This window comes from Bos indicus x Bos taurus, chromosome 2 (genome assembly GCF_003369695.1).
Source record: "Bos indicus x Bos taurus breed Angus x Brahman F1 hybrid chromosome 2, Bos_hybrid_MaternalHap_v2.0, whole genome shotgun sequence".
In the NCBI taxonomy this organism is placed as follows: Eukaryota; Metazoa; Chordata; class Mammalia; order Artiodactyla; family Bovidae; genus Bos; species Bos indicus x Bos taurus.
Genome location: NC_040077.1, coordinates 103,941,899 through 104,230,256, shown reverse-complemented (window position 1 = coordinate 104,230,256; position 288,358 = coordinate 103,941,899). Strand labels below are relative to the sequence as shown.

At 42.9% G+C, this 288,358-nt stretch overlaps 4 protein-coding genes, 2 long non-coding RNA genes and 1 other non-coding gene across 13 annotated transcripts in view; 2 read left to right on the top strand and 5 right to left on the bottom strand.

The window, feature by feature from the left end:
- MARCH4 (membrane associated ring-CH-type finger 4) overlaps positions 1-70,821 on the top strand; it is a 116,820-nt gene extending 45,999 nt beyond the window's left edge. The window contains exons 2-5 of one of the 2 annotated variants that reach the window (XM_027567016.1): positions 43,440-43,595; positions 49,217-49,409; positions 53,257-53,374; positions 68,993-69,106. In XM_027567016.1, coding sequence (XP_027422817.1) covers positions 43,440-43,595; positions 49,217-49,409; positions 53,257-53,374; positions 68,993-69,008 — 483 coding nt within the window. In that variant the 3' untranslated portion in view covers positions 69,009-69,106. Of the gene's footprint in view, positions 1-43,439; positions 43,596-49,216; positions 49,410-53,256; positions 53,375-68,992 lie in introns of both variants that reach the window. The other variant, XM_027567006.1, reaches the window with a different exon arrangement.
- On the bottom strand, positions 61,055-69,055 carry LOC113907618. Its single transcript, XR_003515247.1, has 2 exons — positions 68,967-69,055; positions 61,055-61,600 (listed from the first exon to the last, which is right to left on the bottom strand). It is a non-coding gene; the product is annotated as an uncharacterized LOC113907618 (long non-coding RNA).
- On the bottom strand, positions 70,761-73,291 carry LOC113907623. Its single transcript, XR_003515248.1, has 2 exons — positions 72,885-73,291; positions 70,761-72,093 (listed from the first exon to the last, which is right to left on the bottom strand). It is a non-coding gene; the product is annotated as an uncharacterized LOC113907623 (long non-coding RNA).
- Positions 73,292-107,565: 34,274 nt separating this feature from the next.
- XRCC5 (X-ray repair cross complementing 5) lies at positions 107,566-194,363 on the bottom strand. Of its 3 annotated transcripts, none has more exons than XM_027566975.1 (21): positions 194,190-194,352; positions 189,836-189,949; positions 186,835-187,018; positions 185,839-185,887; positions 185,191-185,313; positions 182,165-182,356; positions 178,969-179,083; positions 177,635-177,773; positions 174,418-174,530; positions 170,363-170,425; positions 165,070-165,207; positions 163,894-163,984; positions 159,451-159,584; positions 153,416-153,612; positions 146,340-146,433; positions 144,835-144,904; positions 123,612-123,721; positions 122,188-122,284; positions 120,269-120,336; positions 108,823-108,897; positions 107,566-107,812 (listed from the first exon to the last, which is right to left on the bottom strand). In XM_027566975.1, the coding sequence occupies exons 1-21, from the start codon at positions 194,208-194,210 to the stop codon at positions 107,798-107,800; spliced, it is 2,202 nt and encodes a 733-aa protein (XP_027422776.1). In that variant the 5' UTR covers positions 194,211-194,352; the 3' UTR covers positions 107,566-107,797. The 3 variants fall into 3 exon arrangements, with proteins under 3 accessions (XP_027422776.1, XP_027422786.1, XP_027422794.1); XM_027566985.1 differs by lacking the exon at positions 194,190-194,352 and adding an exon at positions 193,815-194,189 and having other exon boundaries at positions 107,581-107,812; XM_027566993.1 differs by lacking the exons at positions 146,340-146,433; positions 153,416-153,612 and having other exon boundaries at positions 107,581-107,812; positions 194,190-194,363.
- Positions 194,364-198,722: 4,359 nt separating this feature from the next.
- Positions 198,723-212,467, bottom strand: TMEM169 (transmembrane protein 169). 4 transcript variants are annotated; one of them, XM_027566932.1, is made up of 3 exons: positions 212,344-212,467; positions 203,178-203,575; positions 198,723-201,464 (listed from the first exon to the last, which is right to left on the bottom strand). In XM_027566932.1, the coding sequence occupies exons 2-3, from the start codon at positions 203,446-203,448 to the stop codon at positions 200,842-200,844; spliced, it is 894 nt and encodes a 297-aa protein (XP_027422733.1). In that variant the 5' UTR covers positions 203,449-203,575; positions 212,344-212,467; the 3' UTR covers positions 198,723-200,841. The 4 variants fall into 4 exon arrangements, with proteins under 4 accessions (XP_027422733.1, XP_027422743.1, XP_027422754.1 ...); XM_027566942.1 differs by having other exon boundaries at positions 212,348-212,467; XM_027566953.1 differs by lacking the exon at positions 212,344-212,467 and adding an exon at positions 207,562-208,325.
- A 57-nt stretch (positions 212,468-212,524) lies between these two features.
- Positions 212,525-260,066, top strand: PECR (peroxisomal trans-2-enoyl-CoA reductase). The gene is made up of 8 exons (XM_027566918.1): positions 212,525-212,704; positions 221,421-221,554; positions 222,978-223,143; positions 230,785-230,866; positions 237,280-237,376; positions 240,400-240,510; positions 256,071-256,182; positions 259,501-260,066. Exons 1-8 carry the CDS (start codon positions 212,575-212,577, stop codon positions 259,584-259,586), a joined length of 918 nt encoding a protein of 305 aa, XP_027422719.1. The 5' UTR covers positions 212,525-212,574; the 3' UTR covers positions 259,587-260,066.
- Positions 260,067-265,795: 5,729 nt separating this feature from the next.
- Positions 265,796-265,916, bottom strand: LOC113881758. The gene has a single exon (XR_003508147.1). It is a non-coding gene; the product is annotated as a small nucleolar RNA SNORA40 (small nucleolar RNA).
- Positions 265,917-288,358: the final 22,442 nt, after the last annotated feature.

Sequence of the window (288,358 nt, the reverse complement as noted above, 5' to 3'; positions counted from 1 at the left end):
CATAGGGGCTGCACCAGTTTACATTCCCACCAATAGTGCAAAAAGATTCCAATTTTTCCGTATCCTTAAAACTTATCTTTTGTCTTTTTTTAAATAATAGCCATCCTAATAGGTGTAAGGTGATATCATGGTTTTGATTTGTATTTTCCTGATATTGAGCACCTTTTTATATACCTGTCAGCCATTTGTATGTCCTCTTTGGAAAAAGATGTCTATCTAAATCCTTCACCCACTTTTAAAATCAAAAGTTTATTTATTTCTTTCTTTTTGCTGTTGAGTTGTAGGAGCTCCTTATGTATTTTGGATATTAACCTTTTCTTCAGGACTTCGGTTTTCAAATACTTTTTTCCCATTTTGTAGATTGTTTTTTACTCTATTGATTGTTTCCTTTGCTCTGCAGAAGCTTTTTAGTTTAATGTAATCCTATTTGCCTAATTTTGCTTTTGTTCATTGTACTTTTGGTTTCATATCCAAGAAATCATTGCCAAGCCCAATATCATGAAGTTTTTCCTATATGTTTTCTTCTAGAAATGTTATAGTTTCAGGCCTGATATTTAAATCTTTAAACCATTTTGGGTTGATATTTGTGTATAACATAAAATAAATGTTCAATTTCTTTCTTTCTTTCTTTTTTTTGCATGTGGGTATCCAGTTTTTGTGACAATGTTTGTTGTAGAGATTTCCCTTTCTCCATTGTGCATTCTTGGCACCCTTGCCAACAATCAGTTGGCCATACATGAGTTAATTTTGGGCTTTCCAATCTGTTCCATTGGCTTATATGTCTGTTTTTATGCTAGTACCATACTGTTTTACTTACTGTAGCTTTTCAATATACTTTGAAATCACAGTGTGATGCCTCTAGCTTTGTTCTTCTTTCTCAAGACTGCTTTAAATATTTAGGGTATCTTTTGTGGTTCCATATGAATTTTAAAATTGTGTCTCCTGTTTCTGTAAAAAATGCCATTGGGGTTTTGATAGAGATTGCATTGGCTCTCTAGATTTCTTTGGATAGAATGGACATTTTAACAATATTAAGCATTCCAATCTATGAACATAGAATGTCTTCCCATTTATTTGTGCTTTCTTTAATTTCTTTCATCAAAAATTTATAGTTTTTTTGGTAATTTTAATATGTGCTTTCTTTACCTACTCAGTGTAGACAGCTGGAGCAATGGTTGATATATTCCACTCGTTCTCCTCCAGCAGTACAAACTACTGTGGAATTTCAGTATTCTTTGGAGGGGCAGTATGTCCACTCTTCCATTCATCTCCTTCACACCATCCTCACACGACCTGGTCACATTCTGTATTTCCTTACCTGCCTGTGGAGAAGTGTAAAAAGGGTTTACTTTAAAACAAACAGGAAGGTGATGTACATCAGAGCCCCAGCAGTTCCTCATGGGAGGAGAAGGGGTTCAGTGACCACAGGAATTGGATTTGATGTTTTAGAGCTCAACCCCCCTGCTGCACTTCCTTGACAAGACCTGGTGAAAGCTAAATGCACACATAACAGTACCATTACCTTAGAAATATCCACAAAGATGAGGAAATAATGCTGTCAACCAATGGGACAAAAATAGAGATACTAAAACCCACAGATAATCCCTGAAACCTCATTTTGGCTGGTAGTGTCTCATTTTCCACTTGTCCAAAGCCCCATCTATTGCACAAAGCAATGTACAAAGAGCAGCGTGGTCCTCTCTGCCCTGCCCACACTTTGCAGGCAATGAAGGGAAAACACCCTCCATAAATCAAGGCATCATATTAACACGGATAATTTAAGCCCTGATCAAGCAGGGTTTCCGTGGAGGCTCAGTGGTAAAGAATCCACCTGCCAGTGCAGAAAATGCAGCAGACACAGGGTCAATCCCTGGGTTGGGAAGATCCTCTGGAGTAGGAAATGGCAACCCACTCCAGTATTTCTGCTTGGAAAGTTCCATGGACAGAGGAGCCTGGTGGACTACAGTCCATGGGGTCACAAAGAGTTGGACATGACTGAGCGACTGAGCATGCAGGCATGCAAGCAGGAATAAAAAGGCTGTCTACTTTCTAAAAGAACAATTTAATATTGATGTTACTTCTCTCCCACAGATGTAAGGTAGCAGTTTTCAGCTTACCATCCAGGGAACCAGCTGAAATGCAGATTCCTGATTCAGGAGGTCTGAAGTGTGGCCCAGGAATCTGCCTGTCTCACAAGCACTACAGGTGGCTTGAATGGAAGTGGTTTTCCACATCCATGTTTTGCCAAAGACTAAACTAAATGCTCTCAAACATATTTCCTAGTTCAGACCTCATTCCAAGACCAAGAATAATTAGATCATATTCACAAGAGCCAAGACTGCATTTTTAAATGACCCTCCAGTGACCTAAGAACCTCTGCTTTAACCTCCCAGGTCCCTGGGGATTGGGGGCAGGTGTTCAGTGTTCCTCAGAGGTTAATGTGCACATGAGTTGCCTGAAGACCCTGTTAAAATGCAATCTCTGACTCCACAGGTCTGAGTTGGAACCTGATATCTGACTTTCAGTATTAAGGCTAATCCTCAGTTTTCCCTTCTTTAAAATGTGTGTAATATCTGCCTCACCTCACAGAGATGTTTTGAAGATCAAGTACTATAATGTATGGGAAAGAATTTTGTCAACCTTAAAATGCTTTTTATAACAATTATTATAATAATTGTAATTATTATTCTCAAATGTAGAATATAATTGAAGCCATATTTGAGCCCAGGGGTCTGAGTCTGTATCCAAACTTTCCAGTGTCCATCCAGGATTTCCATATTCATCTGCCTAATTGGCACTTACTGGAGAAGAGAGAATACTACCCGGCTGCCCCCTGCAGATCCCTACCCAGCTCTGTGACCTTCCATGAGTGCCCTAAACAATGGATGTCAGACTTTATGGGGCTGACATGAATTGGTTGGTGGATGTTACCACAGGAAACAGGACAATCCCAGGATTGAACTGATGATCTGTGTGTTAGTTGCTCAGTCACGTCTGACATTTTGCAACCCCGTGGACTATAGCCCACCAGGGTTCTCCAGACAAGAATACTGGAGTGAGTAGCCATTCCCTTCTCCGGAGGAATCTTCCCAACCCAAGGATCAAATCTGGGTTTCCTGCATCGCAGGCAGATTCTTTACCGTCTGAGCCACATGGGAAGCCCTGAATTGGTGATGCCTCACATCAATTCCATGTTAATCTCTGGAAGTGCAGCTCAGATATATCTGTTTCCCAAACCTCATCAGGTGATTGCACTGGGCCACCTGGATTGAGAGCCACTGCCCTCTAGGGGTTTGCTACCCAGGGTGTTCCAGAAGTGACTTGGTAGCTTGCTAGAAATCAGAGTCTCAAGCCCCACCCCAGAACTACTGAATCAGAATCTGCTTTTAAACAGGATCCTTCATGTTGGAAGCTCTGCTACAGGGCAGTTGTCCAGCCAACGTTTCACTGGAGTGCAGGTCCTCTATAAAGATAGCAAGTAGAGATTTATAGCTTCAGGGAGCACTCACATCAAGTGGGGTCAGAAGCCATTTCTGGCTAAACTTGGGCTCTAGAAACTAGAGGCTTATATAACTACATCCCTTTCCTTTGTTGTGGACAATTCTTCCTCTCCCCACCTCATCACATCCTTCACTTTGTACCCCTTGGATTCCTCTGATGTATCCAATCCCTCAAACATGTTCACTCTGCGATGCAGGGGGCAGAGACAGCCTGCTCCGAGTCCCCTGGGTGCTTTTATAATACAGATTCCTGGGCAGCACCCCTGACTAGCAGAATCAACATTTCAGGATGTGGGGCCAGAAACACAGAGAACACGGGCTCAGAGTTTGTACTTTGTAGCTCTGTGCACTGCTTTCAGTGTTTTGCTCTACTGACATGGCTTTGGTGTGTTTCTTCTTTTCTTTTCTGTTCTCTGACCTGTCTCCTCCTTAACTTCTACACACACCCCAAGGCTACATATTTCTTTTCTCCAAAGGTGTAGTTTTTCCTTCTTCCACGATGCAATCCCCTTTCCTAGAAATTCACTTTTTTCTTTTGAATCAGAGAGCTGCTCTGTTTTTGCTAGGTTTTGCGATCCTTGGCTTTTTTTTTTTTTTTTTTTCGAGTTCCAGGAGGACTAGGAGAGGCTAGCTGCTGCTGCTAAGTCGCTTCAGTCGTGTCTGACTCTGTGCGACCCCATAGACGGCAGCCCACCAGGCTCTCCGGTCCCTGGGATTCTCCAGGCAAGAACACTGGAGTGGGTTGCCATTTCTTTCTCCAATGCATGAAAGTGAAAAGTGAAAGTGAAGTCGCCCAGTCGTGCCGACTCTTCACGACCCCATGGACTGCAGCCCACCAGGCTCCTCCGCCCATGGGATTTTCCAGGCAAGAGTACTGGAGTGGTGTGCCATTGCCTTCTCCGGAGAAGAGGCTAGGGCCTCGTTTATTGTAAGGGAGAGTGAGTGAGCAGGCAGGGATCCCCCTTCCCCCACAACAGGAAGCACAATTAAGAATGTTCCCAGCAGGAAGGCTGCTCTCTGGGAAGCACAGAGAGCTGTCAGGACAAGTGACCTTTCTAATCACGCCTGACATTTCACAGCCTGGAAGGCGGAAGGGCTGCCCTTATTCCGGAGGCATCGTGTCGCGCTGTGTCACCCCAGACACCTGCGTCTGAAGCTCCGGTGACTTGGCCTCCAACTGAGGGAGGGGTGGGGGGCGATGAGTCATAGCATGCACAGGGCTTTGTTTCCCAGGAAAAGAGAAAACATTGAGCAGGGGGCTTATGTGGACCGGGTGACTGTGTCTAAACCGAGGATAGAAAGGGATTGGAGGCGGAAATCGCCTCCCCGGGGATTAGCCCTGTTCCTGAGGGCTCAGGTGATGCTGATCAAATAGGCCTTCTTGAGGAAGAGAAACAGACAGGATCATTTTCCAGTCCCTTCTGGCCCAGGGGAACTGTAATGACTCACTTTTTACTCACCCCAATAAGAGAACAGCTTTATGTTTTCTTATTAGAAAAAGCAATCCAGGCTCATTCTAAAAAGGTCATGAAGAAGTGAAGTGGAAGTCTCTCAGTCCTGCTGGACCCCATGGACTACACAGTCCATGGAATTCTCCAGGCCAGAATACTGGATTGGGTTGCCTTTCCCTTCTCCAGGGGATCTTGCCAACCCAGGGATTGAACCCAGGTCTCCCGCATTGCGGGCAGATTCTTCTTTACCAGCTGAGCCACAATAAAACATATCGAAGTATTAAAGAAGAAAGTAAAACTTACCTGCAATCCCATCACTCAGAGATAACCACTATTAATGTTTTAAGGACACATATGCATAGATATGATATTTTAAAACAAAATACAATCCCATCAAAGTTATTGTTTTGCAATCTACGGTTTTTACTTAACATCTTGAACACATTTCCATGTCCAAATATATATTTAATAGACTCATTCTTAATGCCATCACTGTAGTCCATTACATGAATGACCCTACTGAGGTCACCTCTGATTTTAATCATGATGGAATAAATTATAATGAACAGTCTCATAGTCAAACCTTTCTGCAGAACTCAATGTTTCCTGATGATAAATTCCTAGAAGTGGAATTGCTGAGTTTAAGAGTAGGCAGACTTGCTCTCTGTTCCCTAAAAAAATTAAACTAGTGTACATTCCTACCAGCAGGAAATAGAGAACCTGCTTCCCTTTACCTTTCTCAGTTCTGGGGATTACAATCTTTGCCAATTTCATGAGTGAAAAATGCTCCCTTACAATCATTTTTATGTGCCTTTTTCTTTTTATAAGAGGAGTTTAACATTTCTTCCTATGTTAAGTGGCCACTTGTGTTTCTTGTTTTGTGAATTTACTTGAACTTCCCCCCTCATCTTTGAGGGGTGTTAACCTTTGTTATCAGAGAAGGCAATGGCACCCCACTCTGGTACTCTTGCCTGGAGAATCCCATGGATGGAGGAGCCTGGTAGGCTGCAGTCCATGGGGTTGCTAAGAGTCGGACACGACTGAGTGACTTCCCTTTCACTTTTCACTTTCATGCATTGGAGAAGGAAATGGCAACCCACTCCAGCGTTCTTGCCTGGAGAATCCCAGGGACGGGGGAGCCTGGTGGGCTGCCATCTATGGGGTCGCACACAGTCGGACACGACTGTAGTGACTTAGCAGCAGCAGCAGCAGCAACCTTTCTTATATTTACTTTCTGTACAGTAAAGAGGGCTTTCCAAGTGGCTCAGTGGTAAAGAATCCACCAGCCAATGCAGGAGACGTGGGTTCAATCTCTGAGTTGAGAAAATCCCCTGGAAGAAGAAATGGCAACTTGCTCCAGTACTCTTGCCTGGGAAATCCCATGGACAGAGGAACCTAGCAGGCTATAGTCCATAGTATTAGGTAGGTAGAATAGGAAAAAGGAGTCCAAAATGGCGGTGACTAAAAGACAAAGAAAGGAAAAAGCCTGTGAAAAGGGAACAAAAGAAAATCCGAGGACCGGAGTGAAAACCTCAGGTGAAACAGCCCTCCTGGCTAGCCCAATTTACATGGGGCAGGCTGGGGGCTGGAGAGGGTGTGGCAGAGGAAACAAATGTATAAAAGGAGGAAGGCAAGACAGATTGAGGGCTCTTCTTTTGGGTTGGCCCACCCTCACACCTTGAGGATATATTTTCCTTGGCTTGCCAAATAAAACTGAGCTGTAACTGAACTGTAACACTGGTCTGCTGTTTCAAATCTTTGCTGCAGGGAGACGAACCGAGGAAATTGCACACTCCCCTGACAATAGGGTCTCAAAGAGTTAAGACACGACTGAGCACTCATGCATATACTGTAAAGATAATAACTTATTGTCATACAAGTTATAACTATTTTGCCTTGCTTACCACTTATCTTTAAGTTTATGTGGTTTCTGCCATGAAGTAGTTAAAATTTTTGACTAACTTCTGTGGTCCCAGCTTTTTTGGAACTGCATTTAGAAAGGCCTTCTCTGTTCCATGGTTATAAAAATATGGATCTGTATTTTCTTCTTGCATGTTCTAGTGTAACCCAGCAGGATTCTAGGGGGCCTTCCCAGAACAGGCCCTTCCCCAATCTCTTCTGCTTTAGCTTCTCTCTGAAAGTACCCAGACAATGTATTTGATGCACTTTTCCTGAATTGTGTTGCAGATGTGAAAACCCCCTACCAAACAGAAGAGGTTAGCTACTTGATGACTCTGAGCACATAGCCTCAGGCCTCCTGGAGCTTGAGGACTAATAAAGTTCACCCCCATGACACCATCCTGTTCCCTCACCCCAGCCAAGTGACAATTGTGCATGATCCAATCTTGTACCCGGTGACCCTCCCCATCCCCCATCTGGTTTTTGAAAATGCTCTGCTGAAACCTTTGGGGAGCTTGGCCCATCTCCCTGGTGGTTCAGATGGTAAAGAATCCGCCTGCAATGCGGGAGACCTGGGTTCTATCCCTGGGTTGGGAAGATCCCCTGGAGAAGGGCATGGCAATCCACTCCAATATTCTCGCCTGGAGAATCCCATGGACTGTATAGTATATGAGCCACCTCATTTCCTCCCATGGCCCTGCAATAAACCTTTCTCTGCTCCAGCTTGTTTGGCCTCACTGTGTGTCAGGCACAGGAATTGTGTTTATACTAGATTCCATGGTCTTCTGCTGTTCTCTCAGCCTGGAGGGAATGATCTTCCACCCTGAAGCTGGGTGGTGTCTTCTCACTTCTCAAGTCTCAGATAAATACTACTTCAGGGAGCCTTTCCTGGTTACATAACTTCTCCCAATCCCCATTCATCTTTCTCTTAGAAAGCTGTGATTTTCCTTCATAAGTTTTATCAAGAATTACAGTTATGTATTTTGTCTATTTGTGTGTGCACTTGTGCCATGTCATTTCAGACAGCTTTGCAACAGTGTGGTGTATGCATGCTCAGTCATATCTGACTCTTTGCAACCCCATGGACTGTAGCCCGCCAAGCTCCTCTGTCCATAGGATTTCCCAGGCAAGAATACTGGAGTGTATTGCCATTCCCTCTTCCAGGGGATCATCCTGATCCCAGGATTGAACCCAAGTCTCCTGAAGCTCCTGCACTGCAGGTGGATTCTTTACTGCTGAGCCACCAGGGAAGCCCCTTATTTGTCTGCTTAGGCAATATTTGCAACTAGACTGTAAATTCTGTGAAGGGCAGAAATCATAGGTCTGTTTTGTATTCCCAGCACCTTGCTTAGGGTCTGGCACATAGTAGATGTACAAAAGATATTTGTGAAAACTTGTTAAATGTTAAATTCATCTAGAATTTATTTTGGTATAACGTGTGAACTAGAACTCTAATTTAAGTGTTTCCAAATAGTTATCTTGTGGTTACAACATACAACTATAATACAGACTAGTTCTCTCTCTCTTTTTTTTTATTTTGGCTGCACTGGGTCTTCATTTCCATTTGTGGGTGTCTCTAGTTTTAGCTCGAGGGCTTAGTTGCGGTATGTGGAATTTTGGTTCCCTGATCAGGGATCGAACCCCGGACCCTCTGCATTGGGAGCGCAGGCTTAACCACTGGACCACCAAGGAAGGCCCCAGTTCTCTCTTTTATAAATTTATTTGTTATTGAAGTAAAGTTGAATTACAGTGTTGTGTTCATTACTGCTGTAAAGCAGCGACTCTGTTATATACACTTTTTCATATTCTCTTCCATTGTGGTTTATCACAGGATATTGAGTATAGTTCCCCGTGTGGACTAGTTTTCTTATAGTCCCTGTTTCATTTGCCACTGGGAAACGAAGCCTGGGATGTGGGAGGGCTAGAGTCAATGGCTCTCCTAATTGCGATTTCCAGCCCCATTGTCTCCTCTCTCTGCAATGACTTCCCTTTTTCTGTTATTGCCTGAACCCTAAGTGCTTCCCATAATGCTTATTTCAAGGCTCAGCCTAGAGAGGATCCTTAATTAATGGTATTTACTGGCTGATTCAAATCATTTAAATGGCAGGGGAATCAGATATCTTTGATGTGTTTCATACAATATTCACATCAGCCTTCGGAAGTCCTGAAAAATCTATGCTCCCCCTACAACCCTGAGAAACCCTGGATGTCTCTACATCCTTTCCATATCCAGGGATCACGTATAACAGCAGTGAATGAAAACGAGAGGAATGGAGAGTTAGAGACAGTAGAAAGAGGAAGCTGGCAGCCCTCACTTAGGTTCCTTTTAAAATCTTCAAGGGCCACCTTCTGTCACCTGCCATTGCTCCTCCTAAGCCACCTGTGAAGTAGCTGCAGACATCGTACAGTCAGGCCTAGGGAGGCTGCAAGTTTTAAAGTTTTATATCAGTATTTTTTTTCCTATTTAAAAGTAACACACTAGGCATAAAATAATGAAAGAAGTTACAAAGGAACTGATGTTACTCCATTCAAAAACCATTTTAGTGAGCCTAAAAATGTCCAGCTTTACTAATCATCAAGGGACTGTGACTCTAAAAAGCAATTAGATACAATTTGCCTCTAAAAACAATGGGAAAGTCACAAAAGAGGAATCAGTTTTACTCCACTTAAAAATTTTCATTAAACCTTAAAAAGTCAACTTTACAGATAATCAAAGGATGTAACTTAAAACCACAATTAGATATTATTTATTCCTAATAAACTCATCACAATGTAAGAAATTATAAGTAACGCTGAGCAGAATGTGGTAAGACAAGTACTTTATACGGATAGAAAAATGAATGGAGAGGATGTTTCTGGAATGGAATTTGCCAGAAAGAAACAAGAATCTTACAAATGTCCATACCCTACTGTCCCTTAATCTTACTCTTAGAAAACTCTACTAAAAATGCTTTTCATGTGCTTGTTTATTAAAACGAAAATGAGAAAAATTGTTTGACAATAAAGACATGAAAAACACTGGAAGTTCAGCCACAGTATGGATTATTATGAAATCATTATCAATAATATTACTGTGGCTTAATTAATGACATAGGCTATATTCCTGAAACTAATAAGTATCCAGAGTTTGATTTCAAATTTTATTTTTAAATTAACTTTTTATAAGAAAAAGATTAGACTAGAGATGATAAAGTGTTAGCATTAGTTATCTCTAGGTGTTTGGGCTACAGGAAATATTTTCCTTCCTTCAGTTCAATTCAGTTGCTCAGTCGTCTCTGACTCTTTGTGACCCCATGCACACCAGGCCTCCCTGTCCATCACCAACTCCTGGAGCTTACCCAAACTCACACCCACTGAGTTGGTGATGACATCCAACCATCTCATCCTCTGTCGTCCCCTTCTCCTCCTGCCCTCAATCTTTCCCAGCATCAGGGTCTTTTCAAATGAGTCTAATCTTTTCATTAGGTGGCCAAAATATTGGAGTTTCAGCTTCAGCATCAGTCCTTCCAATGAACACCCAGGATTGATCTCCTTTAGGATGGACTGGTTGGATCTCCTTGCAGTCCAAGGGACTCTCAAGAGTCTTCTCTAATACCACAGTTCAAAAGCATCAATTCTTTGGTGCTCAGCTTTCTTCACAGTCCAACTCTCACATCCATACGTGACTACTGGAAAAACCATAGCCTTGACTAGACAGACCTTTGTTGACAAAGTAATGTCTCTGCTTTTTAATATGCTGTCTAGGTTGGTCATAACTTTCCTTCCAAGGAGTAAGTGTCTTTTAATCTCATGCCTGCAATCACCATCTGCAGTGATTTTGGAGCCCAGAAAAATAAAGTCTGACACTGTTTCCACTGTTTCCCCATCTATTTGCCATGAAGTGATGGGACCGGATGCCATGATCTTAGTTTTTTGAATGTTGAGTTTTAAGCCAACTTTTCACTCTCCTCTTTCACTTTCATCAGGAAGCTCTTTAGTTCTTCTTCACTTTCTGCCATAAGGGTGGTGTCATCTGCACATCTGAGGTTATTGATATTTCTCCCGGCAGTCTTGATTCCAGCTTATGTTTCTTCCAGCCCAGCATTTCTCATGATGTACTCTGCATATAAGTTAAATAAACAGGGTGACAATATACAGCCTTGACGTACTCCTTTTCCTATTTGGAACCAGTCTGTTGTTCCATGTCCAGTTCTAACTGTTGCTTCCTGACCTGCATACAGATTTCTCAAGAGGCAGGTCAGGTGATCTGGTATTCCCATCTCTTTCAGAATTTTCCACAGTCTGTTGTGATCCACACAGTCAAAAGCTTTGGCGTAGTCAATAAAGCATAAATAGATGTTTTTCTGGAACTCTCTTGCTTTTTCCATGATCCAGCGGATGTTGGCAATTTGATCTTTGGTTCCTCTGCCTTTTCTGAATCCAGCTTGAACATCTGGAAGTTCATGGTTCATGTATTGCTGAAGCCTGTCTTGGAGAATTTTGAGCATTGCTTTACTAGTGTGTGAGATGAGTGCAATTGTGCAGTAGTTTGAGAATTCTTTGGCATTGCCTTTCTTTGGGATTGGAATGAAAACTGACCTTTTCCAGTCCTGTGGCCACTGCTGAGTTTTCCAAATTTGCTGACATATTGAGTGCAGCACTTTCATAGCATCATCTTTCAGGATTTGAAATAGCTCAACTGGAATTCCATCACCTCCACTAGCTTTGTTCGTGGTGATGCTTCCTAAGGCCCACTTGACTTCACATTCCAGGATGTCTGGCTCTAGGTAAGTGGTCACACCATCGTGATTATCTTGGTCATGAAGATCTTTTTTTGTACAGTTCTTCTGTGTATTTTTGCCACCTCTTCTTAATATCTTCTGCTTCTGTTAGGTACATACCATTTCTGTCCTTTATTGAGCCCATCTTTGCATGAAATGTTCCCTTGGTATCTCTAATTTTCTTGAAGAGATCTCTAGTCTTTCCCATTCTGTTGTTTTCCTCTATTTCTTTGCATTGATTGCTGAGGAAGGCTTTCTTATCTCTCCTTGCTATTCTTTGGAACTCTGCAATCAAATGGGTGTATCTTTCTTTTCTCTTTTGCTTTTCGCTTCTCTTCTTTTCACAACTATTTGTAAGGCCTCCTCAGACAGCCTTTTTTTTTTTTTGCATTTCTTTTTCTTGGGGATGCTCTTGATCCCTGTCTCCTGTACAGTGTCATGAACCTCCATCCATAGTTCATCAGGCACTCTGTCTATCAGATCTAGGCCCTTAAATCTATTTCTCACTTCCACTGTATAATCATAAGGGATTTGATTTAGTTCATACCTGAATGGTCTAGTGGTTTTCCCCACTTCCTTCAATTTAAGTCTGAATTTGGCAATAAGGAGTTCACGATCTAAGCCACAGTCAGCTCCTGGTCTTGTTTTTGCTGAGTGTATAGAGCTTCTCCATCTTTGGCTGCAAAGAATATAATCAATCTGATTTCGGTGTTGGCCATCTGGTGATGTCCTTGTGTAGAGTCTTGTGTTTTGGAAGAAAGTGTTTGCCATGACCAGTGCATTCTCTTGGCAAAACTCTATTAGCATTTGCCCTGCTTCATTCTGTACTCTAAAGCCAAATTTGCCTGTTACTCCAGGTGTTTCTTGACTTCCTACTTTTACATTCCAGTCCCCTATAATGAAAAAGACATCCTTTTGGGGTGTTAGTTCTAAAAGGTCTTGTAGGTCTTCAGAGAACCATTCAACTTCAGCTTCTTCAGCATTACTGGTCGGGGCATAGACTTGGATTACTGTGATATTGAATGGTTTGCTTTGGAAACGAACAGAGATCATTCTGTCATTTTTGAGATTGCATCCAAGTACTGCATTTTGGACTCTTTTGTCGACTGTGATGGCTACTCCATTTCTTCTAAGGGATTCCTGCCCACAATAGTAGATATAATGGTTATCTGAGTTAAATTCACCCATTCCAGTCCATTTTAGTTTGCTGATTCCTAGAATGTCAACGTTCACTCTTGCCATCTCTTGTTTGACCACTTCCAATTTGCCTTGATTCATGGACCTGACATTCCAGGTTCCTATGCAATAGTGCTCTTTACAGCATTGGACCTTGCTTCTATCACCAGTCACATCCACAACTGGGTGTTGGTTTTGCTTTGGCTCCATCTCTTCATTCTTTCTCGAGTTATTTCTCCGCTGATCTCCAGTAGCATATTGGGCACCTACCAACTTGGAGAGTTCATCTTTCAGTGTCCTATCTTTTTGCCATTTCATACTGTTCATGGGGTTCTCAAGGCAAGAACACTGAAATGGTTTGCCATTCCATTCTCCAGTGAACCACATTCTGTCAGACCTCTCCACCATGACTTGTCCATCTTGGGTGGCCCTACAGGGCATGGCTTAGTTTCATTGAGTTAGACAAAGCTGTGGTCCATATGATCAGATTGGCTGGTTTTCTTTTTTTTTTTTTTTGAATTTTCCATCTGACTTTATTTTCAAATACACTTTCTTTAAAAAAAAAAAAAAAACCAATACACTTTGTGAAGATGACAAATACCAGTATTAGGAAATCCAATTATACAAAAAATACTACATCTAGTCTGGGGTAGATATATTTATTTTTGGTAACATACATTAAGCGGTGATTTCAGTGTGTCTGCCCTCTGATGCCCTCTCTCAGCACCTACCATCTTACTGGGGTTTCTCTTACCTTGGACATGGAGTATCTCTTCACAGCTGCTCCAGCAAAGTACAGCCACTGCTCCTTACCTTGGACATGCAGTATCTCTGCTCAGCTGCTCCTAATATATTCCAAATTCCTTATAATCTATTATGCATGCATGTTCAGGCATATCTGACTCTTTGCAACCCGTGGACTGCAGATCTCCAGGCTCCTCTCTCCATGGAATTTTCCAGGCAAGAATACTGGAGTGGGTTGCCATTTCCTACTCCAGGGGATCTTTCTGACTCAGGGATTGAACCTGTTACATTTTTATTTTTAAGAAGTCTTCCCCTCTCTTCTCCCTTCCTATCCCTTGGTGATGCTAACTTGGTCTTGGACTACATTCATTGAAGTGTGAAATCCAGAAAAGTGAAGTAAGAACTTCCTATAGACCTCTCTTGTCAGCTTAATACCTCTTAGGTACAAGATAAAGCTTTTAAAGCTTATACTTCCAGAAGGGAGTTAATAAAAGTGTGACGTGAGAAGGCACTTGAAATCACAGGACATGAAAAATGGCTAGGATACATAGGTAGGATTAGGAAGCTAGATGGGTTGCCCATAAGTACCAGAAGGTTATCATGATGCAAAGGGAAAAAATTATTCTGTCACCCCAGAAAGCAAGACCAGTGATTGGAAATAACTGACAAAGATATCTGAGTTCACCTTAAGAAAGAACTGTCTAATGATTGGAGCTGCCCCAAAAGTGAAAAGGACAGTCTCAGCAAGAAGGGATATTCATTACTGAGGTCATGGCTAAGTGCCCAGATGGTAGCAAAGTTAAGAGGGCTCTGGCATTCCTTGAGTGGTTATGCTGGTCAGGTGCCATCTATGGTCTCATCTAAGCAAATGATGCTATGCTTTGCCCATCATAAAATGCCAAGGAGAGTACTGGGAATCACTTGGTAGTTCTACCCTCTCCCTGCCAGTTCCTCAATTCCAAGCAGAAAGTCCCCAAAGCCATTTGAGACAAATGGTATGGGTCTGTGGATGCGATGGGATGGGGCTTGGAAATGAGAGAAATGGAGCTATAGCTCCATTTGCACTCTTGGTTGTAAGTGACAAAAAGCCAACTGAAATTGTATCAGGCAAAATAAAAAGTGTATTAGCCCCAAATCAGGCAAGCCAAAATGAATGGAACTGGGTGCAGCATGGCTAAAACCACAGCTACCCAACTAGCAATGTCAATTGCTCTTGAAAATTTAATACCAGTAAACATTTTCCAATTTCCATGGTATTCATAAGCTGATTGAAATCATTTAATGGCAGGTACAAAACTGGAAGAAGTGCTAACTCATCTTTCCAAATAATTCAGATTATGCAAAAACTGTCTTCAAGTTTCTTTAATGTCTCATATATATTAGAGACACAGGAAGCTCAGAAAAAAATGGCAGGTACAATCTGATTTCAAATTCCATCCTTGATCCATGTAGCTGAGTCTGGCTACATCATGACACAGGCCTCTTCATGTGGAAGCAAGATGGTGTTCAACAGCCTAGAGTTACACTTACAATTCATGAATTCAGACTAAGATGGTGCCTTCCTCCAAAACTTACATAAAATCCTTAAGAAGACCTCCTTAGATGATTTAGGTCATGTGACCTATTCCTAAACCAATCACTGTGCCCAAGGTAATCCACTAATTGATTAGGCTGGATTATATGTACACACCTGAAATTAGATGTGGTGGAGGGAATTCAGCCTTATATGGACTTCTGGGTTGAGCAGGATATGTAAAATGGCCTATGTCCAGTATAAGGAGTGCTCTCCTATTTTAAAAATATTTTGGAAAAAGATGTATCAGCTGCCATGGAAATCTATTTTATGTCCACACCATCTGGTAATTCTACCTCTCTTCCAGCTTGAATTCCTTCCGCTATAATTTCCATCCTTCTTGTTCTGTGCCATCTTCAGGGTAGATTTAGATCAAAACCTCTTCCTTCACAGACACGCTGTGAGGCTTAATTAGGTTTTCCAGAAACCATCTGTAAAGTGCCATGGGATCTTCAAAACCAGATGCTTTGTAAAGATATGCTGCCATTAGAATCAGCCCTTCATTTTTTATGCTTATGGGGATGGGAGGAGGATGGATCAAGAGACAGGAAATGGAAGTCTACAAATAGTCCTGAGACTTTACTTTGACCATGGTTACTATTCTCTTCCCTCTCCAAATACTTTGCCCCTGCCATGCACAAGGAGGAAACATTAAAAACAACCACGATAGGTTTGTGTGTCTGTACCCTTCTCCAAGAAAGAGGTAGGGGAAGTTGGGAATGGGAGACCGGGAGTGGCAAAGCAGGTTGTATAACCTGAACCAAATCAGTGTCCTGAGGATTAGCAGCTGACTATGCTGAGTCCTTTCTTTTTTTAGCTCAGGTTAATGAGCTATGAATGATATATAACTGTCTGGGCAGTATGCAAACGTCAGAGCTGGGCTCCTCTGTCAACCTGCAAGATCCTCTTCTGGGGGCTGTCAGGGACAAACTCTGGGAAGCATAGTGCTTAGTGGGAAGGTAGAATGAAGGTTTGGGAAGCAGAACGTAGGCCAGGTGTAGGCAGGACTGGGTACACTGGAGGGCTCTCCTGTCCCATCCTGGCTTATGCACGTCCATCACTGGCCTTCAGGAAACCAGTTTCTATGGCTGTTCTAGGGAGCAAGCCCTGGAATCCAGCAACAGGAGCTCCACAGGCCTTCTTTGTCTTTAAAAAAGTTTTCCTCAACTTTGAACTCCAATACTTTGGCCACCTCATGCGAAGAATTGACTCATTGGAGAAGACCCCGATGCTGGGAAAGATTGAAGGCAAGAGGAGAAGGGGACGACAGAGGATGAAATGGCTGGATGGCGTCACCGACTCAATGGACATGAGTTTGAGTAAGCTATGGGAGTTGGTGATGGACAGGGAGGCCGGGCGTGCTGCGATTCACTGGGTCGCAGAAGTCAGACACGACTGAGTGACTGAAGTGAACTGATAGATATGGCAGATAGGTAGACACACACACACACACACACACACACACACACACACACTATCTATCTAGATATATCTATCTCTACATCCAACTATCTCCAGCAAGCTGCTCCTGTTGTTCAGTCACTAAGCTGTGTCTGACTCTACATCCCCAAGGACTGCAGCACACCAGGCTTCCCTGTCCTTCACCATCTCCTGGACTTTGCTCAAACTCATGTCCACTGAATCACTGAGGCCATCTAACCATCTTATTTAGCAAGCTAGCTATCAAAAAACTTCTGTAAGCCATTTGAGAGTAAGTTGCAGACCCATAAATATTTCTTTATGAACTTCCTAAGTACAAGCATATTCCCCTATGTAAGTACAATATAGTTATCACACCAGAAATTAGAATTGATACAATGCTAAAAGCTAATAACCTCGATTGTCCCCTTAATTCTCTAAGCTGATTTTTTTTAATCCAGCTTCCCTAGCTTTGTCTATCATTCAGGATATTGACATTTTTGAAGAGTGAAGAGTCCAGGCCAGTTGTTTACTTGCAGACTATCCCTTAATTTGGATTTGTTTAATTACTTTCTCATGATCGGATTCAAGTTCAATGCATAAACTGTTAGCAATGTGACCCTTAGCAAGTTGCTTAATGATGCACAACCTCAATTTACTGATAATATTACATGCCTCCTAGGGTCATTGTGAGAACGAAGAGAGAGAATATCTGGAGTTCTTAGCCTAGGAACTGACAAAAGTAAGCACCAAAAAATTGCTGGCTCTGTGATTAGAATCACTGACATCACCAGCCTGGGTCTGATAGAGTCTGTTCCCAAACAGATTTTCATTTCCTTGGGAAATTTCCAGAGCCCTTAATCCCATTCTCCTCACCTGCAAATGAGAAATAAGTCTTGCTCTGAGTATCTTGCTGAGCTATTGTGAGAATCAGATAAGAAACATGATTAATGGCACTGCAAACTGGTACGTGATATGAAAATACAAGAAAGCATCATTACTGCTTTTTGTGTTTGCAAACTTTTAAATGACCCTCCCACAGAACAGGAAAATCCAAAGTGGGAAATAAAATAAATTAGCATCTAACAAAAACCTGATTTCTGTGTTTAACATTTTTATCAGCAGAACTTCATTTTCAAATGAAATTTGTGAAACCCCAATATATAAAGCAGACTAAAATAGAGCTGCTCTGAATGACGTTTGGGTAGAGATGGAGTACACAAGGGCTTTGGGTCACACTTCCAGAGACCTCAGGTTCTGAGGAGCCAGGCTGGAGCCGTGCAAATGGGCCCCAGATGCTGTGATGGTTACAGAGTTTTCAGGGTTTGCCTCAATTTCCCCAGTGGGATCTGCTCACAAAGCCATGCCATCGTTTATCTTCTCCTTCTTATTTCTGGTGCATTTCTGCTGAAGAGTTGTAATATCTATAGACCCCAATGATGGTTCACTCAGGTCAGTATTAGTGATTATTAATTCTTATAAACATCCTTCCCTGGAAAGACCACTAAGTGCCTTGCACTCAGAGACAGACAGATCACATAATGAGGCACCGGTGATGTCACCAAGAGAGCAGCTACTGTCAGGAGCCTCCCAGCCTAAGGGTCACCTACACCTGCATGTTTCACATCCTGAGCTGGAGGCTCAACATTCCTGTAGCCCCACCTTGTCTGCACACCGCCAAACCTCATGTGAAAAACTCTGATAATGGGCTCAGGCATTGCTTACACCAGAGCAGGGCCACGTGGTAGGACAGGAAACCGACACGAGCCTGGTCCCCACTTTGTGACAACCAGGTCACCTTTGTTGTTTTTGTTGTTCAGTCACTAAGTCGTGTTAAACTCTTTGCAACCCCATGTACTAGAGCATGCCAGGCTTCCCTGTCCTTCACTGTCTCCCAGAGTCTGCTCAAACTCATGTCCATTGAGTTGAAGATGCCATCCAACCATCTCGTCCTCTGTCGCTCCCTTCTCCTGCCCTCAATCTTCCCAGCATCAAGGTCTTTTCCAGTGAGTCGGCTCTTCGCATTAGGTGGCCAAAGTATTGGAGCTTCAGCTTCAGCATCAGTCCTGCCAATGTATATTCAGGACTGATTTCCTTTAGGATTGACCGGTTTGATCTCCTTGCTGTCCAAGGGACTCTCAAAAGTCTTCTCCAGCACCACCATTTGAAAGTGTAAATTCTCAGGTGCTCAACCTTCTTTGTGGTCCAGCTCTCACATCCATACATGACTCCTAGAAAAACCATAGCTTTGACTAGAAGACCTTTGTTGGCAAAATGATGTCTCTGCTTTTTAATATGCTGTTTAGGTTCGTCATAACTTTTCTTCTAATTTTGTGACTGCAGTCACTGTATGCAGTGATCTTGGAGCCCAAGAATAAAATCTGACACAGTTTCCACTTTTTTATCATCTATTTGCCATGAAGTGATGGCACTGGATGCCATGATCTTCACCATCAATGCTATTAGGCAGACAACGAAACCCCCACTAAGGTAACTTGCTTAAGGTCACCCAGCCTCGGAAGAGTGGGATTCAAATCAAGACTCTTTGGGCTTCAAAGACTATGTACTCTTATCCTAGGGGTTATAGACCAACCTATTTTCTTAGGACTTCTGGAAACACTGTGTAGCATCCATGGCTCACTGACACCATCAACTCCTTTCACCCTTCCATCATGTGTGAGACAAATTATTAATATTATCTAGTTCTTATTTGTGATCTGCTATGTGCCAAGTGCTTTTCCAAATGCTTTCTGTGTATAACTCATGTAATACTCACCATGACCCAATGAGTTAGGTACTATTCACTTTGCAGCTACAAACACTGAGGAACTGGGAGGTTCAGTTCCATGTACAGAAAAAAATACCATTACAGCTAGTGCTAGAAACTGAATGTTTGTTTCCCCAAAAAGTTCATGTTGAAATCCTAGCCCCACTGTGATGGTAATAGGAGGTGAGGCCTTTGGGAATTGAATTAGGGTGGAGCCTTCATGAATGAGATTAGCAACCCACTCCAGTACTCTTGCCTGGAAAATCCCATGAGCGGAGGAGCCTGGTAGGCTGCAGTCCATGGGGTCACGAAGAATCAGACACTTACTGAGCGACTTCACTTTCACTTTTCACTTTCATGCATTGGAGAAGAAAATGGCAACCTATTCCAGTGTCCTTGCCTGGAGAATCCCAGGGACGGAGGAGCCTGGTGGGTTGCCGTCTATGGGGTTGCACAGAGTTGGACACGACTGAAGTGACTTAGCAGCAGCAGCAGCAGCAGCAGCATTTGATTATTTTGCAAATATTTGTCTCCCCTCTAGACCATAAATAGCAACCAGGGTCTATTTTATTCGCTGCAGCGTTCCCTAGGATCTTGTGTGGCACTTGCATACATCAGTAAATATTTGAATGACTGGATGGATGAGTGAATCAGCAAATGAATACAGGGAAATGTGGTCTTCTTCCTACACCCTGCTCAACAAAGGGCTTCAACCTGTTTTCGGTAGAGCTATCTCAGGGGTCGCTGTGTACTGTGCGGATCTGGAAGTGTCCACTCTCCTGTCAATTCACACAGCTCCCCTTTTATTTGTTTCAAATATTGGCATACCTCCTAGGATACCTTAGAGGAAAATGTTCCGGCTACTTAAAGAATGTTTAAAAACCACTGTTTCAGACCTTACCCTTCCTGTCAGCTATCTGTTACTCTCTCCCATCTTCTCTTCCCTTCTTCCTTCCTCACAGAAACTTCCACAGAACTAATGCCTGGCAAAGCTTTAAAAATAGAAGCCCCTCTCGCTCCCCCTTTCCCTCCATTTCCTTTCCTTCCCATCCCCCCATAATTTGTTGTTTAAAAAAAAAAAAAGGAAACCGTCTGGATGTATTCCACTGAAAAGACACACTCTTCCTGACTAACTGAGACAGTTCGCTGATGGATCCGTCCAGCCTGACGGTCAAGCCCCCATGAGTCACTGTGAGCAGCAGCCAGCTCCTCTGCCCTGGGTGGACACACACACACGCACACACCCCAGAGCCACCTCATTCAGGTTTCCAGCTGGACCTCTCAGGCACATACTGAAGTGACACTTTGAGGATCTTCTAAGGCAGTGGTCCCCAGCCTTTCTGGCACCAGGGGCCAGTTTCATGGAAGACGATTTTTCCAGGGGCCAGGGTAGGGATGGTTTGGGGATGATTCAACTGCATTACCTTTACTGTGCACTTTATTTCTGTTGTTATTACGCCAGCTCCACCTCAGATCATCAGGTATAAGATCCTGGAGGCTGAGGAGCCCTGCAAGGTGCTGCCAATGGAAGGGTCCCTTGGGATGGCTGTGGGACCCATCTACTCAAGAGGAGAGCAAGAGAGTCACACTGCCTGGGGTGGGGTGAGGCCTGAAGTCAGATGGCAGTTTGGAGTGCTTTGTCAGCAGGGTGGGTATATGAGAGAGAGAAAACAAGAAATAAGCCAGAGCCTATAAGGTGTCATGGGGTATGCGTTCAGCCAGTGGACACTGCAATTATGAATGAAGAGAGAGACAGTGTGATACGGTAGGAAAAAAAAAAATAAAAGCTTTTGACATCCAAAAGTTGAGTGTTCAATTCCCAGGTGCATCACATAATCACTTCGTGACATTGGGTGCATGCCCTCATTACTCCTTGCCTCTGTTCACTCATCTATAAATGGGGATAATAATACTCACCTCTCAGCACTCTTGTAGGCTTAAAGGAAATCACATTTATTTGATGCCCACATGCACCAGGCAGTTATTAAAGTACTCTTGCTCTGATGTGGTAGGACATCTTCACCCTGATGGCATTTCGAAACAGTCATTGTAAGAAAAAGGAGAGTGGCTAAAAAAACTGCTTTCCATAAAATTTATAATTTATTAAAACCTGGCAGAACACTCACAGCTTGTTAACAAAATTCAGATCTGCAAACTTTGATCCAGAAAAAAATTAAATTTGGAAGGATTATAAAGGCCACAGAATAAAATTTTCAACAACAAAAGCTATAATTAGTGAATTTTAATATGGACCCAAACCAGATCCATTAATCAAATGGTTAACACATATTTTACTTATAAAAACATTAATCCCCATGAAAAGTCTCAATAACATTAAATGAGAAATAGAAAAAAGTGGAAATAGTTTAACTGTTCTATATTTAAAAAGATTAATCAAAAATTAAATGGACTTCTCTTTGGAAAACACATTTTCAAAGAGTTTATCGATGCATATACATCTCTCATTAAAACTGTGCATTTATTATCATATATTAATGCATATATATGGAATTTAGAAAGATGGTACTAATGAATCTATCTGCAGGGAAGCAATGGAGGCACAGACATAGAAAACAGGCTTGTGGACACAGTGGGGGAAGGAGAGGGCAGGATGAATTGAGAGAGTAGCTTGGAAACATGTACATTACCATATGGAAAACTACATAGCCAGTGGAAATTTGCTTTATGATACAGGGAGCTCATATGTGATGCTCTGTGACAACTGAGAGGGGTGGGATGGGGTAGGAGGTGGGAGGGACGTTAAAGAGGGAGGGGATGTGCATGTATCTATGGTTGATTCATATTCATATATGGCAGAAACCAGCACAATACTGTAAAGCAATTATCCTCCAATTAAAAATAAATAATTTTTGAAAACTGTGCATTCATAAATGCAGAAGCAAAATGTCCTTGGGGTGCCAATGGTAAAATCAAAACCATCTTTACAATGTCTATAACAATGATGACAATCATGAAAAGTATTTAAGTGAAAGAACAGTGGGATGTGGTTGAGCAGATGTGTTGGGATGAAAGGAGTATTTGGATACAGGGGGTGCCAGAATAAGATGGCATTGTCCCCCTGTCTCTTCATTCCCTAGGACTTATACTGTGCCATTCCTGGAGGGATTAAGGCAAAAGGAAAAGGGTTGGGAAAAGAGATGAGTATAGGGAGATGTTTGGCAGTGCCCAGCCCTTGATTCCTTCCACATGACTGCACCATGTAGGGCAACCCCCCAGCACAAGTTGCTCAGTTTTCATATGGGTCTATGATAATTCTGGGTTGAGAGGTGATAGGCCAAAGATTCATGGAATGAAGCTCTTTCTCAGAGAATTTGATTCTATATGTGGATATTTGCTGGCTTGGCTGGGGCCATAAACAGCCTATGCATCCATTCCTTTGTGAATCTTTTAGCAGCTCCTAATTTCCAGTGCTTTCCTGCTGGCTCAGCTTGCAATACAGGAGACACAGGAGATGTGGGTTCTGTCTCTGGGTTGGGAAGATCCCCTGGAGAAGGAAATGGCAACCACTCCAGTATTCATGCCTGAAGAATCCCCATGGACAGAGGAGCCTGGCAGCCTAGACAGAGGAGCCTCACAGGCTGGACAGAGGAACCTGGCAGGCTACAATCCATGGGTTCCCAAAGAGTCAGACACAACTGAGCGACTAAGCATGCAATCTCCCGGTCTGATTATTTCAGTCTACGTTCCCCTATTCTGCTCTGCTTCTCCTCCATTTTCCTTGCCTGTGGCATTTTTGCCTGAGGGAAAGAGTCAGGGCAAGAAAGGTGATGCTCATGGTGAATAAGGTTAGGGTTTTACTGCAGAAGAGGGAGGTGGGACAGGTAATGGGGAATTGTTGCAGAGGTGAAGGAAAAGGCACCATGACCACATGAAGATTGTTGCTGAATGGCAGAAACCAATGCAACATTGTAAAGCAATTATCCTCCAACTTAAAATTTAAAAATTAAAAAAGGTGATGGCTCATTCTGCCATCATATGATATCATAATCAAATGCAAAGTTGATTAAAAAATGCAATGGGCGGACACCATGGGTGAGATAGTAAGCTCCCAGTCATTGAGAGGCTGGTGCATGATTACAAGGGGCACATACAGCACTCTTGCTTGCTGAGTGGAATGGTTTCCATGGAGTCTACGAATGTTTTCCACACTGTCCTACTGTCTAAGACAGACTTGGCTGATGAGAATTTAAAAATCAAAGACATAAACAACAGAATAAAAACAAAAATAAACATTCACCTTGCACAATATACATTTCAGGAATAATTCATCTCTTTTGTCAGATGAAGGTTCAGAAAGAGGAGGGGAGGGGCTCTCCCAACTCCCCACTCCCCTACAAGACTGGGCTGAGGAAAGTCTAGTACCTTCATATAACAACCTTTCGCTCTGGGTGATTATGTTCTGAAAAGACATAATTTGGGCCAAGAAAACTTGTAAAAAACCAAGATAGAGATCAGAAAGCTGATTTATATTTACAGTGGAGGACACTCCTTTTCAATGCCTAGAGTGCTTATGTCCCCACATCAATGGGGCTTGTTCTAGGATCTTATGTAGCTGAGAAGCCAGACAAAAGAAAGACAAGAAGCTTGCTGAATGACATGGGCCATGAAGAATTGAATCAGATGCTCTTTAAAAACAATTTGGGTCAAAGCGATAGAAATCTATCCTTCTCCACTCTAGGGAGCAGATCAATGCAGTGCCCTGAGGATTTCCATGGCTACACGTCTCTCCCTCTGTTGCGTTACAGATGCACAACCATCAGTGGCTGTCTCTGGATTCTCTGCTTCAGGATTCTGAGATGGCCATGGAGCTTCCAGTGATCAGGGTTGCCACTCCCAGTATACCTCTCCATCTGCCCAGGGAGTGCACTCACTTCAGTTACAAAGGGCTCCTCATGTTGAGTTGTTTTGTATGTACAGAACCTTTATAGAATCTTAAAAAGTCAGACACTGTCAGTGACTGGTAGAGATTATTTAATCCAATGCCCCCCACCCCCATTTAAACAATGAGAAACAGACTTGCCCAGCAGCAAGAGGAGGGGCCAGGACCCAAAGCCAAGCTTTCATCCCAGAGCGTCTTATTCATCTCTTTCACCAATAGGGATGCACCCAATTTGGGCATTAGTACTCTCTGGGGCACTAGCTTGCCTGCTGTCTGTAACTGTACCCACAGATAAGTAGCCTAGCCATGCTTTTCAGTACCTTGGATACCAGAGAAAGAACATGCTCAGTATCCAGAGACCCTGCCAACATATGGCAGCTGTAAGAAAAGTGAGAAAAAGTGTCCCTGGAAGGGGTGAGCTGATTCGTGCAACCAGTCACTTCTTTAAGTGGCTGTCCTGCTGATCTCCCAAACCATCAGTGATCCAAGTTGGGAGAGATCAGGTACAGGAGTCCAGACACCCAGTTGTGATCTGGGGACCAGGTTTGCAGGTGGAAACGACTATTTCCAAGAGCCTGTTCTGCCTTCTCAAATCAATGCCATCTTCCTGCAGTTCTTTTCCCCAAAAGTCGAGGACTTTCATATGCTCTTTAAGGAGATGAAGTTCTCACTATTTCAGAGCGGATGCTGTTTGTTAGTCTTCTCTTTTATTCTATTTTCATTCTTATGAAAGTAAAATGAAGTTACTCAGTCGTGTCCGTCTGACTCTGTGTGACCCCATGGACTGTAGCCCACCAGTCTCCTACGTCCATGGGATTTTTCAGGCAAGAATACTGGAGTGGGTTGCCATTTCCTTCTCCAGAGGATCTTCCCAACCCAGGGATCAAACCCAAGTCTCCTGCACTGTAGGCAGACTCTTTACCATCTGAGCCACCAGGGAACCCTATGTTCCGAGCTTAAATCAGAAAAATGCCTTATTTCCCAATGAAGAGATAGGAGGCATGAATAGAGGGGAGGGGAGTGACAGTAGAAATTGAATTGTGTGTTTGTCAGTTGGAAACTGGAAGCCTGTCTTCATTTCCTAATAAATTATAGATTTCCATTTTCAACAGTTTCCTTCAATGCATCTCTCCTCCATAACTGAATCTGTGATAAACTTTCAATAAAAATTTGATAACAAAAATCAAAATACACAATAAAACTGTATAGCAGTTATAAGTGATGTTTATTCCTTTACATTTTAAAGTATTAATGCAGCATAGTTTCCCAAAAATTCTGCATTTCTATCAACTTCTTGTCTCACAAAATTGTTTTCTGAAAGCTCTGATTTTGCTTGTGTATTTTTTGCTTTTCTGCTTTGCTTTTCACCAACAAGTTTATTACACCACTAGGTTGACAGAGCGCAAGTGGGTCAATGACTAGCTCCACCTCCCTTTCACTAGAAATAATCAGGAAAACACTTTTATTGAATCTCTGAGCATTTAAATCTGATTATTCTTTCCAACAGGGAAAGTAGATAAGTACTACTATTGCCCTCATTTTAGTGATGAAGAAAGTAAGGTACAGGGAGGTTAAATAACTTACCCCAAAGTCCCCTAAACCATACCCTGCATCCGTGTGCATCTGTACTAATAAACTCACACTGTTCTGTTTTTCATAGTCACATCCACTGACCTCCACATGTCATCCCATAGGTGTGTTGTAGGAATTGCCATGAAAGAAAGAGCACACGCATCGCCACCAAAGCTGTCCTCCCCAACATTCTCATGATAATTTATTTAAGTGAAAAAATACTAACGTTACTCTGAAAAGGTGGTATAGGAATGCTGTGCCATTGCCGCAAACCACACGGATGACAAATGGACACACTCAGACTGGGGGTGGATAAACTTTTATTTGGGCTTCCTTAGTGGCTCAGATGGTAAAGAATCTGCCTGGAATGCAGGAGAACCAAATTCTATCCTTGGGTGGGGAAGAGCCCCTGGAGAAGGAAATGGCAACCCACTCCAGTATCTTGCCTGGAAAATTCCGTGGACAGAGGAGCCTGGTGGGTTACAGTCCATGGGGTCTCAAAGAGTCAGACAAAACTGAGAAACTAACACTTCCACTTCTAAGCTTATATTTGGAGTGCTCTCTGAGGTGGGCAGTACTGGTTTTCTTGGTGATACGCTAACAGTAAGTACGAAGTGCTTCTCTCATGAAAGTCAGAGGAAGTACAGAGATGAGGAGGTCTGTGGGCTTGGTGCTCCTGTGCTGACCACTCCAAGTACACTGTGTGAGAGTCCTTGATCTTGGCTGGAGTCCAGCCCTGGTGCTGGGACAGTGGTGTCACAGCCGGGGTGGCCTCTGAGGGTGAGGTCTTTGCTGCCAATGCACCTCCTCAGGGCCTTTCCCTTGAAGCCTCTCTCACCTGCTTTGGGGGAGAGGATCAACTCTTTCATGCACCTCCTGCCACGATGCTTTCACAGCCAATTAAAATTCTATTCCGTCCCCAGCAAGGGAGCTGGCAGCCTTGGGTCTCCCCAGCAGGATGGACTGGCTGCAATTAATGTCTCTTCTGGAGCCCGATTAGCTAAGGGGAGGCCAGGATACTTATCCTACCCCCAAGGCCACCTTTAAATTAGGAAATGGAGGTTTCCCGTCCCATTGCCTCTATTCAGTCATCAGTTAATACAAACATGTTAAGCCATTCTATTTCCCTCTTGGTAGTGGAGCTGGATCAGAGAGCCAGACATCATCTCTCAGCGGCACAGTCCCAGGAAGAAGAAGAAGGGGGAGACTCCTTGAGTCCCTTTGTATCCCAATTCCCAACCACTGGAATTAATTGAGAGCCTCCTCTCCTGGGCACAGGTTAGGAGTTAGCAAAATTCAACAAGAGCCACAGGTAGAATGTTTAGTGTCATCATGCTGAAGCTTTGAATGTGGAAGGTAATGCATATAAATAATATATTTAAGAAAAAAGAGAAAGTCCAAATGGTGGAAAGGAGAAGGAAATTAATACATAGTGGAAGTTAAGTATGTGCCAGACATTTTACATATAGCGTGGAATCCTTCAAAAACTCCATTTTTACAGGTGATGGTCCTTAGGGCTCAGAGAGGTTAAGAAAATTGTCCAAGGTCACAGAGCTAATGTGATAAATTGATTGTACTAATGGCCCTAGATCTTTATGCTTGCCTGTAGTCATTTTCTTTTGGTAGTGCCTGCTCACATTGACTCTGAAATAGGCACACGACTTGCTTTGACCAGTGGAACATTAGTAAATTTGATGTAAGCAGAGGTTTTAAAAGTGCTTGTGCATCAGGGCTTGCTTGTCCTCTCTTGTGGTGGGTACTATGCCCCCATCACGTGAGCAAGCCTGAGCAATCCTACTGAATGATAAGAAACATACAAGCAGAGGTGGACCATCCATCCTAGATCAGTCAGACTCCAGCCAACTCCAAGGTGCATGAGGGAGCCCAGCCAGGACCAGCCAAACCAAATCAGCAGAACGATTCAGCCAACTTATAGACTTGTGAAAAGTAATAAAAGGCTATATTTTAAGTCATTAATTTAATATATATGCAGGAGCATAGTTAGCAGCCTAATTAACTGATATAGTTAATAAATGGCACAGTCAGAAAGTTGTTTGATCTTAAAGCACGTGCAAGAAAAGATAGGAAAAGGCTGAAATTGTAGCAGGGAAAATGCAGGTTGGATTATGATACGTCTTTAGCGACAGAGTTGCCCAGTCACACAAGGGTGTTACTGGGACCAGTGCGGCATTCTTACATTTAGGAACCTCAAAGAGAAGTGGTGGGCAATGATCCAGGTGCAAAGTGTAAGTGTGGAGTCCTACAGCCCCGGGTACCTTAATCTTATAGTCTGCCATCTCAGAGACTGGGCTATGCTGAGACTCTTGACCAGAGGACTCTGAGTCATCCATATCATCCACCAGTTTGCTGGAGAAGGAACACCCCACAATGCCCAGGCTAAGATTCTGCAGTCTTCAGCTAGCTACATGCCCCTGGTTCTCTTTCACAGCTGAGGCACTCTCCTAAGACTGCCTTGGTGGTGGCAGTGCTGTAAATTCCTGACTCAGCCCCCATTCTGAAGCCACCTCCTGTGCTTTCCCTCCAGTAGAAAGAAAGGTGGAGAGGAACAGATCATCTGCATTTCTGAGCTTTCCTTCTCAGGGTCATAGTCATGGCACTACTGATAATCGTTCATGAGAATGTGGAGAAAGGACAAGACCTTAAACACGGGCCAATAGCAGCAGGTACTGATGGAAATGGGCACCGTTTTGCTGAAGGCCAGTTTGGCCTCCAGGATGTATTAACAGCCTTAATAATGTCCACACCCTTTGAATGAGTGGTTCCATTCCAGACCTGTCTTCTAAGGAAATAATTATGGATATGAGCCATGAAATCAAGGATCACTGTGAGGAAATTTTCATGACATGGTGTAAATGAGAAAATACAGGTTAAAAACTGGCTCTAAATTATGTTCCTGATTTGGGGGAAATTACGTGTGCAAGTGTAGGAGGGGTATAGTTATGAAGAAATGTTTGAGTTATTATAAATCTCTACATATTTTTAAGATAGAGTCTTTGCTCCCCCAGTCTCCGGACAGGTAGATCCTTGGCTGTCTTGGATGTAGCAAGGGAACGTAACTCAAAAATCTAACCGATGGTGAAGGTCTAGAAAAACAAAAGGCTGAAATGATGCATGATATGAGAATAGGAGTCAAGAATAGATTTTTAAAAATATGTATTTGTTTGTTCATTTATTTATTGGCTTTGAGGCATGTGGGATATTAGTTCCCTGCTGCTGCTGCTGCTTAAGTCACTTTAGTGGTGTCCGACTCTGTGCGACCCCATAGACGGCAGCCCACCAAACTCCACCGTTCCTGGGATTCTCCAGGCAAGAACACTGGAGTGGGTTGCCATTTCCTTCTCCAATGCATGAAAGTGAAAAGGGAAAGTGAAGCTGCTCAGTAGTGTCCGACCTGACCAGGGGTCAAACCCGTGCTCTCTACAATAGAAGCATGGAGTCTTAACCACTGGACAACGAGGGAAGTCCCAATGTGTGTGTGTGTGTGCCCAATTGTGTTTGACTCTTTGCAACTCTGTGAATTGTAGTCTGCCAAGCTCTTTTGTCCATGGGATTTCCTAGGCAAGAATATTGGAGTGGGTTGTCATTTCATATACCAGAGGGTCTTCCTAACCCAGGGATTGAACCCACATCTCCTACATTGGCAGAAATAGATCTTTTTTCAGTGTGCATGGACCACTGCTGGAGGGAAGATGAATAAAGCTTTAAACAATCACGAAGTCTAAAGGGAGTGAGAACAGGGACTGAGTTGCCAAATCCCAGAAAACAATTGTTTGGAAACGTCTTGATTTCTTGCTTAACCACCTTGTCACCTGAAAGAGGTTACAGGCAAACAAAAGGAAGTAGTATTTTACAAAATTAATAATTAATTAAGTGAAATACAGGCTTAAACACTAGAGCGAAGGCTGAGAATCTGGGTAGGGTTGAGGAAGCGAGTCCTAGTGTGGGTGTCCCTGGGGAGGTGTCAGAGAGCCAGGGCTTGACTGAGGCCACTGGATGGCCCCTAAAAGGGGACTGTGGGCTACAGTCACCATCTTCTGGAGGGAAGCACTGCTGGCCCATAAATATCCCCCAATCTTTAAGTGTAGAGGCTTAGGCTCTTCCGTGCATTGGTCTTCATTGTACACATCTGAAAGGGAAAACTGGAAACACAGGTAAGCCCGGGAGACTCTGGGGTCCCCCTTCCCAGCGTTGTCTCTAACAGGAGCACCCCATCTGTCAGCGACCCCTTGACAGACGTTCTGAGCAGAGGCTAGAGGATGAAGAGGTGGTCTTTGAAGACCAGTGCCTGCTTCCCAGCTCCAGAAGCAAAGAACACAGAATTCTTTCAAACAAAAAGTCAAATTGCCAAGATGACAGAAGCTACAACCACTTGGAGCCGCTTAGCAGAAGCTTGGAGTCAACAGACCGGCGTCTATTCGCACACCATAGTAATTCCAGCTCTCCTTAGCAGGCTTATTCCTGACGGGGATCTGCAGCCAACACTTCAGGAATAGCACGCTTCCTTGAGAGGTGTGAAAAGAACCGGGCTGAACTTTCAGCAGACTCTGGAGTGGGTATCACCCGGTGAGAGGCATCAATATCACAGAAATGTAGGGCAGACTCTTGGAAGCTCTGAACCCAGAGAGGAAGGGGCCCATCCTTTTATTTTCTTTCTCCTTTTGCAGTGTTGTCCCACCGCACCACCCTAGGAAAAGCCACTGCCCTCTCTGATGCTTCAGGTTTCTCAGTCTAAATGGAGTGGAATCTGAACATAGTTCATCATGAAGGAGAGATACAAGTCCTACACAGAGAAAGAATCGAACAGCGTGTCGATATTTACTGCAGCCTCTTTAAAAAGCAAGCAAAGGAAATCATAGGGCAAAAAATGTCCTTTCCCCCTTAAACTTCCCTTTCCCTGCTAAGCTCTCTATTACACATGGCCACTCTGCTCTCTTTTCTCTGCACTTTCAAGGGCATCGCAAAGCTCCCAGTTGGCTCCATGAACACAGAAATGCATGGCCTTACCTAAGACAGGAGTAGTAGCTGCAAACACTCATGGCTTAAGACCTTTTCTTGACCCCATATCAGGAGGTAGACACACGTGCGCATGAGGGAAGAAGACTCAGGGAGGGACAGAAACACTGAGACATGCGGGCGGATGGCGAGCTGGGACGTCTGTTCTGTCCTTCCCTCTCTGTAATAACAGGGCAGTGAGCAGCCCCGGGGACCCTGGCCTTCTTCACACTCTTATTACCTATACTCATTATCCAGGCTCCCAGGCAGTTTTAAGTGCTCACAGGCTTCAGACTGATGAGTTTCATTTACAAGGTGGTAAAGTGCAGCAAATACAGAGACCCCTCATCCACAGGGCAAGAGGGCAGAATTTTCTGCCTCACTCCTTTGGTTAGGGTGTGAAGAGACTTAGGAAGGATCGATGGGCACACGAGCGACAGCATAGAATGATCTATGAAGAGCTCTCGCTATGGGTCAGGCAGGGTTCCACGAACTCCTCACCGTGCACTATCTCATTTAATCCTCATGACACTCTGGGGAGCTGGAAGTATCTTTGGTCTCCCTTTACTTCTGAGCAGACTCGCCAGGGTCTCATGGATGATCAGTGGCAGACCAGTCAGCCTGGTCCACTGGCCCGAGCAGCCAGGCTCTACTACCTCATGCATGCCAAGTGCTTAGAACAGACCTGGCCCCTGGCGCATATTCGTGTTAGTAAGAGGGGCAGACACAGAAGCTGAAATAAAGCAGGACAATGTAGATGAAGGACTGTGGCTCAGAGCAGGTGGGTATCTTGCACAACGTCCATCACCTAGCAAGTGGCAGCGCCAGGATTTGAACCTAGCAGTCACAGCTTGCATACAGGGGTTGGCACATAGTAAGTGCTCAGTAAGTTTTAGCGATCGGTATTTATTTTCCTCCTTTATTTTCATCTAAAAGCCTCAGAGTGATGTAGGAGACAGAAGGTTTGCTAAAATCTAGTCCAGAGCTTCACAAATGAGTCTTAGCCAACCTTGCTTCAAGAGAGGGGGATGGGTCTGCATGAAATCAGAATCTCTGCAGTCAAAGCTTGGGAATCTGAACACATAAGTTTTCTAGGTGATTCTTCTGTGTATGAAATTTGGAGAACTACGGGATCAAGGCTTAGCTGAAACCCATGTCAGAGGGTGGCAGAGCTGGGAAGAGTGCCCAGAAAAGACCCTACATTTTTGCTTTGTTAGAGTCGGCCATACGCAAGATTCTAAGTGTCTGGGGCCATGATTCAGAGCATCTGTGAAGTACGACACATCATCACAGCTTGTTTACACTTGTAACCTCTGCTGTATCCCCTAAACACATCAAATCATGTATCAATTACTGCGGCTTCCCTGGTGGCTCAGACAATAAAGAATCTGCTTGCAATGCAGGAGATGAGGGTTCGAACCCTGGACTGGGAAGAGCCCCTGGAGAAGGAAATGGCAACTCACTCCATTACTCTTGCCTGGAGAATCCCATGGACAGAGGAGCCTGACGGGCTACAGTTCATGGGGTTGCAAAGAGTTGGACATGACTGAGCAACGAACACTTTTATTTTCATTCACTGTGACTGGAAAAGAATTTCTGTAGAATTTCACCACAACACCTTCAACTCCACGAGCATTTTGCACCACTGAGGCTGGGCATCCTTCTGCCTGTGCACAGGGACTGTGGAGGGCTGACCCCAGGAGGTCACTGAGTAATTGCCCTTCAACTTGCCATTGACTTGTGCCCTTGGCTTGGCCTGACTTGTGGGAAAGAAAGAGAACACGGTGACCTGGAATCTCTGAAATTTCAGCCTACTGGCCTGGAACCTTGGAAACGGGCCCAGCCCTCTGCTATATGCAAACAACCCAATTATGGCCAGTGAGGTTTATCAAAGTTATGCTTTTCTATTAAGTCAGGCAAAGGACTGAAGGCGAATCAACCTATAACTTTAGCTCCTTGTTAACAATAGTGATGGTAAGTGTACAGAAAGACACACAGACAGTATATGGCACGTGTAGGTTATTAGAAATACAGATACGATTAGAAATATCCACATAAAGTATGACCTTCTTTCTTTCTGCCAGCCCTTGTGGGGCTTGGTTTGTTTATTATGCAGATCATGTTTGACTTTATGGAATCAGATGTTATTTAAATTCAATTATTGTGAGGTTAAGTTCTTCTTTCTGGTATCAGTTGAGTAAATTCAAAGGCAGTTAGAGGGACTAGGTACATTTGTCTTATTCCAGTTAAATTATAGGGAGAAAAGCAGTGCAGGAATAAAAAAATTATCATGAATAGAAAAACATGGTTTGGGGGGTTTGGTTGGGGCTTGTGTGTTTGTTTCCTATATCTCTTTTTGTAACCCTTTTTTTGAACTGATGAGCAGGAAGGCTGAAAACTCTTCCATGAAGAGGAAAGCAGATTATATGTTTGTATGTGAGTGTGTGAGTATGTGTGTAGTATTGTATTTGTGAAAGTAAGTTGCTGGTACGAGGGAACTGGAAATATTTATGTGGTTAATTGAATTTAGTGTAGATAACTAGAGCTCATTAAGGTCTTAAGTCTTCTTTTTCTACTTAGTAATAGAGTTTTCTTTTTTAAATCAAATTATCTTACAATGATTCCCTGTTTACCAGTGTTCACACTCTGTTAGTCTCCTAAAGCAGTGGCCCCCAACCTTTTAGGCTCCAAGGACCAGTTTTGTGGGAGACAGTTTTTCCATGGACAGGGCAGGGGTAGGGTGCAGTGGCGGGTGGTGGTTTCGAGATGATTCAAGTGTATCACATTTATTGTGCACTTTATTTCTATTATTACATCAGTTCTGCCTCAGACCATCAGGCATTAGATAGAGGAGGTTGGAGGGCTTGGCTTTGGTGTCATTGAGGGAGGAAGTGAGAAGCTTGGGCCTGGTCTGGCTGGAAAGGGAGCAGGTAAAGTGCTACAGATGAAAAGTGCTATGGATGAATAGCCAGAAAGGGCTCCAGCCAGAAAACAAATTTCTGCCTGTATGCTGCCCAACACAACACACAGAAAATTCAGAATGGCTTGTCTATGTATAATCCTGGATTCCAGGGCCATGGGGATCTTTGAAGGTCATCTTGCCGATCAGCCTGCTTCCCAGAGATAAGCAGGGAGCTTGCTTTCTCATCCCTCTGGGTGGCAGGAGCCACCTCTACTCCGATTTATCCACCACAACCTTGGCTGGTGAGAAGGTCTCATGATAGCTCATCTTTCTTGATCCCAAGTCCAAGATACATTGACCTCTTGCAGTTCTGTGGAATCAAGAAATCACTGTCCAGTGTCCTGTATGGAGAAGATGCTGGAAACTTGTAGGTTTTCCTTCTATTCACTTTCCCCACTTGGGTTCCCCCTTTGTGTAGTTGGTTGATATTATGAACCAGTTTGGTTGTACCCATAAGTTGTGAGGATGTGTCCTTGATAAGCCTTCCTCTTAGCTTGCTGTTCAGTTGCTAAGTCGTGTCCAGCTCTTTGTGACTCCATGGAGTGCAGCACACCAGGTTTCACCGTCCTTCACTACGTCCTGGAGTTTGCTCAGATTCATGTCCACTGAGTCGGTAATCCTGTTAGCTTGTTCCCCCCAGATATGTGCAATCTAGTTAGTGACACAAAACAGTTCTGTGCTTCCCTGTCAATAATCCTTCATCACAGATGCCGTCTCGGATGGACATGGAGGAGTCTCCTTTCTTTGACATCCCTCCTAATTCTCCTCTACAGCCTCAGTGAACTTTTCCTATTCCTGTGCCCATTCCTCATCCCCTGCACCACACACACAGGTTTCACTCCACTCAGGAGGGGGAGTTCTGATTTTAAGGCTCTTGGTCCTCTGAGTCTTCACAGTGGAGCATCTACAAGGCAAGTGAATGTTTTCTTGTGAATACAGACTACATCTCAGAGAAACTTCTAACGCATTTCTATGCTTATAAAAAGTGCTGTCTCTTAATTTTGACTCAACAAATGTCTACTCCTTGCCAAGGGTGGGAGTGTGAGGAGGAAGTGGGGGGGTGAGTTAATTCCGTTATGTCCCCCACTCACCAATACCACCACCACCACATCAGTTAATACTCAGTGAACACTGCCTGGAATGGGGTTCAGAGGAGAGGGGCAAAGGGGAGAAGAGTTTTCACCTTTGCATTTATACATTAATAGGGATCCAGCAAGGCCATCTCTTTTGTCAGGGCTGGAAAGGTAAGGATATGATGAACAAGACTGCTGGGGTGGGAGGAGAGATGGGAGGCAGGTGACATGAGCTGGCAGAGAAGCGGTGGGTATGGGCAGCCTGATGGACAGAGCTTTACCCTGCCTTTCTCTTGAGCAAGTAACAACCTCTCTGAGTGGGTATCATCATATAGTAAAGCAGGAGAAGTGATATTAGCTTCATTAAGTTATTGAGGTAGTAGATGATATAATGTCTATCTTGTTAGAACTCTGAGATGTTTACAACACTAGAATTATTAATAAGAAGGGAATATTATTCAAAGAAGGAAGGAAGGCAGAGAGGGAGGAAATTGATCAGTGTTTGACATAGGTGTGAAGGTGGCCTTTGAGACAAGATCAGCCATAATACCTATTATAACCATTTCCATGTTAGTCTAGCATTTACTGAGACCTGCTTGTGTGCCAGGCAGGGTGATAAATATATATTCTTATAACCCTCTTCCCCCAATTTCATGGATGCTCAGTGCCGCCAGTAATTCTATTTTATTTTACTAGTCTAATTACTCCCAAGCTCTCCCAGGTGACTTTGTAAACCAATTCTCAGACCTCCATACCTTCTCCCCCACTTCCAGTCTCAGTCCATAGCTTTGCTTTATCTAGAAAAAGAAGAAACTGAGAGAAAACTTGCCCAATATTCTCATCCGACTGGATCCATCAGCAGCTTTTGCCAGGGCTCCCTCTTTCTTGAGAGACTTTGTCTTCTTCTTTGGCTTCTGGAACATCACATTCTCCTCTCGGCCCACTGACCTTCCCTCTCAGGCTTTTCTACTGTTCCTTTCCTATCTTCTAAGCTCCAACATCTTGACATCCTGTACAAAGCAGTTCTGGTAGCCCTCCCTCTTCCTACCTGCCCTCACTCCTGGGTTTGTGGCTTTAAAAACCATCTGTAGGCCAGTGACTCTCAAGTATATATACTGAGGCTAGAGCTTTTCCCTAAACTCTAGACTAATGTATATCACATTCCCACTTGGATATTTAACAGGCATCTCAAAATTGACACATTCCCAAATGAGCTCCCCATCTACCCTCCAAAACCTGCCCCTCCCTCAGTCTTTCCCATCTCAACTTGAACGCAATTCTCCAGCCCCTCACTGCTCAGATCTTCATCATCCTTGACTTCTCTCATCCATCACACCTAATCCATTAGCAAATCTTAACATCTGTATCTTCAAAAATATATCCAGAAGCCACTTCTTAGAACTTCCACTGCTACCCTACTGGTTCAAAGCACCATCATTGCTCACCTGGATTACTGCAATAGCCTCTTGGCTCCTTACTTGATCCTTACTTCCTTCCAATCTATTTTCAATACAGAAGGCAGAAGGAACCTGTTGAATACGGTCAGATCATGTCACTCTCTTCTGCTCAAAACATGCTTGTGATTTCCCATCCCATTCACAATAAATGACAAGTCCTTAAAACAGCCCACCAGCCTTGTCTGGCTTGTCCCCCATTCTTGATCCCCATTATACCTCTGACTTCATCCACTCTCAGTCTTTCTGTTCATTCTAGCCCAAACACACTGGCTCTTTGGTGTCCCTAGGACATGGCAAACAGGCTTCTGCCTCAGAGCCTTTGTACTCGATGTTCTCTGCCCAAATGCTCAGGTCTCATACACCTACATGGCTTGCTCCCTCATTATCCTCAGGTCTTCTGTCAAATGTCCCTGCTTGTAGAATTTCAACCTGTCCCCTCCCTGGTATCTCATTTTCCTTTCCCTTGCTTATTTTTCTCCATAATAGCTCATAACAGCATGCCATGTACTTATAGTTTACTTGTTTATCTTATTTATTTTTAAAAAGATGTTTTGATGTGGCACATTTTTAAAGTTTTTATTGAATTTGTTACAATACTGCTTCTGTTTTATGTTTCCGTTTTTTGGCTGTAAAACATGTAGGGTCTTCACTCCCCAACCAGGGATCGAACTCACACCCTCTATCTTGGAAGGCAAAGTCTTAACCACTGGACTGCCAGGGAAGTCCCTTGTTTATCTTTTTAAAATGTCTTTCTTTCTCGACCAGAGAACTTTGGTTAGTAACATTCACTGCTGTATCCTTGTCACCTCATATAGAACTTGGAACATACTACATGTATATTTGATGAAGGCCCAGAGAGGTTAAGCAACTTGCCCGGGGTCACACAGATCATAAAAGCCTGGGTATACTCAAGTCTGTCTGGGATTAGAGTCCAAGCTCTTAACCACCATGTTAGTGTCAATAAAGGGAAATGTCCCTGAACTGCACCCCAAGGCTGTTGAGTCTATTGCTTCCCTTGCTCTAGTCTCCCAGAACTGCAAACTATTGCACAGCACTGGGGCTGTTGTTTTTTTTTTTTTTTCCTTTCTTTCTTCTAAGTGGCAAGGATGCCTGGTGCCCATGTGGGTGGCAGGGGAAGTCTTTGGCTTACCTGCCAACTGCCATGGCAACCAGGTAACATAAGGACTCCAGAAGCAAGTCCTTTCAGATTGAGAGGGGAGAAAAACTGAAGCAAGGCAGAATAAACAGGAAGAAATCTGTGAATGGAGAAACGACTGAAGTCTTGTTCCTGCAGCTTGCTGTGTCATTTGGCAGCGAGGCGAATCCATCCTGTTTTCTTCCCCACCCGCCAGCTCAGCCACAGCCACAGCTATGGATCACCTTGTCCTGCCTCCAGCATAACCCCACTTAACCCATTCAAGAAGCCTTCCGTTCAGCCTTCCCAGGAAAGGAGGACTCCAAACACTCTCAGTGACCCCTGGTAACACAGAGGGCAGTCCTGGGCCAGAAGCTGGGAGACCTGTGTCCTAACCCCTAATCTACTTCACTGGGGTGGACTCTTAGGCATTTCTTTCATCAGAATCTCCCTCTAGGCTCGGCTGACCCTGTACTTAAGGCATGGTTTGCTTATTTGATTGTGGGAGCATAGAATAGAGTTGTAGTAGAAAACCTATGGAATTAAAGTCATTATGGAAAGGCAAGTTGAAATTGTAATATTTTCATAAGAGGACTTACTCGGGCCAGGCTCTGCGTCCAGCACCTGGCTTGCATGATCTCAGTCCATTCTTACAGCCAGGCTTTGAGGAGGTAAGAGTTGCCTGCAATGGAAAAATGAAGAAAGAGAACCTCAGAGAGGTTAAGAGACTTGGTCCAGTTTGCATAGCCAGTAAGTGTTGAAGAGGGTTGGGTTGGGGAGGTTGGGATTGGTGTATATATACTACTGTATATAAGATAGATGGCTGGTGAGACCCTACTATATAGCTCAGGGGCGCGGGGAAAAAGAAGGTACACTCTGCTTGTAGGACATATATGAAGTTAAAAATGCATTCTCACATACTTGGGTGCAGACAAATGCTGTTTGACAACTCCACTTACACAAGGCACTTGGGGCTTCCCAGGTGGCACTAGTGGTAAAGAACCTGCCTGCCAATGCAGGAGACGTAAGAGATGCAGTTTTGATCCTTGGGTCAGGAAGATCCCCTAGAGGAGGGCATGGCAACCCACTCCAGTATTCTTGCCTGGAGAATCCCATAGACTGAGGAGCCTGGCGGGCTACGGTCTGTAGGGTCCCAGAGTCAGACACGACCGAAGCGACTTAGCATGCACACGAATGAGGTATGTAGAGCAGTCAAATTCATGCAGTCAGAAAGTACTTTGGTAGATCCCAGGGGCTGGAGGCTGGGGGTATGAGGAGTTAGTGTTTAATGGGGACAGAGTTTCAGTTAGGAAGGTGATGATGTTGAGACTTGCATAGCAATGTGAACATGCTGAGTTCCACTGAACTGTACAGTCAAACATGGTGACAATGTATGTTTTACATTATGTGACTTTTACCACAATAAAAAGAATTTAAAAAGGAAAAACGGATGCATTTAAATCTAAGGGGTTGCTTTTCAAATACTGTGTTCTTCACCCCTCCCTTACACTGTGTCCCATGGGGGCCAGGGGATTAGAGAAGATCTGATTTTTCTTGACTTAGTCATTCCCAGGGTGGTCTCTGGGCCCCAAAGCTCTGAGGAGATCATCCAGGAAGTGTCTGGTGCCCTTTCCATTTAATGAGCCCCTTTGATCTGTGGAGTTTGCTGAACACTGCAGACAAGATGGTGATAATCCTCCAGCCCAAAGGCCGGAGGACCCTCAGGAGCTGGGCTGGAGGGGTTCATCCTCTGCCTTACCCTGGTGCCCATCCAGCCTATGAATGCACCTTTACTGTGTAACTCCGAGGTGCCTGGTCCTGTGGGGTATGCAGGATCACCCTGAAGCCTAGAGAAAACAACTGAAGAGTGATTAAGGGCTGAACTGTGGGTGATGATGCAGAGACAGAAAATCGGTCCAGAGCGGGCCCCTTCCAGACTTGGTGAAAGGGCCGGTGCTGGAGCAGGGAGGGACAGACAAGAAGAGACCCATGGGCACAGATGTGCAAGGGACAGCAGGAACCAGAGTACAGAGGGGGATGAGCAGAGTGTGGTAAGAAGCTGAGTCTGATGTCAGAAAGACCTGGCTTTACATTCTGGCCACGACACTGGCTGAGTGACCTTGGGTTGGTCATTTAACCTTTCTCTTTAATAGGAGTCACTGTTATATTGAGAGATGTTTATCACCTCCATTTCCATGTTCCACCATTTTAGCTTGTAATAAAGTTGACTTTAAAGAACATTCTCCTTCTGTCTAACCTGAATCCATCTGGCTTTGGCTCATTCACATCTTTCTTGTTCCAGGAGAAGCACAGGTTGACCAGCCAAAGATAGTCCAGGGTCCAGATTAAGGCCTCTTAGAAGCCCTAAACACAAAAAGATTATGGCCCTCCTCCCCAGTGTAAAAATATGCCAAATCATAAAGCAAAAAATTTATGTGAATGCCAAGGTTAAAATAGCTTTTTTGCAGATTTTTTTTTTTTTCCCTAAAATCCTGGATCACTTCCTTCATCAAAGTTAAACTTTTATAACAGCTTCGATATCCTTGCTTTCTAGTGTTTGTAGCACCCAAAGCAAGCCTCTATTCTACCTTTGGGTTGTCCAATCCAGGGAAAGTGTGGGGGACTGGGAGCTCCAGGGGAAATCGCACACCTTTGGCCTCATGGTCTGTGGCCAGGACTAGGACCAGGCCAGGTCATGCTCCTTCCTTCTCCAGATAACTAGGGGCCCCAGGGATGGTCCCCCATCCAGAGCCACGGTGGTGAGCCCAGGTCTTGTTAGTTATGCCTGGCCAGCGGCTCTCCCTCCCCTGTCTCACGGCTGCCGCGTTAGAAAGCAAAGAGAACAGCCTTCGCTGTTGCTTGGCACCGTTGCCGGGGACCGGAAGTACTGTCTCTTACCTGATTGGCAATCTGACATGGCTGCCTAACAACCCGATTAATCAAACCCAGCTCATCCTGTTAGAATTAATGAGCCTAGGAGATGCTGCCATGAATAATGAGGGCTTTTGCCCCTCCTTCACCACCTCTCCTCCCCCTCCCATTCCTATTTTTCTTCTCAGAGCCACACAGCAACTACTCATTATCGAGGACCTGGAGGCCTCCATGGGTGTGGTGAGCACCTGGCATTGTGGGCATCTCCTGCCTGTCCTACTGTACCTGGAGCCAGAGGCTGGCCATGTCCTAGAGGATCGAAACCTCTCATTTATCAAACAGCTCTGTGCACACTGCACTGTTAAAGCAGGATGGAGTATGGGACTTCCCCGGCAGTCCAGTGGTCAAGACTCCATGCTTCCACTGCAGGGGTCATGGGTTCCATCTGATCCCTGATCAGAGAACTAAGACCCCACACGCCAAGTGGTATGGCTACAAAAAAAAAGTTAGATGGAGTATCTGTTTCACGTACTGTACTAGGTGCTAAGGATGCAAAAATGGACATAAGATGCATATTGCTGCTGTGAGAGGTCATGGTATAGTGACCCAGAGACACATGGGGAAGTGCTTTCAAAGTGGGTATGGGAGGGTTCCTGGCCTGCAGCCACCGTGAGGGGCCTGTCAACACAAAAGGAGCGGAGTGGGGAATTAGAGAGGATTTTATGAGGTGGTGGCACCCTGAGTATTTCCGTCACCAGGTTCCTTCATCATACATACACATGTGGAGTGCTGGGCACTGAGTGAAGTGCTGCGGTCCCAAGGTCAACAAGATGGACATGGCTCCTGTTCTTATGGAATAGGCAGTCTCATCTTCATTCCTCTGGGCCAGGCAGGAAACCTGAGCAGACAATTGAATTATGTTTTCACTTGCTCAAACACAAAGGCTGTTGAAGGCTTGCTGGGTGTAGTCTAGGCACTGGGAGAATGAATGCAAAGATGAACAACCTCCCATCCCTGCCTCCTAGGGCTCCTCTGATGGGGCAGTGGATAGGCATATGCCAAGGGCCTCAGAAGGTTACACTGGTGCTCAGAGATCAAGGCATTGCACTCAATCTAGAGAAATCAGGGATGACTCCCTGTAGAAGGTGGCTTTGGAACCATCATGAAGACAGAAAAGCAATTGAACATGTACACCAGGTGCAGAAAGACACTCTAGATCTCATCCAGGCTGAGGGGTAGTCTTTGAGTGATAGGAGCTGAAGTAAAAGGGAAAGATGATTCCATGCATCTTGGGAGAAAAGGACTGTTTCTACAGTCTACAGAAAAGAGCATGATTAAATACACAAATAAAGATCTGTGTCTAATAGGTCAGGAGCTCCTGTGCCTGCTTATTTTAAGTTGGGAACAAGATGTGGTTTCTCGAATAGTGAAATCCCCAAATTCCCAGGTGGATCACTGGATAAAGAATCCGCCTGCAACACAAGACACGCAAATTCGATCCCTGGGTCGGGAAGATCCTCTGGAGAAGAAAATGGCAACCCACTCCAGTATTTTTGCCTGGGAAATCCCGTGGACAGAAGAGCCTGGCAGGCTACAGTCCATAGAATCACAAAAGAATTGGATACCACTTGGTGACTAAACCACCATCACCAAATTAAAAGGGACATGGCTTCAGTGGCCATATTGCAAACACACCAGCCTGGGGCTTAGGGAAAGGGGCTGTGCCTGGCAGCTTCTGGGTCCTTTGACAGGAGTGAGGCAGAAGGCATCTCTTCAAAATAGATGAGTTGGGGGAGGAAGGGTGTGGGAAGCAAGGAAGGGGGCCTTGGGACTGGTCAGAAGGGAGCAGAGGTTGGGGAGTTGGGTGGGACCCACTCCTAAAGTCCCTGAGAAGGTAAATGAAGGCGCTGGTGGACAGGAGTCAGGAGGTAGAAATGACAGGCTCTAAGCGAGGAAGGAAAGAGGGGAAAGTGAAGGGGAGGAGAGAAGGGAGTGAGGGAGGCCCTTGGGGGCCGGCAGCATCAGGACCAGCAGGGAGTGGGCACAAGCTTCAGTTGTGGTCATGTGGTGTGTGGTCATGTGACATGTGGTCACAGGAGGCTCCAGAGACTGAGTCCAGCCTTGCAGTCCACAAGGAGCTTCAACTCTGGCACTGTCTTTGCCTCCCTGCTTCTAGTGAAGCCTGCCCCAAACTGGGCTTCCCAACGACTCCCAGCCAGTCCCAAGGGACATGCCGAGAGGGCCCCAGGCCTTCAGAGGGGGCATCTGCTCAGCCTCCTAGGTCCCCAGGAGCCAAGCCTGCCACATTTTTGTCGCTCTGGGATCAGGGGCAAGAGGCTTCACAGAGGGGATCTGGGTCTCTATGGGCTGTGCTGTAGAAGAATGCAAAGGCTCAGGACCAGAACTCCAAAGCTAGGCCAAATGACCTTCATGACATGTATTCAAAGCTTGGGTTTGCTGTTGACATTTGACTACGGGGAAATTTTGCATAAACACTTGCCTCCTTGGAACACAGATTCCCACATCTGCAGCTGATGATGGCTGTCTCTTCAACCCGCCAATCCAATCCATTCCGCCAGCTGGCTTCAGTCACAGTGTGGCCTGTCTGCCCCTGAGAGCATTTGTGTTTGAGACCCCTGGCTGTACCTTTAAAGATAAGTCTACCTAGGCTGACACCCGTGTTAGATGGCAGAGAACTTCCATGGAGATCCTCTAACTCATTTTCATAGAAACCCTAGAACTTGGGCAGTACCGAGTAGGAGCCAGGAGCTCAGAACTGTTAGTTGAATTCACTAAGTTGGGAACCTGGAGCCCAGACCTCCTCCAAACCAAGTCTGTGGTCTGGCCTGGCCAGAGACATGGAGGGTGGGGGGCAAACCAACTCTGAAGGCAAACTCCCCACCCCTTACCCCATTGCTGAGGTCTGGCTTCCTGGTGGCTGAGACGGTAAAGCGTCTGCCTGTAATGCGGGAGACCTGGGTTCGATCCCTGCATTGGGAAGATCCTCTGGAGAAGGAAATGGCAACCCACTCTAGTACTCTTGCCTGGAAAATTCCATGGATGGAGGAGCCTGGTAGGCTACAGTCCATGGGGTCTCAAAGAGTAGGACACGACTGCGCAACCTCACTGGTTCACTGGCTCACCACCCTCCGCCTCTCTCCCTGCAGGGGGAGCTGCTGAGCCCGTGCCGCTGCGATGGCTCGGTCAAGTGCACTCACCAGCCTTGCCTCATCAAGTGGATCAGCGAGCGGGGCTGCTGGAGCTGTGAACTGTGCTACTACAAGTACCACGTAATCGCCATCAGCACAAAGAACCCTCTGCAGGTACGGCCGGGGGCTGCCAGTTCGGGCGCTACAGGGAGGGCCGGGCTTTCCCAAACTCCCTGATCTCCGGCGGGACGTGAAGTCACCTTAGAGCTCCGGGGCTTTGGAGGAAGGGAAAGATGGCCAGGTGGGCGAGACCGAGGATAGAGAGTGGGCAGGAGGGCAGGAAAGAATTTTTGTGTTTTCTCTTAAGCCTCAGCCAGAAGAGGAGAAAGGGGTGGGATCAAGAGACAGAAATAGATAGAGAAGGAAACATGGAGAATCAGATGGAAGAGAGAGAATAAGTGAGTTCATGGATAAATGAATGGATAAAAGAAATCAGAAATAAGAAAAAGGAACAAGAAGCAAAGAGGAGAGGGAGGGAGGAAACAATAAGAAAGAGAGAACAGAGAGTGCAAAAAAGGCAAAGAGGCAGGGTGGGACGGTGAGGAGAAAGACTGCGATGAGGTTAAGGGCAGAAAAGAAGAAATGAGAGCAGAGACTGGATGGTATGTCCCAAACTTGATGGTGCCTGGAATCCCAGCAAAACGCAGGGTGGGGCCTGATATTCTCCATTCCAACAAGCTACCCAGTGATGCAGCTGCTCCTGGTCCACAGACCACACTTCTTATGACAAGGGAAAAAACGGAGACGAGACAGGAGAGGGAATCAGAGGAAGAGAAAAGACGGGGCAGGAAGGAAAAGGGAGAGAATATAAAGAGTCCATGAAGGTCAAGGGCAGGAAGACCAGGGTTCAGGTGGGGTCTGTGGAACAGATTCACATGGGGTGGGGCTGTTAGGTCAGAGGCCCCCACGCCCCCCATGCCCCGCACGGTCCTCCCGACCCCTCCCACCCTGCCCTGAGACATCTGTCATCCCCAGAAGAGCTGACAGCCCCTGTACCACCTCATAAATCCTCCACATCACACAGCTTCCCCCCGTGAGGCACACACACACACAGAGGGCGCTTTGCTTCTGAAAATACCTTCACATAGACACGGTCAGCCAGTGAAGCTGCCACGTCATCAATTAGCCAGCATGCTGGCGAGGGTGCGGAAACTCCAGCAGCTTGGCACAGTTGTCTCTCTGCTGTCTGAGGGGGTGAGAGAGAGTCAGTGCTGCTGCCCCAGCAGAGCGAGTGGCTTGGGGATGATGGTGGGCTGGGATCTCTGCATGGAAGGGCAGCTGCAAACACCCGGAGCTGCAATGTCCTTGCAGTGGGGGCCAGCCCAGGGTAGGGGGCCATTATTGCTAGAAGGGAGCCTTAGAACCCCTAGGCACTTCAGTCATCCTGATGGTGCACCAAAGAGTCAGAACAAGAGGTGCCTCCCCATGCTCTGGTTCCATCCTCAGCTATTCATTTCAAAATCTTGAAGTGTCTTAAAATAGCAATGTCTGATTCCAGGCCCTGGGGTGCATTAACTCTTCTCTTCTTTCTCAGCCGATTCAAGCCTTGGAAAAGGGTCAGAATCCAAACCCACCAGGCGAGTGCCCCCTTGGCTTTGTCCTTGGCTCATAAACAGGCATTAGCCCTTGACACAAAAAGGGAAAAAACATTTAGGGATAACTTTTTCCTGGGGGTTGTTGTTGTTCAGTCTCTCAGTGTTGTCTGATTCTTTGAGACCCCCTGGAGTGCAGCACGCCAGGCTTCCCTGTCCTTCACTATCTCCTGAAGTTTGCTCAGACTCATGTCCATTGAATCGATGATGCCATCCAACCATCTCATCCTCTGTTACCCCCTTTTCCTCCTGCCCTCAATCTTTCCCAGGATCAGGGTCTTTTCCAATGAATCTTTTCCTGGGAGCAAAGAAAAGAAAAGATTATTCTAATCTCATAAGTGCCTTAAGCAAATGGCAATATTGACATTGCCTTTCTACTTTATTCTTTATTCTTAAGTTACTACTTAAGAATAACTTTGTCTTTTATTGTGCCCATCTTTGCATGAAATGTTCCCTTGATATCTCTGATTTTCTTGAAGAGATCTCTAGTCTTTCCCATTCTATTGTTTTCCTCTATTTCTTTGCATTGATCACTTAAGACGTCTTTCTTATTTCTCCTTGCTTTTCTTTGGAACTCTGGAATAACTTTATCAAGTTACTACTTAAGAATAATCCTTAAATTACTAATTAAGAATGAATTTATTCTTAAGCTACTACTGTGTCTTTAACTGTGAGTTTCTAGTCATTGGAGATTCTGATTCTGTTACTTCTGGATTGTGATTGGACCTCATTGCATTCAGTGGTATGTGCTCAGAAAATGCCATTTCACTCTTCCAGATAGTACCAGAAGAAGGAAGTAGTCTGGACTAGCAGCAGTAGTGTGTGGTTGTGGCCCAAATTGACCCAGTTGCATGTCTTGGGCTCCTCAGTCTCAGCCAAGTGTGAGACTGCCTGCTCAGCCATGGTTGGGCAACTTCTGATCCTCCTCATCTGTGGTAGAGGATGGAGCAGGCAGGCCCTACCAAGAGAAAGTAGAACAATGGATGGGGTGCCGGAGCTAACTTCTGTCAGAGTAGGGAGGTGTCTTCCAAGTCTCTGATGTCTCACCTCTTGGTTCATGACCCCATAAAACATTCTGAGAAACAGTGGGCATGACAGCATGTTATCTCGGTGACCCTCTGCAAGCTCTGTTTCTAGAAAGAGCTCCTGAGAAAGGTGGCATTTCAGTGTAGCCCTGTGGTCTCAAGGCTCTGTGGGTGCCTCTCATCCTCTTTGCTACATCTGAACTATAATTATATTCATGAACATTTAATTAGTGCTTACCGGGGGCCAGTTGTTGTTCTAAGTGTTCACATATATTGTTTAACACTAACAACAACCCAATGCAATGGGTACTATTATCATCCCCAACTTACAGATGAGACAATGGAGGCACAGAGGGGTCAACAGTTTGCCCGAGGTCACCCTGGTGGAGCAGGGTTATATCCAGGGGTCTGACTCCTGAGTCTGGCCCTTCACCTCTACCCTACATGCCCAGCATGGAGATTGCTAAGTATGGTTATGAATACTCCTACCTTGCCATGCATAACTGTATTTTTGCTAAAATATAAAGGGGAATAGAAATGATGGCGGCAGGTACCCTTCAAAGCACTGATTAATTTCACTTAATTCTCACAATACTCTAAGAAACAATTATCTCCACTTTTTGAAAGTCCTGATGATTTATTGACTTCTCCTAGGTCACACTCCATGAGTTGGAGCAGAGCTGAGCTAGGATTGGGTGACCAGGCCCTTGCTCACTGCCTCTTCTTGTTATAAGGAAAGAATCATCTGTCTTCATGCTCTTGCCCCTTGGTCTCTCCATTCGCTGCACAGAGGGGCATGGAGAAGTCTCTGGATGCTGTGATCAGGAGCTTGCTGGGGATGAAGAAGCTCCGGGGATCCAGTAGGGGCAGAGCCTGCTTCCTGGGGAGCCCTTCCCCATCTCCCTGGGAGACCAGAGAGCTCCCCTGCCCTCTCCTTTCTCCTTGTGGCTCTGCTCCCCATATGACTTGTGGAGCCTCCCATGGGGCAGACAGGAGGGCAGCCTTGGGCATAGCACCCCATCCTGCTCTTTCTTCTTCCTGCTTCAAATCGTAGTCGGGGTGCTGTATGGCTTCCACAAGTGGCTTGGGGCTGGTAGGAAGGACTTAGGGGTTAAGGGGCGCTTCCTCTGCCTCTCCACTTGGGGTTTCTTCTGCCTGGAGCAGAAGAAGGGGGGGGTGTTGATGTCATAGAGGTAGAAACAAAAAGCTCAATCAGGAGCCCTCTTCACAGACAGGGAGGCTGGCTCTGGAAAAAGCATTTGCCCTCTATTAGAGGAGTCTGTGGGATCAGGCCATCTTCTGGAAAATTCCTGTTATGTGTAACCCTAGGCGGGGTGGAAAGAGCAGTGGAAAATGTAAAGGCCCAATTACCTGTAACAGGATGCTATCTGTATAATTACATGTAAAGGCTGATGTCCCACATCTAAATGAGCGAGCAAATGCTTTCGAATAGTTACAGTTCCTTAGGGGCCACTGGTCAGTCCCGGCAGGAGGCAGAATCATCAGTGCTTCCATCTAGGCCGTATAATGTGCAGGGAGGGCTTGCTGTTGGCAGAAGGAAGGTTGTCCGCCTTTTCTGGGGAGTTCTGACGTGCCTTCTGCAATGCCTACTAGGCGCTCTCTGCAGGGCATTACACAAACTGCTACAATTAGGAGATAGCCCTTCCTTCCACTTTCCAAAGGGCTTCCCAGGTAGCACAGGGGTAAAGAATCTGCCTTCAAATGCAGGAGATGCGGGTTTGATCCCTGGGTTTGTAAAGATCCCCTAGAGAAGGAAATGGCAACCCACTCCAGTATGCTTGCCTGGGAAATCCCATGCACAGAGGAGCCTGGTGGGCTACAGTCCATAGGGTCACAAAGAGTCAGACACAACTGAGCATGTGCACATGCCACCTTCCCAAACCTGATCCTGTCATTTCCCTGCTGCAAACTGGTCAAGAGTATCACGTTTATTCCTACAAAAAAGTTTTTAAAAGTCTTTGCATATTCTTTAGGCTCCCGTGTGGTATTCCTTCTTCCTTTCCCAGTTGTCTTACCCCACTCCCTGCTCTCTGCTCCACCCTCTCTGGTCTTCTTCCAGGTTTTTGTACTTACCCTGCTTTCTTCTGTCACAGGGCCTTTGCACATGCTCTTCTCCCTGCTGGACATGTATGCCTCCTCTCTTTGTCTAGTAAACTCCCACTCAACTCAAAGTGAAATCCCCTGTCACAGGCTCTCACATGTCATGATGGATTGCCATTGTAAATAATCATATGTCTGTCTGTGTTCTCTAAATGTGAGGCCCCATGAAGGCAGAAGTCTGCATGCTTTTGCTTACTGCTTTATATTCAGCACCTAGCAGCATACACACACAGAACACCCGGTACATATTTGCTGAGCAAGGGCATGAATAAATCCCAAACTAAAATCCAACTCATGGCTCATCTAGGCCTGTGATACCTGGATCAGTCATAGACTCATAGAATTTCAGTGGAAACCCACCCACACTCTAGCCTTCAATCCATCCATCAACAAAGCTATTAGCATAGTGCTTTTCTGTTAAAAAAAAAACAAAACACTGAAATTTCAGCATTAGTATACAGTCAGTAAATTATACTGTTTTTCTTCTCTCTCCCTGACATCCTGTGGCCTCTCTTTGTTGAATTGGTAATCTCCAGCATGTATATTAAATGACATGCCAGGTGTTGTTGTAGAAAACAAGCAAAAAAAAAAAAAAAAAAGCCTGTGCCCTCTTAGCACCTATTAGTGAGAAAATAATGTGTTACTCAGAAAAGAATATTCTGGGGACCTGGAACACCACCTACACACTGCATTTCCACTTTCTCCTTCTCAGTTTTCTGTCTGCATCATAGTCAACCACAAGGACTTTCCTTCTCAGCCTCACCCACCCAGAAATGAATTCTGATCATTTGGTGTGATATGGGTTTCTTCCATATCAAAAACACAAAGTTAATACTCAGAAACTCTCAGAAAGAGCCGCTGTATCACACGTTGGTGAGCCCTGGTTTAAATCCAGAGGTGAGAGGCTGGGGCAGCAGCAGGAAGAGGGCGTGGGATGGGGTGGAAATGGGATGAGGGCCTGCAGGCCCCCACTGACCCGCCGTTCTCACCCCTGCAGTGGCAGGCCATCTCCCTGACAGTCATTGAGAAGGTTCAGATCGCAGCTGCCATCCTGGGTTCCCTCTTCCTCATCGCCAGCATCTCTTGGCTCATCTGGTCGACCTTCAGCCCCTCAGCAAAATGGCAGCGCCAAGACCTCCTCTTCCAGATCTGCTACGGGATGTATGGATTCATGGACGTGGTGTGCATAGGTGAGTCTCTGGGATGTGTGGATTCGTGGACATGGTGTGCCAAGGTGGGTCTCTGGGATGTGTGGATTCATGGACATGGTGTGCCTAGGTGGGTCTCTGGTATGTATGGATTCGTGGATGTGGTGTGCATCGGTGGGTCTCTGGGATGTGTGGATTCGTGGACATGGTATGCATAGGTGGGTCTGAAAGCTTGTCTCTACAGGAAGTGGGGAGCCATGTGCTGGTGAATTAGACACATCCCCCAGGGTCCCTCCCTCTTGAAGGTAGAAAAGGTCAAAGCAGAGATGGCACCAGGCTTGAGACTTGTGAGCTCAAAAGGGGCCATGGCTTAGATTTAAGGGGTGTGTAGGAAGTAGGAGGAGGCAGAACAAAGACAGGAGACCTCAATCTTTCCTGGAACTCTGTCCTACCCAGTTGAAGATGAAAATGAGGAGGTTAGCCTCTAAGAATATTTGAGAAAGGTCAGTTGGTCAGTCTACCTGCCGTAGGCAAGTTGTGGAAGGCCTCTTGTCCGTTGTGTACCACAGCTGCCAGGTCAGAACAGAGGAGGCCTAAATGCTTAACTCCATTCTCTTCACAGCAGAATGCCCAGAAACAGTCACGATGATACCTTGCTCCCCCTTTTTTCAGCTTTCTTTAAGCCTATTAATACCCAAGGTTTCTCTAATTTAGTGGTTTTCAAAGTGTTTGTAGTTCAGGGGTTCCATGCACAACTTCAAGAGCCACTTTAAGAGTGGGGAATGAGATGCTGTACAGACGGGCTCTGAATCTTCATCCCTGCTTCACCCCTAGCTTCTGTACTTTCATCAATTTACATATGTGTCTGTTCCCAGGTAAGGTTTTGCTTTTAAGCTTTCAGTGTTTTAGAAGGTTAGAATCCCACCACTGTAAGTTCCTGCTTGCTCCCTTGCACCATTCCCAAATGTGTGTTCCCTCCTCTTCCATTATATTAGGCTGGCTGGTGGAGGGTTTTTGTTTTTCCCAGCAGATAACTATGGCTGTCAACTCTGGAGTCTTCATCCAAATGACTGAGGAGGTGGGGAATGGCCCTGGTTTTCTCTGAGTGAAGGAAGCATGCTTAAGCCCTGGTCATACGTCCTATCCTGGACCTCTCAGGTTACCCCCTAGGCCATAGTGCCGACAGCACCAGAGCTCCACAGTGGTCCTCTCTGGGCATTAGTCTGTGTTTCTATCAGATAGGCTACACTGCTCTGTTTGGCAAGAAAACATCTATCAGCTAGAATTGGGCTAAGAGGGTGTTCATTTTCTTCAGGGTCCTTTAATATTAGGGATCACAGAGGCTTGGATACAGACTGCAGCAGCCAGAGGCTAGTGATGCTGGAACTTATAAACCTATCTAAGCGTCTTGCCGCCTCTCCATGCTGGCTAAACCAGTATGTCAACTCCCAAGTTCAAGAGCCTTTTAATTACAGCACCTAGGCAGTGAAAGAAACAGACTGCCCAGGCTTGGAGGCCTATAGAAGACAGAGGCCTGTGAATGGGGAGGAATTTGACATTGAGGCATTCTAACTTAGTTTCCTCTCCCACCAGACTCCCTTCCTACCCCTGCTGAGGCATGAGTTGCTGATGCCAAAAACCAGGTGTGTCTCCATATGGAGGTGTGTGGCTCTGGCAAGAAGGGGGAAGCAGTGGAAACCTTCCTGTAGGGCCCTTCCAGCTGCCCTTCATTCTCCTTCAGGCAGGCTTTTGATGGGTTCCTGGAGTGCATGTCTATGAAACACACTTTCCTGTCACGTGGTGTATTCGTCAGCTTCGGCTGCAGTAACAAACAGCTCCGAAACTGCACTGCCTCACAGCGAGCATTTATGTCCCATTCGTGGGTCCACGAGATGATTTGGTTCTGCCAGGCTTGGCTGGACATAGCTTCTGAGACTGTGTTGGGCTCAGACCTGAGTGTCTCCTTATGATGGGGCCCAGGCTAAAGGGGCAGGAACGACTGGGGTCTAGCACAGGAGGATGAGTGAAACTCACAGAGCTTCTCAGAGCTTCCGCTCAGTGCTGGCACCATGGCCCTTCTGCCCACAGGCTATGGGCCAGTGATGTCACCAATAAGCTCCTGCCCTGGAGGCCAGCATGAGTGAGAGAGAGGAGCATAAATACCATCTCCCAGTCAGGGCTCCAGAGATTTGAAAACTGGGAGGACTGGACATAGAAGACACTTGGTCATGGGACCAATCAAGACAACTCCCTTGTTTGGAAGCCGAGAGAACAGGGGGCCCACGGAAGGGGAGTGAGTGATCAGCTCATGATTGCTCAGCTGGGACTAGAAGCAAGGTCTCCCAACTGGCCATCTAGGGCTCTTTCTATTATCCTCTGGCCTCAGAGAGCAGGACTCTTGCAGCAGCACTGGGAAACCTACAGATGCCACCTGAGACTTCCAGGGCACATGGCCCATGTACAGGATGTGCTCTCATGGCAGGCTGCACCCCATGGGTCTGAGCCACCCAGCACCCCCACTCTGGCCCTCCTGGTGCTCTGGTCTCTCCTCATGGTGTCTTCTCTGAGTAGGGCTCCGGGACCATCTCCTTCTTTGTCTCTTCCTTGGCTCCTCTATCTGCCTGCCTGCTCCCCGCCCCTGGCCCACTTTTTCTCCCATCTTGTATACATATGACCCTCAGTCACTCCAATTATGGGAAAAGCAGAGTGAGCTAAATGCTGAGAGTTTTCACATTGTTTTCCTTCCTTCCAAGCCTTCAGGAAAACATCCTTCTCAGGGGCACAGCCCCACCATGAGCTATCCAATCATCTGGTGTGAGAGCCAGTGACTGCTTGGAAACCGTTATTAGATGGAAGGGGAAAGCATAGGGACCCTCATCTCTTTTAATGCCATCCAAAAGTGGTCACATATATTTATAGTTAGACTATCTCACCTGGAAAAATTTAAAAAGGGAGTAATATGTGCTCTGGGCTTCCCTGGTGGCTCAGTGGTAAAGAATCTGCCTGTAATGTAGGAGACCTGAGTTTGATCCCTGGGTCAGGAAGATCCCCTAGAGAAGGAAATGGCAACCCACTCCAGTATTCTTGCCTAGAGAATCCCACGGACAGAGGAGCCCTGAGGGCTATAGTCCATGGGGTCGCAAAGAGTCAGACAGAACTGAAGCAACTCAGCACACATGTGTGCAAAATGTGCTCTGGATAAAAAAGAGGGAGGTGACAGGCAGGAGCTGGAGTACATAGATTCTTGTGGTGGTTGCGATGATGATGCTTTTGATGATGGTGATGACCAATGTATGGATGTGAGAGTTGGACTGTGAAGAAAGCTGAGCGCGGAAGAATTGATGCTTTTGGACTGTGGTGTTGGAGAAGACTCTTGAGAGTCCCTTGGACTGCAAGGAGATCCAACCAGTCCATCCTAAAGGAGACCAGTCCTGGGTATTCATTGGAAGGACTGATGCTAAAGCTGAAACTCCAGTACTTTGGCCACCTCATGCAAAGAGCTGACTCATTGGAAAAGACCCTGATGGTGGGAGGGATTGGGGGCAGGAGAAGGGGACAGAAGATGAGATGGCTGGATGGCATCACCAACTCGATAGACATGAGTTTGGGTGAACTCCAGGAGTTGGTGATGGACAGGGAGGCCTGACGTGCTGCGATTCATGGGGTTGCAAAGAGTCGGACACGACTGAGTGACTGAACTGAACTGAACTGAACTGATGACCAATAGTAAGGATGATGGCTTTAAGGATGAAATATAAGTAACAGTCATTTTTCTGCTGTGTTCTGGCCAGTTGAGGAGAAACACACAGCACTGCACAAGTAGATGTAAAAATAGCTTTTTAAGAGCTCTCTGGAAGGGATAATTGGGTGGCATCTCTTTATTTTTAAGCTCAGCTAGACATTCAGACTCATGGAACTACCAGGGAGCGTGTTTGGCGCCAGAGTCACTTAGAGGACCATAGACAGGAAGCACAGGCTCCTCGGGCGGGTGCAGCTTGCTTCTGCAGGTGAGTCCTCATCTGTTGTAGTTCAGGACCAGTCTCTCAGCCCCCAGGTGATAGCTCAGAAACAAGGAGATGAGAACCACAACAGTGCGTCCCTCTTGGCCCAGTTTTCAGGGTCCCCACAAGAGTCAGACATATTCACAAAAGTCAACGGACTAAGAAAGCCCAACGCTACAGCCTCCCAGCAGTATTCATAGTAAAGCACTCACCAATCAGGGTCACTTCCAACTTAGGACATGTTACAAGTCAGCTGATACTGCACTTTCATCAGATTCCCAGGAGAGACAAACCAGAATGCCACCACAGTCTGTTCTTACAAAAGGAGTGTGCCATCACACTCCTCTTTATCCTTGGGGAAGGGAAAATGAGTGTAGCCCTGTATTAGCTTAACAGGTGGAGTAAGAAAGAAATTAGAATATGGTATTCCCTGGTAGCTCAGAGGGTAAAAAATATGCCTGTAGGGCAGTAAACGCGGGTTTGATTCCTGTGTTGGGAAGCTCCCCCTGGAGAAGGAAATGGCCACTCATTCCAGTATTCTTGTCTGGAAAATTCCATGGACAGAGGAGCCTGGCGGGCTACAGTCCATGGGATTGCAAGAGTCAGACACGACTTAGAGACTAAGCCTTAGCCTAAGAAAGAGACAAGACACTTGTTAAAATAATTCCTTAAATTTTCTCTACTTTCCAGACGCCTTGGTCTATTCCTTGAGACTGTTAAATGGCCTCAGATAGTAAAAATTTGAGTAAACATAATGCATAGGTTTAATTCATCCTTAAACATAACTTTTCTATCAGAGTGATGTGTAAGGAAAAGTTGATGAGAGTGGGAGGGACGCATGAGAAATTCACTGTGTCAACACGAGCTTAAGGGGTATTCTCTGCCATAAAGCTAAGAGGATGCAAAGTCTGAGATATCAGCTTGCTGCTCATGAAGCCGCATCAGCCCCATCCATGGCTGTGTCCACCTGGCTGACCTTCAGGTGAATCAGTGAAAGCAATGGCTCTCGGACAATGGTCTCTGGTTTTCCTCAAAGGATTTTGCCTGGAATGGTTGCCAGGAAGGTCTGGGTTCTCTATTTAATGCAGCATGGGTTCAAGGCTGTGGACAGTGACTCTGGACTTCGTCATGTCAGAAGGTTGTACATTCTGGAACACAGGCCACCTCTACAGATTAAGCATCTCCTGGCTTAGAGTCCTAAGTCCTGAGACCAATCTCTGCCACAGTAAAAGCCAGATGTAACTTGCTGTAGACAGAACAATCCACCAAACCCAGGGAACAGAGAGGAACTGAGAAAGGGGCCGACAACCCTAGAAGGTAATCAGGGGAAGAATTATCCATATTGAACAGGTGAGGATAGGCTTAAAGCAGTTGGGCTCCAGGTCACATAACTAAGCAAATGGTAGAGCTGGGGATTGGACCATGACCCTCTGGCTTCAATTACTGAGCGCTTTCTACTGCCTGTTTCATCTCTGATTGCTCTGTGAAATTGCAAATGCAGAGCTTGAATGGGGAGGCAGGTTGAGGGAAAATTGGTCTAGTAATATCTTGACTCATTGAGTTAACGGCTGGTGGCAATAAGAACTTCAGTGAGCCCCAGCTGCTCCTGTCCTGTATTCAGGGATTTGGAAATTAACCATTGTTGTACCTCCCTTTTGGTCAGTGCTATTCTGACATTAACTGAGACGGAGGCTTGAGAAGTCGAGATGAAATTTGGGTGGTTTGTTTTCCTGTGACACTCTCGTGAAATGTCCTTGGAATATGGGGAGCTAAATCCACTGGTTAACATTAAATTAGGGAATCCATTCCTTCATTCAGAAATATTTATTGGAGACTTCCCTGGTTGCCCAGTGGTTAAGACTCTGGGCTTCCTGGGCTTCCCTGGTGGCTCAGATGGTAAAGACTCTGAGCTTCCACTGAAGAGGGCGTGGGTTCGATCCCCGGTTGGGGAACTAAGATCCCACATGCTCCAGGGCTAAAAAAAAATTATTGAGAGAGCACTCCCGATGAGAGAATCATCCACTCTCAAGGACTGTACATTTCACTGGGAAGGCAGACAAGCTAATTACTGAGGCTAGGACACAGGGTGAGCACAGAAAATGACTGAGTCAGAGCAAGCTCTGAGCAGTCAGATCCATTAATTCAGTAGCATTTGTTAGCTGCCTAATTTCATTCATGAAACTAGGAAACTTTAACAAAGACGTGAATGAGTCCCAGTCCCTGCCCTTGAGGAGCTCACAGTCTACAAATAAATTACAACAGAACAGGAGCTTTTACAAGACACAGAGAAAGGTAGAACAGAGCAGAGAGCAGTTAACTCTTCTTTGGAGGTACTCAAGACTGCTGTATTTAAAATGGATAACCAACAAGGTGGAAAAGGAAATGGCAACCCACTCCAGTATTCTTGCCTGGGAAATCCCATGGACAGAAGAGCCAGGTAGGTGGGCTACAGTCCATGGGGTTGCAGAGTCAGACACAACTTAGCGAATGAGCCCATAACCAAGGACCTACCGTGTAGCATATGGAACTCTGCTCAAAGTTATGTGGTAGCCTGGATGGGAGGGGAGTCTGAGGGAGGATGGATACATGTATATATATATGGCTGAGTCCCTTTGCTGTCCACCTAAAACTATCATAGCATTGTTCATTGGCTATGCCCCAATACAAAATAAAAAGTGTAATTTAAAAAGAAGGGTTTCTAAAGGAAGGAATCCTATCCTTGAGCTAGTTTTGAAAGATATGTCAAAATTTGTCCAGAACAGTGGAGAAGAACTTTCCAAGCAGAGCGTGTTAGAGACAGAGATGAGAGAGAACAAGGTGTGCTTAGAAAGCATTGAGCAGCTTTGTATGGCTCAGTGCAAAGAGCCAGGATGGGGAGGTAGGTCATGGGGATGGGGAGGTTGGCAAGAAGCAAATCTCACAGCTGATGAATCATGCACGAAGCAGCTCAGACCTGCCTGTTGGTGAGGGGAGGCATTTTAAAGATTTTATACAGAGAAGTATGATCAGACGTGTGTTTTAAAGAGAGAGCTCTAGCAGCTGTCGGAGAGTGGATCACAGAGCTGGACAGACTAGATGTTGGGAGAAGCCAGCTGGAAAATGCTTATAATAGAGTGAGAAAGAAGTAAAGAGATGCAAAACAGCGATGGTGGCGAAGAAGTGTGTTGGGTGACCTTGAGAAGTACACAGGATGTGGACTTGATAGGGCGGTCTGAACTCCTTCAGACTGGTGGGAACCCCGGGACGCTCGCTTGAGTGGGGACCAGGCATCATTCTTTGAGCATGAGAATGGGATGGGCAGTGGGTAAAACAAAGAGGAACTAAAGGGTATGTCTTCAACAAAGGCAGCACAAAAAGAAAGGACCACCCTAAATCTAAAATCCAGGCAGAGAGGCAAGAGGCAGTTTCTAAGTCATGAGTTGGCAGTAGAAGAGATGCCAGACACACAGAAGACATTATGGGCTACAAAGAGGAGAATGAAGGGTCAGGAAGGTGTCTCTTTGCTGGGCTAGAAAGAGGGAAAAGCTTTTTTTTTTTTTAGTGCATAGGTGGTCCCCTCCTGTGATATAGAAGAAGATATTGAGGGCACTGAACCATTTCTGACAACTCCTGGTAACTGATGGGGAGATGAGATGGTAAGGAAAGCAGGCAGTTGAAGACAGATTTGGAAGGCAACAGTAAGAGGTGTTTGAAGCTGTGAATTTTGAATAGGTAACTTAGGAGGACTGTTCAGGGAGTAGGTGACTAAGAACAGAGACCTAGGGAACATTAAACACCTAAAGGGATGAAAGGAGACAGAAGATGAGAAGATAGCAGGAGGGACTGAGCCACAGACCTCAGACTCTGGGTCTCCGGAATGGTGGGGGTGGTGCTGCAAGATGGTCTGGGGCTGCATGGTGCCCACTTTCTTACTAAACGGGACCTTAAGTGATTTGTATAACCTCTCTGCTTTTGTTTTCTCCCTTGTGAGATGGGATAATACCGTCTTCAGAGAGTTGTTGAGAGGACTGAATAAGATGGCACATGTAAAGAGCAGGCATTATACACATGAGTGACCAGGTCAGGGTAGATTCCCCCTAGGCACTCGATAAAGATTTGCCAAAATGGTTAAAGGTTTGCCACAGCCTGGAGTCCTCCCATAATTGAGAATCTGCCGTTATTTGGAGCAGTGCCTCTCCTGGAAGGTTTTGGCTCCCTCACCCGCGTCTCCTGAATGAGAAGATCTGATTACATCGAACGTCCTCGTCCCACCTGCCCCCTCTTCCGTCATCTCTAATGACACTGTCTTCCCTGGCGTAGAAGCTGACAGAGCCTCCCAGGAAACAAATGGGACGTTCTCTGCTCCAGTGGGTCAAGTTATTAGGATTTAACAAGAGCAAATTAATTAAGGTCCCTGGCACCAAAAACATTTTTTTTCACTCCACAGACCCAAGAGATTGGCCACCAAGAAGTCAACTCTGCAAAAATGAGGCCCGCGTCCTCCTCATGTTTGTTTTTCTCTTGTGAGTGGAAGCGGGTCAGGGGAAGGAAAGCAAGAGAGATCCTGAAATTGCTCCAAATCTTTAAAACAGAGGGCTAGGGTAATGGATGGAATTATAGAAAATATTTCTCTTTTGTTGTTGCTGTTGAAACTTCTCTGTGTGCAGTCCAGTGAGTAATTTCACTCTGATTTAGAGGTACCTGGTTCTTGCCTTCTGAGATGAAGAAGTTCAAATCCCAGTTTACAGCAAGCATGCAGCGGGTGGGGACAGGAGGGCTGTGGGAACATTGTTTTTCAAACTTAGTTTTAATTCACATTATCATAAAAAGCACATATATGCCACAAAGATTCCTTCCTTTCCTCCTTCCTTCTGGGTAGGAATGACCCCACCTGTCCAACCTCTCGTGCTTAATCGCTCAGTCATCTCTGACTCTTTGCTTCCCCATGGACTGTAGCCCGCCGGGCTCCTCTGTCCATAGGGATTCTTCAGGCAAGAATACTGTGGGTAGTGTTCCCTTCTCCAAGGGATCTTCCCAACCCAGGGATCAAACCCAGGTCTCTAACATTGCAGGCAGCTTACCAGCTGAGCTACCAGAAAAGCCCAAGAATACTGGAGTGGGTAGCCTATCCCTTCTTCAGGGGATCTTCCCAATCCAGGAATTGAACTGGGGTCTCCTGCATTGCAGGCAGATTCTTTACCAGCTGAGCTACCAGGGAAGCCCCGTTCAACCTCTTAATTCCCTGAAAATATGGAAGGGGCAGGCTGGTGCAGCAGAAGAGACTAGAAGACCTAGATCTGATGACCAGATTAGCTACCAGCCACCTCTGTGACCCGGGACAAGTTACTTCCTCTCTCTACAACTCAGTTGACTCATCTATAAAATGAGAGGGTTGAACCTGATAACCTACAAGGTTCTTTTAGGTCTGGAAATCCAGGATTTTGGAAACACTTCCACTGTGAGAGGTCATGATGACTCTCAGAAATTGGAGTTGCGACCTTGGGAATTCCCATATTGTTGGGCCAAGCCAAACAACCAATAGAATCCACCACATACATGGGCCAGACAATGCACAGACCATGATCTGTTACCTCTATGTGGCTTATCCAGCTTCCTGGATTAACTTAAAAAAAAACAAAAACAACCTTGTTTTGGATTGGGGTATAAAGCATCACTATGAACAAAGCTAGTGGAATTCCAGTTGAGCTATTTAAATCCTGAGAGATGATGCTGTGAAAGTGCTGCACTCAATATGCCAGCAAATTTGGAAAACTCAGCAGTGGCCACAGGACTGGAAAAGGTCAGTTTTCATTCCAATCTCAAAGAAAGGCAATGCCAAAGAATGCTCAAACGACCACACAATTGCACTCATCTCACACGCTAGAAAAGTAATGCTCAAAATTCTCCAAGCCAGGCTTCAGCAGTATGTGAACCATGAACTTCCAGATGTTCAAGCTGGTTTTAGAAAATGCAGAGAAACCAGAGATCAAATTGCCAACATCCGTGAACTTCCAGATGTTTAAGCTGGTTTTAGAAAAGGCAGAGGAACCAGAGATCAAATTTCCAACATCCTCTGGATCATGGAAAAAGCAAGAGAGTTCCAGAAAAACATCTATTTCTGCTTTACTGACTATGCCAAAGCCTTTGACTGTGTGGGTCACAATAAACTATGGAAAATTCTTCAAGAGATGGGAATACCAGACCACCTGATCTGCCTCTTGAGAAACGTATATGCATGTCAGGAAGCAACAATTAGAACTGGACATGGAACAATAGACTCGTTCCAAATAGGAAAAGGAGTACATCAAGGCTGTATATTGTCACCCTGCTTATTTAACATATGCAGAGTACATCATGAGAAATTCTGGGCTGGAAGAAGCACAAACTGGAATCAAGATTACCGGGAGAAATATCAATAACCTCAGATATGCAGATGACACCACCCTTATGGCAGAAAGTGAAGAGGAACTAAAAAGCCTCTTGATGAAAGTGAAAGAGGAGAGTGAAAAAGTTGGCTTAAAGCTCAACATTCAGAAAACAAAGATCATGGCATCTGGTCCCATCACTTCATGGCAAATAGATGGGGAAACAGTGGAAACAGTGTCAGACTTTATTTTTGGGGTCTCCAAAATCACTGCAGATGGTGACTGCAGCCATGAAATTAAAAGACGCTTACTCCTTAGAAGGAAAGTTATGACCAACCTAGATAGCATATTCAAAAGCAGAGACATTACTTTGCCAACAAAAGTCCGTCTAGTCAAAGCTATGGTTTTTCCAGTGGTCATGTATGGATGTGAGAGTTGGACTGTGAAGAAGGCTGAGCGCCGAAGAATTGATGCTTTTGCACTGTGGTGTTGGAGAAGACTCTTGAGAGTCCCTTGGACTACAAGGAGATCCAACCAGTCCATTCTAAAGGAGATCAGTCCTGGGTGTTCATTGGAAGGACTGATGCTAAAGCTGAAACTCCAATATTTTGGCCATCTCATGCCAAGAGTTGACTCATTGGAAAAGACTCTGATGCTGGGAGGGTTGGGGGCAGGAGGAGAAGGGGACGACAGAGGATGAGATGGCTGGATGGCATCACTGATTTGATGGACATGAGTTTGGGTGAGCTCCAGGAGTTGGTGATGGACAGGGAGGCCTGGCGTGCTGCGATTCATGGGGTCACAGAGAGTCAGACACGACTGAGCGACTGAACTGAACTGAACTGAACTGAACTGAACTGCCAATTAACAAACAATGTTGTGATAGTTTCAAGTGAACAGCAAGGAGACTCAGCCATACATATACATATATCCATTCTCCATCAAGAGCTTCCCAGGTGGCTCAGCAGTAAAGAATCTGCCTGCCAATGCAGGAGACAACGCAGGAGACTCGGTTTCCATCCCTGGGTCGGGAAGACCCCCAGGAGGAGGGAATGGCTACCCACTCCAGTATTCTTTCTTGGAGAATTCCATGGACAGAGGGGCCTGATGGGCTACAGTACATGGAGTCACAAAGAGTCGGACACGAATGAGCAACTGAGTATTCTCCCCCAAACTGCCCTCCCATTCAGACTGCCACATGACACTGAGCAGAGTTCCATGCGCTATACCGGAGGTGCTTGTTGGCTTGGATTAACTCTTAACTTGTAATCTTCGCCTTTTTCCTTAAGCACCTCCCTTTCACCCCACCCCCACTTCCTGTGCCTGGCAACCTTTCTCCACACCTGAGCTGCTGGATGTGCAGAGGATGAAGACGATGATTTAGAAGCAGACACACCAAACGAGTACTGTCCCCCTCAAAGAAGACCCGTTGGGAGGCAATTCAGTTATTCCAGTTGTGCTGACAGGGCTAAAATATTTTAGGAACGCCTATTAGGAACTGCCTTCAGTGCCTGCTGCACAGTTTTTGAAACACATTCAGAAGTGGCAAGTCTGTTCATTGATGACGGGTTTTGACTAGAAATAGTTGCAATCTGGTAAATAGCGTGGATGCTCAGGCCAGCGCATATATTTTGGGAACCATATGAAGTGTGCCGTTGAGCCACAACTGCCTTTGTCTATGGCCCCTAACATGCCCCAAAGGTATTGTAACTCCAGCAAATAGAAAAGTAAGCTTCCAAATTCAGTGTTTCAACCCAATAGTAGTTCCTGTGAGTTGTGGGTGGCCGGCGGGCTGCGGGTTTCTCCTCCATACAGTGATTCAGAGACCCAAGAACCTTCCATCTTGTGGCTCCACAGTTCTCTAGGCTTTTGAATCTTCTATCTCTGGCTGATAGAAAATACAAGAGAGCATGGTAAGGCAAACACACGCGCACACACACACACTTTTCCCTTCTGTACCCATTTCTTAAATCTTGACTTGACTCATGCTCACATTCATTGCCAGGCACCTGGCTCCACCTGAGTGCAAAGGGCTCTCTGACCTCAGCTTCCTGTTTTGTAAAGTGGAGATAACATCACCTTCTTCACTGGGTTTGTGTGATAAGTTGACCCTATTTGCAAAGCCCTTTTAATGATAGGACCTAATAAGCATTCAATAAATATTGACTTTCATCACCATCACCATCATCACCTGACTTCCACCATCACCACCCAGAGTGGTGGAGATGTGTGGTCCTTTTAGTATTTGTTCAGAGAGAAGAGTGCTAAGCCTCCCAAAAACTCATGAAAGAAGTCTATAGTCTCTTAGGGCATAACTTCACGAACACTTCCAGAAATGGACCTCTCAGTCATACCAGTGCAAGGATTTTTGGGACACGTGAAGAATCAACTGGTTTACAGAGCTCCTTTCAGGTCTAGCGTGTTATTCATCTATAAACAATGACTCAGACCGAGGGTTGGGAAGGACAGTTAGGAGACAGAAGAACAGGTGCTTGTGGCAGGGAATGGGGTTGGCAATAAAGGAGTAGGAGGAAGAGGGAGGAGATAAGAGTGGACTTTTTCTGTTCTGCAATTTCCCCAAAACAATCAAAATCGTGTGGTATCGAGTGTAAATGTGTGCCTGGCACACTGCAGGCATCAGAGCAAAGGATTCATCACCTCATTCAGTATCATAACAACCCTATTAGGAAGGGGATAGCAGCCCCACTCCCTGATGGGAAAACTGGGGCTCAGAAAGAGGAATTAACTTAGATCAAGAGACAAGGCTAGGAAGTGGCAGGTACTCTTAATGTTCAATTCATGTTCATCCATGAGTTGACTCTAAATTGTGGGACCCAAACACCTTTGGGTCTTGGAGAGGAAGTATCCATTTCTTCAGTTGCCTTAGCTTCTGTGTCTGTCATATCTGGAAATTGAGTGTTTTTAAAATTACTTTTGGTTCTTTGTTTGATCATAATTCAAAGGCTTCCATGACGCAGTATGCCAGGATAAGGACCATGTTCTGGGCAGTGCTGCTCAAGGGTGGCCACATCTAAAACATCAGCTTTATCTGAGGGTAGTGCCCGGGAATCTGTCTTCATAAGCTCCCTGATTTGGGGGCTTCCCAGGAGGTGCAGTGGTAACAATCCACCTGCACATGTAGGAGATGCAGGTTCGATCCCTGGGTCAGGGAGATCCCCTGCAGAAGAAAATGGCAACCCACAACACCATTCTTGCCTGGGAAATCCCATGGATAGAGGAGCCTGGTGAGCTGCAGTTCATGGGGTTTCAAAGAGTCAGATACGACTGAGCACGCACGCACCACACCATTGTAAAGTTGTCTGCAACCTTTATGCCACTTAAACTAGGATACTAGCAAGAGAAGAGGCGAGGGTGGCAAGTGGGATCGGTGTCACTGAAGGGGCCAGAGCTCTTCTCTACGTACTTCTCAGCTGGCCTTAGCCTGTTAATTCTGTACATCATGGGAACCCAATTTCTTGGGTTGCTCACAGAAGTGAGCAGAAGTGCTTGCTCAGGGAAGTGCTCACAGAAGCACACAGTCGGTACTCAGGAAATAATACTAAGCAGAATTAAGCTGTATCTCACTGCTGTGGACACAGCGAGAACCAAGGGCCAAAATTCATCACTTGAAGACTGAGATTCTAGGTCAGGGAGAGCTTCCTGATAGCACTGTGAGTTAGGGCAAGGGAACCACACAGGCAGGACCACCTACTCACATGGCCACTTTCCATTCCATCCTCATGGGCTGAGCAAAGGCCCAATTTCACCTGGAGGCTGGGGGAGAGAGATGGCAACAAACAAAGGGTTCTGACATCCTACAGAGCCTACAAGAAGAGGATCCCTGAAAGACGGAGAGACGTTAGAAAGATGAAGGCAGGAATTCTTCTAGAGCTGTGTCTATGGAGAACCGCCCAGGGTCGGGCACCTTGTTAGGTGGTTACTAGACAAATAAAATGAAAAACCCCAGAAAGGGACTCAGTCAAAACACATTTGCAAGAGACATGAATGGACCTGTCATACAGAGTGAAGTAAGTCAGAAAGAGAAAAATATTGTGTGTTAACATATATATATGGAATCTAGAAAAATGTTATAGAGGATCTTCTTTGCAAAGCAGAAATAGACACACAGACATAGAGAACAAGCATATGGATATCAAAGAGGGAAGGAGGTGGGATGAATTGGGAGACTGACATATACACACTACTGATAATATGTATAAAACAGATAACTAATGAGGACCTCCTGTGTAGCCCAGGGAACTCCTCTCAGCGCTCTGTGGTGACCTAAATGGGAAGGAAATCTGAAAAAGACGAGACAGATGAAAACATACACCTGATTCACTTTGCTGTACTGCAGAAACTAACACAACACTATAGAGCGACTGTACTCCAACAGTGTAAGAAAAGAACAAATGTATTCACGCCCACAGATTCCAGAGGCCTGCTAAGCACCTTTACTTTGGACTTCAAGCCTTCAGAACTATGAGACAATAAATTTCTGTTTTGTTAAAGAAAGAAAAACCAAACGTATTGAGTTTCTGATATTGCCATTCATTAGAATTTTCCGTTTTGTTTTTCTACTACTTCTCTGCCTCTATTCCCCAATAGCCTTCTTCCCTCCTATTCTAATTTTAGTCTCTCTTTCCCTCCATCCATTTCCCCATTCATCTTCTTTCTCTCCCATATCTTCAGCTTTGCCCACTTCACCTGTCCCTCTCAGATGAGCCCCACCCACTTTCCCTCATTAAAAAGAAAGAAAACAAAAAACTCTGCTGCTCAGGGAATCAATAGGTAATTTGTAGAGCAGGAAGCAGAGAGAGAGAGAGTGCGCTAGGGAGTGGATGTGAATGAGGTAGTTTGTGCTTTTCCAACTATTGCCAAATAAGCATTATCTACAAAAACAGGTGCACCTTCCTTCCCTTCAGCCACCTATCCATTAAAATGGTTTAATTACTTCCTGAACACTAGACAGATAATTAGGAGGTAGCATTCAGACCCAAAATTTAAGCCACCCTCTTCAATCAGGGTAAAACTGCCTGATCAAGAACTAATTAAGAATCAAGGAGAGCGACTCTTGTTGGAAAGAGTGAGTTTGGGTCTTTAAAAAAAGATCCTGATTTCCCTTCCCAGAGGCCCCTATGTCCTCTGTCATCACCAAGGCTTCATGAGGCTCTCAATACCATATCCGCTGCCCAAGCCTCAACCATATCTGACCCCTGTCCTTGAGGGGCTTACAATCTAGGGGAAAGAGCACAGCAGTGTTCAAACAAGACTTGTGGAGTGAATGAACCCATGAACACTGCAGTGCCAAGGGTACACAAGCATGAATTCACAAGGTTGAAGGAAGTGATGAGAGTTAGCATGCTGGGAGAGGGTGGGAAGCTGGGCAGAGAGGAAGTCTACTTGTCTAGAACCAGGCAGGAGATCAAGGGATCCCCTGGTGGTCCAGAGGAAATTTATGAACCCCCTAAAATCATACAGACAGTTCCCTGTGTCTGATGTTTTTTCCCCCAGGAATTTGGTCCTAGCTTTCACCAGATCCTCAAAGGGGTCCGTGATCCAGAGGATTAGAAACAACTGAGCTACAGGGTAACTATCTCCTTTTATGAACCTTTGAAGACCTGTTGCACAAAGTACATTTTCAGGAGCTATTGGAGCCCTTCCTAGAGGAAAGAGTAGCAGTTGGGTGGCTGTCTTGTCTCCTAGAATCACAGCGTGTTAGAGGTTGAAGAGGCTTTGAGATGTTCCCATTCAGTCACTTTGCTTGACATGGAGTTGCTGGAGTGACTCACTGCTGTTTACGCCTATGAGTCAGCTCTTCCCTGCAGGGACCAGACCAGTTGCCTCTTGATTTGTCGTTGTTCAGTCACTCAGTTGTGTCCAACTCTTTGCAACCCCATGGATTAGAGCATGCCAGACTTCCCTGTCCTTCCCTATCTCCTGGAGTTTGCTCACACTCATGTCCATTGGGTCAGTGAAGCCATCCAACCATCTCATCCTCTACCACCTCCTTCTTCTCCTGCCGAAAATCTCCCCCAGCATCAGGGTCTTTTCCAATGAGTCAGCTCTTTGCATCAGGTGGCCAAAATATTGGCATCCCTCAGTATACAGCACTGCAACTGAATCCCGCTGTGCCTTCTTCCCATTCATCTCACTCAACGTGGGTCTGGCCTCCTTGACCACCTTCACCATATGCTCAACCATCCCTTTCCTGTTTTGCTCATCCCCATCTTCCCAGCTCTTCCACATGCCCTCTGGACCTCATGGTGCATGATTGGCAACCTCTCCTCCAAGTGTTCCCTTCCTTATCCTTTAATTTTGTAATATAGCTGTCTCCTGAGGACATTATTTCTTGTGTGGCTGTCTCAAGCAGTGGCTGCCGTGTCTCTCATACACCGTATCCTGGGGGCTCAGACGTGGGGCGGTATCCTCCTTGCTCCCCGTTACCACCTCCAGACTTCCTCTTCCTTCATCTTTCAGAAGCTCCAGCCCCTCTGAAGTGAATGTCACCAGATACCAGAGTCCTTTCCCCTTGATGCTGCTGGTGGCTGTGATTCATTCACTCCTCACGCCCCCTGCACCTGGCTCCCAAACTCCCTCCCACCTGTCCTGTCCTTGGCATCTCTGGAGATCAGTGGTTCTCAAAAGAGGTGTTAATCAATCCCTGGGAATATTTTGCAAATGTATGAGGTGTTTGGTTTGTTTTCTAAAGTGGTTGTGCCCCAGCATTTACATTGATACTTGTACTATCTTGTTATAAATGACTTGCCCTTTGTTTTTCTTCACATAGTCTGTTAGGGCATTATATTAATTTAAAAAGGGAACCATACTAGCTTAGCTATCTTATATAAGTTTCATGTCAGAACAGAAAAGGGGATATTAAAATATATTTTTATAAGGACTTCCTTGGTGGTCCAGTAGTTAAGAATTTGCCTTCTGGTGCGAGAGATGTGGGTTCGATCCTTGGCCAGGAAACAAAGATCCCACATGCTGAGGGGTAACTAAGCCCTCAAGCTACAGTTGCAGAAGTCTGTGCTCCACAACAGAAGACCCCGAGTGCCGCAACTAGAGAAAGCCTGCACACTGCAATGAAGAGCCCACATGCTGCAACACACTCAGCACCCCATATTTTGTATCTATAGAAACTATATAAACATATATATATATAAACATACATATATATATATATTTGTTATACAAAGAGGGCATTTGGTCTGAGAGCATTGAGGATGGCTGATGCAGTTAATCTACCCAACTCCTTGGCTTCCTCATTATTCCTTATCTTATTCCATAAGACCTTGTCCTCCAGGTTACCTCAGCCTTGCTTAAGTGGCCACTCCATAGAGCTTATCATTACCAAGAACCACCTCCCTTCAAAATCTGAACACCCCACTCTCTGATCATCACCCCCTATCCTTATAGTTCACCGACTCGCAATTCTCCAAATTCATAGAGACCTCGTGACATCGACCCTATCACTTTCTACTTTTCAATTTTCATGTTCCTTATCCCTTGCATGTTCTTACTTCCATCCTTCCTGGTCTAGGTTCCCTGGGCCAACCATTCCCTGTGGTAACCATTCCCTTTGCAGACTCCATAATTATGTCCCACTTTCTTTCCTGTCCTACTTGCTGGGAAAACAGGCTCTGCTGCCAAAGCCTGTGTGGTTTTTCTCCATATATGTCAGAGCCTGAAATAGTCTTGCTGGTTTGTTTTCATATCTACTGTGTCTCTATCTGCTAGAATGGCAGCTCTCTGAGGGCAGGACTCTACCTGCCCTGCTCACTGTTATCCTAGCGCTTAGTAGATAGAAGGCACACAATTTGTGTTTAGTTTCCTGGTTGCCCCGTGCAGCTCTTTTCTGACTCTACACTGTCCTTGGCCAGAGCTCTCTCAGCTATGTGTGTATTTCAGTTGTTTAGTCGCTAGGTCATGTTAAGACTCTTGCAACCCCATGGACTATAGCTCACGAGGCTCCTCTGTCTATGGAATTTTCCAGCCAAGAATACTGGAGTGGGTTGCCATTCCCTTCTCCAGGGGATCTTCCTGGCACAGGTATTGAAACTGGGTCTCCTGCATTGGCAGGTGGGTTCTTTACTGCTGAGCCACCAGGGAAGCCTGTGTATTTCAGTAGCACTGGGCTATTTGTTAAATAGCCAAAAGTGAGCCAGTGGAATTTTGGACATTCAGCAGGTATGGAATTACTACAGGGTTTCTTTCATGGTATCTTTGAAGGCACAGGATTCATTGAACATCTATCTGCTAAGTGCTGGGTGCCATGCACACATGATCGCAGGAGGGAAAGCTATTTGTATTAATACTATGCCTCAATGGACAATGAATTTGGACTTTTTCAGGCCAAGAAGTAGGAGGGGTGGGGCCAAGGACTATGTGTATGTGCCCAGCTGTGACATGCACTCGGTGTGGCCACCTACTGCTGCTGCTGCTGCTGCTAAGTCACTTCAGTCGTGTCCGACTCTGTGCGACCCCATAGACAGCAGCCCAACCAGGCTTCCCTGTCCCTGGGATTCTCAAAGCAAGAAGACTGGAGTGGGTTGCCATTTCCTTCTCCAATGCATGAAAGTGAAGAGTGAAAGTGAAGTCGCTCAGTCGTGTCCGGTTCTTAGCGACCCCATGGACTGTAGCCCACCAGGCTCCTCCATCCATGGGATTTTCCAGGCAAGAGTACTGGAGTGGGGTGCCATTGCCTTCTCCAGTGGCCACTTTCTACCTGCTTCCAAAGACTAGTGAGCCTAAAAATGCAGGGATGGTTACCATGCAGCCCACAGCTGAGAGGCAGGTTTGAAAAGAACAAGTCAAACCAATATAAAGTCATCTCACCCAACACCTCTGTGCTTAGCTGCTCAGTTGTGTCCAACTCTTTGTGACTTCATGGACTATAGCCTACCAGAGTCCTCTGTCCACGGGGATTCTCCAGGCAAGAATACTGAAGTGAGTTGCCATGCCCTCCTCCAGGGGATTTTCCCAAACCAGGGATCGAACATAGGTCTCCTGCATTGCAGGCAGATTCTTTATACCGTCTAAGCCACCAGGGAAGCCCAAGAATACTGGAGGGGGTAGCCTATCCCTTCTCCAGGGGAACTTCCCAACTCCGAAATCGAACCAGGGTCTCCTGCATTGCAGACGGATTCTTTACCAGCTGAGCTACCAGGGAAGCCCCTCAACACCTCTACCCACTTACAAACAGAGGGAGGCTGGTTCCTCCCGGCAGTGACTTGCTGTCTCTTACCCACCTCTGTTTCTTCTCCCTGCTGCCCAGGCCTCATCATCCATGAGGGACCCTCTGTGTACCGCATCTTCAAACGGTGGCAGGCTGTCAACCAGCAGTGGAAAGTGCTGAACTATGACAAGGCGAAAGACCTGGAGGAGCAAAAGACAGGAGGCAGGACCAACCCCCGGACCTCCTCGTCCACCCAGGCCAACGCCCCCACCTCAGAAGAGGAGGCTGCGGGCACCCCTGCCCCCGAGGAAGGCCCTGCCCGGGCGGCTGGCCACCCCTCGGGCCCCCTGTCCGATCACCACTGTGCTTACACCATCCTGCACATCTTGAGTCACTTGAGACCTCATGAACAGCGGACCCCGCAGGGCGGCAGCCGCGAGCTGGTCATGAGGGTCACAACGGTGTGAGCCGAGAGACCTGCGAGGGAGCTGTGACCATGCACGTGCAAGAGAGAGAGCAAGAAGAGGATGGGCCGGGAAGGGCTCGCCCCGACACGAGGCCACCGCCGTCTGGGGAGCAGGTGTGGAGAGGCACCCAGGGGCCAGAGGGCAGGCAGAGGGCGGTGCGCCTTGAGGGCGCTGGAGGGAGGCTGGTGCTGTGAGTGGGTGATTTTCAGCGAGTTGATTCCATTCTCCAACAAGAGGGAGGAAAACCAAGACAAACTCAACAACGAAGTGCAATACAGACAGTCTAACAAAACACAATGCACCCACATGTGCCCCACCCCCCGTGCCATGCGAAACACCCTGGCAAAGTGGCGGCTGGCGGGGGGTGCGGGGAGAGAAGCTTTGTGTCTGATGGTGGTGGGGCCCACGGGCACACATGTGGGAACAAAAGCACTTGTGGCCTGCTCCGTTTTACCCCTGAGCTTGCTTTGGTTTCCTCTTGGGCTGTGTTCCAGGGGCCGTTTAGGCGGGTGGGAGAGGGATGGGTGTGGGCTGGCAGGGAGGAGATACATGGTGTTTGTGAACCCCTGGGCTCCCCTGGGTGGGCAGGATTCCTGACTCGAGGGCCTGGGGGGGACAATGGTGCAAGAAGGGAGATGCTGGTCTGAATGGCCAGAGGGAGGGGGGTTTCTTGCTTCCTCCAAACCTTCCAAACTGGAACTCCCAATTCAGATGGGCTCAAAGAGGGCTTAGGTTTGGAGTTGGGTGTCTTTTTGTGCCCTTGTTACTTTATTTTATGGTGATTTGGCTCAAAGATGTTTACAGGAAATACGCACACACACACACACACACACACACACACAACTAAAGTACAGATTTCCCATGGGTAGCTCAAGCACAGTCCTACTGCTGTGGCTTCAGCCTTCAAGCTGTCAATCCAGGAGTGATTTTCCCAACCACGCAACCCCACCCATGGCTGGGACACGCTCTGTGTCACTGCCCCTCCTGGTTTGGCACATGCTGAGACCCCAGGGCCGCCCACGGCAGGGCACATCCTGCCCAGGGCCTCCCAGGAGAGCTGCTACAGAGAACGGAAGGAAGCTGGCCAGATGTGTCCCCAAGGAGTGGAGCGGAGACCCATCTTAGTAATCCTTGCTGTTGGGGCCCATCCCCAGGGGCAGTTGGGCTAGTCCTCTGTGCTACATGCTCCCTGGTCCTTCCCAGGCAACAAGGAGGGCCCAGGGACGCTCGCAGGGAGCACTGTCCCTTGAGCCCACCTGCTGGTCCTGGGGCCCTGCCAGGGAAGGCCACAGGGTGGTCACCTGCAGTTTCTCCTTGTCATTGCACAATGGCCGCGTCATCCGTGGGTATTAAAGGGACACTGTCAAGTACTTTTTTAAACTAGTTTTTAGGGTTTTTTAAAACTCTCTGTTGTTTGTATTATTCTCTTAAAGCTTGAAAATAAAATTTCTTTCCCTACCACGAGTGTCCTTCTCCATCTGTGAGTTTTCCTTTCTCTGTCCTGTCCCCCCTATGATGCTTTCCCTCTCCCTTGTGTCTGATCCACCCCTAGAATCTTCTCCCCCACAGTGAATTGTTCCTCCTTTATGGTACAGATGGCGTGGGGCAAGTGTGTGTGTGTGTGTGTGAACCTACGGGAAGCCCTGGGACTCCTGGCCTCTTCTTGGCTTCCTAGCAGGTAAGTTCCTTCAAGTCACAGAGGACCAACTCCCCAGCTTTCTGCCTATGACTCCCCGAAGCAGAGATAGGCAGTGCTGGGAGGAGATTTGGACTTTTCACTCCATCAGGTCATTTGAGAGAAGCTGAGAGAATCACAGGTGAGGGCCGTGTTAGGACCTCCTTCTCTTGACAGTTTTCCTTTTTATTTTTTTTAAAAAAAGCTTTTATTGTGGTAAAAGTCACATAATATAAAGCATACTGTTTTGACCATATTGAACTGTACTAAGTACTAAGCACTTAGTACTAAGTATGTAGTACTAGCAGTAAGTGCATTCACATTGTTGCGCAATTCTTACTGTCACCCATCTCCCGAATTTTCCACCTTCCTAAACTCAAACACCCCATTCTCCCTCCACACCCCTCCCCACCCCCAACCCCTGGGATCTACCAACGCATTTTCCGACTCTATGAATTTGACTCTTCTCGGTACCTTGTATAAGTGAAATCAGTTTTCTGACAGTTTTCCTTTGAACCATCAGAAAACGGCTCCCAGGGCAGGACCCCAAGAGAAGGCTCAGACATATCACTAGGGCTCAGACAAGACCTTCCTTCCCTCTACCTTGATCTGGTCCTCCTCCCTAGGGGGCTGGGGCAGTCAGTTAGGAAATGCCATCAGTGGGATGCACACAGATTTAGGAAGTTTCCTCTTCTGATGAAGTTCACAGTCCAGAGGGTTAGAAAAGACGTATGACTAATGAGACACCAAAGGACACATACAAAGAAGACATGCAGGTGAAAACCAACAAAGCCATACAAGTAATTTAGGTAAAGTGAAGGTGTCTGTTTTTTCATGTGCTCTAGGAATGGGACATCCAGTTTAATTAAATATTTGTGAAAAACTTAGATGTGTCCAGACATGCATGATCTAATTTCAAAAAGTACCAGAATACAGCAAAGTATGCACATCATCAAAACTATAGTGGCCGTTATGTTATCTTTCTTTGGAGATTCACTGATTTGTGGGGTGCTTCAGAATCTTGTGCTCATTCATGTAGGCTCATCATTCCAGATATGCTGTTTGAAAGAAGAGGTGTTTAATGAGAAGTTCTAATGGGATGCTGAGTTTGTTGGATCTTGGTGATATAAGCACCAGGAGATCAAAGACCACATCTGTCTTGTTTACCACTATATATCCAGGACCTACAGACTTACGGCAGTGCCTGGCATACAGTAGATGCTCAATAAATGCTTTTTAAAAAAGTTTTGTTTATTTGGCTGCACCAGGTCTTAGCTTCAGCACTCGGGATCTTCGATCTTTGTTACATGCAGATTCTTTAATTACGGCATGCAAACTCTTAGTACTGCATATGGGATTTAGTTCCCTGACATGGAATAGTACCCGAGCCCCCTGCATTGGGACCTCAGAGTCTTAGCCACTGGACCACCAAAGAAGTCCACCAATGAATGATTTTGAGTGAATAAGACTACTGGATGGGAGGACCTTCCAACACACAGGAGACATGCCTCCACTTCTTTCAATTTATGCTCTGGCGCTCAAGGTCAATTATAGAACAGACAGGGATAATGCCTGACCGCTCTACCCAAGGGGATGGTAAATTCCCTGTGCCTTGGGGAATGAAGCTTTTGGGAACAAAAATGCATGAACTGTCCTCCTGGCCCCTGATCACTGGTCATTCAGGTGAGTCTCTCATCTTGTAATGAGTGACCCATACCATGTGCCACACACCTCCCCATCACACTCAACTCTGATCCAAGGGCTTAGTAGATATTTAGGGAAAAGAAGCCGTGGTTGAGGAGGGTTTAGGAAGGGTTTAGGTTTAGGAAGAAAAGAGAAGCAGGCTTACCCTGTTTCCATGCCTTCTTAATTTTCGAGACAGAAAAGTTGTGAAAACAGCATCCTCAGTGCCCATGGTGCTGGTCAAAGTCTGGTGCCCTGCTGTCCACCTAAGGCCCTGCCAGCATGGAAAAGCACAGTATCTGGGCCAGTCAGCAGCATGGCACGGAGCATCTCCAGGGCATCCCCGATCCTGAGGGGCCCTCTCTGATGGAGAGGGGACAGTCTGCTTCTGCTTCTGTTAAATAAGAAAAGGGATATTCAAGTTATCTGCCTAGTATGGCTTTCCTTTCCCCTATCACTTTAGGGAAATAATAAAAATAGCCAAGCTTATGGTACTTTCCAGGCTCTCCTGGTGGCTCAGTGATAAAGAATCCACCTGCCAAGGAAGGAGATATGGGTTCAAACCCTGGGTTGGGAAGATCCCCTGGAGAAGAAAATGGCAACGCACTGTAGTTTCCTTGCCTGGGAAATACCATGGACAGAGGAGCCTGGCGGGCTATACAGTCCATGGGGTTGCAAAATAGTCTGACACAACTGAGCAACTCAACAACAACATAATACTTTCCATACGCCAAGGCGCATCTCAAACTTTTTATGTATGTTAACTCATTTAATGTCCCAGCACAACTCCACAAAGTTGGGGACTACTATTATTTTTGTTTCTCTGGTGAGGACACTGAGGCATGAAGAGGTTAAACCTGTCGCACATGGTCACATGGCTGTGCACGGCCACACTAGAATCTATATCTCTACAGTCTTTATATGTTGGGCTGTTAACCACTACATTATATGGCCTTTCAGAAAAGTGAAAATGCATTTAAAAGGTTTATCTTGATTCAAGAGGTGTTGGAGAAGAGTGAATGAGCCTTATACCAGCTGAACATGACCCAGGCACCATCTGTATCATCTGCCCTCAGAGTTGGCTGAGGTCTGCCAAGACCTCTGCATTCTTTAGGCTATGGGAAGGTCAATGCTCTCATCAGCATTTTAAATAATTCAGGCACTAACATGTTTTCTAGGTGCTTCCCACTCAAATGTTCAGAATCTCCTGAACTCAGGGTTTCTCTCCTCTACCTTATCGCCATCTCTTTGACTCTAGATTAAGCCCAAATGTTGGATGAGCTTCCTCCTCCTCAGTCTCCCTCTAACCTGCAGTTACACACAATTGTGCATAATATAATTTTATTATAAATTTTGAAGTAATTTGAAGATTCTTCACAGAAAAACTTGCAGTGAGAAACTGCTATGTGGAAGGTTCTTGCCAGGTGGGTGTCTCAAATATAAACTGGATATAATCACCTTCAGGGATCTCATGGTCTGGTTACTAGATTCTAGTGAGAAAAGGCTCAGCATTTCTGATCAAAAGCTGTTCTCATGAAAGAGCTTGATGAGATTCCTCTTACTAACTGTAAATAAGTTAACAACCTTCTCTCTCCTGTGGAATTAGCATTTTTAAGAGGAGATCATTCTTAAGCAAGAGGAGTCACTCTGTAAGGGGTGGAATTTCAATCATCATCGAGCAGGTGCTAGGCTGTCGAAGTACTTTTAGCTGAGAAGATCACAACTGTGGGTGTGCATTTGACCCACAAACACATAGAATGTAGTAGAGTGAATGATCAATGCATTTCCTCAAAAGTGACACCTCAAAAGGTCTCTCTACTGAGCAGCTCTCTGGATTCCCTTGGGAGGACCAAGACACCCAGGTAACAGGTGGCAAGAGGCAGGAAAAGAGTCATCTTTCTCAGGTCCTCTGGGCTCTGTTTTGTCACTTGGTTTGAGCAGCCTCTTTGTCTAGAGGTTGGATCTGGGATATCACCTTTTCTGCCCCAGCCAATCACCATTTCAACGGATGTCTTGTTGAGATGGAGACTCTCCACACCCTCCAACACAGGCCACTGAATCTCTTCAAAAAAGGGATGTAGAAACTCTGAGCGTGCTGAGTCCACTCCTACCTAGTAAATCGTGATGACATTATTATTATTTTTTTTAATATTTGTTTATTTGGCTACATTGAGTGTGAATTACAACACAAGGAAGCTTCATTGCATCATGAGGGATCTTTCATCATTGCAGCTGCAGGTGGGCTCAGTAGAGCATAGGCTCCCTAGCAGTGGTGTGAGGGCTTAGCTACCCCTCAACATGTGGGATCTTAGTTTCCCAACCAGGGATTGAACCCACGTACCCTGCATTGCAATGTGGATTCTTAACCACTGGACCACCAGGGAAGTCCCATGGTGACATTATGGTAAGCCCTAGTTCCTCCCTCAAAAGCCTCAAGGCTGAAGCATCATCTCAGGTCTTCTCAAGTCAGTTTGGTGCCTGCCTGTTGCTTTTATCCATCTAGCACACAGAAACACTCTTTCCCAAGGGGAACATACATCATGTGGTCTTAGTTGGGCTTAAGCCCTGAAACCACTTCACCCAGGTCTGGATGACCAAAGTATCTTATTCCTCTGTCCACAGGGACTGGTTCAGAAGTAGACATGTAACCAAAAGCAATCCAAGTCCCTCCTGGGATTTTTCTACCAGATCTAGTGGGAAATGGTTTCCTTCCACCATGGCTGCTAGCTGGGAGTCAGGGAAAATGAAAGACCCCACTTTCTGCCACACATTCATAGAGAGCACTTATCTATCAGAATAAGGTCAAGTGGAGACATACAAAGCAAAACAGCAGGAGAGAGACGATGCTGGTTCTCTCCCAGATCCATGATTGATCTAGTGTCTCTGCTAGATATCCCAGGACATTTGCCAGTAAATCCTATTTTTACTTGCATTAGTCTAAGCCGGATATATCTTTCTTGCAACTGAAAATATCCATCATGAATACAAAGATCTCCATACACTCCATGACAGAACTTTGAGTGAGATCCATGGTACATTGATTGGGGGCCAAAAGCACCGGGGTGGGTTGCCCCTCTTTCCTGTTGGTTTGGGGCCCAAGTCGGCACAGCAGAAGCATTTTCAACTATCATCATCCCCTAATTATTTTCATAAATCTGTTCAAGGTTGTCAATGATTAAATAGGAGGGAAATATGCATAGGCATTACATGAAAAGTGTTTTTTTAAGCAGTTCCTTTAAAATTTTTTTCTTAAGATTACTTTGGGGGAGACAGTGACAGGGCCTAAAATGACAAGTAGATAGACAGTAATCAGAACTCCAATTTAAAGGCATAGAAATGGGCAGGATCCAGTTATGAGGCCACAGGACAGAAGCCAGGACACTAAGACTCAGAGCAGAAGGCAAGAGGCCAAGCTGAGAGCAAGACCCTGACCACCAGCCATGACCAAAGTTTTCCCATTCTCCCTGGCATTGACCATGTAAATGGCATGGCCCCATACACAAGTGCCATCTTACTCCTACTGCTCTTGTTCCTACTGGGTTAAGTAAGCCACCCCGGGTTCCTGACTTTATGTCTGGGGCCTTGTGAAGCAGCCACAACTCCTCTGTGGGCTAGTCACTTGTTCTTTTGGTCTGTTTCCTTCCTCTTTAAAATAATCAATTTGCCTCTCAGGATCTTTGTAACATCATAAATAATGCATATAAAGTAGGCATCGAGGACTTCCCTGATGGTCCAGGGGCTAAGACTTTGAGCTCCCAATGCAGGGGGTCCAGGTTTGATCCCTGGTGAGTGAATAGATCCCACACGCCACAATTAAGACCTGGTGCAGCCAAATAAATAAGCACAACTCTCTAAAAAGTAGGCAGTGAATAAATTACTTCTATTATCATTTTATTGCTTGAAAGAGTAATAGGAAAGTTCTACCATTACCATAGCATATAAAAAACAAGGTTAGGTGAAAGCAAAAATGGGTACCTGGCACCAATGTTCTGTCTTGTGTGGTTTTCATTCAGCTGCAAGTAAAGATACCTGACTAGCAGGAGCTGAAACAACTGAGCTTTTATTTTTCATCTGCAATGAGACATCCAGAGTAAGTGGCTGCTGGCCATAATATAACTGACAATCCGGGCCCTTTCTGTCTTTCTGCTCAGGCACCTTTAGCCTGTCGACTTGTCACCCACGGCTATAACCTTAGAGTCTCAAGTAGACTATGATAGCTCAAAGTAGGAAAGGAACAAGGGATGACCCTGTCTCATCCTTTCTTTATATCAGAAAAAGCAAAATCTTTCCTAGAACCACATTTCTATTCCTAGAGGCTTCCACGTGTTTTTTTTTTTGTTTTGTTTTTTGTGTTTGTTTTTTTTTTTTTGGCCAGAAATGTATCACAGAGCCACCCTTAGCTGCAGGAGAGGCTTGGAAAGTGATTATTTATCTTCTCAACTCCTGCTGTGGAATGCACCAAGGGAAAAGGAGATGAGAAGGGATGCTGGTTAGACCAGCAAGGGGCACCTGCCCCACCCTGTGGGTAGGCTGATAAATCACTGTGCTCTTTCAGAGGGCCATTTGGTAATGTTCTATTAAGTGTAAAGTGCACATACCCATCAACCTAGGAGTTCTATTTCTTTGGAACTCTCCTAGAGAGACAGTGGCAGATGTTCCCTTCTCAAAGAGCTTGGGAAATGAGGATCAGAGTGGGAGCACCATAATAATGATGGAAATAAACCTCAATGTCTGTCAACATGGGAGTGAAGATGTGTGAGAAACTGAAACCACAGGGTATCACTCACAGCACACAGGATGTCATAGATCTGGGGGGACCGACCAGGACAGATCTCAAAGTCACGTTGTTAACTAAAAACTATCATCTGCAGGGTAGTATGCACAATGATCACATATGTGTCAAGCAGCCAAAGAGGAACCCCACCCAGATTTCAGTTTTAAAATACCGTACTCTGAAAGAATATGGATCAGTTCAGTTCAGTTCAGTCACTTAGTCATGAAAGAATATAGATGGATACCGCCAAACTGGTTAGAGCTTCCTGAGGGTCAAGTTGGGGAATGTGAAGAGGAACTTTCCCTCTGTTGCTTGCATTTTGATAAGAAGAATAAACTCATGTAATATTTTTGTAGTTTTAAAAAATTATGGTACATACATAGACCATTTATTAAGTGAGCATTGAAAACAACGATTAAAATCTTTTTGGAGAATAGGTACCCTGTAGTTGGAGGAAGCCCGAGCACATTTTTCCTGAGAACTTTGGAACTTTGCTTTGGAGAAGGGGCTGCCCTTCCAGGTAGAGTAGAGGAGTCCTTGGGCTTCCAAGTTCTGTGTTCCTATGGTTCTGTGATAAGGTAAGTTTGGGTACATGTGTGCTCAATTTTGTCCAACTCTTTGCCACCCAGAAAGGTTGTTGCTGAACCACAGAAGACGCCAGGATTCTTGGCCTCTGGAGGAGAAGAATTCAATCCAGGGCCAGAGACGAGGCTTGATTGCTCAGAGCTTTTGTGTAATAAAGTTTTATTAAAGCATAAAAGAGATAGAGAAAGCTTCTGACATAGGCATCAGAAGGGGGCAGAAAGAATATTCCCCTGCTAGTCTTTAGCTGGATGTTATATAGCTACTGCTGCTGCTGCTAAGTCACTTCAGTCGTGTCCGACTCTGTGCGACCCCATAGATGGCAGCCCACCAGGCTCCCCCGTCCCTAGGATTCTCCAGGCAAGAACACTGGAGTGGGTTGCCATTTCCTTCTCCAATGCATGAAAGTGAAAAGTGAAAGTGAAGTCACTAGTTGTATTGGACTCTTAGCGACCGCATGGACTGCAGCCTACCAGGCTCCTCCGTCCATAGGATTTTCCAGGCAAGAGTACTGGAGTGGGGTGCCATATAGCTACTAGCAGTCTGCTAATGAAAGAAAGGAAATGTCTCAAAACTCAGAGAATGGTACCAGGCCCCTCACCCACAAGATGCATTTTGAGATCATCTTGGCACCAGGTGAGGCATCCCGGGCCATAAAACAATTGACATGAATCTTGAAGAAAGGCAGATTCCCATACAAATATATAGTTTCATTAACATAGATTAAGAGAACAATGTATGTATGTATAACATACTGGTTTGTCAAGTCAGTGGAACTGACTTGAAGACAGAGTCTGGGGTAAATGCATAGTACATAAACAGAGCTTAAGAGACACATTTCCATAAGAAAAATGCATTGGTTAGCTCAAGGTTTGAGAAAAGTTAAGTTCAGGTGGAACCAGGTGTCATTATGGCAACACAGAGTTTTAAGAGAAACCTCTTTTTAAATTTGTATAGAGAGAGGGAAAAATATAACACTAGTTTGTTTCCTCCTGCCGTTTAAGAGAGATAAGAAACATGTCTGACACTTGCAGCCTATTTCTTCTGTTTGGAAACCCCTGCCTTTCCTGCCTGTTACACTCTCAACCCCTTGGACTGTAGCCTGCCAGGCTCTTCTGTCCATTCGATTCTCCAGGCAAGAATACTGGAATGGGTTGCCATTTCCTCCTCCAGGAGGTCTTCCGGACCCAGGGCTTGAACCCACATCTCCTGCATCTCTGCATTGGCAAGTGGATTCTTTACCATGGTGCTGTTAGGGGAAGCACACTGATTGAAACCGCCCACCCTGGCCAGGCACCATAGTAACCATTTGCATGAGTTGTTTTATGGCAGGAGATCCTGATAAGGAATAAGGAACTAATAAGCCACCACCAACCGGAAGAGTTCAGGAAAGGTCCAAAGGAGACACCGCGTGTCCGTCCACTTCCCAGAATCCCTCTTGTTAGCATCCATCTTGGCTGAGCGATGCGTACACCACCAGGAAAGACTCTGAATTAGAATGATCGGCCAAAGAGCACCCAGAAACTAATCCCATCACCATAAAACCCGAGACTGCGAGCGCCACGCAGCAGAGCAGTTCTCCTGGATTCCCTTACCCTACTGCTCTCCACCCTGGTGCCCTTTCCCAATAAAATCTCTTGCTTTGTCAGCACATGTGTCTTCTCGAACAATTCATTTCCGAGTGTTGGACGAGAGCCCAGTTTCGGGCCCTGGAAGGGTTCCCCCTTCCTGCAACAGTGTCATCAGGGAAGCCCAAGGAATGTTTGAGAGCCAGGAAATTTGCAACGGAGAATTGACTTGACGAGCTAAGGGAGATCAATGGCAGGGAGGAGGACCTCAGGTTGGATTCCGGGAGCGGCCTCCCCCAAGTGCATTTTGGCCCTGGGCCTCCAGATCAGAGTTTTTCCCAAGATCATGAGCTTTTGCTGCCAGCACACACTTGAGTGAAGCCCAGCTGGGAGGCGCCGAGCACATCTGCAGCGTGTCTTTGAGAGTGGCCTCCTGCTGGCCAAGCTCTGCGTGTGCCGGAAGAAGATGTAGGCAAAGCTGGCCAGCACAGAGCCAGCATTGTCCAGGCTGCAGGCACCAGGTTTTGCCCCCTTCTCTCTCCCACCCCTTTGTCTCCACCTTCCTAATCCTCCCGAGGTGAGTGTTTTCAAGCAGCAGCCAGATGGTGCCTTCTAACGGCAGGTGATGGTGGATGGGATGTTTGACACCACGCTCCCTCCCCATGCCCACTCTGGGCTCCAGCCCTTGGGACCCTCTGGGCCCTGATAATAGGAGACAGGCCGTTCTCTGCCTGGGGACGTGCCAGCCAGGATAGTCACTGCAGGCTCCTGCTTGTCCAGCCAAATGCCTGAAGCCTCCCAGGTGCCAGTCCTGGCCTCGGAACCTGCCAGATGTAACTGGGGAAAGTCAGTCAAGGAGATTGACAATGTGAAAAATCTGAAAACAAACAAGGTGAGGGGCTTTCTGGGCTCCGAGGCAGATGGTGACCCTGGGGAATCAGGCAGAGTAAACAAACAAACATCAAATAAACAAAACTTTCTTCAGCAGCAGCACCACCAACAAAACAGAGAGTAAAACAAGCAAGTTACATTCCTTTTTGTGCGTATTTGACTATTTTCACAATGTAAATGTGAATGTGTTAGTCACTCAGTCGTGTCTGACTCTTTGTGACCCCATGGGCTGTAGCCTGCCAGGCTCCTCTGTCCATGGGATTCTCCAGGCAAGAATACTGGAGTGGGTTGCCATTTCCTTCTCCAGGGGATCTTCCCAACCCAGGGATTGAACCCGGGTCTCCTGCATTGCAGGCAGATTGTTTATTGTCTGAGCCACACAAAATGGCTTGCATCACATCACCTGGTTTCTGCAATCTCTCTGGCCTGGAAGGTCCCTCCTGTCACTCTCCATGCATAAATCCTACAAATCCTACAGGACCCACTCCAAATGCCACCTTCTCTCAGAAGCCTTTCCTGATGGCTCCTCCTCCACCACCCAGTGGGAAGAACTCTTCTTCTGGGTTCTTATGTCCTTTCCTTGTACCATGTTGATAGCAGCTATTCCATTCACACTTTGAAGATAGTTATATATATGCATGCTGATTCCACCAAGTAGCCCAAGAGTGCCCCCTCACTTTTTGGCCATTCCATGCAGCATGTGGGAATCTTAGTTCCCATCCAAGGATGGAACCCATGCGCCCCTGCATTTGAAGCCCAGAGTCTTAACCACTGGACCACTGGGGAAGTCCCCTGGGATTTGGACTTGTGCCCCTTTCTATCCTCAGCACCTACGCATGGTCTCAGGCAATGGGAACTAAATAAATGGATAACTAGATCAATCATTGACTCATTTCATAAATACTATGGTGCATCCAAATATAACAGGCACTGTTCTAGGCAGTGATGTTAACAAGACAGGTCAGACTGTGGACCCATTGTCCTCACAGATTTTGCAGTCTGGCAGGTGAAGGCAGCCATATAGACAGATAATTACAGCGAAGAGTTACAGTGTCATCATTAACAGTACATCAAAGGTAGATGGGTGGGTTCAAGTCTACGTGAGAGAGATTAGGAAAGCCTTCAGGACAGAGGTGATGTTAACTTGATCCATTAGTTCTGGTTCATGCTTCCCAGGTGGGGCTAGTGGTAAAGAGCCTGCCTGCCAATGCAGGAGACATAAGAGATGCAGGCTTGATCCCTGAGTTGGGAAGATCCTCTGGAGGAGGACATGGCAACCCACTCCTGTATTCTTGCCTAGAGAATTCCCATGGACAGAGGAACCTGGCGGGCTACAGTCCATAGTGTCGCACAGAGTCGGACACGACTGAAATGACTTAGCACACATGCATGCAAAAAGAGGGTTAGACATGCAAGAGATACGTTGGTAGGGAGAGCAGAGGTGGTAAGAAGAGCCCTCAGACTATAGTCAGCCTGACAGCTGTGGGAAAGGAGGATAGAGTAGGGAGAGTCTCAGACAGCAGGGCAGTCCCAAGAAAGCTGTGGCCAGGACAATGGGGAGTCCTTGAGCCCAAGTTGCCATTGGAGGAATCTCAGATCTTGTTGGCTGGGGCTGCCTTAGTGACCTGCTGTGCCCAGTCAGTGGCTGGGAAGAGTCCACAAAAACCACGGCGTTGGCAAGAACATGGTGGCAGGACCAGCAGGACAGTAGGTGGGGGCATCATTAATGATGTTCCCTGCAACAGGAGATATGAGGGCACATTTTCATGGCTGCCACACTTAGTCTTTATGCTTAAACAAGTATCAGCAGCATATTGGTGAGGCGACGTGGGAGAAGACAAAAGGGAAGATGCTCCAGGACGAGGAGTGTGTATGAGCAAAGATACTAAAGCATGAAGCAATGGCACTCACTGGTGGCCTGTAATAGCTGGGCATGAATGGAGTGTGGACTGGGGTATGAGGAGGGATGATACAGCAAGAGATGAGGTGGGCTGGGGGGCAGTGGCCCCATCATGGGGGGGTATTACATGTGAGCTGTGGGGAGCTGTTGAAGACTGGGGGATATTAGAGCAGATCTGGGCTTGGAAGCTCTGCTGGCCACATAGAAGAGGGCTCAGAGGGAAACAGGCTATAGAGGAGGCCCAGCAAGGGCTGAAGAGCAACATACTGAGGATGGACTAAAGCAGTGGAGGTGGAAAAGGGAGGAAGGGAGGGATGAATGAATGGAAGGCTGGATGAACCTAGAAATGAATGAGTGAATGCAGGTGCTAAGTCACTTAAAAGTCGTGTCCGACTCTGTGCGACCCCATAGACCGCAGCCCACCAGGCTCCCCCGTCCCTGGGATTCTCCAAGCAAGAATACTGGAGTGGGTTGCCATTTCCTTCTCCAATGCATGAAAGTGAAAAGAGAAAGGGAAGTCGCTCAGTCATGCCCAACTCTTAGCGACCCCATGGATTGCAGCCTACCAGGCTCCTCCGTCCATGGGATTTTCCAGGCAAGAATACTGGAGTGGGATGCCATTGCCTTCTCCGGTGAATGCAGGTGGGCAGATGCAAACCAGCTGTGTTGTCTCAAGGACAGCTCACTGGATTCAAAGCCCTGAATTCTGCTCTTAAGTGCAAATGGAAATAAAGCAGCTCTACTATAACTCATCCTGCTGAAGAGTTTCCATTAGGTGGAAATATGCCCTGATACATTATCAAGGGACAAGTCTCTCTCCAAGGTCCTGCTCAGCAGAAACACACTGCCGCCTGTCCCCTCAGCCCAGGCTAGTCTTAGGCAGGCAGGCCTGGATGTGACTCTGAGCCCAGTTGGAGGCTGAATCCCCAGGAGGCCAGGCCATCCTTTTTCGCTCCATTCATTTTCAGGGCCAGATGGTGTTTGCCTCATTGACTTTCACTGCTGATGGCATCTTGTTTGCTGGTTTTTCACAGGTTGCTTTCTTTCATTTCAATTCATTCTCCTACTTGCCCCACTTTTGTGTCTGTGTCACGTTCATCATGCCGGCAAGGAGACACCTGGAGCTCTCAGCAGGTGGGTGTTTCCAGGGAGCCGGCCAAACCCAGTTCCTACAGCTCAGTACCCACCCCTACCTGACCCAGCTCCTTCACGTTGGGAGCCCTGAGAGCAGTAAACTCAGTTTTATTGAAAAACCCAGCTGATTAAGCAAGATGGCAAGGCCATCAATGACAGCCATGACCAAAAGGGTGATTTTTGGTCCAAACTACTTAATTCTGCCCAAGCTCCCTGTGACCACCTTGCATAAGGACTGTCTTAAAAGCAACTTCAAGGATGGTTCCCATTTAGTACTTTGTGTTGTTATTCATTTGTGTCCTATTCTTCATGACCCCATGAACTACAGCATGCCAAGCTTCCCTGTCCACCACTGAGTCGATGATGCCATCCAACCATCTCATCCTCTGTCGTCCCCTTCTCCTCCCGCTTTCAATCTTTCCCAGCATCCCAGCATCGCCCATGCAACTCAACTTTTCCAAAGAGTTGGCTCTTCACATCAGATGGCCAAAGTATTGGAACTTCAGCTTCAGCATCAGTCCTTCCAATGAATACTCAGGGTTGATTCCCTTTAGGATGGACTGGGTTGATCTCCTTGCTGTCCAAGGGACTCTCAAGAGTCTTCTCCAGCTCTATAATGTTACAAGCAAGGTCAATCAGTTTATCCGCCTGCTCATACCATGCCTCCAGGCCTCAGGGCCTACCTACAAATCAAAAGGCTCCATCCTTCCTTTCTAGTCAAAAAACAGCCTCTTTCACCTTTAAAATGCAGCTCTACTTTCTGCTCAAAGCAGTGTTTCCAGCAACCTCTGTTCCTTATGTTTGCAACCCTGTCCAATTGTGGCTAGTAGTTGACTTTCTTTGGTCTGAGTTCCCCTGAACATTAGGTGCTTCTGTTCTATTTTCTTCACCTTCTTAGATTCTCAAGAGTAAGAACGAAGCTGTGTTCCCCCTTTGGGGTCTCTGAGCATCTGGAGGATAGTCTAGCATCACCGTGCAGTTGAGCGATGTTGGTGTAGGTGGCTTGCGAGGCCTGCTCTGGCTGCATGGTGAGTCCTCGGGCCAGCACTTCCCATTCACTCAGTGTAAACACTAGCTTCTGCTCACCCACAAGCCTTATCAGGGCTTGGGAACGATGAGTGTAACCTGTAAATTGTTCTGAGGTCCTCAGAAGAAATAGGACAGAGAGACTTGCAGCCGTTATCAGAAAGTGATCAATACTGGAGAAAAAAATCACCCAGTTTTATGTTTGTCTTGTATTTTCATCACTCTCATATACCCTGGGCCTTCTTATCATTTGCTGCTTGCCTTTCTCAGCCTTCCTCCCTGCAAATATTTATAACATTATGTAACTGTCTCACATTTAGATTTAAGTGACTCCAAGTGTGTTGTCCACAGTCTTTACTGATGAACACATGATTCCCTGGGCCTGCACTTTGGTGGTGGTGTTGGTAGTAGGGGGTATGTGTGTGTGTGTAACTGAGAAACAACCTGGCAAGTGCCAACTGGCAGTGTCTCTAGATCAATAATGGTAATGATTTCAGAGACTTCCAAAGAGCTATTGCCAAATCCTTTGGCTTTTTTCAATACCATTATCACTATTACAAGGACACCCCAAGGCCCTTTTACTTAAAGATACAACAGAGTGCCCCAAATGAGAGGACTGTTGATTTCTGTCTTAAAGGGCTGCAACCTCAACGCTTCCTAGAGCGGTGGGTGGCTGGGCTAAGGTTGACCTTGGAATGGCATGGTCTCCAGAGAGCTCATTTTTTGCTAGTTATCCATGTGACCGTTTACTCTGCCTTACCCTAAGAATTTCCACCTGCCTTGAAGAAGACATGTTTATAAAAATCTAGAGCTTCCCTGGCAAAATAAGGTTGTGTTTAAGTGCCCACGCCTGGGCAGACATTCTGCTTCCACTCTTCGCTCTGCTGTTTCCTGGGTGTGTGTCCTTTTCAAGGCTCTCCTCTCCTGGAGCCCCCATCCCTAGGTATTATAGATGAGGTATAGGGGCTGGAGGGCTGTCCAGGGATGACTGACAGTTGGGAGTCTGTGGTGGGCATTCCGTGTAGGGGAGAGGGGATCCAGAAAAAGAGCATGTGGCTCAAACGAGAAGACAAAGCCCCGAGAAACCCATGGAAATCATTCATCCATCCATCGATCCATTCATTCACATGCACTCATTTAACATATATTTCTTGAGGGCCTACTTTGGGTCAGGCATTATTCCATGTTCCAGATCAATGCTGTCCAACAGAAATTTAACATAAGCCACACATGGGATTAAAAAATTTTTTTTTGCTGTGCTGGGTCTTCATTGCTGTGCACAGCCTTTCTCTGGCTGCAGTGCATGAGCTTCTCATTGTGGGGTTTTTCTTGTTGCTGAGCACAGGCTCAGCAGTTGTGGAACACGGGCTTAGTTGCCCTGCGGCGTGTGGGATCTTCCCGGACCAGGCATTGATCCCACATGCCCTGAACTGGCAGGCAGATTCTTTACCACTGGACCATGGAGAAGTTCATACACATGGGATTTTAAACTTTCTAACAGCTGCATCAAGAAGAGGAAATAGGTGAAATTAATTTTTATGATCTGTTTTAGTTAACCCAATATATCCAAGGTATTATCAGTGCCATTTCAACATGTAAGCAGTATAGGAAACACTAGTGAGATATTGTATGTTGTTGCTTTTATCCTGAGACTTTGACACCATGTGTTACTCACAGCACATCTCCAGCACTGGCTATGGAGACTGAGACGTCTGGAGACCTGGAGTTGGGGACAGGAGTGATAGCTGACGTGTACAGGCAGCTGACGTTTACAGGCTACTCATTAGGAGAGAGGCAGCGTGCTAAGCATTCCTGTGCATTAAATAAGTCCATTCTGCGGCCCAGCTGGTAGGTGTTGCTTCACACTTATTCCACAGTGATGAGGACATGGAGGCCCAGAAACTATAAGTTGCCCTAAACCATATGGCGGCTGAGTTGTGAGCCGAGGAGCACGGTCTGTCCAACTCCGCGTCTTTAGGCTTGTATTCACAATCCCATTACCTTGTCCCTTTGGGCCAGTCGGCCCGTATGAATCTGTTAACACTATGTGGTTGCTTTTTAGTTCTCAGGGCTGTGGTGAGAGAGGCAATGAAGCCATTGTGACCCACATGAACTGCTGGCTCTGCCTTACCCACGACACCAAGAAAGGTCACATCCCTTAGATTCCTCCAATTTAGATGAAAGCCACCCATAAGCTAATCAGTAGGGATTCCCTGTCACGCTTTTTGGGTCCTCCCTGTCCCTGGGACTTTAGAGTCCTATCAGGGACCTTGCCTGGCTCCGCCACCACCTGCCACAGTCCCGTGTGCCACGCAGGGCCATGCCCAGAGCTGGGCCTCTCCCGGCTGGAGTGGTTGGTTCACGACAAAGCTGACCAGAGGTGACACTGCAGGACGCCACCCTCCACTGTGTGTTCCTCAAGCCCCAGGGCCAGCAAGTGAACTTAAAATCTCAGACTTCTGAGCCTGCGTTAAAAATCAGGATATTTCACACACACACACACACACAAGCACAAATAGAGTTTCTCTCTTAAGAAAAAAAAAAAGCCCCAAGCATGATAACCCTCATTTTGTACACCCACGTGGCGACCTGTGGGCGGTGGCTGTCCCTTTAGAAGAGGCACTTGCAACTGTGGATCACAGCACTCACCACTCCCTACCATCCCAGGCATGAAAAATTAGAGTTTTCGTTTATCATCACACGTTGGCTATTGCTTTGAACTGTGGAGACAGTGATCTCTCTGGGCTCATGTCTCTATGAGACAGACGGCACACAAGCCCCGAGTGGCCTAAGGCTGGCAGTTCAACAGTTCCCTCACCTGGCACCATGCCACACCCGTCCAGCTCTCAGGGCCCCTCCCTCAACCGCCCACACAGCCATTCTCCTCTCTAGAAGCGCTACCCCCTCGCCGAGTCTGGCATCTGGCCCCGCAGATGCTGCAAGCTCTGAGCTTCTCTCCAGTTCTTCGGAGCCTCTGAAGCACCAAGCATCCCTTTCGTTTGCCAACAACATGGTTTTGAGTGTGTGAATGTGCTTGTGAGGAGGCTGACCTTAACACCCCAGCTGTCTATTTCTCTTTTGCTAGGAGTTGGGAAACACCCACCATGCCTCACCGGTTTATCTTTCTCAGGCGACCACGTGGTAAAGTGACTGAGAGCCCAGATCTGGGAGCCACACTGCCTAAACAAAGCCTGGCTTCAACGCTCACTACTCACTTGTACTTGAAAACGTTCCTTGGTCTCCCCGTGTCTCACCTTCCCTAAGGGGAATTTGTACTAAAGTGTGTAGGGTGCTTGTCTCAGTGCCTGGCACAGCTGGTGCCATGGAAGAGGTTGCTGTCATTCTCACAAAAGACAAACCCAGTTCTCAGCAGTTCACCCACTGTACCATTTGATCTGACCGGTGCAGAGTAGGCAGAGGAAAATGGTGACTGTTTTCGGTCTTAGTACCATGGCCACAGAGTACCAACTCTGCAGAGACTTCCTTCTTTCAGGGTTTCTGATTTCAGAGAAGGGCACTTCATCGTTTTTCCACACTAGGAGAGAATTGTGATGACATGCTCCAAGGAAACGGGCCCAATAGAACAGCCCCTGTTTACTCCGCCCACTGCTCAACAAACTGGGAGAGTGACCACAGAGCACAGTGGACACCTGAGCCTTTACACAGGCGGGGGGCCCTGGCCTGCTCCCCCGTGTGGAAGCACCGCCCACCCGTGTGGGCGGCCTGGATCCAGACCAACCACTTCCTCAGAGTTCAGCTACAGCAGGAGGTGGGGGTGCTGGTCAAGATGTTCCCCTCCATACAGACTACAGATGGAGAAAGGAAGGACTCTGTAGAAGAAAAGACAAATGCTAGCCCAAAGAGCAGGACAGGCACAGTAGGGGCTGGGGTCCTCTGGACCCAGGGCAGGCCACTGTGAGTGACCCGGGCAAGCAGGTCGTGGAAGGGTTTTGGTGGGGCGGGGGGGGGGGGAGGGGTGTGGAGGCATGGACAGAACAGGGTTAGGAGTCAGAAGACTTGGGTTCCAGGTCCAGCTGTGCCCCAACCACGTGCGTGACCTTAGGCAGGTCCCCTCTGCTGATCCGCAGTCTCCTCAGCCAAGGAGGAGGGAGACAGGATATTCTTACTGTCCCTTCTAGTTGTGACACTCTGTGACCATCTTCAGGCCACAGTTGTTATGTGTTCTGTCTGTCCCAGTCTTGCCAGTGGTATACTGTGACCCCCCCCCAAAGCAAGACCCATGTCTATGATAAGCTCCAGGCTCCTGTGTGAGGTATTGCTTAGAACCTCAGACCTCACTTGGGCACAATAAAACTTTTTTCTTTTTATAGTGGTAGCTTCCATGCTGGGCACCCCACATTTCACTTATCCATTTTCCCATTAATTCAACAGCATTGATTAAACACGCAGCATGCAGAACATGGTGTGGGCACTGGGGAGAATGAACGAGACAGCCCGGGGCATAAAATCCAGCACCTTGCCCAGAGGCCAGGAGCCTGGATCTCTGAGCACTTGTGCATTGAAGCATCCTAATGTGCCCCTGCCTAAGAGGGTGTCATGGCCTCACCCTCATCTCATGGGTCAGGTGCAGAGGGTACCAGAGGGCCAGGCCAGCCTCCTGCATCACTGGAAGGGCAGGCTTTCAAGTTCCCTTCTTACCCCATCCCTCTCTTCTTCAGGGCCAGTGGATGGTCTGAAATCAAAGCATTTCCAGAGACACTCCCCAGACCGAAGGGATCCTGGGCCCTGGTGTCAGGAGCCTCTCCTCTTTCCCCAGAAGCCTGGATGGCCTCCCACTGATGGAGCCTGATAATAAATGAGTTCATTACCCATGCTGCTGAGGCCCATGACAGCCCATCTGCTGGCATGATTAATTAAAACTTTGACTGGCAATGGAGGTGCCATCTCAGGGCCGGAAAGCAATTAATCGGAGCATCTTCCAGCCCATCATTTCTGATGGATTCTACAGAGACCGGCGCCAGAGACAGAGAGAGGGGTCTTCGTGGGCTGCTCCCCTTGCCTTCCTCTCCTGTGCTCCCCGCAGAGCCTCCTTCCCTGTGAAACCCACTCTAATTAAGTGGAGGCAGAATGGTGAGCCAGATCCTCAAATTCCATCACGTGCAGTTGTCCCCTGAGGAAGATTTCCTTCAGTTCAGTTAGGGAAGGGTTTTTCTACCCCTCCCAGGAGCAGGAAGTGTTGGGGTTTGAAAGAGGGTCTCCCCCTCTCTTTTCTTGAGCCCTGCGCTCAGACGCAGTGAATTCCTCCTGCTTGCCTCTCCATGAGGAGACCATGTCATCATTCTCTCTCTCTCTGTCCTCCCAGCTGTGTGTGGAGCAAGGCTGCTAGGAAAGGCCTCGGGCCCAAGCAGAGCGCTCCCTCCTCGGGACAGTGAAAGGTTGTTGCTGACCCACGACGTGGGTTTATTGATGTGTCTAGAACAGTGCCTGGCACACAGTAAGTACTCTGTAAAATGCTCATGCGAAACTGAGTGAAAAAAGACCAAGAAAAAAGCCTTCATGCAGTGTCTTTGAGGTTTTTAAGCTCATGGCACCCTCTGATGATACAGTATCTTACAGGGACTCCCAATGAGGAAAACAGAGTAGGTGCTGCTCTGGTTTAAGTGTGTATGAATAGGGGAAGGAAGCCCTCACCTGCCCCCACTCTGAATTTACAAAGAAAGAAAGCAGAGGAAAGAGACTAGAGACATGTGGAGCTAACCCCAGTCCAGGGCCCCTCCCAGCCCGTGGCTCTCCCCACTGCTCTGGGCCTACCCCTGAGGGACCCCGCCAGGCCACCACCCCAAGTCTTCTCAACCAGAATGGAGTTACCTTTGTCTGTCATGTATGTTAAGCTTCTGCAGAGGCTTTCATTTGAGGAAAGGGTTCACATGTTTAAAAAGCAAACAAACAAAATCCATTGTTAGGGGAATGGAAGGAGAAGGGAGTATGGATTGAGACAGAGGTTGGTTCTGGGGGAGATTCTGCTTCCTTTTATCACATGACCCTAAAGAAATCAGAAAATGGATGAGGCAGGGATGAGACCTGAACCTTCTTGCCTGTGCTTCTTTGGGGGATTTATTGTTTCATTCTGTCTAGCGAGAGGAAACTCTTGCTCACTGACTAGGATCTGACTTGGTAGGAGACAAGAGAAAGGGGAGCGATCAGAAGGGAAGAAGGAAAAGAATTCCCGCTTGGTTCCTGAAAGTCCTGAGATGCTCAGATACCAAGTGCCTCCAACTCACATGGGAAGGAGTGACTAGAGAGCCTTTCTGCTGGTGTCCCTGGCTCACGCTGAGAGCTAAAGAGGGGGAGAAAGACACCAGGAGATGGTGCTCAAACTTGGCCACACATGAAATCATCGAGGGATCTTTAATCACTAGTGATGCCTCGTGCCTGCGTTGATTCCATGGGCAGGGCCTGGGACCCAGGGTGGGCAGCAGGAGTTTTTAAAGCTCTTCAGGTTCCAGAAAAAGTCCTTCTAATCAAAGCTACAGTTTTTCCAGTAGTCATGTATGGATTGAGAGCTGGACCGTAAAGAAAGCTGAGCACCAAAGAGAACTGAGGCCTTTGACTTGTGGGGCTGGAGTAGACTCTTGAGAGTCCCTTGGGCATCAAGGAGATCAAGACAGTCAATCCTAGAGGAAATCAACCGTGAATATTCCTTGGAAGGACTGATGCTGAAGCTAAGTTTCAATACTTTGGCCACCTGATGCAAAGAGTTGACTCATTGGAAAAGAAGCTGATGCTGGGAAAGATTGAGGGCAGGAGGAGGAGGGGGCAACAGAGGATAAGATGGTTGGATGGCATCACCGACTCAATGGACATGAGTTTGGGCAAACTCAGGGAGATGGTGAAGGACAGGAAAGCTTGAAGTGCTGTAGTTCATGGGACTGTAAAGAGTCGGACACGACTGAGTGACTGAACAGCAACAACAGGTGATTCTAACGTAGAGCAAAGTTCAGGAAGCCCTGCATCAGGAGCCGGGGTAGGCAGTCCTTCCTGAAGCCTCCCAAGGAGCAGCACCTGTGATTCTTAACCCACTTCTTGAAAAGGGTGGGTTTCCACGGACAGGAGCCCCGAGCCGGACAGGACAGAGGTGCAGGGGCACCAAGAGCGGCCGGCACACCTGCAGCCTGAAGTTAATCTGCTCCCCAGGGCTTTCTGCTCCTTGGGGACACAGGCAAACCACACAGACAAGAGCTTTGCAGGAGGCTGCATAAACAGGAGGTGGCAGGTTGGAAGCACTGTCCTGCAAAGAAGGGAAGGTCAGAGAGGGATGTGGCTAAGGCCAGAGGGAGATGGACAGTTGTGTCTAGCTGTGTCAAGGTGGGAGAGTGAGCAGCCGGGTGGCATGCTCTGAAGAGGAGGAGAGGGGAGAACTGGGGACAAGCTAACTCAGCCTGACAAGTGGGGTGAAGAGGGCAGACAGACACATGATCTTGACAGCGGGCTCCTGTTTTCCAGGAATCTCAGGCTCCCGGGGGGCGGGGGTGGGGGGGTGGGGAGGGAGCTGGATTCCCGCTGCTGAATGGCTGTTGGCGGGGTCATGCTCTCGGCCATCCTCCTCTCCACTTCCCTGGGGGCTGCCCTGGTTTGGACTCTCATCCTCGCTCCAAGGCCACTCCAGCAGCCTGCAAACTGCTGATGCTGCATCTTCTCCACCCTCTCTGCCAGAATAACCTTGAAGGGCCCATCTGATTGCATTTTTCTTTTCAAAAACACAGTTCTTCTCACGACAGCTGCCTGACCTATCTTGGCAGTCTGACTGCTTGCCATTTTCTATCATGCACCTCACCCTCCAGCCAAACCAACCACTTACCCTTTCCTAGGTCTGGCCTGAACTTGGCTGTGTCCTGTTGAGTGGCCTGCCTTTCTCCCATTAGATTCTTGTTCCATTCATGGTCTGTCTTCAATGCCACCAACTCTAGAAAGTGCCCCCAGGTACCAAGCCTGAACTCCATTGCTCTTTCAGTGTCTGAAGCTCATTTTTGTCCCTTTTATAGCCTTTCTCACCCTGTGGGTTTGGGTATCTGTGGCCATCTGGAGGACCAGCAATGTGTTCTCCTATTCTAACCTTCTGGAGCGCCCAGCTTTGTTTTGGATACAGCAGATGCTCAATGTATGCTTATTAAACTGAATTTTGTAGACAAGGAACCCAGGACACAGGTCAGGGAATGGGTGGACAGCGGGACCTGCTTGTGGGATAGCTGGAATATCAAGAGAGGCACCCCCATAGAAACATATACACTACCATGTGTTAAATAGATAGCCAGTGGGAATTTGCTGTATGACTCACAGAGTTCAAATTGGTGTTCTGTGACAACCTAGAGGGGTGGAATGGGTTGGGAGTGGGGAAGAAGGTGCAAGAGGGAGGGGACATATATATATACCTATGGCTGATTCATGTTGATGTATGGCAGAAACCAACATAATACTGTAAAACAATTATCCTTCAATTAAAAAAAATTTTTTTAAAGAGAGAAATGCCTCTTCTTGCCAGCCTTGGAGTTGGGTAAGAGCTGTGTGTTCCACCTATGTCCATAAGGGCATGTGGTAGGGCCATATGCTTGGGCCAGGTGTGACAGTGACCACCTGGTCTCCATCCTTGGAACATATGAAATTTCATGAATAAAAGGATACAAAGACACATACTTATCAATAACAACAGCTAACACTCAGAGAACACTTTGTGGTCTGTTTCACATTCATATTCTCAATAAATACAGACATATAGACTTTCTTTACAGGTTGGCAATCTGATCTTTCCCACTCACACAAGGTGGACAAATGTTATCCTCATCGATTGGACACACCACACACACACTTCTTTATATTTATAGAAAGAAGGGGACTAAAATCATTGCCTCCCTTCTGTATTTCAGGCACAGTTCTAAGTAGCCAACAGATACAAAACACGCTCCCCCGAAGCCTGCTCACATGTCTGTGTGTGCATCCAACTCAATGCCCCTCCTCTGTGTACCACACTACTCTCTCTCTCCTAACTCCACACATTTATTCCCTGCAGATGCAGTCAACAGTCTCAGTGGCTATAACAGGCTGAACTGTGTCCCCACGGAAGCCGTGTTGAGTCCTCACCCCCGGAATGTGACCTCATTTGGAAACAGGATCACTGATGTGATTATTAAGATGAAGTCCTTTGGACTCTGTGGGAGAAGGTGAGGGTGGGATAATTTGAGAGAATAGCATTGAAACATGTATATTACCATATGTGAAATAGATCGCCAGTCCAGGTTCGATGCATGAGACAGCCTGCTCAGGGCAGGTGCACTCAGGGATGGAATGGGGAGGGAGGTGATAGGGATGGAGGACACATGTGCACCCATGGCTGATTCATGTCAATGTATGGCAAAAACCACTACAATATTGTAAAGTAATTAGCCTCCAATTAAAATAAATTAATTAATTAAAAAAAATGAGGTTCTATGGGGTGAAGTAGGCTCCTGGCCCATTATGACTTGTTCTTTAGGAAATGCTGCCCACGGAAATGAAGACAGTGACCCAGAAAGGAAAATGTGTGCGTCTCTGTGTGCATACTGGGCATAGGACTAGCCTTGAATGTGTAATGAGTGAGTGCCCATGTATGTATGTGCCAGAGGCTTTAAGTCTGTGTGCACCTGTATATTATGCATGTAAAGTCAACGGATGATCTTTGCCTCTCTTCTATCACACACACACACAGTAGCCTTTAGCCCTGAACCTTCCTAAGTCCTGTTGGTGGCTGTGCGCAGCCCTGTGTCCCTGTGCCGGTGGGTGTACTGCAATATATGAGTGGTGATTAAACCTCTATTAGGTTTCATCTCTACTGATCATCATAGCCCATAAAAGGCATATAGGCCTGATGGTACTGGAGGATCAAGGCCGAGAGGGTAACAGGCAGGAAGGCCAGGGGTCTCCAAACGGAGGAAATAGGCTGCAAGTGTCAGACATTTTTCTTATCTCTCTTAAGTGGCAGGAAGAAACAAACTGGTGTTACATTTTTTCCCCTTCTCTATACAAATTTTAAAAGAGGTTTCTCTGAAAACTCTGTGTTGCCATAATGACACATGGCTCAACCTGAACTTAACTTTTCTCAAACCTTGAGATAACCAATGCATTTTTCTTATGGAAATGTGTCTCTTAAGCTCTGTTAATGTACTATGCATTTACCCCAGACTCTGTCTTCAAGTCGGTTCCACCTAAAGGGTCAGAACAGACTTGACAAACCAGTATGTTATACTCAGACACTGTTCTCTTAATCTACGTTAATGAAACTATATATTTGTATGGGAATCTGCCTTTCTTCAAGATTCATGTCAATTGTTTTATGGCCCGGGATGCCTCACCTGGTGCCAAGATGATCTCAAAATGCATCTTGTGGGTGAGGGGCCTGGTGCCATTTGAGACATTTCCTTTCTTTCATTAGCAGACTGCTAGTAGCTATATAATATCCAGCTAAAGACTAACAGGGGGTACTCTTTCTGCCCCCTTCTGATGCCTATGTCAGAAGCTTTCTCTATCTCTTTTATACTTTAATAAAACTTTTACACAAAATCTCTGAGCGATCAAGCCTCATCTCTGGCCCCGGATTGAATTCTTCTCCTTCGGAGGCCAAGATTCCTGGTGTCTTTCGTGGTTCAGCAACAGCCTTTCAATGGGGGGGGGGGGGGGGGGGGGGCTTGTCCAGGATTCTTCAGGACAAGGTAAGGATGCTTGGAGCTCTAGTTCTTTGTTCTCCCAGCAAACACGCTTTCTGCTGTATTTTACTAACTCTGCAGCGTGCTCGTGTGAATGAATGACACATCCAGCACAAAACAAGTGAGGAGCCCTGCTCCGCGGTTTCATGGTGACCTCACACGGCTTATGGCAGAAACCCGTCAGGGGATTATACTGACCTGCCAGTGCCAAGAGGCACCCAATGTCTCCTTCAGGGACCAACCAGAAATGGGCAAAGCATGTGGACTGAACTCTCCTTTCTCGGTCAAACTTTCCGATCTCTTTGACCATTTCATAATTTCTTGGGAATTAGAACTACTAACCTATCTGTCGGATCATAGACTTTCAAGGGACTTGTAATCTATGCTGTTACTGTGTACTGTTACTTAGGTCCCAAACTTGGATTGGCAGTCAGGAAGAGCCTAGCCTCACTAGGAGTCAAAAGTTCGGAAGCTAGATCGAGCTATAGCTCCAAGAGCATCTCTGACGTTAAAGGTTACTTAGATTGGAAGTACAATGGGTTTCTTCTTTTGGTAACGCTAGCTCTTAGTGGACCAGAGGAGGCTTTCCAGTGGCTTTTGTCCCAACTCCTTAGATATTCTTTCTGTGGAATCTGTGGGAATGAACTGGAAGGAATGGCCCTAAAAACTCTAGGACAAAAATAACTTTTTCCTCATTGGCCAGCCCTTCACCATCTCTTCTGCTATTGCTTATACTGGTGTGGCAACGCATGGAAGGAACATCTCAGTTTTATGTTCATACGAGTCTTATTGTGGTCAGGAATATACTCAGGGTTATGCACAGGCACTCGGGTGATGAATGTTTCCCCCAGCGGTCTTAGCTTGGGAGGCATTCCGGAAGGTTACTCTGATTGCACCCTGGGTGGCATCAGAGGCAAGCAAGGTTTTAATGGTGAGGAACTGAACATCAGTCAGGGATGCCATCAGGTCTACCCCTGGTGCATCTCCACCCCACCTCAGTGGTAGAACCAGGAGGAATGAGTATGGCACCTGCGTCAGTAAGGGACAGACTAAGTCCGACCAGGAAAGGAAAGCTTTGGTGTAAAGTGTGTCTACACCCCCATCTAGAGCAGGGAGGGACACCTCCGGTTGAAAGATGGCGCTGGTCGCTTTCTCACTTACAGATGGGGGCTAACAATTCCAGCCTCACTCCTTTGAACTGTATTCTGAAAAACTGGGATAGATTTGATCCCCAGGGCTTAAAGAAGACACGCCTGATCTTCCTATGTGATACTGCATGGCCATGGTATCCACTGGAGGACGGTGAATGGTGGCCAGTTGGAGGGTCTCTTAATTATAATACTGTTTTACAATTATACTGGTTCTGTAGAAAACAAGGGAAATGGGTAGAAGTAGCATATGTGTTGCCCTTTTTCTCTCTGTAAGATATGCCAGACTTATGTCCTAAGGGTATAGATTTGGGTGTGAAACCTTCAGCTCCCTCCTGTACTCCTACTTTGCCCCTGTACCCGGGCTCCAAACTGAGCAAACTGAAAGTCAGAGATCCGCCCCCCCCCCCCCCCCCGACCCCAGGAAAGGTTGCCTTGGTCTCAGTAAAAACCCAAACTGAGATTCAAACTGCCCAAGTAGAGGTCCAAACAACCCCTGTCTTAGTATGACCTCAGACTACTCTGGTTTCAATAGAAACTCAGACAATCAAAGTAAGAGAAGCTCAGACAGCAAAAACTAAGGGTGAAATATAGGATGAGATGGAGGACAGGAGACAAAGAGATAAAGAAAAGCAGGTTTCTCCAGTCTATCCCTGGGATCATATGTGCAGAGCAGCCAGAGAGGCTGAGGAACAGCCACACTAGCTGTTGCCTCTTCATGAAGCACCCACTGGGAGAAATAATCAATCTATGAGAGTTAATAAGCCCTTTTCTTATCAAGAAATACAAAGAATCAAGGAGGATCTGGGAGACTATTTAGAGGACCCAGAAAAAAATATTAGAGCTTTTAAAGGTGTTACTCTGCTCTATGACCTACTTGGAAGGATGTGATGTATATCTTGGGACAAACGCTGACACCCGACTCAAAAACTCGAGTTTTAGGGAAAGCTGTTGCTTATGGAAATGAATGGCTTGGTAATGTATCAGTAGGAAAGAGGGAGGACGAGATAGCCGCCCTTCCCACTAGGAATCAGGCGGTCCCGACTGTAGAATCAGACTGGGACTATAACACAGCTAAAGGAAGATGGGATCAGAGTCATTTTGTCAGATGTATCCTTGAAGGACTCAGGCAAGCACATGCTAAGACTTTAAACTGTGCCAAATTGGCAAACATAGAACAGGCGGGGAAGGAAGCTCCTGGTAAATTCCTAGATAGACTGAGAGAAGCCCTTCGCAGATTCATTGAGATTGATCCTGAAAGCGAAGAGGGAAGAGTGATCTTAAAAGATAGATTTCTCACTCAATCGGCTCCAGGTATCTGCTGTAAGCTATTAAAACAGGCATAGGAACCAAATCAGTCTTTAGATAATCTGTTGCAACTGGCTCAAACAGTCTATTATGGTAGGGAATATGAGGGAAAAAAAGAAAGGTAGAAAAAGACAAAGGAACAGGCAGAAGCTCTTGTAATGGCTGTCAGAATCATTCTTAAATAGCCTGAGAACAATGTCCAGAGGGACCCAGGTGAAAAGGGATGGGCTTGCTATTACTGTGGAAAGGAGGGGCACCTCAAGTGGGATTGCCCTCACGCATCTAGGCCGCTCCAGGCTCCATGTCCAGTCTGCAAGGGAGCACACTGGAGGAGAGACTGCCTCCAGAGGCGTAGGTTTCAGGGGTCAGACTCTCAAGACAATCAGGACTGAAGGTGCCTGGGGGTCCCCACACAAGCTCCAGTCCTAAATACACCTGAGGTACCCAGGGTATTAATGATTGTGGGAGGCCAACCCATCGATTTCCTTTTAGACACTGGGACAAATTTCTCTGTGCTTACTGAAGCCCCTGGCCCACTTTCTTCCTGATTCGCTTCCGCAGTGGGACTGTTTGGACGAGCCAAAAGGTATTATTTCAGTTTTTCTTTAAGCTGTTAACTGGGACTCTGTGCTATTTTCACACAAGTTTCTGATCGTGCCAGAGTCTCCCTCACCCCTTTTGGGGTGGGATATACTGAGCAAGGTCTGTTTTCATGAATATGGAGCCCTCCCTTTCTCTCCCGTTAATTGAACAAAATGTAAATCCTAGAGTGTGGGCTGATGGAAAATCTGTGGATCAAGCACAAAATGCTATTTCTGTAGTTGTCAAGCTCAAAGACTCACCCTTATTTCCACATAAGCAGCAGTATCCACTGAAACCTGAGGTTAAGGAAGGGTTAAAACCCATCATTGAGAATTTAAAGGAGCAGGGGCTATTAATTCCCTGTAACAGTCCAGGCAACACTCCTATTTTGGGTATAAAGAAATCAAATGGTAAATGGAGACTAGTTCAAGATTTACAAGTAATAAATGAGGCTGTAGTTCCTTTACACCCCGTGGTGCTTAATCCTTATACTCTAGTGTCTGAAATTCTTGAGCGAGCCAAATATTTCTCAGTAATTGATCTAAAAGATGTTTTCTATTCAGTGCCTTTGGCAGAGGAAAGTCAATTTCTATTTGCCTTTGAAGACCCTACGCAGCCAGCTCCTCAGTTAACATGGACAGTTTTGCCTCAGGGATTTCATGACAGCCCTCACTTATTTGGACAAAGTTTGTCACGAGATCTACAAAACTTTAATAGCTCTGAAGCAGTGGTACTATGATATGTAGATGATATTCTGCTCTGTGCTGAGACACAGAAAGCTTTGTTCACAAGCCTCAGATTTCTTAAAACTTTCTGGCAGGCTGTGGTTACAAGGCATCAAGAGAAAAGGCTCAGCTTTGTCAATAATCTGTTAGATATCTGGGCCTAATCATATCAGAATGGACTAGGGCCATAGGCCCAGAGAGAATTAAACCTATACTAAATCATCCCCTACCTATGACTTTAAGATAATTGAAAGGATTTTGGGGAATCACAGGCTACTGTTGCATTTGGATTCTGGGTTATGGGGAACTTGCATGGCTTTTATATAAACTTATAACTTAGACTCAGCAGGCCCAAACTGACAAACTGATTTGGTCTCCAGATTCTCAAAAAGCTATTTCAGCTCTTAATGCTGAACAAGTACAAATTAGAAAGGTGGTTTTACAAAACAGATTGGCTTTAGATATTCTGACAGCTGCACAAGGAGAAACTTGTGCCATTATTCATACACAATGCTGTACATATATACCTGATATGAGCACTAATGTTACTACTCATTTTACTAAACACATGAACAAGATGATTGAGGCTATGGCTACTCCTGAAGCCCCAATTGCCTCACTTTGGGAGACGTTAACGAGTTCCCCATGGTAGAAAACTATTTTAATTACAATAATTCTGATTGTTCTGTTTCTGCTGTTTGCTCCCTGCATCTGTAACTGTGTAGCTGGATTTGTTTCTAGTCACATGAAGGCTTTTAAGTTACAAATGGTTGCTCAAACTCCTGCGACTGCCGCCAGTTTCTTCCATCTACTACTTGGGGTACCTGGATCAGAGACCCTCAATATGAGGGTTAGGAGAATATGCTGCCTCACCAATTAGGGACAACACCCCTTAACAGCTCAGAAGCAGTTATGGAACAAGAACGACATCCCCTTCCCCAGGCAACATAATTCTCCTAAAAGAAAAGGGGGGAACGAGAGGGTTACAGGCAGGAAGGCCAGGGGATTCCAAATGGAGGAAATAGGCTGCAAGTGTCAGACATTTTTTTTATCTCTTTTAAGCAGCAGGAAGAAATAACCTAGTGTTACATTTTTTCCCCCTCTCTATACATTTAAAAAGAGGTTTCTCTGAAAACTGTGTTGCCATAATGACACATGGCTCCACCTGAACTTTTCTCAAACCCTGAGCTAGCCAATGCATTTTTCTTATGGAAATGTGTCTCTTAAGCTCTGTTAATGTACTATACATTTACCCCAGACTGTCTTCAAGTCGGTTCCACCTAAAGGCTCAGAACTGACTTGACAAACCAGTATGTTATACTTAGACACTGTTCTCTTAATCTATGTTAATGAAACTATATATTTGTATGGGAATCTGCCTTTCTTCAAGATTCATGTCAATTGTTTTATGGCCCAGGCTGACTCACCTGGTGCCAAGATGATCTCAAAATGCATCTTGTGGGTGAGGGGCCTGGTGCCATTTGAGACATTTCCTTTCTTTCATTAGCAGACTGCTAGTAGCTATATAACATCCAGCTAAAGACTAACGGGGTACTCTTTCTGCCCCGTTCTGATGTCTATGTCAGAAGCTTTCTCTATCTCTTTTATACTTTAATAAAACTTTTACACAAAAGCTCTGAGTGATCAAGCCTTGTCTCTGGCCCCAGATTGAATTCTTCTCCTTTGGAGGCCAAGAATCCTGGCATCTTTTGTGGTTCAGCAACAACCTTTCAAGGCTCAGGGAGTTGGAAGAAGGGGAGGGAAGGCTTTAAATGAAGGAGTCTGGTGAAGTGATGCCTTGCAATGTGACCTACCTCCTGAGGTTCCATGACTCGGAACATATGCCCATGCGTGTGCACACACCTCTCTGCCCAGCCAGGACTCAAAATGCCTTCAAGTTGTTTTCTCTTAGAGAGCTTTTCCATTCATCTTGTGTTACCCTATCCCTTAGAAGCAGGTGTCCATTTTATAGGAGAAAACAGATGGCCTGTTGGGAGTGACACACTCTGAGTCCCAGAGCAAGTTAAGGGCAGAAGTGGAGTTGCCTATCAGCTAATCCATGGAGGCTACAGGGTCCATTTGCAGCCAGCAAAGGGGGTATTTTAAAGCCAGACAGATGCTGGTGTAGAGAAGGAAGAAATACGGAAGTGGAGGGGCCGATGGTAATGGGAAGTGTTACCATGCACTGATTATGTACCAAGCATATCATGTGGGTTGTCCTCATCTATCCTGACAACTCTGGAGGCGAGGCACAGTGAACATAACAGGCCCTGCCTGACATCTGCATCAACTGGCTGAGAATGGCTGAGCTTCTGGGCCCTGGTCATACAGCTAGGCAATGACTGGATTGGAAAGGGAAGCAGTGTGTTCCTAGGCTGGGCTCTTACTCATGATGCTTGGTGGAACTTACAAAGCAGGCTTCTGTGGAGAGAGGAGGAATGAAAAGAGAGCTATGGGATCACCAGTGGCACAGCCCTGGACTCCTGTCTGTACTCCTTCCTCCCCTGTCCCCCAGCTCCTATAGCCGCCAAGCTTGGGCCAGTGGTCCGGGTATGAGGAGAGCTGCACCTCTTCAGTGCATTCCTGAGCTCCGGGGCAGAGATAGCAGACAGGCCGAGGGAGGGACCCAGCACGCCCCAGACAGTGGGCCCTGAGCATTAGGGCAGACGGCAGAACGGTCCTGGCTCCATACATTCAGGGATTTCTGCAGAATCTCTGGCTACGACACAAGATGGAGGAGCGTGAGCAGGAGTCCTGGAGGACTGGCGTTTACCAACACTTACTGGCTCACTTTGTCGAAGTGTTATTTTAATTAACTGATTTTAAATCTCAGACAAGCCCACCAAGTACCATATGTGGAGTGAAATGGAAATTTCGAAAGGGGAGGCAACTTCTCTTGAGTTTACAGCTTGTACGTGAAGGAAGTGGGTGACAGACTGCCAGTTGGCTAGCCCAACATCCATTTTCTGCCTGCTTCTCCCTGGCCTGTCTCAAGTTGAAAAAGTGAAAAGTGTTAGTTGCTCAGTCGTGTCTGACTCTCTGCGACCCTATGGACTGTAGTCTACCAGGCCCCTCTGTCCATGGGGATTCTCCAGGCAAGGATACTGGACTGGGTTGCCATGCCCTTCTCCAGGGGATCTTCCTAACCCAGGGACTGAACCTGAGTCTTCTGCATTGCAGGGAGATTCCTTACCATCTGAGCCACCAGGGAAGCCCATGAAACAATACAGATCCTCTTACTTCCCTGAGTGCCCTTGAATTTTTGCCCAAAGAAGTCTGTGGCTTTAGGATCACCCCTGTCTTTCCTAATAAAGAGGCAGCCACAGCTGGTGCTGCCCTGTCCACCTTTCTTCCTGCCTTGAATGGTAACGAGATGAAGAAAAGGTCAAAAGAAGTGGCCTCCCCCACAACGTCGCTGAGCCACGGCATCAGTTGCCCGTGTCGCACTTCTTGCACGTGGAGAGAATAGAGCTTTGTTGCGTTTCGGCCAGCGTTAGCTGGTGTTCCCACTGTCCACAGCCTCAAGTTCTCCTGACTGTCCTCTGAGTGGGGAGCTCACATCCTTGCCACAACAGCAAGGGGAGCAGAAGACAGGCACTCTATTTCATCCCTCCATACTTTGTAGCATTTTAACATGATAAAGACTAGGATGCAAACTAAAATGGCCGCTCGCTTTTCTCCCAAAACTAAGATCATGGAATCTGGTCCCACCACTTCACAGCAAATAGATGGGGAAACAATGGAAACAGTGACAGACTTTATTTTCTAGGGCTCCAAAGCACTGCAGATGGTGACTGCAGCCACGAAATTAAGATGCTTGCTCCTTAGAAGAAAAGCTATGACTAACCTAGACAGCATATTAAAAAGCAGAGACATTGTTTTGCCAACAAAGGTCCATCTAGTCAAAGCTATGGTTTTTTTGGTAGTCATTTTGGATGTTAAGAGTTGGACCATAAAGGAAAGCACCAAAGAATTGATACTTTTGAACTGTGGCGTTGGAGAAGACTCTTGAGAGTCCTTTGGACAACAAGGAGATCAAACCAATCAATCCTAAAGGAAATCAGTCCTGAATATTCATTGGAAGGACTAATGCTGAAGCTGAAGCTCCAATACTCTGGCCACCTAATGAGAAAAACTGATTTTTCTAAAAAGACCCTGATGCTGGGAACGACTGAAGGCAGGAGAAGAAGGGAACAACAGAGAATGAGATGGTTGGATGGCATCACTGACTCAGTGGACATGAGTTTGAGCAAACTCTGGGAGTTGGTGATAGACAGGGAAGCCTGGTGTGTTGCAGCCCATGGGGTCGAAAAGAGTCAGACACAACTGAGCGACTGAACTAACATAATTAAGTAAGCCAGAAAGAAAGACACCAACACAGTATGCTGCTAAGTCATTTCAGTTGTGTCCGACTCTGTGCGACCCCATAGATGGCAGCCCACCAGGCTCCCCCGTCCCTGGGATTCTCCAGGCAAGAACACTGGAGTGGGTTGCCATTTCCTTCTCCAATGCAAGAAAGTGAAAAGTGAAAGTGAAGACGCTCAGTAGTATCCAACTGTTAGTGACCCCATGGACTGAAAGTGAAGTCGCTCAGTGGTGTCTGACTCTTAGTGACCCCATGGACTACAGCCAGAGATGACTGGACTCTCTGCAGGCAGCCTGTTTCACCCATGCCCTCCTTGAAGCAGGTCAGAGTTCACCACAGTTATATACATCCCCTAAAATAACCAACTTGAAACACATCAGTGGGAAGCAGAAATGTCACTGGACACTGAGTGGGGAGATGAAGACTCACTCACATCCCGCACAGGACAGGACTTCAAATGACATGCCCCCGAGACGCCTGTGCCCCTGCTCCCAAGGCTTCCCTCCCTGCCAGCTGCCCGACCACACTTCTTTCTCTTCACCCGCCTCCATCTCGAAAGCTCTTTTCCCACTGACAAAAGAACGCTCATCCAAAAGGAGGCTGGTAATCAGCCAGAACAATCCACGCCGCCACTGCCATTCTTCCAGCTTATCCACACGACACCGTCTTCCCTCTGCAGCCCCCTCCCCACCCTACTGTCACACTGTGTGCTCACTAACCCTAACAATTGCTCCATGACGGTTATCATAATTCCCAGCATGCTAAATGGGAAGAGGGGCTTACAGAAATTCAGAGACTCACCCAAGCTAAGGCACAATAGTTCAGGACCCCTCCTAGTTTTGTCAGACCCCCATCAGTGCCCCCTCCCCCCGCCCCACATGTGCCAGTGCAAAGGTAGTGGGCCTGGGGAAACACAAATGTGAGGCTGGGGATGGGGTGTGCCTGGGCTGCTTCCTTCATGCCCTGGGCAGCACTCGTTCCCTTATTCAAGCGGCTCCTACAAAGCTGGCTGTGAACCCTCTTTGAGAAGGTCCTGCCTTCTCCCAGGCCATCTTGCTGGCTGCAGGGACGAAGGTGACTCGACCTTATTTATTAGGGGTCACTAAAACCTGACAGGTTGTAAGTATGTTAAACTTGACATGCATTTCTCTCTCCTCTGGTGGCCAGATCTGGACACAGGAGGCAGACTACATACCTAAGCCATGAACTACAACCCAGCTGTTCCTGACTTTCATTTTGCTCCCTGTGTATTTAGCTCTGCTGCTGCTGCTGCTAAGTCGCTTCAGTCGTGTCCGACTCTGTGCGATCCCATAGACGGCAGCCCACCAGGCTCCCCCATCCCTGGGGTTCTCCAGGCAAGAACACTGGAGTGGGTTGCCATTTCCTTCTCCAATGCATGCAAGTGAAAAGTGAAAGTGAAGACGCTCAGTAGTATCCAACTCTTAGTGACCCCATGGACTGCAGCCTACCAGGCTCCTCCATCCATGGGATTTTCCAGGCAAGAGTACTGGAGTGGGGGTTGGCAAGGTAAGATATGTCAATTCCTTGGGCCCAGGTTTTGATACTAGTATGACCAAAACCCAGCAGAACCACATAATCTATAATCCGCATTAGGAGGGCACTTCTGAGAGTGAGAGGAGACACTGTTAATTGTGCCAGGAGGACAACTCCTAAGTAAACTGGAGTGTATGGTCACCTTAAAAACCTTCCCTGGGTCCTAACACCCTACCTCGATCACACAGAGACTAGAACGCTTAAGGGTCTGCAAGAAGATGGAAATAAAGACAGACCTATTAAAAAGTTCTGCCTATGCCTTCTACTTGGAGTTTTCATAATACCACAATGTTTTATTCATGTAAAGCATTTTATAGTTTACAAAGTACTTTCATGAGCATACTTCGCCTTAATAAGCCTGGGCGGCAGGTAATATGATCAGCATCTTGAGAAGGTCATAGAGCGAGGAGCAGAGAGAGAGCGCAGATCCAGGATCTGGGTGAGCCTGTTCTCACCCACCCTGTGTCCCTGATTGCCTCCACTCTCACTGAGCCACCAGCTTGTTCTCTGAGCCTAGACCGCCTGGGATAAAGATCCAAAGAAAGGTTTTGGGAGATGGTGGACCGCGTTATAGTGTTGTCTGAATCAAAGTGAACTGCAAAGCCAGGCGTTAGCACTGTGCACACTGGAAAGAGAAATACATGTGTGGTCACTTACTTTCAAAAACCAACCTGGACTAAATGAAACACTGCCCATTCCCAACATGGCTTTCTGAGGAATTTTCTAAGACCCTAAACTTTATACATAATATTCATTGGCAAAAGACCAACCCTCCAGCATTTGAGACAGTGGTTCTTGGTGGGGTGGGGTGGTACTATATAACCTCAAGGGGCCATGTGGGTTGTCATCAGGGCCGAGTGCCCTCCTTTCTCTCTGCCTCCCCTGTACGTCAGTGAATGCTAGGGCACAGAGGACCAAAGGTGCCAGGCCCGAGGGCGGCCCCCAGTCCCCACACGAGCCTACTATCCGTGGCTCTGGTGGTCTCCCGAGGACCAGCCTGCGGTCTCCTGGGGATGATGTCCTGCGAGCTGCTCTCCGGGGCCACGGCTGGCACAGCACCAAGGAGCTCCACGGCTCTGCACATCTCATTTCAGGGAAACATGGCCTGGTTGTGTTCATCTATAACAGGACGTCTCTAGTCAGAGCAGCATGTTCTGAGCAAGACCACACAGCACACACACGCCACCTACATGAGACTGAGACAGAACTTTCATGCTGATTGAGTCCTGTCTCTCCCTGGTCTGTTAAACTTGCTTCTTCTTTCAGGTATGCAGATAATTTAGGTCGAAGTGGAATTAGGGGAAGCACAGATAATTCCACTGTGTATAAAATAAATCAAAACATATCACGAAGGACTAACTCAATTCAAACTTCCTGGTTTGACAGAAGAACTGATGTTTCTGAGAAAGAACTCCCCAAACTGTCAAAGACGGGGTGCTTGTGAGGCCATACTCACTGAACTGATTCATTCTGCCAGGAGGATCTGATGAGAATAACATAGAACAAAGTTTTCCCTCCTGATTCTGTGACATGTCTCAGTTTTATCCAAGTCACAAACCTCCCCTGGGCCTCAACTATCTGACTGCACTGTAAGATATGACCTGCCTCACTGGGGTGGCTTTAAATGGGCACTTGTATGTCAAGTGTGTGTAGTGGAATAGGACGTCCTAGAGGCCCAGAGTAAAGTACACCCCTCTCTCCTCGTGGAGATGCATTTCAAAGCACAGAGCATCTTTAATTCTCAGCACAACACTGAAGAATTATTTTGCAATTAGTAATGAGCAGCAGTGCACAGGAGGAACGAATCACTGACACCTTTAATATTAATGTTCGCAGAGTGAAGTGCATCAGTGACCATGCATGGATGGGACTGCTGAGATGCGGGAGACAGGGCACCACTGTGTCTGTGACACCCAGAAAGGAGTCAGAGTTCAGGGAAGAAATGCAGATAGAAAAAAAAGACTTTGCTGTCTTCTTATTTTAGGAAAGGAAACATCATCCAGAAAGATAGGAAAAGGAGACTTGAATAGAGCTGGGGAAGACTGGGAAATTAAGGAAGAAATGTTTTAACAGAACCAAACCTTCTGGGAGACCTGTAGGTAGAGTGAAATGAAATGACAGAACCCTAACTACTGGCGGTGAATCTCTCAGTTATTGTGTTTTTGTTTCCTTTTGTTTTTAGGTTCACTGATATGTCAGAGGCTGGGCCAAAATAGCCTCTTTCCTTCATGAGAACATCACCATAACTCTGCTTAAAATGGGTATTCCCCTTCCTTCCCTGCTGCAGGCCAAAGTAATGTGATGACTCAAAGGCTTAAATAAAAAGAGGAATGGGCCGGCCCTTAGCCGTGACTGCCCAAGGACAGCTTTCTGTTGGTAAGAAACTAATGCCACCATTTGATCAGAGTAAGTTGTGATGCTGTTAGAGGATCAGACAATGGATGAGACTTCCTGGGGAAGACGGAGAAGCCCACCAGTGGCCATGCTATTGTTCTGGATGAGATAACTTCACGAGGGCCGCATCCTCACCACTGTACCAGATCAGGAAGGCACATGCGTAATACACATGCAAGACCAGTAAGACCAAAAAAGAAATAATACACCAATCAGAAAACGACTCTTTATAAACAAGTATGGGGTCTAAACTATCCCTTATAACTGTGTGCACTCATTCTGCAAGAAATCAGGTGATTCACTTCTGTGTAACTTGCAGGGACCACCGCCAGAACTTCCAGGTCTGCTTGAGCGACCTCCTCCAGGCTGCTGTGTTTAGAACTCTCGGCATCACAGTGATGGCAGCGCTCACAGTTCTCCACACATCCATGAGCTATATCAACTCCAGCTGTAAACAGGAACAACACATTTAGGAAGGGAGCAGACCAGCTTCAGAGCACTGCTTCTCTGGGGAGGGGACCATAAGCAACAATGGTTCTGCTCACTGGTGACAGCACGGACTTGCACACTTACTCACCACTAACTATTTTAGGGGGTTTCCCTGTTGGCTCAGTGGTAAAGAGCCTGCCTGCCAATGCAGGAGACATGTATTTGATCCCTGGGTTGGGAAGATCCCTTGGAGAAGGAAATGGCAATCCACTCCAGAATTCTTGCCTGAGAAATTCCATGGACAGAGGAGCCTGGAGGCCTATAGTTCATGAGATTGCAAACAGTCACACACGACTGAGTGACTAGACAGCAAACAAACAATAAACTATTTCAGGAGCTAAATTCGAAGCACCTCTTTTTATTTCAATACTAAGAACTTCTCCACAAAAAGCCTGAAAGTTTTTACTGGACTGCGGTCATGTGAGGCTTAAAGGCAGGAAGTCCCCACACATGAAAGATGGATATAAGAGCCAACACTCGACCCAGCCTTCCAGGCATCCAGACATGGTGTGATAAGGTCCAGAAATCCCCAAATGTCCATCAGTCTATTTTGTTTACATTAAGCCCATTGAGAACATTTAAGAATGAGGCTTTTTAAATGCTGTTTTTATTTGTCAAACCACACAGATTGCACACTGTATTGCTTATTTTGGTGGAGAGCAATTTCAGTAAATTATGACATTTTGCTGCTAAAGGAACAGCCTTCCCAGCTCTTTTTCAGTCCTTCAAGGAGAGGATTAAACTGAATGAACAATAAATTTAAAGAACCAAAGAGCACAGGACTGTCTATTATGAAATTACTTATCTGATTACATTTATAATGGCGATAAATAATAATAGTGTTGAGAGCTACTGGTGTGTCAGAAACTAAAACACAAATAAGTCCATGATAAGCAGGCTTGGTGGCTGTATTTACAGCTCAGTCAAGTTTAAGTAGGAGAACACCTGGTATACATTAAAAGTACTTACCAAGTCGTCCACGTCCCCACCCTCCTCAAAGGCGGCCGCTGAGTCTGCATTTGCATTTTCTTTGGGGGCCAGAAACTGTGAACAGAAAGTCAGGGATGATACCACAAGCACAGTTTTGCCTCCTTTGATGGAGGAACACATGCAAATGGCCCCAAAGAAGCACCATCTTGATGTACGCCCCTTCCTTTGGTTCTGGATGACAGGACCCCTGTGAGGTTGAACAGTCCACTAACTAGTCACGGAGAAAGTTCCTGGGAAGAGGGAGGAGACGATGTGGCTCTCCAAGGCAGCGAGCATGTGGAGGGGCCTGCATCAGGCCCCAAGGACACCAGGTATCCCCATTTCTGCTTCCACAGTGGGTATGTGGGCTCATTAGGGTCAAGAAAAGAACCAAACACCCCAAACTAGTATGACTCAGTCTCTCTCTCTTTTTTTTTAACAAAAGCAAACTTTACTGAGGTGTAATTGGCATACAATAAATCTCAGTCTCTTTTGAAGGGAGCATTAAGGGTCAAGTGTCTGGACTTAAAAGATTATAAGCATCTACTCAATTCCACTGAGGACAAAAGAGGTAAAAGGAAGGACTTCTTCTAGGAGATGTGAAACACAAAAATGGGTGGGTTTGTTCAATTCTTTTTCTGGCAATCTTTAAACGTGTGTTATAAATTGTTTGAAAACAGGAAGGTGGATGAGAACACTTCCAGTGTACGCTTCTGTTTAGCATCAGTATTCTAGACCTGGAACTTCTACAAGGCAGATATGCAGAAAATCAAAGGGCCCTGAACTGAAGTCTGCAAGGATCGAGGAATGCAACTCAGATTTTCAAAAGGGAGTGAGTGCCCATGAAGACTATCTGAACATTCTTGCCCTCCAAAGACAGCAGTGGCGACTCTTGTCCTTCAAGGCGTGTGATAACTGAATCGAAGACCTAGGTTTTATCAATTTCTTGTCCATCCTAACACCAGAGCTGATCTTCTTGTAGGATAAGTACTTAGCATGGTGGCAGAGACCAGTCTGTGGGAGGGAGGGTTTTTAAAAGGGGAGGTGGAAGTGTGGTAGGCCTCTCCCAGTTAGCATCCCTCAGGGTGGGTGTGCATGGAGCTGGTGGGCGGTAAACAAGCCTTCCAGCCCACTTCACTCCTGTGGTAGCTCCACCCAAGCGGGAAAGGTGTGTTCATGTATACACTTTCTCGACATGAAAGCAGAGCAAGAACTGCTTTCCCTGTATTTTCTGTAATTTTTATGGTGCCGTGGACACAATCAAGGCCTCTGAAACCTAAGAATTATACATAGATTAAAAGGTCAGGAAGCAACAGTTAGAACTGGACATGGAACAACAGACTGGTTCCAAATAGGAAAAGGAGTACGTCAAGGCTGTACATTGTCACCGTGCTTATTTAACTTATATGCAGAGTACATCATGAGAAACGCTGGGCTAGAAGAAGCACAAGCTGGAATCAAGACTGCCGGGAGAAATACCAATAACCTCAGATGTGTAGATAATACCACCCTTATGGCAGAAAGTGAAGAGGAACTAAAAAGCCTCTTGATGAAAGTGAAAGAGGACAGTGAAAAAGTTGGATTAAAGCTCAACATTCAGAAAACGAAGATCATGGCATCCAGTCCCATCACTTCGTGGGAAATAGATGGGGAAACAGTGGCTGACTTTATTTTTCTGGGCTCCAAAATCACTGCAGATGGTGATTGCAGCCATGAAATTAAAAGACGCTTACTCCTTGGAAGGAAAGTTATGACCAACCTAGACAGCATATTAAAAAGCAGAGACATTACTTTCCCAACAAAGGTCCATCTAGTCAAGGCTATGGTTTTTCCTGTGGTCATGTATGGATGTGAGAGTTGGACTGTGAAGAAGGCTGAGCGCTGAAGAATTGATGCTTTTGAACTGTGGTGTTAGAGAAGACTCTTGAGAATCCCTTGGACTGCAAGGAGATCCAACCAGTCCATTCTGAAGGAGATCAGTCCTGGGTGTTCATTGGAAGGACTGATGCTGAAGCTGAAACTCCAATACTTTGGTCACTTCATGCAAAGAGTTGACTCACTGGAAAAGACCCCACTGCTGGGCGTACACACTGAGGAAACCAGAATTGAAAGAGACACGTGTACCCCAATGTTCATCGCAGCACTGTTTATAATAGCCAGGACATGGAAGCAACCTAGATGTCTATCAGCAGATGAATGGATAAGAAAGCTATGGTACATATACACAATGGAGTATTACTCAGCCATTAAAAAGAATACATTTGAATCAGTTCTAATGAGGTGGATGAAACTGGAGCCTATTATACAGAGTGAAGTAAGCCAGAAAGAAAAACACCAATACAGTATACTAACGCATATGTATGGAATTTGGAAAGATGGTAACAATAACCCTTTATACGAGACAGCAAAAGAGACACTGATGTATAGAACAGTCTTTTGGACTCTGTGGGAGAGGGAGAGGGTGAGATGATTTGGGAGAATGGCATTGAAATACGTATAATATCATTTATGAAACGAGTCGCCAGTCCGGGTTCGATGCATGATACTGGATGCTTGGGGCTGGTGCACTGGGACGAGCCAGAGGGATGGTATGGGGAGGGAGGAGGGTTCAGGATGGGGAAGACGTGTATACCTGTGGCGGATTCATTTAGATATTTGGCAAAACCAATACAATATTGTAAAGTTTAAAAATAAAATTAAAAAAAAAAAAAAAAAAGACCCTGATGTTGGGAGGGATTGGGGGCAGGAGGGGAAGGGGACGACAGAGGATGAGATGGCTGGATGGCATCACTGACTCGATGGACATGAGTTTGGATAAACTCTGGGAGTTGGTGATGGACAGGGAGGCCTGGCGTGCTGCGATTCATGGGGTCGCAGAGAGTCGGACACAACTAAGCGTCTAAACTGAACTGAACTGATGTCTCCTTACACCACAGACCAAAGCCACAGTTAAAATACAAGGCTGTATACAACAAGTCTCAGGAAGCAAGCTCTGTGTGTCCTTTAATTCCTTGTGTACTGAAACTTACTCACGTGGGTGAGAAGGGCAAGAGGAAGGCAGCACGTGCAGAGTTGGGCGAGGCTGCGTTAGTGCCAGGATGTGGCTATGACAGTCTGTTTTTGACTCATCCTCCCTCCTGGACTTTTTCCCCCTCAGTCAAAACCACCTCATCAATCACTGACTTCAATTCTGATTGAGAGATTAAGGAGTTCACTTTTCTCTAAGGACATGTATATACCTTTCTATAGCCCTTTGCTGACTATGAACTGGACTGTGGTCAGTGCTGGAAATCAATCTGTGGTTTAGGAGACAGAAGATGCTAGCAGTGGAGGCACAGCCTGGAACAGAACAGAACTGATTCATATCATCAATTCTACTTATTTATTCGGGTTGATTATAAATAAAGATACCTGAGAGTCACATAGAGATAAATGAGTCAGCAATCCACATGTGCATCTGCAGCTGGTTTACATCTAAAGGTCAGACTCTGCTCCTGGATTCCCAAATTAATCTTTATTTATGATTCTAATTATCTTCAATATTAAAAACGTTATGGGGAGGGAGGAGGGAGGAGGGTTCAGGATGGGGAACACATGTATACCTGTGGTGGATTCATTTTGATATTTGGCAAAACTAATACAATTATGTAAAGTTTAAAAATAAAATAAAATTAAAAAAAAAAAAAAAAAAAACAAAGAGCGATTTTTATTTTGCTCCTCTCCTATTATCATTAACCCCCAGGTGATCTTCCCTACATCAAGAACATCAGCCTGAAAGATAAAGACGTATCCTTTAGGTGAGAAAAGAATAAAAAAGAAGAGCTGTGTCTTACCAGAAGCCTCTGGGGGCTACAAGTGACTGGTACCTTCAAACACAAACTCTGTGGTCTTAATCGTTTTGTAGTCTGCTATATCTCGTATTACCCCCTTAGAAACCTGACCCATAGTAGGTACGCATTGATGAATCTTGGAGAAGGAAATGGCAACCCACTCCAGTCTTCTTGCCTGGAGAATCCCATGGCAGAGGAGCCTGGCAGGCTACAGTTCATGGGAACACAAGAGTCGAACACGACTTAGTGACTAAACCATTGATGAATCTAGAAAATCCCTAATGCTTTTTGGCACACAGTCTCTAAAAGCTCCAATTCCTATTCCCATCCCACCTGCAAAGCCCCTTTCACACTGCAATTACAGGATAAATTCAGATAGGACTGTCTGCACAATATGACCATAGTATATACCATTAAACATAAATGACACGTCTCTGAGATGAGGCCAAATTCCAGGAAGAAAGGAACGGCGGCAAATAAACTCCTTTCCATCAAGTGCTAAACATCTGGAGCTGATTTCCTGACAGATCTACTTTACATTACTACTTAAGCAATTTACAGCTAAGAGCAGGCTGCCATCCATTATCCTTCCCACAGCCCCAGGCAAAGCTGATCTCTTCCACTTATCACTCCTCACCATCAGAGTTTTTAACTACAAGTAATTTCCAGGCTGTGCATGACAGGGAAGCTCGAGATACAGCAGAGAATTCAACGACTGGCCTGTTTTCTCAATAAAAGCAACAGATTCTCTGAATGCAGCCACAAGGGGCACGAGTCAACAGTTGACTTTTCTTATGTTCTTTCTCTCTGCAATATGCTGAAAAAAGAGGACAAATAGAAAAAAAAAACCACTTGTGTGACACAGTCCTCCATCCTCATCATGTATTTGCGGTTACCAAGAAAGAAACTTCTTACTTGGAGATCTTTATGAGATGGATAAACCACTACTTCTCAGGTACACTGAAATACCATCCACAAGCAGAGAAACTGCATCAATCACTTCTACCAGAAGCTTCCAGTCCTATTCCTCCGTAAGACTAAAAACTAAAAATCAGCTTGTCCTAAGGCCCCTGCTGCTGCTGCTGCTGCTAAGTCGCTTCAGTCGTGTCCGACTCTGTGCGACCACATAGAAGGCCTTTAGCAATCCCCAAATTGAAAACACATGGCTTCCATCGGGTTGATTCCAACACCAAGGTCTAGATATACAATAGCATCACGAAGAATGAAAATCTGTTTGCATGTATTTTGTTTAAAATGACACATACTTAGGTTTCATTAATGCTATTTTCATGCTTTATAGGGAATACAGTTCAGGAGAGAAATCTGCAAACCAGTGTGGGGGAAAAGAACCATATAATACAGGCACTGTCTGTTCCCAGTAACCCTGGGTAAGCCACTTGACCTTTCTATAACTGCTGCTGCTGCCGCCAAGTTGCTTCAGTCGTGTCCGACTCTGTGCGACCCCATAGACAGCAACCCACCAGGCTCCCCCGTCCCTGGACTCTCCAGGCAAGAACACTGGAGTGGGTTGCCATTTCCTTCTCCAATGCATGAAAGTGAAAAGTGAAAGTGAAGTCGCTCAGTGGTGTCCGACTCTTAGTGACCCCATGGACTGAGTACTGGAGTGGGTTGCCATTCCCTTCTCCGTCTATACTAGCTCTCCTCAAAAAAAAATAGGAATACTACTACTGACCTCATTTATCTCTTGGAGTTGCACTGCTTCTCAGATGAAATAAAAGATACAAAAAAAGGCCTTGTGGAATTGTAGATTTTATGTTCCAATTCCTAGGAATACACTCAATATATGTTTACCAAATGACATACACAACAATACCCGTAGCATTTTTATTCCCAGTTGCCAGTGTTTAGAAACAACCAATGTCCGTCATTAGGAGAATGGATGAAAAAATTGTGGTATAACCACAAAAGAGAATACTACATAGCTGTAATAATGAATGAACAACTTTAACATCATGGATGAGTCATAAAAGGCACGATTCCAATTATATGAAGGTTGAGCTAGGCAAACTACTCTCAAGTGACAGATGTCAGAATACTGGGCAGGGTATCAGGGATCCTTCTGAGGTTTTGGAAATGCTCTGTATTTTTATCTGGGCAGTGGGCACCCAGATATATGACTATGTAAGAATTTGCAGTGTTCATATTTGAGATTTGTGCTTTTACTGTATGTTCTAGCTCAATAAAAAATTTATTTTTTTTCAATAAAAAATTTAAAATCATATCTTAAAAATATCAAGCTCTAAACAAATATAAAGTAACAATGTGACCTTTTAACTACTGCTTTTCTTGTACTAACATATAGAACTTCACTAGGGATTTAAGGCAGACAAGGAAGACAAGAACAAAGGAAAATGTCATGGGGTCCAACAGCGGCCAGCAGTCAGAGACAACTGTTCTCAAGAAATGATCCTTAATTCTAATCTTATAATCTTTCACAATGCTTTGGGGATCTTTTTTGGAAGAGGCAGCATGAGAATCTTTTATGTACACGTGGCTGGTGGCATTCTATGGTGGAGGCATAAAAACGCATAGAGTCCAGAGTCTGGACTCTAACCAATTCTGCTGGCCATGAACTTGTGACACTGAGAAAGTCAACTTCACCTCTCTAGACTGCCTCTGGAAAATGACCAGATCACTAAGCTTTGAGCATCTATGAAGCTAAGATGGAAAAATCAATAAATGTCACAGCAATACAGAAGGCCAGATTAGGCAACTATAAGGAAAACAAGTGCTAACGTGATGCCTTTTCCCCCGTAAGAGTTTGTATCAAATGATTATTTAGACAAATCTCAACCTTGGAATCCTGTGAGAAACAATATTCCAAAGCCACAGGAATAAATTCTCTTTCCTCTCTGTGCTCTTAATATGGAGTAAAAAGAATGGAGGGCTGGGGCTCAGTCCTACCACTGGGTTCCTGGCCAGTGACACTGCGAGACTGTAAGCACATCGTTTTATGTCTCAGCCCTAAGTTTCTTCATGTGTATATAAAATAAGGAGTTTGGACCAGATCAGGATTTTTCAGGTTCTGTTCCCTGAGGGCTCTTCTAAGTTCTCAGAGCATGGGTAACCCCAAATTTCCACTCCCACTATCCATCAAGGGAGAAGTATCACCCTTCTGTGTTTTATGTATCAGGCTTCCTTTTAAGCTTTCAGTTTTAAAAATAAAAACTCAGCTAGATCATCATTAGGATTCCTTCCAGGTGAATAAAATTCTATACAACTTAAGCCAATATCCTCTGCCTTAGTTAAGAATCTGACTTGTTTAATCCTTTTAGCCCAGGGCTTCCCATCATTCTTTGTTGTCAGGGGCTCTACCTACTAGGAGTCAGTGGCATGCCCCCTGCTGTAACCACCTGGAATGTCTCTGGACAATGCTAATATCTCCTGGGGTATAAAATCACTCCTGGCTGAGAACCACTGTTTTAACCGTAACACAGGTTAGTAGGAAAAAATTTAAAAAAAATTTTTTTATAAAGATGACAAACTTTGAATGAAGAATCAGCCTTTCTTGACCTTTTACAAGTCCAGGTCTCTCATGGACCATGGATGGTTCCCTGGTCCTGGATTGTGATGCTCCTGGAATGTGGCAGGATAAACAGGCACAACTCCTACCCACCACAGAGCCAAGCCCTGTGAATGAGATGACAAAGCGTGCACAGGAGCTACAAAGTCCTCTCCATGTTGTCGCCAATGGCAAGACTTCATCTTTTTATGGCTGAGTAGTATTCCGTGGGGTATGTATACCACGTCTTCTTTACTCATTCATCATCAATGGACACTTAGGTGTTTGTTTTTTTTCCGATCTTTGTTATCATAAATAATGCTGTGGTGAACACCAAGGTGTATATATCTTTTTGAAATATGGTCCTTGAGAGGATTATGCTAAGTGAAATAAGTCAGATGAAGAAAGATAAACAATGTACGATTTCACCAAAACCAGAACAAATGAAGAAACCAAATGAAACAAAAATAAACCCATAGATACAGAGAACAGACTAGTAGTTACCAGAAGGGAAGGCATGACAGGAGGGTGAAATGGGTAAAGACGGTCAACTGTATGGGATGAATGGAAATCAAACTTTTGGTGGTGAGCGTGTAGTGTACACAGAAGTTGAACTATAATGCTGTACACAGAAATTTACTAATGGTATAAAGCAATGTGAACTCAATAAAAAGAAACAAAATAAAACTGGAGGAAAAATACATATACAAACATCAAACATTAATGGCATGTCTAACTGACTACCAGAAAACAGAAAAAGTGAAAGAATTCACGAGTGGGAAACAGGAGTTATATTTATACCTAGGCTTCAAAATCAAACAGAGGTATCAGTTAGCGAAAGGAAAAGTGACTGTCTAAGCTTATGTCAAGGCTATGGTTTTTCCTGTGGTCATGTATGGATGTGAGAGTTGGACTGTGAAGAAGGCTGAGCACCGAAGAATTGATGCTTTTGAACTGTGATGTTGGAGAAGACTCTTGAGAGTCCCTTGGACTGCAAGGAGATCCAACCAGTCCATTCTGAAGGAGCTCAGCCCTGGGATTTCTTCGGAAGGAAAAATGCTAAAGCTGAAACTCCAACCTCTGGCCACCTCATGTGAAGAGCTGACTCATTGGAAAAGACTCTGATGCTGGGAGGGATTGGGGGCAGGAGGAGAAGGGGACGACAGAGGATGAGATGGCTGGATGGCATCACTGACTCGATGGACATAGGTCTGGGTGAACTCCGGGAGTTGGTGATGGACAGGGAGGCCTGGCGTGCCGCGATTCATGGGGTCGCAAAGAGTCAGACACAACTGAGTGACTGAACTGAACTGAACTGAAGCTTATGTCATGAGAGAACTTTCTAATTCTACAGCAAGAATGACTTACCTATATTCTCAAAGAATCATAAAATCCACACATTTCTAGAATATATCAGAGGGAAACAGCTGTCCTTAAGATGGGCAAGTGTAAAGTCATGATTTAATTTTCATTTAAAATGGGCATCCCTGAATAATAATTCCTTTCAAATCATCATTTAACAGCAATAATGTGACAGTGTGCCAACTTTAAATAACATGGTCAATATCTTGAAATAATTTTAATGGACTATGAGGATTATTCTTCAATGTCTGAATACAGCCAAGTTTCTGTAATTGATTCTTTGGGAAGTGACCAAACATAACAGTTGCTTTGAAGAAAATGTAGATGAGTATCTTATTGTGTGGTCAAAACTGATTATACTTCCATAACTTGGCTAAGAGAAAAAGCTGAAGCATGTCTCTCCTATTAAAACCACAAGGAATCAACTTCCTTGAGCCAGAATTGTACTAATTCTCCCCATTATCATCGTATGTACCTTCTCCCTTCCACAATTCTCTCCAAAAATCAACAGGTGCCATTAAAAATTAAAAAAACTTTTTTTAACATAGAGGACTAAGTTTTTATTCTGGAAAAAAAAGGGGGGGCTCGTGTGATACCGAAGCAGACACAAAAGCATAATCTTACAGGTCAGACATGACAGAGTGTGTGCCGAGAGTCAGTCACAACAGCAAGCTTCACTCTGCTATGTTGACCAGGCTTTCTCTCTGTTCAAACACAGTGATGTTTTCGGACTTGTCTTAACCAACTGAAATCAGTTCTGTTGATATTAGAATCATGTAAGGACACCCACCCGTATCTAGTCTTCACTGAAATTCTTCTCTGCAGCTTCATTACCAGACATTAAAATTCCTGATGGTTATGCTCTGTGCTCTTTAATTCCAAAGGTGATATTACATTTGCAACAAAGACTAAGGCCCAGACACACTCGCAGGAAGCACATTATCCCTTCTTAGCTTTCTTCCTTTTCTCGTGTTCTGGCCTCACTTAACTCTGACACCTTCGGTTAAGAGGTACTGCTTAGGGGAAAAGACTGCCTTTTCAGGTCAGGGCTTTCCGCTTCCTCCCAAAACTGTAACGTACTCAGCTCTCAGCTGGATGACAGATTTTTTTGAATGCAATAATGATTAAAATGAAACTATCTGCCTTATTTTACCTGTTTACCAAAAGCTGATTGATAAGCCTTCACTCTACATGATTTTACGTGTCACCTTAACTCTTCTATGGTGCCCAGCTGTTATGGCAAACACTAAATGTTGCTGTTAAGGTACATTATGAATGTGACTAACATTTACAATCAGCTGACTAAGTAAAGAAGGTTACCCTCAATAATGTTGGTAAGCCTGATCCAATCAGTTGAAGGAATTATGCCCCTGGAATGTAATACAGAAATCCTGCCTTAATTTCCAGCTTGCTGGCCTGCTCTATAAATTCCACATTTGCCAGCCCCTACAACTGTGTGAGCCAGTTCCTTAAAATGAATCAATCCCCCCTCCACACCCTCCCCCCACACAGTACTGGTTCTCTCTGCAGAGCCCTGAATGACACACCCTAGTTCCAGGGGGAAGTATTATCACGCCATTGCATAAAATAACAAATCCAGTTAAAGGGCACTCTGAAGCCCACAGTACTCAGTCTTGACTGTGGCAGCAGTGGGTACAGACATCACAGAACTTTCTCTGAGACAACCGTCAGCATCTTGAAGAATGCTTTTTAAATTCTGAGATCTTACTTCCTGAGAGCAGGGGCCATATCTGTTCTTTAACAAAATGCTTTTGCCAGGCAGAGTGCTTAATAAAAAGTCTTGTATATTCTAATTTCTTTGCCAAACAATATCATGTTTTTTGCCAAATGTGTTTTCTGAACTGAAATTCAAGATTTTTAAACTTTGGCCTGCGTTTAGCCCATAGATGAACATCTCTGGCCTTGTTTCCGCTATTCCCTTAGATTCCTGTTCATGAGTCCCTGACCAAGCTCTCCCTTACCGGGCAGTTAATTTTTGAGTCTCCAATGCTTCCTTCTGCTACCCTGTAAGCAACTGAGTCTCTAGAGGGCGGGGGTGCTGTTTTATCGTTCAGTACAGTGCCCAGCAAACATACTGTAGCCCAGCAAACATAACTGACGGCTGCCATGTGTTGTACTAGCAAGGCTGGGTCAACCACCGACTGTAAATAACACTGGATGTTATGAACCATATACTTCTGAGCTACTCAATTTAATTTCATTGAAATTTCATCACAAATACGCAGTATAATGAAGAAGAACTGAGCTGAACAGCTGTATGTTTTTGACTCACAACTGAATCAGATGTAATGCTCATCCTCCACACAGGAAGACACCAAGTATGTTGACCATTTGCATCAATATGAAGTCTTTTTTTGTTGTTAAAAATAACTCCCTGGTGACTAATGTGTGGCCTGGGTGGGGATCACTGGGCTAGATGGATTTCCTAGCCTTAACCAGGGTCTACTATGGATCACAAACTCTAGAGGTACTGAAGTGCAACTGTAGGTGAGTTCTAGAAACATTATCGTAGTTTATGGCAAACTGAATGAGATTACAATTTCTCCTATGAGGATGCTGCAGCTGAAGCAATTTGCCTGTTGGTTGAGTAAAGAACAGTACAGTAATCTAGTTACCCCTAGAATTTTACTTCTTCAAGGAAGAATGAGCACCAAGAAAATAATCTCCACCACAATAATTCATCTAAAGGCAGGGAGTTAGCCCGCAATACCTTTTTGGCTTCCTCAGTGGTGACAGAGCTTCCAGGGGCTTCATCTTTGGTGATCAGAGTAACTCCATCTATAAAGTAATTCACAGAGGAAAATTCAAGTACAGAGACTTAAGCCCAATCCCACCTTCCTTTCCACCACACCTCCTCCCAGCTTTGCATGGGAGATTTTTGGAATTATTAATATAAAGGTGCTCTTCTCTATAGGAAATATAAAGCTTTATGAAAGATGCTGAACTCTCATCATTTTTTCCATCTTCCATCGCCCTTTCTCCTATGTTTGCTTATAGAAAATGAAAGCCACATCACAAATGTTACCTGTTGTGTGAAGTCTTTCTTGATTCAATCTCTCCCTTAGAACTCTTCAGATCACTTTGTTTATCCCTTTGAAATAGCTCTCACCATACTGTATCCTGTATGACTGTAAATATTTTATCCCTCCTAACAGATTATACTTTCTCTAGGGCAGGGATTACATTTTATTCATTCTTCTATTTCCCTCAGTGTATGTCATAGCAGGAGCTCAGTAAATAAATGCAAATTGAGTAACTATGCTTTGGTCCAAACCCATTAGGTACCAGATACGGGAATCTGTAGACTTTCTGACTTCTAGCAGTGTGACCAGCTATTGATGGAATGGCAGAAAGCTAAGGTCAGAAGGAAACACGCTCTTACAAAGATCTTGCCTATCATTTAGCCTAGAGTGTTGAGTTGAACTCAGTGAGAGCAAATTAAGGATGGAAAATCTACCCTTTAGTTTTCTCTTCTTAAGATTTTCTTCTGTCTCAAGTGGTTAATGCACAAAACGTTCTCAGAAAAGCACATGCATTTAACATCCATTTGTACCTAGAAATGGCACAAGGTCATGTGTATTCTCTCAACAGGATGGAGATATATATATATATATATATGTATATATATGTATCTATCTTGTGTATGTCCTTCAAATTTCTTTTCAGCAAGCAATATACCGGAGGCATTCAATAGCTAACAAAACCAAACTCTTTCATCTACTGGCTCGACAGCAGAGACACAAAAGTGATTTGAGTAAGCCCAATTCACCACCTATTCTAATTGCTTTTGCTCCCCAGTGTAGAAGTTAAAGGGCTGAAAAATTAACTGTCAGGGAAATGGTTGTCTGTGTGATGAAAAACTGCCTGTTAGAAGCTGGAGAGATGGGCATGTGACTCCTTTTTTTTACAGAGTTTGCAAAGAAGGACAGGTTGAAACTAATTTGGGGGCTCTACTTCAAGTACGAAGTTTTGTACTTTGCAACATCATTGTTTTCATAATATGTACTTTTAATAGGTAATATCTTGTGTTTCAGTTCTGAAAGAAAATCAAGCCAGGTTAAAGGAAATGGGCAAAGGGCATGATGGAAATCAAACAACAAGCCTAAAAGTGAAAGAATGTTTGTTGCCCTGTTTCTATGTTTAATTTGCATTAGTCACTGTGAATAAGTGAGTGGCTTTGGTGCATGAAGACACTGGTTGGCTAATATAAAATGCCCAAGAACATGGCAATGAAAGATGGAGGAAGCAAAATGTGGGGGAGATTAACGAAAGTGCTATGGATCCAGCAGGACTTACAGGTCTAAGAATCTGAGACAGGGATCAATGACTGCCTATACAGCTTCTTCGGTCATCAAACAGAAAGGCACAGTCATGAAAGGGCCACACTACACAAAGAGTTTAAGATGGGACTTATATGTTTACTTATTATTTATCACTTTGTAGTTCTGCTTATTAATCAAGATTTTCAGTTCACCAAATACTGAGCATTTCCCAAATCCACATGGAAAAATCCACATGGGACGTCATCAGGTCCTCACATAACACATCACACAATATAATTTATATTTAGAACTTATACTTGGAAAATATAGCATAACTATTTTAAGAAAAAGACAAAAGACACCTTACCATGGACGACAATTTCCCAGAAATGATTTAGTTGTTTAACTTCCACTTTGTCTCGAAGGGCTTTCAGGAAATTGTTAAAGCGCTGCTCTTCTGAAAACTGCAAGAGCGTGTCGGGGTAGGGAAGGTGGCAGGTCAGAGCTCATACAGAAACATAATTCACCCCAAAGCATTTTATACACACACACATACACACACACACACACACACATATACACACACACAAATCCACCATATTTAATTATTAAACACACATAAAATGTTCTTCTTTGGTAAATTTCAGCTTCGTTTGCTAGGAGTTGTAAATCTTTCCATCTGTTGAAGGCACAGAAATTTCCATAGCTACCCAGGTTTTTTTGTGGCCTGGTACTTTGTTCTTTTAGGTTTTAATATAGACAAATTCAAACAAAAACAGAGCAATTTAGTGGATGCTGTGCACCCATCACCTTTGTAACATCTATACCCTCACTTTCTCCCACGACTCTTGGGTTGTTTTTAAGCAAATTTCAACCATATTAGCTCATCTATAAATATGCAATATCTAAAATATAGACTTAAAAAATTCACAAAAAATTAATTATAAGAGTAATAACCAGTCAGTATTCACATATTCCCAACTTTCTTTTTATATTTTTAGTTTAAAAAAGGTCATTAAGATTGACTAATATGTCTCTAAGGCCTCTTTGGCTCCTCTCGCACCTTTCTCTCTTTCTTTTTTGGAGTCCAATGACCTGGTGGTTTAAAGGACACGCGGTGGCGACAGTGCACGGAAGTGTTCTCAGATGCTCTCTCCGGGCAGCGGGGGGTGTGCGCACTAAAAAACACTTCCACTACCTTTTCAGCTAAGCAAATCTTTCTCCACCTGACTGAGTCATCTTTAGTCTTATATTGACTCCATTTGGCCAAAAGTTGATATTTGATAAAATTGATATTGATCTGTAGGGCATTTGGTTTATCTACTTCTGAATCTTTCATCCCATTCTAATTTTAACAATATTTTTATTTTCTTATCACTCTTTGTAACTACCTAAACAATTCAAGAAGTAATTTGGTCATTCATCAATCCTCTCAATAATTATCTAACTGTATTTTCTCCATCCATTTCCTTAAAATAGTTAGCCAAACAGAATCCAATAGAAGAGAAATTTGGTTGGCTCACTAAGTAGAAATCATAAAGCCAGGGCTATAGTGTAACAAAAAGCTAACTTCGAGGGATACAACATCCCAGTCACCCACCCATCTTTATTCTTCCTCAGAAATGACAGCAATAGTAACATGAGCTAGTCATTTCTACTCCTCTTGGCATATGTTGCTCTTCACAGTAAGGATGATCATTTTCAAAGCCCAGGCTTATCTGTGGGGTGCTGTATGTCTCTCCCCTGTGATGGTGGCCAACTGTTTAGGAAGAGGACACAGGATAGAGTTACCTGAATGGCTTCTTCCCTGAAGGCTTTGATGCAGTCCATGCTTTTCATGAAATACAGTGTTTCGTTAGTATCCAAAAACTGCTCGATGTGATTTATTAGCTGGTGACTCGCTAGAACATAAGACAATACATTTATTTTCCTCAATCTGAGTGACGCTTGTTAGAGAGAATGGATGCTCCTGTGTGCCTGTAAGTAGTGTGTTTTTATGGATCAAGAGCCTCCCTTGTGGTCTGTTTGCACAAAAGCCATTCTTCTTTTAAGGGGGTGGATGGGAAGGAAAGATGAAATGCAGAATGCTGATTTCAAAAGTCCACATTTAAAAGGTTTGGGTAATACTGACATTTGTCAAGAAATAAAATTTCTTAAGTGCTTAGAATTATAGCTAAATATTTCTTTTGGAATTTCAAACATTAAGCTGTTATTGCTTTTTATTTACCCCCCAAAATTTAGGGACCATTTGGGTATCTCAAAAGCGCATTTCCTGATAACATCATAAAAAACATATCTTCTATTTCCTCCCCTAATTCCACTCAGGATAAATGTCAAATAGTGTCAGACAAAGAAAAATAATCAGCCAGGGACACTCCACCCTCTTCCAATCACAGATCACATTAGAAAAGACCAGCCCTCAACTTAATTTAGTAATATCCCTATAGAATGGAAAATCATTGCTACTTATCTTCTGCCCTCAGTTGAATCTCAAGAGTCTCTAAGGTACTCAGCACTCTACGAAGCCATGGATACTTAACAAATGATAATGGTCAGCAAGCAACGTCATAAGTGATACAGAAAGAGGAAATGCATTAATAACGTTACGGTTTCCAAGGTGGGCTGCAATTTGAGACTGCCTCATAAACAAAACATTCTTCATTTAAAAAAGCAGAGGAAATTAAAACATAAAGTCATCAGGGAACTTAAAGTGGTTAAGCAGGTCAAAACAGACTTATGATCTGTGCAGAAGAACAAACCAAGGAGACAGGCACAAGTCATGACCTAAAGGCTCATTCTTACTTGTTTCCTGAAACTGCTCGCTAGCCGGCTGTTCAGCAATTTGTGCTGAATGGTCAAGGTGTTCTAAGAGTGCACATGTGCCATTGTTATGGCCTCATCTGAGCTTTCCTATAGTCACGAATGTGTGCCTGCAGTACTAATGAAAACGACTTTCAAGGCTTCCCTGTAAAGGCTAAAGGCCGCCAGCTGAATCACAGTGACTGGAGCACTGCTCAATACCTTATGAAAGGCATGAAATGCAGAGCCATCAACTTATTTGCCAAGGATCCTATAGCATGTGGAAAGGATTCAAAAACTGGATGAAGTATTTCCTAATACAATAATTTTGCAGCAAGTGAAAACATCCTGGGAACCATTTCATCTTTTCTACCAAATAGGAGATTATGATCTCCATCACAACGAACTACTTAACCAACTTGAGGGATTAAAGAAAACACTTTTCTGAAATTTCAGAAATCTTTACCCATGTATCCTATAGCAGTGAATTAACATCCAACTATGATTCAAAGCAGAGAAGGAATGTTTGGATAGGACTTTTGAAACAAAGTTTTAAATAATACAACCCTGATCAGTAAGCAGAGCAGAAAACTATCAACAAGAAGCTGAGACCAACAGAAGCTATCTCCTTCTTTTAGCCTGGAAAGGGAAAGTAAGAGAAATGTTTGATATTTCCACTCAAGCAGCCTGCTTTCTCAGATAGTCTGACAGCAAGTTCACTCAGCGTTTCCTATCTGGGCACAAATGAGAATTTTTAAAGGCCAAGGGCAATAATCCCAGAGACATCACATTTCTCATTTCTTTTGAAAGGTGAATGAGGAAATCTCTGCAAGTTATAATGTAAAGCTGTAATATTTCTCTTTGCTTGATACAGTGATTATTTTAATTTAGCCTAATACATATTTACTGTGTAACTGCAACATATAAGATGCTATACTATGTTCTATAGGAAACACAATGAAGTTGAAGATAAGATCCTTGCCGGTGGGGAGTTTACATGCTAATAGAGAATATAACACATATACATAAAAATAGTAACAGAGGTCAACATGAAGAGCTGAGTGGTACAGAAATATATCAACTAATCTGAATTTTAAAAACTCTTTGGTGATTATAAGAAAGATTTGTGAATTAACTTGGCTTTTTTGCTGGGCAATGAAGGAAAAGTAGAATTTGGCTATCAGACAGCCAAAAAACAGAATGAGCAAAAGTATAAAGCAGAGAGGTGGGAAAGCACGGGGTGTATGTGGAGGAAAGGACACGGTCCAGCGCGTGGAGTCCATGGCCAGGAGTAGCGAAGAAAGAGGAGGAGAGGTGGAAGGGAAGGGCGTCCCAAGGAGAGTGAACAGTGTGCATGAGGAGCTGGGGCAGGACAGATAAAGTACAGGAAAAAAAGGGTTCAAGACCAAGCCTTTAAGGAACCTCAGGATTCAGAGGCTGTACAGAGGAAAGGCTGCTGATAAAGAAGGCCAAGAAGGGATGGTTAGGGAGGCAGGAGAGAGTCAGGAGGGTATGGCACCACAGATACTAAGAGAAGAAATTATCTGAAGATAAGAATTGTCTACTGTGTTATAAAGTGCTACATACATAATATTACACATTATTATTACATAAATTCTGCAAGGAAAAGAGTGTAATGAGCACAGAAGATAAAGGACTCTAAAACACAGCGTGTCCTTGGGCCTGGGAGCCCATGAAACAACTAGACAGTGCTGAATTGCTCTGCAAAACAGGCTCTGCACCCATCCTTATCTTGAATCTTGATGGCACACACACACACACACACACACACACACACATCTTATAGAAAAAAAATAGAAAAAAATACTCAAAAGAAACTAAAATAAAGCAAATGTGAAAGCCAATAACCCACTTGCAATAATGATATGGATAAGAAAGAATACAAAGAGAAGGAAGTAGCAGTCTCAATTCTCAGTTTCCATTTAAGAATGACATCCTTACGTATCTGTGGGCCCATGTGGATTTAGTTTTCTTATTTACATGTTGGACTGTTCTGTTCTTTCCCCCAGAAGGTTCAGGAATGCAGGTAGATAAACATACCCAAACTTCAGACAAACCCAATGAATACACAGAACCAGACTCTTATCCTTCTCGGAACAATCAGTTATGTGGCCTGTGCATCTGGCCCCCTACCTAGACTATTTTGTGGTTCACTGATTATAATGAACCTTTTAACACCAGTGAATAGATGTGATGGACGATGCTCTAATATACTGAATATCAGAAAGGGATGTGGATGAGGGACTTCTTCTCTAAACTTTGGTGGCATTTCCCTGCCATTTTTAATAAATGTAAAAATGCAGAAGTGGCTGACAAAAGTAATCTAACTCCGGCTGGATTATGCTTTTGATGCCCCCTTCTCTCCTCCTCCTCATACAGGAAATGCTGAGGACTGGGGTGCTTTCCTCTGCTTCCACATCAATCACGGTATTCACGCTCAGTAAATCACAGCTCCAACTATAGTTCACGAAAATGCTTTTTCAGAATTACTCAGAGGCTCAATAATACTCATTAGCAGCTAATATAAAAAATGGCCACTGGAAGGGCCATCCATCTTAGGATAGTAGTCAAGCAAAGGCTGTCATTTATCTCAAGAAGTCTTCAAAATCAAGATGTCTATTCTGGATTTCAAACCTGTCTGTTCTGGATTTTGAGGTTTTTAATAGAGGCATTAATATGTTAATCTAGAATCTGACATGAGTACAGATCGTTGATACGCAAAATGAGTTTTCATACTTATAATACTTTAGTGTTATATTAAAATCTTATCAAGATTCAAAAGTGTTATGTAAGAGGAGAACGGTGGTGTTTTTTTGTTTTAATCTGAAATGTATGCTTTTTTTCTCTCTCCAGAAAACCTTCAACACCTTCCAAAAGTGAAAGGGATAGTTGCTCAGTCCTGTCTGACTCTTTGCGACCCCATGGACTGTAGCCCACCAGGCTCCCCATCCTGGAACTTTCCACACAAAAATATTGGAATGGATTGTCATTCCCTTCTCCAAGGGATCTTCCCAACCCAGCGATCAAATCTCAGTCTCCTGCATTGCAGGCAGAATCTTTATCATTTGAGCCACCAGGGAAGCCCCCCAAAGTTCTACAAAATGAATCATCCCTCTTCCTGCTGCTCAGTCATGACCGTCTGGGGCCATGTGCTTGCTGGTCTCTGACTTGACATTTACTTACTCTTCTCTTCTCTGCAAAGATGTTTCCAACAAAGTAAAAGGAAGTCATTTACTGAGGGGTTTTTTTCCCTCTATCCTACAGAGCCAAAAGAGCAGTAGTTCACTCAACCGTCACGTGTTATGTATAAGGGACTGGAAAGCTATCGCAAATGATTTTGCTGAACCCAGGCATCATTCAGGATGTTTCTCAATTTAATTCTTCTCGTGATCTCAATGCCCTTATGTGAATTTTAATTATTGAAGAGGTGCACATTTTACAGATGTCAGCAGTCAAATCATTTAAAAATGTTCAACAGTTTACATAGTCAATAATAATGGCATCTTTATTAAAGAAAATAAAGTGACAATAAAAAATCTAGCATTTAAATAAAAAAAGTATATGATCAGGTCAGTCATTAAGAGAATTAAAAGGAGTAACATCTTTCAGTAACAAATAAAAATCTAAGTGAGTAGTCCAGTTTATAGCCAATGAAATCCACATGTAAATTACTATCACTGTTTTTAAAGCAAAAAGTTAACAAGAAACATTTGCCTGGTAAGAAAACAAGTCTGTTTTAATACAGGGAACAAAAATCAGTCACAAAGAGGCTTCCCTGTGTCTCAAATAGGGTATAAACTGGCCATCGTGGGTAGAGGCTTTGTGCATTATCAGGCAAGGTCCAAAGAGAAGAACAGAAATCACTGAATATTTAACCAAGGAAGTTTAATGCAGGCAACTGTTAACACAGGTGATAAAGAACTGTAAAGCCAACTGAGAATGGGTGCTGTAACCCAGAGATTAGAAATAGCAAGAAGCCTCTAGCACCCCCTGGCACCGCAGGGGAACAAGAACAGAGCAGAAAGGAGATAAGAGGAGGGGATAACTAAAGCCTGTCCTATAGGGGCAGAAACCATGGAGGACTTGGAGATGCTGCCCTACTCGGGGCTGGGGGTGGGTGAGGAGAAAGAGAAATACCCTGGCTTATCCCTCCCTCCTTACTTCTCACCAGGATCTGAACCCAGTAGGAAGCCTGTACCTGTGGGAGCCTGAAGATGCAACCTGCAGGGACAGGCTCTACCCCACTCCTCCCCGCAGACCCAAGGCACACAGGGAAAGGGTGAGCAGAGGATCTCGGGGCCACTGGCAGAGTGTGTTATCATGAACCCACAGGAGTTGAACGCCCCATTTACACATCAGATATTTGCAGGAGACAGAAATTAACAAAGCCGTCTTTAACTTAAATAATAAAGGAATATAAAGTGTATAGGACTTTTCTTCATTACTGAACCCTTCCCATGGTGTTCATGACCTTTAAGGAGTCAATTGCACTTCAGGGAATGTAAGAACAAAAAGAAGGTATCCTAAACATTTTCTCTCTAAATGACATAAGATGTGCCGATTTATTTCTTTAAATACCCTTTCGACTTCTACTTCCAAAAGAATTTGGATCTATGATCCCAGGAATTTGTCCTGAATGCTTGTGCTTCTTGGTCTGGTATTATTCCTGTTTTTAGTTTTGTAGTCTTTAATGAAATCTGCTTACTGGGGAAAAATAAATCACTGGCGGCAAGAAGAGAAACTAAGAACCAGGGGGAAAGGATAAGTGTTATGGATCTGAAAGGGACATTCAATTGCTGTCTCGTTTTTGAGCAGGTGGACTGTGGAGTGGACACAGCTCTGCCCTTTTACCTCTGCTCCACCCTTCCCCTTTTAGAAGCTGTTCTGCTAGACTCTCTGCCCCAAATTTCCTCATGTAGCAGACAGAAGAAGTTGCCTGCCTCCCTTGAAAGAACAGAAAAAGTCAGCGGATATGACAGAGAATACCACAGCTATAATATCATGCATGACCAGTGGCACAGGAAATTGAACTAAGGTGTGTAAAAGCGATGACCACTTCAACAGTACAGATACAGCCCTGGTAGTTGTTTTTTATTATTATTAATATTTTTCTTACCAATAACTAAAAAACTCAATTAAAACTTCACCATTTAAACTCTGTAAATTAAGTCACAGCCCGTTTTTTCATGCTTAACGATTTTCTCATTAAGTGCAGTAATTTCTTACAAATTGCACTAATAAAAGTAACTCTTGCTGGGTATTTTCCCCCTCTTTTTAAATGCTGCCTTTTCATTGATGTGTTAAATTAAAACCCCAGGCACAAAGAGCAGAGTAAATGCAAAGTCTTTTATTGTTCAGACTCCAATCCGGCAGACTATGAGATCTCTTTCATTTTATTTTTGTTTTTATTTGAGCTAATTGTGAGGCCTGCTTTGTAGCCACAGGAAGAAAGATTTTGAAGGTCTCTTGGTCTTAGCTCACTCTAGAAAACAAGTGATAGTGTAAGCTAATGAGAAACTAGAAAAATGGCATTTGGTTCAGCCCACTGCCTTCAAGATCAGTTTATGAAAGGGAACATGATGCCTAGACTTTTTCATTCTGGATGAATAATATTTCCCATCTTAAATAACTTGGGTGTAAGACTAAATCTGCCCCCAAGTCAGCTGGAAATTTTTAGGCTTGCTGGTCAGTGGGTGGGGGTTTTATGGAATTCTATGGCCTTTCAATTTTTATTAAAAATTCAATTTATTTAATTTAACTCTTAAAGACCCACCAAATACATCCCATGAAACCTGAAGATTATCAGTTCATATTTACAAGGCTTATGCTGCTGCTGCTAACTCACTTCAGTTGTGTCTGACTCTGTGCGACCCCATAGACAGCAGCCCATCAGGGTCCACCGTCCCTGGGATTCTCCAGGCAAGAACACTGGAGTGGGTTGCCATTTCCTTTTCCAATGCATGAAAGTGAAAAGTGAAAGTGAAGTCGCTTAGTCGCGTCCCACTCTTAGCGACCCCATGGACTGCAGCCTACCAGGCTCCTCCGTCCATGGGATTTTCCAGGCAAGAGTACTGGAGTGGGTGCCATTGCCTTCTCTGTACAAGGCTTATAGCAATTAACTAAAGACCAAAGAACATCCTCTCTTTAGTCTAATTCCTTCATTTCCAAAGAGGAGTGTACTTTAAGTAGCGCAAAACTGGGGCATGACACTAACATAAGGAAGAAACGAAAGGAAGTCCTTTTCATCAAGCGAGGAAGTGATATCTTCCTCTCACTAATGTAATGTACATGCTATATGCTTGGAAGTATGCACTGAAGATGGGAGTAGGGAGTATAGAGGGCAGAGAAAGAGCATCTTCATAATTTTCTAAGGTCCTATAACAAATTTTAAATTCTACAATGGCGAAACATACTAAAATAAGATATTTTACTAAACACTACAGTGATACAGACGAATTCAAAACTAAAGCATCTAGATTTCATTCTGGATGAGTAGCGGGAGAGAGGTAGAATGCAAGATGACAGTGTTTGGTACTGTATGAATTTTATAGTATCTGTCCAGCTTCATACCTGAGCGGACATCATCAAACTCATATAGGAAGTAGGCAGAAGGAACCAAGCAGACACAGAAACAGTGCAGCCAAGAGAAAATGCTGGAACAGGAGACCAATTTGGCAGTGGGATCCAGGTGGTAATCCAATGGAACTGAAATTCATGTATCAATTGAAGAGATACAGTGATGAGTGATGAGTCAGACTCCTCAGCAAGGAGAGAAGCAGATGGCTGCTAGCTGAATGTGCTTTTGGGGATGACAGAGGAGGGGGAGGCAGGACACAGAGCTTTACAATGCCTCAAGAATCTGACTAGTTCTTAAATGGAATATCAAGAACCAGAAATTTAAAAACTATACTCCATGTATCAATCTTCTTAAAAATTGGTAAATAATGATGTCCTGCGCTTATTTGGTATCTTTCCTTAAGGACCCTTCAGACCCCTCTTTTTTTTTTTCTTTTCATTTTTTTTCCCCTCTGTTTTTGATTTTTATGAAGAAAGTTGTATAATATTCTATAACTCAAAATACAGAGATGCTTCTTCTCTTATGAGGCTAAGATTTATAATTAAATCCAGAAAACCTGAGGGTTAATCTGGCTGTAATTCAAAAATTCAAATCATGATGATTCCCAAGCACTATTTTATTTAGGACAATGATGCAAACAAAAAAAATCACTACTAGCCGGCAGTACTCAGAGAGCATAAAAACAAATGGAGGTTATATTTGCGTAGACCAGCAGCAGCATCTTTGATAATGAATCATATTACAATAAAACTACTACCAGGCATTAATATCCCAGGATACACAGGCTCTTAAATCTCAAGAATCTCTCTGTGGGGTTGGGGCCGGGATCTGGTGGGGTAAGAAAAACAAGGGACATTCATACAGAAGGGCAGCAAAGTGAATGTCACAAGAGTATTAGCAGGCGTCCAGTGTGGTCTGAGCACAGGGTACACAGAGGGGACCTGTAGAATACTGGTTTAGAATGGCAGGATGCGACCAGGTTGTGTGAAGTCTTGACTGGAGGACTAATTTCAAAGACACACAGAGTGATTAAGAAGGGCTGACCCATAATCAAATCTGTGCTATAAGAAGCTAAATCTGTACCAACACATAGGATGAGATGAATTTTGAGGGTAATTAAGACAGGATGCTATAACTGTCCAACGGTGAAATGATGGAAGCCTAAATTGTAGTAGTGGTATTTAGGATGGAAAGGAAAAGACAGATATGAAACAACTGGATTAGAAAGTGATTGAAAATTACAAAAAACTTATAACTAGGTACAAAGTGGTTAGAAACACTCATCAGCAGTAAATTCAAGAGGCAAAATAACAGCAGTAACAAAAATCCCTTATTTCTGCAGAAAGTCCTATTAACGCTCACGGCACTAGGACGCCCCATCACTTTGGCTGCTGCCTCACTAGGGATGCTTTTCTCAGGGCCCTCTCCTATCCAGCCTCTTATTGCTCAGGTCTGCCAGCCTCTTCCATGAATTCCTCCTTACACCAGTCAACCCACCTGCACCTACACCCATACTCTGCATCCTTCCTAATGTTCTGGATAGACTATCTGTGTGTGCAACTATCTAAGTTACTCCTTCCACCTGTGCCCTAGAACTCACACCTCCCCCTACTCAAGAATCTCATTTTTCTCATGTCTTTACAGACCATTTCTACGGTGACTTCTCCCAGATTTATATTTACAACCCAGGCCTTTTTCCTAAAGTCAGGACCTGTATAACCAACTTAATATGTCTTTATGTTCTCAATAAATGTCAACACCTTCCAGCTGTTCAGGCCCAAATACTTAAGAGTCACCCTTGACTTGTGTCCTTCTCTCACATCCTATTTTCAGACTATCAGCAAAACCTGCCAAGAAAGAGTTTGACCTCTTTTCACTGCCTCTCACTTGGATCACTGCAGTGGCCTTCTAACTCATCCGCCTACTTCAACCTTGCCCAGTCTCAACAGGGCAGCCAGAGTGCCTTTTAAAACATAATCAATCAGCTCATCCTCTACTCAGAACTCTTCAGCAATTTCCCATTTCACTCAGAGTAAAAGCAAAAGGTTAGGAGGCCCTACATGACGAGTGCCCCAGATACCGCTCTGATCTCATCTCTGCTTCTTTCCTCCAGCCACACTGGCTTCCCCAATACTCCTGGGCAATGCTCCCTCTTGGCTGCAAAGTGTTTCCCAGAGATAGCTACCACACTCTACCTTCCACATTCCTCAATTCTCTGTTCAAATGACAACCAAGTAGCCAGCCTTCCTTGGTCCTCTACATAAAATCACTAGCCTGTAACAACCCCAGCATTCACTTTCCCCTCACTATCCTATTTTAATTTTTCTCTATAGTGATGGTGCTGTTATGAGTAGAACAGGGTTCCCTCCAAATTCACGTTCTTCCCAGAACTTCAGAATGTGACCTTATTTGGAAACAGGGTCCTTGCAGAGTAATCAAGTCCAGATGAGTTCAAAAGGGGGAGGGAGTGCTGAGCCAGTAAAATGGTGTTCATGTAAGAAGAGGGAAATCTGGATGCAGACACACAGAATTCCAGCTGACGATGAGGCAGACTGGAGGGATGCATCCACAAGCTAAGGAACACCAAGGATTGCCAGCTGTCACCAAAAGCTGGGAGACAGGCACGGAATGGATTCTCCCAAGCGTCCTTAGAGAGAACCAACTTTATTGACACCTTGATTTTGGACATCTAACTTCCAGAACTGAGAGAAAATAAACTTGTTATTCTAAGCCAGCCAGTTGGTGTACTTCATTACAGCAGCCCTAGGAAACGAATCCAAGTGCTTACCACCACTTGACATAGATTTTATTCATTTACTGTCTGTATCTTGCCAAAAAGACTAGCACATAATTGGCATTCAACAACCATTTGCTGAATGGATGAATAAATGATCGAGCCCTCCTGAGTTACTCCTCTAAAAGCTTCATGTCTAAAAGACACGAAGATGTCTTTTTGTGTTCCTTCAACTTAAATCCATACATTGCGTATTCAGTATTGGCTATCACTAGGGGGAATGGACAGCCTAGAATTCTTATCACCACTCTTTAATTTTTATAGAGAAAGAAATAATTAAAACAAAGATCCCTTAAAAGAGAAAACGCAGAGACAAAGAGTAACAGCCTACAAAAGATGTATACAGGAGTCAGATATATCATTTCCACATTACTATAACTATATATGCAGGCATCTTTGCTGCTGTCATTTACTAAGAATGAATTAGGCTCACCCCATCTTGCTGTAAGCTCTTTCTACCCTCTTAGGTCAAGATGCTTGACCCCACTGCCTATGGCTATAGTCTCAATTTACCGTACTCTAAAACAATTAATCATCTTGACTATAATATAGAACATTAACAGGGATTAACAGGGTTATTCCTATGAAGAGAGAGTGAAAAAGCAAGACAGAGAATGCTGGTTATAAGGAGGGTTTGGAAGAGAGGGGGACAATGAATGAAGAGATTTCTTCTTTTTATGTGCTACTTACTGTATTATTATTTGACTCTTTTCCAATCAGTATATACTTATTTTTTAATGAGAGGTCTAAGAAGCAATTAAATCATCTTGAAACTGTAAGAGACTATTAGATATGTAAACAATAAACAATTATTTCTATTTTTAGTGAGTTCTAAATGGAAATACATTTTTTATGGATTGGCATTTATGGGTGGCAGTTACTCTGGACACTTCTATTTCACTGATCCTTTAATTTCTTTTGTTTTCTTTCTCGACCACCTACTTCTTTCTGTTTATTACTCATTTACTTAAATGGCAGTATGAAAAAAGACCTTAGAAAATATTTAATTTCACCTACCGGCCTTCAGGTTAAGTCTACCAATTTGAATCAGATTTGTAGAAGGCAAATTTTATCTTTTGTTTATAGATTCAATCTCCTCTATAATTCCTCACATTTAAAATTCCAATTTGTAAGTGGCTTCATTGTAGTACATCTAAGAGTAATCAGAAATGGGACCATTGTGGGATAATCCAACCTTATGTGTGAGACAAATAATGAATCAAACAAAATACACCCATGCTTGAGAAAAATGGCACAAAGAAGAAACAAATGAAAGGCGGAAGCAATGAAATCTTTGATTTTCCGAATCTATAAACACTAAAGTGAGACTTGCTAACAAGTTCCTAAAACTGCCACGGTTTTCCCTGTACTGTATAAGCTTGTCATTTACTAATGTAAGGGACTTCCCTGGTGACTCAGGCAGTAAAGAATCTGCAATGCAAGAGACCCAGGTTCAATCCCTAGGTTGGGAAGATCCCCTGGAGAAGGGAATGGTTACCCACTCCAGTATTCTTGCCTGGTGAATTCCATGGACAGATGAGACTGGTGAACTATAGTTCATGGGGTCACAAAGAGTTGGACAGAACTAAGTGACCAATACTTTACTAATGTAAATGAATTCCTCCCACGAAGCAGAGAATTCAGAAATACAAACATAATCCTGTGATATATATACCTACGTTTATTTTTTTAAAACTCCAATACCTGAAGACCTTTATTTAAAATACACCCTATTATTTGAATTGACAATGTTTCTTTATTGGTACTCTATAGACATTCACTGGAGAAGGCAATGGCACCCCACTCCAGTACTCCTGCCTGGAGAATCCCATGGGCAGAGGAGCCTGGAAGGCTTCAGTCCATGGGGTCGCTAAGGGTCGGACACGACTGAGCGACTTCACTTTCACTTTTCACTTTCATGCTTTGGAGAAGGAAATGGCAACCCACTCCAGTGTTCTTGCCTGGAGAATCCCGGGGACGGGGGAGCCTGGTGGGCTGCCGTCTATGGGGTCATACAGAGTCGGACACTGACTTAGCAGCAGCAGCAGTAGACATTCACTTGGGTTTCTAGACAGTTGTTTAGCTAGATGAGGCAAAAATTATAAAGGTCTCACTAGCCCACAAGGTCTGGAGGTAAATAACCTTCTATACTCAAAACATCATGGAAAACAACTAGATAGAAAATCAACAAAGGTACAGGTTTGAACAAACTATCATCCAAAGTGATCAACTTGACATTTACAGAAGCCTCAACCTGTCAAGAACAGAATAGATACTCTTTTAAAGGACATATGAAACATTTGTCAAAAGAGTCTAAATGCTAAGCCATAAAATAAGTCTCAATAAATGTAAAAGAGTTGAAGCCACTTGAAATGTTCTCTGGTCACAACAGAATTAAATTAAAACTCAACAACAGAAATAAAATTGGGAGTTTCCTAGTATTTGGAAATTAAACAACACAGTTCTAAATAATCCAAAGATCAAAGTAATCACAAAAGGAATTAGATAGTATTTTAATTAAGTGAGAATAAAAACAATTTATGGTGCATAAAGAATTGGCTAGAGGGAAATGTACGGATTTAAATACCTATGTTAGGAAAAAAGTTTCACATCAATAATCTAAACTTCTACCACAACAAATTAAAAAAAGAGCAAATTAAATCCAAAGCAAGCAAAAGGAAGGGAAAAATCAAGATGAGAGCATAAATCAATGAAATTAAAAAAAACAATAATGAAGAAAATCAGTAAAACTAAAAGTTAGATCTTCTATAAAAGAGAAACTTTATTTAGACTAACCAAGAGAAGATACAAATTGGTAAAAATCAGGAATAAAAGCAGTCATATACCTAACAACCACAGAACTTAAAATTTATAAGGGAAAAATAATATGAACAATGCTATGCCAGCAATTAGACAACGCAGATGAAATGGACAAATTTGTATAAAGATACAATTACCACCAGTGATTCAAGAGGAAATAGGAAATCTGACTAAATTTATCATAAGTAAAATAACTGAATTAGTATTAAAAACTTTCCCACAAAGAAACCAGGCCCAGAAGGCTTCACTGGCAAATTTTATCATATATTTAATAAAGAAACCATACCAATTCTGAAAAGGAGGAAAGAATACTTCCCAACTCATTCTACGAGGCCTGCATTTCCCAGATACCAAAGCCAGACAAAGATACCACAAGAAAACTACAGGAAAGTATCACTTATGCATATACACAAAATAATTCTACCAAAATATGAGCAAAATGAATTCAGAAACATTCAAAAAGGATTATTTACCATGACTGACTGGAATTTATTCCTGTAGTGCAAGACTGGTTTAACAACTGAAAATCAATGAATACAGTACACCATATAAATAGACAAATAAACCCATGTAATCATCTCACAGATGTAGAACATGCACCCGATAAAACTCAGCACTCATTCACAGCAAAACTCTCTGTCCCCTAGGAATGGAAGAAAACTTTTTCAAGCTGATTAAGGGAATCTGAGAAAACTTCGAACTGACATTATACTAATGGTGAAGGACTAAAAAGCCAACATTGTACTGGATGTTCTAGCCAGTAAAATTTAAAAAAAAAAAGAAACTGAAAGCAATACAAGTCACAAAGGAAGAAGTAAAACTGCCTTTATTTGCACAGTATGATCCTGTTAGTAGAAAATCCTAAGGAATATATAAACATACAAATATCCATAGCAGCATTATTCTTAATAGCTAAAAACTGGAAACAATCTAAATATCCATCAATTGGTGAATGGATAAACAAAATGTGGCATATTCATTAAAATGGAATATTATTCAGCACAAAAAAGAATTATCGATACATTCTACAACACAGACAAACTTCAAAAACCTTATGCTAAATAAAAGAAGCCAGACACAAAAGCCTGCATACTGAGTGATTCCATTTACATGGAATCTCCAGAAAAGACAAATCTATAGAGACAGAAAGTGGTTGGCTGAGGTGGTGGTGAGAAAGAACTGACTATAAACTGTCAAGCGAAACTTTGAGGAGTTGAGGGAAAAGTTTCTCAACTGGGTTGCGGTGATGATTGCATAACCTTTTTTATTTATAAAGAATCACAAAATTATACTTAGAATGAGTACATTTTATAGCAGAAAATGCTACTTCAATAAACTGTTTAAAAACTGGCAATAAACAAGTGCAATTTAACTAAAGATTTGTGGAGATTTACCACAGATAGAAGGCGTCAGACACCAGGTGTTCTACTACAGAATACCCACTAAAAAGCTCAAACAATAAATCTTGTCCTTAATGTCCCAAGGGAACTCTCCTAGACTCCAAGGGCAAGAGGATTATAGTCTGATAGTTCCCGTATGAGGAACGGCTCCTGACTCCAATGGCCTACCAGGGAAACACTGTGCAGTGACCGTCCTGCGTGTTATGGCTGCGTCTCATTACTGCCAAAAGACAAAGAGATAAAATACAGGATTTCAGCAGCTTAATCTGACAAAGGAAAAGAAAACGAGCCTATATTAGCCAGCTCAGTCTGACATAACAAAATATCATGGACCAGCTGGCTTCAACAACAGAAATTTATTTCCTCACAGTTGGAAGCTGGTGTCAGGTTTGGGTGGGGGCCCTTTTTCTGGCTTGCAAACAGTCACCTTCACATCAGAGAGAAAAGAAAGAGAAGAGAGAAGAGAATGCAAACTAGTGTCTCTTTTTATAAAGGTTACTAATCTTATTATGAGGGCTCCAATATCATGACCTCATCTAAATCTAATGACCTCCCAAAGGCTCCATCTCCAAATACCATCACGTGAGGGGTCAGGGCTTTAACATACAAATTTGGGGAAGACACAATTCAGTCTACAGCAAGGCCTTTAATCATAACTCTTAACTAAAAGTTTTTTTTTTTCTCCAACTGTCCAGAAGGAATTGCAAAAAAAAGAAAAGTTGATTTTTTCCCTCTATATCCAAGGACATCTATGCTGGTAATATTCTCAAGCCCTGCTGGAACTGTGTTCTATACCTGAACCAAATTCCTTCCCTTTTCTGGCCCAAGAAATAAGTATGCCATTTTTTAAAGTTTTATGTAGACATGGAAACAGACAGGACTAACAGTATCAAATTATACTTAGCATTTCTTTCCTCGTCAGCATATTTTTTGCCCTGGGCTTGCAGTTTGAAGGTGGGGTGGGGTCGGGGGAACCAAAACACTTTTACTGCATTTAAGGTGTTTCTGAGTTCCTCTTAACACATTTCAACCTATTAGTGGCTATTTTAACAAAAGACTAACATCCTTTCCTAAACGTTTCAATTGGTTAAGAGCTTCTGATGTTTGCTACAGTCATTTTCAGTCATTGATTACAACAGTTTGCAGATCAGCAAGATCAGAAATCAGTTTCCTTTCTCAATCAGCTGGGCTTACATGAAAGATAGCTCAATTCAAGGACAACTAGGAGAACCAAGTACAATGCCCTGCATGACAGTGATCTATTGTGCACCGTGAATTACAGGCAATGAAGAAAAAGAACCAAACTGTCACAAGTGCTTCAACAGCTCTCTGCTTCACAAATCACTCTCATTAGCACTTCTTGCAAGGGTGAACACCAACAGCAAGCTGGATACCAGACCCTTTTTCCAGAGAACCCATGATTAATTCTGTGTTTCCAGCAGAGCCAACTGTGAGCACTGCCTGGTTGCACTGCTGGCACGGGTCAGCAATGCAAGCCAGTGGGTCACCACATTACATGCAGGCTTCAATGAACTCTGTGTTCCAGCTGTTCTGACACAGGGAAACCATTCACGTGAGTTCCACATTTTCAGCCAGAGAAAAAAACACCCTTTCTATTTTTAAAATAAAAAAGGAAAAAAAAAATACTCAGCAAGTTTAAGACAAGCAACTTTACCACCTGGCATGAGAAAACAAAACACTGGGAGACTGAAAATGCTGTGTATCACACATAGGTGCCCTTTAATGCTCTCAGGAAGAAATCTTGGTGCTTACTGAGAGAGCTTACCTATTAGCAAACAGGTTTTGATTTGCATGCTCTCATTTTTAACATACAGCTAGGCTACAATTTACAAGAGCCATACTCTGTAATTAGAGATACTCTGATCCACAGATTGACATGAATTTGAAAAGATGTTAGAAGCTGGGTAAGAATGGACAGGAGCCTTTTAGGGACAAATGTGAAAACTGAAAACACTTACTTATAAAGTGGTTGTGTGTATGTGCTAGTCTTTGATTTCTATGTCATGTCTTTTCTATTTTTTCTTTTTTGTCTTCAATGATTTCATTGGAATTATTTGGTTAATGAATTTTATTATATTAAAATGTAAACTTCAGAGCAGTTGTGTACCATCTAATGAAATGTAAGCAACCGATGGAGATGTTTAGGCCACAAAAGGCAACAACTAGCTCTTGAATCTGATTCACACGTTTGCAATAATCTGTGGAAAGTCATCTCAACCATTCTGGGCCTAAACCCATGGGCCACATGGAAGATGAACAAGACCCTAAGGGTCACTGATACACAATTATCACATCAAATAATAGCATATCCTTCTAGCAGGGGTCCTTTACAATTCCAAATGAGCTTTCATTTTAAAATTCACATTGATAAGTGAGGTATAAAATAAGCATGGATCATCAAGTTTTAGAGTGTAACAATTTAAAACTAGTCAAAAAGAAAGTCAATGAAGGACAAGGAAAATAGTTAATAAAAAATATAAAAGTATAGACTAAATCTCTGGAATCTGTAATCATGTATTTTCTCTCCAATGATCAGATGGATCACTGTTGTTTTGGGAAAAACTAATAAAGTATGTCAAATAGTTAAAAAAAACTTTTATAGGGCTAACAATACTAAAAATTTTAGTTCTGTTTGTATTTAGTATCCTTTTTTTCAAGATGTTTAAGGTATTTAACAGAAGCTATTTTTCTGTTATTTGCTCTGTGCAAAACAAATAAAGGCTATATTTTTTATTTTCTTATGTTTATCTAGAAAGGGGTATGATAGGTTATATGATTCATAGCTTAGATTAATAAACCATTAACAAAAGAAAATACATAAAACACACACATATGGGAATTTTTTCCCAGATCCCTTAAGAAACTTGGATTGAGAACCCAGAGGTTAGACTTGATTCATGGTAGAAAATCATATGGGTCAGTGCTCTACTCTCAGAATTGAAAGAAATTATTTGACTTTGCTGAATAATATAATTTCATTACTAGTTGCGTTAATAACATTCTGCCTAGTTTTGGGCAATCCTACAGAAGTAAATTTTAAGAAATGTCCTTTAAAATTGGAAGGATGTTGTTTGATATATGAGACTAAGAGGCTGGAGAATGAAGATGGCAGACTAGAGGATGAGACATCATCCAAACAAAGTGAGAGAAAAAGATGTGAGAATCATGAAACACCTCAGTGGCCACAGACTTGAGTGATCATCATCTATCAAATGGCTGTGCACGTTACACTCACTGCAAATAAATCTGATGTTAAATAGCAGACCCCAAACAGGAGTCCGTATCACTGCAACTTAGGACGTTTTAGATATCAGACCCCAAAGAGGAGTCCATACTATTCCTACTTAGGATGTCTTTTCTTGACAGGTTTGTTTTTTAACCAGTCACGCTCCTGTGAATTCACTTTGGTGGAACAGAGCTCCGCCACCTCGTCACGACTCAGGGGTCTCCGAGAACTGTGGATTCAGGTTCTCTCAATAACTCACAACTGCACATAACAGACACCACAGATGATGGAACTGACGGGCTTATGAATACTGTGTGAGGGAAACAGATCCACCTTCACAACTGAGAGATGATTATTTTATACAGAGCTGTGGTCAAGAATTTTCTATTGTAAAACTGTAGTAACAGAATGGCAGGTGGCTAGCAAGGAAGGAGGAAAGTTGGACCAGAAAGAGAAGGGCACATAAGAATTAAAGACCTCTTAGAGAAGCATCAGGGAGAAGGCAATGGCACCCCACTCCAGCACTCTTGCCTGGAAAATCCCATGGACGGAGAAGCCTGGTGGGCTGCAGTCCATGGGGTCGCTAAAAGTCAGACATGACTGAGCGACTTCACTTTCACTTTTCACTTTCATGCATTGGAGAAGGAAGTGGCAACCCACTCCAGTGTTCTTGCCTGGAGAGTCCCAGGAACGGGGGAGCCTGGTGGGCTGCTGTCTATGGGGTCGCACAGAGTCGGACACGACTGAAGTGACTTAGCAGCAGCAGCAGCAGCAGCAGTAGAGAAGCATCAACAGCCAGAATGAACACGTTCCTGGGGTTTGGTGTTACTTGCTCTATGCCAGTAAGCTTAGGACAAGGAACATCGCTTACACTAAAAACCAGAAAAGAAAGTGAGCTGCTGACTGCTCATGTCAAGGGGACAGGATCACAAAACTATTTGAGTTGAGAGTTTTGGATGACTCTGCCATTGGTTCGAGGGCAAAGGAATTACACCCATACTTTGGTTTATAACAGAAGTGAAAGGGCCAAGTTCTAACAAAGGGTAAAACTACCCATTATTAATCACATTTTTGGCCACTCCATTTAAAAAATAGATACACAGGAGAGGAGAGAAGGACTTCTGCCTCCCCTGCCCAAGGCAGAGATCTCTAGAAGATCAAAACCAGGGAGGTAGCTTTAAGTTTGGGAGAGCTCTTCAGGCTTACAAGGTGAGTCTTGGCTCACCAAGAGATGTTCAAATAGAAGAACACGGAAGGTAGAAAAGGAATGAAGACACAAAATTTCTGAAGCTTGAAGCAAGAAAGGGAAGTCAAATGAGGACCATGAGACAGAACTAACTGCTAACAAGTGGGCAGTCCCACTTTTTTGCAGCTCGGCAGAAAGTCTGCTTTTGTGAGGTCACTGGAGATCTCTGACTGACCAAGTTCCGGAATGAGGTCCAGAGGGACATCCACCATCACAATGCTGCAGTGTGCCAGGACTCAGTCACCTTCAACAGGGAAGAACAGTCTACTGACCAAAATCCTAGCTACGGGCACAGGTTTGAGATGCTTGACCTTATAACGTTTAAACAAATAAACAGCATAGGAAAGGACGGCATTAGGAATCAGGAGAAATAGTACTGCTAAGTAGAAAAATTCAGTATTTGAAGGAGACATGGATTTGAATCCCTGTGTGATTTTGGGGGGAAGTTCATTTCTTCCAGTTTTACAGATTTTCCTCCTGTAAAATGGGAATAATGATAATACCTATTGTGATCTATGGGCTTCCCAGGTGGCTCAGCGGTAAAGAATCTGCCTGCCAATGCAGGAGACACAGGTTCTGATCCCTGGATCAGGAAGATCCCCTAGAGAGGGACATGACAGCCCACTCTAGCAGTCTTGCCTGGGAAATCCCATGGAGAGAGGAGCCTGGCGGGCTACAGTCCATGGGGTCACAAAGAGTCAGACATGACTGAGCATGAACACATTGCGATCTACATGCCATTGAGGGGTCACTTGCCCCTGTATTTTCACAAGATTGCTTTGATCCCCAATTAGCTTAGGAAAAACAATGTCTTCCTAAGATATAAGCAAATTCTCAAGAATTTACTCTCTCAAGACCTCTTTCAGTTCAGTCACTCAGTCGTGTCCAACTCTTTGCGACCCCATGAATCGCAGCAAGACCTCTTTAGACTCTGGCATCTGGTGTTCTCAGGAGCTTTCTCTGCTCTGCCTGAACTTAACTCCAGACCCAAAACTCTGCCTCCTCACCAACTTCCCCAGGCAGAGCACTCAAGCCAAGCATCCCAGAGTTTTACCAACACTGAAGAATATCCTCAGTCATGAGTTGAGAATATACTGTAGAACACTGCACCCTTATGCAAATTTATTCACTTCCTCTCCTCTTACCTGTTTCTCCTCATTCCCTCCTCTCCTGAAACAGCTTCAATTTTTCCACTTCTATGGTGCCAGCAGCCTCCCTCTTCTCTGAACCCCATCACCGGCCCCTAACCTCACTTTTTGTCTCAATACCCTACAGAGCAATCCTGCAGTCACGTGAGCAAGTACAGAAAATATTAGAGCTTCAAAACTGGTACCAGAATTTTCTGAAAAAATGATTTTTATTGGGAAAATCCTTTGATAAGCACTTGTCCCCCAGGGGAACACAGATTCAGCCTCTACCTCAAGCCTCTATTTAGCTCACAGGCCCTGACCCTTGGTAGCAATAATGAATACAATACTGTTATATATATAAGGCTGTAGGATTACAATTGCCAGAGGCCACTTGTTAAAGGCAAAAAGAACAGGAACCGGAATGCAATCAAGTGAATGAAAGTCAGTCCGAGACCCTCTATCCATCCCTTCAAGTTGCTTTGGTATCAGCTCAAGACTAAATGGAATTCTAGGTTTCATCTGATAAGAAAAATATGAGGATGTAATCAATTTCAGAATGATCAAATCTAAGGGCAGGAGAAAGGTCTTTCTGAGATTACTGTCAAGGGGCTCAAACTCTTAGGAGCAAACAAGAATTATGTCTCAGAAAATGGGAGGATATGACACAAAAATGTTTTATTCCCAGAGAACTTCAGTGAAGTGGAACTAAAAGCTACAGGATTCCAGCCCACTGTTTTCTTAACAGGGAGACCTCTGAATTGGCTTTTCTCTGTTTAAAATACCAGTGCTAAATCTACCTTCCTGTGCTCATACTGTGGCCTTGGTGAGCTCACCAACAAGGGACGGTCACAAAGATCTACCAGGAAAGAAAATCGTTCTATAAAACAGTGTAACAAAAAGTGACAATTATTAGTCTAGACTTAAATCACACCTAACCGAACACCTTTCCTTAAGTGCAAAGCCCACGGCATATCTCTTACCTTCCTCAAAGGTGGCCTTCTTCTGCCTCACTAGAACACGGAAGTTCTCAGCAGGATTCACGCTTCCAACCTAGAAGACACCACAGACAGTAAACCTGCAGATCACGTCTCTTTTCGGAAGTACCCCAGGCAAGACAAACCAGCTTAATGTAGTGTGTTCTTATAAAATAGGCAAAGACAAAGAGAGGCCCTTCCTGTTCATTTTCATTTCCATGGTTTGTTAAAAACTAGCAGATTCCTGTGTTCAAAGGGCTGCCGTCTGTCTGTACTTCCACTCACCTCTCCTCATGCAAACTGACTTCATTCCAGAGGGGTCAGAAGTCTGACGCCCGAGGCACCAGGCAGCTTAGCTTACCAGGCAGACTACCTGTCCATCCTGATACCCAACCAATTAGGACGGGGAGGATGCTGCGGTGCAGGGTCAGTTCAGAGTATCTCTGTCCCACTAAGAGATACAGGAACTGATAGCCTGATGCCCTGATTCATTGAACTGTCCTTTCTGGAGACTGCTGCTGATCAAACCTGTGGCACTGAAACCTTGGTAGACTATTCAAACATGCCCAAATTAAACATGGCCCCAAAATAAAAACAAATCAGTGCTAGGTTGGAGAGTTCCAAAGACAAAAGTCTCTGCCACGCTATATGGCACTTTCTGATCATGACCGTGTCTCTCATCTTCTGATCGCAACCTTAATAGGGGCTAAGTTGAGTTCAAGGGGGAGAAGACAATGGGGTTCTATAAAGGCTGGTAAACGCTGGTACAAAAGTACTTGGATTTCCAGTCTGCTCTATATAGCATCAGAAGAGCTTCGAGAATAAAAAAGGTCATGATTTTTTTTTTCCCTTTACTATAAAGATATTGCACTAAAATCCAAATAATATTTTAGACATTCAATTTTTCTGGAGCATTGCTTTTTCAGGAGGGGAAAAGGCATGCCCTAATACTAGCTACCCTTTCTAGTCTATTTGGCTAGTAGTAAAGAACAATTTTTAAGATCCACTGATTCAAAACAATGTCACTTAAAATAAGGCAATAGGTTCAAGTTCCAAAAACCATTCCATTAAAGATCTCAAGTGTCAAAGGATACATGGTTTGGAGAAATCCTAAACTAGTGAGTTGTACATCAGAAAGGAAATGAGACTTATATTCTTAAAGCTAATATACTTGGAGATAAGACTCCTATCACTAAGCCCCCACTTATCCTACCATTGTGACTAAACAGAAAGCTGCAAAATGAAGTCACCAGAAAAACTTTACAAAGTGATGTTTCATGCTGTATATAGTGCTCTATGTATTGATACTACATATCATATAAATAATCCTACAGGTGATTCACGGACAATAATTAAAAGAAGAAAGGAAGAAGTGTGGGATGGACAAACATGGCTTACATACTGAAAGGACCAGAGAAAGTGCTACATCAAAGGACCAACAGAAACTGATGCCAACTCCCCAAGTCCCAACTTCCCCAAAAGAGGGAGCACAGCAGAGGAGCTCTGCTTACACAGGTGACACTGCCTTCGGCCAGACTGGAGACACTAAAGTGGGCTTCCTCTTCCTCAGTCTTCAGTTTTTTACAGGTGGGTCCCTCTTCATGACTAGAAAAGAAATAAATGGTTTTTTTCCTCCCCTTAAAATAGAACAAACAATACAAAACCCAGAACTGCTGATGTGAAAAGTATAAATTTATTTTTCAAGAATCAAAACCAAGTAGCCACACTTAGTCTTCCTTTACAAGCAGCTGCCTCCCCTTCCCAGGCTCCAAGCTCCTGACAGACCAAGCAACTGCAGCGGCCAGGGCTTAATCAGCAGTTGCACCACAAAGCCCTTTCGAAAGATGAAACTGCAAGCACAGGTCATGGACACTTCACATTTCAGCACGAAACCCATTTACCCTTCGGTTATTATTTGCTAGTTTCTACCTGAGAATTGATAGCTAGTAATATTAGCTTTCCAGACACATAGAAGACCTTTGTGTCTAATAACCTATCTTCTTCATCATGAATGTGAGAGTTTTATAAGCTCCTACTTACAGCTGTCAAAACTTACTAGACAATCCTTAATTAAATATGCAAGAGCGTGCTCTTAAAGAAGTCTTAAACTATAAAAAACCACTTTCAAAAGAAAACTTTTAATATGTTCCTTTATAAACCTAATTGTGTTTTGGGCAATATGCTAAGAGAGTGCAAAAGCATCTGTGTGATAAGGGAATGATGACTCCAAAGAAGTGTATCAAACATCTTGCCTCAAGTAACAGGCTGGCTTTAACAGTCTGCCTTAAAGTCGAGAGGAGGTCAGGTTAATTGCAAAGGACAAGAAAGATTCAAAGACTCTGACCATAATCTTACTTAAGCTACAGAAGAGACAGACATGAAGATTTTTCTCCCAAATAGTCAATCTGGGGGAAGAGAAGCTGCCAAGAAATGGTTGAATGAGAAGGGAAAATAGTAACTAAGAACTACGATTCTAAATGGGATGTTTTTATTCAAAAGCCCAACTTCCAGACAGTAAGGCTTGAAGAGGTTATCCTAAAAGTAAAGCAAAGAAAAATATGACAGAAGTTAGCTTATTCAATAATACTTCAATAATGAATCTCCTCTTCCAGCCTGATGAAAGAACTAAAGTCATCGTTACAGTCTTATAAACACGAATGAAAAGTTTTACTACTTGACATCTTTCCCATTTACCACTTGCCTTCTTCCCTTTGAGAAGTAAAGAAAAGATAAGGGGTGAGTCATTCAGAGCTCTTTCCTTCAAGCAGAATAAACAAACACACAAAACCTTGCTGACGAAAACAAGGGAAAATGCACAAACCTGAGGAAGGATGAAATTCTATCAGAATTTGAGTAGTTCTTAAAAAAAAAAAAAAAAAAGTCACAGCCACTTTAGTTAACCTTTGCCAGCTCTTCCCAAGAGAAAGATAAGAGGGTTCAGGGAAAATCTACAGATTAAAAACATCCAGACTCTAGTCTCAGTTTTTGCTACTGGGTAGCCCTGGAGTTTTATACCTTCTTGAAGGTACTGACTCTGTATTAATTTTTGTACGTTTAGAGTCTAGTAAGTGACTGTCCTCTCTGACCTTCAGTTTGTTCCTCAGGAAAACACTAAGATGAAAAACACCATGCATATATCGACTATTCACATTTTCTCTTCCAAAAGTACAAATTAACTTATACAGTAGTATTAAAAAGCATCAAACATACAAAGCTAAGTTCTGTGAGAACACAAGGTCAAATCACATGGAGGAACTGCTTCAACCCTCCCAAATAAGATTCTAGGGAAGGAAGAATTAGAAAACATACATACCAATTCTCCAGAACTGGGCAGATAAAGGCCAGTCCAGAAAAGAGCAGGAAGCAGTAAAAATACATTTAATAATCTCAAGATTGAAACACTTAACAGGATTAATGGGAAATTTATATATATTAAACTCGTAATGTCTATTTGAAGTGAGAAAGTGCAATGACTCTCATCCCCAAGTTATCTAAGAATGAGCTGAGCCCTGGAAAGTACACATCATCCAGGCGAGGTCACGGCAGACACAGAAGTGTTAACAGCTGCTGCGTCTGGATGCTGGGGCCCTAGACCGTTTGTTGCTGTCTCTCCTTTTCTCATTTTCTTTCATATATGAGTATATACCTTGTAACTCATTTACGGAGAAGGCAATGGCACCCCACTCCAGTACTTTTGCCTAGAAAATCCCATGGATGGAGGAGCCTGGTAGGCTGCAGCCCATGGGGTCGATAGAGTTGGACACGACTGAGCGACTTCACTTTCACTTTTATGCATTGGAGAAGGAAATGGCAACCCACTCCAGTGTTCTTGCCTGGAGAATCCCAGGGACGGGAAGCCTGGTGGGCTGCTGTCTATGGGGTCGCACAGAGTTGGACACGACTAAAGCGATGCAGCAGCAGCAGCTCATTTACAAGTACATATACCTTAGTTCATTTACTCTTAGGCTCTAGGTTCTAAAATTTGTAACCATTAGCAATTTTTATTATGCAGAAAACTAGGAAGTAGACAATTGCAAATTATCTGTCCTATCCTAGTATTCTGCAGCAGATTAGCAAATTTTATGAATATAGCCTCTTATAATCTGTAAGGTTGGAGAAGGAAATGGCAACCCACTCTAGTATTCTTGCCCGGAAAGTCTCATGGACAGAGGAGCCTGGTGGGCTACAGTCCTTGGCGTCATAGAGGGTCAGACACGGCTGAGTACCAGCACGAGAATACATAATCATCACCTTCAAGAAGTTCAGTCAAATAAGAAAGATAATATATAAACAGGCAATTAACAAAATATTGTGGTAAGCAGTGCATCCCTTTGAGAGAACAGCGAGAGGCTGTACCGGGCTGGGGCATGAGGCACAAGCTGGGAAGTAGTGAGAGATAAACATAGAAAATATCTAAACTGTAGGCATAAAAACTTCTGAGGACAGAAAGTGGTTCTCCAGTTAGCAAGATAGATACTTCTTTTCCTTCTGTGTATCTGGGTTTTCTCATTTGTGTAACAGAATTTGATCTGAAGCTGAAGGTAATGGAAAGCCATGAGAGCAAAGGTTTTTAACCAGGCATCCAAGAAGGATATCAAGGAATTTGTGACCACCCAAAATTATATGCAAAATTTATTATGTTGGGGCATTTTCCTGGGGAGATGGTTCATAGTTTTTATTAGAAGATAAAAGGGTCCATCACACACAAACACACTGATGAAGAATCACTGCATTAGAGAATTTTAAGCAAGGGAGTGATGTGATCAGATTTGTTTTCTAAAAAATCACTCAGATAGCAGATTGCAGAATGAACTGGAAGGGGAAGCCTGGAATGAGGGAAACTGGCCAAGGGGGTTGTATCAGTAAAGCAGGCTAAAGTGAAACCTACATAAAAGCAATGGCAGTGGGCAATGCCAGTAAGAACTAACCTTTTTTTTTTTTAAATAAATGCTTACCATTAATCATGATGCCAAGCATTTGAGTTAGCTATTATAAACTGTCCTTTTACAAATGAGCAAAATCAAGAGTCAAAAGGGCCTGACTTTGTCTTAAGCACACAGTGAGGGGTCCACAGCTAACCCTGTACTTTTAATGACTCTCCTAAAAGGCAGGTATTTGTTATCACAGCTTGGCACAGAGCAACTTGCCGATTTTGACCACTATTAAAAAGAAATGTTTGAGTTTTGATCCAATCTGCTGCTACTGCTACTGCTAAGTCGCTTCAGTCGTGTCCGACTCTATGCAACCCAACAGACGGCAGCCCACCAGGCTCCCCCGTCCCTGGGATTCTCCAGGCAAGAACACTGGAGTGGGTTGCCATTTCCTTTTCCAATGCATAAAAGTGAAAAGTGAAAGAAGTCGCTCAGTCGTGTCCGACTCTTAGCGACCCCATGGACTGTAGCCTACCAGGCTCCTCCACCCATGGGATTTTCCAGGCAAGAGTACTGGAGTGGGGTGCCATTGCCTTCTCCTGATCCAATCTATCTGACTCTAAAATCAATGCTATTAGCCACTATACTAACCTGAAGTGAAAGGAGTAAACTTGAGGTAAATCTAAATCAACCTGGTAAACCAATTGGATGTGGAAAGTGAAGAAAAGGGATGACTCCCTAGAAATTAGGTGTCATTCACTAAAAAATTGAAAATAATAACATGAAGAGAGGGCTGAAAGGAGTGTGGAAAGACAAAGAAGGTGATAAAGTAATTTCTGGACATATTGACCTTGAGTTATCTGTAGACAGTTAAGCTCTAGTAGATAAGATGGAAATATTTTAGGATAGACAGGTGTTCAGTTATTTTGAAGACCCATATGTGAAATAATTAAGGTCTTAGGATATGCAACACAGCATAATCCTTGAGAGTATAAGCTCTGGGGTCGAACTACCACGTTTAAATCCTCACTCTAACACTTAACCAGCTGTGATCCTGAGCAAGTTTCTTATCTTCTCTAAGCTTCAGGGTCCTCAGCTTTAAGATGGAGTAAATAAAAGAACCTACTTCATAGGGTGGCCAGGAGGATCCAAACAGATAATACTCGTAAAGCTCCCAGAACATACCTGTATCCAATAAATGTCAGCCCTTTCAGAGAAAGAGATCTACAAAATATCAATCTGCAAGACTCATGGGGAAAGAAAAGCCGCCCCAGAGGAATCTGAGAGGGAGCTGTCAGAGGTTTAGAAAGAAAAGTCTGGAGAAGCTGAAGTTAAGGAAGATATATGAATTTCAAGAGGGAAAGAATAACTGACAACGTCAAGTGTTACAAAGAGGTCAAGTAAGAAAAGGACTGCCAAGCTGAAGTAAACCTAGCAGCAAGTGTCTTTCAGGAGACCAGGTGCAGGGGTGTGGTGGAGGCATCAGCCTGGGCCAACAAGCGCTGGGAACAGCAGCAGTGTGGGCTAGTCTTCTAATAAGCCTGGCTGTGGAAGGAAAGATGATGATAACAGGTAGTAATTAGAGGGAGGAAACTGAGAGGATTATTTCATTTTCTTTTAGAGGAAAGAAATAAAATGTTAATGTGTGGAGGGAAGGGGGTTGGTACAGAGGGAGAAGCTGAAAATCACAGAAGGAAGGAAGGAAGCAATTATTAGTGGACTGAAAGGTACCAGACAGGATGGAAGGATGTCCAGGCATCCTAGGACACAGGTTAAAGGGTTAACTCGGGACAGGATGTGGTATTCTCCTCCACTGAGACAGGAAGAAAGGAAGTAAAGGCAGATAGATATGTTTTTCGGTAAGATGGGCTGGAGAACCGAGGTGTTCTGACCTATTATGGGCTTCTATTTTCTCTTTGAAATCACCATCATCATCATGGAAATATGTACCCTGGATACAGGGACGTTGAATATACACAAAATTATAGCTTTTTGTAAGCAATCTCTCTTTCCCTTAGGGAGACCACCTCTAAAGCTGACTGGGGTTTAATCATAAAAACTGAAAGTCTCTAGAACCTTGCAGAAGGGACTGAGTCATTCTTGAATATACGAGGTGCTCCATAAATACTTCTTAAATGTGTTGTTTCTGCAATTCTTAAAAACTAAGATTTCTGAGAAGGAAGACTAGAGCACTGGAGTGTGAGTAGGTGTGTATGAGCAAGATTATTCTCTGGTCCCAGGCAGCTCACTTGGCTGTGTGGCAAACTGAACCTTTATGGGAGCAAAGAACAAGCAGGGATCAAATCACAGAACAACAGTCTTCAGGGTCTGGGTCTCAGTAGTTTTTTTTTTTTTTTTTTAAACCAGCTAATTTACATTTTAATCAACAGGAGGAGGGGAAAATGGCCCATTTCTTTCCCACGACACAGGAAGGTAATCAAGATCGTGAAAGAGAGCTTTAAAACAGAGAGAATAGCCATATGACTGTTGGGAGACCTGTCGGGAAGAAATGGACTCAGAGTTTTATTGACTGCTTTGAGACATGAGGAATGCAGAGGTAGCTGAAGGTAGCAGAGGGAAAGAGGGTTTTTAGCGACAATCTTCTGATGTAGAAAAAGGCACAACAGACTAAAGAGAAACATAAAATTCTCTAGATGTGTTAGAAATGCACAAGATAGAATCTTTAAACCCTACGATTTCTTTTTTTCCCCAATTCTGACAAAGCTTGGGATAGTAGCCTTTAAAAGCCACAAAAAATGCAAAGATGTCTTTTTAACTTGGAAGATAATTCACTGAATTAACACTTTACAGAACCCTGTGAAGATTTCTGGAAGTTACTCAATACGGTTCCAATCAGGTACTGACAAATAAAAACTTTGTCAATAATGACACAGCTGTGGGAAGGAAATCAAAGAAAAAGGAAAAAAAAAAACTGTGATCTAAAATAGGATCTCAGCATACAACCTACAAAAATGAGTAGATCATTTTGATCTGGGGGGAAAAGTTACCAATAATCAGACCAAAACCTGGTGAAATCAATGTCATACACCCAAATAATTCTGGATAAGAACAGCCTAAGGTCTGTTTGTGTTCTGCTTTGAATGGAAACTTATATAATTCTAAACAGACTCTGATGTGCAGGGAAAAAACACTTAATAGCTACCTGCAAGCTTGATCTAAGGGCATGAAAACCATTTTACAATCTTAAACTGTAACTACCTCATTAATGGTATAACTAAACACGTCAACACAGTAAGAGCACAGCTGCAGACGGCCAGGTTTCTTATTCTCCCAATTTTCCTTCCAAAAATCTCACTGATATTCTCCTAAGAGCCTACCCCCAAAATGAAAAACTTGATGATTTTCACCCCTCTCCTCTCATCCCCAGTACCTTACTTTAAAAATGGTAAAATTTAGTTGCAGATATTCAAAGATCGGTTTATCTTCCTATATATATATATATAAAATTCACTAAGAATCTGACGTGGATCAAAAAGTCAACAGCCCTAAAGGTAGCTCTAATTTCTAGATGCACAAGCAGGATAAAACGTATCCACGCTGGATTTCCAATGCAAGGCTCAAACAGCAAGAGTTTTCTTTCTCCCACTTTTGTGATTCTACAAACCCAGGTTGCAATCCTTAATGACAGAGCCCCTCCAAGACCACCACCAGTCTTCTGTGCTCTAACCTCACACACAACTCCATTGAGTACTTACTTATCTTGGAAAATGTCCTGACCAGTCACTTGGTTCTTTTTCTTGATGACTTCCGTCAGAGGGAAGAGGGTCTTTATTTTGGAGAGAGGAACCTGACATTTAGCTGTCACCTCAGTGGGGGGATCCAGCATACTTAAAATGTGTTGTTGAATGGGGGGCAGAGGCTCCTGGGGATGGAGAGCTCTGTGCAGCAGACACTGTGAAAGAGGAGTAAGGACTGTGAAATGCAGACGTGGACACCACACACAGCTGACCAGTGATCCTCCATCTTTAGCTTGGGAGGGCTACAAGATTCCTACCACTAGTCAAAGACAGCAAAGCGGGCCGACCCAGAACCGCCCTGGTTAGCAGGACGGTGGTAATGTCTAAAAGCAACCATAAAACAGACCCCAGCCTAGAAGCACTGTCAGCTGAAGCCCTCCTGGAAAAGAGCCTCATCCCACAAAAAGAGTCCCCTGCTCTGGCTTCATGGAAGACATACGGGGTTTCCTCAGCCTCTGACAGTTTGGGAGTATAACCTTTCAGCTATAATCCTTTTATCTCCCTTCAGCATGCTGTGCTTTCTCCCTTGCACCATCTTAGAAAACAACACGAGCTGGATAAATCAGGTGCTAAAGGTAGGTGCTCACTGAGTCCCAGGAATACTGTGCAAGAGATGACACCAGAGGTCTCTCTCCAACCTCCCCAAGTCATCCACTCACTTCCATCCATCTCTACCACAGCACTCTTGTCCAGGCACCTTCACCTCTCACATGGGCTACCACAACCCCTTTCTAACTGGTCTTCCCATGTCCACTCTCATGGCTCTCCTGTCTGGAGTCAACCATAATAGAGCCGCTGACTGCCTCTCTCCTCCTTACTCACCACAACCCAACTAGTCTGGGCTCCTCCTTCTCCACTCAAAGACCAGCTCTCTGCAGATTTTAGGTCCCATGTGTAAGGCTTCCTTGGCCTCTTCTGCCTTCCCTTAGATCTCAATGGAGCTGGCCCTTTTAAAATCATTCTGTTCTTTGCTCACTTATCACCTCTCTGAGAGGCTTCCCCTGACACTATATGAAGGAGACCTTTATCTTCATTTTACCACCCAGTCATTCTCTATCGTGAACCTGATGTTGTATTTTGTGCAGTATTTATCATTATCTAAAATTACCTTATCAACCTTTTAGTTTACTTATTACCTCCACTTTCCCCCTGAAAGTAGAAACACTGCTGGTTTTATTTACTGCAGAATCCCAAGTGCTGAAAATGGCGCCTCAACATGATAAGCACCTAACAGATACTGGCTGAGTGAATACGGTGCTCTTCCTCAGAATTCCAGTTGCTGACAGAGGTTTCAGGAAGCTGCACCAGGAGTGGGGCCAAGGTCAAGGCTAGGACAGGTTCTCCACTGCTCACGCAAGTGGAAACCTGGACAGCAGGCCACTTCTATTCAATCACTGATAACTGTTCTCAGACTAGGAAGCCAGGCCTTGGCAAAGCACTGTTATCTGCCCAGAAAAGTAAATACTGTAAAAGGAATGCAGGAATGTCATCAAAGAATAAAGTAACCATTTAGGGAAAAAAAAGAGAAAAAGTGAAACTTATGAATATACTGATGTTTTATTCCCCTTGCTAGAGGATAATTACAAAATTAGGCTGGAGAACAAAACTCCTATTCCCACTTTTTAAAACAATTTATATGTTAGTAACTGTGAAGAAAAAACCCAGGGAACTGAATAGCTCCTACAACTTTAAAATTACTGTTTCATACCACAAGGTATATATGTATTGTTTTCTTACCCTGTCGAAAATGGAAGCTAGACTTCTTAGTTCTAAAAAAAAGATACTTGGGCTTAAGTAGTAAATATCATCAGAGTCAATGTTTTATAAATTAAGAAAACCCCGAGGTAGGAATTAAATACCAATCTCCTCTAGAAATTTCATGTACTGCTCCCTGATTTCAATAGACCAACACCAAGCCTTCCTTCTCTTGGTAAATTCATTGTTTCAGAGTCCTGATTTCCTTTTTCCTAATTACTTTCCCTGGCACATCAATGACATTGGGCCTGTTTAATACACAGCAAAAGGGGAAACCAAAAAAGATCTCAAACTCTGTGAATCTACCCTGACCTTCTCATAAATAAATTATAATTCACCACGCTCTCCCTTAGGTCAGTCATTAAAATACCTAAAACAATTTAGAAAGTCCTAAGAAGTAAGCAGAAATCTAAGTACCCAACACAGCATACTACCTCTCAAATACTCTAGGAGATTCTATCTATGATAGTCAAGTGACATTTTTGGGGAAAGAACTGTGAATTCTAGGCAATTCTTCAAATAGTATCATTATCCTTAAGTCAGTAATAAGGAACCCACAAGAGATATTCAAAACCATCAAACTCTCATGTTTTCTCAAAGGTCACATTTTAAATAAGGCTCAGTGGGGTAAAAATTCAATAAAAAAATTTCAATTTATTAAAAAAAAACAGGTTATGAGAAAATCATACTTTTCAGTAGCCAAGACGCTGAGATCTCAGTCCTCAGTCTACTTAATTTCTCCTTTAAGCAACTATTTTCCTTTATGTGACTTTTACAATTAGAAAAAGACTAGAGGAATAAAAAATAAAAACTTCAGGCCACATGGCTAGCTCGTAAGTTACTAATATGTTGATTTTAGCAACCAGGTATCAATTATTTAAAAGGCAGGAGTATGTACACTTGACCAAGGATATTTTTCAGCATTTCTTTCTAAAGTTAGAATTAAATTAACTCCTCCTGCCAACAAGTTGATTGTTAACCTCTCCTCCCTTTTGCCCTCTACTCCCAGCTCATTCACCCTTAGTTATAAGACATTTTAAAAGAAAAAAAAAGAAAAGTCTTCCTGGGTCCTACCTCCTCCTGTAGCTTCCCGGTTCCTCTCTCTCTCTTCCCCTTCATCAGTGCGGCTTTCTCCTCCAGGCTCTGTAACCTGGCTCCTGCCCCATCACTCCACTGTCGCCGGGTCCTTGAAGTCATCAGACATCACTACAAACCCCAGAGGCCCTTTGCCAGGCTCAGCTCTCTTCACCACTGCGCAATGTCTGACTCCAACACCCTTCTAGTTCTTTCTACCTCTCTGAGCTTGTGGGGGGCGGCAGGAGGCGGGGAAGTAGGAACACTGATTAGCAGCCTTTCTGTCTCTCCCTAATTGTCCAGTCACACCAGTGTTCAGGACTTCGTTCTCTGCCCTTGTCACTCAACACTCTCCCAGGTGACCTCATTCACTTCTGTTTCTATCTAAATGAGGAGGGCTCTCAAGTGTACAGACATTTAGTCCTGAAGGCCCTCCTGGGCTTCGAACCCCTACTTCCAACTTGCCCCTGAGTGTCTGTACTGGAATAGCTGACAGATAACTCAAACTGAACACCTGCAAGAATAGATGAACTACCTTTTCTATCTGTTCGCTCTATATTTCTTATCCTGATTCATGGTGACATCACTCCTCCAGTGGTCCAAGTTAGGATTCTGTTTTCTTCAATTTCTATTTCTCATCAGCCACCACCCAATCCCTTAAAGTCTATCCACTCTAGCTTCTAAATTTTCTCTTCTCTACTCTCTGTTACTGCTGTAACTCAAGTCTTCCTAGGGGCCACTGCAGGTTTCCTAACTGGTCTCTAGCCCATCTCCTGTGCCACCATCAGACCTATTTTCTAAAATTCACATCACCTGCCTACTGAAAACAGCCTTTACTGATTTCCCACTGCCTATGGGATAGAAACCCAAATTACTGGATCTTCATGACCTGCCTGCTACCTGCCACCTTTCCCATCGTTTTCCCATAGAGCCTATTTCCCAGCCAAAGGGAACTCTTTGTGGATCCCTAAATACATCACACTTCTTGTGTTCTCTGGTTTTCCCATGTGCTACTTCTTTTGCCTGGCATGCTCTCGTCACATCACCCATCAGCTTTACTCCTTCATGAAATCTTCCTAAGTCACTCACTTGCAAGAATCTCTCTTTCCTCTTATTCCCATAGCATTTTGTACCCCACCACTGTTGAGCCTATGAATTTACTACTCTACTCTCTATTCCTCTCTTCTCTCTATTCTCTTTCATTCCCCTGGAGGAGTCCTTTCAGGTAGTGAGCTTCCAGTATCTCCAGCACATCATACACTGCTGCTGCTGCTGCTAAGTTGCTTCAGTCGTGTCTGACTCTGTGCGACTCCATAGACGGAAGCCCGCCAGGCTCCCCCACCCCTGGGATTCTCCAGGCAAGAACACTGGAGTGGGTTGCCATTTCCTTCTCCAATGCATGAAAGTAAAAAGTGAAAGGGAAGTTGCTCAGTCGTGTCCGACTCTTAGCGACCCCATGGACTGCAGCCTACCAGGCTCCTCCATCCATGGGATTTTCCAGGCAAGAGTACTGGAGTGGGGTGCCATTGCCTTCATACACTAGGAGTACGCAATGTTTGTTGTAGAAAAAGTGAATTCAATTTATAAATACCCCAGTAATGATACTTCTTTATACAGATAAGCCATATTAAAAACTCACCCCCACAAAACAAAACAAAGTTAGCAGGTTGTAAAAATCAAAGTTGCCAGTTCTTAAAGCTTTAAAAGATAACAATGCCTGCATTTATGGCTTGCATCTGTTCAGTACCCACCCTTGATAAATTTACCAAGTATTAGAAGTTTCTATTTTTCACCACGGTGACCTGTTTTTGCAAGCTTTCCATACCAACTAATCTATTCCTCCCTTCTCTGTCAAGTGGCAATGGCCATTTGTCAAAAACAGCAGGTCTTGAAGTCCACTTGTCAAAGACAGCAAAGGAATTTATACAAGTAATTTATACTTGATTATACTTAGAATACAAAAATACTTACTGAGTCAGATCTTGACCTGTTAAGCTTCATAGTACTGATTTTAGAACAAAAGACTTTTTTAAAGTAAGTTTAAAGGAAACAGTGTAGTATCAAAAAACTAGGCAGCTTCTTTTGAGTAGAAGAGCCCATAAAATCATAACAGGCCCTAACATGGACTTGAGTTAGTTAAGGATGCTTTGAGAAATGAGTCAAAGGGGCAATCAGTGGACCCCCAATACGAAGCCTCCACTCCTACCTCCCTGCCTCTCCCCAGCCTGTTATAAGAGTAGGCCCTCCACTCCCCTTCGGGGAGAAGTCTGCCTAGAGAAGCTGCTGGTGACTTTTCACAGCTTTGTGGGGTTCAGAGATGCCTATGTCCTGCTGTCACCAGGTTATTCCAGGACTGGGACCAACCTTCATCAGTGGTCCATTCCTCCCCTTCCATCATATAAGACAGGTCCCTTAACAAGTTCCCAGTTTCCTTTAATCCAATCTCCATCTTCTAATTCCCTTGGACCAAGATTCAGAAATTTAAATTTTTCTTTAGTTACTGTTTAATAAGTTCATACTATAACCTCTCTATCTGACTTCTAACACTTCTTCTCCTCAGTCATGTTCGACTCTTTGCGACCCCATGGACTATAGCCTACCAGGTTCCTACATCCATGGGATTTTCCCGGCAAGAATACTGGAGCGGGTTGCCATTTCCTTCTCCAGGAGATCTTCCCGACCCAGGGATTGAACCTGGGTCTCCCACATTGTAGGCAGACGCTTTACCATCTGAGCTACCAGGGAAGTCATGGTTATATACTACACAGTCCCTAAAAAATCCCCTACTATTTGAATATTAAAAAACAATGAAAGTCTCATTCACATAAAACATAGGAGGAAACTCTATTAAAAAAAATATATATATATATATATATAACAGAAGAATCTGCTTTTTATTTTGCCCTCCTATTTAAGACACAAAACCAAAAATCTAGCCTCTCCCAGAAAAAAATATTTAAGAACATCTGAAATTACTTCTTTTTTTCTAAAAATTCAGAGTATTCTTTTAATCGCTTTTCAGTAGGAAGAGAAAGGTGTTAATCTTTCATTAAACAGAGCAACTGAGCTCTTAACTTGACTTGGACCAGCCACTTGCCCTAACTTTTCACTCTGCTTTCTTTCATCTAAAAAAGTCTATGATTGGTTCATCTTTCCTCTCTCACCTGAAACAGTCTCTGGAATTGAGGATTTGGGATTTTGCTGGTTGGAAATAAGTCTTCAATGGTGCCCTCCTCTTCATCTTTCTGCACCAAGCTCATGGAGTCAATCAAAGCATCAACAGCACTCAACTGTGCCTCTAAGACAAGGACAAACAAAACAGCAAAAAGAAACAAGGATTAGTTCCATTAGTCTCCCAAACAAAGGCCTTCCATTCATAGATGTTCACAGCAACATTGGCAGGACAGACAGTCCTGGCCCTGCCAAAAGCATTCTCCAGTTACGTAAGTCATTTAACCTAAGCCTCAGTTTTCTTATTGGCAAAGAGAGCTGTTTAGAATAGCTGGTCTCTTAGGTACTTCTGAGGTCTACCAATTGATGAACTTCTGACAACGGGATATCTTATCAAAAGTGCTCTAGAGGAATGCACCACAGTCAAACAAAACCCACCTTCCATATGGTAATTCAAAATACTGGGTATTTATGGAAAAAGTAAAGTGTCAGTCACTCAGTTGTGTCTGACTCTGAGATCCAGTGAACTGTAGCCCACCAGGCACCTCTGCCCATGGAATTATCTAGGCAAGAATACTACAGGGCCAGTTCCTTCTCTAGGGGATCGTCCCCACCCAGGGATCAAACCCAGGTCTCCTGCATTGCAGCAAGACTCTTTACTGTCTGAGCCACCAAGGAAGCCCTTGAGTTGACATTAAAAAAACTAGTAACTGGCAAAGGAGAAAAACATTAAAAGCATTCCTTTGGTAATGAAACATCAGCTTTATAAGGATTTAACATAACCTGTATTGGAGTATACCAACTTAACAGGAAGACGTCACTGGACCAGAGGGAGTAGATTCTTTTACAAGCTATGGCACCCCACTCCAGTATTCTTGCCTGGAAAGTCCCATGGACGGAGGAGCCTGGAAAGCTGCGGTCCATGGGGTTGCTGAGGGTCGGACACGACTGAGCGACTTCACTTTCACTTTTCACTTTTATGCATTGGAGAAGGAAATGGCAACCCACTCCAGCGTTCTTGCCTAGAGAATCCCAGGGGTGGGGGAGCCTGGCGGGCTGCTGTCTATGGGGTCGCACAGAGTCGGACACGACTGAAGCGACTTAGCTGCAGCAGCAAGGCAGATAGAGTTCTTTCCTCTCACAAATCTCATGGCATTAGTCATATAGACCTGCATGCATATCTTTTTTTAATTGAAGTAGAATTTATCTACAACATTTCATTAGTTCCAGGTGTATAATGTAGTGATTCAGTATTTCTAAACATTACAAAATCACCAACATAATAAATCTAGTTACCATCTGTCACCATGCAAAGTTATTACAATATGATTGACTATATTCTAGTAGTCATGTATGGATGTGAGGGTTGGACCAAAAAGAAAGCTGAGCACTGAAGAATTGATGGTTTTGAACTGTGGTGTTGGAGAAGACTCTTGAGAGTCCCTTGGACTGCAAGGAGATCCAACCGGTCAATCCTAAAGGAAATCAGTCCTGAATATTCATTGGAAGGACTGATGCTGAAGCTGAAGCTCCAATACTTTGGCCACCTGATGCGAAGAACTGACTCACTGGAAAAACCCTGATGCTGGGAAAGACTGAAGGCAGGAGAGGGGATGACAGAGGACGAGATGGTTGGATGGCAACACCAACCTGATGGACATGAGTTTGAACAAGCTCCAGGAGTTGGTGATGAACAGGGGAACCTGGCATGCTGCAGTCCATGGGGTTGCAAAGAGTCGGACACAACTGAGCAACTGAACTGACTGACTGACTATATTTGCAATGTAAAACGTGTTTTATCCCTGTGACTGATTTTATAACTAAAAGTTTTTACCTCTGATCACTCTTACCTATTACACTCATCCTCTTATTTTACTTCCCTCTAGCAACCCCCAGTTTGTTCTCTGTATCTATGAGTCTGTTTCTGTTTTGTTTGCTCATCTGTTTTGTTTTTTAGATTCCACATTTAAGTGAAATCATACCATATTTCTCTTTTTCTGTCTGACTTATTTTACCTGGAATAATACTGGGTTGGCCAGTAAGTTTGTTCAGGTTTTTCCATAAAATGTAACCAAAAAAGCCACCCAATACCTTCTAGGTTCATCCATGCTGCAAATGGCAAGATTTAATTCTTTTTTATAGATGAGTAATACTCCACTCTGTGTGTGTGTGTGTGTGTGTGTGTGTGTGTGTGTGTGTGTATCACATCTTCTTTGTTCATTCATTTACTGATGGACATTTAAGTTGCTCCCATATCTTGGCTGTAGTAAATAATGCAGCAATGAACATAGGCATACATATATCTTTTTGAGTTAGTGTTTATGTTTTCTGTGGGAAAATATTCAGAATCAGAAGTGCTGGATAGTATGGTAAAAATTTAATTTTTTGAGAAATTTCCGTACTGTTTTCCATAGAAGCTGCACCAATTTACATTCTAACAACAGTGCCCTGCATTTCCCTTTTCTCCACATCCTCACAAGCATGTTATTTGTTGTCATTTTGATGACAGCTATTCTGACAGATGTGGTTCTAACTTGCATTTCCCTGCTGATTAGTGATGTCAAGCATCTTTTCATGTGTCTGCAGGCCATTCATATATATGTCTTCTTTGGAAAAATGTCCTGCATACATGTCTTACCCCACTCCAGGCAAATTCTAAGGATCTTTGAGAACAGAAACTTGGTGGCCTCTTCTTTACGTCGGTCAGATACCAGATAGAAAGCAAGCTCTTCCCAGTAAAAATCTACAGTCAATAAAAATGGCACAGCCCAAAGCAATTCTCCCCAAAATGCTTCTACCTAAACTACCACAAGGAACTTTCATTCTGCTGATTCATATGGCAGTTCAGCTGTTAAAAAGCTGAAGTGCTATTTTGGGATCATTCACAGCCACTAGGCAAAAGGCGGAAAAGAGTAAGCAGCTCCTTAAAGTTTATTATACTTCTGTTCTTCACCTTTCAAACATCCCTTTCAGACAGCTACTACAAAAGGAATGAGCATACAGACATTTATCATGAGACATTTCTGTTCCATTTTTTCACTTTCTAACGGAGGCTTCAGGCACCATCTCACACTGACGACTGCAGGGTCCACCCGGCAGCAAGAAGGAGGTGGAAACTGTGTGGGTGAATATTCAGTGATTTCCATCTGCTACTCCAGGCTAGTATCAGGCCAGACCACGCTGGCATCACACACCCTTACATAAATGTTGACTTGGGAAATATGTCAAACAGCTTTAATGATCTATTTTTCCAATGGAGCAAATGCAAACAAAAGTGTCAACTCACAGGAAATAAATCAACAGATCGAAAAATAATGTTTTAGATCCTGAGTGATTTATATCTATTAGGTTCTCTCTCAACAAAGTTCTCTTTTTTAAATGTTCTTCTCATTTAAAATTTGGAATTATCAAGAGGAAAAGACTGAATATTATAATACACTGGCATCTTCTACACATTCAAGTCCATGCCTCACTCCACATGGAGGATTTGATTATTGGCTCTTCTCCCACACCCTGCTCCCAACATACAGAGAGCACCCAGTTCTGAACTCACCTCACAGCTCCCTCATCCTACACCAAGGCAGATTTAAAGTTGTCAACTAAAACATCTATTCATCATTCTGTGTTCTTTTTGGTATATTCTCTATTTCAGCCCACTATTATATCTATGATAATTGTCTTAAACTGTGAGATTTACGGAAGACAGGATCTATGTGTGTAAGATTCACTGTGTACAGCATCCTGACATCTGCAGCCAGATGCTTAATAAAGGCCTCTTCTCATTAAGCTCCCAGTAACTCCTGGCAATAAGGAGCAACAGGACTTGGACTGAAAATGTGAACTAGGAAGAAAGGGCAAAGAGAAAAGTATGGTTAAAGTTACATCATATTTCATGTAGGACACCAGTCACAAGTTTGATACTATGTGTCAATTCACTGCACTGAAGGACAAACCCTCTGCTCATAATTAGAGAATGTACATCCATTTCCATTAAACTGCTCCCTAGATACAACCTCTAAGTCAGAAGGGGGATGCTGGAGAATGTTTGGAGCAAACCTATCCCTACTACTGGGGAAAAAAATCACCTTTCATCATTACTGTATACCACTGTGATTGGAATCCAACTACAGTTGACTCTTGAACAACCTCAGTTTGAATTGCTCAGATCCACTTACATGTGGATTACAAATATGTACATTTCTATACAATCTGAGATTGGCTGAATCCACAGATACAGATCTGTGAATACTGAGGGCCCTGTAAAGTTATACATGGATATTCAACTGGGGGAGTAGTACCCCAAACCTCTTCAGTGTGCAAGGGTCAACTATAATCCCACCCTGTGAAATCCTAGCCCTCAAACACGACTAAAGACAGGTGGTTTCCCCCAGTCTGTGTTTAGAGCAAATCAGTGAGCAAAATGGAAATAAACTCACCTGTGGGAGTGCATTTCCTATTATTTTTCAAGGATGGAAACATGTACTGGCGCAAATCTTCCATGAAAGGCAGCTGTATGTACACTAAACACTAATGAGAGACAGCGGAGATAAAAACAGACAACTGAATTAATGGAAAAATTTAAAGCTGATCCCAAATGCTATGAAAATGGCTCAACAGAAGGATTTAAAAAATTAGAAGGCAAAAGTATAGGACATGGAGAGTGACATGCTCTGATCTCTGCTATGAGCCACTGCTGTTGTTCAGTTGCTCAGTTCAGTCGTGTTTGACTCCTTGCGACCCCATGGACTGTAGCCCGCTAGGCTCCTCTGTCCATGGGATTTCCCAGCAAGAATACTGGAGTGGGTAGGCACTTCCTTCTCCAGGGGACCTTCCTGACCCAGGGACTGAATTCATGGCTGCTGCTTGGCAGGTGGATTCTTTACCACTGAGTCACCTGGGAAGCCCTGTGATAAGTTGTACACAACTGCAAACAGTACAAAAATAGTAAATATAAAAGAAATGCTCAAAGAAAGACTATCAAATATCTATAAAACGCATGACTAACATAACAGATGAGAAGAGTCAAGGTGACTGGCAGGCTGACATGGAAGTCAGGATACCTGCCTTCTCTTCCATTTCTGCCACAGTGAGTTCGCTGAGACACAAGAAATGGCAAGGAATCTAGATCTGTATTTTCAACAGGACAGCCCTAAAAAACGTAAATTCAGCAGGATCACAAGAAAATCACACCCTCAGCCTTTATCCATAGTAAAGACTATTGTAAAAAGGGAAGTAATCTGTATTCCCTTGAGGTTCTGAGACGTCAGGAAGGATGAGAATGGAGAGGAAGTCACTGGACTGGGCAAACAGTAAGTCATAGTCAACTTTTACCAGTTGTTTTATTAGGAAGCTCCTTGTACACTCTTGTAATTTATGTTCTTTCACTGCAACTGAAAGTGATTCCCAGACCAGCAGTCTCAGCATTAGGTGGGAGTGGGTGAGAAATGCAGAATTTCAGGCAACCCCCGTCCCCAGAGCTACAGAATCAGAATGTGCATTTTAACCAGATCCCCTCAGTACCTCCCATGCACATGAACAGTTGAAAAACACTGTTTAGAACAAAGCAACTGAAGGGAAAAAATTAATATGAATAAACAACTTGCAGGTTCTACCTCATATGCGTCCTTGATCAAAGGAAAAGCCACGCCAACTTGAGGATTAGTTTTTTCGTTGTAAACATATCGAACCACGGCCACCATGTCTAATTCATCCAAAGCATGAATCAGGGAGGAGAGGGCAACTGCTGCCGCCTAGTAAGAGAGATGTTTGTGTTAGTATGTGTCCAACATGTGAGGATTTTCACAGCACAACTGAATACTTGTAAGATTGCTATCCACATTCTCCCTGTTTCGGATATTAAATACCCCTCTATCCACTTGAAGGCTACACTGTACACATTGCATTTGATCACATTTACTGTACCTCTTCGGGAACTTTGTTATATGCTCTTTTTCCTTCAACTTTCCTTCTCCTCTGAATTTATACCTAACTCTAAACAAAATTTTTCCTTGCCCTCTCTCCATAAATTACTATCTGTAACCTTCTTTTCCTTCATCTTAAATTTCATGAAATAATCTTGTTTCACCACTTAGAACACAATTATTCTTCAATCTAAACCAGCTACGTAGCCATTTCCTTCCTGAAACTACTCTGAAGTGCCCTGTGATCTCCAAGTTGCCAAACTCTTAGTCTCCATTCTATCTGTTTGACCTTTCAGTAGCATCTGACCACCCCTCTTTCTCTACACTTTCTCCTTCTTTGGCTTCAGAAGTAACACTCTCCTCTGGGTATTCTACCTTTGTGGACCACTATTCCCCCAGCTCTTCTTGTCTTCCAATCTTGAAATTCTGCTCTTGGCCTTTTTCTCCTCCTCTCACTCTAAAAGAACTCTACTTTGGTGACAATGTCTTTCATCCAGTCCCATGAGTTGATGAATCAAAAATCTGTATATTCAGCTTTAAAACTCCTAAGATCTAGACTTACACAGCCTACTAGTTGGTAGATAACTTGTACTGTTATACCTCAGGTATTTCAAACTGTCCATGACCAAAACTAACTTTAGTATCACTCCCCTCTTCTCCGCCTGTACTCCCTCCTTCTACAAACATCATTTCCAAATGAGAAGTCCGAAAGTTGTTGATAAGGCCTGCCTACTGTCCTTCAACTTCAAGTGTTCATCAAGCTCTACAAATTCGACTTTTATGCCATTTTTCACATTCTATCCGCCCTGTTCCATCATGGTGTCCCCTGTTCCGAGAGCTGACTATGTCACTCTCTTCCATAAAAACCTCCACAGGTACCTCTTTCTCAGCCTCGGTAGAGCAGATCGTTATTCACAGGCAAGTCTTGTGCTTTCCCGCCCCAGTAGCTTTTTCCATGTACAATTTCTCCTCACTGGAATGCTCTCCCCAAAACTCTCTCTCAAGCTTCTCAAGCTTGGGCTCTCAAGCTTTGAACCCATCCTCAAGAATCAGCAAACTGACAAGCAGTCCATTTCAGATCTGCTTTACTAAGCCCTCCCTCCTCTCACTAACCTCTCAAACACTTTGTATTTTTCTCAGGGGCCACAGCTAACTTCCATCAACGTTAGCTATGCATATTCCCATCTTCTCCACAAAAAAAACGATGATATCAATATCTTGCCATCAAAATCCTCTACAGATGTCATGATAGAGTGATTACCTTTTCAGTTCAAGGAGTATTAACTTAGTGCCTACTCTTGGCTAAGTAATGTCTTCAGTTCAGTCGCTCAGTCATGTCCGACTCTTTGCGACCCCATGGACTGCAGCATACCAGGCCTCCCTGTCCATAGCCAAGTGTACCAAGTACAGAATGTATATATTCTAACAAGTCCCATACAAGAGACCATATCAGCACAGTGGGAAACTAAAGAAGAGATTACTTCCAATGTATCTGCAAGTTTTTATGTGGATGTCTTTGACAGAACCAACTGAGGTATTTAAAGAAGGAAGGACGGGGTCCCCAGTGTCTGCTCTAACACAACACTACACTTGTGGGAAACTCAACTAAGGCTCCATTTCCTCTCCTTTCTCCTCTCCACTTCTCTTCCACACAGTGAAAACCAGGGCCTAAGTGTAGATTCTCAACTAAGGCTCCATTTCCTCTCCTTTCTCCTCCATTTCTCTTCCACACAGCGAAAACCAGGACCTAAGTGTAGATTCTCTGTAAAAAAAAATGCTAATAACCAAAGAAAATATTCTTAAAAAGGAATATATTCATAGATTCCTAGAATATTTGAGTTGAAAACAAAAGCATTCATCTAGTTTGGCAACCCACATGATGAAGGACTTGCCTTCCACATCTGACTGATGGAGACTCTGCTTAGAAACTTACAGGAATGGGGACTGGACCATCTCACAAGGAACCAATCCATATGGAGACAGTAATCCTTGTTGATAAAATAATTCTTCATTGTGAACAAAATGACCACTTGTTGGTTCCAATTTATCCTCTGGCAGGAAGCAGAGTCTAGCTCCTGCTTCATATGATAACCCGCTAAGTATCTGAAGAAGGCTATCACATCCCTCATCCCTCCTACTTTCCTGCTACCTACACAAGTATTCTCCATGTTATCTTTTACTGAAAATTTCCATGACAATTTCTTTCTTCCTCAGCTTATCTCATTAAGCTCCAATTAGTTAATATTATTCTTTGAGTAAGACATCAAGAACTGACACCACAGAATAGCCCTGACCCGTTAGTAGAAGAATTTTTTTTTCTTGAGTGTCACAAAGTGACCCTGTGATCTATAGGTTCCGTATAAGGCTGGATGTGAACTACACAAGCCACAAGGCTGCCCTGACCTGAGCTAGCAAGTCTAGACAATGACACGTGCTAACATGGCTTTGTGACGTGACTTTTCTTACTCATATCCAGCAATCACATGAAGTGATCAAAATTTTCTTTGGGTAAAAGGACATTAAGCTGGAGTTAAAACTTCGGCAGAAGTTAAAAATGCAGTTGTGTTGACAACATATATTGAACTGCATGATTCCCAAAAGGATGTGATTCAGGAGAAATCCATGAAGTAGGAGTTTCAAATTTGAGAAGTCACATACACCTACTGTGCATTAACAAATCCAACATTGAGTGGAAGCCAAGCATTTTCTTCTCTTAATTTTACTGCTCTAATGGATATTGGCATATCCATTCACTAAATCAGCAGCCAGCTACCTTTCAGAGGTGAGGGGAAAAGGAGGACTAGATCCCTAACACCACCACCCGAACAAGCCTTCTGCATCCAGTTTACCAGTTCCAAATATAAATAACTTCTGGAACTTGGAGACCTGTTTAAGTAGTCTGAAACAGACACAGGATGGTAAGCCTCCAGTTAACATCAAAATTTCCAAGGGAGTTCTGACTTGAAGACTGCACAGGAAATATCTGTAGAGAGGGCAGGTGTGCACATAGGATGTAACAGTCACGGGTTGTTAATCAGACAGAAACCAGCCTGAAAACACAACCTCCTGGGATGTAGAAAGAGAATGAAGAGAAAGGGGCAAAGAGAATAAGACAAACTTCTCAATGATGGAAGCTGTCCAGTGAGTAAGTGGATCTTCAGCATGCTTTGTTGCTGTTGTTCAGTCGCTCAGTTCTGTCCGACTCTTTGCAACCCCATAGACTGCAGCATGCCAGGCTTTCCTGTCCTTCTCCAACTCCTGGAGCTTGCTCAAACTCATGTCCATTAAGTCAGTGATGCCATCCAACCATATCATCCTCTGTCATCCCCTTCTCCTCCTGCCTTCAATCTTTCCCAGCATCAGGGTCTTTTCCCAATGAGTCCATTCTTCACATCAGGTGGCCAAAGTACTGGGGCTTCAGCTTCAGCATCAGTCCTTCCAATGAATATTCAGGATTGATTTCCTTTAGGATTGATCGGTTTGATCTCCTTGCAGTCCAAGGGACTCTCAAGAGTCTTCTCCAACACCACAGTTCAAAAGCATCAATTCTTCGGCGCTCAGCTTTCTTTATAGTCTAACTCTCACATCCATACATGACCACTGGAAAAACCATAGCCTTGACTAGACGGACCTTTGTTGGCAAAGTAAAGTCTCTGCTTTTTAATATGTTGTCTAGGTTGGTCATAGCTTTTCTTCTAAGGAGCAAGTGTCTTTTAATTTCATGACTGCAGTCACCATCTGCAGTGATTTTGGAGCCCAAGAAAAATAAAGTCTGTCATTGTTTCCATTGTTTCCCCATCTATTTGCCATGAAGTGATGGGACTGGGTGTCATGATTTAGCTTTTTGAATATTGAGTTTTAAGCTAGCTTTTTTACTCTTCTCTTTCACTTTCATCAAGAGGCCTTTCAGTTCCTTTTTTGCTTTCACCATAAGGGTGGTGTCATCTGCATATCTGATGTTATTATTGGTATTTCTCCCTGTAATCTTGATATCAGCTTGTGCTTCAGCCAGCCTGGCATTTCCATGATGTACTCTGCATATAAGTCAAATAAGCAGGGTGACAATATATAGCCTTGACATACTCCTTTCCCAATTTTGAACCAGTCCATTGTTCCATGTCCAGTTCTAACTGTTGCTTCTTGATTTGCATACAGGTTTCTCAGGAGGCAGGTAAGGTGGTGTGGTTTTCCCATGTCTTTAAGAATTTTCCAGTTTGTTTCCACACAATCAGAGGCTTTAGCATCGTCAGTACACCAGAAATAGATGCTTTTCTGGAATTCTGTTGCTGCTTCTATGATCCACCAGCTGTGGGCAATTTGATCTCTGCTTCCTCTGCCTTTTCTAAATCCAGCTTGAATATCTGGAAATTCTCGGTTCATGAACTGTTGAAGCCTAGCTTGAAAAATTTTGAACATTACTTTGCTAGCAAATGACATAAGTGTACTTTGGCAGTTTGAACATTCTTGGCATTGCCCTTCTTTGGGACTAGAATGAAAACTGACCTTTTCCAGTCCCGTGGCCACTGCTGAGTTTTCCAAATTTGCTGGCATACTGAGTGCAGCACTTTCACAGCATCATCTTTTAGGATTTGAAATAGCTCAGCTGGAATTTCATTACCTCCACTAGCTTTGTTCAGTTCAAGCCAGCACTAAATGTTCTGCTTATGAAAATGAAAATATTAACCTAATGCCACACTTCCTGAACCTGTGACCATGAGATCCCCAAATTAAATATATTTGCTCAAACATTTTTGTTTTTAATATTCACCTGATCTCCAATTGCAGGACTATGTTCTCAGGCCTTGTGCTCATGTTATGACAAACTCATTTATCACTTCTCCATTTTCAAAGCTAAAGGTCAGTGAATTTTCCCACTGCTGTTGCAAGAATTAATGTTATTTTAAACTATAAAAGCCCCAAACAACTCACTTAAAATGACAATTCAATTCTGTGGCCCTGCCTTAAAGACCTACTGTCAACTCACCTCATCATCTTTTGCTGCAAAGACCTTTAGAACTTGATTTCCCATAAAATATTTCATGTGGACCTACACGAGGAAGTGAGAAAAAGAACTGGTTTAGATCCAAAGTAAGGAACATATGAAACCATAATGCCACATGTTATTAAGAAATTCTATTCAAAATGCTCTTGCTGAAAAACATTCACAGGCACTAGAAACAACTTACTACTTGAGGTTCAAATAAATTAAACACAATAAATGTAAAGTCAGATGAGTAAGATTTAGCATAGATCAGATCATGAAGTCTCATAAGCAAAGTGGTTTGGACTTCATCCTAAGAGCAATGACAAAGCACTGATGAATTGCAAGAGACTAGAGTACCATTTGTCCTTTAAATTACTTAACTAGCAGAGCATCAGAGTCAAAGACAGACTAGAAAATGAATACTAAGAGTTCCTGATATTATAACCACCTGCATCTATCAACCAAGATCAACATCTCTTTGATCTATGTCATCTTGAGCCCAGAGTTTCTAAGAAGGTGCCATAAGAGAAGTAATGCTTCTCAAATATTTTTTCTGCACTCCCACCTCTAATGCTGAGAAATTGTGAGCACTTTCACAGTAACAGCAGTTCAAGAAAACTGAGTCTCAAAGGTGTGGGGGTGAGGCCCATGTAATCTAAATACCCTCCATCTTCACATCCATTCCCCATCTGAAAACCATTATTTGAAGAAATATGGGAATAATTTTATATTTTCAGTCTGCTACATTTGTATAGATTTATTTGCCCTTTTATTAGAATCTGTAATAGTTGACTGATTCAAGAACAGTTAATGATACCTTTTCCTAAGGCACCTAAATGACTTCTCAAAGGACAGTCAGACATTTGGGGAATTTCTGGCTAAATTCTTATCCATCCTATAATTAGATACCAAGAATACTGACAACTTGGAAGAAGAAAAAGTGAAAAGTCCCCTGAAAATTTAAAAGAGTAATTCACAATTCAAAAAAAAAAGAGTCCATTTTATATAATGAAAAGTTTCACACTAATTCAATCCAGAAATATTAGTGTCCCTCAGTTTAAGGGAATCTGGAAAACTATGTGATCTTATTTATTTAAAGCTAATTACTAGTCTGTTAGAAGGTACATACGTACACTTTACCTTAGTTGCTATGGAAAAACCTTCTTAAGATGCTGTGTATGCATTTGTTAACACAATACACGAAAGCATATATATAAAAGCTGCTGCTGCTGCTGCTGCTGCTAAGCTGCTTCAGTCGTGTCCGACTCTGTGCGACCCCACAGACAGCAGCCCACCAAGCTCCCCCGTCCCTGGGATTCTCCAGGCAAGAACACTGGAGTGGGTTGCCATTTCCTTCTCCAATGCATGAAAGTGAAAAGTGAAAGGGAAGTCGCTCAGTCGTGTCCGACTCTTAGTGACCCCATGGACTGCGGCCCACCAGGCTCCTCCGTCCATGGGATTTTCCAGGCAAGAGTGCTGGAGTGGGGTGCCATTGCCTTCTCTGATATAAAAGCTGCTGCCGCTGCTGCTAAGTCGCTTCAGTCATGTCCGACTCTGTGCGACCCCATAGATGGCAGCCCACCAGGCTCCCCCGTCCCTGGGATTCTCTAGGCAAGAACACTGGCGTGGGTTGCCATTGCCTTCTCCGATGCATGAAAGAGAAAAGTGAAAGGGAAGTCGCTCAGTCGTATCCGACTCTTGGTGACCCCGTGGACTGCAGCCTACCAGGCTCCTCTGCCCATGGGATTTTCCGGGCAAGAGTACTGGAGGGGGGTGCCATCGCCTTCTCCAAATATAAAAGCTAGACTATTCAAAAATGAGCCTGTCTACTGGTGCACAGATCACAGTTGATTAATGGCATAGCTTTAGAGTCAGAGAGACCTTGTTCAAAACCCATCTCTACCACCTTCGAACTGGGTCACCTTGGGCCTATTATCTAACAGCTCTGAACCTCAATTTCCTAATATATAAAGTATGTATCATGCACCTACCTAAGAGGGTTGTCCAACCAGTCCATCCTAAAGGAAATCAGCCCTGAATATTTATTGGAAGGACTGTTGTTGAAGCTGAAACTCCAATACTTTTGTCACCTGATGCGAAGAACTGACTCATTTGAAAAGACCCTGATGCTGGGAAAGATTGAAGGTGGGAGGAGAAGGGGACGACAGAGGATGAGATGGTTGGATGGCATCATCAACTCAATGGACATGAGTTTGAGCAAACGCTGGGAGTTGGTGATGGACAGGGAGGCCTGGTGTGCTGCAGTCCATGGGGTTACAAAGAGTTGGATACGACTGAGCGACTAAACTGAACTGAAGAGGGTTATAACAAGAATTAAATGGGAATTTACATAAAATGCTTAGTATACTGACTGTAATATTGTAATCAGTAAATGGTAGCTATTATGACTATTTCTTGGAGAAGGCAATGGCACCCCACTCCAGTACTCTTGCCTGGAAAATCCCATGGACGGAGGAGCCTGGTAGGCTTCAGTCCATGGGGTCGAGAAGAGTCAGACACGACTGAGCAACTTCCCTTTCACTTTTCACTTTCATGCATTGCAGAAGGAAATGGCAACCCACTCCAGTGTTCTTGCCTGGAGAATCCCAGGGATGGCAGAGCCTGGTGGGCTGCCGTCTATGGGGTTGCACAGAGTCGGACACGACTGAAATGACTTAGCAGTAGCAGTAGCATGACTATTTCTATTGTATCTGTCTGATAATGTACTTAAGATAAAAATAACTTAGAGCTTAACATCAAAAAAAGTTGATTTAGAAAATACTTCATGACTTAAAACTTCAGTTTAAGTGAATAAAACTCTCTTTAAATGGAATATGTATTTTTTCAGTTCACTCTTTCTTGCTTCATCATTTAACTAAATGGGCCCCCACACCCACTGTGGCACAGATGATTTAAGTTTTTTGAGTGCTGAATTACAGTTGTAGCGGTTTTAGATAGGCAATTCTTTTCTGCCTATCTGGAATTAGTTCCCAAGAGGCCAGTTTCTACAAGCAGGTCTGAATGGAGGCTCTGTTTCACTTGCCTCATAAGCACTGACTTTAATAAACATAAATTTTAAGTTTAATCACTCCTCCCAAAGTAAATAATTTTAAAGAAAAGTATGTTGATTGTAATTTGTTAGAGACTCTCAACTTCCAAAAAGTATTTAATCTCACCATTAAAACTGTATTGACTTTAAGTAAATATTCTCAATTTTTGGCTTATGAATCTTAAAAATGCACCTAACAGTTTGAGCATATCATGAAACACATTCTCCCCAACTTCACCGAATTATTCTAACACTGACTTACACAAGGACCACATGCTAGAGCAACATGAAGAAGTTCAAATCTGGTATACTGGAATATATTTATTTTAATTCTCACTTGAGTTCTTCTGGAGCCAACAAGAATCTCTTCATCTCTAAAACGCCTGAAAAGATGCACTTTCTACTTATTCAAGTACATTTCAAGAACATTTCACTTAAGACCTCTATGAATCTTTAATGACTCTTTCTAGGACCGTGTATTGTATCTCACAGCCTTCACTGAGTTACTTCATCTCCCAATGCGTCTATTTTGCATCTCTGTATTGCAGTCTAAAAACAGATGACTTATGAACAAGCTTCACATCTTAGATCTCTGTTGGGCACTGAGAAGGGTGACTGGCATAAATCAATGATATTCTAAGAGATCTATGGTCATTCAAAACCCAACTAGACTTTCATTCCTATAAAACATTCCAGTTTACAATTAGAGAAAGGAATACAACAGCAAAGAACTGGTTGCTGTTTCTTTAAGGCTACCATGAGCTACCACTGACACCAAAGCTAAGAAGTGACTTTTCATTGAGTTTGTTCTTCTGATTTATGCTGACTTCTCCACCTCTTGATTTTCAATCTTCAAAAATCAAAGATAGTAGCACCGCAAACTACATTTAGAAAAATTAAAAGTGAAATAAGTATACATAAAAGGTCCAATCAAAACCACACCATTTCAAATAATGAGAAAAAAGCTTGTCTGTTTTGTTTACAATTAGTAGAATATGTGCTTTACCTGAGAAGATCTACAAAATCCCAAGACAGAGAAGCACTTTCCCTCCGATTTATACTTCATTTGTTCCTCATCCACTTTAGAGAAAGGAATGATATCACTCCCATAGCGGAACCCTGGAGAACAAGAGAAGAGCATCTGTTAAGCATATGGGGCCTCATTTTCTACAAGCTGAAATTGGCCCCACATATACATTAACAATATATGCACACTCCGGATCAAGCCTCTATATACTGTTCCCTGGAATCAAATTTCTGTCCCTTGTGATCAATGAGGGAAAGGAAGCAGCAGATCCACAAACATATACAATATAGAGATAATTAAAATCTAATTATATTTTTTTAAGTAGCATATTCTGCCATCTAGTTACCTTGATGATTATCCAGCCTAGAAGAAAGAACAGCAGCAAATGCAATGTACTAGTTACCAACCAAATATAAACCATGAATGACTATAAAGTATAATCATGATTTGTACAAATAATAACAAGAACACATTTATTCAGAAACCTGGAAATCTACAGAGAAAAACTCCTATTGGAAAATTTCAGAACAAAATGTTCCCAAAAATGGATGCTGGAGATTTATAAATGCCTAACAGAAGATGCCAAAATTTTTCTATTCAGAAACATTCAATTGATATGCTGGATATTTTTCTGCATTTAAATTTATTTTATTTCTGGGGTAGGATTGTCTATATATATATTTTTAATTACTTAGGGTATTCATACACATATAGGCTCTTGGCTCCTTAAAAAAACTCCAACCCTGTTTCAGGGTCTTTGTTCTATGTACGGTTGAGCCCTTTCACTATATAGTATTGTATGTTTAATAGGGAGAAAGATCATCAAAATCCAAGGAGTCTGACCTTGGGCGGATAAAAAGGAAAAGCACATGCGTGCATCTTCACTCGAAGAAACAAAGAAACGTGTGTGTCTGTGGGCAGATTCTGTGATCCAATGTTTATTTATTAGCCCCTCTCACTCTGTTCATGCAAAGTATTTGATTAAAAAGAAACACATTTCTATATGTCTTAATAAAAGCTAATGATAAAAAAATGTCAACAAAAAATTAAGAGGGAAATACATGGCACATAAGAGTAGTACATGTTTTTTCAGACATCTTACTTGAATTGTTTAAGAGTAATTTGAAACTTCTCGTTAAAAGTGTCATGTTTTCTGGTTCATCTTTTAAAGGGCAAATCAAGTACTGCAACTTTTGTATATGGCCAAAAGTAGAGAACAGACTACAAATACGACAAGTCTTTGCTTGTATTAACTAATCCCTCTATCTAGAAGAGAGAACTCTACCTATTAGCGGGTAGAGAGTAGGGGACAGGCAAAGGAAGCATGTGGGTAATTGCAAAAAGCTAAGAGAGAAAAGCTACTCACCTATACTCTTTAAACTTAAACCATATTTAACTCTTTCCTCTCCATTGCTCTATCAATGAATTTGCTTTTTGCCTAAGATAAACCAGAGTTGCTTTCTTTGCTTGCAACCAAAAGAATTGGCACCCTCATGTCTAGTCCCTTCTCCTTCCAATCCATCCTATATCCATATGTCCTATTAATCGTCTTAAAACACAACTCTGAGATTCTGCTCCTCAAAATTATAAACAGCTTCATGCTGCTCTCAAAATTAAGCATCAACTCTTCAGTGTATCATTCAGAACCCTTCCTAACTCAGAATAGTATGGAGAAACACAGACTCTTGCAGCCCTGGGTTCAAATCTACTAGCTGTTAACTATGTGATACTGCACATGTTAATGAATGTCTTTCAGCCTCAGTTCTCTTATCTGTAAAATGGGGACAAGAGTGCCTACTTCACTGCTTGCTGTGAAGATTAAAAGAGAAAATGCAGGTTGTCTTTTATATACTGCTCTGACCACGAATCTGTATATGCCCAGTACATCTTACCCAACTACTCAGTATCACTGAGAAGGCCCTCTACTTTTCTGGTCTTATGCCCTTAATCATGTTAATCCTCCTACTATGAGACAGTCATTATACTAGGATTAAATGACTAGCAAGTAGTGGAGCCAAGATTCTAACCAGTCTGACTCCAAAATTTCTGTTCTTAACCACACTCTACCGATAAGCTGAATTAAAGAATTAGTAGAGATGATGGGATGGTAATTACATTCTAAATATAACTCATGAGAACAAAGAAAGGAGGCATAACCATTACCACTTTTAATCACTCTCCTACCCCCTGAAACCCTGCAAAACATATAAATATACACAAACACTGTGATACAATGCCACACAGATAAAAGGAATTTTTTCAAGGCTTGTAAATTAAAATTATACTGAGACTATTTAGCACATAGTAGTCTGGTGATAAATTTATTATATAAAGACTCTGGCTTCTATCTTAACCATCATTTGGTATCTTATCACTTTAGCTCTTGAACATTCAGCTGGCTTCTAAGCTCTCTGGATAGAGACATGATCTAAATACACTCTACAGAGCTAATGCATATAAATATACGAAGTACAACTCTAAAGATCCCAATGAATATAAAGCAACATGACAAATATAAATAATTTTTTTAACCCCTAAATTACCTTAAGGGAGCTAATCTGGCACATTATGAGACCTGAAATTGGCATTTAGAAAAATGATCACCATGGAAGTCAAAGATTCGCAAAAAAAGTTGCTTCACCCATGTTAATATAAGCATTTGCCTAGCTAGTAAGCTTCAGACTTCAAAACAAAGCCAAGTATTAAGTCCTGTCACTTGAGAAGAGGGAGAGAGTGAGATGAATGGAGAGAGTAGCATGGAAGCATATACACTAACACATGTAAACAGACAGCCAATGGGAATTTGCTATACAACTCAGGGAACTCAAACTGGGGCTCTGTAATAATCTAGAAGGGTGGGAATGGGTGGGAAGTGGGAGACAGATTCAAGAGGGAGGGGACATATGTACACCTATGGTTAATTCATGTTGATGTATGATAGAAATCAAACCAGTATTGTAAAGCAATCATCAACAATTAAAAATAAATAAAACCCAGAGAGACCGAATGCATGAGCATACTCCTGTTTCAGAACAGCCCTGCCCAAACCCCAGTAGATGAGTTACAGAACCCAGCATCCCATGATTCCCTCACACAGATGTGTCTCTAGACAAATAACAATACAAAACCTAGCCTGCCTCATATCATCTTGAAGAAAATCTTCCAGGAAACAGTGAAACTCTCACTGGCATAATACCTTGAATAGTATCCTCTTTTGAAACTTCAGTTTCATCATCATCATTCAAGCAATAAACTGTTTCTTTTTGTATAGCTTCTTTTTTCAGAGTTCTTGCATCCACAACTGTCCAACACTTTTTAACCTTCTCCTGTGTAATCTGATTTCCGAAAGAAAAATAAAGGGAAAACAAGGAAAGTCAGGATTCAGACTGAAGAAAGAGGAAAAACTAATACATTCTCTGCTTTACAGAAAAAAATCCAAAACAATCACTCCAGCTACACTGGTTTGTCGTCTCTGGCTTACTGTGGAAATTTTATTTTATAATCCTTTCTACATTTTATTTTCCCCAAGGGTAATCCATAGATAAATATTAATATTCATAGATACTCAAACACTTTCTATGCAAAACCCACAGACTGTTTAATAAAAGAAGACCCTACATTTTGTTACCATACTTTTTCAATAGAGAAGAAAGGGGAAAGCAGTCTATCAGTAGTCAGAAATCAATAAGAAAATACGAAAAAGAAGCTACCAAAAGGGAAAAAAAAGGCAAGAGACTTATTCTCATTCTCAGGGACACTATTCTAGGCCTTGAAGTACCTCCATGGTGCTCATGCATGTAGTATGCTTTGGAATTAAGTCCTTGAATATTAAAAGAAAAAAAAAACAGTTTATAAAAAAACATGCTTTTTACATTTTATATATTTAAGTGTGTTTATATATTTATTTTGTACATTTAAAGAAAAAAGGCAAGGAGGGTCATGTGGAGGCATGGATCAGAGGCTGACATTCAAACTGGTATGTCATCAAGTCATCACCAAAAACAACTCATTTTTGAAAGTGTGCTATTATGCACATATGCTACAAAGAGGCCATTTCACACTAATAGGTCAAAATGTACTCATATTTTTTAGATGCTATTACTACCAGATCATTTATAATTGAATTAGATGGGACTGAGCTTTAAAAACTCTGAGCTTAACTCTGGTTTGTATCTGTATTTCTGCTACAATACTACAATAATGCAACTTTTCTTTTTTTTAATGCATTTTCTTTCTTTTAAAAAAGAAAAGGAGAGGGAAAGACTTGAAACTTGTGATTAACAATCAATTGTCAATGGAGAGAAAGAGAAAGAGGAGGGAACCAACTTCTATTACAGACAATTCTTAAAAGTTCCTCTCCTAGTATGCTTTTTACATAAAAGCTAAATAGAGATGAAATAAACAGGGAGAGCAGTTAGAGAAGCAGTAATTATGGTTTTGAATAACCCACACATGAATTGCCAGTTTCTTATATAAGCACATTTGTCTGCCTGGTAACATTTCTTTAAAAAATGTGTACCTACCACTTACCGATTTATAAGCCACAATCTTTATAGACAAATTGGAGCCAATGGTCAGTTGACAGGACCAGGGCATGGAACGCCTCTCAGTTTTCTTAAAGACACACAGCTGTCTCAGAGCCTCACTTAACAAAGAAAAATGTATTATGAAAGCAGCAATTTTAAAATGTTAACCTTTGCTGGATGTTGCATTTAGTTTTCTAGACTGAGAAGTGAGATGCTGTTGATCATAAAGAGAGGAACAGCAGGTGATGACAAGCAAAAACTTGTGGCAACTCTCAGTTGGGAGAGAGCCAGAGTACAAATGAGTTGGCTGAGGAAGGAGCTGAATCCCAGCTGAATTTCACTAACAGGTGAAAAGGAACATCTCTATCTTCCCTCATTCAATCTTTTCTTTCAACTCAGCCAGTTGTTTGTAACATTTTTTTTTTTTTTCAGGATCAAGGACACTGTGAGGATATGATACAAGCACATTCATAAATGCATTTGCACAACTCCCTTAAAATCACAGACCTCAGGATAAAAAGCCCTACTCTAGGATATCAAAGGGTGGGCTCCATCCTATAATGTCACTGTTCAATGTCATTTAACTCCGCAATTCTTTAGTTCGTTTCCATTCTCTTAAATAAAAGACATGATGAGTATATGCACATTGTGGAGAGAGTTAGAAAATGATCTTTCAGGAGATAAAGGAACTGAGCAGTCCATACTGTCTTAAAATAAAGCAGATATAATAATCCTACGTTTCTCAGTCGGCAGGGAAGGGGAACTGGGAAGTAGCAAACACAATGTACAGAGCTAGTTCCTTTGAACATTAGTGAAGATCAACTCTACTTTCATCTGGTTCCTGATCAAATATAGCAAAGAAAAATACATGCGAGAGGTGGAACTTATGGAATTCACTAAGGATTATCTGGCATTATCCAGAGTTACGGACAAACAGGCCTCAAGAGACTCCGATTTTCAGGAACAATTTACAATGAATAGTAGATATTCTACCTGATACTCTGCTCCAAAGCTTATGGTACACCTTGGCTTTGTATTCGTTGAAGAAGGAGTGGGTCTGAAATCAGGTTTCACCTGCCTCACAGGACATTGCTAGTTGTACTATGAGTCATGTCTAAAATAATCAAGAGGTTTGGATTCTGTTCCAGGGGAAGTTCTGAAGATCAGCATTTTATAGGTAACATCTAAGAACAACTGGATAAATTCTGCAGTAGATATGAACCTCCCCAAATTAGAAGTCACGTTATCTCCCACTAACATCTTCTAGATAAGAATAAGCCTAGCACTGGGCTGTCCTGTAGCACTCTGTGCAATGAGGGAAGTGTTGTATTTCCAACTGTGCCTGTACAGTAGGCTACTGAGCACTTGAACTGTGGAGAGTATGACTGAGGGGCTAGAGTTTTAATTTTATGTAATTTTACTGAATTTAAATTTAAGTAGCCACCTATGGATAATGGCTACTATATCAGATGGCCAAGTTCTGATCCATACCTTCATGGGAGACCTGAAATCAACATAGCTTCAAAAATGGGAAGAGAGACTTGCCTGGTAGTCCAGTGGTTAAGACTGCACGCCCAAAGCAGAGGCCCTGGGTTCTAACCCTGGAAACTAGATCCCATGTGTCACAACTAAAGACCCTGCATGCAGCAATTAAGATCCAGTGCAGCCAAATAAAAAAACATTTAAAAAAAGGTGAGGACAACACATAGTAATTTCCCTCCTTGCTGTAAGAAACTCTTAACAATAATTTTATTGGCCGATAATTCTTTCAATATCATGGTGAACGTGTTCACTTCAGACATGTATTCCCACATTAAAGCAAGCCATGTTCAAATTTGAGAGAATAATTTAGAAAAACACATTCGAATGTATTACAATTAGAACATATACTAAGACAAAGAAACATCACTTTATAGGATTCCTCTTTGATTCTTTCACCAATCCCTTGGGAAATTACAGTTTAATTTCCAAAATCCCCATTTACCTGCAATTTTCCAAGAGTATCTATACTTAGAAAAGCAGGTTTATCACTTATCAACTATAGCTCATTAGAATTATGTAAAAATTGTGATTGAGAAGAAAAATTAGAGCAGATATACACTATCACTACTCAAAAAAATCTTAATTGTTGATCTACTTCAACAATTAAGAATTTTATTTAAAAGGCTCGTGCTTTGTGTATTTATTGATAAACTGAAATGAATTCTTTAACATTAGGTAGTATTCCTGAAAATCTGAAACTCTAAAAAAGGAATACTGTGCAGTAGAGTATGCCGCCACCACTTTTACCAAATCAAGCCCCTCAAATATACACCATTCTAGATGCCAGGGGCCCTTGTCATGTTCTTTGCTCAAACTAAGTGCATATCCAATTCCAACAGAGAATAACAGTCTCTTCCACCATCTCTGGATGGCTGAAAAAAGCAGCTTGCTTTATTGTTACATGGTACTTCCGGGATTTCACATTTCTTGCCTTTACAAAGCCCATATGGAATAAGTAGGTTATAAATTTGGGGGTTTTGTTTTGTGTTTGCCTGACCAAACTATTTTGTGACAAAAGCTTTAAAAAAAAAAAAAAAAAATCACTCTATTATATATAGGGACTTCTCTGGCAGTCTAGTGGTTAAGACACTGCACTTCCACGGCAGCGGGCATGGGTTTGAACCCTGGTCCGGATGCACACTGCACAGCACAGTCAAAAAGCTAAAAATAAATAAATAAATGGCAAAAAATTACTATATTATAGTATACTGCCTCCCAAACCTAAATCAGAGGACAAGAGGATACTGAGTATTATCTCAGATCTGATACCACTTTTATAATTAAGAATATTTTTTAGGTGTATGACAAGGAAGGGCCTGAGAAATGTATCCCAAGCTTGGCATAAAGAAGAAATCTACCACCTCATCTTTTATCATTTGACTTGTTAAATCTTTCATTATATCTATATATTTCCAACCTCTCCTGACAGTCCTGGAAATAAAGGAGCAACCTTGTGCCAACCATGCAAACTTCAAAGAAAAGGATTAGAGGCTGGTATACCATTTTTTTAATAAAAACCAGAGTATTTATTAAAGTGTTAGTATAACTGTTAATTCAAGAATGGCTCAGGAAAGGAAAAGCATTAGAGAGCTCTCTGATCAAAAGAGAAATGAATATGCTTACAACTGAAATTTGTAGACAATGTTTTCACTTCTTACCTAAAGGAATAAATTTCCTCCAGCCCATCTTCACCTTCTAAAGACATCATCACCTTTTTCACCATCTGAATACCTTCTTTTTGCTGCTCGGTGATTCCTTTTGGAGGAAAGGAAGGCCCATGGTGGTCTGAGAGCAAGCTGCCATCTCCTCTGTCCCCAGTTCCACCTTGCTTGCCAATCGGGAAAGGCAAACTACCAAGAAAAGATCAGCAGTAGTTAAGAACACAAGTTCTGAAGCCAAATGATAAACTGGGTTCCAATTCTGTAACTGTCACTCACTAGCTGTGAGAAAATGGGCATGTCAGTCAACTTCTCTGAGCTTTACGTTTCTCAGCTGTCAAATAGCACTCAGCTACCTTAGCCAGTACTCTTACCAGTTTCAAGTAACTGAAACCTCTTTGGTTTGGATTTTATGGGGGATATTTATTGGCTTACATAACAAAATAATTCAAAGAGTGAGGCTGCACATGGCCTTAGGATGACTAGATCCAAAGTCTCAAACACCACAGGGATTCTGTGAGCCTTTCACTCTATCTCCGTATTTCATCTTCATTTGCCTTTATGCTGGCCTGCTCTCTCCTCCACATAGCTTCTGAACACCCTCAAGTGCATAAAGCCCAATTCTACTACCAAAGAGGGACTGAGGGTTTAACCCTCTACTCTCCAATTCAAAAAGCACAACATCAAAAGCAGGAATCAATGGTAACCTGGGGGCCAGATCTGGAAGGTCAGCTTTCATTCAAGCCATAAGGTTAAAGAGTAGGAAGAAATGCTTCCTAGAAAAAAGCTGGGTGACATTCTAGGCAGACAAAAATAACAAACAAATGCCCATTAATGATTTCTCAAGGTTATTATAAAGATCAGTAAGATAAAGTGTTAAAATACTTACACCACAAACATTATCATCATTATTTTAGATATAAAATTCTTATACAGAAATCAGTTAATTGCTAGAAATAAGTAAAACCAGTTTTGTTCTTGCTTCACTCCAGTTGTTTGACTGAAATGAGACTAAAACTAGATTGGGATCAACAGTCATGGGAATAGTCAATAATCAATATACAAATTGAAAAGCAAACCAACGAAACACATTTTATGATAATAATCTATATGACACTTTATAAATGCTTTCATATAAACAATCTCATTTCATCTTTATATTATAGGTAGAGATTTCTATCTTCATCTTTTGAAAAGAAATGGAATATAGAGAGACAAAATAATTTAGCCAAAGCCGCATAGCTAAAGATGAGCAAAGACCTGGTCATCTGACTGAAAGAGCAAGGTTCTTTCCACTGTAGCATGTCACCCCACTGTGTCCCTGGAAACCCAAATGGCTTCTTCAGTTTACTCAACATTATCTGTTAGTGACCCCATGTGGATTTTAAGGTGATTCCTTTATCATTTTATTTGCCATTATTAAAACAGAGCTTCCCATTTACATTTTTTTCTACATATTGTTTGCATGACAGATGTATATGTCCTGCATTACATGAAAAAAGAGCTTCCAGGGAGCAGGATATGGCACATCATGTTTCATGAGACTATTGCTGCTTCCAGAGCATCAACCAGGAAGAAGGGATGATGAAAATCAAGGATCAGGAAGGTCTGGTCCAACTAGAAGAATCAATCATACATGGGAGACACCAAACAAGAAAACCCAAAACTCTACTTTGGATGCTACAGGTCTGCAGCAAAGGAAGAGAGAGTTAAACAATCCAATCAGCATTTTATAAACAACCAGTCAAATACCAAGCCAGTGGAAGAAAAGGCTCTGTTCTGTCTCAGCTTGATTACAGTATTGCTCACACAAAAGGAAAAGTAGCCCTTTCCAGTGAAACTGACAGAAGTACAGGACGTGTGAAGGATGTAAAGACATCTGAGATTATGAGCAGGGAACAGAAACCACGCTGGGCTTTTGAAGTGCCGAGAAAACCTCGACTCAGTAAGAAGAATCACTTAAAAAGCACTTAATTTCTCTGAAGTACCATCTTAACAAGTATCAGCTTGATGGCTTATTCTGAACTATTTTTCTACAGTTCTACAGAAAGGAGATGCCCCTCAGCAGTCTTAAGAAGTACATACATGCAAGAGAGGTTCTTAATTCCCCAGGGCAGACATTTTAAAGAAGCCGTGGGCTTACCACTCGGAGCTGGAGGCTTCCTGGTAGAGATTTCAGTCTGAAAAATGAGTGTCCTCAGAAAACTAATAATTCAACATTCTATACTATCACTCTGGTTTTACCAAAAAATAGGACAAGGAAAAACAGGTTTTAGATGGAGCAGGAAGGATTAATGTAGTGAAAAGAACTTTCTGTAAGGGATATAAAATAAAGTACCTGGAGGGGAAATTCAAGTTATTGAGAGAGGAGGGACTCTCTCCCTAGAAAACTATGAAATATATTTTCCCCCTAAGTTTGTTACCTCATCTGTAAAAACACACAGCAAATTACATTTTACAAATGTGTATGTATCCTTTAGATCTGAAAATGAGTTAAAAATAAGCATATGTGTTTAAAATGGTTCCCAAGTTGACATTCTTCTCTATCCTAAAAACATCTACTGTCTTTAAGACACAGTTCTCTAGGACATTTAAGAGAAGACACTACCAATCTGGTAACTGTTGAGTAAAGTCTTCTATGTAGACAGGGGATGAACTGAATGATCTTAATGCTGCTGCTGCTAAGTTGCTTCAGTCGTGTCCGACTCTGTGCGACCCCATAGATGGCAGCCCACCAGGCTTCCCCGTCCCTGAGATTCTCCAAGCTAATTCCTCAGTTCTTTGAGTCTGCTACAGAGCTAAATTCCCATGTTTCACTGTGACTTTCATCCCGTTATCATCAAAACTCAGAAGAGTTACCGGAACACAGAGAGTAATCAATGAGTGCTGGCTGAAGTTATTAATGTGGCAGATTCTGACTCAAGAGCAGAGAGGACTCCTGCAAACCAAACGCTCTATGAAGGGGTCCTATCACTGCATCATGAGAGCACAAGAGCTGTCCACAATTATTATTTGTATGGTCTTACAAGAACTGCAGGGAGATGCCAGATTTCTTCAGGTTATGAATTATAATATCCAGCTGATCTCTGCTGAATGGGCTGCTGAGGTCAGTGAACACTTCAATATGCCTCTTCTCAAACTTCTTTCCTCTAGAAGACAGAGTCAGCACATTAACAAATCATTCTTCTGAATCATTTCCTACAAATTCAAATGTACTTGGTCACTGAGCAGAAAAAGGGTAAGGAACCAATTAGCTCCAGTTAACAATGTGATTACACTCTAGAAGTCCACATGCTGTTGATGCTAAGTTCTTACTAAACACATAATCAACAAAGTTGTGACTCACACTTTAAACATCTTAGGCAAAATTTTTGAGCATTATGGAAATATTAAGTCTCTGATTTCCGAACTTTAACCACCTCAGTTAAAGGTGTGGTCACTATGATAAAAAGGATCCCCTTCCAGCCTTCAGAAGGTAGAATATAAACAAGGAACTCTCCCGGCCTCCCTGGTGGCTCAGACGGTAAAGAATCCACCTGCATTGCGGGAGACCTGGGTTCAATCCCTGGGTTTGCAGGGCACCACAACTACAACCGTACAAGGGTTCATTTTCCAAACAGTCTGATTCCACACTGAGAGGTTCATCTCCAACTCTCTTCAGCTGAGATACTTACAAAGTTTCTTCTTGAATCAAATCCATGCAGACGATGAGGGCATCCAGGACTCAGCTAGTTAAGGGCAGAAGATAACGTCAAACAGTCCCTTTATCCCCCCAAAATGCAACTTTTCCCCAGTGAGACCCAGTGCTGGAACCTGTGGACACTGGGCTGACTGTGTGATGATTTAAAAGTACTTGCCCAAGTGCCCTTCTTCCAAGTTTATTTCAGTAACATATATCCATATATATATTAAAAATCAAAGTAGACTTCCTAAAACATACAACCAGGAAAAATGAAGTAAGCCGAAAGGTAATCTCACATATTCCACTCATTTAATGAAAAATTATGATGCCATTTTACTGTATTGAGAACTTATCTTCTGTGATTACAGCCCATTCTTACACATGAAGTGAGCCATAATGTAGCATCTGTAAGTCACTCCCAGCACAGCAGCACCTCCCAGTGACCAGAGATGGCATCACTGTTTAAAAAAATAAGAGGAACAGGACACCTGTGGAAGAAATTGTTAAGTCTCACAGTTGGGGCATCAGTCTGATTTTTGGCATACAAATATCCTCTATGCAGGAAGGCTAGGAGAACGCTAAGGCTGTACTCTTTGTACAGCATTACGTCCAAACATATCTAACTACTGCCACCACCATGCCTTCTGCACACAGTCAACACACACACTTCTGATACTTCCCATCCTCTCAACGTCACGAGGGCAGACTGGAGGGCTTGGAGTCCAGGCACCCAACCCAACCTTTTAATGTGTAATTAAAAGTCCACTCACCCAACCAATTAATGGGCTTGGAGTCCACCCACCCAACCAGTTAATGTGTAACTATTTCACACTAAGTCCTAATGTGCTTCACATCCATGATGTCCTCAGCGCCAAAAATGTCCATATACTCAGAGCAAGGACTCTTAAAGAACCTCACTGAACTAGATGACAATTCCCTAGGTTAAAGGAAATTTCTTCAGAGTCGTCTCTGGCTGAAAAAAGGATACGGTCAGCTTGCTGAGAACCTGGCTGGATTTTGCTTTCAATGTCCTCCAGCAGGTCAAAATCCGGGCGCATCAGATGTCTGTGCACTGTGATGTTCTGATACTGATCCCCAGCAGCGAGGGCGTTCTTGGTGCCATCGGTACCAAAAAGGACCAACGCAACTTCATCTTTGTTCTCAGCAAACACCTACAGAAGTACGTGAGAGGGCTGCAAATCATACAATATCACCTGGAGGCCATTAGATAATTAACCTTCTGGGAGCAAGACAAGCATATTTCCCCTGGGGAGGCCCCTGGGGCCATTGGCAACAACAGGATACTGGGCTAACTGGCCCCTGGGATTGATGGGCAGTGACAGTTCCTAGGTTCTAAGTGGACTTCTTCATTGACTAAAGGTCCTGTCCTTTCAACACACTTTGTGGTGGAGGAATGGGTGGGCACTAACTGCTTTTGATGAGTTTCTTTGATGTGCTTCCACCCAAATCAGACTCTCATTCTCAGTGAAAACTAATTACAGATGATTTGAAAAGATTTTAGTCTGTCTTTCTGGAATGACTATCCCTGGTTGAAAATTTCCAGAGATTAAAAGAAAATTACTGGTTCATATTCTATATCCCAGCAATTTCCCCTGTAGGTATATATACTATAGAGAAGCCCTTACACATGTACACAAGACAACAAGGGACAAGAAAGTTCAAGTTCACTTCAGCACTGTTCATAACAGGGCAAAACTTTAAACAGTCAACTGAAGAATCCAAAAACACACTGCAAAATATTTAACAATGGAATATTATACCCTAGTTAAAAAAAAAAATGAATTTGTTCAGTGTTTACCAACATGGATAAATCTCAAAAACATAAGGTTGAGAAAAAGTAACTTGTGGAATTATATGTACTGCATAATACTATGACATATACTTTTGAGAGCTTCATACAATACTAAATATTATTTACAAATACACTTAAACCAAAGTATAAAATATGCACAGTAATAACTGAAAATTCTGAGGAAAGGAGGGGAGGAAGAGGAAAGAAAAGTGTTAGGAGGAGACACACAGGAGGCCTTAATTTAAGATTTTTTAAGAAAGAAAAGAAATCAAACAAATAGTGTAAAACTTTAGGGCGATATAGCTCTAGACAATGGGAAAACAGCTTTCCATTACATTGTTCTCTGTACTTGCTTCTTTTACAAAGCATTTCGTAATGAAATTTAAAAAACAAGACATAGTATGACACAAAACGCAGTCCTGTTCCCCCCTGCTCACTAACATAAGCCATTGGTAAGAAGAATGCTGCATTATGGGTTAAGGGTGGGATTCTGTGGTTCCTCATCTCTCTCTGCTCTGTTAGCAATTCCAGCTACAACCGCCAGTTGCACATGGAAGGAAGGTCCCAGTTGCTGGGGTTCAGATATCTCCAGCACACCGGTGGGGCGGGCCAGTGAGAGTTCTAGCTGTATCCCACACAAGTATTCATCTTGACGCAAGGTAGTCTTACTTGATGACAGAATCTCAGCCAGGAGAGGGGAGGGAAATTGCATGCAGCATGGAGTGGTACCAGGTTTTGTCTCCTGGCCTTCCAGATTCACTCTGACTCCCATGCAAGGGGCAGAGCCACAAATAATGACTGAAAGCACTGTTACTCTTTAAAACTACACACACAGTACACGGGGCCACAACCCCACTACTTAAGTGTCACGACACTAATTACTATAACCAAGAATGGGGTTAAGAGCATCCTTGTCTTCTTTAAGACATTAGATTAGGGCTTCAGGTTATCAGAATTTGTAAAAAAAAAAAAAAAAAAAAAAACTCTAGGATGACAGGTGGTAGGTACTAGTTCCAAGTGGAAAAGCTAACACCCAGAAGAAGCACAGAGGTGTCCGGCAGAGCAGTGGATGAAGCAGAGCTTCATGGACTTAGCAAAAGCAGCAGTCAAACCAGGTGGAAAGGGCAGAAATGAGTAACTGTAGTAATAATGATAATAAAAACATATACCGTGTTTACAATACGCCAAGTACTGTTCTAAACACTTTCTTCTTAGAGGTACTATTATTTTCCCCCTTTTGACACAAAGGACGCTGCGGCATCACGTCTTCAAAGTGGCCTCCATCCATTCCTCCTCCCTCTGAACCTAGAGGCTACTCTTGAAAACAGCACGGGAGTCCAGCTCCCACCCCCTTCTCCCCCACTGAACGTGAGCTACCTAAGTGACCTAACAGAAGGCAGTGGAAATGACTTTCTGGGTCTTATAGAGCTAGGTCATAAAAGTCACATAACCAGGTCTCTTAGAATATCCAGTCTTAGAAATTTAGAACCAACTGCTATACTGAGCATCCCAAGCTACACGGAGAGGCCACATGTAAGGGTTCTGGGGGACAGGCCCAACTGAGCACACAGCCACCAGAAGGCAACACTGTCAGCCACGGGACTGAGACATCTTGGATGCATAGGTAGGGCCTCACCGAACCTTGAGATGACTCAGCCCCAGCCACCACTGAGTGCACCCTCACGAGAGGCCTCAGAGAGAACTACCCGTCTCAGACACCCAGTTATCTCACAAAACCACAAGGGATGACTTTTTTTTAACTGTCATTTAAGACATTAAGTTTTGGGAGGGTAGTTTGTAACCAGTAAAAGGTAAATGGAATAGGCACAGGGTAGTTGAAAGACTTAATCAAGATAACAAGGTTAGTAAGTGACATGGCAGAGCAAGGATTCAAACCCAGGTCATCTAGCTATAGCAGTTACATATTTAAACATTACATTGCCTCTTGTTTCGGAAAAGCTGCCATATCCAGTGGAGGAGCCAAAATGAGACAAGAAAAAACATCAGGCTCTAATGGCAGCTGGACTTGCACGTGAGTGTGTATAAGAATAACTCCTCAGATTACCCCAAATACCAAGGGTGGACAACATAAAGAAGCGGGCATCTTGCACTACTAAGTTGAAGCCATAGACAGTTAAACCATGAGTTACAAGCTCAAGACCATTCTGAATCTTACCTGTCGCTGCACAAACATGGTCATCACCTTCTTTGCTAGTTCAAATGGGGATTCTTCACCAGGAAAGGAGTTACTCATGGCCAAGCCCACATCCATACACAGCACCACTGCTGCCTAGAAACGAAGTCCCAGAGAGTGTGTGAGAAAATATTAATGGTCATTAAAAAAATAAAACAAAGGACATGTCCTTTGCTTATTTCACTCATATATTCAGGGGATGCATGATAAAGGGAGGGGAGTTGTTCAATGTAGAGAATGGATGTAAGACATATGAATTTTTACTGTGGAGAAACTTTAAATAGTCCTGCTATTTCTGAAAGCTACAAAGTATTTCACCTGCCAGGACAGGAGCATGCTCCAAGCAGCTGCTGCTCCTTTGGCCTGAGCCTGAGCATAAACCCATGGGGAGCAGATCCGAAAACAACCTGCAGGCAAGAGCTAAGTCCAGCCCAGCTCAGCCCCGAATCCATCAAACCCAAAATTCAACTGATCTGCAGCCCTACGGCATGAGGACAGATGCCTTTGTTGCAAGCCACTGATTTGGAGTATAGTTTGTCATAAAGCATTTTTGTGGCAATAGGTGACTGTCACAATCTATATATGCTAAAATGATATACTCCGATAATTCGAATCAGTTTGTACACTGAGAATCTAAAATGAAGACTAAGACACCAAATCTATTCTTCTAGGGGACACAGACACCAATGACCCAATATTCCATGACCGAGGTATGCAGTGGGCACTGAGACAGCACATAGGAGGGGCATCTACCCAAGACTAGTGGAAGTGATAGAGGACAGGTAAGGAAGCGGAAAGACTTTCTAGACACGATCCTTGGGTGAACTAAAGGATGAGTAGGAGTAAGTCCTGTGAATGAGGGGAATCGCAGGGAGAGGAAACCAAATAAAGACTCTAGTCATTGGCTAGTAATCATGCACACTGGGGACTAAGGAAATAGGGCAAACATAAACTGAAAGTAAAACGGATACATGTAAAGCCCTACATTTGGCATCCAAAATTTAACTGAATTGGGTTGGAGGAGACCTAAACAAACAGCAGCTCACAATTTCAGGGTGGATTATAAAATGTCACCAGCATGGCATGGCCACAGTAGTAGATTCCCCATATTTACCCTATCCCACCCTCTAAAATATTTTTGGTCCTAAATGGTACGGTAAAAAATATTTTCAATGTTGTAGTAAATTCATGGAAGGAAAAGACAAGTTTAATGTTTTTTTTTTTTTTTAAAAAAGACTAGATTAGCAATCCGGAGACCTGGAATCAGTCCCATCTTTTTTACCAAATAGCTACATTCTCAGGCACATCACTTAACTTCACTGCTAATCTGTGGAGGCAGGAAGCAGTTGTTGGACTAAGTGGACTAAATGAGATCTAAAGTCTTTTCCAGAGTTAACATTATCTGACATTGACTGACAGTCTCACCTATGCTTTGTACTGACTGGACCACATTTGACAAACTGAGCAGTTCTGACCATCACATCTTATAAGACTAACTACAACCGAATATGAAATAAGCAGGTTAGAGAAGGATCTGGAGCATTTTTGATGAGAGGAACAGGTGGAAAAAAATGGCTATTTGAACCAGACAAGAAGATTTAGAGGAACCTGACTGTTATCCTCATATAGTTGACAGCTGTGTTACAAAAAAACAGCTCTGCAAGAGAGATAATAGGATTAACAGATGGAAGTTACATGGAAATTGATTTGAGTCCATTATGACCAACCTAGACAGCATATTAAAAAGTAGAGACATTACTTTGCCAACAAAGGTCTGTCTTGTCACAGTTATGGTTTTTCCAGGAGTCATGTATGGATGTGAGAGTTGGACTTAGAGAGTTGGATGTGAGAGTAAAGAAAACTGAGCGCTGAAGAATGATGCTTTTGAACTGTGGTGTTGGAGAAGACTCTTGAGAGTCCCTTAGACTGCAAGGAGATCCAACCAGTCCATTCTGAAGGAGATCAGTCCTGAATATTCATTGGAAGGACTGATGCTGAAGCTGAAACTCCAATACTTTGGCTACCTGATGCGAAGAACTGACTCACTGGAAAAGACCCTGATGCTGGGAAAGATTGAAGGCAGGAGGAGAAAGGGACGATAGAGGATGAGATGGTTGGATGGCATCACCGACTCAATGGACATGAGTTTGAGTAAGCTTTGGGAATTGGTGATGGACAGCAAGGCCTGGTGTGCTGCAGTCCATGGGGTCACAAAGAGTCGGATACGAATGAGCGACTGAACTAAACTGAAGGGAAGAAAAAATGATACCTAGAAGTAATCAGTGAAATTGTTTTCTGAAACAACTATCTCCTGACCCTAGAATTCTTTGAAAAACCTGGGTGAGCTCCTATCAGGGACATTACAGATGATATCTAATTTGGTTACATCTCAGGCAAGGCAAAACTATGGAAAGGAAAGACTATTTAAGTTTTCCCCTAATTTACAAAAAATTAAACATAATGTACTAATATTAAGAGAGCTCCAGGTTATAAATAGCATGTTTGGAGAAATTCCTTTGAGAGCAAAAAAACTTACATCCCATACTTTCAATGCTCTGAGCATAACAATCTTTAAAAAAGTTATAGAGTCCCCAAATATGCTGCTGTACTTACTTAATATATAAATAAGTTCATAAAGCTACTTTAAAAAAAGAAAACTCTAAAAAAAAGAGGACTAAAGGTCCTTTGCCAGGAATCAGCTATCCAAAAAATGTCAACAAAGGGTTTCACAGTATGGAACTTCTTATCTGAAAGCAGAGAATGATCTATGTAGTATCTCAAGTTCTTTTCTGACAGCAGGAAGAAAACCAGGAAAAAGAAACTGAGTGGCATAGTGACCAACCTCCCCCCTCCGCCCCGCCCCGCCCCGCCCGCCATTTAAACACTGAAGCCACGAGGGTATTAGAATTTTGCTATAAGTCCACCTGCTATAAACATCTGCTTTATTAGCTGAAAGTTTTCAGCAGCTGAAAGGAATAAAGGAGGTACGTGGCATATGTTTATAACCATTTTAATCAGTTATTTCCCTATGGGGAGGTGAGGGCACTAGGGATCACCTGCTCCAACTCCTATCTTAATCTGTATGCTGCCAAGTCACTTCAGTCGTGTCCGACTCTGTGACCCCATAGACCGCAGCCCACCAGGCTCCCCCGTCTCTGGGATTCTCCAGGCAAGAACACTGGAGTGGGCTGCCATTTCCTTCTCCAATCTTATCTGTATACCAGTTGCCTAATAAAGGGCCTAGTTCTTGAGATTACAGATGGATGGATGAATGAACAACTCCTCTGAACACACCTACCTCTATGATCCCTCAGAGACAAGTACCACTTTCTGCCTATATTGAAAACACTATTTAAAAAATTCATCACCATACGTTATTAACCTGGGTCACTGAGAATCATCGATTCCTAGCAAGAGAAACATTCTCGAGAGCTCTGAGAGCAGAAAGCTTGTGTTCAAATTCGGATTCTACTGCTTATGGACTGGGTGACCTTGGGGCTAATCACTTTCTTTAAGCTTTGCTTTTTTTTTTTTTTTTTTTAAGCTTTGCTTTCTCAACTGTAAAGGAGAAAAAATGTTTCAACTTCTGGGCTTGTTGTGAAGATTAAGTAAGACAGGAATAAAACCTTTAGACCAGTGCTTCATCAGAGTAAGCTTTCAATAAATGCAAAATATTTGATACTCGATTACTATAGAGGTAATAATAGAACGGGGCTTCCCAGGTGGCTCAGTGATCTCTGGGTTGGTTAGATCCTCTGGAGAAGCAAATGGCAACTGACTCCAGCATTCTTGCCTGGGAAATCCAGGGACAGAGGAACCTGGCAGGCAACAGTCCATGGGGTTGCAAGAGTCAGACGCGGCTTAGCGACTAAACAACAACAATAAGAATGTTTTACATTTCAAATTATTTCACTTGCAATCCCTCTCTGATGTTTTACGAGACTGTGGGATTGGTGCTTACCATAACTAACGTCCATCCTCACAGATTTTTACAAACCAGATTCAGAAGTAATGGAGGAGTTGGAGGCAGGCTGGAGATGGAGAGGTACCGAGGAGAGGTCGGAGTGGGATGGGGACAGAATGTGGACCGGTGGCGATAAAGTAAGCACGGAAGGACTGAGGAGGCGGCGGGGGTGGGGACTGGGCGAGGCTCCAATTCCCATTTTTCAGACTCCAAATGCCCAGTTTTTCTCACAGCGCATCGCTCGATCAGCCCACCACCGGGAACTCCCCTCCTCACTCCATGGCACCGCCGTGATCCCATGATTCCTGCTGCCGAACCACCTTTTCCGGACCCCAGGCATAGACGTAGGCCCACGCTTAATGGTCTTTCTACCTTATCCCAGGACCGCGCCATGCTGCTGCCCCACAAGCGCCTCGACCGCCTCTTCCGAGCGGGAACCTGCGGCGCCGAAACTCAGTTCCACAGGATTCGGAGCCGGAGTGCCTGGAGTGTTGCAGGAAAAGCGGCTTCCCGCGGAGCCTGAAAGGGGCGGGGAAATTGTGCGTCGAGACTCTGAGCATGCGCGGGTTCACTGCGTTTGTCCCCTGGTTAAGGAACAGTGGACGGAGGAGCGTCGTAGGCTATACAGTCCATGGGGTCGCAAAGAGTTGGACACGACTGAGCGACTTCACTTTCACTTTAAGGAACTTAAGGAAATCTGTCGTGAATATTCATTGGAAGGACTGATGTTGAAGCTGAAACTCCAATACTTTGGCCACCTGATGCGAAGAACTGACTCATTTGAAAAGACACTGATGCTGGGAAAGATTGAAGGCGGGAGGAAAAGGGGACGACAGAGGATGAGATGGTTGGATGGCATCACCGACTCAATGGACATGAGTTTGAGTAAGCTTCGGGAATTGGTGATGGACAGCAAGGCCTGGTGTGCTGCAGTCCATGGGATTGCAAAGAGTTGGACACGACTGAGCGACTGAACTGAACTGAAGGGACTTTGTGGTCTTCGAACTTCCCAAATTTCTAGAATTAGGTAAATAGGAATCTCTTCTCCGAAAGAGTCACTCTCCTTTTCTCACATTGAGAATAACACAGCGTTTTATGTCAGAGATCTGGAGTTAGATTTACTTGTATATGAGCATGAATAAATTATGTTTCTTCTTATAAGAAGGATAAGGAAAGACAGCAGGTGCGATGACCTTAGAACCAGTTCCTGAAGGAAAAGTAGTTTCCAGGCAATCAAAAGTGGAAACAGCATTCTTTCTTTAAGAGGAGGTGGGATGTATATAGGCCTGGAGGCATGAACAGCATCTGCTAAAGATCTGCCAATACTTCAGAGTATCCCTGAGCTTCACAGGTGGTGGTAGTGGTACAGAACCTGTCTGCCAGTGCAGGAGATATAAGACTGGCAGGTTCAATTCCGGAGTGGGGAAGATCTCCTGGAGGAGGGCACTGCAACCCACTTTAGTATTCTTGCTTGGAGAATCCCATGGACAGAGGAGCCTGATGGGCTTAGCCCATATAGTCGCAAAAACTAGATAGGACTGAAGTGACTTAGTACATACCTAGTTTGGAAAGGGGGAAGTGAGGTTTAATTCAAGAAGAAGAATCTAGGGATATGTGCTAGAAGTGGCAGCTGTCAATTACGGTGCCTGACAATCTCCCCACCCCCTTTCAAAGGAAACTGTCCAGCCTGCAGCCCCTTTGAGGGAGGCAGGCCCAAGTTGAACCTCGCACAGAAAACGCTATTTTCTGTACCAAATGGCCCACAAGCTGATGGCTGATTGGACAAAGGATCTAGCAACTTGCAAGTGTCTGCCAACCTAGAACATTAAGTCTAATCATCTTGAAAATCAGACTTAAGAAAAACAGATGTGAAGCTGGAAAGATGTGGGGAGGCCATGATGAGGGAGGGATCTTGAGGGAACCCAAATTACGAACAGACTGAAGCCAGGACAGTCAGATGCTTTTAGACTGTGCTTTTTAGAGTTCAGGAAGTTCACCTAGATGTTGATTCAAGGAATTCTTTTAAGGCTGAAATATTAAAGTATTTTTTGTATGACAGTTAAATAATTACTGGTGACACCATGGTGAAGGAGATCTCTATGCTTTATGTCCATGATTTTATCTTGTGTGTAGCCTCTCTTTCCTTCTCTCTTTTTTCTCATTAGTATTAGAGAGATATGGACCAGTCATATCCATCAGGCTCCACCCAAATTGCGAATTATGAGCAAATAAGTCAAATGATTGTTATTTTAATCCAGTTAGTTTTACCTGTTACACAACAAGAGATAACTGAAACAGCAGGGATATTTTAAACTCTAGCTGTAGTGTAGACTAAGCTTCCCTTTGGAGTAGTTAACAAAGGCAAGTAAAAAATTTTAACTTGAAATTACAATTTAAGTTGCTGAAATGTATTCGAGTTTGATATTGTTCTGATATTGCTCTGATGAACTACATAAGTGATGAATTTATGAACATTATACAAAATTAAAATGTGCAGGTTTTGTGTTCTGACAGAGGTGTAACGATGTTTATATGGGCAATTGGAAAAATTAGTTTAAAATCTTAACAAAGTACAGATATGAAATAAGTTTATATCCCAGAAAGATGTGAGCAGTGATGTTCCATGTTGATGTGATTTTTAAATGCCATTAAAAAGACATAAAATGCTTGTTAAAAATGATTAAAGAAAACAATGCCAGTGATACAGATTTTATTTAACACTTTTTGAAGCAGATTCAAAGAATCACAAAATAGGACAAAGGCAGGAAGCTTCTATAGGATAGATAATAACCAACAAGGAAGAGGAAAATAGAAAATATCTAATTAGCTGTGGGGCACATAGTAAGCCTTGTTTGGAATGAGAAGGAACAAGGAAATAAGTATAGAGCCCAGAGCTGGCTTGCTGTCTGGGAGCTGGCTGACTACACACACAGTTGGCCCGCCACATCCATGGGTTGGGCAACCACAGGTTCAACCAACTGTGGATCAAGTTCAACCCCTGGTTCGTTTAATTCGATGATGCAGAATCCAGACGTAAAGAACCAACTCTCCTATCATTTTATACGGGACTTGAGCATCCACGGAATTTGGTCTCCCCAGAGGTCCTAGATCCAATCCCCCACTGATGCTAGGGACAATTGTACTGTGTTTCTGGTCAAGCAGAGCATTTAAAGGGATAAAAAAGTGATCTAAAATTTTGGTTTGCTGGTGTGGGACCTAGGCAGGAGTGGCTCCATCTTGGGCCTAGGAAGTATTTCAACAAGCTTATGTTAGTAATTAAAGAGGAGGAAATTTCTGATTTTGGCCACTAATCTTTTACAACACTGTAAAACTTAAGCCCTGGATGGCCCTCAATGATGCAATGAATCAAGTCATCTAAAATTAATTCTTTTAAAGATTTAGAACCTTGTTTCATTGGAAACCACGGATAATCATAATCCAAGGAGATTTTGCTCCCCCTGGACTTGAACTGAAATGAAGGATGGCAACTTAATGTCAATGGACTAGATGGCTTGGGGGACTTCCTGGTGGTCCAGTGGTCCACTTCTACAACCTAAATGTCCATCGGCAGACGAATGGATAGGAAAGCTGTGGTACATATACACAATGGAATATTATTTAGCCATTAAAAAGAATGCATTTGAATCAGTTCTAATGAGGGGGATGAAACTGGAGCCTATTATACAGAGTGAAGTAAGTCAGAAAGAAAAACACCAATACAGTATATTAACGCATATATATGGAATTTAGAAAGATGGTAATGATGACCCTATATGCGAGACAGCAAAAGAGACACATGTAAAGAACAGACTTTTGAACTCTGTGGGAGAAGGCGAGGGTGGGATTATTTGAGAAAATAGCATTGAAACATGTATAATATCATATGTGAAATAGATCGCCAATCCAAGTTTGATGCATGAGACAGGGTGCTCAGGACTGGTGCACTGGGATGACCCTGAGGGATGGGATGGGGAGGGAGGTGGAAGGGGGTGTTCAGGATGGGGAACACATGTACACCCATGGCTGATTCATGTGAATGTATGGCAAAAACCACCACAATATTGTAAAGTAATTAGCCTCCAGTTAAAATAAATAAAAACAAAACAAACTCTGTGCTTCCAATGCAGGGGGCACAGTTTGATTCCTGGTCAGGGAACTAAAATCCTACATGCTGCGTGCCCCCCGCCCCGAAAAAAAAACACTTGGCAACATTGGTATTATACTGGATCAAATACAGTTTACTCAGCTCAGTATATTATGCCCACAAAGCAACTGGAAAGCATAATCCTCCTTCCTGATATTTACCAAAGAGATTATGTAACTATGAGCTAACAGAATGTTCAAATATGGCATTTAAATCTCTAATTTCTCCTCTAAAATTCTCTAGGCATTTGCTAACAGCTGAGATGAGATTGCTTTGGGTCTGTTTGGTGAGGTTTTCCTTCCTCTAGTTTAAGACTTTTCCATCTCTCTCTCAGAGCCCTTTTGACATGATTTTATGAACCTATGGGTTCCACTAGCTGGCGAGCTCAACTAGGGTGAGGGCTACATCTACTTCATCTAGGTATCCCTTGTTCCTTACCCTAACCCCACCCTCCTCCATCCCGCAGGGACATCTTACCTTTGTCCTAATCGTGACTGCTTTGGACCTTGCCCACTGGTTTCCTTAACCTCTGAAAAAAACGTGGCAAATAAAGCTGCAACTTCCTAATGTAGGCTCAGGTAAATCTGTGATCTGTGGGAAGAGTCCACCGAAACAGAAGCCTCACAAATTGGTGGTAGATGGGAAGAGTCAAGATGTTAAGGACCCATATTAAGACCATTACACACCTATAAAACAGTCACTACACTCACTCTTTTTCTGAAAACTGTAGTGTTCAATGTTGGAGAGACTCAGAGACAAAGTGAGCAAACGTTAATTAGATTTTATTGTTGTCTTCATTTCAATTGTTTGTATCTCTGCAAAACCACCAGACAGCACCAAAGTTATCTTCAATAATGTTGGACAGAGTTGGGTTTTTTCAAACTAATGATAGTTATTTTTAAAAGGATGGGTTTCCCTCTAAAGGGGGAATTCAGCACCATGCATTAGGCGAATGCCCCTGGCCTTCTGTGGCACAGTGTTACCTGACCCATTGGGTTTGATTCACAGCAGTTCTTTCAACAGCTTCTTCCTGAAACATGAACATGGACACCAGCTCTTCATGTAAGGACCCAAACTTTAAAAATCTGTGTGACCGCATACGATTTTTTTTTTTATTAGAAAGGGATCCCTCAGGAATTTTTTTAAGTTCAGAATGTATTAGTCTGGATTCATCTAGGGTTTATACCCTCAGTGGCCACAAAGATCCAAGCTTCTCAGCAAAGATTGTATTTGTTGATGAACTCCAGAAAATTCTGAGTGAGGTTTGGTCAAACCATCCCAAGCTGGGGCTTCCCAGGTGGTTCAGTGGTAAAGAATCCGCCTGCCAGTGCAGGAGACACAGAAGGCATAGGTTCAGTCCCTGGGTCAGTAAGATCCCCTGGAGGAAATGGCAACTTGCTCCAGTACTCTTGCCTGGAAAATCCCATGGACAGAGGAGCCTGGTGGGCTACGGTCCATAGGGTTGTGGAGTTGGACATGACTGAGCACACACACACACCCAAAGCTGACTCCATCTTCTTTTGCTTAGGGTTACTGACCCTGCTGGGGGTTGTGGAGCGGGGGCGGGGGCGGGGGAATGTCTGACAGATGCAATGCCTCTCTTCCCAGTCCTTCATCTGTACATTACATTAAATATCATCACCCAGTCCATCTTCACTACCTGGAAAAAAGCTATGCTACTGTAATTTGTACATGATACAATTGTACTCAGCTATCCACTCTTCCTTTTGAAAACACCTGAAACCATATGGCATTACAGATATTTAATTGCAACACACGAGTTGCTAATATCTGTGTGGTTTATGCATAGTATATGTAGCTAGTATCTATGTATAAGTTCTCTGTGTAAGATTTAGGCTTAAATAAATAAATAAATACATAAATAGAACTGTATTCACAGTTTGGGATCTGAATGTATTTAAATAATTACTGTAAGCCAGAGACTCTTACTTGCCTACCAAAATAGCCATTCTTTCCTTGTCTCTTAAATTAGCAGAATCCAAATATTTAGAATACAGCTGCCCAGTCAAAAGACTACATTTTCCAGCCTCTTTTGCTCATGAGGTCATGTGAGTAAGGCCTGGCCAATGAGATAGAAGAAGTGTTGAAAGGGACTCCTGGGAAACCTCCTTAGCTTAGGGAGAGTGTATGTGCTCTTCTCTGCCCTGTCCTCTGTTCTGTCTGAAACATGGATGGGACGACTGGAGATGTAGTCAGCGCTGGTTGCTGAGGATAAAGGCGATGAGGGTTGGGAAATAAAAAGAAAGCCTGGAACTCTGATGACTTTATCAGTTTCCCTGATGGTCTGCCTCCAGACTTCTTCTGTACAAGAAAGAAAAGACTTTTGTCTTGTTTAAACTACTGCTATTTGGACTTCGATTATATTTAAGATATAAATCAAAATCTAAGTGATACACACAAATTCTTACATTCTGCTACACTGTAGCAACCCTGCTTCTTATATGTTTCACTCCATCACTATCTATTATCTTATTAGTGGGTTTGGTCTTCCCTGAGCCTCCTTAGTCTCCCCGTCACATTTAGTCACATACTAACCTGGGTTCCAGGCACCAGGAATACCTTCAAGTTCCTGAACTGTTGCACACCTGAACTTCCTTGTCTCAGATAAAGGGTTATCTTAGGGTAAGGAACAAAGAAGAGTTTATCCATTAGATGGACTATTTGGGCACAAATTGCTTTTCCGTTTCCTGCCCTCCTGAAAACCAACAAGATGGTACGACAGATAAGTGTGGGCTAAAATTTTCCAGAAGAACAGTGTATAGTGGGGAGAGAAGGAATAATTTAAACAAGGAGTATTCTGAAACTGGAAGATGATAAACAGGCTACTAAGACCAGAGAATGAAGTAAGTCATTGGGAATTTAGACAGCGGATGTTTCTATCTCCTGGGTGGCATCCTTGTTGGACAGGTTGCCTGAGATGTTGTCTGATTCAAGCAACTCCACAATGCTATAGGGAGAACAGTCTTCCAGACCCAGCTTACTGCATAGCCAACCACAAAAGCCTTTCTCCATGTCCCGGGCAGCTTGCCACCAGGCTTCCCAGGACCATGAGAGCTGGACCACGGCCGCATAGAGGCCCAGGGAAGAGGCCATGGCCATGATGAGCACTGGATAGCAGAGGATGAGGCAGGGGCAACATGAGATCTTGTGCCAGAAGGTCCTCTCCTCGTTGTATACGAGAAAGATGTTGTACCAAGTGATGGTGCCATAGTAGAAAGAGACCACAAAGGAGAGGAGGAAAACCACAGGCAGGCAGACCAACGTCCAGAGGACCACGTGTGGCCCACGGTCTGCTCCCAGCTGGCAGGCCTTTCTGCCTCCAGGTGTTGTTTCCCTGGACGATGCCTTGGGCTTGGTGAGTTCCTGCAGTTCCTTCTCTGTCAACGTGACATGGATGTCTACCATCTGCCCCTTTTTCTTTCCTCGGGTGATGGTCCCAGTTAATGTGACATAGCGGCTGTCCACGGGCACGTTCCACACACCTGCAGGGCACAGAGAGGCAAAAGTCAAGATCAGAAGAACAGACATTTCATCAGGGTTGTCCCCTGAGACTGGAGCCGAGTACAAGAAGGTCCTTTATTCTGGCCCCTGACACCACATGAAGTCAGTGATTTCACAGCAGATTCAATGAGTCTCCCTCAAGGGAAGGTTTAGTATTCCCATGATCAACTCTCCTGCCAGGGCCCTGCTAAGACTGTGAAGCAGGTTAAGCTTGTTTTTTACTATCTCTACTTCTCTGGGCTTCTATCATGTCTGCAATATGGAAGGGAGTGAGAACTCTACCACAGATACTTCTTCAGCGTGATCGTATTTCTGGTCTGTAAGTGCTGTGAAAATACTGTTCCTGAGTATCGGTTACCGTGTGTGAAGGTGGCACCGTGTATGCGTGCTATACTGATGGGCAGCCCACTCCTCTTCTCTCCTTATTCCTACCTCCATGCCTCTCTGAGAGAGAAATCCGGTCGACGTCCCAGGCTTCATATCCAAGTTCTGTACACACACAGGTACCACACATACACACATGCACACCGCATACACATGCCCCAGCACAGATGCTCCACCAGTACCACCACCACTATCCCCACCACCAGCAGCATCACTCCCACCCCCACCAAACAGCCGCTCTTTGGCGGGCCTGGGAGTGAGGCTGCAGGTAGTGAGTGTAAAACATGCAGCAAAGTCCACGGTCCTTAGTATGTGAAGGCGTTTGGTTGGCAGCTCCCCGAGGCCCTGTGGACGTCCAGCCCCTGGCTGAATGAGGGACAGAATGGGGCTAACTCAAGAGCAAATGTCCCTTCCTCTGAGAGGCTGTGTGGTCTAGCCCTCCACCCCCTTCCCTCACTTGGTCACCTCCCTACTTCTCATGGAGGTTTACTGTCTTTGGAACCTGTACCACTATTATCTTTTGAAATCATCTTTTGTTTGCTGAGTTGTTTGCTATCTGTCTTCCCCTGACTGGAAGGTAAGTGGCATAAGAGCAGCGACTTGGCTCATCCCATTCACCATGGGCATATGTCTTAGGGATGACCCGTATACACAGACAGATCTACCATGTCCGTCTACTGCTGAATAGTGACATTTAATATAGACGTCCTGCAGTTTCCTTAGCAGCAACAAACATTTTTATAACTGCTTCCTTATGCACATGGGCATGTGGTAGATACTGAGAATTTCTACAACGTAAGCTATGCATATTTTGAATTTTGACATATTTCCCAAAAGCAGATACCTTTTCCACATGAGGTATATGAGAGTATATCCATTTACTCACATTGATGTTAATATCTTTTACCTAATTTTTTGCCATCCATATAGGAAGTGAATATTATATAGTGAAGGAATTTTATAACTCATATGTTATAATTCATGTTTTCCTGATTATTATGAACGTCAACTACATGTATTAAATAGTTAGCCTTGTTAGCTTATATTACTAATTTTTGTGTATAAATTGGTCTCTTCTATTATACCAGGAATTTCAAAAAAAAGTAGAGTTCTCCTCCATATTACTTAGAAGAGAACCACAATAAATGCTCAACAAATATTGTTGACTTGTTGGATGAAGACTGCAACATCGTGAGAAGAAATGTATCTGTAAGAAGCAGGTCAGTGACTGAATGCCTGCCTGGCTTCTACAGGATCCTCACTGGGCCTGCTCCCTGTGGCTTTAAGCAGGTGACCCCAGAGAGACTCACCATCATCCATAGGATAGTCTATGAAATCATCTCCCTCCTCCTCTTTAGGCTGATCTCCACCTTCCAATTCCCCAGGCTCCTCATCCAGTGTCTCACTCTCTGACCGGTAGATGATGATAGATTCTGGGCGGGACTCTTTCTTCTTCTTTTTCCTGCGCCCCATGGTGGATTCTCCATCGAGGACCAGAGCAGCTGCCATGGCTTTCCTCAGGGAGCTGTGGTGGGGGCTGGGGAGCTGATTCTGGCCTTCCACCAGTGCTGGCTCTTCCATCCTCGTCTTCAAATCTAGCTGTTCCTTGTCAAGAGTCCAATCTGCCAGAGCAAACTCATGACCCACAACATCACAGAGCTTCTTCCAGGATGCAGCTAATGCAAAGGTGTTCCAGTGACAAGTTGCACTTGAAAGACAGGGAAACAAAGTCATCAACAGGGAATGAATCAGGTGAGATGGAAAGGGGTTTAGGAAATGGTCCTCAACTTGGCAGACGCCTTCCCCTCCATTTATTTCTCACAAAACTTTATTTCGAGAGTAACGGATTTCTTTGGAAGGAACGATGCTAAAGCTGACACTCCAGTACTTTGGCCACCTCATGCGAAGAGTTAACTCACTGGAAAAGACTCTGATTCTGGGAGGGATTGGGGGCAGGAGGAGAAGGGGACGACAGAGGATAAGATGGCTGGATGGCATCACTGACTCAATGGACATGACTCTGGGTGAACTCCGGGAGTTGGTGATGGACAGGGAGGCCTGGCGGGCTGCAATTCATGGGGTTGCAAAGAGTCGGACATGACTGAGCGACTGAACTGAACTGAACTGAATATGGACTTACGTTTACAAGAATGAATCGTGAATAAAATTTTATTTGTGTTGCTATATTTTGAGTTGCATGTATTATGTAAAACCCATCAATCTAGCTGGGGGATGCCAAGTATAAAGAAGTTGGGTGAGGAAGCCTTACAGAGAGGTTAAGGACCATTCTTCCTTGCACCATAGATGGAGATTCCTATGGCTGGGACTAGCATTCTAGGCTTCTGGCTATTAAGTCAGACATTACAACTATACTCAAATGGTTGAATGCAACTTTGAGCAAGTGGTGCCACTCAACACTGGCACCACTTCACCAACCATGCCTTCCCTGGTATTCTATAAAGGACACTTGTCTCCTGGTTTCTTGTTAGCCCAAGATCCCAGAATTGTTGGGATCTGTTCTAACACATTTTGGGAGACCACTGGAAAGAATGCACACATTTAACTCTTAACACTTTCTCTCCTCTTCTATTCTTCAGGTAAAAAGTGGGAGAGAGGAGAGTCTATACAACATCTTTTAAAGAAAAAACAGATCGGCCTGTGTTCTTGGTACATGAGTCATAAAGGGGAAAGTAATGTTTTGAGTGCTATTGCTAGAGAGGTGCCAGTTAGCAAGTATCCAGCTAGTGGCACTTAAAAAATTCTTCTTAACAAAATTGTTATTACACGGGGTTGGTGCAGAAGTAATTGAGGTTCAAAAGTAATTGTGGTTGACTTATGCAGGAGGTGCAAGAGATGTGGGTTTGATCCCTGGGTCAGGAAGATCCCCTGGAGAAAGGAATGGCAACCCACTCCAGGATTCTTGCCTAGAGAATTCCACGGACAGAGGAGTCTGGCAAGCTATGGTCCATGGGATCGCAAAGAGTCGGACATGACTGAGCGACTATCACTTTCACTTTTTTTGCACCAACCACACTTACTTTTTAACCTCTATTACTTTTGCACCAACAATTACTATTGCACCAACCTCAATTAATTTTGCATCAACTGCAATTACTATTACTTTTCTACCAATCACAATTACTTTTGAACTGCACTTACTTTTGTACCAACCACAATTACTTTTGCATTTTCAATCACTTTGGCACCAACCGCAATTATTTTTGTAAACTAATATTATGGAAAGTTTCAAATATGTAAAAGGAGAAGATTTTTATTAGGGAAAGTGGCAAACCTTTACAGAAGCAAAGAGAATAATTTGAATGAACCCTCACTGTACCTCTCACCCAATTTCAACAATAAACAAAATACCAGTAGCCAATTTTGTTTCATTTCCTCCTATTATTTAAAAGCAAACATTAGACATCATTTCAGGAGTCACCGCAGACGGGGTTCAGTCCTTGGGTCAGAAAGATCCCCAGGAGTAGGAAATGGCAACTCACTCGATTATTTTTGCCCAGAAGATTCCATGGACGGAGGATCATGGTGGACTACAGTCCACAGGGCCACAGTCAGATAACAACTGAGTAACTGAACACACACACATGATATTGTGATTATCTTTTCTCAAAAAGAGAGTTCTTATACGTAAGAGATATATGCTGAAACAATTACATCTGTTGGATCATCGAAAAAGCAAGAGAGTTCCAGGAAAACATCTACGTCTGCTTTATTGACTATGCTAAAGCCTTTGACTGTGTGGATCACAATAAACTGTGGAAAATTCTTAAAGAGATGGGAATACCAGACTACCTGATCTGCCTCCTGAGAAACCTGTATGCAGGTCAAGAAGCAACAGTTAGAACTGGACATTGGACAACAGACTGGTTCCAAATCAAGAAAGGAGTACATCAAGGCTGTGTATTGTCACCCTGATTATTTAACTTACATGCAGAGCACATCATGTGAAATGCCGGGCTGGATGAAGCACAAGCTGGAATCAAGATTGCCGGGAGAAATCTCAATAACCTCAGATATGCAGATGACACCACCCTAATGGTTAAAACAAAGAAGAATTAAAGAGCCTCTTGATGAAAGTGAAAGAAGAGAGTGAAAAAGTTGGCTTAAAACTCAACATTCAGAAAACTAAGATCATGGCATCCAGTCCCATCACTTCATGGCAAACAGAAGGAGAGACAATGGAAAAAGTGAAAGACTTTATTTTTTTGGGCTCCAAAATCACTGCAGATAGTGACTGCAGCCATGAAATAAAAGATGCTTGCTCCTTGGAAGAAAAGCTATGACCAACGTAGACAGCATATTCAAAAGCAGAGACATTACTTTGCCAACAAAGGTCCATCTAGTCAAAGCTATGGTTTTTCCAGTAGTCACGTATGGATGTGAGAGTTGAGTTATAAAGAAAGCTGAGCACTGAAGAATTGATGCTTTTAAACTGTTGGAGAAGACTCTTGAGAATCCCTTGGATTGCAAGGAGATCCAACCAGTCAATCTTAAAGGAAATCAGTCCTGAATATTCATTGGAAGACTGATGCTGATGCTGAAACTCTAATACTTTGGTCACCTAATTCGAAGAACTGACTCATTTGAAAAGACCCTGATGCTGGGAAAGATTGAAGGTGGGAGGAGAAGGGGATGACAGAGGATGAGATGGTTGGATGGCATCACTGACTCGATAGCCATGAGTTTGAGTAAGCTCCAGGAGTTGGTGATGGACAGGGAGGCCTGGCGTGCTGCAGTCCATAGGGTCACAAAGAGTTGGACACAACTGAGCAACTGAACTGAACTGAAGATATATAGCAGGAAAAAAATTCTCTTTTTCCAAGGTTTCAAATAATAGAATTAAGAGAAGAGACAGGGCTCTGCTCTTTTTCCTGCATGGTAGGCTTCACCCATCCACCACCACCCCTAGTCCAAAGATTATGAATGAATGTGATACTGCAGACTGTTAACCTCAATCCACCATGAGCTCTGAATCCTCAGTCATTCTGAGGTAGATGGAATAGGTTTTAAAGTATATACTACTCAAACTCTGGAACTTAATGCATAAACTACTGATTTTAAGCCATATTTGAAAGAAATTCTCCAAGTAATTCTTAACTGCATCCACAACTTTGTCCCATCTTCATTGTTACCACTGTGGTCTATGAGGCCATCATCTCTTACTATGGTTCTAAAAATGTTCCTTATCTTCTGGCTTCTATTCTTGCTGTCTTGCAATCAATTCTCCACTTAGCAGTTAGAAAGGTCTGTTAAAAACATACATAAAAGCAGGCCATTTTCTGTTTAAAATCCCTCCAGTGACTTCCCATTGGTATAAAATGAAATTTAAACTTGTCCTGTGGCCTAAAGGATCTGGACAGGATCTGGCTCCTCCCTGTCCTGCCATCCTAGCCTACACCATCTCCTTCACATATTCCTCCAATGCTTCCATCACTCTAGCTGCCTATGTACTCCTCCAGAGGTTTATTATAAGAAAACCAATAGCTCTGAAGCAGTCAGGAAACAACCAAAGACTCACAAGACCACAAAATGAACTTCTTTACCCAGGCACAGTGCCTTTGTTGGGCTGGGGCATCAGCACACACCTGGTCATTACTCCCATCCAATCAGTCAGTCACTTGGTCACTAACCCCACCTCCACAGTGGTGGAACACTGGTGCTTCATGGACTTCTTACCATTGGGCATGATTTTCCTGGAGTCTGTTTATAATTCTTTGCTGCCAGGTAGTCACTGAAGCAGACCTGATCCAGTGCTTTCTCTAAATCCATCCAGATCCTCAGCAGAACTTCTGGACTTGGTGGGTGGGAGAGGCCACGAAGCTTTGAAGGCTCTGCTCTTAGATTAATTGCAGGGAAGCAAGTAACATACATGGATGAAATGTGGCTGGAAAAAAGCTAATAAGTGCCAATGATACCAAGACTTAGCATCTGGACACAAGGAGTGGTGGGGGCTATGGAAAATATAAGAGCTCAGGTCTCATCTGAAATAAGAAGTTACTGTTCTCTTTTTCCCACCAAGCCCAGTATTCAGCCAACTGCTTTCACAGACAAATTCAGGCCCATTTAGTAGGGGTTGTCTGAAACTGCATGTGGAAGTTCGTGATTTTAATTGTTGCAATTAGTCTAAATTTAAATAAATTACCATGGGGACAAACAACCAAAACAAATCATAAACAGGGTGCCATTCTGCCATCTCTGATTTATAAAGCTTTCAAATTAGGGTGCTCTGCTCCACTGGTTTAATTGAGTACAATCAGGAATTGAGTTTTTGTACCTTCACTGAAATTAACACATCTTCTTTCTCCAAGGAACCTGAACTGGGGCCAGGTGGGTAAAGGATCATCATTTTCAAGTTCATTTACGACTGTTCCTTATTGGAAAAGATCCTGATGCTGGGAAACATTGAAGGCAAAAGAAGAGGGTGGTAAAAGATGAGATGGTTGGATAGCATCACCAATTCAATGGACATGAACTTAGGCAAACTCTGGGACACAGTGAGGGACAGGGAGACCTGGCACGCTACAGTCCGTGGGATGGCAGAGTGAGACACGACTTAGCCACTGAACAACAAAAACAACAGTGAACTGTGCCTTGCTCCAGCCCTGCTGTTCTTCCAGTTTTCTTACCTGTGGCTCTGTCACTCGAAGAGATAAGAGTCCTCTGTCTGGGGTGACCAAACTCTCTGCTTAGCATCTTGGCTTAACACCATTAGATGTAGTAGGCCAACTAAGAGATGAAATGCTTGCCATTTCACCACTGAGAATGACTAGTAGACCCTCTCAGAGAGATACTCTCACAAATGTAAAAATGGAAGGAAATTTGGTTCAGATGAGTGTCGAGTGATTGCAAAATGATGGAGAAGCAACTTAGAACGCCTAGTCTCCCCCCGTTGCTGTGATTGGCTGTGAGCACAGTTAGGCTATAGCCTTTTCCTCTGTGGTCCTTAAGCAGCACTTCTCTTGTCTCCTGGTCCTGGAAGGCTTTCACACTGAGGCTAGTTCATCACCTGAGGAGCATCTGTCTATAGAGGAAATAGCTCCTGGTAATGAAGCTAGTTGGTTATAAGCAGCCTGAGCATCTTTTTACTGTAAGAGCTATAAGATAAGATCTTTACTGTCTGATCTTTCATTTGCTTATTGTTTTACTTCTTATGGCACACATGCCCCTTCCATCCTCAACTCCCAACTTATCCTAAAACATAAACTCTATCAGTTCAGCACACCTAACTGTCTTGTCCACTGTACTGTATCTTTCATATCTAGAATAGTATCTGGCACATGAAAGGTGTTCTATAAATATCAGATGAATATTGTGAACTGGCTTCCATAGTGGCTCAGATGTAAAGGATCTGCCTGCAATGCAGGACACTCAGGTTCAATCCTTGGGTTGGGAAGACCGCCTGGAGAAGGAAATGGATACCCACTCCAGTATTCTTGCCTGGAGAATTCCATAGACAGAGAAGCCTGGTGGCTACAGTCCATGGAGTCACAAAAAGTCGGACGTGACCTGAGCAACTAACACATTTTAAGAATCTTACTTATGTAAGTTGGCTCTGGATTGCTTTTACATCAAGGCAGGGCAGAGCTAGATATGCCCCACTGATATTCCTTCAGCACTGAGATTCTGTCTCCGTGTTGAGAATCCCACAGGCCCCTGTCAGTCTGAGCCAGCAGCTGCTTTGTGGAGGGGAGAAAATGAAGATACTAGGCAGATGGGGTCGGGGGGGAGTGGGAAGATGGGTGAGCAGCAAGAGAATCTCAGAAGATGAACCGAGGGAGTGCTAATGGGCTATGACAAAGCGGGAGGGTGGGAGGATCATGGCCACACTGATGCCTTTTCCCCCAGGACAAAGTGGGCAGCGTTGCAGAGCACCAGGCGGTCTTTGATTCAGCCAAAAGAGCAGTCATTGCAGCAGGGCGTGGATGCCCTGAAAAAAGAGGGCTCAATCTGGAAACAAAGAGCTTCCCAAAGGCAGAGCTGTTGCTGGGTCTCCAGGCCTGTTGGGGGTTTGCGGACATTCAGACACTGATTGAAGTCAGAGGCAGGGGCAGAGAGGACAGGTCTTTTTTAATTTAACTTCCCAAAGTGAAATCTATCTAGAAACACTTGATCATGGAACAAAGGAATTATTTTTATGGGTTTTATTTTAGTTTATTTATTTTTGCTACTTTCTTTTTTTAATTAAAGGATAATTGCTTTACAGAATTTTGTGGTTCTCTGTCAAACATCAATAAGAATCAGCCATAGGTACACACATATCTCTCTCTCCTGAACCTCACTCCTATCTCCATCCCCAACCCACCCCTCTAGTTTGTTACAGAGCCCCCAGTTTGAGTTCCCCATACAGCAAATTCCCATTGGCTATCTGTTTTACATATGGTAGTGTAAGTTTCCATGTTACAGGTCTTTTTAAAAAAAGACCTCTCAAAAAGATTTCACATCTCCCTAAATCATAGGCTGTCTTTGGACTGTGAAAAAGAGCTTTCTGTCTGCTCATAGTGCAACTTCCTTGAGCCTGCAAAATGGCTTCTGGTCATCCTCAGCAAGCAAAATTGGCTTGAAGCCTGTCCAGTCAGTCATCTTTTCACTGGAGGACCGCAGAATGCCTCTCTGAGGCCACTGAGCCACCACACACACAGTGGCTGCAGTACTGCCAGGTCCATGCGGAACCACCCTGGTGGAGCTCCGTGAATCCACAAGTCCAGGCCAGGTCACAAACCACATTTCATCAGATCTTCAATCAAAGTATCATTGAAAGAAATTTAAAGTGCTCCTTCCTCCGGAGAAAGAAGGCCTCAAATTTTCTGCAATAAGAAACCTCTCAGAACTGAGAGGTGACCAGTAGAAGTGATCCCTTCATAAACTAATCAGCAAATGAGAAGCGGAAGAGGTATCTTCCCTTCTTTAAGGCGCATACTTGGAATCTGTCAGCAACAAAGATAGGGAGTAAGTTCTTCTCAAAAGAGGTCAGAGGAGGGCAGGGGGATGGAGGAACAGGGAGGCAGCGATGTCTGATTCCACTCTCAACCAGATCCATTTCCAATTCACTCTGAATAATTCGGTGGTGGACCCAACAAAAGAATGATGGCATTTGTTTGCTTTTACATTACTTCAATACCTTGCAGGGAGAAATACAGTATTCTTGTTAGGGGAACCACTGACTGAAACTGCCCATCCTGGCCAGGCACAATAGTAACCACTTACATGAGTTACCTTACAACAGGAGGTCCTGGTAAGGAACATGGAACTAACAAGCTAATTTTGGGAAAGGTCAAAAGGAGAGAGGAGATGCCAGGCAACATGTCTTACCAACTTCCCAGATTCCTTCTTGCTGGAATCCATCTTGGCTGAGTGATGCGCAAGCCACCAGGAAGGACCCTGAACCAGAATGACTGGCCAAAGACAACCCAGAAACCAACCCTGTTACCATAAAACCCAAGACTGACAGCCACTTGGCAGAGTAGTTCTCCTGGGTTCCCTTACCCTGCAGCTACCCCCACCCCCAAGCCCGGATGTCCCCTACCAATAAAGTCTCTTGCTTTGTCAGCATGTGTGTCTCCTTGGACAATACTTTTGTGAGTGTTAGACAAGAGTCCACTCTCAAGCCCTGGAGGGTCCCCCTTCCTACAGACTTAGAAATAGCATCCTGCATGGACGATTAGGATCACAGCACCTGTCATAGTCCCTAGACCTGCCACTTTCTTAGGCAAAGTCTCCTGAGGCTAGTGTAATTGCACTCTGGTGGGCAGACAGCACAAAGCAAGATGGAGAATTTGAATAGCGAATTACTGTTAATGGGCACCAAAATGCGGGTGATAAATCTCCACCATCCTCAATAGGCGAGCTCGCCTGCATAAGAAATGAACTAGAGGGTAGGATCTCAAACACACACCTACAGACGCCTTCTTGCAGGAAGCATACATCTTTCAAAAAAAAAGATCTTTTGGACTCATCAATTTTATGCAGCCCAGCTGAAATGGATCAAACCTCAAATCAAACCTCAAAGAGTCCTTCTTCCCTTCATTCCTGGGTGAGGAGAGGTAGATAAGGTGGAGGTGGGATTGTGTCTTTTAAAAATCATTTATTATCTTGGTCTCTGGATAATTACAATTGTATTCCGCCCCCTCCACCTTTTGTTTCCATCCCTTCCAGAGGATGAAGCAAGATTTTCTCCCCCTCGGCTAAGGCTGCCCCTTTCCTTTCCAGCCAGCTGCACAAAGCAACTGGAGCCAGAGCATCGCTCTCGACACCACGCCCTCCGCGGGAGGGCGGAGCAAGGCTCCCGAGCTGCAGCCTCTTTTCCCAGACGCATTGGAGATTTAATTTTAATTAAAACCGTGAGAGGTATACCACTGAGCATTAAATTTTTCAAAATAGAGCACAGCGCCACTTTTTGTCTTCTTCCCTTCCCCAACAGCATCGAAATAAAACACACACACAAGGAACAAGGAGTCTCACCTACATGTGCTGCGGACCCGGGCAGGCGGAGAGCGCTGAGCGTCAGGATGCAGCCGCTGAGGAACGGTTCTGCACTGGAGAGACACAGAGCCGCTGCGGCGGGCGTGCCGGGTTGGTGATTGGGATGGGGCGGGATGACGGAGAGGGGCGGGGCGAAGGAGAGGGGGCGGGGCGACGCAGGCGTGACCTCGGTGGCTTAGCTTGCCCTGCCCTCCATTGCTCAAACGCGTTATGGCCGTGAATTCTTGGGTTAAGGGCAAAAGCTGCTTAGCAGCAGGCTTGCTGCAGCACCAGGTGGCCATCGTCACCGGTGGGGGCACGGGCATCGGGAAGGCCATCGTGAACGAGCTCCTGCATCTGGGTACGTGAACAGGTCCCTGGGCTAGGGTATCTTGAGGAAGGGGTCCTCAGAGGTTGGTTTAACCGGGAGCGGGGTGGGGGGGCGGGGAGCCAGCGGATGGTACCCGGGCTTAGGAGAGCGTTGCGTTGCAAAGGAAAGGAAGTGTAGCTGTGGGTGAAATTAACCGCGAGCGCGAGTGGGGAGAGGAGAGTTCTTTCTAAAAAGTTATGGACAAGCATTGGATGGACTATTTGTAAACTAAAGGGAAATTTTCGAGCCGAAGATACAGTGCCCGATGTGGGGATTAAGGAAACGTGTGGAAGCTTGCTATGGACTTAATTATGAAACCTTTATCATTATTAATATGTAATTATGGAATCGTTATGGTCAATTAATTATTCATATGGAATTGGTTATGTATTTTGAATTAATTCTAGGGAATTTCCTGGCGGTCCAGTGGTTAGGACTCAGCGCTTTCACTGCAGTGGGAACTAATATCCCACTCCCGCAAGCCATGCATCTGTGGCCAAAAAAACCCCCTGTTTTTTCATTCTGTTTATTGCCTGATGAATGATTACGAAATATGGAAAGACTACTGGAAAAGTTTTTATTTAACATGTGGAGAGGCTCCTATCATATAATCTTGAATCTCTTAATATTTACCTTGACTTCAGAGTTAAGTAGGTAGTAATGACCATGAAGTTTCACCAGGGTCAGATTACGAAATGCTAATCCTCCTTTTTTTTCTTATTAAGATGTATTTTTTCATTTTTTTTAAGCATACTTTTTTTTAAGTTCATATTATGTGCTGAGCTTAACTTGACTTGGGTGAAGGGAGGACTTTGTGAGTACAAAAAGAGGAAAGAAACCACAAAAGAGAAAATAAATAAATATGAAAATGTAAATCCTCATTGAATTAAAAAATATACATGAATAAAATTTGAAGGTACATGAAGAAAAACATTTGCAATATGCACAAATTTACTGTATAAAGAGATCTCATAAATAAGGGACACACTGGTAGAAAAATAGGCTTATGATAATGGGCCAAGCATTTTAAAGAAAGAACTAAAAAAAGGCAGTGAGTGCAAGAAGAAACAGTCAATTTTGGGGCAATGAAATGCAAAATATAGCAATAAAAAGGTTCATTGTTTTTCTAACAAAATTTTAAAACATTAGGGAAAATGAAAATGTTGATGACAGAGAGGACAGGCAAGAATGTAAAATATTGCAAGCTTTCTAGAGGTCAGCTTAGGGGAAAAAATCCAAACATGTTAACAGTGTTCGTGCTGTGTGACCTAGTAATTCCTCTATCAGGAATTCATTCTTTGGAAATAATCAGGGACAAGCACATATATGTGTAGAAGAGTGTAATGTTCAGTAGTGAGATGTGATAAGGGGAATGAATAAATCAGTAACACTGAAATATGCTGCTATTTAAATACCTTGCTACTGAAGAATGTATGTTGTCAAATGCATACCATATAATTTAAAAAGTAGGATTCTAAACAAAATATAGCATTCCAATTTAATTGTTAATGAAAGATGTATATGCAGGAAAGACTGGAAAGAAGTTTACAACATTGTTTATCAGCAACTGCCATTTCTGGAAATGATTTGAATGATGAGTGGTTAAATTGTATTCATTTTTCAGATCTTTTTAATGAACACGTAAATTATCTTTGCTTCCCATATGTTTCTAATGCTCGGCACATAGTATGAGCTTAAAAAAATGAAAAAATACATCTTAATAAGAAAAAAAAAGGGAAATTAGCATTTCTTAAAAGTCCATCTAGTCAGGGCTATGGTTTTTCCAGTAGTCATGTATGGATGTGAGAGTTGGACTATAAAGAAAGCTGAGTGCCGAAGAATTGATGCTTTTGAACTGTGGTGTTGGAGAAGACTCTTGAGAGTCCCTTTGTAGGAGGAAACAGACAGAACAGGCTCCATCTTGAAAGCAGGACTCTATCTTGGGCTGGACTGTGGACTTTGAGCTATATGCCCAGTACCTATAGAAACGACATACCAACTGGAAAACCAGGCCTCCTTGATGGAAGAACACCAGGGCTCATACCTAGACTCTTCATTGCCTAAAAGAATACCCTAATCATCTGTGTAACCAGATAGAATCATAAATTCTATTATGCTTATTGGGGTATGACCACAAGCCTATTGATAATTGTCCACTATTAACTACCTAGGCTTCAGGCATATGAATCACGGGTTAACTTTGATTATATCTTTTTCTTCCTTTGTTCAGACTAGTTTCAGGGAATTTGGGAGGTGGGTTTGGGCACATACACTTAGGGTATATCAGGTTTTCACAAAAACTGTTTGGGGTCCTTGGCTAAGAGAAGACTCTGTGTTGGGCCCTCTGGTGTAATAAACTACACTCCACTGCCTGCATCATCCTTCTAAGTGAGTTTGTTTCCCGGAACGTGTGGCTATAACACCTTGGATTGTAAGGAGATCCAACCAGTCAATCCTGAAGGAAATCAGTCCTGAATATTCATTGGAAGGACTGATGCTGAAGCTGAAACTCCAATACTTTGGCCACCTGATGTGAAGAGCTGACTCATTTGAAAAGACCCTGATGCTGGGAAGATTGAAGGCAGGAGGAGAAGGGGATGACAGAGGATGAGATGATTGGATGGCATCACCGACTCAATGGACATGAGTTTGAGTAAACTCCAGGATTTGGTGATGGACAGGGAGGCCTGGTATGCTGCCATCCATGGGGTTGCAAAGAGCTGGACATGACTGAGTGACTGAACTGAACTGAATCTGACCCTGGTGCAACTTCATGGCCATTACTCTCTACGTTACTCCCAACACCAAACTGTATCCCTGTTCAGGAAAATCCATAAGAAAAGTAGTCTTGGTTGTCATTTTCTGTGAAGGTCAGGTACTAGGCTTCACAGCAGATTCATCAGATCCTGGCTCAGCCTTCCAATGTACTTGTAAAAAACAGTAGTGTTGTATTGGAAATACATTTCCTTCAGTGTAAGAATATACAAATACTTTTTACTCTGACTTGCTCAGCTTAATTTTTTTCTACCAGAATTAATGGCTATTTCTGAAAATTGTTACAGAAACCCAAATCGGGCAAATTAAACAATAGCCAATTCTCTTTCCAGTGAGAAGGCTACTATTTTTTGGCGTGAAATACAAGTTGGATTTTGAGGCAAGTGGTGATTATTGTGTTGTCTTTCACATCCAAATGATTTTGACTATTCCTTTTCGGTGAGGATGGTGAAAGCCCTAGCTCACAAGAGTAAGATGTAGTGAACAGAATTGGAACTCTCTTTCATCTATTTCATCTATGTCTAACAGATGCTGTTGACAAAAGGAGCCCTGATTCCATCAAGGAATATTGAACCTAAGACCATTCACATTGAATTCAAGCCAAATCCTTGTCTCTGTCCTCAAGTTAGTCATTCCCTTTCTGTGACAGTGGCTCAGCTGGTAAAGAATCTGCCTGCAACCTGGGTTTGATCCCTGAGTTGGGAAGATCCCCCCTGGAGAAGTGAAAGACTACCCACTCCAGTATTCTGGCCTGGAGATCCATGGACTAAATAGTCCATGGGGTCGCAAGGAGTCAGACACGACTGAGCGACTTGCACTTTCACCTTCTGTGACAGTGGATAAAATGAAAGTAGGAATTCCAAGTGGAAATTGTGAGGCAAGACAGCACTTTTTGTTGCTCTGGTGACAGGGTTCTTACCAACACCTGGGACCTAGAAGGTGCTGAAATGGAGCACTCTGAGTTGAAGATTGAAAGAAATCAGTATCAACCCAGGCAAAAATCAATATATTTGGCTACAATTGCCTCATATGTGAAAATAACTCATTATTTGCTAGTTACTTCGGTACCTTGTTCTAAGGAAATTTATCAATCTGAGTTTGTCTTGCAACTCATATAAACAAAAATGTTCATCCAAATCGTTTAGCATAAGGGTGACGAGAAGGACAATAATAATTTTATAAAATAACATTGCAATAACCAGGCAGTATTGAAGTATATAAAAGAAAACTAAAATGAGCTTTCCCATTCTGCCCATCTCCTAAACCCCCTTCCTGGTGATTTTCTAAAAGTCACCCACATGCACAAATATACACATGTGTCTGTATTTTTTTATTTATAAAACCAAGACTGTAGTATTGTTGTTGTATGCATATGTAATAATTTATTTAACCATTCCTTTAATGGAATTGTAGATTTCTAGTTTTACCCATCATTGCAACATTCTGCCTTGTAATACATTTATACCCTGGTTCAAGTTTATATACCAGTTAAAATAAATACCTTTTAAAGTTGTGTCCCAAGATAGCTGTTCTAAGATTAGATAACTTCCCAGAGGTGTTCAGCATTCAGATAGTAATTAGTGATAATTTGGGAATCTTCTAATTAGATAATTCCTGTGACTAATCCTAGTTACAGTTCCCTATGTCTCATATTTTGAGACCTTGGTCAAAATAGGCATTAATCTCCTAGAATTCCTGAGGATTTTTTTTTTTTTTAATGTGGATTTAGGAAGAGTTATATATATATCCAATTTCCTTACCTTGTTCAGCCTGTGCTCTCCTCTGGGAACTAGAATAGATAATGCCTGTCTTGAAGGCAGAAAGATTGAAGAAAGAACAGCATACGGCAGAGGCCATGGCTGATCCAGGGGAACTTGTTTCTCCTTTCCATTTTACTAATCAGATTCCCATGTCCAAGGTAAGAGAAACCAAGGCAAACCATAAAATATCACAGTAATCCAAGTCTACGCCCCAACCAGTAATGCTGAAGAAGCTGAAGTTGAATGGTTCTTTGAAGACCTACAAGACCTTTTAGAACTAACACCCAAAAAAGATGTCCTTTTCATTATAGGGGACTGGAATGCAAAAGTAGGACGTCAAGAAACACCTGGAGTAACAGGTAAATTTGGCCTTGGAATACGGAATGAAGTAGGGCAAAGGCTAATAGAGTTTTGCCAAGAGAACACACTGGTCATAGCAAACACCCTCTTTCAACAACACAAGAGAAGACTCTACACATGGACATCACCAGATGGTCAACACCGAAATCAGATTGATTCTATTGTTTGCAGCCAAAGATGGAGAAGCTTTATATAGTCAGCAAAAACAAGACCAGGAGCTGACTGTGGCTCAGATCATGAACTCCTTATTGCCAAATTCAGACTTAAGTTGAAGACAGTGGGGAAAACCACTAGATCATTCAGGTAAGACCTAAATCAAATCCCTTATGATTATACAGTGGAAGTGAGAAATAGATTTAAGGGACTAGATCTGATAGATAGAGTGCCTGATGAACTGTGGATGCAGGTTCGTGACATTGTACAGAAGACAGGTATCAAGACCATCCCCATGAAAAAGAAATGCAAAAAAGCAAAATGGCTGTCTGGGGAGGCCTTACAAATAGCTGTGAATAGAAGAGAAGCAAAAAGCAAAGGAGAAAAGGAAAGATATAAGCATCTGAATGCCGAGTTCCAAAGAATAGCAAGGAGAGATAAGAAAGCCTTCCTCAGCGGTCAATGCAAAGAAATAGAGGAAAACAACAGAATGGGAAAGACTAGAGATCTCTTAAAGAAAATTAGAGATACCAAGAGAACATTTCATGCAAAGATGGGCTCGATAAAGGACAGAAATGGTATGGACCTAACAGAAACAGAAGATATTAAGAAGAGGTGGCAAGAATACACAGAAGAACTGTACAAAAAAGATCTTCACGACCCAGATAATCATGATGGTGTGATCACTCACCTAGAGCTAGATACCCTGGAATGTGAAGTCAAGTGGGCCTTAGAAAGCATCACTATGAACAAAGCTAGTGGATGTGATGGAATTCCAGTTGAGCTATTTCCTAACAATATAATATATGCTTTGTTGAAAATTACACATCAATTTTGATAAATTGAATTCTCTTTTAGTCTTGTCTTACAAGGAATTCATGGTGAAGTTAATACTTGCTTTGTAAAGCTCTCAGATTACCTATCAGAATTTCCAAAAATTGTCTGCATATGGAATTCACTAAATTATAACCTCAGCTTGAAAGATAGTTTTTTTTAAGTGACTTATTTTAATATACAGAAACTATCTCCTCGTATACAACTGCTGCTGCTGCTAAGTCGCTTCAGTCGTATCCAACTCTGTGCGACCCTATAGACGGCAGCCCACCAGGCTCTGCTTGTGCTTCTAGCGTTCTGCTGTCCCTGGGATTCTCCAGGCAAGAACACTGGAGTGGGTTGCCATTTCCTTCTCCAATACATGAAAGTGAAAAGTGAAAGTGAAGTCATTCAGTTGTGTCCGCCTCTTAGCGATCCCGCCTCTTATCCATCCCGTGGACTGCAGCCTACCAGGCTCCTCCATCCGTGGGATTTTCCAGGCAAGAGTACTGGAGTGGGGTGCCATTGCCTTCTCCGTGTATACAACTAGTTCTGGCCAAAATGCAGAGCCATTTTACTTTTTAACCTTTCCAAATGTCATCTGTTCCATATGTTAATATTGAATATGTGGCCTGTTTGTAGTATAACAGTTATAACAATGACAGGGTCCCAGTCCTCCAGGAGACGAAAGTGAGTGGGAGGAGACTGTTAATTATTATCCAGTACAGGCTTAAATGCTCTATTAGTGTAAGGGATACAGTGGGCTTCCCAGGTCGTGGTACAGGTGAAAACCCCGCCTCCCAGAAACCCCGCCTCCCAGTACAGGAGACATTCATGTAACAATTAAATGCTGTCCTCATACATTCTGCTTCTACATGTGTGATAACGCCTACAATACATTGATACCATTTTTACTTTCAACAATCACCAACTTTTGCAGGATTTCAATAGAAATAAGAAAAGTCTTCATATTTATTTACTCACATAGTGACCATTTCTGGTTCTCTCTTTTCTTTTCTGTAGATTTAGATTTTCATCTGGTATCATTGCCTTTCTGCTTAAAGAACTTCCTTTAATCTTTTTGTAGTGAAGTTCTGTTTTCAAGAATTCTTCTGGATACTATATGTGTGAATGAATCTTTATTTTGCCATTATTTTTTTAATATTTATATTAATTATTTAATAGATATATATAATTTTACAAAAGTGGGAACATTAATGTATTAATGGGAGGAGAAACACACAATGGCAAGCAGTACGTTTTTCAAACCCCAGCTGATAACATCAAACAATTCAGGCTTCATTTTAGTGGATAACAGCACCATTCATTCTTCCCTGAAACTGGAATTTAAATCTGTTTTCACGGGGTAAGAGTTCTAGGTTCCAAAACCCCCATGTCATCTCCCCACCCCTAGGACTTTCAAGTACTTGTCTTGGCTTGTGTTGTTTTTGAAAAGAAGTCTTCTGTCTTTGTGTGTTTTGTGTTCTTTTTCTCTGGCTGCTTTTAATATTTTCCACTGTATCTCTGGTTTGTTTAATTATGTTGTCAATGTTATTCCTGGGTCTCTTTTTATTAATTAACTTCTCTCCTCATTCTGGGTTGTATTTCGTTGCTTCTTTATGTACCTTGTGGATTTTCAGTGGATCTCAGACATTTGAATTTTACTTTGTTGGAGGCTGTTTTTTTTGTTTTTTGTTTTTTTTGATGTCTGCTCTTATTTATTTGTTACTCTTAGAACATCTTGTTACTCATGGAACATTTTATTTGTTACTTGTTAACAAATGTTACTAACATTTATTTGTTACTCATAGAACATTTTGACTGGACTGGAAAGTAGAAGCTCCCAGAGAGGACAGCCTGCCTCTCTTGGCAATCTGTTCCTGCTGTTTTTCTTTCGCTTCCTTTAATCTCTCGACCAAAAGTTTTGCATTCTGCAAAATTAAAAAATAAAAATTACTTATTTTTCTTAAGTATGCTGTTGCTTCAGAGCAATATGCCTGGGTTTGTGTGGTCCTAGGTAACTATGTTATTATCATTGTATGGATATTTTTGTATTGTTGCAAATATTGCTGAACTTTGTTCTGTGATGTAGTTAACTTGGTAGCAGTTTGATACTTTAAAGAGGCTTTCTTTCTGTTAAGTACTGTCCTAAACAGCCTTTAGTCTAGCGTTAATTTTGCTTCACTATTGAGGCCATACCCTCCGGGTACTTTGCCCAATACCTTGTCAGAGTGTTTTCCTGGTTGGAACACTAACTTTTGTCTAGTGCTGTACGAGTGTCAGGGTTTGTTCCTTCTGCTTGTTTTGGTTGGTTCTTTCCCCAGCCTCAGATAGTGTCTTTTCTCATATGTACCGATCAGTGCTCAGCTGAAGATCTGAGGGAACTCGAGAGATCTCTGGAGTTCTCTCCCTGTGTACCTCCTTTGTCTCTGTGTTGCTGTTTAATCTAGCTGTCTTAGCCTCCTCAGACTCCCAACTTCATCTCTTCTACCCAGGAGCCTGCTGGGCTCTGAATGGATTCTTCCTGCCTACGCTGCAGTTTGAAGACTCTCTCTAGGCAGCAGTCTGGAATAATAATAGGGCTCACATTTGTTTCCTGTGTTCACTGTCACTGTCCTGTGCCCCCTGATACCCAATGCCTGGAAATCCTTGTTGCATAATTTGTTCAGTGTTTTAGTTATTCTAGTTGTTCTGTTTGAATTAGGATCAGTTCAGTTCCTATTACCATAACAGACGTTCTCATTCATATTTCTGTTCATATTTTCTAAACATTTTTGCTTTTGGAATGTAGACAATTAATGAAAATATATCAATATTTACTTGTTCTTTGACTGTTGTCTCCTCAGGATGTAATGTGGTCATTGCGTCCCGTAAGTTTGATAGGTTAAAATCTGCTGCAGATGAACTGAATGCCAGTCTGTCTCCTACGGTCCAGGCTCAAGTTACTCCCATAAAATGTAACATCCGTAATGAAGAGGAGGTAAAGCTAATCTCTCTTTTTTTTTTTTAATTGAAATACAGTTGATTTACAATGTCATGTTTAATTTTTGCTGTATAGCAAAGTGACTCAGTTATATATATGTGTGTGTGTGTGTGTGTGTGTCCTTTTTCATATTCTTTTCCATTATGGTTCATCACAGGATATTGAATATAGTTTCGTACGCTATATAGTGGGACCTTGTTGTTTATCCATCCTTTATATAATGCCTTGTGTCTGCTAATCCCACACTCCCAATTCTTCCCTCCTCCTTGGCAACCACAAATGTGTTCTGTATATCTGTGAGTCTGTTTTTGTCTTGTAGACATGTTGACTTGTGTCATGTTTTAGATTCCACATATAAGTGAGGTCATATAGTATTTGTTTTTCTTATTTCACATAGTATGGTATTTTCAAGGTCCATCCATCTTGCTGAGTTCTGAGTTCACTCGCTCAGTCGTGTCCGACTCTTTGCGACCCCATGAACTGCAGCACACCAGGCCTCCCTGTCCATCACCAACTTCCGGAGTCCACCCAAACCCATGTCCATTGAGTCAGTGATGCCATCCAACCATCTCATCGTCTGTTGTCCCCTTCTCCTCCTGCCCTCAATCTTTCCCAGCATCAGGGTCTTTTCAAATGAGTCAGTTCTTCGCATCAGGTGGCCAAAGTATTGGAGTTTCAGCTTCAACATGAGTCCTTCCAATGAACACCCAGGATATTATATATATTTACAGTTTACAGATTATTGGATGAGTGATCCAAATCCTTGGATAAATCTTGTCATCAAAATTCTAAATTTAGCATTATGATCTATGGGTATTGAAGCATATTGATATGAAGCATATTGAAGCATATGGGTATTTAGCATATTGATCTGTGGGTGACACAGGGTTTTCAGGTTTATGTATTGTGACTACATCTTCATTTATTATGGTTCTCAGAGTTACTATTCACTGTGAGATATTGTAAGCTCTGCTACTCTCCTAAAGCACATGATAAAGTCCAAGTAGCAGGTTAGTTATTAACCAGTTCACTCTTAAAATTTTATTTGTTTGCTGGAGTATAATTGATGTACAATATTACATAGGTTGCAGGTGTATAATATAGTGATTCATAATTTTTAAAGGTGATACTCCATTTATAGTTACCATAAAATATTTGCTATATTCCCCATGTTGTATAATATATTCATTTAACTTATATTATACCTAACAGGCTGTAGCTCTTAATCTCCTACCCCTACATTGTTGGTCCCTGCTTCGCTCTTGACGCTGCTAACCACTGGTTTATGCTGTGTCTCTATGAATCTGCTTCTTTTTTTGTTGTTATATTCACTAGTTTGTTGTACTTTTTAGATTCTACATATAAATGCTGTCATACAGTATTTGTCTATAACTAGTTCACTTTTACTGTTTTTCTTTAGGTAAATAATTTGGTCAAATCCACCTTAGATATTTACGGTAAGATCAATTTCTTAGTAAACAACGGAGGAGGCCAGTTCTTCTCTCCTGCTGAAAAAATCAGTTCAAAGGGGTGGAATGCTGTGATTGAAACCAACCTGACGGGCACCTTCTACATGTGCAAAGCAGGCAAGTGTGATCAATAATCCAAAAAGTCAAAAAGTGTATTTATGTTAAGATCATAGGGCACCTGAAAGAGAAATTGTGAGGGGCTCAGAACACTGAGTCCCTCACAACACTTATTGTCATCAACACTTATTGCCCTAATTTAACTTATATACAATATAGCCATGTAAATTGCTATATTTCTGGAGAGTAATTTGGCAGTATTTTAAAAATATGAATTTGCTTGATCTGTTGATTTTATTTCTAGGAAGTTATGTAAAAATGATTAAGAATTTGTACAAAGATATAGCTACAAAGTGCTTCATTAAATTAAGGAAAACGCCATACTTACTTTGTTTTTAAGAAATGAATCTGTTAAATCTATTGTAAGGACCTATTAATTCTGTGAAACCTTCAAGGAGAATACCAGAGTCTACATTTTTTCTGACTAATAATTAACTAGCACACATGCAGAGTTTTTGGATTAAAGGTTATCTTTCATAGGTGGTAATACTCAACCCTGAAATTGGGTAACTGAAGAGTTTCCTTACAAGCTATTCAGGACATTTCTATGCTGCAAAATGTGACATGAGTATAATTCTGACCCACAGGGTCTTTACCCCAACATGGATTAGGCTTTATATTCTTAACATTTCTAAGTCAAAGGTCTTAAAGACATTTTCAGGCTTTATCTAACTGGTAATACAGAGTTCTGTATTAATTGTGACAACAGGATTGACTACTGAAGTGTAGAGATCCAGAAAATATAGGAGCTTGAATAAGATAGTTAATTTCTCCCTCACATAAAAATTCAAGGTGTATAGTCCCGGGATAGTATGGTAGTTTCATAATCCTTAGGGAATAAGGACTTTGTTCTTGTTTACAGTCTTTAACATGTCCATTCCCTAGTCCAAAATGGCTGCTTCAGTTCCTGCCATCATAACTGCATTCTAGACAGCAGGAATTCAGAGAAGTGTAAAATTCATTCTTTTTAACAGCATTGTCTGGAAGTAGCACCATTACATTTACTGACATTCATCATCAACTCAAACTCAGTTAAATGATTATGCCTACCTATAAGTGATACTGGGAAATAGAATCTTTAGCTGTGTGCCTAAGTACCAATTCAATTTCTTGTAAGAAGAGGAGAATGAGTGCTAGGAGACAGGTTTTAGTCTCTGACTCAGCCTTCATAGTTCAGTGCTTTGACATCTTCCAGCACTCAAGTCAGCAATCTCTTACAAACCATCAGTTCCATTAAATAGAACTTTGCAGAGTCTAGATTCAGTTATGATTTTTATTAGCCAGAATTGAATTAAAGAATCCAAGGCCTATAGTTTTTATTTTGTTTTTACTTTAAACAATGGGACTTAGCTTTTGGTTTTGACAGCAAGGAATATGGGACATATATTTTTCTATACCAGAATAATAATAGTGAAAAACTGAAAACCATTTAAATATTTTAAAGTAAAATATTAGTTGAGTGAAGTTTATACATCTATAGGATAAAGTACTATGCAGCCACTAAAAATATAGGTACAAAAGTCTACTTCTCAGTATGAAAAGATATTCCTAGATATCACTGAGTGAACAAAAAGGTTTAAAACACTCTATCCAGTGTGATCACATTTCTGCAAAAAACAGTATATATTTATTATATGGCTATATATAAATAGAGATAATTCTAAAAGAGTTTCTAATAAAACATTGACATCTCTGGGAAGTAAAATTACATATTATTTTCATCTTTTTCTTTTTGCTTCTCTGCTTTTTCTAATTTTTCTAAATTGAATGTGTATTGTTTATGTAATTAAAATGATTTAAGTCATGACTGCCCTGAAGTTCCAGCTTCTTCAGCTTGTACTCTTTGACACCATATGCGGCTGTTAAAGAATTGTGTAAAGATCCACGTTTAAACTTCTGGTGAATTTAGACTTTTTTATAACCTTTAATTATTCATTTTACTAATGTAGAAATTTTTTTCTCTCCATTTGTTTTTGGAAAAATTTTGAATATATGAAAAAGCTAAAGAAATAATAATGCAATGAACTCTTCTAAGGCATACCTTGTTTTATTATGTTTTGTTTTATTGCCCATCAAGCAAATCTGTCAGCAATGTTTTTCTAACAGCTTTGCTTACTTTGGGTCTCTGTGTCGTATTTTGGTAGTTAGCACAATATTTCAAACTTTTTCATTATTATATTTGTTATGATGATTTGTGATCAGTGATTTTTGATGATACTATTGCAAAAAGATTATGACTTGCTGAAGGCTCAGGTGATGGTTAGCATTTTTTAGTGATAAAATATTTTTTAAATTAAGGTACTTTTTTTTTAGACATAATGCTGTTGTACATTTAATAGACTATAGTATAGTGTAAACATAACTTTTATATGCACTGGGAAAGAAAAAAAATTTGTGTGATTCACTTTATTGCAATATTGCATTGTTGTGACGGTCTGGAACTGAACTTACTGTATCTCTGATCCCTGTCTGTATACCTTTCATTTAGGTTCACCAAGTGCTAACATTTTGCTGTATTTGCATTCTCTAATCTCTGTGTCTTTCCCCCTCTCATCCTCGCTCCCTTTCTATCTCCCATCAACACCCCACACCCTTTTCACAAATAATTTAAAAGTGAATTGCATACATCATCACACTTTGACTTACATTTTTAAAGAATAAAGAAATGTTGTCTATGCAACTGCAATACCATTATCACACCAAAGGAAATATACAGTAATTCAGTAAGATCAATTATCACATAATCATATTGGAATTTCCCTTAAAATCTAGTAGTGTTGGCGATATTATTCGGAGACTTATGGTGTGTCCTGTGGGCTAAAGCGAGTAAATCAGTTTAGTTCAGTCGCTCAGTCGTGCCTGACTCTTTGCGACCCCATGGACTGCAGCATGCCAGGCCTCCATATCTCTGTAAATAAGTTATTTTAGTGCAATTGAGAACCAAGATTTTTGGCATTGGCAAAAGGAGAAGTGAATGTAGACAGATGAGGCTGAATAAAAACCCCTATAGTCCAGAATTTAATTAGAAACATTAGCATGGACTCAAGATATATTTTTTCTTTAAAATAAAATATGTATTCCCTGGCTTTGTCCCCTGAAAAGAAACAGCTATTAATTCAGTGACAGTGTGTTCTCCTAGCATCCTTTATGTGATCTCTGAATGTTACTTCCAGTTAAAAGGAACTGGGATTCTTTAGTGAAACAGCTTATTACAGGTCTGGGGGAGCAAATGTGCACGATAAGCCTAGAATATTTTGTTCCAACAGAAATCTAGGAAGCTATACTGATATGTTACTGAATCAAACTTGGGTCTGCTCGCCTGCATGTGGTGAAGCCAGTCAACTGAACTTTGGGTTGCTGTGAAGGAAAGTATGGGGAGAGTGAGCAGCTTATGCTCAAAAGATGTGAACTCCCTAATAGCTTTCAGGGAAGGGTTTTGTTTTTTTCCCCATAACTTATTTTACTTTTGGCTGTCCTGGGTCTTGTTGCTGCTCTCACTTTTCTGTAGTGTAGAGAGCGGGGCCTACTCTAGTTGCAGTGGGAAGGCTTATTGCAGTGGCTTCTCTTGGTATAGAGCACAGGCTGTAGGGCAGGCGAGCTTCAGCAGTTGAGGCTCCTGGGCTCTAGCGCACAGGCCCAGTAGTTGTGGCGTACCGGCTTTAGTTGCTCTGCAGCCTGTGGGATCTTCCCAGATGGGAGATGGAACCCATGTGTCCTTCGTTGGCATGCAGATTCTGTACCACTGAGCCACCAGGGAAGCCCCAAGGGAGAGTTTTTAACGTCAGTGTTAGGGAGGGAGCTGCAGGGCAGGTGATCAGCTCGTGCACAATTTTCAGCTTGGTTGGCGTCCAGGTGAAGTTTTGAGCATCACTGATCTTTTGGTTTCAACTGGTCTAGCTTATGCGTGCTTGCAGCCAGCAGTTTTCATCTGGTGAGGGTCTTCCTGTAAAAACAACTTAGGAATGTGTGTCAAGCCTTTATCTGTATCTTTCAGGGACTCTGCTATGTGTCTGATTTATAAGTTTTTACCAGTTTCCCAGCCCAACACCTATTCTTTATTTCTACATCTTCACACTTCCTAATTATTAATTCTTTTTTAAAAAAATATTTGTTTATTTATTTATTTGGCTGCATTGGGTCTTAGTTGTGGCAAGTAGGATCTTTTAGTTGCAGCATGTGAAATCTAGTTCCCTGACCAGGGATCGAACCCACGCCCCTTGCATTGGGAGCATGGAGTCTTAGCCACTGGACCAGTTACTCAGTCATGTCCAACTCTTTGCCACCCATGGACTGTAGCTCACCAGGCTCCTCTGTCCATGGAATTCTCCAGACAAGAATACTGGAGTGGGTTGCCATTCCCTTCTCCAGGGGATCTTCCCAACCCAGGGATCGAACCAGGGTCTCTTGCATTGTAGGCAAATTCTTTACCATCTGAGCCACCAGGGTATGAAAAAATTGTCTTAGATTTAAAAAATATTGTATTTTATGTTTTCTTGTGGTTTTACCTCCTTTTTTCTGTCATAACACGATTTAGTGAGAATTCACTAGAAAGCATTAAATAGTAGTGGATAGAAAAGCTTGCTTTTGCTCAAGCTTTTAATAGAAATAGGTATTGAATTGTTCTCTGGTCTTTCCATTCTAAAAACTGGACGTCCACTGAAGTGAGTCCTGATGTACATCTCTAATATTGCCTTGATTTGTGTGAATAGAAAGTTTGCCTAAATTTCAAATTGCCTTCAAAAAGGATAAAATATTTACAAATAAAGTTAGCAAAATAGTATAAGGTTTATATGCTAACAACTGCAAAACATTGCTGAGAGAAACGAGAGAAGATGTAGATAAATGGAAAGACATTCTGTGTTTATTAATTGAAAGACTTAATATTTTTAAGATGGTAGTTCTTTCCAAATTGATCTGTAGGTTCAATGCAGTCCTTATCAATCCTTTTGCAAAAATGGACAAACTGATCCTAGAATATATATGGACATGCAAAGGACTCAAAATAGCCAAAGCAATTTTACAAAAGAAGAAATACTTCTTGATTTCAAAACTGTTTATTGATTTTAAGATGAGACAGTGGCATAAGAATAGATGTATAGATCAATGAAACAGAATTGAGAATCCAGAAGTAAATCCTAATATTTATGATCAATTGATTTTCATCAGACGTGCTGAGGCAGTTCTCTGGGGAAATGAGAGTCTCATCAACAAACAGTGCCGGTAAAGTTGGATATCCACATGCAAAAGAGTCTTACCTCACATAATAAATAAAAGTTAACTGAAAGTCCAAAATTAGGATCATGGACCTAAACGCAGGAAATAAAATTATAAAACTTAGAAGCAAGTAAGGGAAAAAATCTTTATGACTTTGGGTTAGGCAGAATCCTAAGATACCCACTAAAAATACATCAATTAAATAAAAAATTGTAATTGGACTTAATCAAAATTAAACATGTTTGTGCTTCAAATGACACTAATAAGAAAATGAAAAAATAAACCACAGATTGGAAAGAACGTTTTACAAATCACATATCTAATAACAGACTTATATCCAGAATATACAAAAAGTCTTATAAAAGCAACCCAAATTTAAAAAAAGGCAAAAGATTTGAATAGATGGGTCACCAAATAAGATATACAAATGGTGAATAAGCACATGAGAAGATTCTTAACACCATTTAAGTCATTAAAAAAATGCAAATCAAAGTCTCAGTAAGATACCACACTATACCCATTAGAATGGCTTTAACCAAAAAGCCAGATAATTTTGTGGAGAAACTGGAACCCTCCTGCATTTCTGATGAGACTGTAAAATGGTGAAAACACTTTGGAAAATAGTTAAGCAGTTTCTTAAAAAGTTAAGCATAGATTTAACATGTATGTGTGTTTGTTAGTCGCTCAGTTGTGTCAGACTATTTGCGACCCCATGCACTGTAGCCCACCAGGCTCCTCTGTCAATGGAATTTTCCAGGCACGAATACTGGTTGTTACTGTTCAGTTGCTCAGTTGTGTCCAACTCTTCGAGACCTCATGGACTGCAGCACGCCAGGTTTCCCTCTCCTTCACCATCCACCAGAGCTTGCTCAAACTCATGTCCGTTGAGTCGGTGATGCCATCCACCATCTCATCCTCTGTGGTCCCCTTCTCCTCCTGCCTTCTATCTTTCCCAGCATCAGGGTCTTTTTCTAATGAGTCAGCTCTTTGCATCAGGTGGCCAAATTACTGGAGCTTCAGTTTCAGCATCAGTCCCTCCAATGAATATTCAGGATTAATTTCCTTTAGGATGGACTCGTTTGATCTCCTTGCAGTCCAAGGGACTCTCAAGAGTCTTCTCCAGTACCATGGTTCAAAACCATCAATTCTTCAGTGCCTCAATAAAAATTTTTTTAAAAAGAAAATATAAATTAGAATTTAAAAAATATCATATAAGCCGCAAGCTGGAATGGTATCAGGTAAGAGTCAAGCACTATTTAATAGGGCTTCCCTTGTGGCTCAGCTGTTAAAGAATCTGCCTGCAATGTGGGAGACCTGGGTTCCCATCCCTGGGTTCGGAAGATCCCATGGAGAAGGGAAAGGTTATCCACTCCAGTATTCTGGCCTGGGGAATTCCATGGACTGTATAGTCCATGGGGTCACAAAGAGTCGAACACAACTGAGCCACTTTCACTTTCTTTTCACTTCAATGCTCAGCCTTCTCTATGGTCCAGCTCTCACATCCATACATGACTACAGGAAAAACCATAGCTTTGACTATATGGACCTTTGTCAGCAAAGTAATGTCTCTGCTTTTTAATATGCTGTTTAGGTTTGTTATTGCTTTTCTTCCAAGGAGCAAGTGTCTTTTAATTTCATGGCTGCAGTCACCATCTGCAGTGATTTTGGAGCCCAGGAATACTGGAATGGGTAGCTATTTACTTCTCCAGGGGGTCTTCTGACCCAGGGATTGAACCAGGGTCTCCTGCATTGCAGGTAGATTTTTTACCATCTGAGCTACCAGGTCATATGCAGATTTAGCATATGACACAGCAGTTCCACTTGTCGGTAGCTCCCTACTAGAAGCAAATACATATGTCCACACAAAGACTTGTATTCATAATCATCCAAAAGTGGAAACTGTCCAGTTGTTCATCAGTTGGTGAATGGGTAAATAAAATATGGAATGTACACACGATAGAATACTATTTAGCTAAATACTAAATAGAAAGTAACATTTTTATTTTCATGTGTTACAGTATGGATGAACCTCCCCAAAACTATTCTGAGTTAAAGAAGGCAGGCACAAATGACCAAATAAATGAAATATTCAGAAAGGGCAAATCTATAGAAAGAGAATGTAGATGAACGTTTGCCTGGGGATGGGTTGGACTGCAAATGGTCACAAAGGGACTTTTTGGAGTGACAGAAATATTTGAAAACTGGACTGTGGTGATATGTATTTATTAAAAACCATTAAGTCATACACAGAAAATGGATGAATTTTATGTTATCTATATGTGCTGTCAAAGTAAATTATACCTCAATATTTTTATAAAAAAATATAAATTAGAATTTTAAAAATATCATATAAGCAGCAAGCTGGAACACGGTATCAGGGAAGAGTCAGGACACTATTTAATAGGATTGTCTTTCTGTCTCCTGCAGTTTACAACTCCTGGATGAAAGAACATGGAGGATCTATTGTCAATATCACTGTACTGACTAAAAATGGATTTCCAGGAGCTGTGTAAGCACTTACATTTTTTTCTTCCTATGTCTTTGGGTTTGTCCGTTGAGTAGCTGGGGAGTAGGTTAGAGCGGTTTTCTTAAATAGAGATTGTTAATCCCTATAATGCATTGGGACTCCAGTACTTAAAATTCCCTTTATTGAACTTTGAAACGTACTTCTAAAACATTACCATTCATATTAGGGTTACCCAATTTTCCAAGGAAATAAAAACAGTAATAGGCCCAGTTAAATAATTTTTTTTATCAGTATGTCCCAAATATCTCATGGAGCATTCTTGTTGTTTTTGTCTGTTTTGGCCACACAGTGCGCTTTCGGGTTTTTAATTCTCTCACCAGGGATAGAACCCATGCCCTCCTGCAGTGGAAGGGTGGAGTCCTAACCACTGGACTGCCAGGGAATTTCCACATGGGGCATGCTTATGCTAAAAATGATTTGTTGTCTCCTGTAAAAATTTGCATTTAACTGAATGTCTTGTATTTTATCTGGCAGTCCTAATCCAGATGTAACTAAATGTATCTGGAGACATCTTTCTGGTTAAAATGAGGAAATGAAACCAATCTATGATAATTTAGTTTTGAGCATTATGGATATACCTATCCAGATTTAAATAGAACTGCTAGTAAATTATTGTTCCATAATAGAATTTGACCTATTTGACTCTTATTCTGATTTTAATAAATTTTTATTTTGGAAACTGATTTAAAAAATTTTTTTTAACTTTTTTATTTTATATTGGTTTATAGTTGGTTAACATTTTTTTTTTAAGAAAGTAAATGAACAGCCTACTGGCGTAGTAGATTCTTTCATAATAGCTAAAAGGCTACTCAAAACAAAAAGTTGAAAAACATACCAGGAAGCTACTTGACCAAGTTTAATAGTTAAAGAGTATGATTAAAAAAAAAAATGAGTTATGCTGATTCCTTTTGTATCTTGTAAGCTCTGATTCTTTCCATTTTTTAAATTAAAATTTTATAAAAAACTTTCCAACACAGAATTTCTGTTTTTGTGGAGTAGACCTATCTTAGTATTAAATTATGCATGCTAGTTTAAACAGACAACTATATAATGTAGAAAGTCAAGTCCTCCATACTCTTTCATCCCAGAAATAACCTGTTAAGTAAGGTGGTGATCTTAATTCCTTTACAATTAGTAAGTAATTGATACGGCAATAATTTGGTACTCTGTTAATATTGTTTGCCACCATGATTTTAGCAACCATTGTTGACCCTTTTGTGAATCACTAATTACACTGGGGCTGTGAAAATGTGGGTTTTTCTGATTTCATAGTTGCTTCTGTGCTTTTTAGTTGATGGTACAGTGCTTAGTTAGTCATGTACGACTCTTTGCAACCCCATGGACTGTATCCCACCAGGCTCCTCTGTTCATGGGATTCTCTAGGCAAGAATACTGGAGTGCATTTCCTTCTCCAGGGGATCTTTCCAACTTAGGGATTGAACCTAGGTCTCCTGCATTACAGGCAGATTCTTTAGATGATACTCTTTTGTAGAAAGACTTTTATTAACATTACAACCATCACTTCTTTAATATATGTTATTATTATTATTAACTTTTTTAGTATACCACTATGAAGTCACAGACTTCTTTTCAAATTGATTATTTCAAAAACACACATTGTCTCAAATTTAATAGGAATTTGTGTTGTTTCTATATTTTGCTATTACAGATAATTCTGCAATGAATAACATTATAAATATTTCTTTCATATTTGCAGAGGTATATCTTTAGGGTGGGCTTTCCAAGTGGTGCTAGTTGTAAAGAGCCCATCTGCAGATGCAGGAGACATAAGAGATATGGGTTCCATCCTTGGGTCAGGAAGATCCCCTGGAGAAGGGCATGACAACCCACTCCAATATTCTTACCTGGAGAATCCCATGAACAGAGAAGCCTGCTGGGCTACAGTCCATAGAGTTGCAGAGAGTCGGACATGACTGAAGTGATTTAGCAACAGCAGCAGCAGCATCTTCAGGGTACATCCCCAAAGTTGGATTGCTGGGTGGAGGGTAAAGGCATCCTGTTAGGCATTTGCAAGTTTCTTTGCTTTTTGCTGTCCCATCAGCAATGAACGAGAGTGCCTGTTCCTCAGAGCCTCACGCAAAATGTGTCTTGTCAATTTCTGGACAACTCTGATGGGCAAGATATAGTATCTCAGTGGATCATCTATTCATTTGTTAAAAGGCTACCTGAGTATCTCTTGTTTGTGTGTTTGAATTGCATTGTTGTTTTCACATATGCTTCTCTGGTTCTGATCATTTCCTGACATTTTCAGTGTCATCTAAGAGTAGTCCAATTTCCACTGCAATCTATGCAAAGGAGCTTCGACTGACCGGCTGATCTTTTGGGTCATTGTCAATAATTACAAGGGCAAGAGACAGGCTTGGGATCTCTCATGGAGAGAGAATTCATGGCCCAAATACCTATCAATGAAGGAATGAATAAACAAGTTACGGTTTAGCTATATAATGTATTCCTCAGAAATGAAAAGTGAACTATTGATTCATGCAGCAATGTGGATAAATCCGAAAATAATATTCTGAGTGAAAGAAGCCAGATGGAAAAGATCATGTATGTATGATTTCATTTATATGTTTTAAGTTTTAGAAGGATTTAAAAGTTTTGTTAGTGCTAGATTCACTGAGAGTTGGATGTTATTCTACCTCCTATTCATAAATTATAGGAAGGAAATGAAGCAGTGTGATAGCCTTTCAGGTGGCTTATCACTCATAATCTCCTCCTGCACAGATTGGTAGACATTTTAAATCACATCTGATACAGAAGTAAGGCCTTAGTATTTCAGAAACTGTTCTCGGTGAAAGAATGGCTATGAAGCTTGTTATTCAGATGGTGAAATGAAATCTCACAGAACTTGTAGTCCAGATAAATGCCCTTCCCTTCCTTCTCTCTGGGCTTTTGCTTTAAAAGAAGAGTGGCTGGAACAAAGCCCATATAGCACAGTCACCAACCTGCAGCTGAATTGTCCGCCATCTGTTCTGTTTTGATGGGGGTCACTTTCCCTTCCTGGAAAGGGTGTTTTTATAAACCCTGTGGTCCATTCAGGTGTCTCACCTACCTGGAACTCCCAGCAATGCCAGCCAGAATCAAATCCTTCAGAACACAGGACTGCTGGTGATATTGCCAAAATCTTACTTTCCTATGCCCATTGAAGCTGAAGAAAAAAATACAGAGAGTTTAGAGGAACTAGAAAGGTGGCTTTAATCCTCACCCAGTGGAGGGGTGAACACAGTAGGCTTGTGCCTCAAGAGCTGTGCCCCCACCTTCCTAGAGGAATCTGGAGGATTATATAGATGAGGGCTAGCAGTCAGGGATTGGAGATGAGGAATAAAGGTATAAGGATCTTGTATTCTTCTTCCTCTTGCACTGATTCAAAAACAGTCATAGGTTGGTTCAGATAGCCCAATAATTGGGTCTGGCAGTCCAGTAGCCTGGTGGTTGGATCCATTGTCTTTTATGAACTGTACTCCGGCCCTCTTTCTATAATGCAAAAGAGAAAAATCACAAGGGGTGGTTTGCCAAGAGACTTCTGTACAGGTGGCACCAAATTCAGGATGTAATTAGCACAGAGTTAAAGGACAGTAGGTGTAGAATGTAGTCCATGCACAGTTAGGGGGCAGAACAGGTTAGGAACAGTTAAAGTAAAAACGAGGAATAACCGGATCTGCTCACTGTTCTCTCCATCTTCTTTGTTCTCAGGAAAGGAAAGAAAAACTCACTTTTTCTTTGCCCCCCTTTTCACTGCAACACTGGATAAGCAGTAAATCTCTCTGGATAAACTCTCTGCTTTTTCTTCACAAATGTTACCTTTTTTTTTTTTTTTTCAATCCCCAGAAACAAACAGATTAGGATGTGCTGTTTCAAAGATCCAGAGTAACTTTCAATTTCTGTGTAATTTTCTTCAGTGCCAAATACTGCAGAGGCAGGGCATATCCTTTCTTCCTTATGGAACAAACAGAGAGCTGGGGGCTTCAGGTTGTCATACCTGTCGTAGGTGGTCTCACCATCCAGCAGCAGTTTCCCTTCTGACATCACACTCTTCTCTGCCAGCCTCTTCAGTAGATCTTTGAGTGTGGAGATGTAGTCTGAAGATGCTATTGTGGTTGCACTGAGTCTGTATTAAATGTCCTTCTCTTCATCAGCTAACCTTGAGAGAACTATGCAGGGGAGGAAAAATAATTTTCCCTGTGCCCTTGTGAGCTCTTAGCTGAGACTCCTGTAATAAAAGACAGATGAGCAAGAGAAAAACAAAAAGAAGTTGATTCACATGTGTACCTCATGTATACATGGGAGATACCCAGGGAAAAATAAGTGACTGCCTGTTGGGGCTTTGAATTTAGGATTAAACACTGTCTTAGTAGGGAATGGGCTTCCCTGATCTTTCAGTTGGTAAAGAATCCACCTGTAATGCAGGAGACCCTGGTTCGATTCCTGAGTCGGGAAGATCCACTGGAGAAGGGAGAGGCTACCCACTCCAGTATTCTTGGGCTTCCTTCATGGCTCAGCTGGTAAAGAATCTGTCTGCAATACGGAGACCTGGGTTCAGTCCCTTGGTTGGGAAGAGCCCCTGGAGAAGGGAAAGGCTACCCACTCCAGTATTCTGGCCTAAAGAATTCCATGGACTGTATAGTCCATGGGGTTGCCAAGAATCAGACATGACTGACTTTCATTTTCACTTAATAGGGAATGGGGAGAGGGGTTATAGGCCTCTTGGGGTGGGGAGTAGATGATCTTTAGGAAAGATGGATGGGCCTTTTGAAGAATAGATGGGAGATATGATAGTCGGTGACGATGTTTGTTCGGATGTGGCGTTGACCTCTAGTCTCCCACCCGTGACAACAGTCAGCCTCCCCTGGTTGAAGAGACTCCCGGGGAGGGGATTTATGACACTCAGTTCCATTTGGCCAATAAGGGGAGTTCAGAGAAAGCCTCTCTCTGAGAAAGCCTATCTCTGCATCTGCTGTTTTTCAAGGGACCCCAGCTGAAAATGATCGCTCCACCAGGGCAGCAGCATACTTCGGGGGGCGTATTCCGCCACCCTTCAACCGCCTCTTGCTCACATTCTGCAGACTGCTTCCCATGCTGAAATTCAGAAAGTACTTTCTGTCTCTGGTCTTCCACCTGCTTCTCTCTCTCGAGAGGCGTGTGGGGGGTTGAGGGCTGTTCGAGAGTCTGGACTTCATGTGGTGGCCCTGGTGGTCAGGGGATGAGGACAAGGGGAGAAGCACCTCTAGGTCCTCCTCACAGAAGAGGGCCCAGACTTGACTGTGCGTCCTGCAGACGCTCATCTGTTCTGTTCTCGCCTCTTGCTTCCGGTAGTGTAAAGCAACGCATTAACCCTGTGACCCTGCCCAGCTGGGAGGTACTCCAGAAGGGCCCCTCCTAGCATTGGTGTCAAGCAAGGAAACCCGTCGTGTGAATCCCCCCGGGATGGGTGGATGTAGTGTGACACAGGTGTTCGCTGCATTTGATGATGATGAGGTTGCTCAGGTAACTCTGGCAGATGGGAGCAGTTGGCTTCTGCCTGGAGTCCTGCTAGGGCTCTGCAGCCGACACTGGGGTGGGAGTGGGCTTTCATCAGGAAATTGGGGCTCTAGAGGTAATCTCTAGTGAGGAGTGGTTACATGCTTGGAAATTCTAAACCATGGTATGTCTCTACCTTTTGCACCATATGGGTGCAGACCAAAATATTTTGAACCTCTTCCCTGGAAATATCTTAACATTTATTTAAATTTTGGTATGTCTAGAAGTTCTTTTGATATTATTTCTAGCCTGACATATGAATTTCATATACCTTATTACCTAAAATTGATTTAAAGAATAACCACACTTGTAACCCTCCAAATTACCAATTTACTTATTTTCTTTCATAATTAAAAGTTCCCAAAATATTCCTGTTTTGCACATGGTGATTTGGGGGGAACTTGTGTGGGCCTTGGGGCTTCCCAGGTGGCGCAATGGTAAAATCCACCTGCCAGCGCAGGAGATGCAAGAGACGCAGGTTCATTCCCTGGGTTGGGATGATCCCCTGGAGTAGGAAATGGCAACCCACTCCAGTAGTGTTGCCTGGAAAATTCCCTGGACAGAGGAGCCTGGAGGGCTACAGTCCATGGGATCTCAAAAGAGTTGCATATGACGGAACATGCATGCAAACAGGAAGATGTGGGCCTTGACTTATGTGAGATTTGTTTGACGAGCAGATAGCTATGGTTTCACTTTAATATTGAAGGACCTGGTTCTTTTTTATGGCTCAGACAGGGACTCATAATAAGAATCTTCTTGCGGGACTCTGACAGGTCACTGGTAAACCTATCAGTTTAGGTAATATGAGACATGGTCAATAGAAGCTGATGGTGATGTTTGTATTTTGTCTTTTAAAGGCATAGCGGAGCTGCCAGAGAAGGTGTTTACAACCTCACCAAGTCCTTAGCTTTGGAATGGGCCAGCAGTGGAGTAAGGATCAATAGTGTTGCCCCCGTACGTAAATGTTCAATATGAAAGCTCTTGACAAATTGTGCTTTTCTGATTTCATTTGTGTTGTTCATAGAGGTATTTGTTAATATGCATGTGTACTAGAAAAGATTGGCTTTTAAAAATAGATAAAATCAGAAAGAAGTATGCTTTGATTTACAACCAGATTGTCAAGAAGGTTAAATTAAGTCAGAGATTCTCAATCCTGGCTGTATACGAGAATTATCTGTGAAATAGTTACAAAATAGTGATATATAAGCTTGAAATGCTGGGCTGGATGAAGCACAAGCTAGAATCAAGATTGCTGGGAGAAAAATCAATAACTTCAGATGTGCAGATGACACCACCCTTATGGCAGAAAGTGAAGAAAAACTAGAGAGCCTCTTGATGAAAGTGAAAGAGGACAGTGAAAAAGTTCACTTAAAACTCAACGTTCAGAAAACTAAGATCATGGCATCCGGTTCCATTACTTCATGGCAAACAGATGGGGAAACAATGGAAACAATGGCAGACTTTATTTTGGGGGGCTCCAAAATCACTGCAATGGTGACTGCAGCCATGAAATTAAAAGACACTTACTCCTTGGAAGGAAAGTTATGACCAACCTAGACAGCATATTGAAAAGCAGAGACATTACTTTGCCAACAAAGGTCCATCTAGTCAAGGCTATGGTTTTTCCAGTGGTCATGTATGGACGTGAGAGTTGGACTACAAAGAAAACTGAACGCCGAAGAATTGATGCTTTTGAACTGTGGTGTTGGAGAAGACTCTTGAGAGTCCCTTGGACTGCAAGGAGATCTAACCAGTCCATCCTAAAGGAGATCAGTCCTGGGTGTTCATTGGAGGGACTGATGTTGAAGCTGAAACTCCAGTACTTTGGCCACCTGATGTGAAGAGCTGACTCATTGGAAAAGACCCTGATGCTGGGAAAAATTGAAGGCGGGAGGAGAAGGGCACAACAGAGGATGAGATGGTTGGATGGCATCACCGACTCAATTGACATGAATTTGAGTAAACTCCAGGAGTTGGTGATGGACAGGGAGGCCTGGCGTGTTGCAGTCCATGGGGTTGCAAACGGTCAGACACGACTGAGCGACTGAACTGAACTGAACCCAACTATGGAAACCAGGTATTGGTGTTTTTAAAAGCTGGTTCACTTTCTCAGTGAAGGAAATTCAGATTCAGTGAAGGTTGAGAATCACTGCTTTAAGGAATGAATTTTCCTAGATTATCTTGTTGTTTCTTGGTATGTCATTAATTCTTTATTAGGAGAGAGAGAAACTTCAAGTCAAAGTTCTAGGAAGGGATTTCCAGTTGAAGGTCAACTGAAAGTCAAGGGAAAACTTCTCTGAAACATAATGTAAACAATAGGGGAAAAAATTACCATATGTTCAGCTTCAGAAACTGTCACATTATGTTGGGCTTCCCTGATAGTTCAGTTGGTAAAGAATCCACCTGCAACGTGGAAGACCTGGGTTCGATTCCTGGGTTGGGAAGATCCCCTGGAGAAGAGAAAGGCTACCCACTCCAGTATTCTGGCCTGGAGAATTGCATGGACTGTATAGTCCATCGGGTCACAAAGAGTCAGACGTGACTGAGCGACTTTCACGTTCATAAGACATAACCTATGCAATGAAGATCCTGCATTCTGTAGCTAAGACACAACGCAGTCAAAATAAATGAATAGGTTTTTTCTTTTAAAGACAGAACTTTAAGCTTCCTTGGTCCTTTTATGTCGACCACATAATCCAAGAGGGATAATAAATGAGACTTTGCACATATCCTGCAAAACTCAGCTCAAATTCACTTCTCTGTGATGATTCCTGGTCATTGCTAAGAGAGTCATCATCCCCTAGTCTGGGGGTATTACCTGTGGATCTATTAATATCTATATAGTTACAGATAATATATATATATGTAGATAATATCTATAGATATTGTTATCTGTGCTACTCAGTGGAAACTAAAGCATGAGCTGACTTTTGGATGTTAGAGAGATCTTATCTTTAACAAATGCAGGTTCCTAGCCAGAAGCTTCACATCCTTTTAATCCTTTGGGGTTGACATTACCTTTTCTACCTATTCTTAAATATTTATAGGACAGATTGGATAGATTTCCATTCTGAATGTTGATTTTTTGGAATGTTGGTCTCCACATACGCATTTCTGGACAACCTTTAATGATGTGTTGATGCTGTAACCATAATACTAAAGTCACATTTGTCCTCTAGAGATGTTTTGGGGTTTAATGTCTAAAGCTTAATACCTCTGGAAGATTCCATCCTCTTTAAATGAAAGCCTGAGAAGTTGTTTAATCAGAAACCAGTATATCACCCCAGTATTGTTTGGAGTAATTAATACTGCCAAGTTTCTTCCTCACATTCTCATCCCTCCTGTCTTCTCCTCTCCTTCGAATAATCTGTTGTAGTTATGAGCCAATAACAAGAAGCTTTATCCTGTGTTAAACAGCTTTTGAGTAATTTTTTTTTTATAAACCATTGAAAGCTACTAAAAGTTGAATAAAATAATTCTTAAACAAAATTTTAATTTATTTATATTGGATTCAAATTTTTTGTTTGTGATTTCTTTCCAGATAAAAAGCCATGAAAATATTGTATTTTCTAAGTCCTACTTAACCATAGGCCAGTTTTCCATCGTAAAACATAGAAGCCTTAGTGGAAGACAAAATAGACTATCCTGTTCCATTGTCCCCAGTTAAGGGCTTCTCTGATATACTCATATGATTATGCTTTCAGAAGCCAAGTCTTTTATGAAAACATCCCGAGCTTGGCTGGTTATTAGGGGAGGGGACGTCACAAAATGAGCATTCAGATTATCCTTTTTTAGTAGAGGTTGACTGTATTTCTTTGACCATATTGAGAAAAATTAACATTACAAATGTGAACTTAAACCGCTATTAAACTTAAACCACTTAATTGTTAGTGTTGGATGACAGACTGCCTTGTTGTCTTTCCAATTAAAATTTAATTTTATGTACTTTGTTTTTTCCTGTTTTATTTTAAACATAGGGAACCATTTATTCCGAGACTGCTTTTAGCAACTATGATTATTTGACAAAAGACCTGCTTAACAAGTACATTCAAAAGATCCCAGCTAAAAGATTTGGATTTCCTGAGGAGGTAATGTGTATTTCTAACATTGATGAATTACTTTGTTTTATACTTTGGAGATTTGTAACATTTTAGTGTCCTTTTCACATAGTCTGATTGGTTAATAGAGAAGATTGCTCCCATGCCCTCAAACTATGTTCCCTGTGCTTTCTGGCTGCCAGGAATACTGCGCTCGTGGTGCCTTGAATACTCACAGCAGTATTTATTCAGAAATGAATGCAGTGTCGGTTAAGAGCAGCATGTTTTTATTGTTTCATTGCACTTTTCAGCTCTTTTCAGTTGTTTTATAGTACACAGAATCTCAGATATGCAGATGACACCACCCTTATGGCAGAAAGTGAAGAGGAACTAAAAGTCTCTTGATGAAAGTGAAAGAGGAGAGTGAAAAAGTTGGCTTAAAGCTCAGCATTCAGAAAACGAAGATCATGGCATCTGGTCCCATCATTTCATGGGAAATAGATGGGGAAACAGTGTCAGACTTTCTTTTTTGGGCTCCAGAATCACTGCAGATGGTGACTGTAGCCATGAAATTAAAAGATGCTTACTCCTTGGAAGGAAAGTTATGACCAACCTAGATAGCATATTCAAAAGCAGAGATATTACTTTGCCAACAAAGGTCCGTCTAGTCAAGGCTATGGTTTTTCCAGTAGTCATGTATAAATGTGAGAGTTGGACTGTAAAGAAAGCTAAGTGCTGAAGAACTGATGCTTTTGAACTGTGGTGTTGGAGAAGACTCTTGAGAGTCCCTTGGACTGCAAGGAGATCCAACCAGTCCATCCTAAAGGGGATCAGTCCTGAGTATTCATTGGAAGGACTGATGTTGAAGCTGAAACTCCAATACTTTGGCCACCTGATGTGAAGAGCTGACTCATTTGAAAAGACCCTGATGCTGGGGGGGATTGAAGGTGGGAGGAGAAGGGGACCACAGAGGATGAGATGGCTGGATGGCATCACCGACTCAATGGACGTGAGTTTGGATAAACTCAGGGAGTTGGTGATGGACAGGGAGGCCTGGCGTGCTGTGGTCCATGGGGTCACAAAGAGTCGGACAAGAGTGAGTGACTGAACTGAACACAGAATCTAAGCAAGTCAGACAATTATGACAAAATGAAGTTCCGTACCTGATTTCTGTAAGGTGACCAGTTTTAAGTCTGTAAAAATCAACAGCTTTCTTAAATGCCAGCAAGATCAGTCTTAAAATGTAATTTTTTAAAAAAGAGATATATTTCACAATAATAAGAATAAAAACTAAAAGAACCCAAAGTGAACTTAACTCTAAACGAAAAAAAGTTTATTACTGAAGAACAGAAAAAAAAAAGACCAAAATAAATAGAGACATGCCATATTCCTCAATGGAGAGACTCAATTTTACTAAAATGAAATTTCCCTAAATCACACATACACATTTAATATATCTTTGGAATTAATACATTGATTCTAAAGTTTTCCCTAGAAAAATATTTATGCCAAAATGCCCAAAAGGTTTTGAATAAGAATAATGAGGGGATTTGACCTTCCTGCTGTCAAAACATACTGTAGGGCTTCCCTGGTGGCTCAGTGGTAAAGAATCTGTCTGCCAACACGGGAGACACGTATTCGATCTCTAGTCCGGGATAATCCCACATGCTACAAGTAGTTAAACCCATGTACCACAACTGCTGAGTCTGTGCTCTAGAGCCCAGGAGCCACAACTACTGAAGCCCATATGCCTTGTGCTCTGTGCTCTGCAACAAGAGAAGTCACTGCAGTGAGAAGCCTGCTCACCATAGCTGGAGGGTGGCCCCTGTTTGCCACAACTAGAGAAAAACCCACACAGCAGTGAAGACCCAGCATGGCCAAAAAGAAATAAAATTATTTAACCACCCCCTCAAAACGCATACTATAAAGCTACAGTTGTTTCCTACATTTGGGGCTGGTACTGGAAGAGATTAAAAGTGGTGGGATAGAATGGACTGTCATATCAGTACTGTACACACACACACAGTTTATAGGATAAAAGTAACATTTCAAATCTACAAGGAAAGAGTATTCAGCAAAAGTCTTACAGCAGTTGGCTGTTTATTTAAAAATAAATTAGACTCACCCATCTCATATCACATACCAAATAATTTTCAGATATATTAAAAAGCTAAATATAAAAGCAATGCCATAGAACTCTAAGAGAAAAATGTGTTCTAATTCCTAGAGCTAGCTTTCATTATCAGTTTGATGTATATCTTTCCAGAAATTTACTGTGTATGCTTAAAGATATTTCTATTTACTGACCTTTTTTTTTTTTTTTAGAAAAATGGGATTCTATTGTATGTTTTTCTGCAACTTGCTATGGCTGTAGCATTAGACCCTGTTGCTGCACATTGAGATTTTATTAATTTTTTTATATTGTAATAATTCTGCAGTGAACATTCTTGACTATAGTCATGAACTCTTATGTGGAGGGTAGCTTTCTAGAAGTAGAATTCCTGAACTAAAATAGACTTGCATATTAAATTTTAGAAGATACTGTTAAATCCAACATTTGATGAGCTATTTTGAGCAAGGTGCCAGATTTTTATTCGGAAAACTGAGAGTGATTTTGAAAGAATTTTAATCAAGGGATTTATCTGATTAAGCTTTTATTTTGGAGAGAACCCTCCTTATGTTTTCTGAACAATTATATATTGTCTATATGCTGTGCTGTGCTTAGTCATTCGGTCGTGTTCAACTCTGAGACCCCATGGACTATAGCCCACCAGGATCCTGTGTCCATAGTCTATAGTTACTGTATTAAAATTTGACATTGAGAAATTCAAGAAATATTTATGAATTCATTTAAAATAATCTTAATAAAATCATGGATGTTAGAGTTGGACCATAAAGAAGGCTGAGTGCCAAAGAATTGATACTTTTGAACTGTGGTGTTGGAGAAGACTCTTGAGAGTCCCTTGGGCTGCAAGATCAACCAGTCCATCCTAAAGGAAATCAATCCCGAATATTCGTTGGAGGGATTGATGCTGAAGCTGAAGCTCCAGTACTTTGGCCACCTGATGCGAAGAGCCAACTCATTAGAAAAGACCCTGATTCTGGGAAAGATTGAAGGTGGGAGGAGAAGGGGATGACAGAAGATGAGATGGTTGGATGGCATTACCGACTCAATTGATGTAAGTTTGAGCAAGCTCTGAAAAATGGTGAAGGACAGGGAAGCCTGACATGCTCCAGTCCATGGGGTTCCAAAGAGTTGGATACGACTGAGCAGTTGAACAACAAATAAAGGCATTTAATACTATAATATTTTTAATGAAAAATAGCTGCATTTTAAAATACAAAAATGAACAATTTTTGCTTTGTTTTACATGTTTTACACAGTTCTTTAATGTATGGCTTAATAGAAAACAGCTGGACTCTCACATCTGCTTCTGCTTTCAGTCTGTTACAATATGTTGTTTTGGTAAAGCATGCAAAGAAAATCTGGCTTCATGCCAGTTAAAAGGAGGAGTATTTTAGCAGTCTTTTTGAGTAACGGTGGACATTCTTCTTTAATATTCAACAAGTGACAGTTTCTTTTTTTTTCCTATTGCTCTGTATTTTATGTATTAAATCACCTGCCCCATTACAATGTATTGGTACATACATGGCGCTTCCAAGGTGGCACTAGCGGTAAAGAACCTCCCTGCCAATGCAGGAGACATAAGAGATGCAGGTTCTATCCCTGGGTCAGGAAGATCCCCTGGAGGAGGGCATGGCAACCCACTCTAGTATCCTTGCCTGGAAAATCCCATGGACAGAGTTTTCTGGTGAACTACATATAGTCCATAGGGTCACCAAGAGTCCAACACGACTTAGCACACACAGTACACACTTGATGTTTGTACTGACGATACATTCTGTATATACTCATATCATTTTCTTCATGCGTGAGGACAAAGTATAACTATTACATAATTAAATCGTTTACTTCATGCATGAGTACAAAGTATGACTGTTACATAATTACGTAGAACAAAATGTTATTTGTACAAACTGCATTAAGTCATATCAACTCTAGTCTCCATACTTATCACAACCAATGACTTTCCTTAATCCCAAGTTTTGAGAAACCCACAGCTCATCCATAAACATGCCTCTTTTCTTGCTTTGGGCCCATAGCTTGTGGTGGGTTCTAGACCTGAACTGTATCTGACATCTAGTTCTTACTTTTAAAAATATTTCTGTTTACTGACATTTTTACAAAAATGATATTCTACTGTATGTTCTTTTCTGCAACTTGCTAAGGATGTAGCATAGTATATTTAATTAGACCCTGTTGTTGCACATTGGGATTTTATGTGTATTTTTATATAAATATATCTTTATGTTTCATAAATATAAATTTGTATTTCATAAAATCTCCCAGTTTTTCCTCACTAAACAAGACATCTTGTTGGACTAACGACTGATCAGCTCATGTGCATACATAACTATGGTGTCATACATTTGAATTTTTAAAAATCTGTGGGCAACTCTGGCCATCTGAGGTCTTAGCACAGTCAAACAGGTAGTTTAGCCTATACAGAGTATTGTTTTCCAGGGTCAACAACCGTAAGGTATAAGTCAGTGCTTAAAATGCATAAGAAAATTGACCTCAAAGTATAAAAATATTTAATATCCAATCTTAACAAATGGCAGTTTCTTAAAGATTAATTGCAATGTGGAATCTGAAGCCATTCAGTGAACTTCTGTATTCCATTATTAAAATTCCTTAGTATTCCTTGCACTTTTACTGAGTCTTTCATGCATAGATGATTTTGTAACATCAGACATTGGTCTTTTGGAAAATATTGATTCACTGAGTTATAGACATCTTCTGAATGTTGATACACAGTTCATGGTACAATACCAGATTCACATTTATGAATGTCACCACTGATCTCTTCCAAAAACTCTTTGGGTATTGGGAAACTGTCAAGGTCATGGTGACATGTATTGATGCAACTTTTCCAAAGTTCTAGTTTTCACTTGAAAGCTCAAATCTTGTCATTGACAACAAATGCTGTCAGTTGTTTCAGCTGCCTGGAGTGGCGCTCTCACTTGGTTCATTTTTGGAAGAATGTCTGCCAGATACCCAAGTGTGAATAATGTAGTTTGTTAGTCATTCTCTCAAGCAGAAAACAAACCGAAAAAATGTTCTGTGAAAAAAATGATTAGTTTGGTTTGCAGCTCAAGGACATGTTCTTTTCCTCGAAACAGGCTTTATACTTCTATATATAGCACAAGAGCTGAAGGTGTAATTCCCACTTCATCACACAGGATATTAAAAAGATGTGTACCCAGTAGTCAAGATTAATATGATTAATAATTTTAGTGCTCATCAAGGACATTTGAAAGTGAAGCAGACTCTCCCCGCCCACTCCCAGGAGTACTTGCTGGTGAAAAATATTGTGACTGTTAGTACGATGCTTCATGTTTGTTTTCCTGCCATGACTTGTGCTGAGGGTCCAGGCATTTTTCCCATCATTACTTTGGCACCATTAGTACAAATGTCAACACAGTGAAAAAGACAGATAAGGACTCAGTATTGTCATAGAACAGTTGTGACTTCACAGATCCCCTGGAAAGATCTTAGGTATGCCCAGAGTTTTGCCGACCATACTGTGACTAATTGGGAAGGTGAGATGATGGGTTGCAATAAGTTGCAGGATAAGGAGAGAGTTTCAGTCTCTGTCTCATAGGGTCCTAGCATTTCCAGGTCAAGTTTTCAAGATCCTCTGGTGGCCCCAGCTAATCACTAATGTCACTTTTGGGGCTGAGCTTTGACAATAGGCTATTGGTGGAACTGTTCAGAACTGCTTATCAATGAGTTGTCTTCTTTTAAGTAATAGTTATTGGGATTGAGTTACGAGGGTCAATGTAGCTGTAGTTTTAAAAGGAACTGCCGGAGCTCCTACGATGTCCCTCCACATCTCTTGGAGACAGAATACAGCACTTGGCAGACCCCTCAAATGGCTTGTACTTGTACTTTCTACTAATTTTACAAATTAGGAAACCAAGAGCCAGTGATGTTCAGTAATTTGCCTGAAGCCATACATTAGTCATGGGGGCCTCCCAGGTGGTCTAGGGGTCAAGAATCCATCTACCAGTGCAGGAGATGCAAGAGACAAGGTGAAAGGTTGTTGAATCACACGAATACACTACACCGGGATTCTTGGCCCCCGGAGGAGAAGAATTCAATCCGGGGCCAGAGACGAGGCTTGATCGCTCGGAGCTTTTGTAATAAAGTTTTACTAAAGTATAAAGGAGATAGAGAAAGCTTCTGACATAGGCATCAGAAGGGGGTAGAAAGAGTACCCGCTTGCTAGTGTTGACAATGAAGTTATATACTCTCTAATGAATCCAAAGAATGTCTGGAGGTTGTAAAGACCTCATCAGACCTACTCCCATAATTTACATTTTAAGATAACAGAATTAGCCAGAAGGTTTAATCCAAAGACTGTCCTTAATCCAGAGACTGTCCTCAGGCAGGATACATTATTGTTATATAATCCTAAGGAATGTGGAGAAAGAAAAAAAGTTTGTCCTTTCTTCCTCCTTGAGAATTCCAGACCCCTCTCTCCTTGGGGACCCCTAGATTTCCTATCAACCTGCCTAGGAAATGACTCTCTCATTCCCCCCTTTTCTTTTAGGAGAATTATGTTGCCTAGGGAAAAGGGGCGTCGTTCTCGTTCCATAACTGCTTCCGAGCTGACAAGGGGCATTGTCCCTAAATTGGTGAGGCAACATATTCTCCTAATCCTCATATTGAGGATATCTGATCCAGGGGCCCCAAATAGTAGCTGGAGGAAGCTACAGCAGTAGCAGGAGTTTGAGCAACCATTTGTAACTTAAAAGCTTTCATGCGGCTAGAAACAAACCCAGTTATACAATTACAGATGCAGGGAGCAAACAGCAAAAACAAAACAATCAGAATCAAAATTAAAAGTCACATTATGTCCATAGTTAAAGTACAAAGTTGCACCAGTCCATTTTAGGGTTGGTAGATGTCATCAGATGAAGAAGAGGCATCGCATGTGATTGTTGTCGAAGGTATTCACAGACTTGGAGAAAGTCTTTTTCTTGAAGTGGGGATGTCCACCACAGGAAGCCTTCCACTGACGAAGAGGGGAGCTCTCCGCAGACCCAGCAGTTAGACCGATTGTGGAATGCAGCATAAGAGTGAGCCCAGGACAGGAGGACATTGTCTTGAGGATCCAACGGCAGACTCAGGATATTTGGAGTCAGCAGAAGTAGACTCACATAGATTATCAGGCCCATCTGCTGCCCTTTGCTTAATTCTAGAGCTCAGGTCAGGGCCACAAGCTCCGCTAACTGAGCACTGGTTCCCTGGGGGAGAGATTTTGCTTCCAAAACCTGTTCAGCAGTCACCATGGCGTAACCTGCTTTACGGTTTCCATCCTGAACAAAAGAACTGCCATCTGTAAATATTTCCATGTCAGGATTGTCTAATGGGGTATCCTTTATATCCTCCCAAGCTGCATAGTTCAAAGTTAGGAATTGAGAACAATCGTGATCAGGTGTTTCATTTTCCTTCTCAGGAAAGTGCCAGGATTTAAATTTCCACAAACTTTAAGCTTAGCTTCTGGTCCTTCTAACAACAATGACTGATACTTAAGAAGCCTACTGTCTGTCATCCAAATATTAACCTTAGAATTTAAGATTCCACTCACATCATGAGAAATCAGTACAGTAAGGTTTCATCCATTAATTATTTTTAAAGCTTCAGGTGCTAATAAAGCCGCTGCCCCAATTACTCTTAGGCAGTGGGGCCACCCACGTGAAACTACATCTAATTCTCTGCTTAGATAAGCAATAGGTTGCTGGTGAGGCCCTCGGGGTTGTGTCAAAACTCGCAATGCCACACCTTTTCTTTCAATGACAAACAAATTAAATTCTGACCCTGTGGGCAAGCTCAGAGCTGGAGCTTGCAGGAGAGCAGTCTGAAGAACCTTAAAAGCCTTTTGAGTTTCTGGAGACCAAACCAGTTTGTCGGTTTGGGCCTGCTGAGTTTCAGCTATAAGTTTGTATAAAGGCCGAGCAAGTTCCCCGTAACCCGGAATCCAAATGTGACAGTAACCTGTGATTCCCAAAAATCCTCTCAATGTCTTAAAGTCATAGGTAGGGGGTGATTTAGTATAGGTTTAATTCTCTCAGGGCCTATGGCCCTAGTCCCTTCTGATATGATTAGGCCCAGATATCTAACCGATTGTTGACAAAGCTGAGCCTTTTCTCTTGATGCCTTGTAACCACAGCCTGCCAGAAAGTTTAAGAAATCTTCTGAGGCTCGCGAACAAGCTTCCTCTGTCTCAGCACAGAGCAAAATATCATCTACATATTGTAACACCACTGCTTCAGAGCTATTAAAATTTTGTAGATCCCGTGACAAACTTTGTCCGAATAAGTGAGGACTGTCACGAAATCCCTGGGGCAAAACTGTCCAGGTTAACTGAGAAGCTGGCTGCATAGGGTCTTCAAAGGCAAATAGGAATTGACTTTCTTCCGCCAAAGGCACTGAATAGAAGGCATCCTTTAAATCAATTACTGAGAAATATTTGGCTGGTTCAGGAATTTCAGACAATAGAGTATAAGGATTAGGCACCACGGGGTGTAAAGGAACTACAGCCTCATTTATTATTCGTAAATCTTGAACTAGTCTCCATTTACCATTCGATTTCTTTATACCCAAAATAGGAGTGTTGCAAGGACTGTTACAGGGAATTAATAGTCCCTGCTCCTTTAAATTTTCGATGATGGGTTTTAACCCTTCCTTAACTTCAGGTTTCAGTAGATACTGCTTCTTATGTGGAAATATGTGTGGGTATTTGAGCTTAACAACTATAGGAATAGCATTTTGTGCTCGACCCACAGATTTTCCATCAGCCCATAGGACCTTGCTCAGTATATCCCTTCCCAAAAGGGGTGAGGGAGATTCTGGCACGATCAGAAACTCTGTTAAAACAGCACAGAATCCCAGTTGCAAGATAAAGAATAACTGAAATAATACCTTTTGGCTCGTCCAGACAGTCCCATTACGGAAGCGGATCGGGAAGAAAGTGGGCCACGGGCTTCAGTAAGCACAGAATAAGTTGCCCCAGTATCTAAAAGGAAATCGACGGATTGGCCCCCCACAACTATTAATACCCGGGGTTCCTCAGGTGTAATTAGGATGGGAGCTTGTGTGGGGACCCCCGGGCACCTTCAGTCCTGATTGTCTTGAGAGTCCGACCCCGGAGACCTACGCCTCTGGGGGCAGTCTCTCTTCCAGTGTGGTCCTTTGCAGACCGGACAGGGAGCAGGGGACGGCTTAGATGCCTGAGGGCAATCTCGCTTGAGGTGCCCCTCCTTTCCACAGTAGTAGCAAGCCCATCCCTTTTCACCTGGGCCCCTCTGGGCATTTTTCTCAGGCTGTTTAAGAACGTTTTTCATAGCCATGGCGAAGGCTTCCGCCTTTTCCTTTGTCTTTTTTTGCCTTTCTTTCTTTTCCTCATATTCCCTACCATAATAGACTGTCTGAGCCAGTTGTAACAGAGTATCTAAAGACTAATTTGGTCCATACGCCTGTTTTAATAGTTTATGGCGGATATCTGGAGCCGACTGAGTGAGAAATCTATCCTTTAAGATCACTTTTCCCTCTTCACTTTCGGGATCAATCTTAGTGAATCTGCGAAGGCCTTCTCTCAGTCTATCTAGGAATTTACCAGGAGCTTCTTTCTCCTCCTGTTCTATATCTGCCAATTTGCCATAGTTTAAAGGCTTAGAACGCGCCTGCCTAAGTCCCTCAAGAATACATCTAACAAAATGACTCTGATCCCATCTTCCTTTAGCTGTGTTGTAGTCCCAGTCTGGTTCTATAGTTGGGACCGCCTGATTCTCAGTGGGGAGGGCCACTATCTCGTTCTCCCTCTTCCCTACTGATTCATTACCAAGCCACTCATCTCCATAAGCAACCGCTTTTCCCAAAACTCGAGTCTTTGACTCAGGAGTCAGCGTTTGTCCCAAGATATACATCACATCCTTCCAAGTGAGGTCATAAAGCAGAGTAACACCTTTAAAGGCTCTAATATATTTTTCTGGGTCCTCTAAATAGTCTCTCAGATCCTCCTTGATTCTTTGTATTTCTTAATAAGAGAAAGGCTTATTAACTCTCACAGACTATTTCTCCCGGTGGGTGTTTCATAAAGAGGCAACAGCTTGTGTGGCTGTTCCTCAGTCTCTCTGGCTGCTCTGCGCATATGATCCCAGGGATAGATTGGAGAAACCTGTTTTTCCTCTTCTCTTTGTCTCCTGTCCTCCATCTCATCTCTTACTTCGATGGTCTGAGTTTCTACTGAAACCAGAGTAGTCTGAGGTCGTACTGAGACAGGAGTTGTTTGGACCTCCATGTGGGCAGTTTGAATCCCAGTTTGGAGTCCCCGGTACGGGGGCAAAGTAAGAGGACAGGAGGGAGCTGAAGATTTCACGCCCAAATCTATACCCTTAGGACATAAGTCTGGCATATTTCGCAGAGAGAAAAAGGGCAACACATATGCTACTTCTACCCATTTCCCTTGTTCCTTACAGAACCGGTCTAATTGTAGAACAGTATTATACTTAAGAGACCCTCCAACTGGCCACCGTTCGCCATCCTCCAATGGATACCGTGGCCATGCAGTATCACATAGGAAGACCAGGTGTGTCTTTTTTTAAGCCCTGGGGATCAAATCTATCCCAGTTTTTCAGGATACAGTTCAAAGGAATGAGGCTGGAATTGTTAGCTCCCATCTGTAAGAGAGAAAAAAAGCGACCAAGGCCATTTTTCTACCGGAGGCGTCCCTCCCTGCTCTAGATGGGGGTGTAGACAGACGTTACACTAAAAGCTTTTCCTTCCTGGTCGGACTTAGTCTGTCCCTTACCGACGCAGGCGCCGTACTCGTCCCTCCCGGTTCTACCACCGAGATGGGGTGGGGATGTACCAGGGGTAGACTTGATAGCATCCCTACTTGACGTCCAGCTCTTCACCCTTAACCTTGTTTGCCTCTGATGTCACCCGGGGTGAATCAGAGTAACCTTCCGGAATGCCTCCCAAGCTAAGACCGCTGTAGGAAACATTCGTCACCTGAGTGCCTGTGCACGACCCTGAGTATTTCCTGACTACAATAAGACCGACATGAACATAAAACTGAGATGGTCTTTCCAAGCATCACCACACCAGTATAACAGCCTCCTCTGATCCACTAAGAGCCGGTGTTACCAAAGAAAAAAAACCATCGCAGTCCCAATCTGAGTAATCTTTAACCTCAGAGATGTTCTGGGAGCTAGAGCTCCATCTAGCTTACGAACTTTCGATTCCTAGCGAGGCTAGACACTTTCTTGACTACCAATCCAAGTTTGGGACCTAAGCCACAGTACACAGTAACAGTATAGATCACAAGTCCCTTGAAAGTCTATGATCTGATAGATTAGGTTAGTACTTCTAATTCCCAAGGAGTTATGAAATGGTCAAAGAGACCGAAAAGTTTGACCGAGAAAGGAGAGTTCGGTCCACACGCTTTGCCCATTTCTGGTCGGTTCCCGAAGGAGACATTGGGTGCCTCTTGGCATTGGCAGGTCGGTATAACGCCCCGACAGGTTTCTGCCATAAGCTGTATGAGATCACCGTGGAACCGCAGAGCAGGGCCCCTTACTTGCTTCACGCAGGGCATGCCATTCATTCACACAAGCACACGGTAGAGTTAGTAAAGCACGGCAGAAAACGTGTTCGCTAAGAGAACAAAGAACTAAAGCTCCAAGCTTCCTTACCTTGTCCTGAAGGATCCCGGACGAGCCCCCAAGATGAAAGGTTGTTGTTGAATCATGCAAATACACTGGGATTCTTGGCCCCCGGAGGAGAAGAATTCAATCCGGGGCCAGAGACGAGGCTTGATCGCTCAGAGCTTTTGTGTAATAAAGTTTTATTAAAGTATAAAGGAGATAGAGAAAGCTTCTGACATAGGCATCAGAAGGGGGTAGAAAGAGTACCCGCTTGCTAGTGTTAACAATGAAGTTATATACTCTCCAGTGAATCCAAAGAATGTCTGGAGGTTGTAAAGACCTCATCAGACCTACTCCCATACTTTACATTTTAAGATAACACTGTCCTCAGGCAAGATACATCCTTGTAAAGACCAGGTCTACTCCCATAATTAACACTTTAAGATAACAGAAGGTTGAATCCAAAGACTGTCCTTAGGCAGGATACATTATTGTTATATAATCCTAAGGAATGTGGAGAAAGAAAAAAAGTTTGTCCTTCCTCCTTGAGAATTCCAGACCCCTCTCTCCTTGGGGACCCCTAGATTTCCTATCAACCTGCCTAGGAAATGACTCTCTCAAAGGGTTCGTGTCTTTTTTGAGTTAGGCAACAGAAAATCTCTTTATTTGAAGGGGAGAGATGCAAAAAGATTCCTTCACTCTGTAAACACTTAATAAGTAGTTACTTTATTGTAAACACTGTCAAAGGATGAGGCCACCACTCGATATTTGAAACAGAACTCAGCACCAAAGCACAGTTATTCCTGGTCAGGCACAGTCTCTCGGAGTAGACTATTGAGTTTTCTTTTTTCCCTTGGGGGAAGTTTGGTTTTAGAGATTTGCAGACTTTGAGTGAGAGTTGTTTGGCTGACACTCAGAAAGGGACTTATTGGCATGAGTCTTCCTGACTGGCTAACTTACAGGGTCAAGGAACTTTCACGGATTGGTTGAGTAACAAAACAGTGTTCACAGGGTGAGTTGTCATTGATTGATTACACAGGGGAAAGCTAGTTCTGACTGTTACTTGTTCCCAGGCCCCATCAGCCCTTTCCCAGGAATGTGGGAACTTTTAAATCATTAATTCCACACCAACTCTGTCCAATAGAACTGTGGTAATAGTCACATATGTAATCTTAAACTTTGTAATAGCCACATTAAGAAAAGTTTTAAAAAGTGAAATTAGTTTAAAAAATAAATCTTATTTAACTTAGTATACCTAAAACATTATCATTTTAACAATTACTAATGAGACTATTTTACATTTTTCTTTTCCAAGAAGAAAAAGACTTCTGAATCTGGTGTGTGATTTTATACTTATAGTGCCTCTCAATTCAGATTCAGTTCAGTTCAGTTCAGTCGCTCACTTATGTCCGACTCTTTGTGACCCCATGAATCATAGCACGCCAGGCCTCTGTCCATCACCAACTCCCGGAGTTCACTCAGACTCATGTCCATGGAGTCAGTGATGCCATCCAGCCATCTCATCCTCTGTCGTCCCCTTCTCCTCCTGCCCCCAATCCCTCCCAGCATCAGAGTCTTTTCCAATGAGTCCAGTCTTCGCATGAGGTGGCCAAAGTACTGGAGTTTCAGCTTCAGCATCATTCCCTCCAAATATATCCCAGGGCTAATCTCTTTCATAATGGACTGGTTGGATCTCTTTACAGTCCAAGGGACTCTCCAACATCACAGTTCAAAAGCATCAATTCTTCGGCGCTCAGCCTTCTTCACAGTCCAACTCTCACATCCATACATGACCACTGGAAAAACCATAGCCTTGACTAGACGGACCTTTGTTGGCAAGGTAATGTCTCTGCTTTTGAATATGCTATCTAGGTTGGTCATAACTTTCCTTCCAAGGAGTAAGCGTCTTTTAATTTCATGGCTGCAGTCACCATCTGCAGTGGTTTTGGAGCCCCCCAAAATAAAGTCTGACACTGTTTCCACTGTTTCCCCATCTATTTCCCGTGAAGTGATGGGACCAGATGCCATGATCTTCGTTTTCTGAATGTTGAGCTTTAAGCCAACTTTTTCACTCTCCTCTTTCACTTTCAAGAGGCTTTTTAGTTCCTCTTCACTTTCTGCCATAAGGGTGGTGTCATCTGCATATCTGAGGTTATTGATGTTTCTCCCGGCAACCTTGATTCCAGCTTGTGCTTCTTCCAGTCCAGCGTTTCTCATGATGTACTCTGCATATAAGTTAAATAAGCAGGGTGACAATATACAGCCTTGACGTACTCCTTTTCCTATTTGGAACCAGTCTGTTGTTCCATGTCCAGTTCTGTTGCTTCCTGACCTGCATATAGGTTTCTCAAGAGGCTGGTCAGGTGGTCTGGTATTCCCATCTCTTGAAGAATTTTCCACAGTTTATTGTGATCCACTCAAAGGCTTTGGCATAGTCAATAAAGCAGAAATAGATGTTTTTCTGGAACTCTCTTGCTTTTTTGATCATTTTTCGATGTGTGAAAACGTTTTGGTTGTGTCATATGGTTCGTGGCCTCCTTTTTGGACAGTGCAGTCCTATACTACCTGCTGGGGACACAGGGATGGAGGGAAGGCTGTGCCCGCCTTCTCTCAGGTCTCAGAGCCTCAAAGAGGCACAGCCCTGTGAACACACAGGCTGTAGTGCTGCATACAGGATCAGGACTGGGGTGAGGCAAGCAAGGCACAAACAGTATTTAGGGACCACCTGCCCCCTAGAGCAAGCACCTCCTTAACTGCTGCATCCCAGGCACCTCATTAGTCTCCCCCTTGTCTCAGCCCTGCTTGGCAGCCTGATAAAATGGAAGATTCTGGGGCTCTAACCCCAGAGTTGACAACCCAGATGATCTTAAGTGTAGGATCTTGGAGTCTGGAGTTTCAGTAAGCAGCCCTAGGGATTCTGATGTAGGAGCTTAAGATCACCCTTTGACAAACTCTGCTTGTGTCAACAGCCTCACGTGAGACTCCGTTTACATCCAGTGAAATATTTCCATCTTTTTCTTTGGTTTTGGGAGTGGTTGTTGCTGAACTCGCCAGTCACCTATCTATTTCTCAGGGCTGCAGCGGGATTCTGAAGTCCCCCTGATAGAAAGCTCCTGTACTCTGAGACCCTGGGCTTTGGGCCTGCAAGGACCATGGACTAAACAAGCTAGAATGCCAGTTTATTGTTACACAGACACAGTGAGCGTTTCAGGGAGAAAACTATAAAAGGCATGTGATGGTGTTGAAAACAATGAGGATCATGGAAGGAACTGAATTATTTGATGGGACAGAGCAGACACAGCACTGCTTTCACTTTTGGTTCCTTCATGTTGTTTTATTTATTTTAAAAAAGATTCAAAAAAAATTTTTGGCCACGTGACCCTGCCTACAGGTTCCTAGTTCCTTGACCAGAGATTGAACCCCAAACCCCCTGCAGTGGAAGCATGGAGTCTTAACCACTGGACCACCAGGAAGGTCCCTTAACTACGTCACACTGTGTGATTCATTTCGCACTGGAGGACAAAGGAGCCTGGCGTGTTATAGTCCCTGGTATTGCAAAGAGTCGAACACGACTTAGTAACTGAACAACAACCTAAAAGGCTCTTTTTATTTTGCCTTCACCCTAGTCACATCCCTGACTTTAATGATGCTCAAGTAGAAAAAGGCATCTATTATGTACCTTCAGATTATAGTACACACAGCCTGGCATTCTAAAGGCTGCAGGCTTCAGGTTACAATTCTGTCATTTCAGAGGTGTCTACTCGGAAATGGGAAGCAGCCAGAAGTGAGGGGTATCTAATTTTCTGAGTGCATATGTGTGCTTCTGTTTCCAGGTCTCCTCCTTGGTATGCTTCCTGCTGTCTCCTGCTGCTTCCTTTGTCACCGGACAGTTGGTGTATGTGGATGGGGGCCAGTCTCTGTACACACAGTTATTTGAGATACCAGGTGAGTGGCCAAGAAATGAGTGCCTTTGTGCCTTCTCCTGTTCAGGTTTTCAAAATTCCTCTAGGTACTTAAGAGATAAGGGTTTTGTTTTTTTTTTCTTCTTGTAGAACATCCAAAAAATGTACAAAATATTTATAGTCACCATATGATTTTTAAAGGCAATATTCCCAGTGCAGCAAATATCTAAATATCTTTATTATAGCACACAGCTTTACCTGTTTAAAGACTTGTTTGCGTGTGCATAGGCTAGTGGAATTTTAACCTTGAAAAATATTCTCAGTGTGAGTATATATGTACAGGAGAGAGACAAGAACAGAGGCAGGAACGTGCCATACTTTTGATATTTAACTTCTCTTTGTTTATCCAGTTAGTGGCTTGTGTATATGAGTGGGAGAATCAGACCTGTTAGATGGGGAGGGGTGGTATGATGCTATTTTACAGTATCTTCAGGTTATAGATTGAGGGAAACCATAGGAATATGCTGTGTTCATTCATTTTTGATGTACAAAACAAGTTTATATTTCTCAATCTAATGTAGATATTGCATGCAAATGTGTGTGTGTGTGTGTGTGTGTGTATCTTATGACTAGACCATCAAACTTTGGAGTTGAAAGGATCCTAAAAAATTAGTCAAGTATCACAGTTACATCATACATGACAAAACACATCCATGAAAGCAAGGCACGTCCAAGCTAATCACTCCCAAAATGTAGAAAAGGATATGAAATTCAAATGTGTCCAACTGTTGCCAAAGATAGTTGATTAAATGATTGCCAGTGAATTAAAGGGCTTCTCTGGTGGCACAGTGATAAAGAATCTGCCTGCCAGTGCAGGAGACACAGGAGACATGGGTCCAATCCCTGGTTTGGAAAGATCCCCTGGAGTAGGAAGTGGCAACCCACTCCAGTATTCTAGACTTGAAGATCCCATGGACAGAGAAGCCTGGTGGGATATAGTCCATGAGGTTGCAAAGAGTCACACAACTGAGCACACACACAAAATTAAAATGTGGTTGATGTAGCATGTATGTACTTGAATTTCCTGTTCAGGACTTACTCTTTTCACCCTACTCTTTCATGTGCTAATAGTCTCATCAATGATTCAGCCCTTCTTTGCATTAATCATTGATTGGTTTGGATCTATAATATTACTCATTATTTCCCCTGGCATAATTTTTTACTAACACTACCATTGTAGTAATGTGTATGAGATTCTGTGGCTTTAAGGATCTCATTTGGAAACACAGAAATGCCTTCATGGTTATATAATATTGTTTTCTGATAGTATTTATTTATTTATTTATTATTATTTTTTTTAATTTTATTTTATTTTTAAACTTTACATAATTGTATTAGTTTTGCTAAATATCAAAATGAGTCCGCCACAGGCATACATGTGTTCCCCATCCTGAACCCTCCTCCCTCCTCCCTCCCCACACCATCCCTCTGGGAGAGTGACACTGAAACATGTAGAATATCATGTAAGAAACGAGTTGCCAGTCCAGGTTCGATGCGCGATTCTGATAGTATTTAAAGTAGCAAAGGTGGAGGGAGAACCTTTCCACTTCCCTCACCAGTGGAGTTGAGTCAGTGTTTGTTAAAGTGAGGTACATCCCTTTCCTTTTTAGAGGGGGAGAAAAACCCCTCTAGGTGACTGCTTCTCCAGGCCTCCAGTGAAATGGTTTTCTTTTGTAATTCTAACACTGTTGTTTTTTTTTAATCAGTACAAAAAAATATTTTTTAAGTTTTTGAAGAAAGCGGCCACATCCATCTTTTAAGAATATGTGCGTACTTGGTCGGTCAGTTGTGTCCAACTCTTTGCGACCCCATGGACTGTAGCCTGCCAGGCTCCTCTGTCCATGGGATTTCCCAGGCCAGAATACTGGAGTGGGTTGCCATTTCCTTCTCCAGGGGATTTTCCTGACCCAGGGATGGAACCCGCATCTCTTGCATCGCCTGCCTTGGCAGGCAGATTCTTTTCCACTCTGCCACCTGGGCTTCCCTTTAAGAATATACTCTCTTAAAATAATGAGCGGGAATAGCCATTCCTTCTGAAATTTTAAGATTGCCAGTCCTACGGTGAGAATGCCTGGGATGAAAGCTAAGCTTATTAGCTGATGTTCTTGAGGGTATTTATTTCTGTATGCCTTCATTTTCTTTTCTATAAAGTGAGGTCCCTTATAGTATTCATTTCATTGGCTCTTGGGAGAATTAGATTAGTTAATGCACATTAAAGGTACTGTATCAGATAGAATGCTTTTAGTTAAAACTCAGACTGGCTCAAGCAATGAAGGGATTTATTGTCTCAAATAACAGGTGAGTCTTCACTCTGCAGCTCACTGATTTTATCGAGGGCATTTTTTTCCCTTTTCCCTCTCTTTTTGCTGCTATTACATTGGCCATATCTTAAGATGGACTCTCCTGGTGCCTGCCACTCCTGAAGCTCCATGCTTCTTTGTTCATGTCCATTTGGACAGAGACAGAGGGGAGGGGATGACTTTTTCTCAGCATTTTTAACCAAATTCTGAGATTCTCTCTGCTTGGTACTAGCTTATGCAAGTGTCCATGTTTGACCAGTAACCTCAGCAAGGGGAATAGAGTACACTTACTTAGATCAATCTGTGATCCAAGTAGGGTCACTTCTCCAGAACCTCATGGGTTTCTAAGTGGAAAGAGGAGATGGGAGACTGGATGCCGGGACGGGGCAACTCTAAGTGTCTGGTACAAAGTAAGCATGTTTCAGAAGGTACCGTTATTAAGGAAGTAAGATTGGTTGAATGTCTACGTTATGTCCAGTGCTATATGCAGGGATCACATGGACCCTCTCACCTTTAACAGAGAGATGTTGGTATCTCCGCTAATAGATGGGGATTTCCCTGGTGAATCAGCTGGTTAAGAATCTACCTGCAATGGAGGAGACCAGCGTTCAATCCCTGGATCAGGAAGATCCCCTGGAGAAGGGAATGGCAAACCCCTCAGTTTTCTTGCCTGGAGAATTTCATGGAGGAGCCTGGCAGGCTACAGTCCATGGTGTCGCAAAGTGAACAACTAACACTTACTTAATAGATGAGGAAACTGAGGCTTAGCAAGAGTAACTTCTCCAAATCTGTAGAAGTAACTTCTACAAAGTTATTAAGTGACAGAGATGGGATTCAAATTGAGATTTTTCTCAAAACCTTTGCCACCTGTCCCAATGATTTCTTTTTTCTTGCTAAGAAAAGGGGTGATCCAGGGAAAATGACAAATGGGTTTGGTGGGAACTAAGAGAACTGATGAGGTTAATAGATTCGTATCTGACCTGAGGTTTTCCATTTAACAGATCATGACAACTGGCCCCAGGGAGCAGGGGACCCTTCTCTTGTCAAAAGCATAAAAGAGTCTTCTAACCATAAAGCCAAGCTGTAAGCTAAAGAAACATGGAAGTGTCTTTTGTCCCCAAGTGCCTTAACATCTCGACAGTGCACTTCTGTACTTTACAGGAACTCATAATCTGTATGGGAAACTCACATTCTGATTTTTTAATGTTAATCAATTACATCTGTGCAAAAGTTATTCCTGAAATAAACACATTAAGTGCCAACCAACGTCATTTGTGATCAAAAAAAAATTTTAGAAGTGGAAATTAACATAATTTATGATTATACTTTTAATTCTAAGAAAGGTCTTTGAAAAATGAAATAGTTTCAAGTTAATGATAATGGTATTATGATTTCCCATAAGGTTCACAATAAATCTAAATTGTGGCATCATTATGATTTTTACAACAATGACTCATTTTTGATGGCAAATACTTTGGGATCAATAAAGCTTTATATAATTATTGATGTGTGGTTTGTTCATGAAGTCATATTTGTACAAACCCTGTTAATAAAAAAGAAAAATGAAGTCATAAGTGGTATTTTTTTCCGTCCTTGGCTTGATATGTCTTGATTTCTTAGCCAAAGTATTCCCCTTTCTCCATGTTTCTCCTTTTATATGCAAACAAATTTTTAATTAAAATCTATGCAGCTGTATTAGGGTTCGGTATTCTTCCTTCCATTGATCCTTTCTGTCCATTGATCTTGATTTGTGGAGTGTCATCTACAAACTGTATATGTTCATTTTTTTTCTCTCTTCATCAATGAAACCTGTTTGACTTCTTCCTGTTGAAGTGAAGTAGTTTCTTTAACAGTAACACTCAGTTCAAAGCATATGATTGACCAAACTCTGAGCTGGGTGGGGCAGGGCGGTTATCGGCTGCAGAAATTGCAGAATCTGCAATTTTATCAGCATCCCAAGCAGGTCCGGGACTAGAATGAGGCTAATGAGCTGCTGTGGGTGCCGCGTGTAAGGAGGTGCTCACTCTTGTGTGTGAACAGGGGAGGATCGCCCTTGAGAGTGAGCCCAAAGCTCCCTTTAACATTGTGTGCATGCTATGTATGTAGCAGAAATCTTTTCCTCCTAGACTACATTTTAATAGTAGCCTTCTGAAGGTGATAACATCACAGCTCCTAAGAATTACAAGTTGACTTAAAGGGCAGGATGGCCCCAGCACAGGTTGGTGCAGAAAATGAAAGAACCAGGGCTTGCTTTTCAAATTACCTGTTGATGATGGTTGACGACCTCTTGTATCTCCCTAGGTTGAAATTTGCTTATTTCTGTTTAACGCATGGAGCCTGCCCTATGTAGCACTAAACTTAGCTCCAACTCCTTATTAGATCTTGTTCGACCATTGCTGTACAGCTGATCATTATCTGTGTTCTAGAATTAGAAGTCTGCACTCCAGGATTTCTGTGTGTCATAATAGTGCCTTGTCACTAATGTTCTTCTGTGACTGCACTTGGTAAATTTTGCTGTAGACTGGATGTTCCTGAATGGAACTCATTCGTTCAGCTAATAATTTGGTGCCCATTCTATGTGCTCAACATTATGGTAGGAGTTGGACGTTCAGTGGTGAAAAAGAAAAAAAAAATGTATATATATAATACAGAAATATAAATTTTAAGTTTTATTTATTTTTATTGAAGTGTGGTTGATTTATAATGTTGTATTAGTTTCAGGTGTATAGCAAAGGGATTCTCACACACACACCCACACACACATACACATATTCTTTTTCAGATTCTTTTCCATTATAGGTTATCACAAGACACTGAATATAGTTCCCTGTATTAGACAATGGGTCCTTATTTATCTATTTTGTAATAGTAGTATGTATCTATTAATTCCAGACTCCTAATTAATCCCCCCTTTCTGCTTTGTTAACCATTAATTTGTTTTCTACGGAGTCTGTTTCTATGTTGTAAATAGGTTCAGTTGTATTATTAAGATTCCATATATAAGTGATATTTGTCTCTGACGTTTCACACAGTATGGTCATCTCTAGGTCTATCCATATTGTTACAAATGGCATTATTTGACGCTTTTTATGACTGAGTAGTGTTCCACTGTGTACATGTACCATATTTTCTCTGTCAGTAGACATTTAGGTTGCTTCCATGTCTTGGCTATTATAAATAGTGCTGCTATGAACATTGGGGTGCATGTATCTTTTTGAATTAAGAGTTTTCCTCTTTTCCAGATATATGCCCAGGAGTGGGATTGTTGGATCATATGGCAACTCTATTTTTAGTTTTTAAGGAATCTCCAAGGAGAAGGCAATGGCAACCCACTCCAGTACTCTTGCCTGGAAAATCCCATGGAAGGAGGGGCCTGATAGGCTGCAGTCCATGGGGTCGTGAAGAGTCGGACACGACTGAGCGACTTCACTTTCACTTTTCACTTTCATGCATTGGAGAAGGAAATGGCAACCCACTCCAGTGTTCTTGCCTGGAGAATCCCAGGGATGGAGAGCCTAGTGGGCTGCCGTCTATGGGGTCGCACAGAGTCGGACACGACTGAAGCGACTTAGCAGCAGCAGCATACTGTTTTCCATAGTGGCTGTACCAGTTTACATTCCCACCAGCACGATAGGAGGGTTCCCTTTTCTCTGCACCCTCTCCACCATAAAATTCTCTATTATTTTAAGTGCTAACAAGGATAAGGTCATGGTACTAAAGGCATATAAGAAAGAAAGGAAGAAAAGGACATCTAAGGGTAAAAAAAAAACATTTCTATAGTTACTCATGTCAAAAGAGGTTGTTGATAAGATGACCTTTGTGGATGTTATCACCTCTCTCTCTCTCACACACACACACACACACGCACTGGTCTTTTTGTTTGCGGCTTGTGTTAGTTCAGGTTCTCAGAGAAGAAGATGCCAAGACACGGTAAAACGTGCATGAGATGTCTGGAGAATGTGCCCATGGAGGATAAAGGGCAGGGAGCCCAAGAAGGCATCCATAGCCTTCAGACCATGATGGTGTCTAACACTTGTAGAAGAGGGAGGGAGAGAGGAATGGGCAGGAAACACCTCGGGTTGCAGCCAGAGTTGCGACGTGTGTGAGATCACAGTCACAGTGGGGCAAAAGGGTATCAGGAGGTGCTCAGTGGGTCACCTGCTCCACATGTGCCCTTCCTCCCTGTCCCCACTCTGTAAAAGTAGCTGTGATTCCTCCTGCTGGTGATGGCAATGCCTTTTCTCACCAGCTGGTACCTGGTCACAGGAATCAGTTTCAGTTCAACGGAACCTGGCTGTGTTCCTTGGCAAGAATTGCCCTTTGGGACTAGGATCTCCAAAACTGCAGAGTCCAGAACCGCAGGGATAAGGCCCACAGTGGGTCTTAGCGGGTGATGGCAAGTAGGGCCACTACCACTTCCATTCCTTGGTTCCCAACATGTTCCCAAAGCCAATGAGGACATGCATCCTGAAAGATGGTGCCCCATCCTTTCAGAGGGTCGATGGTACTTCTGCTGTGTCTTGATTATTGTAGTCCTGTTGTGAGGCTAGTTTTCTCTGGAAGTCTGGGGTATGATACAATCAATGGTTCCATGATCAGGGGACCCACTTTGATCACCTGGTTGGATATTGGTGCACGGGATTCCATAGCTGTATATTCCACCTTGTATAAGCCCCTAGATCAGTGATCCTCAACCTTTTTGGCCTCAGGGACCAGTTATGTGGAAGACAGTTTTCCAGACTGTGTATTGGAGAGAGGATTTCCAGATGATTCAAGTGAGTTACATTTTTTATATACTTTATTTTTGTTATTATTACATCAGCTCCACCTCAGACCATCAGGCATTAGATCTTGGAATTGGAGACCCTTGTCCTAGATAGCGGTGGTATCTGAGTCCCTGTGAACAGGAAAGTCAAACTCTTACCTGGAATGGTAGGGCTTCCCTGGCAGCTCAGCTGGTAAAGAATCTGCCTGTAATGCAAGAGACCCTGGTTTGATCCCTGGGTCAGGAAGGTCCCTTGGAAAAGGGAACAACTACCCACTCCAGTATTCTTGCCTGGTGAGTTTCATGGACAGAGGAGCCTGTCAATGGGGGTCACAAAGAGTCGGACACAACTGAATCACATTCACTTTCTTTCACTTAACTGGAATGGTATCTGTCATTATAAGGCATGACACAAATACCACACAGTCATTTAAACAGGAAAAGTTTAATGTGAAGAATCATTAACCACAGCAGCGGACTGGATAGTAGGAAGTGAACACAATTTTAAAGACTATAGGAGTAGTAGAAGAACTGGCTGTGACTGGGCTGATAGGAAGAGAAGAGCTTCTCCCACCCACTCACCCAAGGCTGACAGACCCTGTTTGGAGGGGATAGCTCTGGTTTACTGGATGGCTGAGAAGTCACTAGTCATCTATGGGGCTTTGCTGGTGGAATTTGCTAGAAATCTGCCCTCTGGAATTTGCTTGAAATTTGCCCTTTAGGGTGCCAAGGCAGCTGCTGCTATTGCTGACCCAAGTGCATTGCTGACTGGGGGCTGCCAGGTAATCAGTAGAGGAAGCACTGAACTGGGAAGCAAAACCCTTTCCCTTGTGCAGTGTCTCTCCATCGAAGTTTCAGCACTCGCTGGCAAAGGAGAGGCTACTTAAAAGGCCTAGATGCTTTTTCACAGAGCTGAGAAGCAGTATGGATGTGAGAGTTGGACTGTGAAGAAAGCTGAGTGCCGAAGAATTGATGCTTTTGAACCGTGGTGTTGGAGAAGATTCTTGAGAGTCCCTTGGACTGCAAGGAGATCTAACCAGTCCATTCTAAAGGAGATCAGCCCTGGGTGTTCATTGAAAGGACTGATGCTAAAGCTGAAACTCCAGTACTTTGGCCACCTCATGAGAAGAGTTGACTCATTAGAAAAGACCCTGATGCTGGGAGGGATTAGGGGCAGGAGGAGAAGGGGACGCCAGAGGATGAGATGGCTGGATGGCATCACCGACTTGATGGACATGAGTTTGAGTGAACTCCGGGAGTTGGTGATGGACAGGGAGGCCTGGCGTGCTGCGATTCATGGGGTTGCAGAGTCGGACACGCCTGAGTGACTGAACTGAACTGAACTGAACCGAGAAGCAGTACATCCATAAGCATCAAGACAGCCCTTTCCAAAAGAAGTTTTGCTCAGTCCACAGCTGTCACGTCAGTCAGTCCACAAGTCTTTTAGTTGGGCCTTTTTGATTTTCTGGTGGCTCAGACAGTAAAAATCACTACAGATTGTAACTGCAACCATGAAATTAAAAGATGCTTGCTCCTTGGAAGAAAAGCTCTGACAAACCTAGACAGGGTATTAAAAAGCAGAGACATTACTTTGCCAACAAAGGTCCACATGGTCAAAGCTATGGTTTTTTCCAGTAGTCGTGTATGGATGTGAGAGTTGGACTATAAAGAAGGCTGAGCGCTGAAGAATTGATGCTTTTGAACTGTGGTGTTGGAGAAGACTCTTAAGAGTCCCTTGGAGTGTAAGGAGCTCATCAAACCAGTCAATCTGAAAGAAAATCATTTTGATTTTGAATTTGAATAGTCATTGAAAGGACTGATGCTGAAGTTGAAGCTCCAATACTTTGGCTGCCTGATGTGAAGAGCTGACTCATTAGAAAAGACCCTGATGCTGGGAAAGATTGAAGGCAGGAGGAAAAGGGGATGACAAAGGACAAGATGGTTGGATGGCATCACTGACTCGATGGACATGAGTTTGAGCAAGCTCCAGGAGATGGTGAAGGACAGGGAAGTCTGGCATGCTATAGTCCATGGGGTCACAAAGAGTTGGGCACGACTGAGTGACTGAACAACAGATGGTAAAGAATCTGCCTGCAGTTGTGAGAGACTTGGGATCAATCCCTGGATTCGAAAGATGCCCTGGAGAAGGAAATGGCAACCCACTCCAGTATTCTTGCCTGGAGAACTCCATGGACAGAAGAGCCTGGCAGGCTATAGTCCATGGACTTGCAAAGAATCAGACACAAATGAGTGACTAACACATATATACTTTGCTTTCCAATGGAATACAGACAGACTTCAAAACTCCCCTTTTAAAAGCCTTTTAAAAATCAGATACTGTGTTCTTAAGATAAAAGCCTAAAAAAAGAAGCCATCTTTGTTTCATGTCAACATTAAAATTAGAGTACTAAATCAATACAACTGATAATTTGAAAGCTTAAGATATGAGGAAAGAGTATCAGCTATATAGTCCTGGAAGCAAACTTTACGTTCACCAATACACCCCCATGACTTGAATCTCTTTTCAGTGTCATGCTCCTTCTTATCTGTATCAAAACTCATACTGAGCAACGAGTTATGGGTTGCAAAAGAGGATTTCTTTTTGCACCTATCTATAAGTCTTTGTCTATAAATTAAAAACAAACAAGTGCTGTCCCATTTGTTTTTAACACTACCGGGTGCTTGGCTCAAAAGTGTCCCCTTGTGGTTATTGGTGGAACACCAGCCTGTCTGAACAGCACCTTTTTGGGTTTCTAAGATCTGGCTGCAGAGCTTCAACTTGAGCTGTGGTTTCCTCTCGGGATTTCTTCTCCACTCCTAGTTTACAAGGGTTCCACTTCACCAAGTGGCTGTTCATTGAAATAAGAAGGAAGATTTGAACCATATTCAAAAAAGTCGTATTAGATCAAAAGCTAGTGATTAAATCACTAGCTAGCGTGTTAGGTCAAAAGCTAGCCCTTGTTTTGAGACAGTCATCTGAAGGGCTACTTATCTCCAGTTATCTAAAGGGATATTTTGAATCTTGTGGACAACACTGTTTATGACTTGTATGGCAACTAAATGCATCTGTTGGTTAGCCCAGTCATGCCCCTCTGAGTAAGAGGCACGCCTGCCCTCTGCCCTAGTAGGAGTTTAGATTGCGGGGACCTGCCAGGTCCTGATGGTTTCATCATCAGCACTGCATTCCTGGACATCTCCTGATTCCTCCTCTGCCCTCTCACCTAGTTCTGAAAGGTGAGCCTCCTCACCTTTGTTCAGCCTCCAAACCTCCTTTCGTGGAGGCTGTCAGTTCTCTAAAAGGAAACATTTCAAAATGTTTGAAGCCACTTGGCTGAGGTTGTCAATAAGTGAAAGTGTTAGTTGCTCAGTCATGTCCGACTCTTTGTGACCCCATGGACTGTAGCCCGCCAGGGTTCTCTGTCGATGGAATTCTCCAGGCAAGAGTACTGAAGTGGCTAACCATTTCCTTCTCCAGGGGATCTTCCCAACCCAGGAATTGAACCTGAGTCTCCTGCATTGGCAGATGGGGTCTTTACCACTGAGCCTCCAAGGAAGCCCTGAGGTCATTAATAACCTTTATGCTAATTGCTGCCTTGTATCATCTCCCCCTTCTTATTTTGTCCTTTACTGTCCATTTCTGCAGAGCTCTTGGTGGGCTCTCTTTCCATGAGTTATGGATTTTAGAGTCTGCCGGAGTCCCAACTGCCTGGGTTCAAATCCTAGCTTCTACCACTTAATTACTCTGGTGACAGCTTTGAGATAATTGAGGAATTTGAATGTGGATTGATTATTAGTAGATAATGTCAAATAATTACTGGTCATTTTGTTAGATTTGCTAATAATATGGCAGTTACATTTTTTTTTAATGCCTTTACCCATTAGGGAAGAAATATTGGTTTTGGGATTTGCCTTAAAGTACTCCAGTTTAGGAAAAGATGGTGGTGGGGAGGCAGGAAGCAGACGAAACAACATTGGAAGCATGGTAGTAATTGTTAAAGCAAGGTGACAGATACTCTAGATGCCATGTATGTATATATATACAGTATATGGCTGATCCGACTAGTCTCTTTGCATCTGGATAAGTTTAGAAATTCCCCAAATAAAAAACTGTATATAGATGATCTTATTTGCAAGGCAGAAATAGAGACACAGATATAGGGAACAAAGTGTGGACACCAAGCAGGGGGAAGAAGGGTGGGATTAACTGGGAGACTGGGATTGACATATACACACTTGATACTGTGTATAAGGTGGCTCAGTGGTAAAGAGTCTGCCTGCAATGCAGGAGACCTGGATTCCATCCCTGGGTCTGGAAGATCCCCTCGAGGAAGGCGTGGCAAACCACTCCAATATTCTTGCCTGGAGAATCCCATGGACAGAGGAGTATGGCAGGTTATAGTCCATGGGGTCGCAGAGTCAGACATGACTGAAGTGACTTAGCATGCATGCATGCTTAAATTAGATAACTAATGAGAACCTACTGCATAGCACAGGAAACGACTCAGTGTTGACCTAAATAAGAAGAATATCCAAAAAAGAGGGGATATATGTATGCATATAGCTGATTCACTCTGCTGTACAGTAGAAGCTAATACAACATTGTAAAGCAATTATGCTCCAATAAAATTTAAAAAAATAAACAGAAAATAAAAATGGTCTCATTAATTACTTGGATAGAGGGTGACATGGGCAAGAGTTAATTGGTTATAAGTAAGGATTATTTGGGAGAAACAGGAAGACTTTTCACTGGACAGCTAGTGGTTTATGTGACAGAGGGCATGGGAGACCAATTCCAAATGGAATATGTATTTGGTGATACAAAGCCATTGCTTCTTAAACTGAATTCTGCCCTATAGACCTTGGATATAACCCATTCAAACTCCTGGCCAGCCTCCTACACTGGCTTAGTCAACATGACTAGTTAGTTCTAATACAAGCCAGTTAAGGAAACATGGAGGGTTGCAAGAGATGGACTCCATCTGATATTCTGATAACGCTGATATACTTGAGTTCATATATTTGAATGGGGACATGATGTCCAGTTGGTATAGAAAAACTCAAATCAGCAAAGTAAAAACAATATTCCTGGCTTCTGTTGCATATTTTGAATCATTCTGTTTCTTTTTTCATCTGCCCTGACTGAATCACACATTTATTTAGAGTTTGTAGTTCTAAGCATGACTCAACAGAATCACCTTCTTTCAAATGCTACTAATTACCATGGACTTAAATAGCAAAGATTTTTTAAAAAGTCATTTCTATGGGTGATTCAGAGTAGATGTTAACCAGAATTCCTTACCCTCTAATTTTAACACTGAAGTAAGAGCTATATATCAAATCTTTGCTTTGTTAGGTTTCTTCAGTTCCCTGTTAGGCTTCTTCAGCTTCTTCTTAAACCAAGAAGTATAGTCTATTTCTTCCTGCAAGAAGATTCACTTGTGAGGCATTGAGTGTGTATTTGGGGTTAGTGGGATTGACTGTGGCGAGAAGGGAAAAGTGATGGAGCAGCCTTCTCTTCTACATCGTTGAGATGGAGATTAGGGGACCTCAGAGGGTGGCTACCTTTATCTGATTCTTACTAATTAGTTCTTACTATTTCATTTGGAGGAATGAAACTACAGAGATTTCAGTGGATACAGAAGAGTACATTTTGCCGAACAAGCATGTGTGTGTGTGTGTGTGTGTGTGTAGGAATGGGCCTTGTAGTTGGCTTTTGAGCTCAAATTGGAGAATAGAAAATACATTGCCCACAAACTGCAGAATCACTAATGATGGATAATAATAACTAGCCTTTATTGAGTGATTACTATATGCCAGACAATGCCAAGCACTTTCCATGAATGACCTTATTTTAACCATACAAAAACCATGTGAAGTAGGTTTCATCAGTAACAGTATTTTACAATGAGGAAACTGGCATAAACAAGCAAGTAACTTGTTTAAGATCTCAGTTAGCAAATGGCAGAAGTAGAATTTGAATTAAAGGAATTTAGCTTTAGAGCCTGTGACCAATGCAGTATACTGAGAATGACTAGAACCAAGACATCAAGAAATAATTTTTGAAATAAAATTTTGAAAAAATTTTAATGGAACTATTTGAACACATGTTAAAGTAAAGAGAATAATATCATCATGCCCCAACCCAGTTTTAATAATGATCTATATTTTTCCAAATTTTTATTTCTCTCCTACTTGATTTTTAAGTATTTTAGGGCAAATTCCATATGTCCTGTCATTTCTCAGAAAGTTAATTTTAATCTAATTGAAAATATTAATGTGAACAGAAAAACATAGATCACTGTCAAAAGTGGGACAGTGATTCACCATGATAGCATAAGAAAAACCCACGTGGCCAGCAACAGCAGTGCTCACCTACCACTGGCCATAAGGCACACGCCCCCTCCTTGGGCTGCAAATGTTTGCTTTGCTCGGCGTCTTGCTTGGTGTATACATCCCTCTTTTGCAGAAGGATACATCAGACTGTCAGTCCTAAATTAAACCACTTCTCTTTCCTCCAAAACCATGTCCAAAAATAAATAAATTTTGATTTTCTGGGCAGCTTTGATAAAGGGAACTAATGGGCTGGTCTGGTGCGTAGGAATTTTCAGCCAGTTTGAGAGCTGTGTGTAAGTCTAGGCTACATCCTTCAACTTCTGGTGAGTTTGTGAGCATGACTCAGCATCCCTAAATTCTGAGAACTCTGGAGAGACAGATACAAGTTTGAGTTTCTAGACCTGCAAACAGGTTTGTTACTAGACCTGGAGTGCCAGCCTTTGGGCAGCGGGAAGTGTTCATCACACTTCCTGACTGGTTTTAATCGTTTGCCTTGTCTGCTCTAACTTAGCAGTCTCAATCCTTCTTCTTGTTTATTTTTTAGTATTTATTTATTTATTATTTGGCTGCGCCAGGTCTTAGTTGTGGCACGTGGGATCTTTCATTGCATCACACAGACTCTTCAGTTGTAGTGCATGGATTTAGCTGCTCTGCAGCATGTGGGATCTTAGTTCCCTGACAAGGGATTGAACCCGTGTCCCCTGCATCACAAGTCGGATTCTTAACCGCTGGGCCACAGGGAATTCCCCCAATGCTACTTTATATCACCTTCCATGAAACTACCTGAGTCCTTTTATTTTAAAAGTAAATAATTGAGAACATGACATGTCCTTTTGATTGTATTACTATCTTAATTAGAATTGCTATTTGTAAATATTGAGTGGTCTACATAGTTCTATATTCTGATAGGGTAAATAATCAGAAATACAATTCTCTTTCTCTCTGAGATAGATAGATAGATCTGTCTTTGCTTTTTTCCTCTTTTTAAGATGTGGCCATATATATTATATGGAGAAGGAAATGGCAACCCACTCCAGGATTCTTGCCTGGGAAATCCCATGGACAGTGGATCCTAGTGGGCTACAGTCCATGGGGTCACAAGAGTCAGACATGATTTAGCAACTAAATCACCACCACCATATATATATATATTAATATAATATAATTAATTATAGTACATATATAATATAGCTTGCCATTTTACCCATTTCTAGGTATGCGATCCTTATTTTACTTATAGGCAACCCTAAGGCAGAATTCCAATTTCTCGAATCAGCTCAGTTCAGTCGCTCAGTTGTGCCCGACTCTTTGCGACCCTGTGAATCGCAGCACGCCAGGCCTCCCTGTCCGTCATCATCTCCTGGAGTTCACTCAAACTCACGTCCATTGAGTCGGTGATGCCATCCAGCCATCTCATCCTCTGTTGTCCCCTTCTCCTCCTGCCCCCAATCCCTCTCAGCATCAGAGTCTTTTCCAATGAGTCAACTCCGCATGAGGTGGCCAAAGTACTGGAGTTTCAGCTTTAGCATCATTCTTTCCAAAGAACACCCAGGGCTGATCTCCTTTAGGATGGACTGGTTGGATCTCCTTGCAGTCCAAGGGACTCTCAAGAGTCTTCTCCAACACCACAGTTCAAAAGTAAATTCAAATATTTATTACATTGATGGTATACAAATACAAATTTTCAAACTTCAAGTTTGTTTGAGAAAATATCCAGAATATAGCAAGATCAAGTAGAATTAAATTAATACACAATAACTGGAAAAACATCAAAATATGACATTTAAATCCTGCCTAGAAAGATCAAGTAGAAATTTTGCTGTTGATTTGTGTATATTTTTGGATTGTCTAAGTTTTTTGGAGTCAATTCATAAAAGGCATCTTTGGTTTACAAACAACACACTTCAAATGTAGTTTATTTCAATCTAAAGCACATGTTTTATATTTACATGAAATTTTAGCTAGTTAGTTTTAATGCAAGATATAAATTCTTGTATGGAATTCAAAATGCCATGCTTCAAATTTTAAATTTTTAGATTGAAGAAGTTGTACTGAAGAAAAAATAAAGAACATTGCGTTCTTGAAAATTCAGGTAAACATTAATATTTTAAATGTCCTTATATAGTACATTTTAAATGTGTTTTGAAATTTAGAAAGCATTTTATACAAAATCTTCAAATTTGGAATTTTTAAAAAAACAACGAAATTTATAAGTGCTTCTTTTTTCAGAGAGGATGGGAGACGGGATAGTCGATTTGACTCTCACTTGTCTAGAACATGAACTTTTGCTATTTCTTGTTTTCCAAATACCAAACACATTAAAGGAAAACAATCAGATGCAGTTATTCATGTTTTACCAATAAAAGATGAATGATTTTCATCAAGTATTTTTAAAAATTGTTCGTTTGGAGTGTGCCTTTTCAAATCATTCTGGAGATTCTAAAATCTCTGAACATAATTTTTTATTTCAACAAATTTTCAAGGCTGTGTGAGTCACAATATTTCCAACTCCTTTTGAAGGAAAATACCCTTTAGTTTTAAATAGAAATTACTCGTTACATTTAAATGAGTTGCTTATAGTTATACATAATTTTGATTTATTCAGTGTCTGCTTGACTAGATTTTGATTTAATTTTGATCTACATTTAAATGAATTGCTTATAGTTATACATAATTTTGATTTACTTGACTAGATGCTTGATTTTAAAAACAAATAGTAGTAGCTGACTTGCCTTGTGTAATCTAAATTTGCTTTGAGGACAGAGTAACAATATTTTGATGATACCTAGTTACTCAGAAGGGGCTTCCCTGGTGGCTCAATGGTAAAGAATCTGCTTGTCAGTGCAGGAGATTCAGGGTTTGATCCCTGGGTCTGGAAGATCCCCTGGAGAAGAAAATGTCAACCTGTTCCAGTATTCTTGCCTGGGAAATCTCAAGGACAGGAGCCTGGCTGGCTACAGTCCATGAGGTTGCAAAGAGTCGGACATGACTTAGCGACTAAACAAGTTACTCGAAAGTGAAGGCTCCTGCACTGGAGGGTTAGTTTTAATATAGTACACTGCTTCCAAAGAAGTTTTTTAAAAAGTCATTTTTATTTTAAAAAATGGAGGTGAAATTGACATAAAATTAATTTTAAAATGAACGATTCAGTGGCATTTAGTATGTTCACAGTGTTCTGTAACCACCACCTCTATCTAGTCCCAAAATATTCCCAAAGGGAAACTCCATAAAGCAGTTGCTCTGCATTTCCCCACTCTGCATCCCTGGCAACAATCAGGCAGAGTTCTGTCCCAATGCATTTACCCACTCTGGGATATGTCGGGTATATGGAATTGTACAATATGTGATACTTGGTGTCTAGCTTTTTTCATGTACCATAATGCTTTTGAGGTTCATCCAAATTGTAGCATGCATTTTTAATCAATTTATGTAGGTGAGATTGCCTCCACTGTTGGACAGAATTAATTCTCTTAACCTTATTTATAGGATGTTCCTTCTTAAGAGCAAAAGGATTTTGTGATGATGCCTAGAGAACTTAATATGTTTTACTCTGATAAAAGGAGGAAGAAAATAAAGATCAGCCTATCTCACTCTGAAGTAGTCTGATACAAGAATTCCTGGCATTTTCAGAGGAAGGAAATTCTGAGCTCATGGAATGACCAGGGGTATAGATTTAGGTCTCGGGGTTACCAGGCAATGGATGCCATGACGTGCCACCCAGATCTTCTTCAGGAAGAAAGGAGTTACTGGGGCGACTACTGCAAGTGCTACCAGCGGTCAGCCCTCAGCAGCTACCAGGCCCCTGCCGGCCAATCTCAGCGGGAGAGCTGCCCTAGCCAAGGTCATGTTCCCTTTCCAGGTGGCCCTCATCCAAAGGTTGATATCATGGCGGTAGAAAGGCTAAGCCCTCTTGTACCAACACAGAACAGCTCAGCTGTGAAGTCCGCATAGAGCTGGCTGAGACCCGGCGCTGCTGCCTTTTCTTCCCTTCCTTTCCACAGGTGTTGATTCCATGAGTGCTCCTCACTAAGCCTCCTATACCTCTGAGTACTCCCAGCTAGACCTCCTGTAAGACATGTGCTCTCCATTGTTTGTTGTTTAGTCCCTAAGTCATGTCTGATTCTTCCCAAAGACTGAAGCCTGCCAGGTTCCTCTGTCCGTGGGATTTTCCAGCAAGAATACTGAAGTGGGTTGCCATTTCCTTCTCCAGGGGATTTTTCTGAGCCAGGGATGGAACCTATGTCTCCTGCATTGGCAAGTGGATTCTTAACCACTGAGCTATCTGGGAAGCCCTGTGCTTTCCATTATGCCTCCTGTAAGCCCTGAGTGATTCCTGCTAATCTTCTGTAAACTCACTCCTTCTCAGAGTCTGCTTCCCTGGAAACCCAATGTATAGTCCCAAATTTTGCATGGTTCCACCAGGCATTCCAGGAAATGAAGTCAGTCACCTTCTCTAAGCTGAGAAGCTTAGCTTTTTCCTACTGGAGACTTGCCATTGTACCAGAGATCACCTCTCCAAGTTAAAATAATTTCTCCTTTCAAGGTCTTTAAAGCAACATCTCTTCTGGATATTGGATGGGGAGCAATTAAGGATTTTTTTTTTTTTTTTTGGTAAGTCTTATTTGACTTGGACTATAAAGGAAACTGAGTGCTGAAGAATTGATGCTTTTGAACTGTGGTGTTGCAGAAGACTCTTGAGAGTCCCTTGGACAGCAAGGAGATCCAACCAGTCCATCCTAAAGGAGATCAGTCCTGAATATGCAGTGGAAGGACTGATGTTGAAGCTGAAACTCCAATACTTTGGCCACCTGATGCGAAGAACTGACTCACTGGAAAAGACCCTGATGCTAGGGAAGACTGAAGGCAGGAGGAGAAGGGGACGACAGAGGATGAGATGGTTGGATGGCATCTGTTGACTCAGTGGACATGAGTTTGAGCAAGCTCTGGGAGTTAGTGATGGACAGGGAGGCCTGGTGTACTGCAGTCCGTGGGGTCGCAAAGAGTCGGACATGACTGAGGGACTGAACTGATTTCCCATGGAAATTATTCTCCCATCTGGCCAAGATGTGCATGTTCAAGGGTTCTTTTGCCTTGTCAAGGGTCTCAGTCGTGCTAGGAATCAGGAAGGGGATATACTCAAATTTGGGGTTAAATTGTTATACCAGTTCCTCATTTTTATAATACATTTTCTAGAGGCAGAAAACCATCAGTGTTTAATATGACCTGGGCAAGGATGGGTCTCCCTTTAACTGAGGAGTCCTTATGATTAAAGTAGCCTACAGACAAAAAATAAAGTCTGACACTGTTTCTACTGTCCCCATCTATTTGCCATGAAGTGATGGGACCAGATGCCATGATCTTAGTTTTCTGAATGTTGAGCTTTAAGCCAACTTTTTCACTCTCCTCTTTCACTTTCATCAAGAGGCTTTTTAGTTCCTCTTCACTTTCTGCCATAAGGGTGGTGTCATCTGCATATCCGAGGTTATTGATATTTCTCCTGGCAATCTTAATTCCAGCTTGTGCTTCTTCCAGCCCAGTGTTTCTCATGATGCACTCTACATATAAGTTAAATAAGCAGGGTGACAGTATACAGCCTTAACGTACTCCTTTTCCTATTTGGAACCAGTCTGTTGTTCCATGTCCAGTTCTAACTGTTGCTTCCTGACTTACATATAGGTTTCTCAAGAGGCAGGTCAGGTGGTCTGGTATTTCCATCTCTTTCAGAATTTTCCACAGTGATCCACACAGTCAAAGTCTTTGGCATATCTTTTGGGTTCCAAAATCACTGCAGATGGTGACTGCAGCCATGAAATTAAAAGACGCTTACTCCTTGGAAGGAAAGTTATGACCAACCTAGATAGCATATTCAAAAGCAGAGACATTACTTTGCCAACAAGGGTCTGTCTAGTCAAGGCTATGGTTTTTCCAGTGGTCATGTATGGATGTGAGAGGTGGACTGTGAAGAAAGCTGAGCGCCGAAGAATTGATGCTTTTGAACTGTGGTGTTGGAGAAGACTCTTCAGAGTCCTTTGGACTGCAAGGAGATCCAACCAGTCCATTCTGAAGGAGATCAGCCCTGGGTGTTCTTTGGAAGGAATGATGCTAAAGCTGAAACTCCAATACTTTCGCCACCTCATGCAAAGAGTTGACTCATTGGAAAAGACTCTGATGCTGGGAGAGATTGGGGGCAGGAGGAAAAGGAGATGACAGAGGATGAGATGGCTGGATGGCATCACCGACTCGATGGACATGAGTTTGAGTGAACTCTGGGAGTTGGTGATGGACAAGGAGGCCTTGTGTGCTGCGATTCATGGGGTTGCAAAGAGTCGGACATGACTGAGCGACTGAACTGAAGTGAACTGATAGACAAAAAAAAGAAACCAGGGCAACTTATCCGTATAGGGTGTATAGGAAAGATGTACATGGAGGGTGGCTCTATGTAAAAACCCTGCCTGAAGTGACAAACACCTTTCTAGATTGGAAACAGCTCAGGCAGAGTTGATGTGGGGTTCAGCAAGGGAAGGGAGAATGGAGTTTACAGACTTTAAGTAGCAGTCTTTACAGTCATAGGAAAGGACCCTCATGGCTTATACTGAAAAGAGCCTCAACTCCAGCCAAGCAGAGCATTAAGCATCTATCAGCTTGCTGAGTTTCACTCTTTCCTTGTCCAAATACTGGCATATGGTGCTACTCTGTGATGGAGGGGCAGAAGACCACCTCCCTTCAGATACAACTCACTGCCGCTGGTGTTCTGGTACTGGCCTCTCTCCTTCCTGCTCTGTCCTATGTGTTCCAGCTTGTCCCCACCCCTGCTCCTCACACTCATACTCAGCCTCCGTCTCTATGTAGAACAATGTAGTTCTCTTTTTCCCCCTTTTCTACACCATTTGTCAGAGGGAATCTTTACACAGCCCAACGACCTATTAACACCTTTCACCAAATGAAGACTGTTCTTTTTTTTATTATTATTATTGTTAATAGCAGTTTTATTTGTCATAGACAAAAACAGGAAATAACCCAGATATTATCCAGTGGGTGAATGGATAAACAAACTGTGATCCATTAAAATAAAAAGGAGCAAACTTACTGATACACTTAACAACCCAGATGGATTTAGAGAGCTAAGCTCAATGAGGAAAGCCATTTCCCGAAGGCTACATATTGTGTGACTTCATTTGTATAACATTTTGGGTTTTTTGGCTGCACATCCACGGCTTGCAGGATCCTAGTTCCCCCAGCAGGGATCGAACTGTGCCCCCTGCCATGAAGGCTCAGAGTCCTAACCACTGGTCCTCCAAGGAAGTCCTTTATATAACATTTTTGAGATGACAGTTAACACAAGTGGAGTACAGAATCGTGGTTGCCAGAGGTTGGTGAGAGGGTGGAGCAGGAAGGAAACAGGTGTGTCTATGAAGGGCAACCTGCAGGATTCTTGAGTCTATGGAAACGTTCTGTACTGAGATGAGCTGTGTGGGTGTCAATATCCTGCTTGGGATATGTGCCACATATTTCCCACAAGATGGGAAAACTCAAATCTCTCTGCATTATTTCTTGTAATTATCTCAAAATAAAAAGTTTAACATAAAAAAACCTAAATGAATGAGATTATAACAGATTCTGTATTGGGAAAAAGAGTTGATGTAAAGGACAATATTGGGGCAACTGGCAAAGTTTGAATATTGATTGTGTATGTTTAAAAATAATGTTGTATTAATATTAAATTCTTTGAACTTAATAATTACACTGGGGTTATATAAGGACATATTTTAGTCCTGGCAGATACATTAGATTATTTAGGGCTGATGAATCTCGACTGCTGCAATTTTATCTCAAATAGGCCAAACCCCCCCCAAAACTGACAACATACATAGATATAGGGGTGTGTAGGTGTGTATAAAAGAGCAAAATAATAAAGCCAAATGTGCCAAAATGATGTTCTGGGAAATTGTATGCGTACCTTTGGATCTATGTCTTCCAGCTGTTTCAAAGATAGATTTATTAAAGTTGATAAAATGCAAAATAAAATATTAAAATGCAAAACCCAAAGCACTTCCACTTTAAGCATTTTACCTACATTCCTCCTTTTATGTAAGTCAAGAAATATATGTAATAGCCTCTGCTCTTTTCTATGGTTTTCAAGCTAACAGATCAAGTAGTAGTGGTTAATAAGGTCAAATGAAAGATTAAAAGAGTAATCAGTGCTGTTTGGCCCATGCAAGTCAAGAGAAGAGAGGAGTTATCGCTCAGTTGAGTAGTGCCCTATACAGGTTTAGAGGTTAGCCTTGTGCCAGTTTGAACCTCCAAATTGAATGCGCTGTGCGCTTAGTCACTCAGTCGTGTCCGACTCTTTGTGACGCCATAGACTGTAGCCCGCCAGGCTCCTCTGTCCACGGGGATTCTCCAGACAAGAATACTGGAGTGGGTTGCCATTTCTTTCTTTCATTCAATTCCAAATTGAATACTACAATTCAATTGGCCCTTTAAGCTAACGATCCTTAGCCCCATCTCCAGAGAAACTGTAGTTCATTTACAACAGAGGCCCACAAGGTGGCAGCATAGAGAATTAGAGGGGGTTTACATGTAACCTTCATGGGGAAATTTCAGTTCAGTTCAGTCGCTCAGTCGTGTGCAACTCTTTGCGACCCCATGGACTGCAGCACGCCAGTCTTCCCTGTCCATCACCAACTCCCAGAGCTTGCTCAAACTTATGTCCATCGAGTCGATGATGCCATCCAAATATCTCATCCTCTGTCGTCCCCTTCTCCTGCCTTCAACCTTTCCCAGCATCAGGGTGCTTTCCAACGAGTCAGCTGTTTGCATTAAGTGGTCAAAGTATTGGAGCTTCAGCTTCAGCATCAGTCGTTCCAATGAATATTCAGGACTGATGGGGAGATTCAACTAGTCCGTTTACAGTGGTAGAACTTGTGTGGAAAAGTTGCAGAGTTCTGGTCTGTTTATGTATCTCTGTGAGTGTTGTGGAGAAAGAGGTAACATAAATGAATGGGAAAATGAAGAATCATTGGCATAAATTTGTCTATTAACATGCATATTGGTAAGATCTGGGTTTAAGTTGGGGCAAACTTTCAGGGGCCTTTCATAGCAAATATGAAAGGTGGTCACGTTTTCTCCATTACTGTGGTTTTTGATGCATGTCTTACACAACTTTGTGTCACCTTGTGTATAGCAGATGTTTAATAAGTGTTTGTTTATTTTTTGGTGCATCAAGCTGCCTCCCTTTATTCAGATAAAATAGCTGTATGTTTTGATGAATGTAACAACCAGCCTCCAGTTTATTACACCCACAAGACAGTGATTAATGCTGCTTCAGAATTATCAAATTTTCTGCTATTGAAAAGTGAAAGTGTTAGTCGCTCAGTCGTGTCCAATTCTTTGCGACCTATGGACTGTAGCTCGCTAGGGTCCTCTGTCTATGGAATTCTCCAGGCAAGAATACTGGAGTGGGTAGCCAATCCCTTCTCCAGGGGATCTTCCTGACCCAGGGATCAAACCCCGGTCTCCTGCATTACAGGTGGATTCTTTACCATCTGAGCCACCAGCACTAAAAAATGTTTATTAAGGTGCGTTTAATTGGATTAGGAATAATTGTGGCATGATGGAAGGGTCTTGGTTTATGTTTAACTTTAGTTCGGTGGAATGTAGAGAGACTTTAGAGAATGTAGAATTCTTGGGATTGTAGGAGTAGGTGGTCTTCCAGAGGTGGGAAAAGGTCTCATTCTACATTACATCTGAAGATGTGAGAATTGAAGCTGCTCTGGGTATCTGAAAAGTGTTTATTGTAGCAGAATAGTTAGTATGACAGTAGAGTTAGATAAATGTATAGTTAGATGTGGGAATATAGTAAGAGTGGGGGTATTGTTAGAAGGAGCAGTATAATTAGCTATGGGAACATGGTTGGGTATGGCAAGGTAGCTAACTGGGGGAGCCTAGTTAGTAAATGTCCAACAGGACAGTCAGCTATGAGAGCATAGTGAGGCATAGCAGGTAAACGTGGGAAGTCAGGAGTGAAGTAAGAAAGGGCACATTGCAAGAATCAAATGATGGGTGTGTTGGGGCATGGATGAACCACTTGTTTCATTATTTTCCAGTTTTTGCTCTGTGTCGTGCTCTGAAGATGAGTACTATTTATTTTTCGTCTTTAATTTCATAAGAAGTTGAGCACAATGCCATGTTTATAAACACACCAAATAAGTGTTTCTTGGGCTTCCCTGGTAGCCTAACTGGCAAAGAATCTGCTTGCAATGCAGGAGACCCCAGTTCAATTGGGGCTTCCCAGGTGGCACAGTGGTAAAGAATCCTCCTGCTGATGCAGGAGCCGCAGGAGATGTGGGTTCGATCCCTGGGTTGGGAAGATCCCCTAGAGTAGGAAATGGCAAACCACCCCAGTATTCTTGCCTGGAAAATTCCATGGACAGAGGAGCCTGGCAGGCTACAGTCCATGGGGTCTAAAAGAGTCAGACATGACTGAGCACACATGTACCAGTTCAGTTCCTGGGTTGGGAAGATCCCCTGGAGAAGGGATAGGCTGCCCACTGGAGTATTTTTGAGCTTCCCTGGTGGCTCAGATGGTAAAGAATCCACCTGCAATGCAGGAGACCTGAGTTTGATCCCTGGTCCAGTATTCTTGCTTGGAGAATCCCCATGACAGAGGAGCCTGGCTGGCTACAGTCCATGGAGTGACAAAGAGTTAGACACGACTGAGTGGCTTAGCACAGCATAGCACAGGTGTTTCTTAAATCGGATCAATTTAGGTGGTCACAGTTGGCTGTGATAGGTTAGAAGCTGACTAAAGTATGCTTTATTAACAACAATGATTATGGCTAGCATTTACAGGGCGCTTCCTATTTTTCATGAAATTGTACTAAGTGCTTTCTGTGTATTATCTCACCTAATCCTGACCTCAGCCACAGGGGTTGATGACATATGTTGTTTTCCCTTGCCAACATGGATTCCTTTTTTGGTGGCCCCATTTGGTTTTCATTAGGAAACCCTCCCACTCAATCCAACTGGCTTATTTTTTCTCTCTCCCCCATTCCTCTTCACTTGAACACTACAGGGTGTACTTGAGACTCAGTAGACATATTCCTCCCTCTGAAAGAGCAGTGGTTCCATTTCAGGCCAATTAAAGTTGGACCCAGGCCTGTGAAGGAGCTCCTATCTTCTGCTGAGATTATCAGCAGAAAAGATGGGGAAATCCAGTGTTACCTGGGGCCTGAGAGTGTCACTAACTCAGAGCCCAGAGAAGACTATGGAGCATCTTAGTCTGTTGTGTGTTCGTGTGTCAGTCGCTCAGTCGTATCCAACTCTTTGTGACCCCATGGATTGTAGCCCGCCAGGCTCCTCTGTCCATGGGATTCTCCAGGCAAGAATACTGGAGTGGGTTGCCATTCCCTTCTCCACTTAGTCTGTTTGGGCTACTGTAACTGAAATTCCACAGACTGGGTGGCTTATAAACAGTTCTAGAGGCTGGAAAAGCCAAGATTAAGGCACCATTAGATTCAATGCCCAGTGAGGGCCTGCTTCCTGATTCATACATAGCTATCCTCTCTCTGTGTCCTTATATGGCAGAAGGAGTGAGGAAGCTCTCTGGGGTCTCTTTTATTGGGTGCATAGTGCTCAGTCATGTCCAACTCTTTGTGACTCCATGGATTGTAGCCTGCAAGGCTCCTCTGTCCATGAGATTTCCCAGGCAAGAATACTGGAGTAAGTTGCCACTTCCTTCTCCAGGAGATCTTCCCAACCCAGGGATCGAACCCACATCTCTTGTGTCTCCTGCATTGGCAGGTGGATTCTTTACCATTGTGCCACCTGGGAAGCTCCTTTTATTAGGGCACTAGTCATATTCATGAGTGCTCCATCCTCATGACCTAATCACCTCTCAAAGGCCTCATCTTCAAATTCCATCACATTGGGGCTTAGGTGTCAATATATGAATCAGGGAGAAACACAAACATTCTGTCTCTAGCAAAGACCAATCCTTTTTTTTAACCTTTTGAGTGCCTGGATCCATTTATGTTTAAAGCTAGCATGACTTCCTGATGTTCAGATACTTGGGACAGTAAATTTCCTTTTATACTTAAACTAGTCCGAGTGATGTTTTTGTCATTCAAAATTAGTGAATTAAGACCCAAATGATTATCACAGAGGTTACGCAAATCTAGACAAAAAAAGTATTACACAGAGTTGAGACACAGCAGGGTTAGATTCCCTTCACGTTGGGACTATAGGAATCCAGTTTTCTTGGAGAATCTTTCCTTATGCTTTATACCTTTTTCTAGCTTACTGTGTTTTTATTCTCTCCAAGGGCCTCTTTTTAAAAGGTCTGACCTGTTCCTAAGTATGAAGTTACTTCAAAGGAGACATTCAACTGAATTTTGAGGAGAGACAAGATGTTTGTTGCTTGGAACTAAAGAAGGAACAAAGACTGATTATTAAAGTTTTCTCAGAATATATACATTTGGGAAGAGGGAAGGAAGTGAAACTGACCAGCAAACTATAGCAAATAAAAATAGTTTCAAAATTTAGAAAGTTTTATGGGAAACCACAGAGTGATGTAACTGACAAATTCTCAGATAGTGGATAATGAATGTTTCTCTTCAGAGAGAAGCCAAGCAGAGAAACAGAAATAAAAGTCTCACCTGACTAAATCAAAGTGGACTGTTGTGCTTGGCTTGAAAGAGAACTCTTTAATTCTCTCTCTCCTGTCACAATTACCCTTTTTTGCCTTGTAAAACTCTTTATTTCTGAAGGCAACAGAATCTGATTCTTAATTACTTAAGCAAAAAAAGAACTATCGATCCACAAGTTATGGAGTAACCCTCAGAATGATGGGGAAACTAAAGAGCTAGAATGGCTAGATTTTGGAAAATATAGAACCATAAATGCTACAGGGATAAATATGTCCATTACTGTTGGACCTCCTCTTCAAGATGATGTCCCCCAAATAACTCACATCTCAACTCAATTATTTTCCTCCTTTGGGTCCTTGCCCTTAAGTTGCAAATTTCAAGAAGAGTGTCTGATTGGTCTATCTTGGTCGCAGGCTCATCCCTCATTGGGGATCAGGGACTGAGAGGTGGGGAAAGTGCCTTCACTGTCTGCTGGCTCATGTAATTGAAAGGTGTGTGTGTGGGGGGTGTTCCTCAAAGGAAAACAAAGAGCTGGTAACAAAAGAGGGATGAGGCACACTGCAGTGGCAGAAACAACAGACCCAAGAGGAACCCTTGGCTGGCTTTACCTTGGTGACATCCAGTCCACTCTCTGATGGGATCTTTGCAGAGTCCCATAGGAGGCATGTGGGCTGTCCATCTTGGGCCCCTTGGGGAGGATGATAATGCTGGCCTTGGCTTGGAGTGCTCGTTTGTTTCAGAAGATGTCTTTTTTCTCTAAGGAAGACAATGCTTTTGAAGTCTTGACTGGATTCGGGAAGCTCGTTAACAGATTCTTCACAAAAGGGCATAATGCAAACTCTCGGTTCATTAGCTCTTTTTCTGTCTTCATACACACATTTATTCAACACACTTATTGAGTGTCTACCATATACCTACATTGTTCTAAAAGTTGTGATACAGCATATGTTTCTATTTATTCTCTGTGATAGGTCTGTGCTATTTTAGATGCTCAGTTCAGTTCAGTTCAGTCGCTCAGTCGTGTCCAACTCTTTGCAACCCCATGAATTGCAGCACGCCAGGCCTCCCTGTCCATCACCAACTCCCGGAGTTCACTTAGACTCACGTCCATAGAGTCAGTAATGCCATCCAGCCATCTCATCCTCTGTCATCTCCTTCTCCTCCTGCCCCCAATCCCTCCCAGCATCAGAGTCTTTTCCAAAGAGTCGACTCTTCACATGAGGTGGCCAAAGTACTGGAGTTTCAGCTTTAGCATCATTCCTTCCAAAGAAATCCCAGGGCTGATCTCCTTCAGAATGGACTGGTTGGATCTCCTTGCAGTCCAAGGGACTCTCCAGAGTCTTCCCCAACACCACAGTTCAAAAGCATCAATTCTTCAGTGCTCAGCCTTCTTCACAGTCTACCTCTCACATCCATACATGACCACAGGAAAAACCATAGCCTTGACTAGACGAACCTTTGTTGGCAAAGTAATGTCTCTGCTTTTGAATATACTATCTAGGTTGGTCATAACTTTCCTTCCAAGGAGTAAGCGTCTTTTAATTTCATGGCTGCAGTCACCATCTGCAGTGATTTTGGAGCCCCCCCAAAATAAAGTCTGACACTGTTTCCACTGTTTCCCCATCTATTTCCCACGAAGTGATGGGACCGGATGCCATGATCTACAATTTTCTGAATGTTGAGCTTTAAGCCAACTTTTTCACTCTCCACTTTCACTTTCATCAAGAGGCTTTTGAGTTCCTCTTCACTTTCTGCCATAAGGGTGGTGTCATCTGCATATCTGAGGTTATTGATATTTTAGATGCTAGAATATTGCAAAGAACAACAATATCCCCACCTTCATGAGTGGAACCTACATTCTAGTTCACCATTGTATCCTAGTACTGGACTCTATAAATATTTGTTAAATGAATAACGGAATGATACCAACTTGAGCTACGTTGCTGCAAGCATAGCTTTTTTGTGGAATGCTAATCGTATGGTGTTGGAATGCAAAAATTTTCCCCACCCTGCATATAGTATGCCTTTTCCTCCAGTTCTCAGTAAGTTCTTAAAGAAATAGGACTTCAAACTATATTGTTGTTTAGTTGCTCAGTTGTGTCCAGTTCTTGTTTTCAAAAGAAAACTCTAGTTTTCTATGCCATGGAGAAATCGAAAACTATAGGATGGCAGTTCTATCTTGTAACAAGCAGCTGATGGGTCTCTGAGTCACCAGTTGTTCCAGGGGACTGCCCACTCCTGCAACATCAGGTGCTCAAGGGCTCTTGGTAAATGTCAGATGTTGCTGCCAGTGGTGGGTGGTGTAGGCGTCAATTCAGACAGGAGGAACAATGTAACATCACTCTAAAAAAAGGAAAGCTTGCTGCTCTCCTGCTAATGAAATCTGAAACAGGAAGTGGGGGTGTCAAAATGTGGTCTCAGCTATCTACTAGCTGAAGCTGCAGCGTTTGGTAACACTGTCATTCCTCAAGTTACAAAAAAAAAAAAACAAAACCCCAAAACAAAACCAGGGAAATCATGAAGGTATTTAACTTCTGGGAAGATTAATACTTGAGAACACCAATATGATAATCTTTAGAAAACTAATAAATAGAACATCCACATCTTTTAACCCTGTTGGAGATAATGGCAACCCACTCCAATATTCTTGCCTGGGAAATTCTATGGACAGAGGAACCTGGCAGGCTATAGTCCATGGGGTCGCACAGAGTTGGACATGACTGAACGACTGAGCATGGATGCACGTTGGTTAAGAAGAATGAGGTAGTATTATGTGTACTAAAAGGCTATGTCTCCAAGACATTAAGTGGAGAAAGCTTGCAGGTAGATGAATGCATGCCCTGTATATTAAAACCAAACTCACTACCAAAAATGATGGATAGGGACTCCCCTGTGGTCCAGTGGTTAAGACTGCATTTCCACTGCAGGGGGAGAGAGTTTGGTCCCTGGTTGGGGAACTAAGATCCCTCATGCCTCATGGTGCGGCCAAAAAAAGACAATACACACAATGATGGTATATATACATTACAGGGAACATATGTGTGTGTGTGTGTCCAAAAAAAGGTTTGTAGCATACTGATAATAATGGTTACCCTGAGGAGGCTAGAAAGGAGACAGGACTGTGGATAGTGATCACGGGGAACTTTGTAACATTTCAATCTTCTAGAGGAATATTTCATTTAAAAGTTTTAACAGTTAACATTAATTAAAAATATTAATAGTTGTTAGAGCAAGCAAACACTAGATGTAATCCTTAGTAAGGAAGAGCATTAACCTTCTGATCAAGTTGGTTAAAATGGACATAGTTCTATGGCTTTCCAGAAATATCCAGTCTGAAACGGGCCACATGAAAGATGCCCACACACTGCAGAGGTACAAATGTGAAAAGAAATATTGTCATATGTCAGCAAAGTAGTACTGGAACTGACATTTGCTCAGCAGGCCTTACTATTTGGATTTAGTCAACTGTGTTGAATTCTACAACTTCCTATAGTACTTTATGGGTTTCCAATGGTCTCATTTGAGTCTCATGACTCAGCATCTCCATTTCACAAATTAGAAAACTGAGGCTCAGAAAAATGAGGTGGGACTTCCCTGGTGATCCAGTGGTTGAGAACCTGCCTGCTAATGCTGGGGACCTGAGTTTGATTCCTAGTCTGAGAAGATCCCACCTGCTCCAGGGAACTAACCCCATGCGCTACAACTATTCAGCCTGCCCCCTAGAGCCTGTGCTCCACAAGAGGAGCCACCAAAATGAAAAGACCGCGCACCTCATCTAGAGAGTAGCCCCCACTCTCCGCAACTAGAGAAAACCTGAGTGTAGTAATGAAGATCCAGCATGGCCAAAAAGGAATAGTAAATAAATAAAACTTCTTAAAAAAGGTCGATTAAATGACTTATCTAAAATCAAGGTTAGTACAGGGCAGAGAACCTGTATTTTCCAGGAACTAAACACCTTCTCTGATTTCTCCATTCTCAACAAATCCTCAACAAATCCAACTTCAGCAGTTAATACAAGTTGTCCGATGTTGGCTTTCATCTTCTTGCTAGCAGCCCCTTGGTCCACTTTCTACCTGAACGTAGGTGAGTGAACTCAATCCAACGTCCAATTTCAGAACAAAGTTCATCCACCAAAGGGACTGCCCAGCTGCTAGCAAGTCTGCTGTCAAGAACAACAGTCTCCATCCTGGCACAGCTGTAAGTGATCAAGGACACGGTGCTGGGTTCGATACCACAGCCCTGTGCTCCCTGGTGACAACTGGTGTTCTGTTATGTCCTCTTAACTTTTCATGATGGGTCCCTATCCTGTTTCCCCAGCTAAGTCAGAGCTCTAAGGAAACTTCTCTTATCCTTCCTTAACTCTCAGTAGTCAGCCTCTCAATGAATATGCACTTGATTAGTTCCCTCGGCCTCATAATGTAGCCAGAACAGGATAAACTTAGGTGTAGTAACACACTTTTAAATGAACACACTGCCCATGAGAATTGACACTTCTGGAAATAAACTCTTGCTCTTCTTCCTTGCCTCTTCAAACCTGCCCACGCGACATCCATCTTTATCACAATCAATAACACAATTCTACTCTCACAAATTGTGAGCCCCCAACGTTGGACTCACTGCTGACTTTCATTTATACTTTACTTCCAATCCATTATAAATCTCATTGGCTCTGCCTTCAAACTCCATTCAGAGTCCAGTTATTTCTTCCCACCTCTAGTTGCTTCCTCCCTGGTCTAAATGATGGTCATTTATCACGTGGGTCATTAGAATGGCCTCCACTCGCCTCTTCTAAAACAGTCCTTGTTACCCAGTTTCTTCTCAAGACAGCAGTCAATGGATCCTATCGCCATCCATGTTGACCACATCTCTCCCTCTACTCAAGACTTCAAAAGCATTGTCTTCCTTAGAGAAAAAAGACATCTTCTGAAACAAACGAGCACTCCAAGCCAAGGCCAGCATTATCATCCTCCCCAAGGGGCCCAAGATGGACAGCCCACATGCCTCCTATGGGACTCTGCAAAGATCCCATCAGAGAGTGGACTGGATGTCCACTCTCCCTCTACTCAAAAGCCTCCAAAGGTTTGCTCACTCACATGGGACAAAATCGAGTTCTTACCACGTCCTAAGAGGCCACTTGGTTCTATCATCTCCTATTACTCTTCCTCCTGGCCCAATCCTCTCTCTGGCCCCTGGAACCCCTGCTCTTTCTTGGGCAGCCTACTGTTATTCTCTCTCCTCTGGGGTTTTGCATGCAGCCTTCACTCTCCCAGCAATACTCTTCCCCATGAAACCAGGGCTAGCTTGCTCATCATCTTTTAATCTTTCCCTAAAGGTCACCATGTAGGGAGGCCTTCCCTGACCACCCCATTTAGAACTTCAGCCACCACTCCTCTCCCCAGTACACTACACTACACACACATACACACACACACACACACACACACACACACACACACACACGCCTTCCTGGCACTGCTTATCCCCTTTCTTTTCTCCATAGTACACATCACCTTCTAACACACTCAATAATGTATTTCATTTGTCTAACTCCCCTAGTAGAATGTTTGCTTCAAAAAAGTAAGGATTTTTATTTCTTTCATTCACTGCAGTGTTCCCAGAGCCTAGAACATGCCTGGAACTTACAGATGTTTGATAAACATTTGTTGAATAAACATGATTGATAAAGATGAAAATTCCATAGTATTGGTGGTTGTCTAGGGAAATATACTTTCAGATGTGGCCAGTCAGAGTGTGAATTGGAATTACCTCTTTGGAGGGCAATTTGGCAAGATCCAGGCTTCCCTGGTGGCTCAGATGGTAAAGCGTCTGTCTGCAATGCAGGAGACCCGGGTTTGATCCCTGGGGTGGGAAGATGCCCTGGAGAAGGAAGTGGCAGCCCACTCCAGTACTCTTGTCTAGAAAATCCCATGGACGGAGGAGCCTGGTAGGCTACAGTCCATGGGGTTGCGAAGAGTCAGACACAACTGAGCGACCTCACTTCACTTGACTTTCTGGCAAGATCCATCAAAAATTAAAAAGGCATCTTACCTGTGACCTAGAAATTCAACTGCCAAATATTTATTCAAGAGATATACATGTCCAAACACATAGTTC

Bases quoted from the DNA above. Each gene is read 5' to 3' on its own strand.
- XRCC5 (XM_027566975.1), bottom strand. From the start codon at position 194,210: ATGGCGCGGTCCTGGGATAAG. The intron at 177,774-178,968 runs GTAAGTGGTAGG...TTCGGAAATCAG, and splicing joins AGATTGTGGCTTATAAATCG to ATTACACAGGAGAAGGTTAA. The intron at 122,285-123,611 runs GTAACTCTATCC...ACGCTCTTGCAG, and splicing joins TCAGGGAAGAAGCCATTCAG to TTTTCAGAAGAGCAGCGCTT.
- TMEM169 (XM_027566932.1), bottom strand. From the start codon at position 203,448: ATGGAAGAGCCAGCACTGGTGGAAGGCCAGAATCAGCTCCCCAGCCCC. The intron at 201,465-203,177 runs GTGAGTCTCTCT...TGTGCCCTGCAG, and splicing joins AGACTATCCTATGGATGATG to GTGTGTGGAACGTGCCCGTG.
- PECR (XM_027566918.1), top strand. From the start codon at position 212,575: ATGGCCGTGAATTCTTGGGTTAAGGGCAAAAGCTGCTTAGCAGCAGGC. The intron at 221,555-222,977 runs GTAAAGCTAATC...GTTTTTCTTTAG, and splicing joins ACATCCGTAATGAAGAGGAG to GTAAATAATTTGGTCAAATC. The intron at 237,377-240,399 runs GTACGTAAATGT...TTTTAAACATAG, and splicing joins GGATCAATAGTGTTGCCCCC to GGAACCATTTATTCCGAGAC.